This window comes from Crinia signifera, chromosome 1, assembly GCF_055691185.1.
Source record: "Crinia signifera chromosome 1, ASM5569118v1, whole genome shotgun sequence".
Classification (NCBI taxonomy): Eukaryota; Metazoa; Chordata; class Amphibia; order Anura; family Myobatrachidae; genus Crinia; species Crinia signifera.
Genome location: NC_139217.1, coordinates 329,417,202 through 329,699,316, shown reverse-complemented (window position 1 = coordinate 329,699,316; position 282,115 = coordinate 329,417,202). Strand labels below are relative to the sequence as shown.

The following is a 282,115-nucleotide window of genomic DNA, read 5'->3' as shown; positions in this document are numbered from 1 at the left end:
CCAGATAATACATAAGTACCAATAAAATTTTGCTGTTCTTTATTTTTTGCTGTATACTGCACCCCAATAGTATACACCACAAGTTCCGTGTGTAATTGTTCTGCGTCCACGCAGCGTTATACAAGCTGCGCATTAAAAATAATTAAAGTAAAAAAATCCAAATAAATTTTTCTCTTCTTTAATAATTCTTTGTGTGTACTGCACGCATAGTATACTGTCAGAAGGTGCGTGTGTGATTGTTCAACCTTCGCGCTACATTATACAAGCTGCGCATTAAAAACTAATTAATTAAAGTAAAAAAATCCCAATAATTTTTTTCTCTTCTTTATTCATTGATTGTGTGTGCTGCACCCATAGTATACTGTCAGAAGGTGCGTGTGTGATTGTTCGGCCTTCACGCAGCATTATACAAGCTGCGCATTAAAAAATAAAAAATAAAATAAAGAACAATTTTATTCTTCTTTATTGTTTGTGTGTACTGCACCCCAATACACCATACTGATACTGTAAGAAGTTATGTGTGTTAATAACCAGCCAACTTGCAGCAGACCTTGGCCTAAATTGAATGAAAACAACATTGTGAAATGTAAAGTGGTCAAAATTTCTGGAAAGGGCTGGAAATTAATGTTATTAAGGTTAATATTATGTTTGATGACCGTTTTAGAAAAAAATCCAACTCTAAAGCCTTTCATTGCTGTTTGACAAAGCAAAATCCAAATCCCGGCAACGAATCCAAATTTAAATCTTCGACCCCGGCACTCATCTCTAGACATGACATCAGCGTCCCTCACCTTTTTCAGCAATCAGCGGTGGAAATAATTTAGAATGACTTTTAGTACACATCCCCTCGCATGCTAGGCTGCAAATATATGCAGCATAGCGAACAGTTCTGAAACAGACCCATTGTTTCGTCTGTCCAGAGTCAAGCAAAACAAAATCCCTGATAACTGCTCCTTTTATGCAGATGCGAGCGTGAACACACATGGATCTGGGAAGTTATCCAAGATCTTGTGTGTTCTCATGCGAAATCGGGAATTTTCTTGCTCAGTAAAAATGGGAAATAATGGAATTACCTGAAAAAAATTGTATTAAAAATGTTTTTTTTACAAAGGTTATCAGGACTTATCAGGAACAATTTAATTCGGCCACAGGGCCTAATTCAGGTTGGCTCACTAAGCTGCAGTCGTTAACTACTTAGCGAGTACCTTAACGCCTCCCCACCGAACCCCCTTCCCGAATCCCTTCCCTGTTATGCGAGGGGATGTGTTCGCTAACATATCCCCTTGCTGGGGATCTCACTGAGAACACTGGCCCTGACAGATCACTCAGCGGCACATTCAGGGGCAGAACTACTGCTGGTGCAGCCAGTGTAGAGCACCAGGGCCCAAGGGAGGTAATGGGGCCTGCTGCCATCCGCACACATGCTGCAGTTTTAAAAGAAAATGTTCAAGAATGGCAGCCACAGGCCGCCATCAGGGAGCTACTGCTTATGGCCAGGAGCTCCGTCCCTGCCTCTGCCCGGCTCCAAAGTCCCAGCATCAAGACCTCCACGCCCCCCTCCTCCATCCAGCAGCGGGAGCTCCATACTTCCTATGCCCTGCAGCTGGAGCTCCGCCTCCCTCCTCCATCCAGCAGTGGGAGCTCCATACTTCCTCCTCCCTGCAGCTGGAGATCTGTCCCCCCGCCGCCCGGTGCCTCCATCCCCCCTCTGCCCGGCAGTGGCAGCTAGCCTTTGTCCCCACGGGGCATAATGGTGTAATGGTCATTATGGTGTGTGGCATAATGTGCAATGGGCATTACTGTGTGTGGCATAATGTATAATGGGCATTATGGTGTGTGTCATAATGTGTAATGAGCAATTCGGTGTGGTATAATGTGTAATGGGCATAATGTGTAATGGGCTTAAAATTTGAAGTAAACAAAAAGACACTATGCCCCAGGGGGAGGGGGCAAACCATATTTTTGCACCTGGGCCCAAAACTCGTTCGTTTTGCCTCTGGGCACATTGCAGTGCAGCACTGTGTGCTGAGTGAACTGAGGGATCTAGCATCGCTCAGAACGCTCATCGTTACATGTGTAGGCCCCATGACTGTCATGTTACAGGCTGTGTTTGAAAAATGAAAAGAGCTGATTCGCTAGTACTTTTCTTTACTCTCTACAAAGCTTAGTAAATAGACCCATAATACCTAATTAAACAACCAGCTCCCATTTGTCATTTTTTAAACACAGCTTGTAACATGTCAGTTAAGAGATTATTGGATAATACTTTATCACTGTCCACTTTATCACTCCCCATGCGTTGATACATATGCCCCTTTGTCTGTTGAATTGATTAAATATTGATATTTTCTTCATGTTTATTACAATCACCATATCAGTTATGCTTGTATAATATTCTGGAATCAATATGAAAAGAATTTCTTTTAAATTTAGCTATTTAGCAGAAAAGAAATGCAGATAGCGTGCGTGCCGCAGACAGGAAGTGGGGCTACAGGAAATACAATACGGCTATCATTTCTCTCTTCTCTCTTCATTATTCACACGCCACAATGACTCATGCTGTGGCCAGTAGAAGGAAATGAGGTAATGCATTAATTATTTGTAAAAAGTCTAATCTTAATGTCCTTTGGTTTATGTACCGCTTAAGTGTTGTAGATATTGGGCTCTAAGTTTGAATTGAATACTGTAGGTATTTCCGGGATGTAAAAGCACTACTGGGGACATCTGTAACAGCACTACAGCACTACTGAGGACATGATATGTAACTGGCACTAAATATGTGATTGCTTGGCATTCAAATTCAGTGTCTGAGATAGTATACAAACTTTGTTTCATATTTTGAAACCTTGTTTTATGCACAAATAAAATATATTTGTGTGTATTTCATGTGTTTGATGTGTTTGTACAACATAAATGCAGGATACCTCAATATACATCATTGAAATATAAAAATATTCTGAAGTACGGAATAATCTGAGTATTTTGGATAAGGGATAATCAACCTGTACAGTAAACTGTTTTCATTGGTCTGGAAATTGGTTAATTATGCGTGCATGTTCCTTTCAACAGAAATCCACGTGATTAAGACAATCTACTTCTCTTTTATCTATTTTATCTTTCATATACTGTACAGTATCAGGCAAAGGGGCACACCTGACTCCATCACAGCGCTCCAGCTGTTAGCAAGTGCATGCATAAGTCCTCACTGAACAGCCCAAACACAGAACAGTTGCCAGTTAGGCCATCACTTCTGCTGTACCATATAAACTGCCTTCCACACTAATATTACTCAACTTTCTATTATTTAAGGCCCCAGCTGTGACAATATTCCTATCCTCCTAACCTCTTTTGCTCCTTCTTTCCTGCCTACCCTACCCCTCCATCCGTTCCTACTTATCCAATTGTTTTTCGTTCATCCAGCCACCTCCTTTTAGTCTGTTAACTCTTAGGAGTAGGACCCTCCTTCCTCACGTACTCACCCTACCTCTTTAACTCACCAGCGCTCCTGCCCTGTTCTTCCCTTCCTCTACTTCATCTTCATTCTCCTCGACAATTTTGACACCTACTTCAGAACTGATGCTGATTTTAGTTCCACCAGCTTTACTCCTATTTATGCTGTATTTTATCAACACACCCTGTACGTTACCTTGTAATTTGTTTTTTGTTTGCTATGTACGGCGCTGCAGACACTTTGTGACACCTTATAAATAAACAAACTACTACTACTATCCAACAGTCACAGGGCACCAAAACCAGGAGATGAGTCCGATTTGTTCTCAGGCACTGCCTTCCCGATAGTATTTGCTTATCTCCTTATCAGAATATAAGTCTATGGAATGTACCAAGAGCTTTTTTTTATCACTGCTTGATAAGCCCCTTAAGTTTTTTTTTAATTGCACTAGAACTGAAGACATAGAATAAAGGGACAATCACCACACTGACACTATTAAGAGCAAACATTAGCTGATAAGGTAGAATGAGTTTTTGTTTTACCTGACATATGGATTGGCCCAGTAAGATGAGAATACTCTGGTATTGTAGAACAACATGCATTGGGCAAAACAAAATCCCAAAAATAAGCACAGCTAGAAAAAGTAGCCTGCTGATTATTTTGAGTTGTTGACTGGGAACAGAGGGAGTGTTCTTTAAAGTAGAGGTGATAAGGTATCCACAAGTGCAAAGATGGATCAAAGGTACGTAGCTAAAGAGTGTTGACAAGAACAAATCAATCAAAGCCCATTCTAGTATGACTCTGTAAGCTGGAAAGCAGATATTATCATTGTCAATGGCAAGTGCCTGTTCAGTGACTGAAATGGCTGTTACCGTCAGCCACAGAGTAATACTGACCGATGCACACACCCTGCCAGAACAAAATGCAGCATACTTTAATGGTTGAGACACGGCTATGTATCTCAAAACAAACATCCACATAACAAAAGTTGTTGCAGTCCTTTGAGCAATCTTGGGCATGAGACTGAGAAAATGGCAGCCCAAGGAACCCACCTCCAAACTGTCTAAAAGGTAGGCCACTCCAAAGGGTAATGTCAGGCATTCCAAAAGTGCAGCACAAAGAAGACTGATAACGTATCTGGGTAGCCCATGGGACCTCTTCACTTCTGACCATATTGCCCAGTGAACCAATGTGTTGAGTGCCAGTCCCAACATAGTGTTCACCGTGTACAGACAGGAAAGAAAATACGCTGCATCATGTGAAATATTGCTGCATAACTTTACATCTCCGGGGTCATGTGTGGGAATGGGGCAGCAACTTGTGTTCATGGACATCGTATCTTCAGGTTTCTGTAACAAGAAAATGTAATGATATCTTATCCTGCAATTTCTTACACCAAGATAACATAAGTACTTTAGTAGAATTATACTAGGCCCAGTATTCAATGCCTCTGATTCGCCATATTTACAGCGAATCTGGCAATTCGCCGGTGTAACGGCAAATTTTCTCTCAGTAAAAACAATTCGCCTTATTCAATGGAGACAATTCGCTGCCAATGAACAGCGAATGTCTGGTGATTCGCCGTATGCAATTCGCCGCAATTCACCGGTGGTTCTCAACGGGGTTTTTAGTGGAAATCGCCGAGAGTGTATTCAATGCTCAAATGGAGAACTGCTTTCTCCAGTGATTTTCGTCATGTTTTTTAGGTGAACTGGAATGTGATCTTTTAAAATAAAGGTTTTTGTTTTTTTTAGGGTGTCAAAAAATCTGATTTTTTATTCTGTGAAGGGGCATGCTATTTTTATTCATGTGCTTTTTTTTTTACACTTTCACCAGCAGGGGGCCGGGAGCCGCTCATTAATATTCATATATTCACTGCGCTCTGGTAACAATCATTACATATGCAGGATTGGGACCAGTGAGTGCAGCTGCTCCTTATCCCAGCCCCCTGCCAGCTCTAGGGGGGCTGTCCCTGTGTCCCTGCAAGCCCTCCTTAACCCCCTCAGTGTCCGGCGCAGGCAGGGAGGCTTCCATCTCCCTGCCTGCCGCCGTCCCCCAGCTCCCTGCGGCATTAGCCGCAGGGGTTAAAATACGCCGCCAGGGGCTCGCTGCCCCTGATGCGTTGAATAGGGTGACACGGAGGGCTGGCAGCGAATGCTCCAGCCCTCCGGAACCCTGCGAATGTGCAGCAAATCCTTGACAGGATTCGCTGCACATTTCGAAAACCAGCATTGAATACTGCACTTAAACTTAATGCAATATCAAATATACCAAATGGTTGACTTCAGCTCAGTGCTAAGATGCTATAGTTCTAGTGCCTACTTCTTACTTAAGAATTAGACAATTCTCTACGGGCCAGTTTATGACTGTTCCTTTGTAATTTGCACTGCCTGTCCCCATACCTGAAAGGAGGGTTCAATTCACTAGCACACTAGTCTTATGCCTTGGAAAGACACTAAGGGCAGTATTTAATGAAGTCCGAGGTTTGGCGGCCTGTTCGGGGTGCCAGACGAATTCTGACATTTAAAGGGGCAATCACTTACAAGGCAAAACCATGAAATGGTTTGGTAAGCAGTTAAAATGCTGGCATAGGGCCTAATTCATGTTTGTATGCCCATGCCTACGTAGCTGTGGTTTTTTAGGCTACAAAATTGCTAATCATTGCAAGTGAAGATGCCATCCAGAAAATAATAAAGACATCCATCAGAACTTCTTGCAAAGTCATCAGGACACACTAGCAGTCAGATACTCTCCTAAAAACACCCTGAGGGAATGCTAGTGGTTTGATTCCTTCTTAAGGGCACCCTGATAAAATGCTAGTGGTTAGATGTGATCTTAAGGACACCCTGATGGAATGATAGTGGTCAGATGCAATGCTAAGCACACCCTGATGGAATGCTAGTAGTCAGATGCTCTTCTAAGAACACCCTGATGGAATTCTAGTATTTGGATGCCATCTTAAGGGCACCCTGATAGAATGCTAGTGGTAAGATGTGATCCTAAGGACACCCCGATGGAATGATAGAGGTCAGATGCAATGCTAAGCGCACCCTGATGGAATGCTTGTAGTCAGATGCTCTCCTAAGAACACCCTGATGGAATGCTAGTGGTCAGATGTGAACCTAAGGGCACCATGATAAAATTCTAATGGTCAGATGCCCTCCTAAGGGTACCCTGGTGTAATGCTAGTGGTAAGCTGCCCTCATAAGTGCACCATTGAGGCCGATACCTCAACTTACTGTATGGGGGCCTTCTCTATATTATCACGCTAGATACCTGCTTCAGTCATGTTTGTCCAGTTTACCTAGATCTCTGGATTCCGACTGATGGTTACAAACATTTTAAATATGTAAGAAAATGAACAGATCACTGACTGACAACTGCACTAAAAGGTGCACTACAACCAATCAATGTTGTCCAATTTATAAGGTTTATGAAACTAGCTATAATAAAAATAAGACCATTAATACACAGCTATGTAATATTGGAGTTGCTAAAGAAAATAATTTGTTCAAAACATCTGCATTTAAATATAAATTATTCCACAGCATCCCAAAGGTTAACTCTGTAGTTTCACATACAGTGCTTCTCGGAACTGGGGATGAGGAAGTTACTTCATGGAAGGAGTGTTGCAGCAATTGTCACACGCAGAGTCATTACGTGAAGAGAAACATGTTTGCAAGTGGATGATAGTACCATAGATAGTATTTATATGCAGGGAGCATAGGCAGATTCAAGGGAGGGCATTTTTTTTATTGTAATTGCCTCCCATCTGTAAGACCGCAGCATACCCAGGACTACACTGGGAGGCAGTATATGTGCAACGCAATTATACAGTGACCAGAAGCACCAGAGCTTCGTCTCTGGGTGGACAAGCCTGAGATCCCAGGTACCACCTCCCCACATCTGCTGCAGGATACTGGGATCAGAGCATAGTTGCCGACTATCTGGCTGGGCTCCGGGGAGGGGTGCGTTGTTTTCGAGGCATCCCAGGGGGAGGGGTAGAGGAGTGATAACAGCATGGAGGCAGTATGGGGGTTGTGGGGTCATCAATTGCCACGCCCCACACAATAGAATGGCAAGCAGGGGACATGACTACAATGATGCTATTCAGCAGGTGATGATTCATTATAATTCATTGAGTGAAAATTTATAACATCTGCTCAGGCTTACAAGATATGCCCACATGTATTGACACCTCAATCATGGATACAGATAGTTCAATTATAAAAAATACTTTAATGTACACGTTTGAATTTCACACAGTTCTTTTGAATATTAGGAGGGGGAAGATGCAATTTGGAGCTCATTGTACAAACTATAGGGGCAGATTTATTAAGCTTGGAGAAGAGATAAACTGGAGATAAAGCGGAGAAAAGGTAAAAGGAGATAAAGCACCAGCCAATCAACTCCCAACTGTCTTTTTCAAACACAGCTGATTGGCTGGTGCTTTATCTCCTTTTACCTTTTCTCCGATTTATCTCCAGTTTATCTCTTCTCCAAGCTTAATAAATCTGCCCCATATATATATATAGGTATCCTGATGAAGAGATAAGAAATAAAATCTCGAAACGTTGATAATGACGACATAGAGGCTGTCGACTATTTCTTTTGCTGTTGTGAGTGCCGCCCGATCTGTGGAAAGTATATATATATATATATATATATATATATATATATATATATATATATACTATATGTATATATATGTATACTTAAACTGCTCACTCGTAGAAGAATAACGTAATGTCTGCAATAGGCATGGAGTGGGTTAAACATCCAAGACTGTTGTGTGACCTAAGGAAGCATGTGACTCGGTGGTCCAATAAGGACTTAGGGAAGGGCAGTGTTAGCTGGGATATCAGGGCAGGAAAGGGAGGAGTATTTCTCTCTTTCCTGAAAGTTTTCTGGTGAGTGGACCTGTGCCCCTGAGCTCCCCAGTTAGTGTATAACTGTATTCAGTTGAGTGCTGATACATTGCTTTGCTGCCTCAGTAGTGCTTTCCCTGACTATTACCATGCCATGCATATCTCCCAATTTCTGAAGATTGCAAATAGGGACTCTCACAGCGCCCGCAAGGGTCGTGGCCTATGCTAATTAGGTCGTGGTGTATGCCAATAAGGTCGCGGCATATGCTAATTAGGTCGCGGCATATGCTAATTAGCCGCGATTAGCCCCCCACCCCTCTGAGATGCTGAGTAGATGCTGTGCAAAGTCAAGGAGGCCTCAACAGACGCTGTGGCATCATCCCTGTCTCTGGTCCCCGTTCGCGGATGGGCTTGTGGTAGACGCCCGGCTGCAGGTGAAGCCTTGGAGGCTCCTGCGCTGCGGCCTGCTTCCGGCCTCAGGCCCCGGGGCGGCTAGAGCCAAGGGGCGGGACGCTGTGGGGCAGCAAGGCCCCGTGTTGTAGGTGAGCGCTACAGTAGCTGCGAATATTAGGGGTCGGGCAGCGTGGGCCAGGTTAGGGTGGGTAGCATTTACATGCCCTCATCGGCCCTCTGTGAGGCACTGCCACCTAGGGGACATACTACTGCACGGGCTTCTGGGGGGTGGAGTCAGGGGGGAGGGTAGGCTTCCACCGGTGGGGTGCGCTCTGGATCCATGGCAGGGTCTGGGGGTGCAACCATGGCTGGAGTCTCCACTACCTCCTTTGACCCCTCTCTGCTGTCCGCAGCAGTTTCCTCCGTTGCTGGGGCTCTGGTGCCCATTGTTAATACTCTGCCCTGGGAGACGGTGGGGTCCCAGACAGTTAGAGGATTGGTCTCAGGGGGCACAAAGGAGGCCCATTCCAGGGTGCTCAGAATTCTTGCAGGCTTTCAGGGATATGGGGTCAGCTGTTGCCATGATGGAGAGGGGGACACTCTGAGGTGATGTTATGCACAGAGCCGCATACGTGACCGAGGCCTACGGTCCTCGGGCCCCCCCCCCTTTTGCATGTTCCCACAGATGTTGAGGCACAGCTGGACTACAGCGAAGAGGATTCGTTCGCTGCTGGCGAAGTCGGGGAGGACGATGCAGATGATGACACATGGGCCGCTCAGCCTGAATCTTCAGACGTCAAGTCCCCACGGATTTTCGGGCAGTGGAGTCAGCTATGGAAGCGGGCATGAATAGTGATGCTGATGTTGGTACATGGGCGGCGCGGCCTGGATTTTCAGGTGAGGGGGCTGAGCCTGTGTCGGGTGGCTTATCTGGCATTTCTCACTCGTCCCCACCCCTTTTTTTTTTTTTTTTCTTCTGGGGGGCTGATTTTGGTTGGGCTCTGCGAATGCACAGCAGTCCTTCAGATATCGAGGCATTAAGTGAGAGCCGTAGGGGGTAAATTTAGATGGATGACTTTATGTACTTGTTCAGCCTAACCGACGAGTCCAAGTAAGCCTCCCAGGCTCGGTGTTTCTATGTCTCAATTAGATCAGCCTCAACCCCTAGATCAGTGGTTCCCAAACTATGGGCCTAGGCTCCCTGGGGTGCCTCGGGACACTTGCAGGGGTGCCTCGGGTTGGTGGTCCGGGACCAATTCAAACTATTTACGTTCAATTATTTCTGGACAAAACCAGTGCTGGTGGCTGCCAATCATAAAATGTGTACAATCGGAAGCAAATCCTGCCCTTTACCACATAACTGACCCTAAGAAAAATATATCAACAGAATCTACTTGATTAGATATATTTTTGGGGCCTGGGGGTGCCTTGGACAAATTCTGATACTCTGGGGCAGTGTTTTTCAACCACTGTGCCGTGGCACACTAGTGTGCCCTGAGCTGTTCTCAAGTGTGCCCCCAGATCTAGAGATGCCCAAACCAGTTTACAGCCACCACCAGTTCAACTGTTCCTGACTGGTCTCTTCCTTTCATGTAAAGGCCCAATGTATTTTATTTTTGTTACCTGTGGGGACCAGTGTGATTATTTTTATATAGGGGCCTTTAGGGTTTTTTTTCCTGTGGGGGCCAATGTGTTTTGCCCTGTGGGGATCTCATGGTGTGCCTCGGCAACTTTAAAATCTTATTTAGTGTGCCGCATGGTAAAAAGGTTGAAAATCACTGCTCTAGGGTGTTGCAATTAGAAAAAGATTGGGAACCCCTGCCCCAGATACAGCGTTCCTAATAAAGTAGTTCAGCTCAGGGACCATCCTTCTCCAGGGTATTTCTCCAGAAGGGTGTGATTATTACTGCAGAATAAATAGATTACATAACATGGCGGTGGAAGCGCAGTACCAGCTAATGAGTTATTTAGGAGCATCAGCCTCTAAAGGTTGGATTAGCTGTATTCTAAGGTACAAGACCTGTCATTTGCTTTGCAATGCTAAAATTACGATGAGTGAGGGAAAGGTGACATGATTGGCGGCAGAACACATCAGGTAAGCGCATGGGCAACGCTGTGTTCTCGCACAGTAATATTCCCTTCTAAAAAATTTCCAGCACTCCAGGCTATGCTACGGACGCATATCTGGATTAGGGGTCGTTCAAATCAAAATATTTGCTTCTCGAATGTGTCACAAGCAGCAAAATAAAGAAAGGCAAAATCTCTAGCATTGCAGTAATAATCATTATTTTCGATAATAATATTCCACAATAATACTTCTAAAATTCATTGGATGCCAAGAACGAAATGAGTTTTGGTGGGCATAAGTGTCCAGCTGAATTAAAATATAGACTTTAAGTTCAAGGCAGCAATCTATGGGTGCATACGTCCCCTGTAACGCACTACGTAGTATAGGAACAATGTACATCACCACTACCAATTAAATAGCAGCAATGCCATGAATAAATAAATCAGGATTATAACACCTTTAGCCTGTTATTCACTAGCCTTAGCGAACGGATCTGCTGTGGAGAGGCGAGGAATACGTCATCGTCAAGTGTTGCCGATGGGGTGTTCCATTTCTCGCGCATAATTCAAGGGGTTACACACCTTTACACTGGGGCGTTGAAGTGTCCCCGTGTCAGGGCTGGATCTCTCACTACCTTTAGGAATTGCTTTTTGTTGGCCCTGCTTATTCTGAACGCTGCGCTAGGCTCCTGGGTGGTTTCCGTTCGCTATTCGGACATTTTGGTGTGCTAATTGCTGAGGTTGGAATGGAGGTTACTTACCTGTCCTTTCTGGGAATCCAGATTTCCGCTGTGTATGACCTCTGTTACCTGAAGTCATTTGTACCCATGGGTCACTTGTCTGCCGCTCACTAATAAGGGCCGCTGCGGGCGTGGCCAGATCCCATCATCTGGTTCGCTTGTGTACCATAATTGGGCAGGATGGGATCCGGCTGGCTCTAGTAGTTGTCAATGCAGGGCTGCAGCCATTTACCCAGTAGGCCGGGTCTCCTTGGTTGCGTGGGCTAGGGGCAGCTTGCCCTGCAATGTTTGCACTTCGCAATTCTATTTAGGGAACGTATGTTCCAGGCGTCGGGTTGGCTGATCTGCGAGGTCAGGTTGGCGGGGGTTGGGGTTAATGTTGTCTATTCTAGGAGATGTTTAGTGCCGGGAACTTCAGGGTGGTACTGGCGCATTACCTAATGGGTATTTTCTTTTTGATTTTTCCAAAAAATGCCCTCCCCTCCCCACCACCCCATCACCTATTGCTTGCTGCTGGTTTAGGGTTGCGCAGACTCTGCTTACGATACGCTATTGTCCGGGAGGAGTCTATCCTTGCTGTTTTGCTACAGCTGCATGGTGCCCCTCGGGTGTCTTATTTGGTAGTGCTTTCTAGGACCCGCGCTGCGTTTTTTGCTGGCATCAGATATCCGACTAGTCCCCAGGGTTCGGGGGTTTAAGATTAGGCGGCGGAGATGGATCTAACGGCTGGGGGCGGAAGTGTGTCCTTGGTTCCTGTGGTGCCCTAGGTCATCCTCCCAGTGGCCTTGGCAAACATTTATACACTGGTCAGGCTTTCCTTTGCAGGCTCTGGCTCCTGCAGTTTGGTGGCTCTCTGATGACCTGATGTCAGTTTGCTGGGTCGAGGTGGCGTTGTCCAGTGAGTTTCCAATGGGAATTTGTAATCCATTCCCACTGCCTTGGGGCTGCCACGTCGGCTATAGCCGCTCAATTGGCCTTGTCGAGCTTTAAATCGCTAGGGAGATGGCGCTCCGCAATTTAAATAGTACATTAGGCCTCACCTACTGTAGGTCCTTGCGCTTTGTATGTATGTGTTTGATTGAGGTCATTTGTTTATTCCCCCATCCTTGTTCATCCTACTCAAGGATTAGCTACGCTCTGCTGTTGGGCCAGCGTCCGGAGTTTTCTCGCTTTTTGCCTGAACTGATGGACTGAATTTGATCACTGTGATTCGGCTATAGTCTCAATTAAGAGTCCCTCAGTAGGTCCAGTCGTTTTTTCTCCGGCCGAGTACACCCATTTTTTCCTTATACCCTTCCATTACCTTGCCCTCCCCCTGTTTGTCTCTTTCCATCTTTGTTTCCTGGTATGGCTTCAATTGGTATTGGAGCATGTCTTAAGCACCTAAAATTGTGCTTCAACAGAACAAATTTATTTTCTTTTTTGGCAGATCCTCCTATTATACTTAGGTCACCCCTTTAATATAAATACTACTAGTCTCCTCTTATAGCTTCTCCTTTAGAGGTATGGGGAAGGATAGGCTCAGAGTGTGCATAGTTGAACATTCATTTGTGTATTGGGCAGCCGGCTGGGCCTCATCTGGGGGTAGGCCGGTTGCGAATTCTCTGTTAGTCTGGTGGCTTTGAGTTCGGGGGCCGTACTGGCTTGAGTTTATAGGCGTTCCTTGAGGTGAACGTCCGCCAGTGTCTGAGGTCTTTGGTACTTCAGCTGGAGGCAACAATTTGGGAAAATGTCCCGATTGGAGCTGTCGGCCTTGATCTTGAGTGATCTTGCAGCCATTAATACAGCTTGGTTTTTCTGCACCTTGGTTGGTCTCCAATTGTTTCCCCGACTCCATTTTGAGAGATGTTAGAAATGGTAAGGCTTCAAATGAGGCTCGGAAGCAGTTATATCGGCGGTGGCACAGTGGGTTCTAGCTGCCAGAGGTGCTGTTGACCCACGGGTGAGGATTAGGTTTTGGTGCCATCAGGTCTTCCTGCCTAACGGGGTGCATTTGGTTAGGGATGGTTCATTAATTTTGGAGGATCTATCTCTGGTTGTAGCTCAGTGCGTTAGGTTGGTGGCCGGGCGGGGATTCTGGGCTCAGAGTCCCCGCTTTGGTGGGAAAGAACGGCAGGTGAATAGAATTAGTTCTTATTCAAATGATGATGCTACGTATATGTTTGCTTTTCGGTGCGCTCGCCTCTCATTGGCTTAGGCCTTCGCTCGATCACCCGCTCCGGGGGGCAGCGAACCCATCAGATGGGTGGGTAGTCAATGCAGTAGGTCGAGCGGATACCGCTTGTTAGGGTAGGCTTGATTACGTATGCAGACTGTGTGGGTGGAGCTTAGTTAATTAGCCGTTCTTTCTGGGCCACCATTAATTAATTAATTATTAATAAATTAATCTAGCTTAAAAGTGCTAAAATAAATCAGCTAACAACTTCTGCCAAACCTAAGTCTCCGAGTCTTTATTTCAGGTTTAGTTTGTAAGTTTTGAAATGTGATGTATATACATGCTAGAGGTCACACACATCAGATGCTAGGATGTTTAATAGTGTTGAACATAGCCGAGAACCTTGTGAGTGACAGGTGTAATAGGCCACATTAAAAAATGCGTAGACTGATGTTCACCATAATGAACTAAAAAATTCCTTTGCTGTGAATTACAATCAGAGACTGTAAGAGTGTGATGATGACAATAACAACAGGGACAAGAGTGACGAGAAAGCCCAAACCATCATAATGATTTTCTTTTGGTGGGGATCCAAACAAAGTACTTCCTATGGGGTCCCAAGTACTCCTTATTGCTGTAGTACTTCTTTCATTAAACTATTTATGTCCTTTAAAAAAACACAGCAAAAGCCAGTTTTGACCATGGACTTTACCCAACTTTGTGTATTTGCATTAAGACTACTCCCTGTTACTCCATCTACCTTAAGCTGTGCTGGCTTAAGGCCTGTGATTTGTTGTTTGGATCCAGTATGCGTTTGAATACTCACATTTGAAAACTTGGTTTTTAATAATTTACTACATTTATCAAATATTTTTTTCTTATAGTAATAGTCATTACTCTCTACTAAATTCTCCACATCCAATCAGACGTACTGGCCTTGGGCCAGTGATTTGCACTTTGGAATGTGATGGTAATAAATATTTCTACTAGGTTTTTACTTATAGGCTAATTAATTAATGAAAGAATTTGATAGCTTTCTAGAGCTTATTACAGTGGCGGAACTCCCGAAGGCAATGGAGTCATCTGCCGCCGGGCGCTAGCCTTAAAGGGGGCACTGGCTCCATTGCCTCCTGATGTTCCGCTCATACTCCTGCATTTAGAGCCTGGTGCTGGCCAGCGGTACCTTCATTGTATACAGCACGGGGCTCCGAGCGGGCTCAAGCGGCGGCATGTATGAGAGTCAGCAGGTCAGGGGCAACCGCGAAGCATGCATACGCTGACAGCAGCCAGCCCAGGATCAAGGAGGTAAGAGTGAAGCATTGTCATTGGCGCCGGCCGCGGGCTCCTCCTCTACTGCGTCCATTACACAGCACCCACACTCACTCTACTTTATCTCCTGCAGCCGGCTGCAGACTCACTACCCCCCCACCCCTTCCCAGTGTGTCCTGACTCCTGACCTGCACTGATCTCCACTCATCCTCTCACAGGAGTTCTACACATGTGTACTCTTTGTCCTGTCCATGTCTCTATGGACAACGCATATGCCCTGTACTTGCAGCCATCATCCTATAGCCATGAACAGTAGCAGGTGAGAAGAATGTGACAAAGGGTGCAGTAAAGCTGCATGACATGGGGATTTAGGGTAAGGAGGTGCAGGGAACAGGAAATACTGGTGGATGGTCCAGGGGTGCAACAGACCACCCATTCGGGTGTGCAGCTGCCCACTCCTTGAATAAAACTGCGCAGAGGCAGTGCTGTGCCACACGAGGCGGGGGCAGTGGCCAGCCTGCTGCTCTTACTGGACTCATGGTCCACATAGTTTACTGCCCCTGTTCCCCTCATTGCCACCACTGGTCCCCTTACTGGTGCCCGCATAGCCGCCACTGCTGCCTGCCGGATGCTTTCAATCCTCATCCGGATGCTTTTAGAACCTCATCCCCAACACCTGTCTCTCATATACGCCAACGCTGGAGCCTGCTGGAAGCCCACACCCTGCTCTCATCCCCATCACCACTGGAGCCCCGTGCCCATCAAGTCTGGTAGGCATACTGTCACTCTCCCGGCATCTCTTCTGCCATTGTCCCTGCTATTACTATCCCTATGTCCCTCAATTTTCGCTCATAGTAGGTGCCATAATGGGATTTTTGGGTTATACCATGCATCATAATGTAAATTTTGGCTCATAACTTTTGGCATTATGTGAATTTTGGCTCATACCATGTGACATACTGTAATGTACATTTTGGCTCATTCCATGTGGCATAATGGTAATTTTGGTTCATACCGTGTGGCATAATGTGAATTTTGTCTCATTCCATGGGTATTATGCATCATTCCATGTGTATAAGGTACATTGCACTTAAGGACACATCCCTTTACATGACCACTTCCCTTTTGTTTGGCCACGCCCCTTTCCTGGAGTGTGCACAAGAGGACATTTGTATTTTTCCATACCCCATACTTAAAAATTTCCACTTCGACCACTGTATATATATATAAATAAATCCTTATATATATATATCTGTATAAATCCATCAAGCATTGGGGGGGGGGGGGGGGGTGGAGGGGGGGCACCAACCTGTGTCTTGCCTCCGGGCAACTGGGATGAAGTTACGCCACTGGCTTATTAAACTGTGCTCCTGTCTGCATTTGCTGCACCACTATGTTTCATAGATATTGAATATGATATATTCTTATAGACTGCGGTATGTTTAGTTTTGCCAAACAACTCGGTGCAGCATTTGGCTAATATTGGTGAAAACAATGTTGTGAGCTACTAGGTGGTCAAAATTGACTGAAAATTATGGTAAATAATTGCTGTGCTGTTTAAATATATTAATACTGTGCAATCATACACATGTCATTGAGCGTGGTTTTGCCCACAGTAGAACATTATTATAACTTAGAACAGAAACCAAAACAATGGGATCTATAAATATCTATAATATATATATAATATATATACATATATATATATATATATATATATATATATATATATGTAGATGGATTGGTGGTGCAGCACTCAGCTTGTAATAATAGATGACAATACAGTGTCGGTTTTTAATTATCAACGTTTCAGTGCTCTTTAATGATGGCACTATTGTCAGAATACTATCATTAAAGAGCACTGAAACGTTGATAATTGAAAACTGACACTGCATTGTTGTCTATTATTACAAGCTGAGTGCCGCACCACCAATCCATCTACCTGTATTAAGCTCGACCATAAGCTGTGAGGGCACCAGCGCATAATTCACGTTACCAGCAGCGAGTGCCGGTCCTATCCAACCATATCTCTTATACTGCATATTTGGCTACATCTGTCACAAGTGTGTGAGTGTGTCTCTAACGCTGGGTGGAGCCTCTGACTCACATGACAGAGAACCAGCCCAGTGAGGCCACAGTGCCAGACACCCTCTGCCTCCCCATGCTGCCCAGGAACCTACTCCACATCCACCAGGTGAGCGCCCCCCGCCGCCCCCCTCCCCTCCCACGGTTTGCGGCCACCCCCCCCCCCTCCCAGGATTCGCGGCAAAATACCCCCCCGCCCCCCCCTCCCACGATTCGCGGCACACCCCCCCCCCCCCCCGCGATTCGTGGCAACCCACGTGACACCCCCCCTTCCACAATTCGCTGCACCCTCCCCCCAGCAACTCCCTCGATTTGCGGTGCCCCCCCGTGCCCCCCCCTCCCGCGATTCCCAGCAACCCCGCCCCCGCAACCTCCCACGATTCGCAGCAAACCCCCCCGCTACCCCCCTCCCACAATTCACGGCACCTCCCCCACCTCCCACGATTCGCAGCAACCCCTGCGACCCCCCCCCTCCCACGGTTCACGGCACCCCACCCCCTGCAACTCCAGCGATTCGTGGTCCCCCCCCGGCGACCCCCCTTCCCGCGATTCGCAGCAACCCTGCCCCCGCAACCTCCCGAAATTCGCGGCACCCACCGCCACGACCCCCCCTCCCGCAATTTGAGGCATCCCCCCGGGAACCCCCCTCCCGTGATTTGCGGACACCCCCCACCTCCCCCCCCCCCGCGATTCACGGCAACACCAGGATTAAATGGCACATGCAAAACACTGACATGGCTATGGTCGACTATGAAAAAGGTTGACATGAGTTTTTGAAGATTTATTTTTCAATTTTTGAATGTTTTCATATTCATTCTCATGTGTCGACATGGACACCATTGAAGTGATACCTCCCCCCCGCGACCCCCCCTCCGGTGATTTGCGGCACACACACCCCCCCCCCGCAACCCCCCCTCCAACGATTTGCGACCCCCCCTCCCACGATTCACGGCACCCCCCGCGACCCCCCCTCCCACAATTTGCGACAACCCCTGGCCCCCTGACCCCCCCTCCAATGATTCTCGTCAACCCCCCCACCCCCGCGACCCACCCTCCCGCAATTCGCTGCAAACCCCCGTGCCCCCTCCCGTGATTCGCGGCACCCACACCCCCCGCGACCCCCCTCCCGCAATTCGCTGCAACACCACTCCCCCCCCCGCAACCCCACCCCCGCGATTCACGGACCCCCCAACTCCCCCCACACCCCCACGATTCGCGGCAACCCCCGGCCCCCTGACCCCCCCTCCAACGATTCTCGACAACCCCCGTGACCCACCCACCCGTGATTCACTGCAAACCCCCAAGCACCCTCCCGCGATTCGCGGCACCCACACCCCCCCCCCCCGTGGCCCCCCCTCCCGCAATTCACTGCATCACACCCCCACCCGCGCGCGCGACCCCCCCTCCCGCAATTCGCCACACACACCCCCGCGTTTCACGACAACCCCAGGATTGCACAAGCAAAACACTGACATGGCTATGGTTGACAATGAAAAAGGTTGACATGAGTTTTTGAAGATTTATTTTCCATTTTTTGAATGTTTTCATATTCATTGTCATGTGTCGACATGTATACCAATGAAATGCCACACTTATGTCAACATTTACATGTGTTGACCTTTCTGTGTTTATTTTTTCTTGTGGCGATTCGCGGCACCCCCTGCGTCCCCCCTCCCGCAATTTGCGCCCCCCACCCAGTGACCCCCCCTCCCGCATTTCAGGTCCCCCCCGCGCGATGATTGGAACAACCCTCCTGCCGAGTTCCTTCAAAAACTGTATGTAAGTGTACATAGAAGAAAACTTTGCACATATATATTGGGACAAGGATCACAAACACAGAAACAGAGGGTCTCAGAAGATGACTTTTTAGTTTAATCTCAACAGCAGGTACACCATAGCAGGTTACATTCATGTGCAGTTTGTATCACAGGCAGTAGCATACAGGCATGGCAGACTTCTATAAGGCTCCAATGGTTCCTATTCTAACCCACACCCCTGGTCTATAACTCGGGTAGATGGTCCACCACGAGAGCAAGGAGACTCTGTCGTGGGAAGCCTTAAATTAGGACACCCCAGGTGCTGCGGATTACACCTGGTATTCTGTTACTGCTAACAAGACCTGGTCTGGATCGTCCACATTACTTTCATGTGGTGGAATGCGGGCTTTGACACACTCCTGCCCCCTTAGCTTCAACCACCCTGGTGAAGATACACAATTTTTAGATGAGCTTTCAGCCTCACCCACCCCACTTGAGTCATCCGCCACCTTCCAGAGGTAACCCACCTCGCCTTCTTCCTCCTCCTCTAGCTTCCCCATAGGGTTGCTTGGAGGCTCAGGACCTACAATTCTCCTTCACAGGGCATCAGCATTGAGGTGCTGTTTCCCCGGACTATATCTCACCTCAAACTTAAATGGCTGCAAGACCAAAAACCAACGGGTCACCCAAGACATTCACCTCTTTGTTTGTATGCGTCCACTGTAAATGTGCATGGTCTGTGACTAACAAAAACTCTTGCTCCAATAAATAATATCTTAGTGACTCAACTGCCCACTTAATGGACAAGCACTCCTGCTCAACAGTTAAGTACTTCCACTCTCTGGGCAATAATTTATGGCTAAGGTATAGGATGGGCTTCTCCTCTCTATCTACCTCTTGGGAGAGAACTGCTCCTAATCCTGACCCAGAGGAATCTGTCTGCAACACAAATTGTTTTCTAAAGTCAGGACACACAGCTCGTCTTAAATCCAGCCAAGCAGTTTCCACTGGTTTCGACCACGTTATTTTGTCTGGCGGCTGTTTCTTAAGACATTCGGTTAGTGGAGCCTCTCTAGCGAAATCTCAAATGAACCTGCAATAATATGCCACAGACCAAGAAATGTCTTAAATTGTGACTTACATTTAGGTTTAGACCAGGTGAGATCTGCTTCTACCTTACTAGGCTGAGGTTTAACCTGTCAATCAATCATACCATTGGCACATTTCTCAGGGTTGGCAGTAAACCTGTGTGTCTGTAGAGACTGTAAGACAGCTTCTACCTTTGATAGGTGTGCCTCCCAGTAAGAGCTGAAAATAACAATGTCATTTAAATATGCAGCTGCATATTCCCTGTGGGGCCGTAGCAACTTATTCATCGCTCTATGGAAGGTTGTTGGGGCACCATGTAAACCAAATGGGAGTACTTTATACTGGAATAAGCCCTCTGGGGTAGAGAAGGCTGTTTTTGCCTTAGCAGTTTCTGTTAATGGAATCTGCCAATAACCTCTTGTCTACTCAAGTGTAGTGAGATACTGACTATTGGCTAAATTTTCTACCAATTCATCAACCCGGGGAATAGGGTAAGAATCAAACCGGGATACTTGATTTCATTTACGGAAGTCATTGCAGAACCTTAGAGCACCTGAAGGCTTAGGTACTAAGACAATTGGATTATTCCACTCACTGGTGGATTCTTCTATAACCCCTAGGCATAACATCTCTTCCACCTCTTGCTTTACTGCTGCCTGCTTTGTTTTGGGTATTTGATAGTACCTTTGTTTAATGACCACCCCGGGTGGAGTCACAACATCATGTTGGATGATCTGTGTCTTTCCAAGCTCACTACTTCCCGTTTCTGTTCAGGAGTAAGCCTGACTTCAATGGGCACCTGGCATTCTGGAACTGTTTCAGCTATCAAAGAGGGCTGACCGGTAGTTTCCGGTACTTGTTTAGTTTCACGGCGCCGATATATCAGCTGCGATATCGGCCGATATATCGGATGCGATATCGCCCGATATGTCGATGCGATCCAATGCGATTTTTTACCTGTTCTTAACCCCACTATCCACTACACATGGAGTTGATTTTATATAGTGTGGTGAGCGCAGTAATCTGCGTCCCCTCGGTACGATTGCCACGCTTCAGGCTCTGTGGCTCTCTGCGCTCGCCACACTATATAAAATCAACTCCATGCGTAGTGGATAGTGGGGTTATGAACAGGTAAAGAAATTGCATCGTATCATATCGATATACTATCGCCCGATATCGCATCCGATATATCGGGCGCCGTGAAACTACACAAGTACCGTTTCCTTACAGGGTTTTAACAGGTTTACATGGTAGATTTGTACCTCCCTCCTTCTATCCTCCTGTCAGACCTTGTAATTGACTGGTCCCACTGCCTCTATGATCTTATAAGGGCCCTGCCATTGTGCATACATTTTGCTTTCTGTGGTGGGTACCAGTCACCCGGGTTAAAGTACCCGGAGACACTGCCCTCTTTATCATTTGTTTGAGGGTTTTATTAAATCTTTCTACCAGGCCATCTGTTTGCGGGAGATACATTGAGGTAGTAATCCTGTCTAGTTTTAGCAACCGGCATAAATCCTTTATCAGTCTAGACACAAAATGGGTACCTTGGTCCGTTAAGACCTCTTTTGGTATATCCCTAAGCGGGTATACATGGTTAGTAGCTCTCTGGCAATGGTGCCAGATTTCATATTGCACAGGGGTATAGCCTCTGGGTACCTGTTGGTATAATCAACTACCACCAATATATATTGGTGCCCTCGAGCAGATTTTTCCACTGGCCCTATCAGATCTATACCAATCCGCTCAAAAGGCATGGAAATGATAGAGAGGGGTACCAGTGGAGCCCTGAACTCTGGCTGTGGGGCTGTCCTCTGGCACACTGGGCAATGCTTCTTAACAGAAGCATAGATGCCGGGCCAAAAGAACCTTAGCTGGATGTGTTGGAGTGTTTTCTCCTCCCCCTGATGGCCACCCCACAAATGCGTATATGCAGCTTCTAATACCAACCGCTCCAGTTTTCGGGGAATTAAGCTGATCTACCCTTCTCCCTTGTACACTAGCAACATGATATAGCAAATCATTTTTCAAAACAAAGTAGGGTACACCCTCTGATAATAAAGCATCAATTACCCTGCCATTAACCACTTCAACAGTCTCAAAGGCATGTACCAAATTGCTATAATTGTGTTGAACTCTCCCAAAGTCCTGTAGTGATATCTTTTCTCCAACAGGGTTCCATTGGGCCTCAGACTCTCTTGGGGTGATTCGGGACTGGCAGCATCTCTCCCCGATGCCAAACTTTGGTAGTCTCTGGCCTCTGAGTTGCATCAGTGGCTGATGGTTTGTTGGTGTCATGCCAGGTAACCAGCTCCTGCAGCAATGGAAAGTCATGGCCCAGGATCAGCGGGTAAGTGGTCTGGAGGTTACCACCGCTACCACCTTTAATGACCGACCTTGAACGGTCAGAGGTAAGTAGACACGTGGGCACTCCTCCATATCGCCATGGATGCACAGCACCCTGACAGGAGGCTGAACCTTGTCAGCTCCTGGAGGAACCAAATTGGCCGCAACAATGGTGAGTTCACTGCCGGTATCAACCAGGGCCAGATCTCTTGGCCTTCCAACTGCACCAGAACAAGCAGGACTCAGGGATACACCCGCAGCTGCCATGCTGACCAATGGCTAAGCTGTTTTCCACACAGTGCAATCCATTGGCTCTCCTTGTTTCGGGCAGTCCCACCACACATGACCAGGCTCGCCACACTCAAAGCACACTAAGGGAGGTGGAGCCATTGGTTTAACCACTGGGACCCAAGTTCTGGGCTTTGGTATTGGCACGTATCCTGACCTGGCTTTATTCAGCTTTCCCAGCATCAGGTGCTGCTCAATCACCACGCCAACTCCTCAAATGTCTGGGGGTCTGCCTGAAGGGCGCACTGCTGCACCGAGCGGTCTAACATCCGCATAGCCTGGTCCAGTGCAACTATCTCCACAATTCTCACTGCTGAGTTTTAATCCAGCCGCAACCAGGCTCCTGCCAGCCAGGCTAGTTTGGTCAGCTGAACCTGGGGAGGCTCAGAGCCCTCCAGCCACCAGTCATGGAATGCCTGGGCTTTGCTAGGCTCTGTCACTCCAATCCTGTCCAGTATAGCCTTCTTCAGGCTAAGATAGGAGCATGCTTCAGCCACAGTTATATCCACATATGTTCGCTGTGCCTCCCCTGTTAAACAGGGAGCCAGCCTGCCAGACCATTCCTCTGCAGACCATCTCAACCTCATGGCCGTGCACTCAAACGTGCAAAGGAACACCTCTATATCATCAGCTGGGTTTTTTAAGCGCTTTTATTTCTTCCTGTAACATTTGAATTTGTTGCTGCTGACTGGCAGCCATGTCAGTTAACCTTTTTAGGGTACTTCTGTAGTTTCACGGCGCCAGTATGGCGCCGTGCGTCTGAGTCCCCTTGCGGGGCTCGCTTCGCTCGCCCATGCTGCGGGCTCGGTGGCTCGCTACACTCGCCACGCTATTTAAAATCAACTCCATGCTAACATGGATAGTGGGGGTATGAACTATCCATGTTGGCATGGAGTTAAGTTACTTTTTTCGACATATTTTGTGGCGAGCGTAGAACCCGGAAGTAGCACGGCGCCATGCTGGCGCTGTGAAACTACAGAAGTACCTTTTTAGTATTTCCTCCATATTGCCCTTGTAGTTTACACTCACCCACTCATGCTGCACTGTGTCCTGCTGAGATGGATCCTTGCGTGCATGCTTCACCAACACAGGGTCTCAGATGATGACTTTGTAGTTAATTCTCAACAGCAGGTACAGGTTTGGGGTGCAGTGGCCGGTGACCACACACTCTAGGAAATACAAATACAGAGGCCCAGCACTCACTAAAACAAACTAACTCACCTTAACATACAAATAATCAATTAAATAAATAATGGGGTTTAGCTTTCTCATGCACCATAGATCTCATTCATCTGAAACCTGTGACAGTTGCCCCTTTAATACTAATTCAGGTGTTGTGTTAGGTGACTGCCTCATCTATAAAAGCCATAAGGTAGTTGGCAGGTGAGCTTTAAACCAAGAAAAAACACATGTTAATTTTAGCTATGATGTGTCAGTAGCTGCCAGGTTCTTGAAAGACCAGTTGTTAGTGTAGGACTTGCAGTGAAATGGGGTCCCTTGGCGATGGGCTGCAAGCTTAAATGCATTGATCAATTCATGATCTAAAACCTCCATTATTTAATTAATTGATTATTTGTATGTTAAGGTGAGTTAGTTTATTATGGAGAGTGCTGGGCCCTCCAGAACTCCGATATATATAAACAACATAGCTACTGCATGTAACAGCATAACACAGACAGAAAAAGAATAAGTCCCAAGGTGCAACCGCCTTTCTTCAGCCGAGTCCACAGAACAGGGTCACCAGTCAACCCCTATGTTAGGAAGCTTGTTTGGAGAAATGGACCAGGGGCGATGAAAGGTTTGTAGACAAAGTTATCCGATGTACCTCAAGAAGGTGGAATATACAAAGCAAATGAAAGCATGTATGAGAAAAAATTCTGTTAGGGCAACAGAATGTTAATAAAATTCTGGGAATGGGTGACTGCAAGCGTACCCTCACTCACGATAAAAAAAAAGATGGTGCACATAAAGATATCTTTTTTAGGTTCACCACGGGTGTAGCTTCAAAGGTAGAGGATGCGTACCATACTCACAAATAAATGTGTAACTGCAGACGCATCTCGGTATCTTTATTTTGTTAGGGGGGGCTCCTGTCATGGAGGATGTCAACTCCCATATACGGATGTGAAAAGACAAAGATACCCACTTTCAATGTCCATATATTTATTTTAAAAAGCAGGTACATAAACTGGGATATGCAAAGATGTAACAAGAGTCTGGTACCTTGTGGTTGGGGTATTGGCCTTATACCCCAGACCGTCACCGGAGACAAGCAGTAATCCCAGTCAGTGCCAGATTAAGCCTTCAGGGGGCCCGAGGTACTTTAGACAGGGGGGCCCTCTTGCACTTGTCATTACTGGCCGCAAACTGCATGGGAGAATATAACACTGTCAAAACACAGAGTAAAGGCAGAATAAACTTGGTCAATGGGTAACTGCAGGGGATATATATATATATATATATATATATATATATATATATATATATATATATATACAATTATGTGGTAAATGTTAAAGAATCTTTCAGACCAATGCCATCTTAAGTGGAATATTTATTATTTTATATATTTTTAACAGATTTCAAAGTAACAACACAAACTTTGCAGACTATTCAACAGCTGCTAAACAAAACCAAGTATAAATATAAAGTGCAAATAAAACATGTCCAAAGACTGTGCAAAATCTTAGCTGAAATAAGTAACCTGACATTCTATTGTGATTTATGCTGGCAGGTTATAACATTGGGCTGCATTTTAACACAAATGCAACAACCGTGGGATAACATTTATATCAAAACTTCTGTTTTCTTGCTTTTAAAGTGGCAAAGTTTTCAATAATGGTTTCAAAGCAGGTGCCTCGCATTAGTTCACTTTCAGTACACAGAAGAGTTAATGCATTTAGGCGCTCATCCCGCATTGTCGATCTCAGTTTATTTTTTATAAGAGATAATTTGCTAAATGACCGTTCTCCTGAGCAGTTTGTGACCATAAAGCACAGGTACATTCTTAGAGAAACAGCTACATTTGGAAAAGTATCCTCAATATTTTGTTCATACAATAGCTTTGCTTGTGATGATGGTGTCTGACAGCTCCTCCCTTTGGCAAACTGCACAAACTGGACCATTTCTTGAGGAAATACTTCTTTGTCTAGGTCTTGGGGATAATGTTCAGCCAGTTTGGTAGCCTCTGCAATTATTTCTCCTTCCGCCATTTTGGAAGAGCTTAGCACAACATTGAAATGATCATTTACCACAGAGTAAGCAACAATTCTATCATTCAATGCCATTTTTAGGCAATCAATTATGCGCAAGTATGTCTCCACACGAAACTTCTCTCTTGCAGAAAATATGGTTTCTTCAGACTCCACACTACCCACATTCCTTTTTCTCTTTCTTGCTCGAGTTTCTGTATAGTCTGATATACCACATGCTGCTTGTGCCTCCTTCTCCAAGTTATCAAAACTTCCGCGCAGTGAATCTAAATAAAGAACAAGAGATTCTAGTAAGTCTACAGCAACTTTGAGATCAATAGTTGTGGATTGCAGTGCTTTGCTTGTTGCATTAAATCTGGACAGAATGGTGTTCCAAAAGTGACAGAGGAATGCGAGTTCCAGTAAATCCATAGCCTCAGACAAGGCATCAGCTTCGTTTCTTGTAGCTGCAGTTTGATTTACATCATCATTAATTTCATCAAAGGCATCTTGAATGTTTTTGTATCCTTTGGCTAAGGCAGAAGTTGCATCTGCACGAGCAGACCATCTTGTTTCCGAAAGACTCTTCACAGTGAGTCCCTTCTTTCCCAGATGTTTCATTAATACAGACCAACGTGGGGGGGAACCAGAAAAGAACTGGTAAACACTTGAGAGGAAACAAAAGAACTTTACAGCTTGTGTACAGCAATCAGCCGCATTTGATCCAACAAGGTTTAAGGAATGTGCTGTGCATGGCACAAACACAGCCAGAGGATTAACTACCTTCACCCTTGCTTGCATACCAGAATATTTTCCAGCCATGTTGCTTGCATTGTCATAGGTCTGTCCACGGCAATCCATGATATCAATATTTTCAGACTTCAAATATTTCAGCAAGTTTTCTGTGAGGTCTGCAGCCTTATGACTATGTATCCTTAAAAATGTGAGAAAACGTTCAATAGGTACGCCATTCAACACATAACGCACAGTAATACTGAGCTGATCAGCATGGGTTACATCTGGTGTTGAATCAACTGACACTGAGAAATACTTAGATCGTGAAATCTCATTCACAATTTGACCCCTCACCTGCTTTGCTATAAGTTTGATAAACTCTTCAACAATTGTTGATGATAGATAGCCTGTCCTGCCACGTCCACTATTTCCAAAGTCTTGGATATGTTTTGTAAGAAAGGGGTCAAATATTCCTATCGCTTCTATGATCCCAAGAAAGTTACCATTATGCTTTGAGCCAATAGTCTCATCACTCCCGCGAAAAGCTAACCCTCTCTCTGCTAACAGTTTTACAACTACGACAACTCTGCGTAGTACTTCAAACCAGTATTGCTTTCTTTCCAAGAACTGTCTTTCCATATAGCTGTCAATATGACCTGACTTTTCACTACGATCACGGACTTGTAAAATGCAGTTCCGATGTGCTTCACTTTCTTCGTGGATTTTTATTTTCTCTTGTGCTTTTTTCCAGTAAGAGAATCCATCAGGAAGTGAGAATTTGTCTTTTCTACTTTCCATCAGCGTACAATAAGTACAGTAAACTGATCCCTTTGACGCACTATATGACATCCATTTTCTGTGATGGGCTACACCATTAGGCCAGCATCCATAAAACATGGTGTTATTAAAGAAACGATGATATCCTTTTGGTTTGGACTGAAAAGGTTTATAGTAGCGTGAGGATTTGGGATATTCGTCAGACTCACATTTGTTTTGACAGGTCTCTAATCCTTGTTTTAGCCAATAATCAACTACTTCAGATTTAACTGGAAACCACGTTGCAGGATCTGTAGATTGGTATTCACGCATTCTAGTGAGGGCATGACATTGGTCTTCAGTACTTTTACTAGTTGAAGGTTCATCAAGTTCTGTCAATTGTTGAGTTTCATTATCCATGCCTTCAGAAGGACTTGGCCCAATTTCTACGCTTTCATCCACAGATTCTGAAATAGTTGACTCTGTTCTTCCTATCTGATTAGGGGGGTCATTTGTTTCAGTTGATTGTCTGCTGTGACTACTTTCATGTACACTGTCTTCACATTCTTCATCAAAAGATATTGCAATATTTGACTCTGTACACCTCAAATTATGTTGTTCGGTTATTTCTGTTGATTGCCTGATGGGAAGATTTGAAGTGCTTGGACTGGTAGTTGAGGTACTTGGTTGAAAGAAATAATTTAACTTAGGCATTTTAGCCAAAACTGCATCACTGCTTCGCTTTTTCTCTCTTGCATGTTTGCGCTTCTGAGCTCCTGAAGCTAAAAGTCTTTTTGGCATTTTAAAGGCCTGAAAAAAAATATATAGATAAGACAGACATATATGGATCATCTATATATGTCTAGTGACCATTTGCATGTCTCAGAAACACTGCCATCTATTGATAGCAAGTGAAACTACATCTCTTTCTCTCTCACATATGCACAAACACAGAGTCACAAGGTAGCAGTCTAGCTTTGGAAGCACTTGCGTCGAGTGGGCTTACTAGTAGAGAGAGAGAGAGAGAGAGAGAGAGCGCGAGAGAGAGAGAGCAATATTGCATAGCAGTTTAATATTATTTTTTTTATGAATTTTCTGCTAATAAAGATATTGGTTTATTACAACACTGTGTGCTGATCTTGTGGCTGACACGGTTTGTTGTTTAATATCTGGATTTTCCCTACAACATCAACATGGATTTGCCTTCACTGCCAACATGTGTGTAGTTATAGCGGGTTCAAGAGGTACCATTGCTATTGGGCCAAAGGCTTAAGGAGCCCTGGATCTGGTTTTATGGTTAGAATTTTCCAGGTGTACCTGTAAGCAATTGGGTCTGACTCATTCTCCAGTTTGAATGAGTAGTATGTAGTGGTTGCTATAAAGATAAAGGGGTACAGTAATGTGGCATAATATGAACTGGGCATACTATGTGGCAAAATGTAAAGTGACAGCTCTACAATAATACATAATATAAACTGAGGCACTAAGATGGTTCATAAAATAATATATGTGGCATCAGATTAACTAACGTACGTCCATTAAATTATAGGCCAGAAAATGAATAACAGCTGTCTCTAGCACTGGGACCGGTGCTCTGCTCTGGGACCCAACAAAGTTCTGGCTATGTCCCTGCATACAAACTGCTGTATATGGGAAGTACAGATGGTGTAATGGTTTGCATTACTGCCTCACAGCGCTGAAGTCATGGATTCAATACCATGTCCCTAACTGTGCAGAGTTTGTATATTCTCCCTGGGTTTACTCTGGTTTCCTCCCACAATCCAAAAATATACTGGTAGGTTAATTGGCGTCCAACAAAAAATAACCCAGAATTAATGTGTGTGCAAGTACATGTGGTAGGGAATATAGATTGTAAGCTCCACTTACATCAGGGACTGATGTGAGTGTTCAAATATTTTTTGTACAGCGCTGCGGAATCTGTGTGCGCCATATAAATAAGTGTTAATATAAAAATATACAATTTGCCATTGATTTATAAGACTAATAAATACTAATTATTATACATGAATATATATTATAACATATAAATATATAATTATGTAACATGCCCATACACAGTACATTTTGTACCATGCTAGGCGATACACGCTCCTGCGCATTGCACAGTGCAAAAGTATGTGCTGCACATACTTTTTGAACTAGAGTGAATCGTATCTAGTTCAAAATGCACGCTGCTACAGCACATCAGATGCGTTTTTGAACTAGATATGATGCAATCTAGTTCAAAACGCCTGGTGCCTATCGTAACGTGTATGGGCACCTTTAGACTGTGAACACAGCGGTACATAAAAATACGTAAACCAATATCTGTCATTTTGGTTTTATTTAATAAATAACTGGTAGCCTGGCTTCCACCCATTACAATAAATTAGGTGCTTATTGAACACCCCAGAATCATGCTTGCTTCTGTTACTCCGTCTGAGTGCAGCTAATTATCTGCATATACTATATTTTATGCACTGCACCTCAGTGCTGGCTTTAAAAAATATATACATATACATCACTGTACACCTTGACAAAGAGGGTCAAACCCCAAACATTTGGACCTTATTTGATGTGAAAGTACACATCAATTTCTAGGACTCATGAGTGCAGCTGTCTGTCTTCTGTCGCCTCTCTAAATAAAAAAAATAAAAAAATATATATAGCGCGAGTAGGAAACAATGGCGGCACTCGAAGACTTTGTAGAAAAAAACTTTTATGTAGTCATTAAAAGGGTGCAAAAATAACATTATTATTGCACCCTTTTAATGACTACATAAATATATATATATATATATATATATATATATATATATATATAAACATCCAGGAGGGCAGCACACTCGCAATTTGTAGCATACATTTCCAGGTGTCTCAGGAGGAACACCAAATATAGAAGCTTCGGGAAGGAGCGGCACTCAGAAAGTAGACACAGTGAAATAGCTTACTGCAACATTTCAAAGTTATTGTCAGGAAAATACTTGCCTGACGACGATGTGATTAAACTTTGAAATGTTGCAGTAAGCTGTTTCACTGTGTCTACTTTCTGAGTACCGCTCCTTCCCGATGATTATATATATATATATATATATATATATATATATATATATATATATATAGAATCCTCGAATAAGCGGCACTCTGAAGACTTCTCTTTGCAAGTGAAAAAACTTTATTCAAGAAGTCACTTTTTTCACTTGCAAAGAGAAGTCTTCAGAGTGCCGCTTATTCGAGGATTCTATACAAGGTCATAACACCTGAGAGGGCACCGGAGCAGTTCACCTGCAAAACAGTAAGGAGTGCCGGGTTCTGCGCTGTATATATATATATATATATATATATATATATTTATATATATTTTGGAAATACTCCCGTCTTCAGGACACTTCTTCAGGACAGGAGTATTCCCGAAACGGCGTAGGCACGCTATATTAAAGATTTTCTCACAAAGTCCCGGAGTGACGCCTTCCTTCCAATTGGCATATACTCTACATAGGGGATTAACACTCCCCAGGCTGGCACGCGGGCCAAGTACTAAAGCCACCCCCTGTTGGCATAGGAGTGCAAGGCTTCTGCATCACTATATATATATATATATATTACATAAAGTAAGGCGACACTCATCAGACTTCCATGCTGTGAAAAAAGTTAGCGTTTATTCCAATGAAATAAACGCTAACTTTTTTCACTGCAAGGAAGTTTGATGAGTGCCGCCTTACATAGAAACATAGAATGTGACGGCAGATAAGAACCACTTGGCCCATCTAGTCTGCCCCTTTTTTAAACATGTTACCTCAAACCATATTTCATCCTTATTTCTTTGTAAGGATATTAATATGCCTATTCCTATTTCACGTATGACATGGAACTCTGGTTCATGGAGGGCACTGGAGCTCATTACTGGTATAACAACTTTACTAGTGCCGGGGCATATGCTGCTATGTATATGTGTATCTATCTATCTAGCTATCCGCATTCCAATCCAGAATAGTCCACAGCAGGGAGGTCCTCCATTTAAAGTAACACACTAGGTGTAACAAATATATAGTCCGTGTGCAGACAAATGAATATTCACATACAGAGCACACTCCAGACTTCAAAAAGCAATCCATATAAGACTTATTGATACATCACCAAAGAAATAGTCAATGTTTTGGACCAAACATGGCCCTTTGTCAAGACAGCATCAAATACAACCGTACAGCAGAGCAGTGGGCAGCATAGTGTGCTATGCCTGGGTGCCCCTTTTAAAGGTCAAAGAACAAACATGGTGTCAAAACACCTGTAATCACTAAATTAAAGTGGCCTTAAAGTAGCCAACTCTCCATAGTAATCGCCATGCCACCGCAACCACCATCAGTGTGTGTTCAAATTGGCGCCCTTCACTACAGGGGAATCAGCGCCTCCAGACCCAGAAGTGACGCGGATGCATTCCACGGGTCGTTGCTGTCATGGCCGTGCATTCCGCGGCAGCCGGGGATGCCGTACCTGGAGCGCACACTCAACAAACATGGCTGTGCACTCCACAGCGGTCGGGATAGGTAATGTCAAAAGTGCCAGCATAGATGGATAGCCAATTGCCTTCCACCTATCACCATTGTAGGCGAGGCCACATCGGGTATTATTAACATACATGTCAATCAAGAAGCAGCCTATGGACCAGATGTACTAAGCTTCAAAAGTGATAAAATGGAGAGTGATAAACAACCAACCAATCAGCTCCTGCCTGACATTTTTCAAACACAGTCTGTGACATGTCAGGCAGGAGCTGATTGGCTGGCTGTTTATCACTCTCCATTTTATCACTTTTGAAGCTTAGTACATCTGGCCCTTAATCTGGATTCCGACCCTGCGCCCAACACTCATATCTGTCAGTGTGGCACACGGCGAAATAGTGATTACTATGTGTTCAACCTATCATAATACAGGAGGAAGATTCTCCTTACATGAATAAACATATTAGGCACATGTTTATATATAGATATATATCTATATATCTATATATAGATAGATTATATATAGATTATCTATCTATCTATCTATAGATATAGATATATATATATATATTGTAACCCCTCCTTTAATGCTATTGGCAGGGCATACCACTGACAGGGTTATTTTGATTTTACTTACTACAGAATTCTCAAATGACGAGAGATACCACCATATTATATAAAAGGTAAGTTTACTTTTCAAAATGTGATTGGTATAACATTACAATGCAAACATTTGTATTCAATAAACAGCTTTCTTATAACTTGTGGCTGTAACAATTTACTTTAACACTAAAACAAGCAGAACATGACAATTCAATAAGTAACTTTGCATGAAATATATACACTCTATAAACTACTATACTCTCTGTATTCCCTATACATATGGTAATGCATGCATTTACACAAAAATTACCATGTGCTGGCCAGCATATCAAAAACACACTGTATGTAAATATATTTGTTGGCGCGCGTTGGGGCCCTTGTGATGAGTTAAGTATAAGATCTATATGAATAAAGGTCTCTCCACTAATCTTCACTAGGTGTTCCTAGCATTGATGCAGTCTATGTCTCTGTCCCTTAAGAATCCTCTACTACTAGTATATTACTAGGCTATACTGTTGCTGAAGTCTGATGTAGAATTGTTGCCAAGTGTAATTAAGTCACTGTTAGTAACCTGGCAGAGGAGCTTAACACTGAACTCCTTAAGCTAGCTTTAGATATATATCTGTATAGGATTGAAATTATGCTCTGTACATCCTAGGCTTTCCTTTCCTTCTCTCAGTTAGTGGGGTTGTGCTATAAGTAGTACCGGCTGGCTACCTATAGTGTAGAGGTGGGTATAGTAAAGGGGGTAGCTCACCAACTCTTGCAGCTGTACTTTATCTGTTTATAAGCTGTCTCTGTTTGGTGCTGACTGGAAGACATTGGCTTCTCTCAGGTAGTTGATGGCTGTCCAGATCCCCACCCCTAAACGCCTCTCCTCCCGTCTCCCGCTGGTACTACCAGGGTGTAGAGGGGGCGCAATAGGGGCTAGCTCGGGGCTGGATTCTCCGGCTCCTATCAGCGTTGATGGACAGGTGGGTGGCGCCTAGACAGTAATGACACTTCTCTGTTCTCCGGTGATCAGCTGGGTAGGGCGGCGCTTCCCTCTGCTAGCTGCTTGGACGTTGCTGCGGCGATGTGACAGGGAAAGAACAGCTGGGCGGAGCTTCTCCAATTCGGCCACCCCCTCTGGGGAGGTAGTAGGCGGCAACCTTCTCCCGTCTTGAGCGGCTCCTTCCCCAACCGTCACGCCTCCTCCCGTCTCCCGCTGGTGTTACCAGGGTGTAGAGGGGCGTGCCGGAGGGTCTCCTTCTCTGGCTGATTGTCACGGGCGGAATCTTCCCTTGGCAGCTAAACGCAGACTGGGGTGCGGCATCCAGTGGGCGGTTACCTTCCCCGATGATGAGTGCAGGGGGGAGGCGGCTCCTACTGTCAGCCGGGTGGCACTTTGTTTCTTCGGCGCTTCTCCTCAGCTGGGACGCGCTCCGATCACAGATTCGGCTCCTCCTCCCGTCTCCCGCTGGGCGCCGTTACATGTAAAGGCAGTCCCAGGGTGTGGAGGGGAGCGACTGACTTTCCTCCAGTGGCGGCTGTACTGTAGTGGGCGTTAGGGGCGGAGCACTGCCAGGCGGCTTTTCTTGAACGCTGCACCCCGGCGTCTGTGATGGGCGACACTTCTCTCCCTCTTGGCAGCACGCAGCTCTGATGACAGCTTGTGAGCGGCGGCAGGGAGGCAGCGCCTTCGTCCCGCAGATGCAGCGGGACTCTCCTGGTGAGTGATGCGTTGCGGGTGCCTTTGCTGGCAGCGCGAAGTCCTCTCTACCAGCCGTGAGATACTGGCTGCGGCGTCTTTAGCTTTCCTCTCCCCTACCTCCTCCCGTCTCCCGCTGAGCACTGCTGTATAAACAAGCAGGCTCTGGGTGTGGAGGGGTGTCTCCGGGGATGCCCCTATCTGGCAGCGGGCAAAGTCTCAGTGTTCAGGCGGCCTAACTGTTTGTGGGGGCTCTGTATATCTAGCTGGCTCTCAGGGTTAGCATCCAACAGCAATCCTCTTATTCTCCCCAGCCAGGCATGACTCAGAGAACACTCTCTGGCTCATTGTCTCCGCTGCTGCGTTAATGTTTACAGCTGGGTTTACAGTTCAGAGCTGCAGGCAGGGAGGTGAGCGCTCAAGAGTGGGAACAGCTGTCTGGCTTTCCATGGTGCTGACAGCTCTTTTATACATAGGCTGGGAGATCAGCTGATGCAGCACGAGCACAGCTGTTCTCCCGCTCAGCCCTCGAGCCAGCTGAGCTTCCCGCACTTTTAGTGTCCTCGAGGACACTGTAGACTGTGTTTGATTGGCACCTTGTAGACAGGGTTCAATGAGGGGGCAGCAGCATATGTATAAACACTGCATTACCAATGTCCCTGTGTTATTAATACATTCCACTGCACTGATACCTTTTTTGTCAAATAAATTAGCTGCAGCATATATATATATTAAGGTTTCCTATTAGCAATGTGGTTAACATTTATGAGAGTCCATGCCACATTGTTTTGGACACCTTCTGGCAACTTGTACACTTCAGTTGCTCAGTGAATGTTACCACATTTGTGGAAAAGTTCATCACACCACATCAATTATAAGGCTTATACTTTTGTATGTACATTTCGTAACATATTTACAGGCAGGTACATGTTACATTTCTTCCCCTGATGATTCAAGGCAATAGATGAACTTGGATCATCATATAAATATTTTACATTTTCTTAATACACAGTTTGAGTATTTGTAAAATAAGGCCATACTGCTAAATTAGCAGGGTAGGTCACTCTGGGGATATATGTGGGTACCCCTAACTGATCATAAGTGACAATGTTTGGGGGCCTACATGCTCTCTTGGGCCTAGTTGTGGTCACTTCCTCAAATGTTTCCCCATCTTCCAAGGTATAGTCACTGGGATAATTCTCTGTTGTATCCTCCTCCCCCACAACCCATTCTTCAGGGACAGGACAGTCAGAGTTATTAATTGTATAATCCCAATCTGCTACGGCAGGGCTTGGCGTAGGGGGTTCATCATTAAGTTCACTTTCCTCAAGGCTTTTGGCAATGTCTCTTTCATAGTCTTTGAAGTAACAGCCTTGGCCAATTTCATCTCCATTCTCTTCTGGTTCTGTAGAATGAGGTATCTGTGCAGTGTCATTTGTAGGCGTTTCTTTTCTTACAGGTTCTGTGTCTCTTTCTTTCAGGTCCTCCATTCGAGTATCCCGTCCAATGGGAAGAAGATTCTGCCGATGATGGGTTAAGATGGATCCCTCTCCATCCTCCCTTTGAATTTTGTAGACAGGTGAGTCTTTAAATTTCTCCCTCACTACATAAGGTTCTTCCTTCCACCTGTAGGATATTTTGAACTTTTTAGGATGTCCCAGCCGTCTCAGTAGTACTCTGTCTCCAGGATGGAGACTGTGGTCACGCACAGTGCGGTCATAATTGGTTTTATTCTTCTTCCCTAACTTATCAGCAGTTTTTTCAGCCAGTTCATATGCCTCTTGAAGTTCTCTACGAAGAGTCTGTATATACTTTAGATGGGACAGGTTTGACTGGTTGGGATCTGGGGTCCCAAAGCTGACATCAATGGGGAGTTTAGCTTCCCGCCCAAACATGAGGTAGTATGGCGAGTATCCTGTGGCATCACAACGGGCACAGTTGTAAGCATGTACTAGCCGAGAGATTTGTTGTTTCCAACGACGCTTGTCTAATGGACTCAATGTCCCTAGCATGTCCAACAGAGTACGATTAAATCTCTCGGGTTGTGGATCACCCTGCGGATGGTAGGGAGTTGTTCTGGACTTCTTTATCCCGCAGCTTTGGCACAGTTCCTTGATGAGCCTGCTCTCGAAGTCACGGCCTTGATCAGAATGTATTCTGTTGGGAAGACCATAATGTACAAAATACTTCTCCCAGAGCACATTGGCGACTGTAATGGCCTTTTGATTTGGGGTGACATACGCCTGTGCATAGCGAGTGAAGTGGTCAGTGACTACCAAGATGTTGCACTTGTTCCCTGGGTCTACTTCTAATGTCAAGAAATCTATGCACACTAAGTCCATGGGGCCTTGACTTTTCATATTCATCAAAGGGGCCATCCTCCCCGGGAGGGTCTTCCGGACAATACAATTTCCACATTTCTTGCAGTACATTTCCACATCTTTCCTCATATTAGGCCAGTAGAAACGGTCAGATATTAACTTCAAGGTCTTCTCCATTCCCACGTGACCATGCTTGTCATGTAATGCCTTCATTACTGTTGCTCGATGTTTCTTGGGGAGCACAATCTGCCACCGGCCTTTCTCAGTTTCATGCTTTCTGTACATCACTCCCTTCTTAGTGATAAAGTTTTTTCTCTGTCGCCTCAACAATTCAGCTTCTCTTTTAACGTCTGGGGAAACATTCAGGTCAGACTTATTCGAGAATGCATATTTCATACCGGGATCAGTTCTCTGGTCTTTTCTTAATTGATCCTGTCTCACTCTAGGCAGTCCCTCCATCTCAACTTGACTGAGCCAGCAATATGATAGTGGTAGGACTTGCGGCGGAGGCCCTAGACAATCCACGCATCTCTTTTCAGACTGCAGCTCCACTCCAATACTATGGCACATTCCTTTAATACAGCTGGCAGGCACTTCAATCCAGTCGTCTTCTACGCTGTTACTTTGTTGGCCTGGAATGCGAGAGAGTGAGTCGGCATCCGTATTGTTGACACCAGGACGGTATTTCAAGGAGAAGTCATATAGAGCTAAGGCGGCCATCCACCTGTGCCCGGTGGCATCGATCTTGGCGGTACTCTGCACATAGGTGAGTGGATTGTTGTCAGTGTGCACTATAAATGATGTCCCATACAGATAGTCATGAAACCTGTCGACAATGCACCACTTTAAAGCCAAGAATTCTAGCTTGTGCGTCGGGTAACGCCTTTCGCTCTCACTTAGTCCTCTGCTGGCAAATGATACAGGCCGTAATTCATTCTCGTGCTCCTGGTAGAGCACACCCCCTAGTCCATCTAGAGAGGCGTCGATGTGGAGTGTGTAAGTTAGGTCTGGGTTTGCATAGCTTAGTACCGGTGCTTCTGTCAAACATCTCTTCAAAGACAGGAAAGCTGCTTCGCACGCGGGTGTCCATCGGTCTCCAAAAGGCTCACCAACCTTAAAGCACTCTTTCTTGCTCTTAATTTTCTTGTTCAGCGAAGGGTACCCCTTGGTGAGGTCGGTTAGAGGCTTGGCCACACTGGAGTAGTTGGGAACGAATCTCCGGTAATACCCGCAGAAACCCAGGAACGACCGCAGTTCTTTCAATTTAATCGGCCTTGGCCATTTCTTCACCGCCTCCACCTTTTCAGGGTCAGTAGCTACCCCATCCCGACTGACGATGTGGCCCAGATACTTGACTTTAGATTGACACAGCCGGCACTTGTCGATTGATAGTTTCAATCCGCCTTCGATTAATCTCTCTAGTACTTTTAAAAGGCGCTGATTGTGTTCTTCCAAAGTGGCTCCGAATACTATGATATCGTCGAGGTATACGACCACCTCTCGGTACGCCATGTCCCCGACAATCTTCTCCATGGCCCGTTGGAACGTGGCAGGGGCTCCCTTGATCCCTTGGGGCATATTCAAGAATTCAAAGAATCCTAGGGGACATATAAAGGCAGTCTTTTCCCTGTCTTCTGGCTTCATAGGGATCTGATAGTAACCATTTCTAAGATCAAGCACCGAGAACCAGCTACTCCCCTGCAAACAGTCTAGGGCCTCATCCACTTTGGGCACGGTGTATTGGTCAGTGATAGTACGTTGGTTTAGCGTACGATAGTCTACGCACATTCGGATTTTGCCGCTTTTCTTTCGGGCCACCACTATGGGGGAAGCGTAAGGGCTCCGAGATTCAATAATTAGTTGGTTCTCAATCAATCCCTTCAAATGCTGTCTCACATCTTCGAAGTCAGCTGGGGCAATCCGTCGGGAGCGTTCTCTAAAAGGGGTCTCGTTGGTAAGTCGTATGCTGTGCTCAACTCCTTTTGCTGTGCCAAGGTCCCACTCTCCCTCGGAGAATGCCTGTTGGTATTTTTCAAGTTCAAGGATCAGTTCATCTTTATCACTTGTATGAATGTCGCTACCCTCAAAGCAGACATGGAATTTATCTTCTTTAGATTGTATGCAAAAAGAAGTCGTCTTGAACTGCTCACTCTCACCCTCCTGCCATTCTTGTAACAAGGAATACAACCGGGTATTGGTCCCCACGATCACTGGTGTCTCACCTCTCTCTTTCGATAAATCAGGGCACACCAAGGCAATTAAAGGGATCTCCAAAGTGTCACTTTCTTCTGATGATTCTTGATGGCATTTAAGAGTCACTTGTACATAGCCCGAATAGGGATATTTTTCGGCACTAAGTCCCCATATCACGAGCCCGCTGAGCGGTTTAATGGGTACATCAGACAAGTTTTCTTGGTACCAATTTTCAAAGATTATGGACACTTGAGATCCGCTGTCGAGGAGTATTCGGCATGGTTTGTCGTTGATGGTCGCATTCAAATGGCAGGAGGGCCCCACCAAACCTTGAGGCAATTCCCCATTCCACCATGAGTTTCCCATGGCACAGTACGTGATTTCAAGGGAGTCTATGCGGGGTTCATAGGTCTCCCTCTCCCGTTTCCCTGATTCTGGCTTTCTTGGTGTTGCTCATCATTCTCAGTTCTTCTGCCAGGGTTTCTGTATGCATTTCTATTACATTCAAATGCTCGGTGTCCAAATCTTCCGCAATTGAAGCACCCTCTACCGCTTCCTCTGCCCAAGCCTCTCACTGGGGTATAGCTGTTCACATTAGGAGTCTTGGAGTTCTGTTTGGTCAAAAAACCTTCTATCTTTTTATTCTGTTCTTCTAACATTTTAAGAACCTTGCTCTCGAACTCACTGCTTTCTGTCGTATGCTGGACCACCTTCACCTTCTTCACGGTCTTTTCCCTCATTTCGATCAGTGCTTCATCTTGCTTTATGTCTCTGAGTAAATCATTAAAAGTAGGAGGAGGTTCTTGCATTGTTGAGCACCTCAATTTCTGTGCTACAGGGTCACTGGTCAAAGCCCCCCTTAGGAGCTGCTTCATCCGCTGTTTATCGACATCCTTCTTTTCAATCCCTCCTTTGTCCACGATCTTGTACAGCAGCTTGTCTAAACGAATTAGAAAGGTACTCAGCTTTTCTCCGGATTCTTGGAAAGTGTGGTATAAGCGGGATGTTAGATCTCCAACGTCTTCCATGGTTCCAAAGGCATAATCAAGTGCCTCGAAGTAGGTGTCCAATGTGGCATTTGGGTTGCTACGCCGGGCAGCTTGTACTATCCCCATAGCTGGACCCCTCAGACTTTCAACGACTCTTTGCCTTTTTATCTTATCCGGACATTGCCATTCTTCGGCTTGTTGTACGGCCGCTTCTTTCCAAGCTTCATAGTTTTCTTCCCCTGTGGGCACTGGTATGATGCCAGAGAATATGCGCAATCTTCTGTAGCTTCCCTCGTAGTGCCACCTCTCCAGCTGCGTCACTACCCTATCTACTATGACCTCAAACTGTCCGCCATTAACATTGGTGGCCTGACTCTGTCCATCACTATCCTCCCCATCTCTTTCCTCTTTCTCTTTGTCACCATTGGCAGCAGTGGGTGTTCTTGTACTGGTAACCCCCTCTGGTCTTACGGGCCCCATTACATGCCACTTCCTCCCCGTCTCTGCGCTAGCTAAGATCATAGCTGGGATTAAACTGCGATCTAATTCCCTTAAATTTTCTATAAGAAATGCTACCGTCTTCCCCAAATCTCCTCTCCATTTATCCACTATCTTAGCTTTAACAATCCCACACAGTTTGTCTGCTTGTTCCAATATTTCTTCATCTGAGAATTCTGTAAAATTTCCTGCGATTCCTATGCATTTTTTAGGATCTCTATTGTTTTGGATACACCATTCATAAATGTCTATTCCTGTTATTTTTTCCATGTTGTATCCCTGTCTGGTAAACAGGAGATCCTGAAACGTGTATAATCTCAGCTACAGTGCCTCCAAAATGTAACCCCTCCTTTAATGCTATTGGCAGGGCATACCACTGACAGGGTTATTTTGATTTTACTTACTACAGAATTCTCAAATGACGAGAGATACCACCATATTATATAAAAGGTAAGTTTACTTTTCAAAATGTGATTGGTATAACATTACAATGCAAACATTTGTATTCAATAAACAGCTTTCTTATAACTTGTGGCTGTAACAATTTACTTTAACACTAAAACAAGCAGAACATGACAATTCAATAAGTAACTTTGCATGAAATATATACACTCTATAAACTACTATACTCTCTGTATTCCCTATACATATGGTAATGCATGCATTTACACAAAAATTACCATGTGCTGGCCAGCATATCAAAAACACACTGTATGTAAATATATTTGTTGGCGCGCGTTGGGGCCCTTGTGATGAGTTAAGTATAAGATCTATATGAATAAAGGTCTCTCCACTAATCTTCACTAGGTGTTCCTAGCATTGATGCAGTCTATGTCTCTGTCCCTTAAGAATCCTCTACTACTAGTATATTACTAGGCTATACTGTTGCTGAAGTCTGATGTAGAATTGTTGCCAAGTGTAATTAAGTCACTGTTAGTAACCTGGCAGAGGAGCTTAACACTGAACTCCTTAAGCTAGCTTTAGATATATATCTGTATAGGATTGAAATTATGCTCTGCACATCCTAGGCTTTCCTTTCCTTCTCTCAGTTAGTGGGGTTGTGCTATAAGTAGTACCGGCTGGCTACCTATAGTGTAGAGGTGGGTATAGTAAAGGGGGTAGCTCACCAACTCTTGCAGCTGTACTTTATCTGTTTATAAGCTGTCTCTGTTTGGTGCTGACTGGAAGACATTGGCTTCTCTCAGGTAGTTGATGGCTGTCCAGATCCCCACCCCTAAACGCCTCTCCTCCCGTCTCCCGCTGGTACTACCAGGGTGTAGAGGGGGCGCAATAGGGGCTAGCTCGGGGCTGGATTCTCCGGCTCCTATCAGCGTTGATGGACAGGTGGGTGGCGCCTAGACAGTAATGACACTTCTCTGTTCTCCGGTGATCAGCTGGGTAGGGCGGCGCTTCCCTCTGCTAGCTGCTTGGACGTTGCTGCGGCGATGTGACAGGGAAAGAACAGCTGGGCGGAGCTTCTCCAATTCGGCCACCCCCTCTGGGGAGGTAGTAGGCGGCAACCTTCTCCCGTCTTGAGCGGCTCCTTCCCCAACCGTCACGCCTCCTCCCGTCTCCCGCTGGTGTTACCAGGGTGTAGAGGGGCGTGCCGGAGGGTCTCCTTCTCTGGCTGATTGTCACGGGCGGAATCTTCCCTTGGCAGCTAAACGCAGACTGGGGTGCGGCATCCAGTGGGCGGTTACCTTCCCCGATGATGAGTGCAGGGGGGAGGCGGCTCCTACTGTCAGCCGGGTGGCACTTTGTTTCTTCGGCGCTTCTCCTCAGCTGGGACGCGCTCCGATCACAGATTCGGCTCCTCCTCCCGTCTCCCGCTGGGCGCCGTTACATGTAAAGGCAGTCCCAGGGTGTGGAGGGGAGCGACTGACTTTCCTCCAGTGGCGGCTGTACTGTAGTGGGCGTTAGGGGCGGAGCACTGCCAGGCGGCTTTTCTTGAACGCTGCACCCCGGCGTCTGTGATGGGCGACACTTCTCTCCCTCTTGGCAGCACGCAGCTCTGATGACAGCTTGTGAGCGGCGGCAGGGAGGCAGCGCCTTCGTCCCGCAGATGCAGCGGGACTCTCCTGGTGAGTGATGCGTTGCGGGTGCCTTTGCTGGCAGCGCGAAGTCCTCTCTACCAGCCGTGAGATACTGGCTGCGGCGTCTTTAGCTTTCCTCTCCCCTACCTCCTCCCGTCTCCCGCTGAGCACTGCTGTATAAACAAGCAGGCTCTGGGTGTGGAGGGGTGTCTCCGGGGATGCCCCTATCTGGCAGCGGGCAAAGTCTCAGTGTTCAGGCGGCCTAACTGTTTGTGGGGGCTCTGTATATCTAGCTGGCTCTCAGGGTTAGCATCCAACAGCAATCCTCTTATTCTCCCCAGCCAGGCATGACTCAGAGAACACTCTCTGGCTCATTGTCTCCGCTGCTGCGTTAATGTTTACAGCTGGGTTTACAGTTCAGAGCTGCAGGCAGGGAGGTGAGCGCTCAAGAGTGGGAACAGCTGTCTGGCTTTCCATGGTGCTGACAGCTCTTTTATACATAGGCTGGGAGATCAGCTGATGCAGCACGAGCACAGCTGTTCTCCCGCTCAGCCCTCGAGCCAGCTGAGCTTCCCGCACTTTTAGTGTCCTCGAGGACACTGTAGACTGTGTTTGATTGGCACCTTGTAGACAGGGTTCAATGAGGGGGCAGCAGCATATGTATAAACACTGCATTACCAATGTCCCTGTGTTATTAATACATTCCACTGCACTGATACCTTTTTTGTCAAATAAATTAGCTGCAGCATATATATATATTAAGGTTTCCTATTAGCAATGTGGTTAACATTTATGAGAGTCCATGCCACATTGTTTTGGACACCTTCTGGCAACTTGTACACTTCAGTTGCTCAGTGAATGTTACCACATTTGTGGAAAAGTTCATCACACCACATCAATTATAAGGCTTATACTTTTGTATGTACATTTCGTAACATATTTACAGGCAGGTACATGTTACAATATGGATAGATATCGATATATAGATATATATGTATATACTCCAGACTACAGCAGCTACCTTGATATGATAATGCGCCTGGTGAGCGTTGGGCTGCCCCTGCCTGTTTCACTTGCGTTTCCCCGGCGGCTCCTCTGTCTGAGGCCGGACCAGAAACACGCCTCTGCAGCCTCTGCTTCATTGCAGCCTGCGTGCTCAGCCAATCCCTGAGCCGCAGGCTGCATCTACTAAAACCATTGGACAGCTGAGCCGTCGCTCAGCTGTCCTGTACGTGCGGACACCGGGCTCCGGCGGCTGTCAATCATTTACGGCAGCCGCCGCTGCTGGGCAACCGCACTGTGTGGTGTGTGCATCAACACCAGCCCTGAGGCGGGCCCCGGAGCGCAGCAGATCGGAGCTCTGATCTGTAGCTCTAGACAGCGGTGGATTGCTCATTGCTGGTAAGAGCAATCCGGGCGGGGAACGGGGGGCCCCATCAGAAAGGGGGGCCCAGGGGCACTGACCCCTTGTGCCCCCGCTATAATCCGGCTCTGATCCCAGTGAAAAAACAGCAAGTGCGCTCCTCTCCTGCCAACGCGTTTCAACAGGATTACCTGTCTTTTTCTATCCTGTTGAAACGCGTTGACAGGAGAGGAGCGCACTTGCTGTTTTTTCACTGGGATTACTGCTTGTCTACGGTGACGGTCTGGGGTATAAGGCCAATACCCCAGCCACAAGGTACCAGACTCTTGTTACATCTTTGCATATCCCAGTTTATGTACCTGCTTTTTAAAATAAATATATGGACATTGAAAGTGGGTATCTTTGTCTTTTCACATCCGTATATGGGAGTTGACATCCTCCATGAAAGGAGCCCCTCCTAACAAAATAAAGATACCGAGATGCGTCTGTAGTTACACATTTATTTGTGAGTATGGTACGCATCCTCTACCTTTGAAGCTACACCCGTGGTGAACCTATAAAAGATACCGGTACTTGTGGAGTATCACGGCTCCCATCGCATGCCATATGTCGTGGCATGAGATGGCATGCGATGAGATGCGATTTTTACCGTTTTTTAGCTATTTTTAGCAAAAATCGCATCGCATCGCATGCAATCAAATCGCATGCGATGCGATGCGATCGCATGCGTTTTTGCACTGAAATGCATCCAAATGCATTGAAATGTGCAGCAAACATGTTAAATGCCCCCAAATGTCATTTTTCAGAGTGTACCACCCCCACTATCAACGCCAACCCGAAGCATGGCGAGCGCAGCGAGCCCGCGAGGGGCGGCGGTACGCGTCCTACGACCTTTTCATACCCCCACTATCCACGTCGGCGTGGAGTTGAGAATAGAAAGTGTGGCGAGCGCAGCGAGCCACCGAGCCCGAAGCGTGGCGAGCGCAGCGCGCCCTGCGAGGGGACGCGGACACCTGTGAAGCCTGCGAGGGGACGGGTATACCTGTGAAGGTATCCGCGTCCCCTCGCTGCGCTCGCCACGCTTCGGGCTCGGTGGCTCGCTGCGCTCGCCACACTTTCTATTCTCAACTCCACGCCGACGTGGATAGTGGGGGTATGAAAGGGTCGTAGGACGCGTACCGCCGCCCCTCGCGGGCTCGCTGCGCTCACCACGCTTCGGGTTGGCGTTGATAGTGGGGGTGGTACACTCTGAAAAATGACATTTGGGGGCATTTAACATGTTTGTTGAACATTTCAATGCATTTGGATGCATTTCAGTGCAAAATCGCATGTGATCGCATCGCATGCGATGCAATTTTTTAGCATGCGATGGACATCGTGGGAGCCGTGATACTCCACAAGTACCAAGATACCTTTATGTGCACCATCTTTTTTTTTATCGTGAGTGAGGGTATGCTTGCAGTCACCCATTCCCAGAATTTTATTAACATTCTGTTGCCCTAACAGAATTATTTCTCATACATGCTTTCATTTGCAATGCATGTAACAGCATGCCTGATGCTTGATTGTATATATTTTCCCATTATGGGAATGAAAAATATATTTTTGTAGCTGTCATGTGGTTGCTATGGTGCCAGTGGGCGTTGCTTGTCATGCATGGGAGTCTAGTAGTGTTGGAAGTAGAAGTTTCCACTGGTGCAGACGTTTAATGTAATTGTATGATCTCTGACAAGTTAACTCTGAGTTTCTCTAAATCTGTGGTCGCCAACCCATCACTCACAAGCTATTATTTGCTCGCCCACAGTGATCTGTTAGCTCAACCACTCTGCCCGCCCATCCATCCCTCTCATCCACCCACCCGTCCATCTCTCTCCTCCTCCTGCTGCCTTCCCCTGCATTCCTCTGCCTCAGAGGAGACAGATGCTAGAGGACATATTTGACCTCTATCCTCTGAAAGGTAGCAAAGAGCTACAGCCTTTCCCAGAAGTGCTGGGAGAGCTAAGCGCTGATCCCACATGGAGAAAGATGCAGCTTTGAGCAAAGCTGCATCTACTACCATTAACTCCCTGGCAATGAGCATTGACCCCTGGAAAACAAGCATTAACCCCTAACAATGAACATTGACCCTGGGCAATGAGCATTAACCCCTGGCAATGAGGATTGATGCCTGGCAAGGAGCATTAACCCTGGGCAACAAGCCTTGACCCTTGGCAATGAGAATTGCACCCCTGGTAATAAGCAGGTCATTTCAAATTATTTAGATGCCTTACTGTGAGACACGGTGTGCGGCATATTGTGTCATGGGTACTGCGGTGTTCAACATATTTAGTAATGGACATTATGGTGTGTGTTATAATGTGTTATAAGTATTACAGTGTGTGGCAGAACGTGTAAGGGGCATTTTTCGGTTATTAAGCAGTTTTTATTTTTTCTCAAGTAGCTCACGCCCAAATAAGGTTATAGATCACTGCTCTGTCTTACATTGTGCAAAATTATTACAAAGTTATCCACCATTACACTTACTATTGTCTTCAACACAAGAAACTAGGAAGGGTATGTATGGGTTCTACTGTAAAAAGCAATGTTTTTTTAATCTCATTTTTACACTTATTTTATCAGACCAGCGTCCACAGCCAGTGATGCTAGGGACAGCCGCAGGCCTCAGCCCTGGAAAGATGAAGCATGGGGGGGACCCCTTTATTGGGGGCATTGAATAGCCAGGGTCTTCATTTTTCAGCTGGGGTTCTTGTGTAAAAAGTGTCCCCCAGCTGTGGCATGACACCGCTGGCTGTTGGAGCCCAGTGTTGCGTCCAAAAAAAGCATGCAAATTCTGACAAATTTCGGTAAAAAAAACACAAATGTAACATGTGCAATATGGTGTCATTTAAAAAAAAAATGAAAATTAATTTGAATTAACATCCGTTGTGCTGTATATCACATTCTTGAATCAATATAAGGTGTGATCTATAAAGGTGGTGGACCTATTAGCGCTCTCTATTCTGTGCCTATTTGTTCTATTGTCTGTCTCACACTAATGGAGAATTCCATAGAGACACAGCTATAATACTAAAGGCGCACTTGGGGTCACTTTTGTGTGGGGATTTATATATATAAATATATATAAATCCACTGTCTGTCGGCACACCACAGGTTATTCAATACAACTGCTCATCCAATAATCAATCCACTCAGAGACTGTAGTAGCGAAAATAAATACCACTCACATGTATTTTAAAAAGCCATAAATAAGCTGGACATTTTCGGGGTACGCTTGGGGTAAACTCCCCATCCTCAGGGCTATGGCTACAGCAGTAAAACGTGCAAACAACCAAACATAAGCATGTGGAGGAAAATAAAGGATTTGCAGAGCTTTCCTCTACCAGTGCTAATTGACAGTCTAATGCAACCTAAAAATGCGTCTTAAGCTGTTAATAACCACCCTGTTCCTTAAGCTATAGATAAATGGATGAAAAAATGGACCTATTATACTGTTGAAGATAGCCATGATCTTCTGAGGACCATGAGAGATAGTCCCTACAGGGTGCACATAGATAAAAATACAACTTCCATAAGTAATTATAACAGCAATAAAGTGTGAGGAGCAAGTGGAGAATGTTTTGCTTCTGCCAGTAGATGATGGGATCCTGAAGATGGAAGAAATAATAAAATAGTAAGAAGATAACGTGGGAATAAATGAACTTATAATAGCAAGGGAAGCAAAGCCAAAAAACAGATTCTCAACCACATGAGTATCTGAGCAGGACAAGTGTAAGAGGGCTGAACCATCACAGAAAAAGTGGTCAATAACACCACATCTATTGCACCACTGTAACTGAGACATGAGAAGAATAGCTGGGATAAACTCCAAGAACCCAAATATCCATGAGCCAGCAACAAGCCTCCAGCATAGCTGGTTGGTCATGATGGTGCTGTATCGTAGAGGATGGCAAATAGCAATGTATCTATCAATTGACAGTAAACCCAGGGTGTAGAACACTGTGCCACCAGAAGAGACATAAAAGTATAATTGTAAAAGGCAGTCACTGAAGGTTATGGCTTTATTACCACTCAGGAGAGTTGCCAAAAACTTGGGCACTGTGGAAGAGATAAAAAAAATATCCAAAGTCCCCAAACTTCTTAGAAAGAAATACATTGGCGTTTGAAGATGCTGATCTAGACTTGTGGCTGTGATGGTCAATAGGTTTCCCACAACAGAAAGAGCATAAACAGTAACAAGAGCAAATATAACATATAATTTCCAGACAGGACTGAATGTAAAGCCAGCAAGAGTGAACAAAGTCTGGTTGCAAAAAAGCATTTTCCCATCAGAATTTCCTAAGACTTCCCACTCATTAGCTGTGATAGAAAGAAAATATCTGCATGTTGCAGGCACAGAACATGTATATACAACATGGACAATAATTATGCTGCAACGTGTACATGAAGAACAGCAGACACCTTTGGTAGAGTAAAAACTCAGTATACATACAACAAAGGATTCCGTGCTTGTACTGGGTTAAAACAGAAGATGAGGCAGATTAGAAGTATTTATTTCTACCTTAAGTTTCTAAAGTATCTAAAGTTCTTAAGGTGTTTGCCCTGGAGGCTGATGGCATCAATGTTAGAAGATCCCAAAAGGATTAATTAATTAATTAATTAGAAAGTAAAGAAGAAGAATTAGAAAAGTTTTACTGTTTCCAAGAATAAAATGCACAATGCTCTAAGAATGCATGTACTTTCATTATGTTATTGGAACTTAAAGACAGTTTGCGTACTACTTTTTCATAGAATATACTGGCTGGAATTCAGTGGCTAACACAATCATAAAATGGAAAAAGAGAAAACAGCCAAATGGTGTAATATTGCTGATATTGGGCCCAACTCAGAGGTGGACACAGAAGCCCTCACTTTGTGTACAGTACATCCATGCATCTGAATGTACAAAGACATAGATACCCACTTTCAGCATTTGTACACACAAAAGCGCCATGTAGTAGCCATCTCCTGATTGAGATTAGCACCACTGAGTAGAATGGAGCCCATGCACTTCTATAGGGAAAAATTCCCTTAGAACACTATGGTTGAGAACCGGCCGCTATCAGCAAACCACAAAGTTAATTGAGGACAATAACAAGTTTACCCTCAATTAGCTTTGTGGTTTGTGAGTTTTAAATTTGGCTGAAACACAAACATTAGTAAATTGGGCCCTGAGTGAGGAGGAATTGCATCAGCAAGTGTGTTACCTGAAGATGGCTGACTGAGAGCAGTTCTAGAAACATCAATTGCAAATAAAGGCCAAGACCTGATCCTTTCTTTGCCACTGTCTGTGGTGAATGAAATGTTGGCACATTTATGTTTTGTGCAGTATATTTCACCAGTATTGGGAAATATTTTTTATTTCAGGTGCCCTTTATTAAACCATCTATGCCCTTGAGCACCATCTTTAATAGATGTTGATGTATTCAGGGGCGGATCCAGGATTAAATGACAGGGGGGCACCATGATAAAAGAGGGTTTAGGTGGGGGAGGGGGCGGTGTTAGTGGTGCCAGTGTACATGCTAAGAGAGTGGCAGAGAGAGGGTGGAAATGGGATTAAAAATAGGCCCTGGCATTTAAAGTATGCAGGCCCACCATGGCGACAAAAGTGAAGGATATAGTTGTGCGCGCGCCTAAGGCGCGCTCCAGAAAAGGGGGTGTGGCCACTCAACAGGGTGCGTGTCCTTGAGTGTAGTGTACAACACCATATACAACTTCTACACATTATGCAACAAAATACTAGACCCCATTATACTTGCCCCTTACACATGATGCCACACGGATTGAGCCAAAATTCACATAAGGCCACATGGATTGAGCCAAAATTCACATAATGCCACATGGATTGAGACAAAATTCACATAATGCCACATGGATTGAGCCAAAATTCACATAATGTCACATGGATTGAGCCAAAATTCACATAATGCCACACGGATTGAGCCAGAATTCACATAATGCCACACAGCCAAAATTCACAATTCGCTTCATAAACAGGGACATTGTCCACCAAAGGCGCGCATTAAACATTTACACCATAATGTCCATTACACGTTAAGTTACACGCCATTATGTCCATTATGTATTATGCCAAACACCATAATGCCTATTAAAAATTATGCTACATAAGTGCTGCTTATCTACATGCTCATTGCCAAGAGTTCCATGCTCATTGCCAGAGGTTCCATGCTCGTTGCCATGTGGGATTACATGCTCATTGCCAAGGGGGAATACATGCTCACGGCAAATGGGGGACAGCCGCCGCCAGGCAGAAGTGTTAGCCACTGACAGTGGCAGAGCCTGGCTGTATTCAGAGCACTATATATAATTTGTCATGTGTTCGAATTTAATTCTTTAAGCAAATCTGAAAAATTATGGAGCCAGACACAGTGAAGAGACGTTCCTGCCGGCGGGAGAGGTAACAGGGGGGACGCCATAAGTGTCTCGCATCTTTGCTGCGAGTAAACACTGGCGACCCATCCCAAACAGCCGGAATCACACACGTATATCCCTCTGGGGGTGAGCGGTGTGCCTAACGGGTAGTATCGGGACACCCAGGTGTCACGCACTAACTGTGGTAGAGTGTGCGGACACGTGGGGTTTGTCCATGACGATATGCCCAGATAAGGATAGATTGTCTGACCTCAGGCGGAATCCTTAGAAACTGACCTTACGGGATAACACTGAGCACCCTAATTATGGTATTGGGGAATTGTGTCAGATTAAATTGTATGATCTAACCACTTGTTACATGAGTCCCTGATAGGTAAACACTGTAACCGTATCACATATTTAGTGTGTGGACTATGGAAATGTAACTATTTGAATATATTATGACACAAAGTTACAAGTGTGGAAACTCAGTGATAAAAGGTTCATATGCAAATTGAATGGAACATTTAACTGCACACTGTCCCGTGAACTGCGCCTGAAATATTAACAGATATATGGCTCTGTCTGGTAGGAAAATAATGATTCTTTTTGGAATGCAAATTAATTAATATTGTCTAGAAGCAATTAATGTCGGAAATTGTCTATTTAGAGATTCTTTTGTTTTATGATAATGATGCAGCAGTGCTTTTGAAGTATTAACAGAAGTGACGTATGCCTTGTATAATCCCACCTTTTTACTTATAATAGAAAAAAATACATTTGTGTATTTAAGAGCTACTGACCCTCTAGCGATTCATATAAATTGGCAATTATCCAATATTAGAAGAATAGAGAAATTGCAAATAGATAATTTGTCATATAGTGTGTGAAAGAGATCAGTATATCAATGGTATTGAGTGGATAGGATCTATATTCCTCATATGTTTCAAAACTGTTCTGAATTTTCTCTTTTTTCATGACCGAAATGAGAGCTGACTATTAGCAAGAAATGCATCCTGCAATGCTTGTATAGTATCAGGAGCACCTTGCAAGAATCGCCGGCACTGGAATCGGTCATTTGGCTATCCATAGGTCAAAACCCGGGTGGGCCCCACTCTCTCATTTTCCCTCCGCTGTTCTTAACAAGAGGGAGAAAAGCAGAAGTGGAGTCTCGCTGACAGGGGTGACCACTGCTATATGTTTAGTAAATATCTTTTCTCTTTTGTGTCAGTAATTAATAGCGAACCAAACAGCCGGTTGTGATCCACTGGGAATACCTTGCAATGCCTGATATGGCAACAGGGTTGCCAGGGGTAACCATACTGGCATGACGGTTGGCTATCTTATCTACCTCAGTCATAACCCTGGGACAATACACTCTCTCATTCCCGTTCCTCTGCCTTTTGGCATGAAGGGTGAACAGCAGAAGTGATATAGCCCCAAGAGGGCTGACGTTCTATTTTTCTCGATCTTGGGAAAACACCACATAGTGGAACAAGGTTCATGCGTACTGAGATGGTATAAGACCAATGACCGATGATTTAACCACACAACTGACCCGAATTTATGGGTAAGAAGTGGCTGGATATATAATGGTCATCCTTTCATAAATTTTCACATCTCTTTATACTCGTCTGCATTCTCTCATAATTTTTCAGATTTGCTTAAAGAATTAAATCCGAACACATGACAAATTATGGATAGTTAAAATGGTTAATAATTTCGTGGTGTGCAATAGAAAGTAAGAGGTGGTCCATTATTTTAATGATGATTAGAATAAAAGTTAAATATTAAGATTAGTCATAGTACCTCTAATATTTTAAGACGCAAGGGTGCCCCCAAACAGAGTTTTCCTTTCTTCTCTTGTTCTCTCTTGAACTAACAGTCACATATGACAATTCTAAAACTCGGGGTGCACCATTATTTGAAATAATACCCCTTTCACACCAGAAAATGCATTCCCAGGTTGGCCCCTTTTACACCAGCCTAGTCCCTGCATTTTCTGGTGTGAGGGGGAGAGAAAACCACCCCTCCCCCCTTTAACCAGTTATCTAATTTAACCGGCTATATCTTCAGAACCAACTGACCCATTTACATGAGACAAGTATCATATTGAAAAACTTTTGAGTGGACTTTGAATGATTTTGGTCCAGTGAAACTGAAACGTTTGGTTCCAGAGTAATCTGCCCTCAAAGAACATGAACAGCCAAGAAATTACATTTCAAATATAAAAAAATCGGTGTACACGCAATATCTCTGGAACCGATTGACCAATATGGCTTCTGTGATGCCAGGGTGGGGGAACTGGCAGCCGTCGGAACGGGGGGGGGGGGGGGGGGGTCGGAATTGACGGGTCCCATATTATCCTATGGGAAAAAAACGTTACAGATTTGCCAGGCGATATCTCCGGATCCCAAGGGGCTAGAGACATGGGGTTGGGCTCGTTGGAAAGCCCTGGTCCTCAACTACAAAATGAAATGACAGGGGTGCACATGCCCGGGTGCCCCCCCCTGAATCCGCCACTGGATGTATTAATATCATAATCATCATGATTGACAGCAGTCACAGCACTAATACATGGTTTGTGCTCCTGCTCTTAATTCGACTGATCCATATCAACTCACAGCACTTATATTATTAACACAAGTTTTAGAGAAGAAGAAAAACCTTTATTTTGTTTTTATCAAATGACAACAACTTCACTCTGCAACTCTCACAGCACTTAGATATTATTAACATAGTTTAGGGCTTGCCCTAACCACACAAAGAAGCTGATTTTGGATCACAAGTAGTGATCCGAACTTAGCCCCTGCCCCGATTATTGGGGTTTGCGCATGCACATTGCTGCGCATGTGTATGGCTATGGAAAGTTGCTCACTCGCTGAGCAGATCACAGAGGGGAGGAAGGAATGGGGCGGTGGTGGCACTGGGCCATGGAACGTCCAGCATTTTTTGGGTGTCCCCATGAAAACTATTGGCATTCCCATGGGTACACGGGTGGGCCAATGCCTGCCAAGGGTGGGCGGCTGACATCACAGGAAGTCAGCCACCCGCCCTGTCTTCATTCCGGTGGCCACAAATATAAGTCAGTTGAGACTGAGGTACTTGTGTATTATCACAGCGCCCACTAAGCTATTTGCTTATTGGGCTATTCTGCATAGGGAAATCGCATTGCATGGGCCACTGTAAGTTCCGTGCGATGCGATGCGATTTTCCTATTTAATGTATTCAGTGCTCTTTTAATTATATTGTATAGGGTGTACAATGCCATTAGGTATACAATAATGACATACAATGAGGTTTTAGGCACCCCCCTACTACCCACGCCACCCCAAAGCGTGGCGTGTGCAGCGTGCCCTGCGAGGGGTGGCGGAACGCGTCCTACAACCTTTTTATACCTCTACTATCCACATCGGCGTGGAGTTGACTTTATATAGTGGGGCGAGCACAGTGAGCCACCGAGCCCGAAGCATGGCGAGCGCAGCGAGCCACCCGAGGGGACGCGGAATACATGTATATAATCCGCGTCCTCTTGCGGGGCTCCATGTGTTCACCACGCTTCGGGCTCGGTGGCTCACTGCGGTCGCCACACTATATAAAAAAACTCCACGCCGACGTGGATAGTAGGGGTATGAAAAGGTCGGAGGACGCGTTCCGCCGCCCCTCGCGGGGCTCACTGTGCTCGTCACACTTCGGGGTGGCGTGGATAGTGGGGGGGTGCCTAAAACCTCATTGTATGTCATACAATGATATAATTGTATAGCTAATGTAATGGTATCGTAAACCCTATATATGCGGGAGGTGCGAATGCGATGTGTTGCGATGCAATGCGATCCCCCGGGGCTAAGAGAGCAGTGAATAAATTACATAGGAAAATTGGATCGGATCACATCGCACGGCCATTACAATGGCCCATGCGATGCAATGCGATTTCCCTACGGCGCCGTAATAATACACAATTACCGAGACTGACTTATGTTTGTGAAGGCAGGAGAAATCATTCGATGGTCGGCAACATTCAAATGATTTCTTCTGTAGCAGCAGAATGCGAGGGGATGTGTCTTCGTTACCCATCCCCTTGCATGGCTGTGAGGGGAAATGTTGGCGGGGGCGGGTATTCGTGCCGGTGGCGTTACATGGCTTGGCAGCGAATTTTCGCCGCTGAGTGAGTCAATTAGAATCCCCCCAAAAAATGTTCAAAATGTTCTTACTTTTTTTTTATTTATTTTTTAACAGTTAACAACATTCCCCAACAGTTAACAACTGTGGGGGAAATATATTAAGAATATGAATAGGATTCAGTCGTATTTATATTCTTAATACAACAGAATATGACTGGCATCGGTTGTATTTTGTAAAATATGAATCGTAAATAGGGCAGTACAAAAAGTAGGCAGTCATATTCTGCCGTATTCGTATTTGTATTTAGTGGCCATATATACACCCGCTAAATACCAATACGAGTCAGCAGCCTTCACAGATCAGTTAGATCCATGCAGGTTGCCATGTAAAAAAAATGAAAAAAAATAAATCAAATTTTAAAACGGCGTGGAGTCCCCCACCCATGGCCACAACCAGCCCCAGGCTCAATGAGTCGGTCCTGGTTTTAAAAAAAATCAGAGAACAAACTTCTCAGGGCACTAATCTGGACTCTTTCTTCCAATCAAGTATAACATCAATTCAATCTCTGAATGTTGACTTGCATATTATTGACTGTTTTGGAAATACTATTCATTGCTAAACAATTACCATCTGCCGTTGTCATCATCTTGTGTGCCTTAATAATCTGCTGTGCATTTCTAAAAACCCTTTGAGGGCTCCTTGGTTTGTATGTAATAATGTGCCCCGGTGCTGGGACAGCTTCCATGCTCCCAGCACCGGAGCCCCAGTGGCAGGCAGAGGAGATTGAGCTGGGACGCAGCTCCAGATAGCGCTGGGATCAAAGAAACGATCCCAGTGCTGACAGTCTGGGCGGGGGAGCGACACTGTGGCAGAGAGAGGCTGCTGTTTGAAATTGGCGCCTTTTTGGCTGCCAATGAAAACCGCCGTCCCCGGCGTTTAAACATTGGCACCATTCAGGAGCCAATAATGGCTCCCGAATCAGGAGCCAATAATGGCTCCCGAATCGGCAGCCAATAGGAAATGGCTGCAGCGAGCCAATTAGCGCTCACCACGCCGTACTCTGCCCCACCCCGGCGTCTGACGTCAGACGCCACTGGGAGGCGAAGAAGGAAGCGGAGCCCACGCCGGAGGAGCGCAGGAGCGCCCCGGCTGAAGACAGGCGCCGCTGGAGGAAGCAGAAGGCAGCGGCGAGGAGAACAGCTCGGCGGCCACTGAAGAGGCCAGATGACGCCAGGATCAAGAAAGAAGATCTCCGGCGCCTTCTGCAAGAGGAGAAGAAGCGCCGCCGCCGGCCAGGACAGGCCAGTGGCAGAAGAAGGAAGATGGTGACCAGACAAGGAGAGGCCAGCGGGGGGTGGAAAGCAATAGAGCTGAGGAAGCCCCCCCCCCCCCCCCGCGGCCTCTCCCAACATCAGGTTCCCAGCCACCTACCCCCCTACCCTAGACCACCGGGTGTCAGACACTAGGCCCGTGGGCACCATCAGGCCCTTCTGGCCTGTGAGTAATTCAGTTAATTGTTGGGCCCATTTAATTGTTGGGCCCTCCTGGCCCTTTGATCATGTAGTTGGGCCCTCCTGGCCCAAGGAACCCACCCATGGTCCCCCATTTAGGTTGGGCATTAGGCCATGCCCCCATAATGAAGCCCGAGGCCCTGTAGGTCGGGCGCTAGGCCCATGGCCTTATTTAGTCAGGCATGGGCTCTCACACAGGCCTGTTCCCCAGTCAGGCACTAGGACTGTGGCCACTGACAGGCACTAGGCCTGAGCTGCAGTTAGGATCTGTTTTAGTGTAAGTGACTTTGGCATTAGGCCTGCAGGTGGGTTGGGAAGGGCTCTAGGCCCCATATTGTTGTGGTTTCCAGTTGGGGTGTAATGCTGGCCGTTGCGTCGCTCCATGGGGGGGGGGGGGGCATTTGATGCCGCCAACTCACTCCACGAAGGGAGTGAGTGCACAGCAATTTTCTGGGTGCACTCACCGTTTTTGTGGGCATGCCCAGGAAACGCTGGGAGTCCTCATGCGCCAGCCCCCTGTCCGCCCATTGCCCGCCCCCTCTGTACGAAAGCCTTGGTGACTGTGATAGTCACTGAAGATGTTCGCACAGCGTCCATGTACATGTGTATACTTTCCTATACACATGCGCAGAGTTGCAACATCAGCCTTAAAGGGGAAATTTACTAAGCTGTGTATTCTGCTTCACATGCAATGTTGCTATGGGCAACCAATCAGAATCTACTTCTTATTTAGCACCCTCTAAAAGATAGTAGACAGGATCTGATTGGTTGCCCATAGCAACATTACAGGTGAAGTAGAATACACATTTTAGTAAATTTCCCCTTTATAATCCATAAACACCAAAACAATGGTTTAGTAGCGTGTAATGTTGTCATGATCTCACACTGAGCATGATGCACAAATTCAAAAGGAGCAGACAAACAATTTTCTTAAAGAAAAGATGTGCAAACCCATTTGCACAATTTCTAAAACAAGAATATTTTATTTACTTCCAAAAATGCTAAGAAATACAAAACATAGTGCAATTATACACTTAATTTAATGTCCTGACAATTTTCTGTGTCAATTAAAATGGTAGTACTGTTCTTTTCTGAACCCTGCCATAGGCTCAGAAGAACTAAATCCATATCCAAAATTCAGGAAAGCACCACGGAATTTATCCATTCAATGGGAGTGCCAAACAACTAAGATATATATATATATATATATATATATATATATATATATATATATATATATATATATATATATATATACTACAGTTGTGGGATTCATTACCTCATTTTTACTTGCTGTTATGAGATGAGTGCCGTTGATTGTTGCAGTTCTACATATCCCCAAATGGGATGACGAGCACAGTCACCACCCGTCCACCTGCCCGCCCGTCCGGCCCGCCCGTCCGTCCGGCCCCCCGTGCCCCCTCCCCCCATTGCCGCATGCTTACCTGTCCGCGCGTCCCGGCTTCCCTCCTGGCTTCAATAAATTCTATGCAGACGGACCAAGATAAAATGGCCACCCCCATACCGCAGACAGTTTCAGAGAACAGTCTGCTTTATGGGGCGGTCATTTTATCGTGATCCGTCTCCATAGCATTGATTGAATCCAGGAGGGGAGCCGGGACGCGCGGACAGGTAAGTATGAGGGGCATGGGGGGCGGGGGGATTACTATAGCACCGCAGCCCCCATATGCACAGCGCCCCCCCCCCCCCGCAACCGCGGGGGCTGCGGTGCTATAGTTACGCCACTGAGCACAGTCCACGCTGTTTCCATTAAGACGAGTGCTGGGCATTTTGGAAAATATATACTGTATAAATATATATATATATATACATATATATAGACATTGTAGGGGCTCTGCACACACTAAATTAACTGATAATAAATAGAGGATTTGGTTCATGAATTGATCAATGCATTTAAGCCTGCAGCCCCCTTTAAGGGACCCCACTTTTCTGCATATATATATATATATATATATATATATATATATATATATATATATATATACAGAGAGACAGAGAGAGGGACAGAGTAGTGGACCCATCACTCAGATCTTGCCACGTTATATCCGATACTTGCTCAGGTGGCTTTTTTTAGAAGGTATGCTCCCTCCAACATGCAGGAACAGAAGAAAGCGGCACTCAGAAGCTACGTGAAAAAGCTGGATGATTTAATCCATCAACTGATCCACATTTCAGGGTTCACAGACCCGCGTCGTCAGGATGAAGTGTACAAAAGAAACAATACAATAAAAGTGAATAAATAGGTACACTTACCTGCCACCTCCTGTGAACGCTAACTGCTGACCGCCTGCTCGACTTCCAGGTGCCGCACCTCAGGCCCCTGTAAGAAGTGTGTCATCAGAAAACACATCACGGAGGCCCGGTCGGTGGTCACTTGGGTTCTGAAATGTAAATACAAAACACGTGAAAGGTGCCTTGATCTAGTGCTTATCCAAACAGACTGGATCAAGGCACCTTTCATGCTGACCCTGATAAAAGGGAATTCAATTTCTCCGTAGCACTTTAATTTGGTTTCCAATTTATATCTGCATAGGCACCCATATTACCAAAATGAGATAGTCCAGTTTAACTTCTCATTAAGATAATAACCCTTGATGAAGTCTATAACAGATGAAACGTGTTGTGTTACCGTGTTTTCACCCATATGAATTACATCTAAGCAAGTCTGTAATAAAGCATCTGGACTTTCAACTTTTTCATCTCTTTATTGAACTATCATTATTATATTAACAGGTTTGGAGACATTGGCACCATTCCACTTTTGTACTATATTTCATGCAGAATGTATTCCATGGTGTAGTTACACTGGGTTGTGGGGGTTAATTACAAGAATTTTTTAAAGCTTAATTTTGTATTTGGCAGAGATTTTGAATTTTATATTTGTTTTGGATAAACTTTTGGTTTCACCATGCATGTTAACACGTATTATAGGCCTAATTCAGACCTGTTAGCAAGGCTGCGATTTTTTCAAATGGACAACACCATGTGCACTGCAGGTGGGGCTGATGTAACATGAGCAGAGAGAGTTAGATTTGGGTGGGGTGTGTTCAAACTGAAATCTAAATTGCGGTGTAAGACTAAAGCAAAAAGTGTAGAGCCCTGCGCCATACACAAATCAACAATTTTACAATTTTCAACCAGTGGACCAGACTTATTTAGTAATACTGTCCCTTCCCGTCAATTGCCGCTGTTCGGAGGGGGATAGCTCACTACCCCAAGAAGACAAAATAAAAGAAAAATAGAACTGCGCAATATAAGGGGTAAAACAGTATTAGCAATTTATTTGCTCTTTAAAATAAACAAGACATACAGCACATCACACAACATAAAAAAAGGGGGGGAATTATTCCTATTAAAATTACAAAAGAATAACCACAACCGGTTGTGACTATGTAAAGCATGCAGAGATTAGTTGATTAATAATAATTGGTTTTAATAGCTTCTCTTGCCGGTATTAGTAGTCAAGTTGGAGTATTTGTTAACTTGATTAGATGGTTGATTAATACACAGTCTGTTAAGGATTAGTAATTGATTAGTTTACCAGTGATGATGTGAAAGAAAGATTTAATTTACTAAAGTCCAGGTATTATGTCTGGCCAGACATTTTCAATAATAAGGGTACCTTTCAGCTGCCACCTGTAATTCTTCCAGCCTCCCAGTTGATGGTGCTGAATCACCTATTCAAACAACTTTATCTGGAGTCGCCTTGGGAAATGATGGTCTGTTAGATATGGTATCCCTTTGGTGCAGATTCAATGTTCCTACGCGTTTCTCCGCCTCCTGTTTAGGGATCAGCGGCTTTCTCAAGGAAATAGGCTGTCAAATACTCCAACTTGACTACTAATACCGGCAAGAGAAGCTATTCAAACCAATTATTATTATTTTTTAATCAACTAATCTCTGCATGCTTTACATAGTCACAACCGGTTGTGTGTATTCTTTTGTATGTTGTGTGATGTGCTGTATGTCTTGCTTATTTTAAAGAGCAAATAAATTGCTAATACTGTTTTACCCCTTATATTGCGCAGTTCTATTTTTCTTTTATTAAGACTAAAGCAGACAACCTGCACAGAAACAATATCACTCAAATCTAACTCTCTCTGCACATGTTACATCTGCAGTGCAGCATGGTTTTGTCCATCTACAAAAATTGCTTCCATGCTAACAGGTCTGAATCAGACCCTATCTGTAAATTGCTGCTAGATCTACATTTCTGTGGATTTAAAAGTTGAATCAGCAAGTCAATCAGGACTTACCCCATGCTACCCCAATTGAGTAAAGTCCCACTCAGTTTCTTTGTACAAAGTTGGAAATAGTTATGATTGTAGCAATATTCTCATAACTTTCATAGATCCACTGAATAGACCCACTGCAATGCCTCTATGGGTTTATGATAAAATATAGCGCATATGAGTTATACTCAGTTATACTTGTACTAACAAGGCAAGTCATGTGATTTCTTCAAACAAATAAATCCCGTTACACACTGACCCTAAGCAGCCCGCGCCTGCTACTCCGTGCATTACTTTTCATGGGGAAGATCCTCAGCGGCCGCTGTTATTGATCATCTGAGTTGCTAGAGGAGGTTGAAACTATAGTATGTGGGGGCCTCTAATGTGTGGGACCCCTCCCTTAATCTGGCCCTGTTCAGAACACAGGTTTGTCTAAAGATTACTTACAAGTCCTGTATTTCATTTAATCATTTGTCTGTGAAATGTCAGACATTGGGTTGCTTTAACTATATTTCAAGGAAATGCATTTTAGTGAATGTTAAGGGGGAGGGGAATTATTATTGTTATTTTCTTACAGTTTCTTAACTTTTTCGTTTCATACTTTCCAAAGAATGGATTTGCAGAGCTCTCCATATCAATTTATGTTTTTATTTATTTATTATTTATTACAGTTATTGATATAGTGCACACATATTCCGCAGCGATGTACAGAGAATATTTGAACATTCACATCAGTCCCTGCCCCAGTGGAGCTTACAATCTATATTCTCTACCACACGCACACACACACAGACATTCTGGGGATAATTTTGTAGGGAGCCCATCAGCCTACCAGTATATTTCTGGATTGTGGGAGAAAACCGGAGTATCCGGTGGAAACCCCCCGCAAGTACTGGGAGAAGGTAACAAACTCTGCACAATTAGTGTAATGGTGGGAATCAAACCCATGACCTTAGTGTTGTGAGGCAGTAATGCTAACTGTTACACCATCCATGCTAATTGACAATCTAATGCAACCTAAAAATGCGTCTTAAGCTGTTAATAACCACCCTGTTCCTCAAGCTATAGATAAATGGATGGAAAAATGGACCTATTATACTGTTGAAGATAGCCATGATCTTCTGAGGACCACGAGAGATAGTCCCTGCAGGGTACACATAGATAAAAATACAGCTTCCATAAGCAATTATAACAGCAACAAAGTGTGAGGAGCAAGTGGAGAATGTTTTGCTTCTGCCAGTAGATGATGGGATCCTGGAGATAGAAGAAATGATAAAATAGTAAGAAGATAACGTGAGAATAAATGAACTTATAATAGCAAGGGAAGCAAAGCCAAAAAACAGATTCTCAACCACATGAGTATCCGAGCAGGACAAGTGTAAGAGGGCTGAACCATCACAGAAGAAGTGGTCTATAACACCACATCTATTGCACCACTGTAACTGAGACATGAGAAGAATAGCTGGGATAAACTCCAAGAACCCAAATATCCATGAGCCAGTAACAAGCCTCCAGCAAAGCTGGTTGGTCATGATGGTGCTGTATCGTAGAGGATGGCAAATAGCAATGTATCTATCAATTGACAGTAAGCCCAGGGTGTAGAACTCTGTGCCACCAGAAGAGACATAAAAGTATAATTGTAAAAGGCAGTCACTGAAGGTTATTTCTTTATTTCCACTCACTAGAGTTGCCAAAAGCTTGGGCACTGTGGAAGAGATAAAAAAGATATCCAAAGTCCCCAAACTTCTTAGAAAGAAATACATTGGCGTTTGAAGATGCTGATCTAGACTTGTGGCTGTGATGGTCAATAGGTTTCCCACAACAGAAAGAGCATAAACAGTAACAAGACCAAATATAACATATAATTTCCAGACAGGACTGAATGTAAAGCCAGCAAGAGTGAACATAGTCTGGTTACAAAAAAGCATCTTCCCATCAGAATTTCCTAAAACCTCCCACTCATTCAAATAAGCTGTGAAAGAAATAAAGAATCTGTATGTTGGATAAGGCACAGAACATGTATATACAACATGGACAATAATTATGCTGCAACGTGTACATGAAGAACAGCAGACACCTTTGGTAGAGTAAAAACTCAGTATACAGTACATACAACAAAGGATTCCGTGTTTGTACTGGGTTAGAACAGAATATGAGACAGATTAGAAGTATTTATTTCTACCTTAAGTTTCTAAAGTATCTAAAGTTCTTAAGGTGTTTGCCCTGGAGGCTGATGGCATCAATGTTAGAAGATCCCAAAAGGATTAATTAGAAAATAGAAGATTTAGAAAAGTTTTACTGTTTCCAAGAATAAAATGCACAATGCTCTAAGAATGCATGTACTTTCATTATGTTACTGTAACTTAAAGATAGTTTACGTACTACTTTTATTGAAATATACTGGCTGGAATTCAGCGGCTAACACAAACATAAAATGGAAAAAGAGAAAACAGCCAAATGGTGTAATATGGCTGATATTGGGCCCAACTCAGAGGTGGACACAGAAGCCCTCGCAGCTTTATCTATTGGCGGTCGACTGTCTATGACTTTATGCAAATGCCAAAGCAAAGCTCTTCCTTTGTGTAGATCCATGAATCTGAATGTACAAAGACTTAGGTACCCACTTTCAGCATTTGTACACACAACAGCGCACTGATTAGCGTCACTGAGCTGTCAGTAGAGTGGAGCCCATGCATGGGAAAAAATTCCCTTAGAAGACTATGGTTCAGAACTGGCCACTATCAAAAAACCACAAGATTAGTTGAGGACAACCACAAGTTTACCCTCATTTAGCCTCATTTAGCCTTGTGGTTTGTGAGTTTAAATTCGGCTGAAGTGAGGCCCTGAGTGAGGAGGAATTGCATCAGCAAGTGTATTACCAGAAGATGGCTGACTGAGAGCAGTTCTAGAAACATCAATTGCAAATAAAGGCCAAGACATGATCCTTTCTTTGCCACTGCCTGTGGTGAATGACATGTTGGCACGTTTATGTTTTCAGCAGTATATTTTACCAGAATTGGTAAATATTTTTTTATTTATTTCAGGTGCCCTTTATTAAACCCTCAATGCCCTTGAGCACCATCTTTAGTAGATATCGAAGTAGTAATATCACAATCATCATGACTGGCAGCAGTCACAGCACTAATACATGGTTTGTGCTCCTACTCTTACTTTGACTGATCCATATGAACTCCTAGGTGCCGATTTATGTTTTTGCTGGTGGGTGCTCAAGCCAAAAATATAGGGGAGTGGCTTCACGGGGAAGGGGCGTGGCCACAAAATAATACCACTTTATTTTATGCAGCACAGATGTCTCCATTATTCAAATACGGCAGCAGAGTTCCCCCCCCCCCCTGCCACCACTCACATCGCGAGCCGGCCAGAGGATTCTCACCCCCAACCCCCCCCTCCCCATATGTGACTGCTTCCCCTATAAAATAACAATAATAATACCAGGACACCACACACAGGCTGCTCCCCCTAGTCTGTCTGCAACCTGGTGACGATGTCTAAGTGTAGGGACTGTGGCATCTGCGGGTGTCCGCTCGGTGGTAAGGGAGGAAGTACCCTCCACAACTGGCGGGGCTAAATTAGGAGGGCCTCCTATGGCCAACCCAGCACTTTCAGGCCCTTCCGGATCCCACTTGCTGGGGTATGTTAATTGGGTGCCCAATGGTGGCCACCAGGGCCCAACTCACGGTTCTGCTGCGGCTTCTGATACAAGAGGCTTCCTGTCTGGGTAGTTCCTGGTGGGGCTTTCCAGCCACCTCTTTTTCTCTGCCGACAAGTCAGCCTGTCCCTTCTGTGACCGGCGGCTGATACCGCTGCTGGCAGGTGCTTCAGCTTGGGAACGGGGAGTTTTTGGTGTGCAGCGCAGTGGGCGGACGTGTCAGCAGTTCCGGGAGGGAGCTGTCACTCCCCGCACCGTCTTCTAGGGCTGCGCACTTCTCCCACCGTGCCATCCTCCAGGGCTGCCTGTCGTTCCTCCTCCACTCTCTCTGCGCTCTCCACGCACCAGCCGGCGACCTCTGACCCCCTGCAGCTTCCGGACTCTACCCTCTGTCTTCGCGCTGCAGCCCCCTCCAATCCCCGCTGGGCTCCTGTCTTCCACCGTTCCGGGTAGGTCCTGCCCCCTGTCCTTCAGCTCTGGTGCTTAAGTTTTTCCGTGGGTGCTCAGGCCCCGGAGCACCCACGGAATCAGCGCCTATGTATGAACTCACAGCACTTATATTATCAACACGCAAGTTTTACAGAAGAAAACCTTTATTTTATTTTTATCAAATGACAATAACTTCACTCTCACAGCACTAATGCTGGCCCCACATCAGACCAACTTTCCTCCAACCATCCAACTAGTTGGTTGGATGGAATAAAAACCAGGTACTGGATAGGTGCAAATGTAATTTGTAACTAAGTCATTTATTTCCCAAATCAGAAAATGGACAATTGTCACTCAGATAATGTACTGTAGTTGGACCTATTTGATTTAAACAATTTCACTGAATGTTTTTGACCATTCTCCTGAGTTTGTGAGCAATTTGCGTATTGGCATTTGCCCCCATACAGTACCAGATTTTCAGTCCAACCAATATGTTGGATGGTTGGAGGAAAGTTGGTCTGATGTGTGGCCAGCGTTAGATATTATTAACATAGTTTTAGGGTTTGCCCTAAACACACACAAAAAACATTTATTTTTGTTTGTTTTTATTTATTTTTAACAGTTAACAACAACTTCACACTGTGACTTGTACCTAACCCTGCCCATCTCCCTGAAGCAGAGACGGGCAGGGTTTCCACCGCCAAGCGTCTGGGACGCCCGTGCGTGTGAGATGCTCGCGCATCCCAGTCTGATGGAGTCCCTCTCAGCCAGCACTCACTAGGGGGGATTTTCTGGCGGGCACTGGGGTTAAATGAGAGGCGCTCCATCTGTATATAGCTAGGAAAATGAACAAGGAGGAAGATGGCCCCTCACATCCCCCCCCCCTTTTTTTTTTTTTGAACACCTGTCTGCTCGGGAAAGACAGTCTTTCTTGGGATGGCTAAGCTACCTGCTCTCCTGGCTGTGGGAAGGTAAGTGAAAGTTTTTCTTTCACTATACCATCCCAGCGTATGTCAGGAGGCTTGCACCCTAACCCACCAGCTGTTGCTAGGGGGCAAAATGTAATGCTGCTATTAGGAGGATCTCTGGCATATAATGCTGACCTTTATATTAATAGCTCTGGTGGCGGAATGTGCTAGAAAAAAGTACTCCACGGTACTAAACAAGAATGGCCGCACAGGACCAGCCAATTCTTTGGTATAACGCCAATTGTAGATCTGTTGGGGGATCCCCCTTACGCACTCCACAGGTTATATCTCATGTGTGCAATATTATTGTGTTTCTAATGTTTGTTATTTTATCTTTAATCATTATGTTACTATGTAGCAAATATGCGTTGTGATATTTGCCTTATTGTCCTTTTTTTTTTCAATATTGTAGTTATTTGTTTGGATTTTCTTTTTGTCCATGATGTCTCAATAAAAAGTATATTTAAAAAAAAAGTGCATCACTATATTATAAAAAATAATGTTTTGCTATCTGCATATACTGTACCAAAACTAGATCAGCTATTATTAATCCTAAAAGGATCATGTGGGTGATATGTAGGTGTCTGTCATTCTCCCCTTGTGTGCTTTATCCAACATCTCCGGCGGCCGTCCTGTGTGAGATGGTGCCCGAATCATCGCTGGAGGGTTTTGATCAAATCAAAAACATGCAGGTTCTGATGCTGGGAAGGTGATGTTTTGCCTCGTTTTGGGGATCAAAGACAGGCAGGAAGATCCTGGACTAAGATCCACTCAGAAATACAAAATTCAGATGGGCTCAGTTTTCTGAAAAATGGGTGCGCTAGTTTTATAGTTTCATAATCCTCACACACACTACAAAGTATGCCTATGTCCACATGTGGATTTGTTGCATATTATACTTGTGAATGGAGAGGTGGAAAAGAGGATAGAAGGGGCAAGCAAGCATAGGCACAGTACAGTAATGATACATGTATATAATGGTGATTGTGGTAGACCTGGCAGATGCAGAGGTGTCTATCTTGCTAGATGGCTGGCTTAGCAAGACACAACAATGATGATGGCAATTTGTGGCACTAGCTTTCTTCTTCTGGTTTGCATTTTATTTGTTTGACTCATCTAGCTGATAGTACTTTATGCATTAGATATGACGTTAAGATTATCTATTCACAATACTTCCACTTGGACTTTGGCAGAAAACAATATTAGCATTTTATATTTTTAAAGATGGAAAACAACATATATTTGTATTCAGTGGCGGCTCCTGCTATAAGGCTGCAGGACTATATCTATATATATATATATACTGTATATATATAGATGAAGACTATATATATATATATATACCGGTCCGACTATTATTCAAAAACACTGGCGTGTAGAGCGACAGCCAGTAGAGAGTGCTGCTAGTATCAAAAATGACCCTGCCATGTGCCCACAGAACAGAGGACACCAAGCGCATTGAGCGAAATGCTATTTGGGGAATGATAAAGCAGTGAGGGAGATGGGGGCAAGCAGTGAGAGAGACATGGGTTGGGAGCTGGTACTGCTTAACGCTGCTAATGCAGTGATCAGGGGTTAAAGTGAGCCGGAATGGGGCAAAACTGAATTCCATCAGCTGCATTTGGAGGTGGAATGAGTTCTGCCTCTGCCAGCCCATGACTTTTACAGGAACTGCTGCCTGCTGCAGTGACATATCCTGTCTCATCCTGTCTCCCCCATCCCTCATGAGGCCATGAGGGATGGGGGAGAGGATAAGGCACTAGGGAGGAGGGTTAGGGTAAGGCTGCGGTAGGTTTAGGCACTAAAAGGGAGTATTAGGGAGAGGGTTGGGGTTAGGCAGCAGGGGGTTAGGGATTACTGATGCAGGCCAGAAAATGTATATGTTACCGCCTATTATTAATAAACAATGGTGGGCAGTGGTGTTTAAATATATAACACACAATAAAACACAGGTATGGGCCTCCAATCACTTACTTCGGTGATCCACGGAACTCGTGTGATAAATTTAGACACACGGTCCCAGGGAAATCAACCAAAGCGGGTGAGAAGGACCAACTAATCGGGCGCACAGCAATCGATTATATCAATAAGTCAAATTGGAATAATTTTTTGAAAAAGAAGGAGTGTGACTTGCTGCTCTCAATTAAGGCTCTCTGCAGTCCTTAATAAAGTTAAATACAGGAAACAAAATAGAATAATTTTTCTAGAGAGCGCAAGAAACACTACAAAATTTAATCATATAAAAATACAAATTTATTTAATCATGAATAAAGATAAAAATAACATTTCATAAAACATGCAATTTAAACAATGATCCTTTAGGGATAATAAAAGAATAATAATAATTTCCTTTAGAAAAGAACCGTGTCCTTATGCCAATAGCTGTCAGAACACTGACAGTTTTGTGTTCAAATGGCAATTTTGTTAATTGGAATATTTGTATCCACTTGCTTTATCTGTAACCAATTGTGGCATAATAGATGATTGAAATATAAAGAGTCCAATGCTTGCCAGTAATATGGATAGTGCAATTGATCCGTGGCTTGGACTTTTTTTATATAGAAAGTCAGTGGTAAACATGCAAAGTTATTTAGCCACCCGTAGACTACTCACTCACTCAGTCGGCATGAGGTGAATATATAGTGATGTTTAAAGTAATAACAGCTGCCTTCAAGGTACTGGCCGTATGAAGGATTTCCACGACCTGACCACAGCAACGAGACCTGCTCGCTGTGTCAGGGAGCCGACCGCCTTCAGACGGACGCTGCGGGGGAACAGATTAAATAGCTGTTGATATCTACCTCAGCTCCCGACGGATCTTTTAACAGCTTGCGCTGCACTCTGTTTACAGCGAGAGTGTGCAGACCTCTGTGTCACTTGGAGACGATGCTTTCTGTGAGCGCAGTGAGGTACGGGTGGACACAGGACACGGATCAGTTAGCAGACATCAAAGGCATCAATGGCAGGGGGGAGTCTTGACGCGTTTCTCCGTCATGTGGATTTGACGGTTTCCTCAGAAGATACTCCCACTGTTACGCTGTGATTATTTAAATGGTTATTCACCAATCAGAATAGCGCAGCTACAAGGATCACCTAAGTTGCATTTGTAATCAAGGTGGTATCAATGTAATCAGACAATATAAACTCATCTAAATGTAATTCAATGGCAAGTTTCTTAATTTAGACAAAAAAGAGAGTATATACATATTGAAAAGGTAATTATTTTAAACAATAATGATATTATTATTAATCTTAATCAGCGGCATGAAACAGACATATAGTATATTTGTAAAAGAGCGTGGGGCCTATTTCACACTAATTAGTACCCATTATCAGCATATTGAAATGTCTGTCAATAGCATCAGACATAATGTGGCGTCTGTGGCGCAGCACCCAAGGTAAAACTACAGGCATCCAGGAAACCAGGGTTCAAGTCCAACCAAGGACACCCGAGACCAAGCTCCCATATATACACATATAACAATAACAATAACCCATGTATTTTAAGCTCTAAACTGATTGCTCATTATTTATTCCTTATCTATATACCCATTTTGTTGTTTATCAATTACTCCTCTCTCTCATCACCAATAAGACACAATATGGGCGTTCACATATACATTCTCTATATAATTATAATTATAATAATAATAATAATGGTGAGAGATTCACACAAAAATATATACATATATAATAGTGACAATAATAGTCATAATGATTGAATTTCTAAGGATTATTATATACATAATGTTTAAATCTATATATTTATTTTTACATATAATTTTTATCAATATAGATTTATATCCAAATATAGAGCATTGCATTTTGCCAGAGATATTTCTCTATTTTAGTTTTGAAAAAATCCATCAATAAGAGCAAAACCTTTAATTATAGAATAAAAAAGTAAAAAGAAACAGAAAAGAGAAAAAAGAAGAAAAGAGAAAAAATCTCCTTTCCTTTTACCTGTAAAGATGCAATATACACACCCATATGTTCCCAAAGGGCAGAGAGAGGGATTTTTTGGGAGAATTCAAGTAAAGGAGTATAACACACACGAAATAACTAATCATACAGATACAGATCAAATTTAGTATTAAGTATGTAATCTAAGAATCAGATCAATTTAGTTGTAGCAACAGACACAGTGAATATATAGAGCGTTATTATATAGCCGATTGATAACACTATTTTTTATATATCTCTTTAGATAGTTTTATACAGATCATTCTATAGAGTTAGGTATATTAGTGTTTTTAGCATTATATCATGACTATCGGCCCAAAATCTATATATAGTCACATCATAGTCTATATCGATACACCTAGAGCAATTAAAAGAAGAGAAGAGAACCAACCTACAATAAGTACACTATAATTAAACTAGTAAGGATGGTATGCAGTAGAAACAGTTCGAAAAGCAAGAATAAACATTTAAAATCTGAATTCAATTTCCTATGTTGTTAAGTTCAATGGACTCATTCAATCCGAGGGGAGTTAGAGAGCCTAGGGAGAAGATCCAAAAAGCTTCGCGTTTGCAAAGGATGGAAAAACGATCCCCTCCTCTTTTTGAGCTTGTAATCCCTTCTATTGCTTGGATTTTAAGAACCTCCACATTTCCCTGGTGTTTCTCTTTGACATGTCTGGAAATGCTATGAGTTTTTACTTGGTTAATCACATTTCTTCTATGTTCAAGGAACCTTGTATTTAAAGAGCGGGTAGTCCGGCCTACATATTGCAACCCACAGTCGCAAGTGATCAAATAGATCACATACGACGAGTTACAATTCAAAAAACTAGTAATTCTATGTGTTGATTGGTTAGAAAAGGATGTAAATTGTTTACTTTTATCTATCAAGAATTTACAGGTTATACATCTGTTTCTGCCACACTTGTGGCAGCCTACAGTTTGTGTTGTAATTTTAGAGGACTCTAATGTTTTAAAGTGACTCGGAGCCAATGCATTTTTAAGGTTAAGATTTTTCTTAAACACTATTTTTGGTTTATCTTCTAAAACTGAAGCAAGATGTCTATCAGTTTTTAAGATTTTATAGTTTTTATTAATAATCTTCTTCACTTCTAGAGAATGAGAATTAAATTTAGAGATAAACAATGGTTTAAAATTAAAGTCTTGGCTATTTTCAGAGGCATTGTCTACAGTATTTAAAGTTTTAGCAGTTGAATCTGTAAGTAAAGAGTCTCTATCAATTTTCTTAACCTCTTCTAGGGCTGAGTTCAGGACCTCGAACGGATATCCCTGATCCAGGAAAGATAAAATTAGGTCATCTGCTTGTTTTTCGAAAGACAGGGGGTCGGAACAGTTTCTCTTAATACGCAACATTGGGCTTTTCGGGATATTATTCACCCAGGGGCGATGATGGCAGCTCTTATAGTTTAAATATCGACTACAATCCACTTCTTTTATAAACGTGGATGTGACGATTTTATTGTCATCATTAATATGAAGAGCGATATCCAAAAAAGTAATTTGCTTCAAATTAATAGTGTGGGTGAATTTCAAACCAAATGTGTTGTAATTCAAATAATCAATAAATTTAAGTGCTTCTAATTGTCCCCCTTGCCAAACAAAAAACATGTCATCTATGTACCTACCATAGGACACCAAGCCCGCCCCGAACGGCCCCCCCAAATGTACTGCTCTTCAAACAGTCCCATATAGAGGTTAGCAAAACTCGGGGCGAACTTGGTGCCCATGGCAGTACCTAGAATCTGAAGAAAGAAAAAACCATCGAAAGTGAAATAGTTGTGAGAAAGAATAAATGCAACAGAATCCAAAATAAATTTCCTCCTACTATCACTCAGGTCCACATCGGCCGACAAGAATTTTTCTAGAGCCCTAATCCCTTGAGAATGTGGGATGTTGGTATATAGGGACTCTACGTCACAGGTTAGAAACATATAGTTCTCCTGCCACTTACAACTTTGAATGATGGACAAAAAATGAGTAGTGTCTTTGATGTAGGACCTGAGTGATCGTACGTGTGGCTGTAAAAAAGTGTCAACAAAAGCAGAAAGTGAGGTTGTAAGGGACCCAACACCAGAGATAATTGGACGCCCAGGGGGTGAAGAAAGTGATTTATGAATTTTTGGCAAATGATAATAAGTGGGGATAATGGGGTGTGCATTAAATAGAAAAGAATATTCTTTTTTGGTTATCGCGCCTTCATCAATCCCCTTAAGTAAAAATATCTTAAGTTGATCACAATACTCATTTGTAGGATCTTTTGACAATTTTTCATAAAACTTGGTATTATCCAGTTGCCGATTGGCCTCCTTTACATAATCTGTTTTATTTAAGATCACTGTTCCTCCCCCCTTATCAGCCCCTTTAATAATAATCGACTGATCTTTTTGTAGACTTTTAAGGGCTTTTCTTTCATTACTATGTAGGTTATCAGATCTCTTTTTTGCTTTTGAGTTCCTATTTTTTGAACACATTGAAGAGAAATCATCCAAAGTAAGTGAATAGAATGCCTCTATACAACCATTTTTAAATTGAATGGGGTAAAACTCCGATTTTTTCCTTAGTAACGTTTTATTCTTATTGATATTTTCATTCTCCAGGTTAAAAATCGGAATAAACTCATTCATATGGGTGCAACTCTCTCTTTCTAGATCCTGTAAAATATTCACTGCAAGTAGATCATGTTGATCCAATACAATTGGGGCTCCACTAATTTCATTCTGTTTTAGATGTTTACTCTGAAAATATTTTTGTCTGCACATATCTCTAGTGTAGCGGTTCAACTCAATGAAGAGGTCAAATAAATCTGGGCCCTTAGTGGGAGCAAAGTTGAGTCCTTTTGAAATAACTGATTTCTCACTTTCAGTAAGAACTCTATCTGAGAGATTAAATACTCCTGTATTTCTTAATCTTTTCTTATGTTTTTTGGATCTTGCCTTATGTCCTCCTCTGCATCCTCTCTGTCTTTTCTTTTTGGCGAGGGTTGTTGTAAAACACTAAACCTGTTCTGTGTTTTCCAGATTGGGTACAAGTCCCTCTCTAAAAAACTTGGAGATGTAGCTTTCATTGATTCTCTAATTAATTGTGTTTTGGGCCTAGCTCCCTCTCTGATGTCAACCGATTTCTCATCCCTAGGAGGATTGAGGGGTGAATGGTCGGTTAAGTCAGATCTTCTATTGCTCTGATTAAATTGGTTTCTATTATTATAAGGTTTCCTTCTCTGTCTTTGCTCTACTGGTGTAAAATTCGGATTCCTATCATTTTGCCACACTTTTTTGGGGGGTTTATTATACCTCTGTTGGTTGTTATTCCTAGAGTCAGAATAATCCCTATTTCTTCTATTATAAGTGCGTACTTGATTAGTTTTATAATCATTACTATCTCTGTATAGTTTGTTATTCTTGCTTGAAATCAGTGTTTTTTCATATTCATTAATTTTTTGGGTAAGTCTATAGTCATAGTCCCTGAAATCCTCTCTAACTTCGTAAGGTTTTAAAAGTTCCTGGATATGTTCAATTTCTTTTGGCATTTCTTTAACCTTTTTATCTCTGTAGGAGATCAAAAGTTCAATTAAAGAAAAAGAACATCTATCCAGGGTACTGTTCCATGCCTCAGTAAGTTCTTTGTCTTCTTTAAAAGAGCAGGATTTAAAAATCCTTAGCCCTCTAGGGATAATTTTCTCTCTCTGATATTTAGTCAAGAGCATCTTGTCTAACCAATGTCTTGTCTCGGTCTTAAGCAGTAATTCCAATCTATTAAACAACTGACGCATATCAAGGGGATTAATCACATCATTAGCCAATAGATCATTAGCAGAGTCATTAAACAGTTTATCTCTCCTAGAATATCTCTCACTTGTGCTAATGAAACTTGCCATTGAAAAACACCTGTGCTGCCCAATAAAACAGAGAAAAAGATATATAACACACAATAAAACACAGGTATGGGCCTCCAATCACTTACTTCGGTGATCCACGGAACTCGTGTGATAAATTTAGACACACGGGTGAGAAGGACCAACTAATCGGGCGCACAGCAATCGATTATATCAATAAGTCAAATTGGAATAATTTTTTGAAAAAGAAGGAGTGTGACTTGCTACTCTCAATTAAGGCTCTCTGCAGTCCTTAATAAAGTTAAATACAGGAAACAAAATAGAATAATTTTTCTAGAGAGCGCAAGAAACACTACAAAATTTAATCATATAAAAATACAAATTTATTTAATCATGAATAAAGATAAAAATAACATTTCATAAAACATTTTACAGCCACACGTACGATCACTCAGGTCCTACATCAAAGACACTACTCATTTTTTGTCCATCATTCAAAGTTGTAAGTGGCAGGAGAACTATATGTTTCTAACCTGTGACGTAGAGTCCCTATATACCAACATCCCACATTCTCAAGGGATTAGGGCTCTAGAAAAATTCTTGTCGGCCGATGTGGACCTGAGTGATAGTAGGAGGAAATTTATTTTGGATTCTGTTGCATTTATTCTTTCTCACAACTATTTCACTTTCGATGGTTTTTTCTTTCTTCAGATTCTAGGTACTGCCATGGGCACCAAGTTCGCCCCGAGTTTTGCTAACCTCTATATGGGACTGTTTGAAGAGCAGTACATTTGGGGGGGGGCGTTCGGGGCGGGCTTGGTGTCCTATGGTAGGTACATAGATGACATGTTTTTTGTTTGGCAAGGGGGACAATTAGAAGCACTTAAATTTATTGATTATTTGAATTACAACACATTTGGTTTGAAATTCACCCACACTATTAATTTGAAGCAAATTACTTTTTTGGATATCGCTCTTCATATTGATGATGACAATAAAATCGTCACATCCACGTTTATAAAAGAAGTGGATTGTAGTCGATATTTAAACTATAAGAGCTGCCATCATCGCCCCTGGGTGAATAATATCCCGAAAAGCCAAATGTTGCGTATTAAGAGAAACTGTTCCGACCCCCTGTCTTTCGAAAAACAAGCAGATGACCTAATTTTATCTTTCCTGGATCAGGGATATCCGTTCGAGGTCCTGAACTCAGCCCTAGAAGAGGTTAAGAAAATTGATAGAGACTCTTTACTTACAGATTCAACTGCTAAAACTTTAAATACTGTAGACAATGCCTCTGAAAATAGCCAAGACTTTAATTTTAAACCATTGTTTATCTCTAAATTTAATTCTCATTCTCTAGAAGTGAAGAAGATTATTAATAAAAACTATAAAATCTTAAAAACTGATAGACATCTTGCTTCAGTTTTAGAAGATAAACCAAAAATAGTGTTTAAGAAAAATCTTAACCTTAAAAATGCATTGGCTCCGAGTCACTTTAAAACATTAGAGTCCTCTAAAATTACAACACAAACTGTAGGCTGCCACAAGTGTGGCAGAAACAGATGTATAACCTGTAAATTCTTGATAGATAAAAGTAAACAATTTACATCCTTTTCTAACCAATCAACACATAGAATTACTAGTTTTTTGAATTGTAACTCGTCGTATGTGATCTATTTGATCACTTGCGACTGTGGGTTGCAATATGTAGGCCGGACTACCCGCTCTTTAAATACAAGGTTCCTTGAACATAGAAGAAATGTGATTAACCAAATAAAAACTCATAGCATTTCCAGACATGTCAAAGAGAAACACCAGGGAAATGTGGAGGTTCTTAAAATCCAAGCAATAGAAGGGATTACAAGCTCAAAAAGAGGAGGGGATCGTTTTTCCATCCTTTGCAAACGCGAAGCTTTTTGGATCTTCTCCCTAGGCTCTCTAACTCCCCTCGGATTGAATGAGTCCATTGAACTTAACAACATAGGAAATTGAATTCAGATTTTAAATGTTTATTCTTGCTTTTCGAACTGTTTCTACTGCATACCATCCTTACTAGTTTAATTATAGCGTACTTATTGTAGGTTGGTTCTCTTCTCTTCTTTTAATTGCTCTAGGTGTATCGATATAGACTATGATGTGACTATATATAGATTTTGGGCCGATAGTCATGATATAATGCTAAAAACACTAATATACCTAACTCTATAGAATGATCTGTATAAAACTATCTAAAGAGATATATAAAAAATAGTGTTATCAATCGGCTATATAATAACGCTCTATATATTCACTGTGTCTGTTGCTACAACTAAATTGATCTGATTCTTAGATTACATACTTAATACTAAATTTGATCTGTATCTGTATGATTAGTTATTTCGTGTGTGTTATACTCCTTTACTTGAATTCTCCCAAAAAATCCCTCTCTCTGCCCTTTGGGAACATATGGGTGTGTATATTGCATCTTTACAGGAAAAAGGAAAGGAGATTTTTTCTCTTTTCTTCTTTTTTCTCTTTTCTGTTTCTTTTTACTTTTTTATTCTATAATTAAAGGTTTTGCTCTTATTGATGGATTTTTTCAAAACTAAAATAGAGAAATATCTCTGGCAAAATGCAATGCTCTATATTTGGATATAAATCTATATTGATAAAAATTATATGTAAAAATAAATATATAGATTTAAACATTATGTATATAATAATCCTTAGAAATTCAATCATTATGACTATTATTGTCACTATTATATATGTATATATTTTTGTGTGAATCTCTCACCATTATTATTATTATTATTATTATAATTATAATTATATAGAGAATGTATATGTGAACGCCCATATTGTGTCTTATTGGTGATGAGAGAGAGGAGTAATTGATAAACAACAAAATGGGTATATAGATAAGGAATAAATAATGAGCAATCAGTTTAGAGCTTAAAATACATGGGTTATTGTTATTGTTATATGTGTATATATGGGAGCTTGGTCTCGGGTGTCCTTGGTTGGACTTGAACCCTGGTTTCCTGGATGCCTGTAGTTTTACCTTGGGTGCTGCGCCACAGACGCCACATTATGTCTGATGCTATTGACAGACATTTCAATATGCTGATAATGGGTACTAATTAGTGTGAAATAGGCCCCACGCTCTTTTACAAATATACTATATGTCTGTTTCATGCCGCTGATTAAGATTAATAATAATATCATTATTGTTTAAAATAATTACCTTTTCAATATGTATATACTCTCTTTTTTGTCTAAATTAAGAAACTTGCCATTGAATTACATTTAGATGAGTTTATATTGTCTGATTACATTGATACCACCTTGATTACAAATGCAACTTAGGTGATCCTTGTAGCTGCGCTATTCTGATTGGTGAATAACCATTTAAATAATCACAGCGTAACAGTGGGAGTATCTTCTGAGGAAACCGTCAAATCCACATGACGGAGAAACGCGTCAAGACTCCCCCCTGCCATTGATGCCTTTGATGTCTGCTAACTGATCCGTGTCCTGTGTCCACCCGTACCTCACTGCGCTCACAGAAAGCATCGTCTCCAAGTGACACAGAGGTCTGCACACTCTCGCTGTAAACAGAGTGCAGCGCAAGCTGTTAAAAGATCCGTCGGGAGCTGAGGTAGATATCAACAGCTATTTCATCTGTTCCCCCGCAGCGTCCGTCTGAAGGCGGTCGGCTCCCTGACACAGCGAGCAGGTCTCGTTGCTGTGGTCAGGTCGTGGAAATCCTTCATACGGCCAGTACCTTGAAGGCAGCTGTTATTACTTTAAACATCACTATATATTCACCTCATGCCGACTGAGTGAGTGAGTAGTCTACGGGTGGCTAAATAACTTTGCATGTTTACCACTGACTTTCTATATAAAAAAAGTCCAAGCCACGGATCAATTGCACTATCCATATTACTGGCAAGCATTGGACTCTTTATATTTCAATCATCTATTATGCCACAATTGGTTACAGATAAAGCAAGTGGATACAAATATTCCAATTAACAAAATTGCCATTTGAACACAAAACTGTCAGTGTTCTGACAGCTATTGGCATAAGGACACGGTTCTTTTCTAAAGGAAATTATTATTATTCTTTTATTATCCCTAAAGGATCATTGTTTAAATTGCATGTTTTATGAAATGTTATTTTTATCTTTATTCATGATTAAATAAATTTGTATTTTTATATGATTAAATTTTGTAGTGTTTCTTGCGCTCTCTAGAAAAATTATTCTATTTTGTTTCCTGTATTTAACTTTATTAAGGACTGCAGAGAGCCTTAATTGAGAGCAGCAAGTCACACTCCTTCTTTTTCAAAAAATTATTCCAATTTGACTTATTGATATAATCGATTGCTGTGCGCCCGATTAGTTGGTCCTTCTCACCCGCTTTGGTTGATTTCCCTGGGACCGTGTGTCTAAATTTATCACACGAGTTCCGTGGATCACCGAAGTAAGTGATTGGAGGCCCATACCTGTGTTTTATTGTGTGTTATATATCTTTTTCTCTGTTTTATTGGGCAGCACAGGTGTTTTTCAATGGCAAGTTTCATTAGCACAAGTGAGAGATATTCTAGGAGAGATAAACTGTTTAATGACTCTGCTAATGATCTATTGGCTAATGATGTGATTAATCCCCTTGATATGCGTCAGTTGTTTAATAGATTGGAATTACTGCTTAAGACCGAGACAAGACATTGGTTAGACAAGATGCTCTTGACTAAATATCAGAGAGAGAAAATTATCCCTAGAGGGCTAAGGATTTTTAAATCCTGCTCTTTTAAAGAAGACAAAGAACTTACTGAGGCATGGAACAGTACCCTGGATAGATGTTCTTTTTCTTTAATTGAACTTTTGATCTCCTACAGAGATAAAAAGGTTAAAGAAATGCCAAAAGAAATTGAACATATCCAGGAACTTTTAAAACCTTACGAAGTTAGAGAGGATTTCAGGGACTATGACTATAGACTTACCCAAAAAATTAATGAATATGAAAAAACACTGATTTCAAGCAAGAATAACAAACTATACAGAGATAGTAATGATTATAAAACTAATCAAGTACGCACTTATAATAGAAGAAATAGGGATTATTCTGACTCTAGGAATAACAACCAACAGAGGTATAATAAACCCCAAAAAAAAGTGTGGCAAAATGATAGGAATCCGAATTTTACACCAGTAGAGCAAAGACAGAGAAGGAAACCTTATAATAATAGAAACCAATTTAATCAGAGCAATAGAAGATCTGACTTAACCGACCATTCACCCCTCAATCCTCCTAGGGATGAGAGATCGGTTGACATCAGAGAGGGAGCTAGGACCAAAACACAATTAATTAGAGAATCAATGAAAGCTACATCTCCAAGTTTTTTAGAGAGGGACTTGTACCCAATCTGGAAAACACAGAACAGGTTCAGTGTTTTACAACAACCCTCGCCAAAAAGAAAAGACAGAGAGGATGCAGAGGAGGACATAAGGCAAGATCCAAAAAACATAAGAAAAGATTAAGAAATACAGGAGTATTTAATCTCTCAGATAGAGTTCTTACTGAAAGTGAGAAATCAGTTATTTCAAAAGGACTCAACTTTGCTCCCACTAAGGGCCCAGATTTATTTGACCTCTTCATTGAGTTGAACCGCTATACTAGAGATATGTGCAGACAAAAATATTTTCAGAGTAAACATCTAAAACAGAATGAAATTAGTGGAGCCCCAATTGTATTGGATCAACATGATCTACTTACAGTGAATATTTTACAGGATCTAGAAAGAGAGAGTTGCACCCCTATGAATGAGTTTATTCCGATTTTTAACCTGGAGAATGAAAATATCAATAAGAATAAAACGTTACTAAGGAAAAAATCTGAGTTTTACCCCATTCAATTTAAAAATGGTTGTATAGAGGCATTCTATTCACTTACTTTGGATGATTTCTCTTCAATGTGTTCAAAAAATAGGAACTCAAAAGCAAAAAAGAGATCTGATAACCTACATAGTAATGAAAGAAAAGCCCTTAAAAGTCTACAAAAAGATCAGTCGATTATTATTAAAGGGGCTGATAAGGGGGGAGGAGCAGTGATCTTAAATAAAACAGATTATGTAAAGGAGGCCTATCGGCAACTGGATAATACCAAGTTTTATGAAAAATTGTCAAAAGATCCTACAAATGAGTATTGTGATCAACTTAAGATATTTTTACTTAAGGGGATTGATGAAGGCGCGATAACCAAAAAAGAATATTCTTTTCTATTTAATGCACACCCCATTATCCCCACTTATTATCATTTGCCAAAAATTCATAAATCACTTTCTTCACCCCCTGGGCGTCCAATTATCTCTGGTGTTGGGTCCCTTACAACCTCACTTTCTGCTTTTGTTGACACTTTTTTACAGCCACACGTACGATCACTCAGGTCCTACATCAAAGACACTACTCATTTTTTGTCCATCATTCAAAGTTGTAAGTGGCAGGAGAACTATATGTTTCTAACCTGTGACGTAGAGTCCCTATATACCAACATCCCACATTCTCAAGGGATTAGGGCTCTAGAAAAATTATTGTCGGCCGATGTGGACCTGAGTGATAGTAGGAGGAAATTTATTTTGGATTCTGTTGCATTTATTCTTTCTCACAACTATTTCACTTTCGATGGTTTTTTCTTTCTTCAGATTCTAGGTACTGCCATGGGCACCAAGTTCGCCCCGAGTTTTGCTAACCTCTATATGGGACTGTTTGAAGAGCAGTACATTTGGGGGGGGGCGTTCGGGGCGGGCTTGGTGTCCTATGGTAGGTACATAGATTACATGTTTTTTGTTTGGCAAGGGGGACAATTAGAAGCACTTAAATTTATTGATTATTTGAATTACAACACATTTGGTTTGAAATTCACCCACACTATTAATTTGAAGCAAATTACTTTTTTGGATATCGCTCTTCATATTGATGATGACAATAAAATCGTCACATCCACGTTTATAAAAGAAGTGGATTGTAGTCGATATTTAAACTATAAGAGCTGCCATCATCGCCCCTGGGTGAATAATATCCCGAAAAGCCCAATGTTGCGTATTAAGAGAAACTGTTCCGACCCCCTGTCTTTCGAAAAACAAGCAGATGACCTAATTTTATCTTTCCTGGATCAGGGATATCCATTCGAGGTCCTGAACTCAGCCCTAGAAGAGGTTAAGAAAATTGATAGAGACTCTTTACTTACAGATTCAACTGCTAAAACTTTAAATACTGTAGACAATGCCTCTGAAAATAGCCAAGACTTTAATTTTAAACCATTGTTTATCTCTAAATTTAATTCTCATTCTCTAGAAGTGAAGAAGATTATTAATAAAAACTATAAAATCTTAAAAACTGATAGACATCTTGCTTCAGTTTTAGAAGATAAACCAAAAATAGTGTTTAAGAAAAATCTTAACCTTAAAAATGCATTGGCTCCGAGTCACTTTAAAACATTAGAGTCCTCTAAAATTACAACACAAACTGTAGGCTGCCACAAGTGTGGCAGAAACAGATGTATAACCTGTAAATTCTTGATAGATAAAAGTAAACAATTTACATCCTTTTCTAACCAATCAACACATAGAATTACTAGTTTTTTGAATTGTAACTCGTCGTATGTGATCTATTTGATCACTTGCGACTGTGGGTTGCAATATGTAGGCCGGACTACCCGCTCTTTAAATACAAGGTTCCTTGAACATAGAAGAAATGTGATTAACCAAGTAAAAACTCATAGCATTTCCAGACATGTCAAAGAGAAACACCAGGGAAATGTGGAGGTTCTTAAAATCCAAGCAATAGAAGGGATTACAAGCTCAAAAAAAAAAAAAAGAGGAGGGGATCGTTTTTCCATCCTTTGCAAACGCGAAGCTTTTTGGATCTTCTCCCTAGGCTCTCTAACTCCCCTTGGATTGAATGAGTCCATTGAACTTAACAACATAGGAAATTGAATTCAGATTTTAAATGTTTATTCTTGCTTTTCGAACTGTTTCTACTGCATACCATCCTTACTAGTTTAATTATAGTGTACTTATTGTAGGTTGGTTCTCTTCTCTTCTTTTAATTGCTCTAGGTGTATCGATATAGACTATGATGTGACTATATATAGATTTTGGGCCGATAGTCATGATATAATGCTAAAAACACTAATATACCTAACTCTATAGAATGATCTGTATAAAACTATCTAAAGAGATATATAAAAAATAGTGTTATCAATCGGCTATATAATAACGCTCTATATATTCACTGTGTCTGTTGCTACAACTAAATTGATCTGATTCTTAGATTACATACTTAATACTAAATTTGATCTGTATCTGTATGATTAGTTATTTCGTGTGTGTTATACTCCTTTACTTGAATTCTCCCAAAAAATCCCTCTCTCTGCCCTTTGGGAACATATGGGTGTGTATATTGCATCTTTACAGGTAAAAGGAAAGGAGATTTTTTCTCTTTTCTTCTTTTTTCTCTTTTCTGTTTCTTTTTACTTTTTTATTCTATAATTAAAGGTTTTGCTCTTATTGATGGATTTTTTCAAAACTAAAATAGAGAAATATCTCTGGCAAAATGCAATGCTCTATATTTGGATATAAATCTATATTGATAAAAATTATATGTAAAAATAAATATATAGATTTAAACATTATGTATATAATAATCCTTAGAAATTCAATCATTATGACTATTATTGTCACTATTATATATGTATATATTTTTGTGTGAATCTCTCACCATTATTATTATTATTATAATTATAATTATATAGAGAATGTATATGTGAACGCCCATATTGTGTCTTATTGGTGATGAGAGAGAGGAGTAATTGATAAACAACAAAATGGGTATATAGATAAGGAATAAATAATGAGCAATCAGTTTAGAGCTTAAAATACATGGGTTATTGTTATTGTTATATGTGTATATATGGGAGCTTGGTCTCGGGTGTCCTTGGTTGGACTTGAACCCTGGTTTCCTGGATGCCTGTAGTTTTACCTTGGGTGCTGCGCCACAGACGCCACATTATGTCTGATGCTATTGACAGACATTTCAATATGCTGATAATGGGTACTAATTAGTGTGAAATAGGCCCCACGCTCTTTTACAAGTATACTATATGTCTGTTTCATGCCGCTGATTAAGATTAATAATAATATCATTATTGTTTAAAATAATTACCTTTTCAATATGTATATACTCTCTTTTTTGTCTAAATTAAGAAACTTGCCATTGAATTACATTTAGATGAGTTTATATTGTCTGATTACATTGATACCACCTTGATTACAAATGCAACTTAGGTGATCCTTGTAGCTGCGCTATTCTGATTGGTGAATAACCATTTAAATAATCACAGCGTAACAGTGGGAGTATCTTCTGAGGAAACCGTCAAATCCACATGACGGAGAAACGCGTCAAGACTCCCCCCTGCCATTGATGCCTTTGATGTCTGCTAACTGATCCGTGTCCTGTGTCCACCCGTACCTCACTGCGCTCACAGAAAGCATCGTCTCCAAGTGACACAGAGGTCTGCACACTCTCGCTGTAAACAGAGTGCAGCGCAAGCTGTTAAAAGATCCGTCGGGAGCTGAGGTAGATATCAACAGCTATTTCATCTGTTCCCCCGCAGCGTCCGTCTGAAGGCGGTCGGCTCCCTGACACAGCGAGCAGGTCTCGTTGCTGTGGTCAGGTCGTGGAAATCCTTCATACGGCCAGTACCTTGAAGGCAGCTGTTATTACTTTAAACATCACTATATATTCACCTCATGCCGACTGAGTGAGTGAGTAGTCTACGGGTGGCTAAATAACTTTGCATGTTTACCACTGACTTTCTATATAAAAAAAGTCCAAGCCACGGATCAATTGCACTATCCATATTACTGGCAAGCATTGGACTCTTTATATTTCAATCATCTATTATGCCACAATTGGTTACAGATAAAGCAAGTGGATACAAATATTCCAATTAACAAAATTGCCATTTGAACACAAAACTGTCAGTGTTCTGACAGCTATTGGCATAAGGACACGGTTCTTTTCTAAAGGAAATTATTATTATTCTTTTATTATCCCTAAAGGATCATTGTTTAAATTGCATGTTTTATGAAATGTTATTTTTATCTTTATTCATGATTAAATAAATTTGTATTTTTTTATATGATTAAATTTTGTAGTGTTTCTTGCGCTCTCTAGAAAAATTATTCTATTTTGTTTCCTGTGTTTAAATATACATTAGTAGCAGTGGGCATATAAATATATAATTTTTTTTGGGCAGTGGTCATATAAAAATATATACATTACTGGGCAGTGGGCATCTACATAATAAGTTGAAGTGTGTGCGTGTGTGCGTGCGTGTCTGTCACATTGCAGACACACCGTGGCACTCAGAGCCACCAAATTCAGCAACAAGATACCTCTGGACCCGATGGTGTGCACCTCAAAGCTGTTTTTGGGAAATTTCACTTAGAAATTTAAAAAACACCAAGTTTTAATTTGCCTTCATTGATGATCTGGGGAAAAGAATCGACTATCTGGCTAACCGTTGCCGAAGGAACAACCCCACACCTGATTTCATTGCTGTCATTGAGTATGAATGACACATTCTAACATTATGGTGAAGGCTTTAAACAATTAGGAATAATTGAGGATATTCATAGACCACACATCACACACGCGTACACATTGTACACGCACACACAGTACACCACATACGCACACATAGCACACAACACACACATATATATACGTAGTGCACTTCACACACTTACACATTGGACAGATACACACAACAAAACACACACATAACACACCACATGCAGTACAACACAAACCCATATACAGGCAGGTATTCAATGCTGTGGGCGAGTGGTGACAGCGAGCAGAGCTTCCTGCTCGCTGTCACCACTCACCCTGACAGTATTCAATGCAGCCCCCTCATATGCCAATTCCCCCTCGCTACGTTTTTTGAGCGAGGGGGAATCGGCGTATGTGTCTCCTGAACCAGCGAGACTCGCCGCTAAATACAGCGAGTTTCCTGCATTAGCCGCGGGTCTCGCTGTTTTGGGGAATTCTCGCCGTCTTGTGACGACAAGGATTTCCCCAGAACATTGAATAGAGTGAGTGGCCGGCGCGGGGGTTAAACAGCGAGGATCGCTGGTTTTCTGCAATCCTCGCTGTTTAACCCCCTCGCTGGCCGCTGGCCGCTCGCCGCGGCATTGAATACACCGCACAGTACAACACACACCCAAAAACAGTAGAACAAACACACAGAACACACACACACTTAAACATTGTGCAGACACAGAACACACACACTTAAACATTGCCAGGATATGCACAGCACACTACACACACATGTATATACGTAGCGCACCTCACAAAATTACACATTCGGCAGATACACACAACAAAACACACACACACATAACACACCACTCACAGTACAACACACACCCACATTCACTACATCACACACCCAAAAATAGTACAATACACAGAACAAACACACACTTAAACATTGCACAGATACACACAGCACACACCACACACACATTTATACGTAGCACATCTTACGCGCTTACACATTGGGCAGATACACACAACACACACACTTAACATACCTCTAACAGCACAACACAACCCCACATTCACAACACACACCCAAAAAACTATACAACACACACCATACACACACTTAAACGTTGCACAGATACACAAGACACAACACACACATACACATACTGTATATACAAGTAAAGGAATACTGATAGTTTCTCAAGGCGCTCCTTGCTCTCAACTCTGTTCTATGTCATATACTCCTTATTCTCAGTGTACATAGAAAGAAAGAGAGAATATACATAGGGTGATACCCACATTTTATCAATTCTGTAAGAGGAAAACCCTAAGTGGGAAAAGGTACCATCTGTTATTGTCCACTTATTTCAAGTAGACACTCTGAGCTCAAATGGGAGAGGAATCAACTCCAAGTCACGTTCATCTGTCCCTCTGTAAACGGATTACCATACAGGAGAAAGTAAAAATATGCCTCCAATAGTGAAATACCGTTTTTATTCAATTCAAGGAATATTGAGAAAGGACAAACTTTGTTTGAAACGCGTTGGCAGCAGGGACTTGCACGGAGTGGACTCATCACCAGGAATACCATCTTGATCCAGCATCCAGGGATGTCTGTGGTTTTTCCATCCTATGCTGTGTTTGTCTACAGTTTTTTGGACAAATAATTCTGGTGAGAGTCCATTACATGCACCCATATTTTTAAATTGTATTTTTGAATTGAATAAAAACGGTATTTCACTATTGGAGGCATATCTCTACTTTCTCCTGTATGGTAATCCATTTACAAAGAGACAGATGAACGTGACTTGGAGTTGATTCCTCTCCCATTTGAGCTCAGAGTGTCTACTTGAAATAAGTGGACAATAACAGACGGTACGGTTCCCCACTTAGGGTTTTCCTCTTACAGAATTGATAAAATTTGGGTATCACCCTATGTATATTCTCTCTTTCTTTCTATATACACTGAGAATAAGGAGTATATGACATAGAACAGAGTTGAGAGCAAGGAGCGCCTTGAGAAACTGTCAGTATTCCTTTACTTGTATCTATTTGTGTATATGTGGTGACATATTAACTGTACAGTGTGAGGCAGCCCCTAGCGCATTAACTTATCCCTAAAAGCCAAATTTACAGCACATACTGTATATACATAGCACACCTCACGCACTTACGCATTGGAAAGATACATACAAGACAACACAACACACACAACCACATACACTACAACACACACACACAAAAACAGTACAACACACACAAACACACAGAACACATAAAAAAAGAATTTGCTGTTTATTTAACAGTCTGTACCAGCAAATGAAAACTGTACCTAATGTACCGTTTTTTTTTTTTTTTTTTTCCATATCCGTCTCTCCAGTCCTCGAGCCTGTCACTGCGCTCCCCGGCCAGTTGCGCTGAGAAATCTTTGTCCTGGCCAATGCACCCATTGATCAATACAAAGTGGGTACACTGCACTTACCCTGTTAGTCAGTTGGATGTTAGGCGCTGCTCTGCATAAGGGTTTCCCAGACTCTTTTGGTTCATAGATAATGTTTGGTCGATGGGCATGAGCGCTGCATGTATTTGTTTGAATGTTATGAGTGTAAGAAGTTGAAGAATAAGACTGAGATGAAGATTTGTCACGTTACAGTGTACAATTTACTCAATAAATCATGAAAAAAATATGTGTACATAGAAATGCAATCAAAAAATGAAAGTAGGATTAAAAATAAATTCTCATTCAAACTGATAATTGTTTGGATGGGGGTGGGTTGCAAAACAAATCTATATGTGGAGGGGGGTATGGATATTGTGGGCATAATTGGTGTTTGGTACCCAGTTGATGAGAAATTTTCACTACAGTGTCACCATAGGGGGATTTCCTATTGGGATTCAGGTGGTCTTTTAGGGACCCCTTCACAATCCCTTTGGTCTCTTCTCCTGGAGCCTACGGTCTCCCTCTGTAATTGACTATCATTAAGGGAGACCGTAGGCTCAAGGAGAAGAGACCTACGGGATTGTAAAGGGTCCCTAAAAGACCACCTGGACCCCAATTGGGAATCCCCCTATGGTGACACTGTGACCGTGACACTGTAGTGAAAATTCCATCAATTGAGGACCCCCTGTAGGTGTACTAAACACCAATTATGCCCACAATATCCATACCCCCACCTATAGATTTATTTCGCAACCCACCCCCATCCAAACAATTATCAGTTTGAATCAGAACTTATTTTTTTATCCTACTTTCATTTCTTCATTGTACTTCTATGTAAACTTATATTTTTTTCACGATTTATTGAGTAAATTGTACACTTTAACATGTCAAATCTTTATCTCAGTCTTATTCTTCAACTTTTTACACTCCAAATCTTATTAATGCACCAATTGATGATTGCGATGGATGGATGGGTGGATTGGCCTGGCAGGTGTAGGGAAGAATTTGGCTCATTGCACCCTTTCCCAGTGGTCCATTGCAGTGGTGCAGGTAGCGTGCGACACATCATGACGTCATGTGGCCAGGCCCGCGGACCTGCTCCCACACTCAGGGGCTTCTCCACTGTTTGGTAGAGATGCCCGTGCATGTGCTTTACAGATCTCCAGACCTCAGAGACTGCTGCAGGCAGGATCGGTGAGGGGAGCGGCAGTGGCAGGGAGCGGTGAATTTTGAATTAATTATGGCACGGTAAGTAACACCCACCCCGGTCTCCACGCACTTAGCGCCTGTAATTACACACCCTAGAAACTGTACCATTGAAAGTATAGAAATGGAGGCGTGACCACGTCCCTTTCTGATTTTGTACCGATTTCTGACCCTCAGATGTTGAAGGGTATGTCATAGGTGCTAAATATCAGGAGTGGATGTGGAATTCATCAACACATACAAGTTATCAACTCAGGAACGTTGTGTTTCAAACAACAACACCACACTTGATTTCATTGCCGTCATTGAGTATCAATGCAAACACATTCTAACATTATGGTGGAATCTTTAACAAATTACAATCTTAGGTCTCTGGCACAGGCATACTGTAAGATTAAATTTTTCAGCAATTTTGGAAATAAAAAAACCCCAAGGTTTTCCCGGGCAACGCTGGGCGGGTCAGCTAGTATAAAAATTTATACATTGCTGGGCAGTGGGCATATAAAAATATACACATTGCTGGGCAGTGGGCATATAAAAATATATACAATGGTGGGCAGTGGGCATAGAAAAATATCTGCATTGCTGGGCAGTGGGCATATAAAAATATATACAATGGTGGGCAGTGGGCATAGAAAAATATCTGCATTGCTGGGCAGTGGGCATATAAATATATATAAATATATTATATATTGGTGGGCCAAAATATCTGAGTAAAATATATTTTTTTAACAATGGGGGGTGGGAAGCCTTCCTATTTTGCCAGTCCTGGGCCCCACGATTTCTGATGGCAGCCCTGGAGAGGGTAATGGGACCCTGCCAGAATTCATCATGCTGCTGTCGGTTTTCTGACATGTATTCTATACAGTATGCATTCAGTTGCACATGTATTCCATTAGTATTACTGACTCATGGACCTAAGGTCTTGGGGTAAATTCCCACCAAGGTCCTATCTGTCTGGTGTTTGTATGTTCTGTCGTGTTCTCATGTGTTTCCTCATGGTATTCCCAAAATCCCAAACATACTCGTAAGTTAAGTGGATTCTAACAAAGAAAAGAGAAGTCCCGAGTGACTAAGGGGAAAATTTACTAAAGGAAATTTGTAAAAAAATAGGTGTATTTGTATCCAGAAATACACGTATTTTTGACATTTACTATCCCGAAAATATGGCAATTCATATTTGTATTGATGTGCTATCAATACGAATACGAATTGCCGTATTTTCGGGATAGTAAATGTCAAAAATACGTCTATTTCTGGATACAAATACACCTATTTTTTACAAATTTCCTTTAGTAAATTTCCCCCTAAATATGTGTTAAGGGAATATAGATTGTAAACTCCACTGAGGCAAGGACTGATTTTGTAGAATAATTATAGAAATATCCTCTGTAAAAAGCTCTGGATTAGAATATATGTGTGTGTTACATAAATTATTGTTAATAAAAAAAATTATTTTGGCAAGTCTGCATACACTTATATACTGTGTAGAACAAGCTTGTATATCGTAGGCTACAAAAACTGATATACATCCAACATCAGAACCACAATATCACAAGGCTTAAATAATATGTAGTTCATGGCTAGATGCCGACAGATAAATATATAAAGTATGCTCACAATAACTTTTGCACTTTTCATTTAAAATTTGAAATCATTGTGAATACACATTAATTATGCTGATTGAAGTACTACATCAATATTTAGCATAACAAATATATTTAAAAAGAAAAGAGTGTGCCTCTAATAAGCATCCGGACTGTCTGTGGGTGCGTAGCTCACGTACCTGTCTCCACAGAATGGTTTCAGAATAATGTGAAAGTCTGGTCTGCTGCCTGTTCTCACTGCTCCGCTCTGTAATTGCAGCACATCACACAGCTTCCTCTTACTAAACAAAACTCTCACAACTGTAGAAAAGTTTACACACGATGGGCCTGATTCAGAGTTGATCACTGATGTGTGTCTTCACATCGGGCAATTATCGTTTGACTGAGCATGCGTACGGAATGTACAGTAGCGCACATGCGTGAGTCCAAACAGAGACAGAAATAGCATATGGATCATCATCGCAATCCCCACGCAATTTGATTGACGGGAATCAGGCATTCTGGTAGTGTCTGAAAAAATGCAGGTGTGCCCAGGCGTTTTAAGGGAGGGTGTGTGACGTCAGCTCCGGCTCCGAACAGCCTGCTTCTATCACAGCCGCCGAGTAAGTCCTGCAATATGCACAAACTACATACAGTGGAGAAATCATTCAATGGCGAGTGGTTGCAAATAGATTTGCAGCTAATCGCATGGCTTGCACAGAGCGGGATTTCACTCTGACTGGGCAGTGTATACTGATCGCAGGGCTCGGCAAATTAGCAGCCATGCTAACAGGTCTGATTAAGCGCCACAAAAAAAGTTTTATAATGTTGGACATACAGTAATAAGAGATGGTTTGTTTGGGAGTAGTATTTGGCAATGTTTAAATTCACTTATAATGTCCAAACTAAAGGTGCCCACACACGCACCGATCCCGGCGTGCGTTGTGGGCTTAACTAGCACATATAGCATTGTATGCCTTGTGCATACGATGTGCATGCGATGCGATGCTATGCTAGAAAAAGCTAGTACAAAAAGTATGTGCAGCACATACTTTTTGTACTGTGCGATGAGGTGCCGCGGGAGCGCGCACCCCATCGTACAGCATCGCACCGCCGGGATCGGTGCGTGTGTGGGCACCTTAAGAGCACATTTTTAACACATAAACATTTAAAAATAAGGTACTTGTGTGGTTTCACAGCGCCAGTCTTTGTTTATTAATCCAGACAGCTGTATTTACTGTTTCTGTGAAAATTGGCAGCTTGCCAGAGTCCACGGCCTGAGTCTGTGTTTACTTTAACTGTGAAACTTGGCTGCTTTCCAGACTCCTACACTGTACTAGGCTAGCGTGCGCTCACTCTGTGCTTAATCTGTGTAATGGTGTGTACACACGTTAGATGTGCCTTAAGATCCTATCCACGATCTGATCAGATAGGATCATGGATAGGATCTTAAGGCACATCCGATTTGCATCCTATCTTGACTATATAGTGCAGATCTGCACTATATAGACAAGGCAGCCAAGTCTTTCTGGCTTCCGATACATGAACGCGCATCGGGATCGGATCGGGATCGATGTTGATCCGATGCCGATCTGATGTTGACTATATTGTCAACATCGGAAAGGAAATCGGACCGTGTGTACACAGCATAACTGTACTAAGCTACGTTATCGGTGAAATAGCGTGGTTTTTTTTGCACTGCAGTAGCATCACAGTCACAAACAGCGGCTGTAGTCGCAAACAGCTTCTAGTTGGCTGCAGTCAGAAGTAGAGTCCCAGTCACAGTTGCGTCCTAGTCACAAACACACTATCCACGCCACCCCGAAGCGTGGTGAGCGCAGTGAGCCCCGCAAGGGGACGCGGTACGCATCCGACCTACCTTTTCATACCCGCACTATCCATGTCGGCGTGGAGTTGATTTATATAGTGTGGCAAGTGCAGCGAGGCGAGCGCACGTGGATTACTTCACATGTATTCCGCGTCCCCTCGTGGGGCTCGCTGCGCTCGCCATGCTTCGGGCTCGGTAGCTCGCTGCGCTCGCCACACTATATAAAATCAACTCCACGCCGACGTGGATAGTGGGGATATGAAAAGGTCGGTCAGATGCGTACCACATCCTATGGCGGGGCTTGCTGCGCTCGCCACGCTTCGGAGTGGCGTGGATAGCGTGTTTGTGACTGGGACGCAACTGTGACTGGGACTCAACTTCTGACTGCGGCCAACTAGACGCTGTTTGTGACTACAGCCGCTGTTTGTGAATGGGAAGCTACTGTAGCACAAAAAAAAACGCTATTTCACCGATAACGTAGCTTAGTACAGTTACACAGATTAAGCACAGAGTGAGCGCACGCTAGCCTAGTACAGTGTAGGAGTCTGGAAAGCAGCTAAGTTTCACAGTTAAAGTAAACACAGACTCTGGCAAGCTGCCAATTTTCAAAGAAATATTAAACACAGCTGTCTGGATTAATAAACACAGACTGGCACCGTGAAACTACACAAGTACCAAAAATTATTTCTATCATTAAAGATGCAAAATATACTTTAATTTGTCAAAATATCATAGCATGTTTTAAAAACATTTTCCCCATTATATGCATCTTGGGCCCGACTGTAGTCCATTCAGTCCCCTGCACATTAATACATTCACACGGGGGACCAATGGTGGTGCCCTGCGCATGCGCATAATCAGTAATGTGCATGTGCAGGGCTTCTGTGTGAGCACCCTCGCCGACCTGCACTGTCGGCGTGGTGCTTGCACGGGGGGTGGGGCTGGGCATACCCATGTAAATGCCAGCATGATGCGGGGTGCTGGGAGTGGGCGGCTAATGTTACTTGACGTCTTCGGGTAGAAGCCCACAAATATAAGTCAGTCGCCACTGACTTATATTTGTGAGCCATGGAGAAGTCATTCGCTGGTCACCTACCATTGTCTGATTTCTCTAGCAGCGGGCACATACGGGGGGATGTGTTTCCATAACACATCCCATCGCTTGGTTGTGAGGAGATATGGCTGCGGGGAGGGCGAGGCGGACACTCTGGGACTCAGTAAGCTACTGAGTCAACCAGAATCATGCTCATTTTGTGCATTGGGATGCAAATCAAATGCACAAGCAGCTTCAGCCTATATTCAACCGTATCTGCATAAAAGAGTTTTGCTACATTGTATACAAGCCAAACAGTATAACATTATTTGGAATGCACATAATGTAACTTTGTTGTCATCATGACAGTCAAAATCCAGATAAATCCCGGTAAGTATATAAACCTCACATTTACCCCACCTTTTCTGCAGCCTCCCCTAACCGCTCCCCTCCCATAGTCTAATCCTAGCTGTCCCACTTACTCAGCCAAACCCTAACCACCCCCACTGCAGCCTATCCCTAACCTCCCACACAGCCTATCACTCCACCTAGTGCCTACTCCTAACTAGCATTCAAACAGTCTTTTATTGTTCCAGCTTTTGTCAATGTGAATTGATATACCAATAATCATCATCCATGTAACACTTTGGGCTAAATCATCTTTGCATTTATTGCTTTGCACAGGATTAGTATTATTTTGCCTGAATGAAATGCTGTATGAAATATATTGTAAAATTATAGCACTTGAATTTTGAGATTTCCCCCTTTTGTATGCAGTGTATTATATATTATATACTAGCTGACCCGCCCGGCGTTGCCCGGGAAAACCTTGGGGTTTCTTTATTTCCAAAATTGCAAAATGTCATCTTACAGTATGCCTGTGCCAAAGACCTAAGATTGTAATTTGTTAGAGATTCCACCATAATGTTAGAATGTGTTTGCATTGATACTCAATGATGGCAATGAAATCAGGTGTGGTGTTGTTTGAAACACAACGCTCCTGAGTTGATAACTTGTATGTGTTGATGAATTCCACATCCACTCCTGAGATTTAGCACCTACTGTATGACATATCCTCCAACATCTGAGGGTCAGAAATCGGTACAAAATCAGAAAGGGACATGTCCACACCTCAATTTCTATACTTTCAATGCTACAGTTTCTAGGGTGTGTAATTACAGGTGCTGAGTGCGTGGGGACCGGGTGGGCGTTACTTACCGCGCCATAATTAATTAAAAATTCACTTCTCCCTGCCACTCCCCTCACCGAACCGGCCTGCAGCAGTCTCTGAGGTGTGGGGATCTCTAAAGCACATGCACCGGGCATCTCTACCAAACAGTGGGGCAGCCCCTGAGTGTGGGAGCAGGTCCGTGGGCCTGGCCACATGATGTCATGACGTTACGCATGCTACCCGCACCACTGTAATGCCCCACTGGGAATGGGTGCAATGGGCCAAATTCTTCCCTACACCCGCCGGGCCAATCCACTGACCCAGCCATCACAATCATCAATGGGTGCATTGATAAGGTTTGAGTGTAAGAAGTTGAAGAATAAGACTGAGAAAAAGAATTGCCATGTTACAAAGTGTACAATTTACTCAATAAATAAGTGTACATAGAAGTATAATCAAGAAATGAAAGTAGGATTAAATATTAATTTCTGATTCAAACTGATAATTGTTTGGATGGGGTGGGGTGTGAAACAAATCTATAGGTGGGGGTATGGATATTGTGGGCATAATTGGTGTTTGTTACACCTACAGGGGGCCCTCAATTGATGGGATTTTCACTACAGTGTCACAGTCACAGTGTCACCACAGGGGGATTTCCAATTGGGGTCCAGGTGGACTTTTAGGGACCCTTTACAATCCTGTAGGTCTCTTCTCCTTAAGCTTACGGTCTCCCATAATGATAGTCAATCACTGAGGGAGACCGTTGGCTCCAGGAGAAGAGACCAACGGGATTGTAAAGGGGTCCCTAAAAGACCCCCTGAACCCCAATTGGAAATCCCCCTACGGTGACACTGTAGTGAAAATTTCTCATCAACTGGGGACCCCCTGTAGGTGTACCAAACACCAATTATGCCCACAATATCCAAACCCCCTCCACCTATATATTTGTTTCGCAACCCACCGCCATTCAAACAATTATCAGTTTGAATCAGAATTTATTTTTTAATCCTACTTTCATTTCTTGATTGTACTTCTATGTACACATATTTTTTTCACGATTTATTGAGTAAATTGTACACTATAGCGTGACAAATCTTCATCTAAAGTCCTATTCTTCAACTTCTTACACTCATAACATTCAAACAAATGCATGCAGCGCTCATGCCCATCGACCAAACATTATCTATGAACCAAAAGAGTCTGGGAAACCCTTAAGGCAGGGCAGTGCCTGATATCCAACTGACTAACAGGGTGAGTGCAGTGTACCCACTTTGTATTGATCAATGGGTGCAATGGCCAGGACAAAGATTTCTCAGTGCAACTGGCCGGGGAGCGCAGTGACAGGCTGGAGGACTGGAAAGACGGATATGGGGAACAAAGTATAAACGGTACATTAGGTACAGTTTTTGTTTGCCGGTACAGACTGTTAAATAAACTGCAAATTACTTTTTATGTGTTCTGTGTGTTTGTGTGTGTTGTACTGTTTTTTGTGTGTGTGTGTGTTGTAGTGTATGTGGTTGTGTGTGTTGTATTGTATGTATCTGTCCAATGCGTAAGTGTGTGAGGTGTGCTACGTATATACAGTATGTGTGTGTTGTGTCTTTGTGTATCTGTACAATGTTTAAGTGTGTGTGTGTTGTACTGTTTTTTGGGTGTATGTGGTGAATGTGGGTGTGTGTTGTGCTGTTAGAGGTATGTTATGTGTGTGTGTTGTGTGTATCTGCCCTATGTGTAAGTGCGTAAGGTGTGCTATGTATAAATCTGTGTGTGTGTGTTTAGTGTGCTGTGTGTATCTGTGCAATGTTTAAGTGTGTGTGTTCTGTGTATTGTACTGTTTTTGGGTGTGTGTTGCAGTGAATGTGGGTGTGTGTTGTACTGTGAGTGTTGTGTGTATCTGCCGAATGTGTAAGTTTGTGAGGTGTGCTACGTATATATGTGTGTGTAGTGTGCTGTGCGTATCCTGGCAATGTTTAAGTGTGTGTGTTCTGTGTGTTTGTTGTACTGTTTTTGGGTGTGTGTTGTGTATGGATTTGTATTGTACTGCATGTGGTGTGTTGTGTGTGTGTATCTGTCCAATGTGTAGGTGTGTGAGGTGCTCTACGTATAAATGTGTGTGTTGTGTGCTATGTGTGTGTATGTGGTGTACTGTGTGTGTGTGTGTGTGTGTGTGTACAATGTTTGTGTGTGTACGTGTGTGTGTGTGTTATGTGTGGTCTATGTATATCCTCAATTATTTCCTAATTGTTTAAAGCCTTCACCATAATGTTAGAATGTGTCATTCATACTCAATGACAGCAGTGAAATCAGGTGTGGAAGTGTTCCTTCGCAACAGTTTCCCAGATCGTCGATCTTTTCCCCAGAACATCAATGAAGGAAAATTGAAACTTGGGGCCTTATTTTGGTTCATTCTTTCTGACAAAATCCTTCTTAGATGGGCAAAACCATGTGCACTGCAGGTGGGGCAGATGCAGCATGTGCAGAGAGAATTAGATTTGGATGAGTTATTTTGTTTCTGTGCAGGGAAAATACTGACTGCTTTATTTTTACACTGCAATATAGATCTCACTTTGAAGTAAAACCCCACCCAAATCTAATTCTCTCTGCACATGTTACATCTGCCCCACCTGCAGTGCACATGGTTTTGCCCATCTAAGAAGGATTTTGTCAGAAAGAATGAACCAAAATAAGGCCCTTGGTGTTTTTTAAATTTCTACGTGAAATTTCGCAAAAACGGCTTCGAGGTGCACACCACCGGGTCCAGAGGTATCTTGTTGCTGAATTTGGTGTCTCTGAGTGCCACGGTGTGTCCGCAATGCGACGGACACGCACACACGCACACAGACTCTTCAACTTATTATATAGATAGCGTAAAGATATTAAATAGAAGTGGTCCCAGCACCGAACCCTTCACCACTACTTTCTGTTCCCTATTCTGCAGCCAGTACATCATCCAGGTACACATGATATTTCCTAAACCCAACACCCACAATTTATGGATTAACCTCTTATGAGGCACTGTATCAAAGGCCTTAGCAAAGTTTAAGTAAACTACGTTCACTGCTTCACTTTTGTCTAAATTCCCACTAACTTTCTCATAGAAATGAATGAATAAACTTATTTTGCAGTACATATTCCTAAATTTAATCCCTTAAATTCGCTCTAATAATTTCCCTACTAACCGGTCTATATCTACCTGGATCCATTCTCTTTCCCTTTTTAGTATTTAGTTATTACTTCTGCTAATCTTCTGTCCCTCGAAGCCAGAAAAAAATAGAATTTACAAAGAGGAACTGCAACGGCCTAGCTAATCTGGTCCTGATTTCTTATCACCATTATATCATTATCAGATTATTTGTTTTGATTTTGATTTTTACGGACTTCTTCAGAAGTAACACAGTATTGTGGACTTTATTGTTGCTTATTGGCTCAGTAAATGTAAATTAAAAAAGGGAGTGTAAATCCTCTGCCTTTACCTTATCTACACGAATCCACTCTCCTTTGCCATTTATTATGGGTCCTTTTACAATTCAAATATTTAAAAAATAAAATGGGGTTAGTTTGGCTTTCCAGAGCTAAATTCTTTTAGCAGCTTGGATTTTTTTTTGCATGCTCTGTTACAATCAGGGCCGGTGCAAGGCTCCGGCGCTCACCCGCTCCACGGGTGGGGGGGTGCAGATGACTCCAGGGAGGGCGGGGAGATGGGCGCCGATTCGGTGTCTGGTGTGCGGCGGACCCGGCCTGCTGCTACACACGGGTGGGGGGTGGGGGGGGATTTTCCGCTCACCTCCATGCCATCCGGGGGGACACCTGCTCCAACTCCTGCACTCCAGTGGCTGGCGCCCTAGGCAAATGCCAAAAGCTGCGTAGTGGAGGAATGTCTCATTGCTCACATTAACTTTATACAGCTTAAATGATTTCCTATTTTTCTCAATAGCTTCCCTTACCTTCTTATTCAACCACCTAGGTTTAGATCTACTACTTTTATCTTTCTTGCTCATAGGAATACACTTATTTGTAAGTGTAACCAGCACTTTTTAAAGGTTTCCCTCATTCCCTCTGTGTTCTTCCCAACAAATAGTGCATCACAATCTATGTCTTTTACAGATTGCCTTCGCCTTTTGAAGTTTGCTTTCTTGAAGTTACAGTAAGTGTTCTATAAATTGCCTTATATTGTTGCTTCTGAAAGCTGATTTTAAGTGAAACCATATTTTAGTCTCTATTACCAAAGACTTTCGTAAGCTAATATACATTTGTGTTGCTCTTAGGTGTACCTATGTTTTTAATTGAATTGTACATGTTACATATTTTTTATGTATATTTTATCAATTTATGGATTTTGAGGATAATCCAAATGAACCATTTTTTGAAAGTACTTTTTATACAAACTAGCACTACATCCCATCCATTTGTCCTGTTCCCTGTCTCTCTTTCTCCCCCTCTCCCTCCCCTCTTCTTCCCCCATCTCCCTCTCCACCCCCCTCTCGTTCCTCTCTATTTCTCTCATCTATCTCTCCCTCCTCTCTTTCCCTCCCTCTTCCTCTAGCCCTCCTCCTCTATCTCATCCTCTGCTCCTCTCTCTCCTTCATCCCCTCCCACCCTTCTCTCTTTGTTCAGGTCTTAACAACTGCCACTTGTGGCCTGCTTGTCTTGTGAGACCAAATTCCTTTTTTTTTTTAGGTCTGCTGCCCCCCCCCCCCCCGTCCCCGTCCCCGTCCCCGTCCCCGTCCCCACCCTATTATGTTGCTCCCAGTCATTTTCTCTGGATTTGCCCCAAGTGGCTACCTCATGCACTGATAATTACAGTGTCTGTCTCCTGAGGGTGTCTCCTGAGGGTGCAATTGCTGCTTTGAAGGTACCTATAGTATCTACTGTAAAAAAAAAAAATTGTTTTTAATATATATTTTTTTATTGGTATGCGTCATTGGGTCTACCAAACTAAGGTCAACAAGCATTAGGTTGACCACTGATGGTCGCAGGCCTTAGTTCAACACATGAAACTGGTTGACGTGACTTTAGGTCGACAGGGTCATTAGGTCGACACAAGCATTAGGACAACATTGGGAAGGTCGACAGTCAAAGGTTGTTCTATGGATTCTCACGAAGGCTTGTCCTCTTCTCCATGTAGAAACCAAACGAGTTGAGAGAAATTATACTCAGCACATGCCTCCCGGATTGATGGATGTCTTCTCCGCCTGGCAGTACCCCTGTGAGAGAAGCCTGAATGATTTGGTGCTCCTCCTACATGCCAGGGCTTAGTCCCGTCCACCAGACAATAAGGAACGGCCTATGGCTGGTGGGCAGGACTAACCCCCGGCATGTGGGGGGAGCCATGAATGTAAACAATTATTCATGCTTCTCTCACAGAGGAACTGCCAGGCGGAGAAGACATTCATTGATCCGGGATGCCTTGATAGTAAGGATAATATAGAATATGGCATAATTTGAAAATTGTGCGCTAGGGAAAGATGGGTAAATCAAGGTGTGCAATGAATTTAGGATAAAATTATTTATAAGTTTTTTTATTCAGCAAGTAAAAAGATTGTAAAGTAAGTGTGTTGGGTGGTCAAGATAGGAACACTAGTGCCAAACCAAAGTTATTCTGTAATTGCACCCTGTGGACATTGCAAATGGCCTCCAAAAGATGGGTGTGGTATAACACAACAATAGTTGGGATTCCTACAGTCATTAGCCCGATGTCGTAATCCAAACTGCTGGGACTCAGACAGCGGGGGGAGCGCAATGATGCCCATTGTGGTCTCCCTGTGCTCACCATGCTTCCGACGTCAGTGTAATGACTGTCGGAATCCCGACTGCCGGTCAGTCATCCGGCACCCCTAAAGATTTAGCATGGAAATGGACTGCACTATGGTTCACCCACTTCAAGCAATGTAAATGTAATATACTGTAAAGGTCCATACACACTGGGCGACTATGCCCAGTATGGACAGCGATGATGCCAATCATCGCTGCTGGGAAAGCCAATCAGTGCATACAGACTGAGCGGCTTTCCCCCTGCCCGACACCAATGGAGGGGGGGAGGACGGCGTTGCATAGCGGAGCGCTATGCAAAGCCGCCCTGAAAGCGCTCATCTGCTTGTATAACCAGCAGATTAACGGCTTTCCCGGCGATGTTGCGGGAGCACGCAGCAGCGATCACCGCTCATTGCCGGGCCATACACACTGGGCGGCTTTGAGCTGTTTTGAGCGACTTTCAGCTCAAAGTCACCCAGTGTGTATGGGACTTAACACTATAACCTGAAATTAACAAAATATAAGAAGTGGCATTACATCTACTATAACATCTAAAGTGTGTTAAATATTTGTAAACGTATGTAACAGCAGCTCTGTAAACTAGTTTTATTCCTACACAACATACAGTAGCTATAGTACAGTCTGTACAACAGTGCCACCCTTTGGTAGCAATCAGGTAGTGTCTTGATATAGTGTTGATACAGTGTTTTAGCAAAAGGCATGGACAAATAGGGAATTTAAAGTTGCCCAGGAAAAAAAATCCAAAAAGTGTCCCCCTTACATGCCCACATTGCCAGTATGACATTTTCTACCCCCAACCCCACAAGCATACCACCCTCTACCCTTGTGCAGCGCAGCCCCCAGCACATACCTCCCAACATTTCAGCTGGCTATCGCGGGACAGGACGCGCGGCGGAGGCACGCTGCAAATTTTGGGGGAGCGGCCTACCGAAAAGGGGGCGTGGTCTATACCTGCAGCGCTACCGTGAGGCCACGCCCCATTTCCACTGCGGTGGGGGCCAGCCCCCAGACCCCTGCTAGCCAGCCACCAGCCCCTCTGCCTGCAAGAATAGACGCTGCAGCGTCTATTCACGGACTACAGGGGGGGACTCCCAACTGCCCCCCCCTCCACGGGACACTGCCAGCTGTGGGAGGGATGTGGGAACGTCTCCAAATACCGGGACCTTCCCGCAATGAGCGGGATAGTTGGGAGGTATGCTAGCATGCAAAAGAAACAGTTGCCGCTTTGCTATTTTAGAGGATATTGCTAACAGCAGGAGCATGCATCATTAATGATTTAGGGGATTACTCAGGCCTGATCACTGCTGTGCGATAGAGCCCTGTGATCAGATAGCCACTGCCCCACCAGAGTGAAAACCCTCCCTGTTCAGGTCTGCAAATGGCTTGTGAAAAGTGCACTGATCATTATGCAGCTGCACATCCATGTGAACTCACTCCCCACTGAATGACTTTTCCACTGTGTGCAGTCTGTGCATAAACCTCACCCTTCCACAACTTTGTGATAGAAACAGGCTGATCAAGGCCTAAGCTGCCGCCACATGCTTTCCCTGTAAACACCTGAGCATGCCTGCATTTCCCTGGACATTCCCAGATAATGGCTGGTAACCACTCCCAAAAGGTGCCAGTCAAACAGTGGCCGGCTTGTGAAAAAAAAGAAAAAGAATCTAATTTTGTCACTATTTGGCGTCGCGTATGTGTACTGTAACACCCTTAGGGCCTTATTCTGGTTGGAGCGGCCGGGCCGTACGCGTACGTCCCGGTGTTTTTCATGATCTGCGCATGTGCAGATACGCTAATGCGCCGGCGCGAACACTCCACAACGCTTACGGCCAGGCTCTCAACGTGCAAAAAAACCTGTACGCGAGTGTACGGGTAATGGGGCGGCATAGGGGCGTGTTGATGGGAGCGGCCGAAATAATGAGGGAAAATGGGCGTAAATATGGGCGTACACGGGGGTGTGCACCAAAAATGAGCGGTGCTACTACCGCACGATCGACTAAGGCACCGTTCATTTCGGACACCAAACAGGCGGCCGCCAACCGCCAGCTCAAACCACCCCTACAGATACCGCATGCCAGCGTGCGCCTGAGTTGGCTAATTAACGCTGATTACTACTCAAACACATACACCTGAATGTAATAAGCAATGCTGCAGTCTATTAAGTCCAAACCATGATTTCACTGCCTGCAAGCCACACATACAGCACGCAAACACATTGGAAGCTTATGTTTCTATACTTCTCCACATTTAAAGGTTTGTTTAATTTAAGGTAAGAATCTTTTTATACGCTAAGGTAGGTATTTGCTAAACAGTTAGACACATTCACTACGTGCTTTCATAGACTTTACGCAGTAGCACACTCAATCTACACAAGTCGACATGTGTCAACGTGTTCACTCTAACTGTAGTTTTATTAGGTCTTTATTAAGGTAGACAATTGAGTTAATAGAAAACAATAATTGAATAACAAATAGATTAATTAATCAATTGTCAGATTAGTAGTTGAGAGGCAAGATTTGCAGGTCCATATATGTGAAGGGTATGGCAGCGTACACGGACGTACGCTCACTCTCACGAGCGGTGACATAAGCTGAGTTTTCCATTAAAACAATAGGGACCCGTCCGTGCAAGCTGGCGTACGCTCAGATCTCCGCAAGAAGTCGGTGGTAAGACGGACGAAAGACGTCCGTAAACGGCGCGTACGCTCAGTTGTACGCCAGTTGTCGGAGTGCAAGGGCTGGGCCGTCCGCGTACGTTGCCGTACGCTCATTTGTACGCCACTCCCCTTCTACGGTATTTCTGCCCGTACGTAAGCGGCTGATTTGTGGGTGGACCTAACCCTAACGGCCGCGTACGGCTAGCGTGCGGTAATGGCGAAAGTACGCACGTTTGGCCGCTCCGATCAGAATAAGGCCCTTAGTGTGCACACACTGGACAATATACATGAAAAGGTTGTTACAATGCAATTATCCTGCATATCGTTATCGTTTAAGGCAGTGATTCCCAAACTGTGGGGCAGATGTATCATAGCTGCGCGATAAGCGCAGCTATGATACTTCCTGCTTCGCCTCAATAGCGAGGCGAAGCAGGAAGGGACATCGACAAGATGTATTAACATCTTGTCTGCCGAAGCGGGGGAGCGCTAACTCCCCCCTCCGGCGATGTCCCTTTCTGAAGATAGCGCATCAGTTAATACTGATGCGCTATCTCCTGTCCCCCGGCCGGCCGCACTGGGCATGCGCGGGATCTCGCTGTTCACGCGAGATCCCCAGCGCAGCCCACAGCTGACAGCAGGGACAGCGCTGTCCCTGCTGTTTAGATAGGGCTTCGCCAGCCTGAGGCTGGCGAAGCCAAATCCGGCTTCGTGCGGAACGGTCAGCGATGCTGACCGTTCATACATTCGGCCTGCTATCATTTTGATAGCAGCGCCGATATGGACAGGGACGCATAGCGCCCCTGTCCAATACCGCACGCTAGCTCCATCATACATGGGGGAGAAGCGGTATCAGTGCACATAACGTGCGCTGATACCCTTCTCCCCCATAACGACAGATCATACATCTGCCCCACTGTGCCGTGGCTGCCTGGGGTGCCTCGGGACACTTGCAGGGGTGCCCGGGTTGGTGGTCCAGGACCAATTCAAATTATTTATGGTTAATTATTTATGGGCAAAACCAGTGCTGGTGGCTGCCAATCATAAAATATGTACAAACCGAAGCAAATCTTATCCTGCCCTTTACCACACAACTGACCCTAAGAATCGCATATACACCCAATCTACTTAGCAGTATATTTATTCTGTTTTTTTGTGACACTCTAGGGTGCCGTGATTCAAAAAATATTGGGAACCCCTGGTTTACGGTACCGTTTACTTTTCTTTTGCTGCATTTCAAATTCTTAGTCATCTGGGTTATACTGTATGACTTCTAACTTAGTATCCATTAACACTATGGGGGTTATTCTAGTTCACTCTTTCTGACAAAATCCTTCTTAAATAGACAAAACCATGTGTGCTGCAGGGGGGCAGTTGTAAAATGTGCAGGGAGAATTAGATGTGGGTGAGTTATTTTGTTTCTGTGCACATAGGCATGCGCACGGGGGGTGCCGGGTGTGCACAGGCACCTCCTAATGACCCGGCAACCCCTCACGCTTGCACGCTGCTAAATTTACCTACAGCCCGCAGCAGACAAAAGCCATCACACAGCGCCATCGCGGCCAGGTGTAGGGTGCTGCAGCGCTGGACCCATTGCTGCCCTTTCAGCCCCCACCTCTATCATGACATCCCTGCGCACTGCGCAGCACACGGCGTGACGCGTTGACATTACGCCGCACGCCCGCCCGCTTGGCTCAGAGTGACCTGACCTCACTGCTGTGACTTCCTTATCCTGAGTCCTCAGTCACTGTCTGTCTGCGGGCTGCAGCTGCAACTGAGTGGGCGCCAGGTGTTCCTCCTCCTAGGAGGTAATGTCGTGAATAGGCAAGAAAAAAAATTGAAATAATAAGTAAATATGTCTGTCACTGGTGGCCGGTGGGCAGGCGCTGCTACAACAGTAACTGTTTGTCTGCTGCAGGCTAGATGAATGTTGCCAGAGGCCATAGGCTAGATGAATGTTGGTGCCCCTTCACAAACGATAGATAGATAGATAGATAGATAGATAGATAGATAGATAGATAGATAGATAGATAGATAGATAGATAGATAGATAGATAGATCTATATATACACATAAATCGTTTGTATCCGGCACTCACTGTTGCTGTAGATGATATATATATCACAAACATATATATATATCTATAGATATATAGATGTATGTATATATATATATATATATATAGATATCTATATATATATATATATATATATATATGTATAGATAAGTGTGCAGTGATAAACACGCCCAGTAGGTGGCGATAGACACGCCCCTCAGATTGTGTACCCTCTAATAAAATGGGCTGCGCACGCCTATGTCTGTGCAGGGTAAATACTGGCTGCATTATTTTTACACTGCAATATAGATCTCACTTTGAAGTAAAACCCCACCCAAATCTAATTCTCTCTGCACATGTTACATCTGCCCCACCTGCAATGCACATGGTTTTGTCCATCTAAGAAGGATTTTGTCAGAAAGAGTGAGCTAGAATAACCCCCTATGTTACATGATTAGTATACAGTAGGCAGCTTCCTACCTGATCTTATGGTTATTCAATGATGTAGTGTAGTGTGATCAAACTACAAATAAGATACCTTTATAATAATTTTATGACTTGACAAATGAATGCAAAATTCTGATACTAACAGCCTTTGTTATCTTAAGAAATAAGTGCAGGGTATTGTAAGGGACTAATTCACTTTTAGATTGAACTCTTATTATGTGGTGGTGATTATTATTATTATTATTATTATTATTATTAGTATTATTGTTAGTACTAATATTATTATTAATATTATTAATAATAATAATAATAATAGTAATAATAAATACCACTTACTTATATGCAGCCAACACATCCCACAGCTCTTCCATCAGAAAGAGATCAGAAAAAAATACACTGTTAGTCTGTCAGTAGTAATGACTTGCCAGCAAAATGCTTAATCATGTTATTACTCTTCCAAAAACACTTTGTCGTATTCTCCTTTGTGAGGATTTGGCTCAAATAAGAGTCTGACTAACAAACATCCTCAGTGGATTGGCCACTGCATCCCCCACCAGCAGCAGATGGGTCTAAGATTATCTAGACTTTAATCCAGAAGTGTCAGAGTGAGCAAGGAGACCGCAGAGAGAGAGCTACAAGAGGTAATTCACACAGGGCATTGTAGATAAGCATAAAAGGGAAAATAGATGATATAAGGTGTAGGCCAGATGAGGCTAATAAGGCAAGAAGGGTTATTCCTACAGTAATACACAGAAAGCTGGTCAGCACTTTCATATTCTGTACAGTAGTTAGTTTATTGGTAAATAGACTACCTGTCAGAAGAAGAAGATGTCACTGCTGGATGAAACCTCTTCAGATCTCCCAGTGAAGGACACAGATTGTCGGGCAGCAGTTATAACAGCTATACAAGGTAATGAAGTCCTCCTCGTTATGTATATACCTTTTTGAATACTACCAATTGCATTAAGAGTATGTTATTACCTTGTAACTGATATTTGCTTTACAGACGTAATAAAAGGACCCCATTCACAGAGGCATCTCACTCAAAAGTCTCAAAGAATAAAAGGTACAGTATCTGTCACTGTCCCTATTTTACAGTGACCTGGATTTTAATATTGTCGCTTGAAGTGTCACCATAGTAGTTTGATTGTTGGCTGCTCTTAGTATAAATTTACATTGTGCACTGTGTGTCACTGAGGACGGGGTAGAGTTTTATGTCTACATGCAGGGCTCCGCATACAATATGTTCTCATACCTAGCAACATAGAGAGATATTTATTAAAAATAAAACAAGAGTAAAAAAGAGAGGAAGTCTGGTGTAAATAGGTAAGCTACTTCAATATTTATGATGTAAAAAAATAATAAACAACACCCAAATTTAGCCCAAGGATCAGGACCAAGGGAGGCTCCAGAGGAGGGTCTGTTGCACAGTTCAAAATTCAAATAGGGGTGCCACACCCACTTCCATTCCAAACTGACTCACTGGCAGTTGGTGTGTGTGCTCCCCTATTTGAATTTTGAACTGTTCTGCAGCCCCGTCTCTGGAGCCACCACGGATCAGGTGGTAGATGAGGTGAAATGTAAATATTTTTAAGTTATGAGTTATGTGGAGCAATTACCTCATTGATGTCATCGCAGAACAAATAATGTAAAGTATCTAAGGTTCCATTTTATTTTACAGACTAATATGTGTTTATCAGAGGACTATTCAGGTCAAGGACACTAATAAGAGGAAAGTGGTAACTTACACTGTCATTTCCAGGTTCAGATCTGCACATGTGCAAATGCACAAGTTATTGTACTGTAGGTGGCGTTACCTAACAGGGTGTTACCAAGTGGGGCCAAGCTCTGGAAAGCTAAGACTCACTCCAAGTTATTTTTATATTTCGTCACATTTACATTCGCTCCACTAAATTTGGGTGGGAAGGTACTGGGCCTCAGGCTACACCATTACACACCTCTTAATAATCCACCCATTAACAGATAGATGATAATGTTACTGTACATGTATAAACTGAACTGATTAATCATCCCTGAATGTCCATATTTCTAGAAAAAGACCCGAAGATTAGATGCAGGGTGTCTTTAATATCCCGCAATGAGCTAGAGGACAATTACTTGCGCCTCCATGAAGAGAATCTCCTACTCAAGGACTACGTCAGAAAGCAAGAAGACAAAATTAAGAGGTAATATACTGTAGTCCAGCCTTAAAATTAAATCCTTTCTAAGCATGCATACACATGGGGCTATGCTAGCCCCATTTCTAAGCAATCTCATTAGATAGCTTAGAAATAGACCACGGAACGCTCTATGTGTTTACCCCCCAAGCAATGGTGATGCACGGTCCCGCACATTGCCATCGCCTGCCGTGAAAGACAGTGCTTGCATTTTCCTGCTTATGTTGCAGGGCTTTGCCAATAAGCATATGCAAAACCCTGCTCAGCACAGATCGCTCAGCACACATCGCAGGTGCAACGTATATGTGCCACAATGTGTGCTTGCGCTCAGCAGCGGCTCCCGTCGCCCCCTGTGTACGAGGCTTAGGTGTTTGCTATGTTCTATGCCTAGCGTTATGACTAAGCTGTTGTAGTCTATCAGCAAATATAGAAAATGATAAACACACGTTTATTAGACATAACCTCAGATTATACTATATAAAATGAGTAGGTTTTAATAATTAATTATTGGATTGCGATATAGGGTAACCGAAACTTAGGGGCAAATTTAACCCTTTGAGTGCCAAGTGACTTTGTCTAAATAGGTGTGAAAATTGGCAATCAAACATTTTTATTCCTCATAATGACCTGGAATGTTTACCGGTACTTGTTTCCTAGCACGGCCACACCGATTTACATCGGGGTGGTCGTGTCGGAAAAATCGCGTCGATCGCATCGCATGCGATTTGGTCGCATGCGATGCGATCGACGCGACCGACCCGATTTTTTGATTGAATGAAATGTAAATCGGGTCCCTGGGACCCGATTTTACATTGGATTCAATGTAAAATATTCCCAACCCCCCCCCAAATTTAACGGCGTAAACCCCACCCCACGATAGACGCCAACCCGAAGCGTGGCGAGCACAGCGAGCCCGCGAGGGGCGGCGGTGCGCGTCCTCCGACCTTTTCATTCCCCTACTATCCACGTCGGCGTGGAGTTGAGAATAGAATAGTGTGGCGAGCGCAGCGAGCCACCGAGCCCGAAGCGTGGCGAGCGCAGCGAGCCCCGCGAGGGGACGCGTATACCTGTGAAGTTATACGCGTCCCCTCGCGGGGACATCTATAATGTGAAATGGGTCATATTGGCCCATTTCACATTTTTCACATTTTCTCACGATTTAAATGTTAAAAAATATTTTAACATTGAAGCCTATGGAAAAATCGGGGCCATCGCGTCGGGACCAATGTTAATGGTCCCGACCGACGCGATGCCCCCGATATTTTACCTTTCCCGACACGATCCTCACGATTTCAATGTTAAAATATTTTTTAACATTGAAGCCTATGGAAAAATCGGGGGCATCGCGTCGGTCGCGTCGGGACCAATGTTAATGGTCCCGACCGACGCGATGCCCCCGATATTGTGTCTTAGCCGGCAAAATGGACCTGATTTCAAAGGAAATCGGGTCCATCGTGTGGATCGTGTACCTTAACTTAAAGGTACACGATCCACAAGATTGTGGCCGTGCTAGGAAACAAGTACCTGTTTACCTTATACAGGAAATATAATCTTTTTTTACACAACATTTTTTATTTGAATTTATATAACAAATATGAGAGACGCCGGCATTTTTAGCTGATATTTTGCACATCTCTAATTGAGATGTTGGCACTCAAAGGGTTAAACAGGAGTGATATTCTTATTATTACTTGTTACAAATGATAAATGGTGCTCCAGCCATTCAGCTCCTGACAGCACCATTTGTCATTTGTAACATAAAAGAAAGGTAAGAAGATACATAAAGTGTATTTCTTCTGTATTTAATTGGAACTTCAGTGTTTCTAATATAGATACATTTACTACAATAGTACAGCTCACTAGGACGAAGGATGCATTGTGTACGGATTGTCTCTGAAGGTGTGTACACACGGCAGGATATGCCGTGAGATGCGAGTCCCGACACGATCAGATCGCATCAGGACTCGCACCTCACGGCATGCCAGAGGGGCACAATTTACACTATATAGTACAGATCTGCACTATATAGTGTTGCCTGCCCTCTCTATCTGGCTGCCGATATGCGCTCACACGCCTTGGTTATATGTATTACAGGGCCGCCACTAGTAATGTTGGGGCCCGGGACTGACCTTCAGGCCCCCCCCCTCGCGCGCACCGGCACCCTGCCTCCCCCTAATTACTATTACTTACCAGCAGTGACGGCGGCGCAACATCTCCAAGGCTCAACATCTTCGCAGCATCTTCTCCCTCCTTCATGTTGGGAGTCGGGACTCGGAGCACTCACTGCACAGTGCAGAGCGCCGAGCCCCTCTGTATCCTAGGCTCGGCACTCTGCAGGCTGCACTGTGTATTGTGCGTAACTGGCCGCCGGCGCCGGGTGGGGGATGCATGGTATGGGGGGGGGGGTTGCCGTGCCACTCTGGGCAGCTCGGAGGGGCCCGGGACAGCTGTACCCCTGGCACCCCCCTGTCGGTGGCCCTGTGTATGTTCACATAAATGTGTAACCATTTACCATACTAAAAGCATGAAGAGTGGATATTTGAAGGTAACACAGAATTTGATATGCTTGTCCTCATTAATTTGGAGGTATAATCTATAAGGACTAAGCACAAAAGTGGATTTACCCAATGTCTCCATAATACTACTTCACAAGTATTTGGTGTTTTAGCTTTTGGGTGTAACCACTAGCTGCATACTTTCTGTTTACTGCACCAATATATATCCTATTGTTTTCTGTGTGTAGTAATATTGATCTGCATGACTGCATCAATCAGTAAATCCGTTAAATGTTGTTAAACAATAAATCCTCATTTCCTTACACAGAATGGCTACTAAATTGCTACGTTTGACTTTGGATCGTGGGCAACAAGGTGAAAAGAAAACGATGGGGACTAGGAAAGATGGAAGAGACCTGGAAGCTGAGGAAGCCATGGAGGATTTACAAGACCGGGTCAGGGACTTGGAACGCAGAAATGAAGCCTTAAGGCACCGAATGTCTACATACAAACAACGACTGCAGCTGCAGGACGGGTGCAGACATTGCCCCTACAGTGCTATAATAGCACGAACAGATTCAGGTTTAAAAAGATCAGCAATGCCAGATAAATATAAGAAAGGTAAGTGAGAAACCAATTGGAGAATAACTATATCACTGAAATTATATATTAATACATTCTGACTGTACCGCCACTTCTGATCAATATCCTGCCATGCAAAAATGTGTTTGTTATATTTTATTTGTAAATTGGTCTAATGGACAACAGTTAAATATACCAAGCTATTTTACACATTGTTATTACAGGATTACGTGTGCAAGGTCCTGAGACTGGAGCCCAACGAGTGTCAGGTGACTGTGCCGATGCCAGAGCAGAGATTGATAGGCTGTAAGTATCAAAGTAAAATGTCCCATGAAAATAAAATTGACAGACTAGACCAGGGGTCTTCAACCCGTGGCCTGCTGTCTCAGTGGCCCCTCACCCGCCATGCACAGTATATATATATACATACATACATTTCTTTTTCTTTTTTTTTATTGTGCTTTATGGGGGGGCTTTGTGCTGTCTATCTATAAATGGCTGAGCTTTTTTGGGGGCTGTGCTGTCTATGGGGGCTGTGATGTATATCTATGAATGCCTATGCTTTATGGGGGCTGTGCTGTCTATGGGGGCTGTGATGTATATCTATGAATGCCTATGCTTTATGGGGGCTGTGCTGTTCATTTATGAAGGGCAGTGCTGATGTTATGGGGGAGCGGTGATGACTATGGGGCCACGCTCATCTGAAGTGCGGGCACACCGAGATGACCCGTCTCAGTGTGCTGATTGTCTGGTCAGGGATATTTGAGCGTCTCACACTCTTGCATTTATTGGCATGAATTGGGCGCCACGCTCATTCATGCGGCTCTCAGTGCGCTGAACGTCGAGCTGTCGGCACAACGTTTGGCGCACTGAGAGCTGCATGAATGAGCGTGGCAGCCAGTGCCAGATTAAGCCTTCGGGGGGCCCGGGGCACTTTAGACAGGAGGGGGCCCCCTTGCACTTGTCATTACTGTCCGCAAACTGCATGGGGGAATATTACACTGTCAAAACACAGAGTAGAGGCAGTATAAACTTGGTCAATGGGTAACTGCAGGGGTTATATACAGTAGATATAGATAGATATATATTATAGATATACAGTATATATATATATATGTATATATATATATAGAGAGAGAGAGAGAGAGAGAGAGAGAGATGTGTGGTAAGTGGCACTTCTTTGGACTTCACAAAAATGACTATACAGACGCAATCAGCTCCAACATTTCAGATTTGACTCAGTTTTCAAGGTTAGAACCATTTCTTTGAGTGCAGCCCCCGGGCAGTTGTCATGTGTATCTTGGAGTGCCGGTAACCACGTATCTATTTATATATATATATATATATATATATATATACACACACACACACACACACACACACACACACACACACACACACACATACATACATACATACATACATACAGTACATACCACATGAAAAGCCTGTTTTTGTCCCAGTGCTGCCTCTGATTAAAAACCCTCCCATGACTAGGCTGCTGCTGCTGTTCTCCATGGGCCTGAGAAGCATGTAATGAGCTCCACCAATCAGAGCTCAACACAAATGTCTCAGCCTCTGCCATCTGGTGCAAAGTGCCATGGGACTTAGTCAACTCCCAGTAATGCACTGCACACTTGGGCAGTCGGTATGCCTTGGCTCCCGATGCTCAGCACCATTATTCATTGTCACATTGGCAGATAGGTGAAGCTGCAGCACTACCCCACTCCCTTGCACAAAACCTTTAGCTAAAAAAAAAAAAAAGTTTTTTAAAAATACATACCAACCACAAGGGGCCCCTAGCTAGAGGGGGGCCCAGGGACACTGACCCATTGTGCCCCCATTATAATCCGGCCCTGGTGGCATCTTCTGTAGCTCAGTGGCCCTCGGGCTTCGTTTAATTTTTTAATGTGGCCCACAATGTCTTAAAGGTTGAAGACCCCTGGACTAGACAAACAAGCCTCTTTCTCCCCAGGTTGCAGATATTTGGAAGGCAAAGCAGCACTCTGGATGACCAATCTGTGATCTTATTAAAGGACCTGGTTACTGTGAAGTCAAAAGATCTAGGGACAGAGATGCTTTCCCTGCAGCACTTACAGCAAGTTGAGGAACAGAGGTGAGCAAATACACAATACTGACAAAAGTATTCAGTTGACTGACTATTAAACCAACTGGAATTGCAATGAGATTGTATTCAAATACCTATATTGTAATATGTAGTTTGCCCCCCTTTTGCTGCTATAACAGCTTCTACTCTTCTTGGAACGTTTTCCACAACATTTTGGAGTGTTTCTGTGGGAATTTGTGCCCATTCATTCAGTAGAGCATTTATGAGAGCAGACACGGATGTTGGAGGAGAAGGCCTGGCTCCCAATCTCCGTTCTAGTTAATACCAAAGGTGCTCAATGGGGTTGAGGTCAGGGCTCTGTGTGGGCCAGTCAAGTTCTGGCACAAAAAACTCACCAAATTGGGCAGTACAGATGGTGTAATGGTTAGCATTACTGCCTCACAGCACTGAGGTCATGGGTTCGATTCCCACCATGGCCCTAACTGTGTGGAGTTTGTATATTCTCCCCGTGTTTGCGTGGGTTTCCTCCGGGTGCTCTGGTTTCCTCCCACAATCCAAAAATATACTGGTAGGTTAATTGGCTCCCAACAAATTAACCCTAGAATGTCTGTGTGTGTGTACGTGTGGTAGGGAACATAGATTGTAAGCTCCACTGGGGCAGGGACTGATGTGAATGTTCAACTATACTCTGTAAAGCGCTGCGGAATATGTGTGCGCTATATAAGAAACTGTTAATAAATAAATATATACCTTTATAATCTTTGCTTTGTGCACTGTTGGCACAGTCATGATGGAATAGAAAAGGACCTTCTCCAAACTGTTGCGATACAATTGGAAACATAGCATTGTTCAAAATGTCTTGGTATGATGAAGCAATAATATTGCCTTTCACTGGAAATTAGGGTCTAGCCCAAACCTGAAAAGCAGCCCCATACCATCTTCCCTTCTCCATCAAAATTCACATTTGTATCAGTGTGCTTTTCACCACTACATCCAACGCTTGGCATTGGACTTGGTGATGTGAGGTTTGTATGCAGCCACTTAGCCATGGAAACCATTCCATTAAGGCTCTTTTGTACAGTTTCTATACTTCCATTAATGCCAAAGGAATTTCAGAACATTATTTGAGGGAATTTTAACTGATGGTATCCAAAAACATTTAGCGCTCCATAGTATAATCAGTATTAACCAACATGGGTTTGTGAAAAATTGCTTGTGCCAAACAAATTTATTAAGCTTTTATGAGGAGGTTAGCAACAACCTAGAAATGGAAAAGGTATTCCTGGATTTTGCTAAGGCTTTTGATACCGTGCCACATAAGAGGTTGATAAATAAAATGGAGGATTTGGGACTAGGGGTAAAGATTTTTATATGGGTAGGAAACTGGTTGAGGAATAGAGAACAGAGAGTGGATGTAAGCGATGCAGTATCAAGTATGATACGAGGTCTAAGTGGAGTGCCACAGGGGTATATTAATGATATTGGGGTGGGTATTACTCATCAAAGTTTCCATCTTTGCTGATGACACAAACCTGAGCAGAGTAATTAGAACAGTCAATGATGTCTCTGTGCTTTAGAGTGATCTATAGATTGTAAGCTTGCGAGAAGGGCCCTCATACCTTTGACTGTCTGTAAATACCCTGTTTGTTGTATCACTGTCTCCTTTGTAAAGTGCAATGGAATATGCTGCACTATATGAGAAATTGTTAATAAATAAATAATAAATAAATCTTAATAAACTAGAAGAGTGGGCAAAAAATTGGCAAATGAGGTTCAGTGTGGATAAGTGCAAGGTTATACATTTTGGAGACATAATCAGTGTGCTAGTTATAACCTAAACAGGGTTGCTTTGGGTATTTAAGAACTTGGTCAGCCAAGGGGGAAGGGATACTCCCACCTCATATATCACCCCCTTCCCATCTGACCACACCCCTCATTTTCATACCCCAGGGGTATGAAAGATTAAGGGATTAAGGTAAGGCTGTGGGGGGGGGGGGGGTAGCAGAAAGTAGATTTTGAGAGGCCCCCTCCCCACCATTGTCATTACATGGGAAGTAAATATGCCAACATTTGGGATTACAGCATTCAGGATGCCGACATTACCTCCATCCGGAATACCAGCACACAGTTTATACTCCCATGACCCCCATCCTGGGGAATAGAACTTTGTGGTGAGCAAAGCAAACTCCCTCTCACCTGCTGGATCCTGCTGTCATGATTGTGACTGCATAAACAGGGGGACAGAGGGATAGTTTCAGAGGCAGTAGGGAGGAGTATGATGATGTACATATGCGCTAGCATCTCAGCAGGGGCGTGGTGAGGGGCGGCGATGTATGTTAATACATCCCACCCTAAAACAGAAAGAGGGAAGGGTGCGAGCAGGAATGAGAAAGAAAGTGCCTGGGAGGGAGATGGAAATGGGGAAACAAGAGAGGGTGTCAATGAGAGAAGGAGAGTGTGAGAGAGTGTCAGGAAGGGAGAAAGTGTCACTGTGACATGGCTGAAAGGACAAATGGACAGAGTGAGTGGACAGATATGGGAACATAGAAGGATAGGTGATGGACAAACAGATCCACAGATAATCATATGGGGGCATAGATGGACAGAACACCATATGGGGGCACAGATGGATGGGTGGGGAGGGCAAAGACAGACAGGTGAAGGGGCATAGATGATGGAGCAAAGGGGGTATAGATGGCAGGTGGAGGAGAGGGGGCATACATGGCGGGTTTGCAGAGAATCTTCTGGGGGCATAGATGGATACAGGAATAGATTGGAATACAAAGTCAGAAAATTTCTGGGAGGCATGACGACACACACATAGCACTGTACACACAATTTATTGTATCACTGAGGCCTTAGCACAATGATAACAAATGCTTATACTGAGCACCACTATATGCAAAACATACGGTAATGATGTTCCCAGACAGAGGGCAGAAGGGTTCTTATTTCTCCTACCGCAGACTCCAACAGCTTGCATGGCAGGACCCTGTGGATTACTAGGGTGGAAGGTGGCAGCTTGTTCTGGGCCCTAGTAAAAGAATCTCTCCGTGGGACAGTGGTCATGCCAGTAACCTGTCACTTATGAGTTCCGCGGGAGGAGCTGTGTGCTGCCGCGCATGCGCAGCAGCCCTCCCATGGCCATGTTGGATTTGGGCAAAACACTGAGGCCGAGGCCACTAACCGCTGAGATCAGGGGGAGAGCGGCCGGCCCGGTTCTAATGTAATATATGCCGGCCGACCGGAAAGTGTCCAGGTTTCCTGCCAGGGCCAATCTGCCTCTGTAAGGAACTGTCAGGCAAGATTTTGTTCCCTTAAAAGGAAACATTTTTTTACAGTCAGGGCAGCCAAATTGTGGAACTCTCTTCTGGGAGAGGTAGTATCAGTAGACACAATAAATACATTTAAAATAAGTTTGGATAAACATCTATTGGGTAAAAACATCCAGGGGTACAAATAACAATAAAAATTTGTCTTTAAATAAATCAGAATACACAACACATAATAAGGGATGTAGCAAATGGATCATACACACTAACCAAGGCTTAACTCGATGCATGTCTTTATTCGGCGTTAACTACTATTTCATTATGTAACTATGTAACTCTTCAGCTATGGAATCAGAGAAGTGTTGGCAACTTTTACACACCATGCGCCATAGCAGTAGTTGAGTCTGTGATTTTACATGGTCTTTCTCTTCATTGCTGTTGAACCTAAATGTTTAAAAAAAAATCACTTACAGTTGACTGTTAAATATCCAGGGATGACATTTCATGACAGAAAATACACTCCAACCTAGGTTGAACTCAGGCGGTTGGAGATGAGCTGTTAATCAAGGGAGCAGCTGCTATATAGCAGAGGGTAGTCGGCTTTCACAACAATACCAAAGGAAAAAGGAAAAACCAGTAGCAGTGTTTAATGATATCAATAAAATTGAAGTGAATGATTAAAAGGTAATATTTTACTGATATAAAAAAAGACACATATAGATACACAATTAAAATATAATAAGCAGGTTCCACACTATTGGGGATGTTATTAGACTCTCAGCAATATAGGTGGGTTTTAGAAAAGTATTCATGGGGTAAGTGCACTTTACCAATTGGTACCATTGCTGGAGGAAAAGGCCTGAAGCTGTTCCCAATCGATCCTCGAGTCCTCTCTAGTTTTGGCGGTGTAGGTACCAGTACCAATAGAAATGTCAGAAGTTGCTAAGAAAAGTTGAAACGATAAGTCCGTAGGTGAATAATGGAGTCCTGGAAAGTGGGAGCCTACAGCACCGACGTGTTTTGCTACCAACCTGTGGCTTTATCAGATGTGTATGCCCACACTATGATGTGTGACAGGCTTTTAGGTCTGAAAAACATTTTATCAAACAATGTTTGCCTAGTATACTCTCCAGCGATCCAATGCGATCCAATGCGATCCAATCTCTCTGAATTAAAGTAATTTCCATGCATAATTGCAACTGTGCATGTGCAGTCTAGATGGATTCCCTGGTTAGACACCTTATTATAGCTGATTAAAAAATAGATTGAAGATGAACTGGTGGAACAGCTTTGCTAACAGTGCGACCATCCGCACCTTTGACAGACCTTGTGTTTAGGTCGGTTGGCTAGCCATCAAAATGCTGTCAGCCTGCAGAGGACACAGGAATTTAAGCATAGCACTGGGACTTGCTAGTACTGAACCAATCCCTACACTGTGGGACAATTTTGATGGGACCACACTAACTAAACTGGTAGAGTGAACAATGTATAGAAAGGGTTCACAGATTGCAACATTTTTCAGAGAACTGAAACACAGCAGAGCTTTCCATTCTTGTCCGCATTGCTTTTCCCATACTAGTATAACAGTGATGTTTACACTAATTGGGGCATCAATGGACAAATGTGAGATTTCTCCTCTGTAACCCCTTCCATGAATATAATAATGCAGTGAAAGCCCAGTTATCCCAGAGGGGATGCGGTCATTTGGTCTACTGCATTATGGTCGACAGTCATTAGGTCGAATCCATTAGGTCGACATGCTAAAAGGTCGACATGACTCTAGGTCGACATGGGAAAAGGTCGACATGATTCTAGTTCGAAAGGTCATTAGTTCGACAGGTCATTAGTTCGACAAGGACATTAGTTCGACATTGTCTATGTCGACATTCACAAGTTCGACATGGAGTTTTTCACTGTTTTTTGAGCCAACATGTGCCGACAGGCGGTATTTCATGCCCTACCATCCACTAGGGCGTGGTGGGAGAATAAAATAGTGTGCCGAGCGTAGCGAGGCACCGTGCCCGACGCATAGAGAGCGCAGCGAGCGATGCGAGGGGATGCAGTGCACTTTAAACTGTGTCCATGTCGACTGTGTTGACATTCAGGTAAAAAAACAGTGAAAAACCCCATGTCGACCTTGTGAATGTCGACATAGACAATGTCGAACTAATGACCTTGTCGAACTAATGACCTGTCGAACTAATGACCTTTCGACCTAGAATCATGTCGACCTTTTCCCATGTCGACCTAGAGTCATGTCGACCTTTTAGCATGTCGACCTAATGGATTCGACCTAATGACATTCGACCATAATGCAATAGACCAAATGATCCCAACCCCTCATGACATATATTTGCTAACCTGACCATGCCAATCATTAGTTTTTTATATAAAGGACTATGTTGACTGTAGGTTGAATACAGGTGCTTCCATTGTTGTAAGAGTATGGCTAATATCTGTATGCTCTTAGGAATACTATCCAGGAAAATGTGATGCATATCCGTTTGCAAAAGGAGCTGAGGGAGAAGAACACAAGTCTCTGCGCTCTCAGAGAACAATTCCAGCAACTGAAAGAGGTTATTCAGCCATATATTTATCACCAAATGATGACATTATATTTAACGATTGCAGTTGTTAACCAAATATGCAATCATTATCCTAACAAACTTTGCACTCTACTCCTTGCATCTTACATAGAACATCTTCTTGGCTTGTCATACACAATGTAACTTTCAGCAGGTGCTTGGTATTCTATTAGCATGTATTCTGGTGGGAAGATAGTGTGGCACCAGGGTCGGTGCAAGGCACCGGAGCGCCCCAGGCGAGTCGGGGTGGGGGCGCCCCGGTGCCGGGGCGGGGGGTACCTGTTGCGCCGTCTGGGGAGCGGGCAGGGGGGTCCATGCTGGCGTCTGACAGTGGTGTCCTTGACACGCTGGTACCTGCGGCACTGTGTATAAAGCTGGCGGGCGGTCCCTGCAGCCAATCAGCGTGCGGCCAGTGTTTTCAAACCCGGCAGCGCTTCCCGCGCCGCCGCATAGCCCGGCGGATAGCGCTAGTTATTTCTTATTCACTGCAGGGACCCCCCACCTCTGCCAGCTTTATACACAGTGCCGCAGGTACCCACGTGGCAAGGACATCACTGCAGGCTCCTATCAGAAGCCGGCATGGACCCCCCTGCCCGCTCCCCAGACGGCGCAGCAGGTACCCCCTTTGCACAGGGGGCGAGGGGCGAACTGCCGCCCTACATTAGCCGGCGCCCTAGGCAAATGCCTAGACCTGCCTAGTGGTGGCGCCAGGCCCTGTGTGGCACACACCAACAAGGTCCGGGGCATGTAGTTAAGGGTGACTGAAGTGTTATAAAGTTGCAAAGACTCCACGACACATTGCTCTTTTATAGTGTGATTTTAAACCACATTACACCAGCGGATCTCAGTATAGTCAGATGCATACATTATGGCTATGCCTACAATTGGTATAAATATGCCCAATCTTAAGGGTGATCTGAGAAGAAATTCTGTACACTTTGGGGTAAATTTACAAAAGCCTCTAAAAAGAGGTGATGTTTCCTATAGCAACCAATCAGATTATGTTTATCATTTGGCATTTGCATCCTAGAAAATTGGTTGCGATGGGGGACATTTAATATTTGAAGCTTTATTAAGTTACCTCTTTGGGAGAACAATTGAAGCATTTTTGTGCAAGGTTCAAAGGTCATGTCTAAGCAATGTTTGTTAGCACCAAGTGCCCTATAAAGAGGTGTATGAATAAATGTGCTCTGTATAGTGTTGTGGTCCCTTGTAATCTAATTGTATAGCTCCAAATTTATTAAACATCTCTATATTTTATGGATTGCACAGGCAGGCATTATTATGACACCAGAAAGGCGTGTTATATTATTTTAGTAATATTTTATATTCAATACTGACATTTCTTTTTCCTTTTGGTCTCTATCGTTTTCAGTCCTATGAGACAGAGCTGGAAGAGGTACGTGATGATGACATAATCCATGTGTAATCTATAATGTGCAACCTTGATGTTCTCATTCTGGTATTGTATCATATCTCTCTTACATGATTGACATATCTAGTATTGTGAATAAGCCTCACAGCCCTGAGCCCAGGATGACTGGGTGCATTGGAGAATTTTTGCTACTGTCTACAATCTACATCACTGTTTACTTTTTTATGTTCAAAATTAATATTTATTATTTATTATTTAAACCTTTAAATTGCAATTGAATATTTTGCATTTATTTATGTTGTACAGATGGGAGGCACTCATGCAGAGCTACTCATTGGCTACTTCATACCCTCCAACATGATCAGATGAACAGAGCATTGTGTACCGAATGCAATGGGTCATGTTGGAGGATATGCTACTTTACTTGGGGCTGTAGTGGGGATGCTAGTATTATATTGGAATATAACAAGTGTGGATTCTCACAAGCGACATAGAAAAATAGAAATGTACTGAAACAAAACCTAGTAAGTATGTGTCGCTTTCATCCTGATAGAAGCACAAGTCTCTGACATTGAGCCACAAAGCTGTGTTGGCCCAATTGGAGGATCTCAGCTCACAACTGAAAGAAGAAAGAAACAAAGTGGTGGCAATGGATGTAGATCAGCAGAACATTGCTAACCTGCAGAGGTCTCTTCTTGAGGTAAGGCGTTGGACTGTGAGTGAGAAGCATCAGGACCTCAGTTGATTTTTATTACAATTAAAGGGCCAGATGTACTAAGCTTGAAAAGTGACTGAATGGAGAGTGATAAACCACCAGGCAATCAGCCCCTAACTGACATGTTACAGGCTGTGTTTAAAAAATGACAAGTAGGAGCTGATTAGTTGGTGGTTTATCACTCCCATTTGATCTGTGCTTACCGTCTAAGCAATCTAGTCAGATTGCTTAGATCAGTGGTTCCCAACCCTGGTCCTCAAGTACCTCCAACAGTGCATGTTTTCCAGATCTCCTCACAGAATCACAAGTGACATAATTAGCTCCACCTGTGGATCTTTTAAAATGTGTCTGAATAATGAGTGCACCAGCCGGGTGACCTGGAAAACGTGCACTGTTGGGGGTACTTGAGGACCAGGGTTGGGAACCACTGGCTTAGATAATATCACAAAATCGCTCCGGGGGTATGTCCCTTTACAATAGTAAAAAAAAAATGGTTGCTATAAAAAAAAATAAAGCAATGTTGTTACAACAAATAACAAACAAGCAGTACTGTCATTATATTGCACAAATCCAAACATTGATAACCCACATTCAGAAAGCATATATGGCAATGCTAAACTGGCCACATAACACATGGGCACACTGGGCAGCTGCCCAGGGCTTCACAATTCTAGGGGTCCTGAGCAGAAAGAGAATGCTGCCCGGGTGGTCTGATTGTGAGTATGCACAATTAATGAGGGATTACATGGAGCAGGCAGACTAATCGTTTTCTAGTGCAATGCTAGAAATACATTTTGTAGATAAAATTAGTGATTATAGATAAAGGAGGAAAGGGCCCTAGACATAAAGGCAGGGCTGAAACTAGGGTTTCTGGTGCCCGGGGCAAGACATTCATTTAGTGACTGACTTTCTTTCCGGCGCCGGCTTGCTCTTCCTCGACTCCTCCTCCTGATGTACGTGTGGGCGGCGCATGCGTCATGACATCACCCGCACAGCATCACAAGGAGGAGGAACCCGGCGGGGACATGTGAAAAAAAAAAACTTTGAACGGTTTTGTGCCCTGCACGGTCAGTGACACTATTGCGCCCCCCCCCCCAGCGCCCGGTGCGCATGACCCCCCAGCCCCCCCCCCCCCTAGTTACGGCCCTGATAAAGGGTGACATTTAATAGGATGAGAGATTCAGAAAGTGAGAGATTTGGTAAGAAATCTCCAAAACCAGTGTGATTTTGCAGTGTAAATGATTGCCGCTTTAAAAAAAACTGGATATTTCTTCCCAAATCTCTCACTTTCTGAATCTCTCATCCTATTAAATTTCACCCAAAGTCTTGATTCAGAGGAGGATGCTATTTGCATCGCTGCTGCATCTTCGGATGAAGCAGTGATGTGCAAGTATGCCAATGCTGAAGAAACGATGCCTCCTGCCAGGAATGTACTTTCGATTGTTTCATCCCAAAAATACAGCCATCGGACATCTGAGTAAGCCTAAGCTCCGCTGCTTGGACCAGGAAATCTGCTTTGAATGATGCAGACCCTGGAATTGGCACACCCCTAAAATGGCCCCCTTTGCCACCCCTCCCTACCCCCAAACTACCACAGCCTATCAATACGGCTTGGGGAATACGGCGTGTGACAATGCAGGACCAGTTCTGCACATGAACAGAATGGGCCATGCATATTCGCAGTCCCTCTGCCATTGAAGCTGTATACAAGCCATCAGCTGACTCCCAGCTCATTCTCTAACAACCAGCTATTTTCTTTTTAGTACTTGTTATGAATAATAAATTGCCCTCCAGCCAATCAGCTCCTACCTGTCATGTGTATAAAAAATGATAGGTTGGTGCAGATTGGCTGGAGCACTATTTATCATTTATAACGAGTGACAAGAAGAATATTATCTTTGTTAAATCTGCCCTAATAATAGATACAGTAGAAGTCCTATTGCTGATGGTACGAAGTTGTAATATCTTTGGTGCATAGTCTGTTCTTTAGCAGAGTGAATCTTAACCAGTTGTAATAGTATAGATAACAGCCTTAGGGCCTTATTCAGATCACATCGCTCCCCCACGTGTGTGCGCGGGGGGAGATGTTTAGCATCTGCGCATTTATGGGCACAGCGATCTGCTTGTTCGCCATCCCATTTGCATGATGATTTCACCAAGCGGAACTCAGCAAGCGAGGGGGGAGCAGCGTTCTTGCGGGCATTCGCAGCTTTGCGTGTGGACCACTATAAGGTCCTTAGTCTCAGTGCTGTGACATTCTGTCTTTATTTCAGTGTCAGGAGCAGGTTTCTGATCTGGAGAAGGAAAAAGAACTTATCAAAGAAAACTATGAGAACCTTCTGAAAAGGTGAGCTGAGGATTTTCAGGTGACATTAGGCATTTCTAGATGGTCCTGAATATTGCTGAGATGTTCTTCTCACTGTTTTATCAGCTCTCTGGACTCAGAACGCATGAACTCCTGGAAAGCAACAGAATCCGAGTTGAAGGCCCAGATTACACGGATAGAGGGACAAAATCACTGTCATGTGTTTGATCTTACTCAAAGCAAGGAGCAACTTCACCATGAGAGAGGTAGACAGGGAATACTAATAACTAGCACTATTATAATAAACCCATAAATAGGACATCATTTCTGCTCAGAAAACAAGCAATCAGTAGATAGTAATACAGACAGTTGGTATTAATGGTATTAGGTCAATAGGTCGACAGCTAATATGTTGACACCAAATGCTCAAGGTCGACATAGATAAAAGTTTGACATGGTTGACTCATGAAAGGTCAACATTTATTTTTCTTTTCTATGGACACTTTTATTTCACACTTTACCTTCCACGTGTACTCTGTTTGGGAACAGGAAAGTGTCCTGATTGTAGCGGTAGCAGAGCCAGGCACCTGGTGCGAAGCATGGCAAGCGAAGGGAGCCATGCGAGGATCCATGATACACTCATTGGAGTTCTATGAGGTCAAATCTACCAATTAACACCAAAATATGTGTAAAACTCATGTCAACCTTCTCATGTCAATCATGTGTCCATGATGACCTTTTGCTTGTGTCAACCTTTTGTCCACGTCAATATTATGCATGCCAACTATTTGGTGTTGACTGTCGGCTGTGACACTATAGACCTATTATACCATAAACAGTGAATATACAGTAGATATTAGTTGCGTAGTGATGTCTACTCTGTACTGTAACCACCTCTCCTGACATTTGCAGAACAAAATATTCATCTAAAACAAGAGATCTCCCAGCTGCAGTATCAGCTGCTGGAAAAGATGCAAGAAATCCACAACCTTCAGGACAGAGTGTCAGCCATTTTATCTGCCTCTAAGAAAGTTCCTTGTGAGCAGGAAGTGACATCAGTCCAGGTGAATAATATGTGCTGCAGGCATCCAAGGGGACCCTTACATTTGGGACCCTTATAAATATTACACATTGCTGTAACACTCTCAAAGTTATTGTCAATCTAGTGGAAGAAATGAGCAAACCTGACGCAATTTATTTTCGTTCTCTGCACCCCAAGAATGTAAAGCTATCATGTTAGCCAATTGCACATTATATGGCTAATAGTATTTCCTTTAGTATCTGACTTTCATGTCCCATTATTATCCTTGTCATGACAAATATTACTGCAATTATCTGCAAACATGCTGCAAGGGAGGGGGATTTAACCCCCAGCACAACAAAAGGGCATTAGTAATAAGATTTGAAAAACCAACATAATAGAAGGTAAGTCAGAGATCTTAGTTACATATATTTTGCCAGAAATGTAGGGTCTGTTCTTACGAGTTTCTCCACCTTCCACAAGATCGGCAGCTTCCTCAGAGACAGTGTATGTACTGTATAGAGATATATAGAGATACATACACTGTCTCAGAGGAAGCCGCCGATCTTGTGGAAGGTGGAGAAACGTGTAAGAACAGACCCAGTGATCACTCTGGTACCAGCTCTCTCTACATTTGCATGTGCTTGGCTGTGGGCGGACCCAGATATGGTTTTGGAGTGCTAACCAAACAAGAACCAGGATTCAGGTGTCCCATACCCTATATATCCATCAGGTGGCCACCTGTATATTTGAAATATGTCTCCGTGGTCAGGAAAAGTACAAATATTGCCTTAAAGGAGTGGTAATTATCTTTCAGCTGCTTGCATAAACTAACTTTGCTTTGTGCTCAAGTTGCCAATGAGATTTGGCTTACTAATACTAACAAGCTTTAAGCAGGATATACCATCTACATTTCTGGCAAAAACTTTTTCTGCTTATGCTGAACTGCTTCTATATTGTATCTGGCTTACAGCTTCACTAATAGTATCAAACGCTTGGTTACAATTGTTTTTTAATCTCTTTTGAACCGATCACATGCTTTAAGTGTCTTTTGTCAGGCATAAAACCCAGATTTATCTATGTCATGTACTGTCAGTCATTGATTAATTCATTGATTTTGCAGGTTTTACTATGTTATTGATTAGCTACATTTTTTTTACATTTATTCAAATATTTTTATTAAAAATAATTTTCCATTATAGCGCAGTGTTCAGTGTTTTTTTGCATTTCATTTCCCACGTGGTCTGAGTATCCACATTTCACTGCAGCTTTAATTGGAAAAACATACTTTACACACAGCGGTCTCCCAAGCGCACAGCCTTCCATTTTTTCTTGGTTCTTCTATATGTGTTAATGCCATCATGGCTCTACAGGACCTACAGCAAATGCATAATATGCATACTAATTAATGCATAATATACTACAATCACTATTTGATACATACCAAGTAAAATAAATATATATCATTTTTGTATATTAATGTTTTTATTTGCTGCATAAATTTGTTTTCTGTAGTTCAGTTATAATTTCACTTTAGTTTACCAGCTTGTAGATGTCTGAGACATTAGTATGATGTGGTCTCGTTTGTCAACTTCAATAGGCTTATTCAGCTTATTCTCCTTAACTACTAGGTAGTCAGGAGATGACTTTTGCGTTAATAAGATAATTCTACTTGATTTAGGTTTGCAGTATGGAAGACTTTCGAAGATCGAGAGGAATAAGCTGTGGTGAGAATGATCTATTGGATGAAGTGAGGAATAATGAAAAAGAGAGAGACAATAATAAGCAGAGAAAACCAGAACCGCCAGAATCTAATATGGACTGTGCAGATCTCCAGAGAGAGGAAGCGGAGGAGAGAAGAGAAATGGAGCGGGAAAAGCAAAGGAAGATGAGGGAAATGGAGGCTGCTCATGCTGAGACCATTCTGGAACTAGAGAAAATTCGGGAGATGTTATTCTTGCAGCATAAAATTAACAAGGATTACCAGGTAACCACAGTAGCTATCATTCACTTATTGTCCTAAAGAAACTTCAACTTAAAATGTAACCTGGGATCTGTTGCAGGTTTCCATCAGGTTATCTCATTAAATACAATATAGGGAAGATTTTTGTCAAGTCTTATGTAATATCAATCTAGACATTAATCACAATACAGGACACAATGCCATTAATAAGCCCATTGTAGTAATTTGTCCATGCACAACAAGCATGTGTTAGTCATTGCATCTCCGATGAATCTGTACATTGTGTAAATGTTCTTACATCACCTTCATGTTAATTGTATTGTATATTCTTTTCCAATATTTTTTTAAAATCAAATTTTATGAGAAGATATTCGGGATAGAATAGACTGTAAAGATGGAGGCGCAGATTGCTTCTAGTCTGTTGTCAACTGGCAAGGAATGGCAGTAGCTACATGGCGCATTCATTTATTTTGAGGTCTAGTTAATGGGAAATTTAAAGGAGGAGAATAGATTTAGGGTCCTATTACTTCCAATTACTTCCCTCCAAAGCGGTACTATCTTCGGACAGGACTCTTTTCCAATTGTTTTATCCTGTACTTCCTGTCCTCCCAATGACAGGATGAGCTGAAGGCTATGACACTTAGGGCAGAGTGTGAAAGCCGTGAAAGAGAAGAAAGGGAGCGCGAGATTGAAGCCAGACTGCTTCAGCGCAACTCCAGGATTCAGATATTGGAAGGTACCATTACTGTATAGAAGTGTACAGGATGCCTGATTAGCAGTCTAGTTCTATAGAAATTATGTAATGACATACTGTAGATTCTCTAATTATTATTTAATTTATCACATAAAGAAGTCTACTTTACGTGCATGAAAGCTGATTTATGGCCATGCAAATAATACAACTCAAACCAGCAGCAAATATTCTCTTCTGAGATGGATGCCCCTACTGTCCATGTGTCTACATGTCATGGGTATGAGCACTGTGCCATGGTTTATTAACTTGGAGGAGATTATTTGTATGAAATAAAGGGCTGGGGAAGACCAATGTACAGTCAGTACATAAAAGTACATGGGTGTTCCTTATTTGTGAGGTTATTTCTCTCCACAAAAGATATGCTTTTCCTCTCCAGGTTCAATTATGTGGACAAGAACCCTTCTAGTCAGGGGCAAATTTAGGGCCAGATGTATCAAGCTTCAAAAAGTGATAAAGTGGAGAGTGATTAACAGCCAGCCAATCAGCTCCTACTTGTTATTTTTCAAACCCAGCCTGTAACATGGCAGGTAGGAGCTGATTGGCTGACTGTTTATCACTCTCCAGTTTATCACTTTTTAAGCTTGATACATCTGGCCCTTAGGGGTCAGCCACCCCAGGTCACAGGACTAATGGCCACTCACAACCCCCAATTTTATAATATACTAGTTTGAGCCCTATTTTGGCTATTGCCAGTATTATAATGAAACAAGCCAAAAGATATGACATTTCATTGTAGTTTTAATTATGTATATTGTTAGACAGAAGGAGACTAAGAAGGTAATCAGATGTCCAAAGGCAGGAGCTGAGGAGAAAATGGCCCAGTCAGCGGGTAAAGGAGGCAAAACTTTCTTAGGTATATATTGAAAACAAAAGGCAGAAAATAAGACTGGGAGTCTTGTTGAGACAATGTAATAGCAGATCATTGTAACAATTATTTGTACTCAGTCTTCACTACTAAAAGAGAGGGGAAAGGCCACAATTAAGTTGAAAGTATATTCAGAAAAATGAAATAAGCACAGAGGAGACAGTGACTTTAAGACAGGGAAATATATGAATACAGGTTGAGTATCCCGTATCCAAAATGCTCGGGACCAGGAGAATTTTGGATAACGGATTATTCCGTATTTCGGAATATTTTAATGTTTCAATGATGTATTTTGAAGTATCTTGCATTTATGGTGTATAAACACATCAAACACATGAAATGCACACAAATATATTTTATTTGTTCAAAAAACAAGGTTTCAAAACATGAAACAAAATTTGTGTACTATCTCAGATATTGAATTTGAATGCCAAGCAATAATTTTATTGTACATATATAGTGCCAGTTACATATCATGTCCTCAGTAGTGATGTTACAAATGTCCCCAGTAAGTATTTAGCAAAAAAAAACATTTTTTTTTCACTTTCTGGAATGTATGGTTTTCGGAATAATTTGGATAACGGATATTCGGATACGGGATACTCAACCTGTAACTGGATTATCTGTTCTTCCTAATTTAAAAGCTGGTTTGGAAGAATTCACACCACACAAAAAAATTGATCAAATATCAATATTCATAAAACAATATAAATGGATGTATTTGCGCAAAAGGAAAAACTGTGCAGGTCCCAGTTTTTGGTTCAAATGCAGCTAAAGATAATGGGAATGTAAGGGAAATTCAAGGAGGGAAAGTTACATGTAAACAAATATTTTTAATACACAAAACAAATGTATAAAACTATTGGCTGGATTCTGTACATTTTTTGAGCTTACATCTAAAGAAAACACCTGTTCCTGTCTATTCCTTGGTCCTGCCATTGTTTGCACTTTATGGTTGAAGATCATACTAATCATTGTTTTGCCAGGGCAAAATACTTGACCCACAGTGCGTCTCTCTATATAATGGATACATTCAATTTTCATTTCTCTCTCTTTCCAGCTCAGCTGAAGGACATTGCATATGGTACATACCCTGTAAGACTTAGAACTGAAGACTCTCCCTCTTCTGAAGTCGGTATCTCTGCACCTTCACTACATCGTGGGGAAACACTTTTTGAAGTCAATATTGGCAGTATTTGTTTTACCCCTTATGGCATAAGCATAATTGAGGATCCTCAACCAATCACCTTCTGTATCTATTCATTGTATGACTTTGAGACTCATGCCACTCCTGTTGTAACTGGCATCAGCCCTCAGTACAACTTCACTTCTTGCTATGCGGTAACACCAGATCCTGAATTCCTGCGTTACCTAAGGGTTGGGACTCTAACAGTGGAGCTGTATCAAGTCATCGGTGGTGGACACCATGAACTGGCACGGGGCCGGCTGAAGCTGGACTCTGTATTGCAAACTACAGACAGAGTACACAGTTCTATCACTCTACATGGTAAATTCTCTAAAACTGACTGTTCTTTTCTTCTGGATGTTGGTTTGTTCATTCATTTTACATATTATAATATAATTTTTCTATGATGTGATTTGGTAAATACGCTATTTTAACTTGTAGCAATGTGATATGATGGTCAGATTTACTGCACATTTATTTCAGTATTTTCCTGTTAACTAACCACTATATAATTAGGGAAATTAGCAATTAACACTTTGGTTATTGACAATATTGGTTTTCTAATTATGATGCAGTTATTACAGATGTAGCGCTGCTCATTCAGTGCTGGGGCTCGCCAGACCACACCCACTGGCGATCTGACTGGGATGCGCGAGCGTTCCACATGCACGTGCGTCCTAGATTCATGTCGGTGGGCGACGGGAACCCTGCCTTCTCCACTTCAGGGAGATGGGCAGGGTTAGGGGGGGGGGGGGGGTAGTGAATAGGTGTGGGACTCCGTTGGGGACCATTGGGTTCCCGGGGGGAGCTCTGTTGTAATGGCTGGCAAATCTACCGCCAGCCCCTGCCTGAATGACAGGCGCTTCATCTGTAAATATAATCAACCATTAATGCCAAGATTACACTCCCTGCTGTCTTCAGATGCAACTGGAGAAAATATAGGAGAACTGGACTACTGGCTGCGAATGCATGGACCCCTGTCTCGTGCTCAGTGCCTCCAAAGACAAAGAAGCAAATCGCATAGCTACCTATCCACTGGCAGACCTGGCGCTGCAGCACAGGTGAGAAGACTGAAGCTGGAGAGAGAACTATACTGTAACAAGTCCAGGGATAGGGACCTAAATATAAATCAATTCAGGTTCTGCTGAGACTGAAATAACCATAGTATACTGATGACTGATGCATTTTTTTATTCTTTTTGTTCTTCAGTTGAGGACATCAGTGTCAAACAGAGGTCTTCAGAATGAGTTGATTATCCGGATCTGGGGTTGCAGAAGTCTAAAAGTGAGCAGTCTGGGTCATCAACCCAGTCCATATGTTGTGTATCGCTTCTACCATAACCCCGACCATTCCACAACCATCATACCATGTAGTAACAGCCCTCAGTTTGGAGATGAAGCTGTGTACCCTCTACAGTTGACCACTGATATGGAACGATATCTACAAAGGGAACGTCTGAATGTTTATGTCTTTGATGACGAAGAGACACAGCCAGGAGATTACTTGGGAAAAGCTGAAGTGCCACTGCTGAGCCTAGCACAGGGAAATAGCATTCAAGGTGAGCTGAAAATGGAAAGGTGAGCTGAAAATGCTCAAATATCAATGTTCAGATCTTACTGGAGAGATTGCTTAGTATATTGGGGGAGTCTGATTAAGAGCTATAAGCAGGTCAGATGCAAGTCAGGCTGCTTTGTGTGTATGGAAATAAATGCAGATCTTCACCTGTATGCAGATTTACATGCGTCTGTGCACTTGAAGCAGCCATTATCAGTCTCAGTGAGCATTTGCGCCAGCTCTATCCTTGGTGCAAGCAATGTGTCTGAAACCATATGGAAGTCTGCATGCACATGAAATGCCCATAGGACACATACATGTAAACGCGTAGTGTGACTGAAATCTGTAATGACTCATAGATGTGTATACTCAGCTCGGACACTTGTGCTGAGCAATACACAGTGCACAAAGCAGGCTTGCATGTAACCCTGCAATAGGCCTGTAGTGTTTCATTTATTTCCCAAGTATTAATGCTTTTAGTAAGTCTTTAGAACAATTGTTCCTGTGAGGCAAGGTGGTAACGCTTCTTTGAAGAGCACCTGCTAGAGTCAGTAGGGTGTGGATGGCAAGATAGATTGTGTCTAGGTCGACAGTCATTAGATTGACCACGATTGGTTGACAATGAAAAGGTCGACACGTGAAACATGTCTACATGCATTAGGTCACCATTGTCAATGGGTTGACACCACCAAAAGGCAGACATCGAAATGGTCGACACAAGGAAAGGTCGACACACCAGTTTTTCAAGGTTTCCATGCTTCAGGCTTAGCTCGGGACACTTTACTGTTCTCACTAGTAGTCAACATGGATCGTGAAGTATGAACAAGTCGGTCTGCTACCACTATACAAGACAATCAATGATGTAGAATGGGACACAATGTAATACTATATTATATTCTCTGTTCCACCCCCATCCTAGACTCTAACCAGTGATGTGGCGAGGCACATATGAAGCTGTCAGCTTTTGTGTCTCCATATTAGTAAAAACACAGTGTGCAGTATGGCTATAATGTCACAGCTGAGCACCATGCTTTCCGTGTGAGGATCAGAAGATGATTTAGGTGTAGATGTACTAAGCTGTGGAGAGAGAAAATCGATCAACCAATTGGCTTCTGTCATTTTTCAAACACAGGCTTCAAAATGGCAGTCAGGCGCTGATTGGCTGTTATTTCCTCTCTCCACTTAATCTCTCTTCAAGGCTGTGTACATCTAACCCCTAGGAGCAGGATCCGAGGAGGTGAACGGGATGCTTTCATCTCCTCTTGCCTTAGCTTTCATAAAAGATGTGATCATTACTATGAAAGGGAATACAGGTTGAGTATCCCTTATCCAAAATGGTCGGGACCAGAAGAATTTTGGATAGGGGATTATACCGTATTTTGGAATATTTTTATATTTGAATGATGTATCTTGAGGCATTTTGCATTTATGTTGTGTCAAACACATGAATAACACACCAATATATTTTATTTTGTGCATGAAATGAGGTTTTAAAACATTAATCAAAGTTTGTGTATCATCTCAGGTACTGAATTTGAATGCTAAGCAATCATGTCCTTGCACATATTTAGTGCCAGTTACATGTTATTTCCCTGGTAGTGCCAGTTACAGATGTAGCCAGTATCAAGATTCAAAAATTGATAAACAGCCAGCCAATCAGCTCCTACCTGTCAATTTTCAAACCCAGCCTGTAACATGGTAGGTAGGAGCTGATTGGCTGGCGTTTTATCACTCTACATTTTATGACTTTTTGAAGCTTGATACATCTGGCCCTTAGTCGCTCTCAACTTGTCAATATATATTATTAGAAGTCTCTGTGACACTTTGCTCATATCTTTTTCCTCTTTATTTTCTTTAACAATTCCTTTTCCTAAGGTGATTTTGCACTTATGAATTCCAATGGTAAATGCACCGGATCACTGCAGATAAGCCTGGAGTGGAAATTTCCTTACCATAGCCCCGGCCAGAGCCTTTGGGCGTCCACTATCAATCGTCACCTAATTCCTGGGAAGCATCAAGATGTTACAATGTCACAGGTAAGAGATGGCACACAGCAGGCCCTATGACTAAATGAATAAGGTTATATGAAGAGTCACTGCACACTTGCACTGGTGGATTTATCTGAAGAGCGTTGGAGAGACACCGATGTAGTCTTGGTCAGCAGTGTTTTCTGAGGCATGTTTATTTATATGGTATGCGGTTATTAGGTTGACAGTGTCTAAGTCAACAATCAAAAAGTCGACCACTATTGATTGACAGGCAGAAGGTTGAGAAAGAACATGCATTAGGTCGAGGTGGACAAATATCGACATATGGAAATGGTCAACATGGGTTTTTCATGATTTTTTCTTTTTAAACCAACTTGTTTATACTTTACCATCCCAATGGACATAGAGGAAGCAAAGCACCATGCCCGAAGCATGGCTTCTTTGTAGCTGTTGACCTAGACACCTAGTCAACCTAATGATCCATACCCATTTATGTGCATGGCAATGGGATTGTAAAGAGCCATCTGATGACACAGCTGGACTACAATGCCTGACGTGAGGCAACACTGCATGGTTTTACTGTAAAATGATTCCCTGCGATCACGGTAATAGGATTTGTAACAGGTTATTGTTGTGTTTTTTGAGGTTCTTTTGCTCATTGGATGCATCCAATTGCTTCCGTGTTCAATGCATTTCACAAAAGGTAACACACAACCTTATTTGATCTGTTCATACAACTATTCTCGGGTAATCACAAAATGCATTCTTCTATTTTACTAGCAAATATCCCATGGGAAACCAATGGCCAGAAATGTTCCAAAGACGCATTTAAGCAGATCCAGACAAACCAAATCTCGTAAGGCAGATGAAGACCTGCACAGAGATGTTGGCTGCAGCAAAAGAGGAAAGAGAGAGCCTCACCACACAGGTTATCCACATGTAAGGCACAGAGAGTCATGGGTGTGGAGGTCAGAGTGAAATGACAACAACAAAGTATAATATTAGCAAATGTAATTTTTAATGTACAGTAATGGAGGTGATCTCTGGCAATGTGTCCAATAACTGGCTGAGCATGGTAATGCGGTAACCACATCCGGACCACTGCCTGCAAATCCATTCTGCTTATAGGGTGGAAGTAGGATTTGCAAGGTATGCTGGATAGAAGATGAGCAGCCACTACAGAAATGTATCGTTCATTATAAATTAGATGTAAACCATATAACAAATTTAAACAAGATAATTTAGGATACGGTCGGTTGGTCAAACTAAAGATGGTCGACAGACATTAGGTCGACATACTGGAAGGTCGACAGAGGTCTAGGTTGACATGGCACAAGGTCGACAGATCATTAGGTCAACACAAGCATTACGTCGACATGGTCTAAGTCAACAGTCAAAAGGTCGACATGGGGTTTTTCACTGTTTTTTGATCCGACATGTGCAGACAGGCGGTATTTCATGCCCTACCATCCACTAGGGCGTGGTTGGAGAATAAAATAGTGCCAGAAGCATGGCGAGCGCATCGAGCCATGCAAAGGAACGCGGTGCACTTAAAACTGTGTCTCTGTTGACTGTCGACATTCGGGTCAGAAAATAATGAAAAACCCCATGTCGACCTTTTTACTGTCGACCTAGTCTACTCTAGGTTGGCTTAATGTCCTGTTGACTTAAAAACCTGTCGAACTTGTGCCATGTCGACCAAGACCCCTGTTGACCTTCCAGTATGTCGACCTAGTGGTGTCAACCTAATGACTGTTGACCATCTTTCGGTCGACCATACAATCCATACCCGATAATTTGTATCAGTTCTAAGCATGTGTCCAAGATGGTAAAAAATATAAAACATTATTGAAAACCTTGTGGACAGTTCCTCCATCCCAAAGCCTATAAGACCAGGAGGAATGGGCTCAGCCTAGCTACCAATACTTTAGCCAATCTTTACCATATCACCTGTCACATTTAATTTCTTTCACATATAGGGTTAATGTAATAGCCAGGGCCCGAGTTGCCAGAGGTGCTGCACTCTGGAAAAAGATCTTGTCGCCATGACAATCTATGGGATAAATGTAATAGGGCCTGGGATGATGGAGGTGCAGGACTTTGGGTGAGAATGCCTGTATTTCTACAAGTTGGTTTTGCCTTATAAATGATAGTTGCTTTAAAAATACCCGAATGCCTAAGTCCAGCATCTCCCATAACAGGGACATGTTACATTTACCCCATGGTTTGTGACTGCTGTAAGATCCTTTTCCATAATATAGTACATTGTCATGCAAGCAGTATTCTATTTTATTTACTGTCTAAGTAGTTACATACACGTCATTTCACTTAACAATGAACAAGTATGATTGTGGGTCTCTGCACCCACTGTACAAGTATATGGATATATATTTTGGTTTATTTGCCTTTTTATAATCTTTAGCATGAGGATGTCAAAAACAGAGATGTTGCTGCAGGAGCCGTCCTTTGCCCTGTTTGAATACATATACAGTTATGTGTTTAGTTTAGATACATAGATAAAATAGACAAAGGAAGCGCATTCCTTGCATACAGAGAATTGTGCTGATGATTCACTATTCACCTGAAATAATTACTGGCTCTTATCAGGAAATTGCAGTGGGACAGGGATGGCAGGAAGGGCCAATGGTACAAGAAGCAAATGGATCAGACCAGGAAACAAGCTCCTCCCACTCTGACAGACAAAATGGAGATATGACACCAGAGGCACTTGGTAAAGTAGCAGGCTTTGACTGGTAATAAATATTAATGCAACTCAGATGTAAGGAATTTTTTTCTTCTTCTTTTGTTCAGGTGATAAATCAAATGATTTAGGGGAATCACAGATTGAAGACAGTGATGATGATGATGATGATATCATAGTAGCAAAACCCCTACTTCCATATAAAGCAGTAAGTGCATGAAAGAATGACCAAGACTACTGACCCATTGATAAGAGGATAGTGGAAACTAGTTGAAGCTACATGAAACTCTATGACCTCCCATGTAATAGATAAAAAGTCAGTTTAGAAACTGGGAGCATAAGGCTAACTTGGAGCCCATTGAATAAATACATAACTAATTAGAGCAAATCTTACAATCAAAGATAGGCCTATTTTATTATTGTCTAGTTCCCAGTTCTGGTAGTTCCCCTGGAAACACAGGTGGGCCGATGCCTGGTCGGGGCGGGTCACATGATGTCAGCACCCGCCCACTTTTCAGCCATCTCAGTCTAAAATAAAACTAAAGGTCCATACACATTGGGCGACTATGCCCAGCGTGTATGGACAACGATAATGACTATCATCGCTGCGGGGAAAGCCGCTCAGCGCATACACACTGAGCGGCTTTCCCCCTGCCTAGCGCCGAGGGAGGGAGGAGGACGGCATTGCAAAGTGGAGCGCTATGCAAAGCCGTCCTGAAAGCCGCTCATCTGCTGTTATAACCAGCAGATGAGCGGCTTTCCTGGCGATGTTGCGGGAGCGCGCAGCAGTGGTCACCGCTCATCGCCGGGGCATACACACTGGCCTGCTGTTTTCAGCGACTTTCAGCTCAAAGTCGCCCAGTGTGTATGGGCCTTTAGTTTAGGCTGACTTTTATTTTTGATTTCTCTCCCCTTCGGCCCCATGCAAGCGGATGTGTTCTCATACACATCCCCTCGCAAGGGGATGCAGGCGGTGCTGACCTGTTCGCTATCCTGCAAGTCTACGCAGCCTAGCAAACAGGTCTGAATCAGGCCCCTAGACCAATGCTCACCATTAACTAGCAAATATGTTATGAGACTGGAGAGGTATTTAAACAAAACATCAGCACAGTCATTAGACCTTCTATATTAGATTGTGTGATGATATTATTTAGCATACACTGTATGAGAAACAATATTACTGTTTGTTTATTCAGCCTTCAACCAGGATCCGGGTGGAAGTTGCCTCGCTGACCTTAGATCCATGCTCAGAGGTGGTCCGTAACAAATCAGTAGAGAGGGTGTTTGTTGAATTTGAATTTCCTGGTGTCCCCCCTGAAGAAACAGAGACCCCTTTGTCTCTTCGCAAACCAAGCCATGGCGAGGAGATATACTTCCACTTCAGCAAAGGTCTGAACAACAGCACAACATAATTAAATGGCAAAAGCCCAATATCTGTTGCCCTATGTTTTCATCACTTTGCTACGCAGAGCTGATCACTTATAGATAATGAACATTCACTGTTAGTTGTAAATGGAATGTTTCCCTTTGCTCACACAGTAATACATCTCGATAGCGAGGAGCATGCTGGTCGCAGACATTTCCTCTACACACTCCTAGAGGGATCAGACACAGCAGGAGAAAGAGTCAGGTACTCTATCGTTATTGAAGAAAGTTGTAGCTAAGTGATAGAAAATTTTACATGCACTTATATGTTATTGTATCATACAAATGTGACCTCTAACACTGGGTACACACTAGATGATTCCCACGGCCACAGATATAGTTGACTTTCTCGTGGTGATGTCAAACCCTCCCCACACACAGTGCCAAATGAAGCCTTCGGGGGAAACTGCATGGGAGAATATTATTCTGTCAAAACAGAGTAAAGGCAGTATAAACTTGGTCAATGGGTAACTGCAGGGGGATATATATATATATATACACACTAAACATCGGCACTCACCTTTCCTAGTTTTGGGGTGCCCTATGGCTTGTGACCGCATTGTTTAAACAAACATTGTAGGGGCTCTGCACACACTAAATTAACTGATATTAATAAATAGTGGAGATTTAGTTCATGAATTGATCAATGCATTTAAGTCTGCAGCCCCCTTCACGCGACCCGTGAAGAAGTATTTTATCTATATCACACTATTTCTCCCTTAGGGTTCAGTGTACTTTACAGGCATAAGATATATGGCATATGGTACAAATGATTTAGCATTAAATCAAGCAGATAAACCATACAGAAAATAAAAAGAAACCAAGAAAGACAAATAAGTATAATGCAGGGTTGGGGCAGAAATGTAGGTAATTATTTCAACAGATTATTTTATAAATTCCACCCACACAAGGTACCAGGAGATTCAGCAATTTTGGGGCACAACATAGGATTACCCTTGGTGAAAAAGGTAACGTCTAGAAGAGATTACACAAATTGGGTGATTGCTACATTCTAAATAGGGTCCCAACATAATCGTCAGATCCATGTAATTTTTTTAATCCCTTCCATGAATGTCATAGGCAGCCACGGCGGTGCACTACAAAGGCTACACTGCAATGTATGCATATGTAAAAAATGTATTGTGTTTTTCTTCTGGGTGCAATGAAGATTAAAGTTCACAGTGGTGAGTGATCCAATGAACGAAGAGAATGACGAGTGTTATGATGTGGGTTATGCTTATCTGGACCTGCATTACCTCTTACGAAGAGCTGTAGACCCAGCAGAGGAAACACTACACAGTAAGTATTTATTACATCTGAAACATGTTTTAACGGGACAAAGGGAGTAACTGAGCACCATTTTCTGCTACCATTCAATTGAGATCAGGGCTATAACATGTATGGGAGTATATTTAAAAAGGAAGAGGTGGGGGTTCTCTGGCTTATCAGACACCGAAGCTCATCCTTTCTTGAAAAGATATCCATTAACTTAACTTTCAGGAAAAATTAGGTAATTACATGTTTCCGGAGCATTGTTCGTTCGTCAGGTGTTAAAGTTATGTAGTTAGTGTATATTAATCATTTATATAATATTATTGGTACACGCTACAAGAGCTTGTTTTATTACCAAACATTTTTGAATAATCACCTAAGGAGACATCTATTAAGCAATGTAGAAAACACATCCATACACATTAAGTTTGTTACTTAAACAACCAGCACATGATTGCAGCTTGTGGTTATTTATAAAGGTACATTCTATTTCCTTTAGTTTTGGATGCATCTAATCCGAGACAAATAATTGGAGCTTTACGTGTTGTGATAGAGGCCAGAGAAGCAGCTCGGGCTGTACAGAGAGAGAGAAGAATGAATACCAGAGCCCCATCAGCACCGGCCTTACTACAAATTGATTAGACCAACAACTCTAAAACCTGATAAAGAACATGGAAAACTCAGATTTATTAAATATTTTAGTCTACTTGTAAACAGAACTTTAAGTCCTCATTCTCAGCACTTTTGTGTGGAGTATTCTCAGAGATATATAATACATTCTATCATCTATTTATTTTGGATTATAAAAACAATGGCTTACTGTTACTTTTGGCTGTTAGTGTCCTGTGGTACCAGACATAGAAGATAATGAAATAAATATTAAAACCATAAAAAAAAAAGTAATTTCTTAATTGTGCCAAATATGTAAACTGGTTGGGACAGCTTTAGCAAATAACTGCCAATGGAAACAACTCTAAAAATGGAACCCAAATACTTACACATTCTATTTAATAGCACATTACCTGTATGCTGTGTTGCCTAAGGGTCTGTGTAGTGCATTGTTGTCAAACTCATGGCCCTCCAGCTGTTGTGGAACTACACGTCCCCAGTGGCGTAACTACTGTAAGGCAGCCCCAGCTGCCGCTTGGGGGAGCAAGCCACAGTGGAGTCTGTGTGGGCGCCGGCACCCGCTCGACACACTGATATGCCGCTGCCCACTGGCTGAGCACTGGAGGCTAGTCAGCTGCAGTTCCACAACAACTGGAGAGCCATGAGTTTGACACCACTGGTTTAGTAGGATAAAAACATGATAGCCTTATGGTGCCCATACACGCACCGATCCCGGCGGTGCGATGCTATGCGATGAGATGCGCGCTCCCGCGGCACCTCATCGCACAGCACAAAAAGTATGTGCTGCACATACTTTTTGTACTAGCTTTTTATCGCATCGCATGCACAACGCATGCACAAGGCATACAATGTGATGCGATGTGTGCTAGTTAAGCACAGAACGCACACTGGGATCGGTGTGTGTATGGGCACCATAACATATAATTAGGATTATCAAAATGGAAGTTAATTTAACAGGCACAAAGCAAACCTCTGCAAGGATGTGTCTTTTCATTATTAACCACTTTTACATTCTTATACTATGGACAGCAAGTAATTCATGGTTTTTCTAGTAGTTAAAAAAACCTAAATACCACAAAACCTTATACCCCATTCAGACATACGCAAAAATCCCAGGATTTTTCACATGAATGCGCAGAAACCCAGGACTAGCATATTTTCTTAAAGGGTCTTCCCAGGATTTCACTACCGGATCCTGAGCACCATCAATCTATCTGTATCACTAAAAACCCGGGATCGTACCGGGTTGCAAATCCCAGGTAGTAGGTTTAAAAGGGGTATACCATATTAGTAACAGTTATGCATAAACCAATACTGTCCTACAGCAGTGTACTATGTATATAAAGAACATCCCCTTATACACCTATATTAGTTTTTGTCAACAGGAAATGGTATTTAAAAAAAAGTGTATATTATGTATATCTATCCAAAAGCACGCTGCAACTCACGCCACAACTTCCCAAGTGTGGTGACCAGAGAGGATTATTCAAATAGCCTGTGGCATTCATGTCTTGATGTACTTGCACTAGTGCACCACGACAACATACTGAAAGACACTCTTTTTTTTGTCTTCCAATATCTGCCAACTTTATTCTCCTGCAGCTGCACTTGTTTGCTGACAGAATTAGCACTGTTCCATTGCAGGTGCTATACTGTACACCATCTGTGACCTAGTGCAAAAGGTTTCCTTTTGCATCTTCCTGTTCTTGACTAATAGTTCAGACGGGTTTAGCGTTTAGTCACAAGAAATGCATTTTGCGCAGTCTCAATTGACTGGTAAAGCATGGTAAAACTTAAAATATATTTCTACTTACCACACATGGATTAGAGGTGGGATGTGTGCATCTACATTAGACCACCCCACTGCTACCATCAGGGGTCATGTATAATAACCTAAGTAGTGTAGCAGAAAAGGGATTGTATCACAGGGCGCTGTCTAAACAGCTGTTCATCAGGGGTGTGTTAGGACCCTCCAAAGAAGATAAATAAGTAGAAATGGGTGGCCAGCGCTTAATTAAAACGTAGCATACACATATATAATCTCATAATATACTACACAATTAAAACATGGTGTGCACTTATAAAAGATCGAATATGGATATTTGTGTTTCAGGAGAAAACGGGTCCGTGAGTTGAATAAAAATTATAAGAGGGTGAAGTTGGTTGGCAAATGCACAATTAAATTTAAAAGGTGGGCAATAGTATATGGCCCAAATGCAGATGTATAATTCCAGGTATAAATCCCAGGAGAGTGTTGCTTGTTTACCAAACTGGAGGTCCAATCCTTTTGAAGTAAGCAGTAAATTAGCAAGGATTCCTCACATCAGCTGGCAAGGAACAGAGATTGTGGTGGGTAGTAATCCTACCAATGATGGAGCTGGTCCGTAAAAAAAACTGTGTGCAGTGGCTAAACGCGTTTCGTTTTGCTGGCTCACACCGTCCTCAGGAGCAGTATAGTATATTGTCACCTACTGTAGTCACATTTGATTATCACTGTTTTGCACTTGTGTCATTTCACTATTCTTTCATATTACTACACACTAAACTTGATTTCCATTACCCATGAAATATATATATTTTTCAAATACTGCATCCTAAGTGTATCGGAATCTGGCCAGGAGGCTGTAGCAGTTGAAACCTTCAAAGAGCTTTATTGGGTCTTCTTTATTTCAAAGCAAAAGTTGAATTGGCTATAGACAATTTTGAACAGATAGATAAAATTGTGTATTTGGATAAATTGGCAAATAATAGTTCATAAAACCTGAACCTTTGATAATCAAAAGTTCACTAGAACATAGGTATTTATAAAAAAAATGTATCCAGTCATGTCACCCACCCCCACCCCCACTTCCAAAAAAAAAGTGCTCTAGTAAGACTATTCCAAACCAGCATGCGGATGCAATAGAAAAGAAAGTATTTTAAGTAACTGGGAGCCTGGAGCATATGCATCAACAGAGGCTGGCATGCCGCCAATGTAGAGCATAAATAAAAACATGCAGGGATAATCACATAACTAATCTTGAATCCTGGTCAACAAATACCCAATGCACTACTGAAGGGGAGCAAAATTTTGTTGAAAACACCTTAAATTAAAGAGTAATTTCTAAGAAAGGAAATCATATAATTGTAATACACACTGCACCCCAGAAATTGATCATATATCCTGCTAGTACAATACACAGCCTGGCAGCCATTCATAATGACCACCACCATGTATGGCTGTGTGGTACAACATTTGTACCACACACAGCCATACATGGTAATCATCATCATCATTATCAATGGCTGCCAGGCTGTGTGTGGTATAGCCATTGATAATGTGACATCCAGACAACTATTAATGTCAGTATTTCAAGATGATATAGTGACAGTGTGTGACACAGCGGTAGTACAGACTGCGCACTGCCGAGATGACGCACCAAATAGACAACTCTACGGAAGAAGCGGGTGGACTTGGAGGCGGGACCCAAGGCATTACGCAGGTAAGCATTTTCTCCACAAGGGCCTGCCGCACTGCACTGCACTGCATCAGGTCCTTGTACACTACAGTACTGTAACACACGCAGCCGGGCATGCATATAGAATCTATATATATATAGATTCTATATGCAATGAAATTAAATTCCTGGGTTTAATGGACAGTGGCGCTGCCGAGACACAGCAGGGTATGCATATACTGTAGATTAATATGCATGCCCTAGGCAAAGCAAAGCAACGGGGCCCCTAAAATATCATAACTTCCCGCAGTCTTACAGCCATTAACTGTTTGGCTGCAGGCCGGTAGAGATTTCACAAAAAAATCTTCAGGCACCATCAAACCCCTGCTCAAAGGCCCCTAGAATTGAGGGGCCTAGGGCAGCTGCCCAATAAGCCCATGCATTAAAATTTCCCTGTGCGCGACCATCCATTACACCCAGGAATTTCCTTTTTACCCTATTTGGGATAGTTTACCCCTGTACCCTGACCTCCGAGTTAAAAGAAGGAACAGTGGAAAGACATTAAGAGGGTGTTTCATTATTTTTGCACCCACACTCACTGGCAAGCCCCTATAACTTTACACAGGGCAATGTTCAATTGCGTCAGCAAGCACGCGAGTAACTGGGCACCTATTGCTTTTCAAACAATTTGTGGTAAAGAGACCAGGTGTAGAAGCATAAATCATCTAAAACTACTGAATGCATTACTACAATGCAGCCAAAAGCTAAACTCTTTGTTCATTCCTGATCGCCCCCTCAGGGAGTGGACAAGCAGAAATAGGTAAGAGTGACTCACTCCCATTCAGGGCAATACCTTAATAGCTCAGATGGGGACCAATAAAACAATTGTAAAATCCCCAAAGGCTCATAGAAAGAACTTAAGAGTGAAAACAAGGAACCAGATGCAGACCTTGTCTTTATATCAGGAGGTTGAAAGGAGTGCTAACTGGCACCAGAGAACCAGACAAACCTACAAATCAAATGTCAAACAATGTTGATCAAGGAGGTGCTGAGATACTGTTAGCCCAATGATGGTCCTTTTGCCGTCCTTTTGAGCTGACCAAGGATGGTACTCAATGATGAGTGCTGTATGATGAGACTTTCATATAAAAGGTATCTTTGCTAAGGTGTATCTGGTTTTAATGGATATGCAGGGTGGGGAGAAGGTGGGAAGTTGCGGGTGGTTTTGTTATGTTGTTTTTTACTCGTGTCTCTGTGATAGATAGATAGATAGATATATAGATATGACAGCAGTGCTGAACATTACTATGTAGGCACAGGGGGGATATATTTGTATATGCCTCCTTATATGGAATTTCTGGCCAGATGGGAGCGGCTATATCTGAAACATATACGGAGGGGGGAATGTTGACTACTGTTTCCAATATTCTTTGTCTGTGAGTCCTACAGTGACTCTTCTCTTGGTTTGTCACTATTACATTCAATCACGACAGTGACAGCAAATGGCCTTAATATACTCAGTTGGAATGTGCGAGGCATGAATGATCGGGTTAAATCAGCCCTAGTACTCTCACAGGTCAAAAAATACAGGGCGGATATTGTGTGCCTTTTAGAAACACACCTCATGGGTACCAAGAATCTAGGCCTTTAAAAACCGTGTGTCGATTCCTTATACCACTCCACTTTCTCTAATAATGCTAGAGGGGTGTCCATTCTAGTAAAAAAGTCAGTTAATTTCCATTTAGTGCACAGCCAAATTGATTACTACGGACAATATGTCTTCCTTAGGGCCCATGTAATCACAAACTAAGCCATATCCTAGCTGTTTATGTACCACCTCCATACAGTAATGAAGTGCTCAAACATGCAGTGACGTTTGTCTCCACATCACCAGATACGTCTGTCCTGTTTGTGGGAGACATCAGCAAATACATGGATAAATTCCTTGACAAACGGAATGAGACCCTAACTCAGACCAACCCCCCCCCCCCCCCTTCCACTCTAATGGTACCCCATTTGAGGCCCTGGTAACTGAATTGGGTCTGGTGGACATTTGGAGAGTCAGACATCCGTTACAATGGCATTATTCTTGTCACTCCTCCAGCTTTAATACACTCTTGAGGATTGCTCTGTCACTATTGTCCCCTGATTTAGTCCTTTGGATACTAGAAATACAATACTTGTAGTGTTAGAGGGTCAAGTATCGAAAAACACCCGCTTGTGGAAACTAAACCCATTTTGGCTGACCTTATTGACAGCTGACCAGGCCTTGACTGAGGAGTGGAGGCAATTTGACACGCCCAATGATACATGTCTAGACGTGATTGACCCAATATTTGGCTATTTTTAGCCTTTTTTGCCGTCAATGAGAAAATCGCGTTGATCGCGTCCATCGCATGCCATTATAATGGCATGCGATGCGACCGAATACATAGGGGATTTTACATAGGGCGTAATGTTAAATTAGCCGTCAATGAGAAAATCGCGTTGATCACATGCCATTATAATGGCATGCGATGCGACCGACGCGATTTTACATAGGGTACAAGGTTAAATGGGCCAATGGCCCCGATTTTTGATTGTATAGGCACCCTACTGAGTATTGTGTATGTGAAATGGTCCCCCATTGTTAACGCCACCCCAGTATTGTCGCCAGCCAGAAGCGAGCCCGTGAGGGGCGGCGGTATGCGTCCTCTGACCTTTCATACCCCCACTAGCCACGTCGAGTTGATTATATAAAGTGTGGCGAGCCCCGCGAGGGGACGCGTAATACCTGTGAAGTAATGCACGTCCGCTCGCCACGCTTCGAGCTCGCCACATTTTATAAAATCAACTCCACGCCGACGTGGATAGTGGGGGTATGAAAAGGTCGGACACATATCGCCGCACCTCGCAGCCTCGGGTTGGCATCAATACTGGGGTGGCATTAACAATGGGGGGGGGGGGCATTTGACCCATGAGGGGGGGTATGCAATGAAAATTGGGGTCTGGGCCCAATGTAAAATCGGGTCTCAGGGACCATTTTACATTGCTTCCAATGTAAAAATCGCGTCCATCGATTTTTTTAGGTCCCGATGCATGCAATTAAAATCGCTGGCGCCGTGCTAGGAAACAAGTACCAAAAGTACTCTTCCCTCCAGTAGCCTGCTTTATAATGTATTCAAGCTCTGACCCAAAAAGCAAGTCTCCTTTAAAAGCTATAGCTTCAAGCGACTTCTCAGATTCGGTGTCTGCTTTCCAGGCCTTAAGCCAAAGGGCTCTCGTCGCTGATACAGATGTGGTGGAAACCTTAGACGCCATCCTAGCGTCCACAAATGTACTCTGCAGCACTTCTTAGCTTTTCAGCCAGTGCAAAAGCCTCTGAATCAGGCTGGAGCAGACTCCCTAAGCTTCAGCCCACTTAATCATTGCCTTGGAAACCCAGGCAGAGGCAATAATGGGAAGAAGTGTGAAACCCACTCCTTCAAAGACCGCCTTGAGGAATTCTTCCACTTTTTTTATCCACTGGATCCTTAAAGCCTTGGACAATCTCCTGTAGCTACAGGTGCATCTACCAAGGGAACCTTTTCCCATAATTTCACATGTTCCTCAGGCATGGGATACATATTAACAAACCTCTTAGACATAATTAATCTTTTGTCAGGAGCCTTCCATGCTTCTCCCAGCAAGGAGGAGCCTCCAGCAGCATGGTCAGTGGTGCCAAAGCACAAAGAAAATGGCCGCCGTGACTTGCTAGTAACGCCAGGGCAGCTGTGAGCACCGCACAGTGACTCCACCTCCCACCTGGCAGCTCCATCTCCAAAATGGCGCCAGATTTAAAAATAATGGTGGTCTCTTCAGCAAGGGAGCCGAGAGCATACCGTAGCAGCAGCCGGCTTCCTCTGGCAGGCTCCAGCATCACAGGCAGATAGTAGCAGCAACTATCTGCCTGTCCTCAAAGGCAAATCTTGCTGCTTTAGCCCTAATATTGCATAAAAACCCAGGAAACACCCCCCCAGTGTAACTCCAGTGACACTTAGTGGATGAAGGCGAAAAATGTGGATCCTAAGAATAAAAACTCCCTGCTGGCCAAGCTGCACTATTATACTAGGAGTGAGAGATCACCCACCAATCTTTTACGGGTATTGTGCTTCACACCTACCTATCTAATGATTTACCATCTATCTCCCTACCCGCTTATCTGTCTTTCCAATGACTAACCATTTATCTACCTAACCCACCCAGCCACCCAAAAAATCGATCTATCTATTCATCTATATCTATCTGTATCGCGTTCAGTGGAAAATATGTGGGCCACAAGAAGAACAACTCCCTGCTGGCCGAGTTGCACTATTATACAGGGAGTGAGGAATCACCCACCTATCTTTTACAGGTATTGCGTTTCACACACCCACCTGTCTATATACCAAACGATGTATATATCTAATGATTTACCATCTATCTCCCTACCCACTTACCTATCTTTGTCTTTCCAATGATTAACCATTTATCTACCTAATCATCCACCCAGCTATCGATCTATCTATTCATCTATATGTATCTTATTTATCTGTATTGCGTTCAGTGGGAAAAAATGTGGGTCCCAAGAACAACAACTCCCTGCTGGCTGAGCTGCAATATTATACAAGGAGTGAGGGCTCACCCACCTATCTTTTACAGGTATTGCGCTTCACACACACCTACCTAATGATATACCATCTATGTCCTTACACACTTACCTATCTTTCTGTCTTTCCAATGATTAACCATTTGTCTACCTAACATCCCAACTATTGCGCTCACTGTAAAAATGATGTGGGTCCCAAGAAGAACATCTCCCCGCTGGCCGAGCTGCACTATTATACAAGGAGTGAGGGATCACCATATATATTTTACAGGTTTTGAGCTTCACACACCCACCTATCTAATGATTTACCATCTATCTATCTCCCTACCCACTTATCTATCTTTCCAATGATTAACCATTTATCTACCCTAAATGTTCCAACTGTGTCTTACTGGCAATTTTTCAATCACAGAAATCATGCATAGAAACCGAGCAGTATTACACAGGTAAATGGAGGATGTGGTTAAGACGACAAATACAGTAGTAAAAAAAATAAAAAAAAGGGAGGTCCTGTACCAACGCTGATGTCGTTTAATGGGGAAAACGGGATAATATAATGTTTTTCTGCCCTGGCTCCTAAAGCATAGCAAGTACAAATGCGGTAAATATAACAAATGCATATGGAGAAAAATGTACCATTTGTCTTTTCTGGAAGGTATGTAACATAAATGTTCTCATTCAAACAATAAACAGGTCAGCTATATTTTGCTAACTATGAAACTTATTTGTAATTCTAACTGACGGTGATTACATTAATATGTAAATAAACTGAAAAACATGGGTCAGGTTGAATCATTTTGAAGCCGTAAATAGTCAAAACAGAACCCACACACCAAGTGGCATTGTATCCCTGAGGAATCTCATTTTATTGTTTCGAACAGGACTGAACAATCCAGGTGTCATTTACAAGTGCTGTTCAACACAATTTGAGTGTTTAATAAAAATGGTCTGAAACTACCACAATCTCAAAAAATAGCAAACGGGAGGGGTAGAGGAAAAAAAAAAAAAAGGTACAAAAAGTTTTTATTTGTTTACATTTCTCCAAATTCTGAAAAACACCATTTACACCTCACTGCTAGAGAAAGAGAAATTAGAAAGCAGACAATGAAAATAAAACCAAGATGGGACAAGGACGAGGAAATAATCTCTATTAGCCGATAGAGAGGGTGAAGTATGAAAAGAAAAGCAGCCAGAGTGAGGACGTACGTAGGTGATACTTTAACAAGATAACATTTCGTAAGTTACATTTTACAAGAAAGCACAAGAAATAAAACGGCAAGCTACTGGGTGAGGCAAGGGAATTGGTCAAATGCACAGGAGGAGATATGCAAATCACCCAGCACTATAGACTGGCAGGGCCACTTTTTTTAACCATTTAACTGCTACACAGCATCACAGAGTCCATGAGCAATGGGAGGAATTATAGATACAATGACAATGTTAAATTCAGGTAAAAAGTAGAGTCAGTTTTTTTAATGGGTAATGAAAATGCATTATGGTTTCCACATTGACCAGTCCAGTTTCATGAAAGCTAAGAGGAGAAGTAGTAAAATAATGCCATCTTGGTCCATTTCACCATCACATAGCATGTCAGCAGTCTGTAGCAGCAAAAGCACAAGTGATGCACCACAGACTCGCAGGGCAAATGAATGACATTCTGAATTCAGGGAAGAGCTACAAGGAGGAATGAGAAGCGGGAGCAGGATTTTCTTCAAAGAAAGCAAAACTAAAAGAAACTGTAGAAAGAGTGTGAGTGGATTGGAGGGACGTATTAGCACTGGGGTCACTTCCTCCTCTTTTTTGATGGGGTGGGAACATGTCCAATGTGCTTCCTCTTCTTACTTATAGTCTGTTCTTCCTCCTCCTCATAACGACTTTCACGGTCAGCTGCAGGGAAGATGCACCATTAGTCACAAATCATTTCCCATAAAAACAGACCTAATTTTGCCACACCATTGTGCTACTAGGTAGCTCTGGGCAACTTTTATGTGACTTTTTCCCATTTTAAAAAATGGAGTTATTGGACGCACAAGCAGCTTCTGCTAACACAAACATGCATCCCGCCTATATTCAGCGTGTGTCGGCAGCGGTTTCTGCTTACGTAATGCGTAGGCTAGTGTTTTCCAGGAAAAACAGCAAAAGCTGTTTTTGTCTACTAATCACTCCATTTTGCAAATAAGGATAATAGGATTTTATTGGAAAAGTCATGAAAAATGTCTTGCCTGGCACTACAGAATCACACAGAGCTTGCAGGTTATGTATTATGCGACTTGTATCACATGGATCATAAATGTATGTGGATACATCGGTCAGTACTGTTACTGAAATATTCATTCCTATAGAGCACCAATGTTCAGTTTACCATTTGCACTTCAGTTTTTCATTTAACTAATTCTACCAATACACATGCATTGCCCTCTAGTATGTATGTATGTATGTATGTATGTATGTATGTATGTATGTATGTATGTATGTATGTATGTATGTATGTATGTATGTACCATATTACAATGCCAACATATTGAACATTAAAGAGAGTCATGTTGAAACGGAACCATTCATAAATGAAAACCACATTTGTTAGCCATGGCTAGTACTTTATAAAACCATGCTGACTATCAAATTATCTGCATATTTCAGAACTGTACACCTCAGGAGCCCTTTAATGGAGAAGACTAGGTATAGATAGTGGATTCAAGACTTTACTAGTCATAGGCACCACTCACTCATTTCCTTGTAAGAGGATAGCGGCATGGACTGCGATTGACTGGGCTAACTGTACAGCTCTCGGAAGCAAAGGACGACTCCGGAGCAGATTTCTGTCCCATTGTTCGGTGGTCTAGGACACAGGTTCTCCAACTCTGTCCTCAGGATCCCACATAGTGCATGTTTTGCAGGTCTCCTCACAGAATCAAGTGAAATAATTAGCTGAACCTGTGGTTCTTAAAATGTGTCAGTCAGTAATGCAAGCACCTGTCGGGTGACCCAGAAACTGTGTGGGGTCCTGAGGGTTTGAGAACCACTGGCCTAGGAGAAGCAGCACTCCCTGCACCTCATTTCCTCCTGCCCACTGAGTCTTTCCCATTGCAGATATCAGGCATATTCTGCTGCAGAACAGGCATCCCGAGTTGCTGGAAAAGGCCTTCTATTCCTACTGAGATCCTTCTCCACTACACTTTATAGCACTGAAAGTTGCATCTGTAATTTATACCTATTAAATCTAGGTACTGTTTGGGACATTCTAATACAGGAATTTACACACTGGCCATACTTTATAGTAGTATGCAGTTTGTGTGTGACCTTAATACCCTGGTTCTCACAGCTAGGCAAAATCCCAGGTTAAGCATGTCGACCCGGTAACTTGCCTTTCAACACAGATTTCTTTTTTTTAAGTGTGAATAGGTCAACACGGGTCTCCAACCCTGGTAAAAAGCAGGGTCGGAGATCCGCATATGAGACCCTTGTATGCTGACTCGTGTTGACCTGTTCCCACTGAAAAAAAAATGTTGAAAAGGCAAAATTATCGGGTAGAACGAACGGCTTCACCCAGGAATTTGCCTAGCAGTGAGAACTCTGCACAGCCCGGAACCCGAGGCTGCCCAACCCTGCACAAAATTGAGTGCCACCTACGGATCAGACCAACGCATCGTGGGTGCTAAAAAGCACCCGCGATGTGCTGCTAATGGGTAGCTTTAACCTGCAGCAGATTCAGTCTGTAGGGTCCAACCCCATGTGCACAGGACCGCGCATCAGGTCAGATGGGATGTCAAACATCAGATTTGGACGAATTCTCGGCCCGATGGTTTGGATGAAAATTGTCCCAAGCCAGATACATTCTGGGTTACTAGTAGGCTGCTGTACTTATCCCCCATTTCAAGATGTTGGATAGGACCATATAGAATTCTCTTTTGGTGTACTCCCTTGTGATTTAAGTTTATTTAACCATTTAACTGCTACACAGCATCACAGCAATTATCCCGGTTTCCAACTCCACTTCCCCAAGGTGATAGCAACAACTGGAATTTGGAGGCCGTCTTGTAGAACATCTTCATTCCTAACAGGGCCTATCATGGTCTACGCCTTATTAAATAGTGAAAAAATTAAGACATCACTTGGGGGAAGGGAATTCATTTTGTTAGTCTTTCATCTCTGAGGTGGTAGTTTTTCCAAATTCCATTAAAGGAAGTTCAATGTCAAGCACCACTTGAGGATGGCACTGACCCCAGAAGTCCAGACCTTTCTGCATGGAATGCTTGTTCATATTCTGTTTGGTTGCATTACACCTGGTTTCCACCAATCTTAACTAGCTCCTTTAGCACATGTGGGTGGTATCCTTCAACAGGTGTGCACAGCTATGTAAAATGTGGGCATTAAAAATAAAAGCAAATACAGGTCCTACTAGGCACTAACATAACAGCCAATATAGTAATTTTAAGCTGCTAAAATGTTTATTCACACATTGGAACTAACATTCAAGTTCTGTGTAAAAATGGCTGCAACTAAAATGTTAAAATCTCAATCCATGATGACGTTTCACAGTGAGCAGAGAGCAAGTAATGCTAGTTAGAATTAGGACAGCCTACGACCAAATAAATGTGTGGCTTTGCTCTATGCGAGTCTTGAAAAAGTCCCCGTCACGCTTTGGCTTCAGAGATCGTATTCTCACATCGATCCTGTTGTTGTATGGTTCCCCTTCGGCACGGGTGTTCACCAATGGTTTTATATCCGATCCGTTTAAAATTTCTAACGGCACCAGACAGGGCTGCCCCCTCTCCCCGTTAATCTTTGTCCTTTCCATAGAACCTTTAGCAATCTCCATTCGACATGACCCAAACATCCCAGGTCTGCACACGGGCCCTGTCAACCACAAACTCAGCCTATTCGTGGATGACATACTTCTTTTCGTGACCAACCCTATTACCACCCTTCCATTTCTCCACTCAACATTGTCTTCCTATAGTGCTGCTTCCTACTACAAGCTTAACACCACTAAAACAGACGCCCTCCCGATAAACCTCGCCAACTCACTGCCCCAACTGAAGCATACATACAAATACAACTGGCAAACCGACTCAATAAAATACCTAGGCATCCATATCACACCTCTCATGGCAAAGGTCTTTGACGCCAACCTATCCCCCCTCCTCACTTCCCTTGCTGCCTTATCCAAGTCCTGGCTATCATTTGAAATCTCCTGGTTGGGACGCATGGTGGCTTTTAAGATGTCGCTACTCCCTAAACTAATGTACCTGTTCCGCACCATCCCCTATATCTTCCCTAAAAAGTCCTTACAACTTGCCACCACTATTCTGACAAAGTATGTCTGGGCGGGGAAACCCCCTGCGATGGCTCGCTCGAAGATGTCGATCCCCAAAGCCTTCGGGGGACTCGACCTCCCTGACTTTTTCCAATATCACTCAGCATGCCTGCTAGCTCCACTTAAGCACTACAATGACCTTAGTACCCCTAGGGCATGGGTAACCATCGAACAGACCCACTCCCAACAGATCCCACTTTCAGACCTCCTCAAGATCCCGAAACACGTTAGACCCACCCTCCCGAACCTACTCCCATCCACTAAAGCATCCCTCCACACATGGGACCAACTTACTACTAAGCTCCCTCCTCCAAACTCCCTCATTGCCACCCTGCCTATCACCACACTGGCGAAGTTAATTCCCAACCTCCGACTGGCGACCTGGAGAGCCTGCGGGATTATCGCCTTAGGTGACGCCCTGGACGCTCACTCCATGGTCCCCTTCACCTCCCTCCAGCATCAATACTCACTCCCCAAATCGGAACACTACCATTATCTGCAGCTTGCCCACTGGTGGAAAACCCATTTCCATAATTACTCCTCCCCAAATGCCCTTTCTCAGGTAGTTCTCGCCAGACCTAGCATGGTGCACTCCAGAGGGGACATCTCATTTTGGTACAAGGCCTTGGTGACCCCTTCTGAGTTCACCAAGACCTCAGCCCATAGAAAATGGGAGTCGGATCTAGGCGGACCTCTGTCACCTGCCCAATGGCACAAAATATTTTTATCTTCCTACACAATGTCCCGCTGCCTAAACCACACTGAGATGCACATCAAGCTCATTAACAGACTCTACTCAACCCCTGATCGCCCTCACACTTTTTGGCCATCATGCTCTAATCAGTGCTGGAGGCAGTGTGGATGTGTGGGGAACATATACCACATCTTTTGGTCCTGTCCAAAACTCCAGGAGTACTGGGAGGGGGTCTTTAATTTGATCTCTACGGTCCTCCAGATTGCTATCATTCCCTCTCCGAGTATCGCTCTTTCATATATACCCCCAGGATGTCCCAACACAGAAGACATATGTCCTTGGGCACATTCTCATCGCTGCACGTGCTAATTTGGCTCAGCAATGGAAACAATCCTCTCCCCCATCCCCCCATTATCCTGAAAACCAACCATCACTACCTTATGGAAACCAATGCCCTTCCTCTCTCATCCAGACCCTCCCCCCTACACCACCGTTGGTTTCCTTGGTACAAGTACACCACGGAAGGAGAAGGTGCCAAACTCCTCCCCTCCGGAGCTACTCCACGTTCGCCACAGTTCAGTCTAAATGAACCTCCGGATGCCTCCCCACCCCAAGCCCAATGCCACAGGTCTGCTCCTTCCACCTCGTATGAATGTTGAGAGCCACTAAAACGAGGCTTTAGATACGTTAGATAATTACTGTTCGTCGGAATTGTTGTACTTAATCAAGTTTTACACTGTTCATGCCTATGCTGCCTTAATTGGTCACTCTGCGCAGTGAGTGTCCAACATTTATGGACCTAGAAAGAAAGCCGCAAAATTATACCATCTAACAAAGTGCGGTATATCTTATCCTTAAAGGATTATTAATTAACTGAAACTATTGTCAGGACGCCGGCATTATAGTACTTTCCTTGCAAGGACATTACTGTGGCTCATCTAGTCACAAATACCAAATCTCAATCATTTAACTATAACTACCCATGTTTCACTAATTAAATGTTTTTATTGATTTGCTTTTTCCTTTTACAAAATTAACATATGTATGTTTAAATATTAAATAAATGTAATTATTAATTGATCTCAATTGTGTATACTGCCATTGATATTTTAGCAACGCATGGTTTTGATTCATACTGTGAATTCAAGCAATCTTCTAATCCCAATTTCACATGCAGCAGGGATAGCCACCATCGATACGGACTTACAATTGTCAGATAAATTAATATACTTTTGTGTTCACTAGCGCCCAGAGAAGAAGGACGTCCTAGGATGCCATTCTTTGTCAGTTTGCTTTATGCAAGGCTCACAACAGTGGGCATATTTTTATGTTCATCTATAAATACCAGTATTCGTCACTTTACAATACTTTTCATCATTCCAAATACCTTTTTTAGCTTCTTCTTCTAGTTCATCCCAATCTTTTCCACTCTCTTCATCACTGCCTAGAGAGTCTTCACTAAAGACTGGGAAAAGAAGCAGAAATTATATTTCAGTCAGCACAAGTTTAATTACCTTTATACCGGGTGCCTAACTTATTGCATGACAGCCAGTACCTATGTGTAATAACTTCCTTATACCACCTCAAAAACCCTCCCTGTGAGCTACCAAACCAAATAACCTTTGTGCATGACCAGGCACATAGATCTACGGGCGACTCCATTGGGCATTTGTCAGAACCCCCAAATTTTAGACTAATAGGCATAAATGGTTGACAATAGAGCCTTTGTACGTAAGCTAAGTTGATTGAGAGTGGTCAGAACTGCAGGCTATACAGAGTTGTGGCATCACATATAGGTCTGAAAACAAGCAGATGGACATGGGCTTTTATATGTGAAAAGGGCATAGGAGAAAATAGTTTCTTTTAATGCCATGCACACATGACTTGCTACAGCTCCAGTAACCACCTTACTCTGTAATACGTACCAGACTCTTCGGTCTCATCAGAATAATCTTCATCACTGTCTTCCTCTTCTTCCTCATATTCATCTTCAGTGGGGTTGAAGGTCTCATCTTCTATTTCAGATTCCGAACCACCAGCTTCTGCATCACTGCCCTGAGGTGCACAGCACACAATGTATTCACAGAAGGAAATGAGTGAAAAACAGTGGAAAAATATATTGTTTTGATTTCAAATAAAGTTGCATTCTTGGCTCACCTCTCCATCAGGTTCAAGGAAAGACCATCCACCCTGCTCGAAGAACCCCTCTGGGTCATCCACAATGGTTTTCATGATTTTAGTCCAGTTCAATGACTGAACTCCCTCTGTGTACTTGAGATCACATGAACTGAGTGAAGAAAAAAAAAAGTGAATACTTGAAAAGGCCAAATAATGCACGTCTAGAGAGTATTACACGGAATATAGAAATGTACTTTTGTGAGAAGTATGCACTTATTACGGACTTAGAGTAAACCATTGGAAGTCCCTTTCATGGAGCTCCATTCTTACAGCCAATCAATGGCTATTTAAAACTAACGATTTAGTACAGTAATAATAAAAATGTGTGGACATGTAGTTTTTGCCTCAATCATCCAATGACATCCTACCACTGACAGCTCAAATCTATCCTACCACCTAAAACACCTGCCAAAGTCACTATGCAGTGATCAAAATTCTATCATCAAGAAAAGGGAAAACCTATAGTAAGTTTGTCACAAAAATATGGCTAATAGAACTCACTTGACACACTGACCGTACTTTCAGCAAAATTTAATTTGTAAGCTTTATGTGCACTGTGCAAAGAGTAACAATGTACACTTCAAGTGAGAGACTAATCAATTTTATTCTTGGGAATCAGTCCTTAATTAATGTACTGTATATTAAAACCTTAAAAAACAGCTCTCGGGTGATCACATCCCCACCTAAAGCACTGGACTGAAATTAATCACTACACATTTCCTCAGGGTTGGCAAGTGACAGAAAGTTACACATCCCTAGATGATACCTGGTCCGAAGAAGAAAACTTAATTCATTAGTAGGACTATTTGCGCTTCAAAATCTTATCCTAGATATACTCACTTTAACCACTCCTTGATTGGGTCCAGCGATGCCACAGGGATGGCATTGATCATTGTGACCTTATGGTTGTAATCTTTGTAAACTATGACCATGTCAAAATTCTTCAAGTGAAACTGGACTCTCTCAAAGTGTACAAGCTCCACCTCATCTAGTGTTACAACAAATGGCGGCTATGGATTCAAAGTAAAGAACAAAAAAATATGTAATAAACCGGACAATTTTTAGGACAACTCAACACAGAGGTCTGTATTTTAACATTTGTATTTACAGTCACACAGTGGCTTAACACTCACCCATTCTGTGGTGTTCACTAAAGCACTGCTAGTTGGCTGCAGGAGACAGGTGCTTCTATATGGAGCTCCATTGAATCTAGAACATGGACACATGATTTTTCATTTCAAGGCAACAATAAGTATTTTGTTCAAGTAATGTTGATCTTAAATTGAACAGAAAAATGCAAGACCACAGCTCTACTGCACAAACTTAACGCCTCCGAAAACTTTTGTACTTACCATTAAATTAATTTCTTTGAGGCTGTAGAAATACACAATGGTGGGTTATGTTTCACCCTTTGGAGGAAGGATAATTAAAAAATAAATGACAACTTGTGCCTATAACTGCCCTGTTCCTTTTCAGTTTACAACTTGCACAGAAAGAGAACAGAGACTACACATAGCTGAAGAGTTGGTTCATCAAAGCCTTGATGAAAGATTTAAGTGCAAAAATCCCCTCTTCTCCTTCAGCATAAAAAAAAAGAGACTATGTGAGGTCTCAAAGCCACCCTCCCATGGAGAAAAAAAATGCCTGAGGAACAGCTGCCAGTAGTACCTTCTTATGAGCCATATAGTCTGCAATGGATTTGTAAAACATTTGTGATATTTCTAAGAAGAACGTAGCGAAGATGACTTTTGCAAATCTAGTCTACTGAACCTCCAAGATGTACCACTGGGTGTGTTGCCAGGACAGAGGGACCAGGCTACCAAGCTCACAGAACTTGCCCATGGTAATGGTGGCCCGATTTAATGGAATATCAAATGAGCAGAGGCTTCTTAAAAAAAAAAAAAAAGGAGATAGAATGGTGAACCTTAAGAGGTACTCTGAATGTATCCACCTAACTGCATGCGCCAAGTGAACACAGATTGGTTTTGCATCCTAAGGTACGAGACAATAGTAAGTTTCCTCTTACTGTCAGTAAATGCCTGTTACTGACTCCACCCAATGCACAGTGGGTGGGAATGTTGCTGTAAGCACCAGGTTCCTTTAACGCATCACCTGGAACCGCATGCAGCTGTGTGTGTGTGTGTGGATATGCTGTTGAACACCTCCCAAGTGGTCAATGGCCTGAACTAAGCACTGCATGGTGGCTGGAAGAGGCTGGAGATGCTAGGCTCATTCCAAGAAGGCTGGGAAATGGAATAGCATTTTGCACAGTTTTGTTGTTAGCCGGATATGGATACACTAGTACATGCAATAGGTTTATTGATATAAAAAAAAAAAAAAAAAAGTCTTAAAAAAGACTAAGTCGAAAGTTTAAGTCCATTCAATGCATACAAGAGGTTTACAAGAAAGCCATTATTTCCTCTCAGTCAGAAGAGATCTTTCTACAACTCAGGACTCACATCTCCTTATATACTGTATAGAGTCAAAAGACAATACAGTACACAACTATAAAATTATTTCGATCAGGCATGTCCAACGTTGGCCCTCCAGATGTTGTGAAACTACACATCCCAGCATGCTTTGCCACAGTTTTGCTATTAGAGAATGCTAAAACTATTGCAAAGCATGCTGGGATGTGTAGTTTCACAACATCTGGAGGGCCAACATTGGACATGCCTGATTTAGATGGAATTATTGATTCCAAACCTTCACACACTTCACATAAAAACACACTGTCTTTTCATTAACCCTTCCCACAGGAAGCTGCAAACTCCAGGCACATCACATTGGGATAGTGCACTGGCCAATACCATAAGCAGTCCTCTTGCTAGGAAATGGCAGTAAATTGATCTCTTTAAAATACACTCAAACATCTTCAATATAAAAACATAAACAAGTAATCCTAAAACTGTGCACAGACACAACCAATAACACATCAACCTCTATATTTACAGTATATAGCCATTTAGAAAATAGAGAACACCCACGAGTTTATCATGTGCAAAGGGCACCTGGCCACAGGCACTCTGGATGCAAATGAGAGATACAAAAAGTTGTACTGATACACCCAAGAAAAGTCAAAAGGTTGGATGACTGAATTACTAGATTTGCATAGTAGGTATGTGTTGCAGAAAGCTTAAGTGAAATCAGCTTCTGAATTGGAAACCTCCATATCTGCATAAATTAGCCAACAAAACTTAAGGATGAATTGAGGATAGCCTGAAGTCTAAATTGTCAATTGCATAGAAACTTCCCTTCCAAAGGTGGAGGACAATGCACATACTGTAATCAGTTTAAAATATAAGCTAATTCCTTCATGTTCATGAGGGCTTTCAGTAGCCAGTGATGTTCACATAACATGCTGTCATTACATGGTATGTCTGACACCAACAGTCCTTAAAGAACTATTTCCAGGTCCAGAAGATTGCCCTAAAATTGTCCAGGTTGTGAAACAGTAAGATGATGTTCGATACCACCTCAATGTAGGCACCCACAGGTCAGCTTACAGAATAGCAAATATAGCCCACATTAACAAGTCTTCTCTTGAGACAGATTTATATATTATACGCAAGTATCATAAGAGACCAAGATAAGATTCACACCCACAGAAAAAAAAACACACGTAAAAATAAAAAATCAAGTCACCAAGATGAATATTCCGACATTTCTATGGTACATGATCAGATTTGCAGATTCTTAAGTCTGCAATTTGTTACAGGTTCCTGAATAAGAGAACTGTCCAAAGTGCTGGTAGTTCTCATGGCTGCTCTCCGGAAACATAAAATCATAGTATGACCTTATATGGCTGATGTTCCCAGTTTCCGCTTATGAGAACAAGTGGCTACACATAGAACAGTCAAAGTGAGGACGGGAACATCGTTGGATCCATGAAAAGCTGATGTCTTACTAACAAGCTACATGTCATAGGTTCTGTTAGCCAACAAAAAAAAAAGTATTTTAAATACAGACAATATAGCATCTAGGAAAAACAGATGTCATTCACCGTAAATAAGATCAATAGGTAACGAAGAAAAAACAAAAATGTGCCAGTCTCCAGAGAATGTGAGGCATAGGCTTCAGCAGACTACGAAGGCAAAGCAGCATGGTCATTTAATACCTTTAAAGAGCATTTTTTGGGACAATTGGCAATTACTTTAAGGGACAATTACTTCAGTCATTCAAAGACTGAATGGCACACTTGTGTATACCGCTTTGTGCAATCCAATGATTACTGAAAGGAAACTGAATTATCATCCAGGAAAATACTCCATAGCAGCTGGCTGTTACCATCTGGCTTCTTGATTTAGGTTTGCCAGGACAGCTAGGGATAATTCCCAAATATTGCAAAGGAAAGGAAGTGTTACAGCAGGAATTTTTTACTGCCTCTACCCAGGTGACTTGTAATACCGCAGGTTATATCTGCAATGGAATAGATGACACAAACAAAATCAGCATCAAACTTCTAATGTTTGATTACATCCATTTGTGTGTGAAGTTGAATCAATACTGTAAATTGCAAAGCCCTGAGCCCACAAAGGACAGAGCACTGGGAAAAGCAGGAGAAAGGAGGAAGGAGGAATGAGTTCACAGTGTGGAAATGGCATTCTTCTTCCAGGGCATCATCTCCAAAAAGTAAAACATAACCCACTGTGGTCCCTGATTTTGTCTAACTTATTATACTAGATAACCAAACTTACTGGAATTACTCCTAGAACTGAAAAAAATAAAATCTCTAGCAGCACTCCGCAGTTGGAAAGTGCAGAGAAGAATGAACAGCAAATGTGCTAACGTAAACTTGCTAGTTATGAAAATATTTATGTGCCACAGTAAAAGGTGAATATCATTTTTACAGTTTTGTTATCCATTAAATGCTCTCAAGAAATAAAGTGCATTCACTGCATTGCAACATACAGTAACTAACCAGTTTATACGCACAATATGCTTCGTGAGCCCAGGATGGGCTATACAATTGGGACCATGTGGTGCAAACTATGAATGCTCAAGAGCTCTTCATAAAACAGTATCTTATGTGCTGAAATGAGCCCAAAAATGTTAATTATATGCTTGCGAATGTCAGTGATTGTTTTTTGGGTACTCTTTACCGATCACGGCGCCCACGATCTCCATCGCGGGCGTCGTGGGTAAAGAAATTGCGGTGATCGCGGGCATCGCGGCCAGTACATTAACGACCGCGACGCGATGCCCGCGATCACCCATAGGGTTCAATGTTAAATTTAGTGCTGCCCGCGATTTTACATTCAATGCTTCAATGGCCGCGATTTGGCCATAGGAATCAATGTTAAATGGGCTACAGAGCCCAAATAGGCACAATTAACACTTAAATGTCCCCCCAAATTTGTAACGTCACCCCACGATCCACGCCAACCCGAAGCGTGGCAAGCGCAGCGAGCCCGCGAGGGGCGGCGGTACGCGTCCTCCGACCTTTTCATACCCCCACTATCCACGTCGGCGTGGAGTTGAGAATAGAATAGTGTGGCGAGCGCAGCGAGCCACCGAGCCCAAAGCGTGGCGAGCCCCGCGAGGGGACGCGGATACCTTCACAGGTAAACGTGGCCCTATGCGGGCTTCACAGGTATCCACGTCCGCTCGCCACGCTTCGGGCTCGGTGGCTCGCTGCGCTCGCCACACTATTCTATTCTCAACTCCACGCCGACGTGGATAGTGGGGGTATGAAAAGGTCGGAGGACGCGTCACGCCGCCCCTCGCGGGCTCGTTGCGCTCGCCACGCTTCGGGTTGGCGTGGATCGTGGGGTGGCGTTACAAATTTGGGGGGACATTTAAGTGTTAATTGTGCCTATTTGGGCTCTGTAGCCCATTTAACATTGATTCCTATGGCCAAATCGCGGCCATTGAAGCATTGAATGTAAAATCGCGGGCAGCACTAAATTTAACATTGAACCCTATGGGAAATCGCGGTGATCGCGGGCATCGCGTCGCGGCCGTTAATGTACTGGCCGCGATGCCCGCGATGGGCGCCCAACTAAGTAAAGAGTACCGTTTTTTGTTTTTTAAGAAAGTAGCATTTAGTAGCTGTTTTTATTTAAGCCACTACAAGTTACATTTTAAATGCTTCAAATTGATTTAGGACAACCAAAATGTTAAACAATTCTTAAATGTCGCAGTCGCTAAGCAGGACACACAAATGTCACATAACATAAGTACACTAAGTGTACGCTAACTGCACACCTGCTAAAGTGCCCTCATTGGAGACCAGAGTGGTCTTGCCCCAAATGGCTAAGGTCTAGGTGTTTTCAACAGGGGTATTGGCAATTTTATACTGAAAATTACAGGTGGGACTGTTGACAGGTATGCAAGAGGGTCTTCAAGGCCTAAATGAAGGCTACACAGAATACAATGAAAAACAATTTGTAAAAAAATAAAAACCACCATTACCCTAAATCTCTGAAAGGGACTTCGAACTCCATATCCTCTTTAGTCAAAGATTCAACTTTTTCGATAAAGTTCTTGAATGCAGTTTTCAATTTGTGCCTCATTTCTCTCTCCAGCTGTTACAGTAGTAGAGAAAGGATAAACTGGTTTTATATTCGCAGAACACCATGCAGGTTGCAAACTTGCTTAACTATAGTGCATACAGACTACCAACACTGCAGAGCCAACTGATCCCTAAACCAGACACACATCCGCACTTCATGGCAGCTACTGTATTAACTAGCAAAGGGGAGCAAGCAACACAATGTCATGTTTCCAGGCATGCCACAAGAGATCAGGCCTAATTTTTGATGTTTTGGGATGATATACAGTATAAAGTTTGGAGTGGCAAATCGTATGTTTTCCATAAAATCAGATGCGTGGTCCTGTGAGTGCCCCTACTGCACCACTTATTTGTCGGAATTGCATCAAATCGGATGCAAAATTTAGTTTTTTGTGCATGCGATATATCGCAGGTGTGACTGACTATTCCAGTCCCTCTAGCCCAGGCATGTCCAAAGTCAGGCCCGGGGGCAAAATGCAGCCCGTGCTGTCATTTCAAGCGGCCCACAGCCTCCAGCGGGCAGAGCATCAGATGTGGGAAGCACAGCACAGGACACTAAAGGTGGGACCAGGCATGCGTGCCTTTACCTTGCTGTCTGCTGCAGTGAGGAGGTGCCGGCCACCACAGTCAGATGTGTTTGGCATCCTACCCCTGCTGCTGCAATCATATCACCCTACTCCACAATCAGTGACAGCAGTGTTTGGGGAGGGGGGCAGCAAGGGGGAAGCTTGCTCCCGTAACATGCAGAGCTGAGGAGGGCAGCAGTGGGAGCCCAAGCATCTCCTGTCCTTGCAGTGCCTGCTTTGCCTCTCCTTCCTCTGGCTCACACAAGGGGCTGGGAAACATACAGAGAAGGGAGGGGGCAGAGTGGGGGACATACAGTGAAGGAGCGTCAGGCTGGGGGACATACAGTGAATGGAGGCAGTGATGGCCATTCAGAGAAGGGGGAGAAGGGGCAGGCTGGGGGACATACAGTGAATGGGGGCAGAGTGGGGTACATAGTGAATGGGGGTCATACAGTGAATGGGAGTCATACAGTGAAGGAGGGTCAGGCTTGGGGACATACACAGAGTGAATGGGTGCAGAGTGGGGAACATAGTGAATGGGGGACATACAGTGAATAGAGGCAGGCTGGGGGACAGAGAGAATGTGGGTAGAGTGGGGGACCATTCTGATGTGATTAATGATTCAAAGAATGCCAGGCTGAATGGTCGGCCCCCACACATTTACACTTCACCAAATCTGGCCCTCGTCGCAAAAAGTTTGGACACCCCAGCTCTAGCCCATCAGATAGATCTTATGGTACAATTGTATACCATAAGATACAGCTCATGCAATGCATCTTGGCTTCATCAATCACATGAAATTTATCTTATACAAATAAAGGTGCCCATACACTAGTGAGAGGTGTCTCAGCAATTGGTTGCATGCGTTTTGCTTGCAATGTGGGTGGGACCTTCAGAGGACAGGATCGCATTGTTTGCGGTACTTTTGCATACAATGTATTTCATGCAATCCCAGCAGGGGCTACAGGCTGTGATAAATATTTATGGCAAACAGTGACAGCTGCGAATGAGATGCGAGGTGCACGGGAGTCCAACTGGCATCGCAATCGCATAAAAACCACCTGCCAGTTTTTATGAGATCCGTCGCAGCAATGCGACGCATTCGCATGATAACAGGCCATATCACACCAGTGTATGAGAGCCAAGACACCAAAGTACAAAATCGGACGGAATCACTGCCGGGAAGGTCCAGGTGAAGTTCAAGGGAAATTGCATCTGACTTCAGGGTCAAACATCGTTTTAGTGTACGGGGCCCTTTACACTCAACTACAGGAAATTACAAAAATTAGAAGGTGGGGAGGGGGGCAATGGCTAATCTTCTAAAGGGTGCAAGTTGTGCATAGCAACCAATCAGCTTCTTTAGATTAGTTAAGGTTTATACAGCTCTCCCTCGGTCATCCTCCCTATCCAGGGGATACTCATTTGTAAGAAAAAATAATAATTGTACACTAGTCCTAGAATGGTAGCCACCAAACGGTAATTTGCATATAATTAGGGATGACGTTTATTCAGTAAAGATCCTATCGGCATGACAAAGTAGTGATGTTTGTGTGTGCCAGTGTTTAGCAATTTAAGACATTTTGTTATTTACGAAGACAAAGCTGAAATATACTATTCATTTTGTAGGAAGATTTCTCAGACACCGCATAAATTCAGTTAAACACTATTAGCTTGCCTTAAGGCCCCCATACACTAGTAAGATTTATCTGACCTGTAAATTGCATCTGATTTCCCTTGAAACTTTCCCAGCATCTTCCGAAGAAGCCTACATACAATGACACTTGATGTGCCATTTTTTTACATCCAATTTGCATCAGATAAATCACATATGATTTATCTGACACACACATGTGATTTACCCAGCCACACGGCCTAGTCGCCCTGTGCCGTCAGCGGGAGTTCCTGATTTTAGGCTGTCCATATGAGCAGGCGTCCCCTGTGCCGGGAGACCTGGAGCCGGTTTCTATTTTTTGACAGTTTTTATTTAATGAAATTATATTAATAATACTTATTTAATAATATTTTGACCCCAAATGTTTCAGCGTAACTCCCCCTCCCCGCAGCAGGGCTGCTCCCAAACTGTACCCCCCCACCCCAGTTATGTAGCTGGGGTACACATGAGCCCCCCAGAACCTCTGCTCGCTCTAGGGGTGGGTTGCTCGTTCAATATTATGGTATATCTGGTGTCCCCCCCATGTCGCTTATATGGTATAGTCAGGTGAATCATTTGGGACTGACTGACCGAATACCCTTGGACCACCCAATATATTGCGGAGTGACCGTTTAAGCCTCTGAAAATTCTTTGGGTTGGAAAACATTTCTGGGACTTCCACCTAATCAATTATCCTTTCCCCACTGCTTGCTGGGCTTCGAAATTGTAGGAGCTGAGGCTAACCTCCAGCAGGGGAGAGGAGGGGGGTTTTATTCTGCCCACAACCATACTCCCCTCCTACAGTCCTCTGTCGCTGCCGGGCGGGTGTTGGCAGTGCAGTGTGTGCTGGGCATCAGCCGCTCCCGGAGGGAGGGGGGGGGGGGGGGAGTTTAACAGCATCAGTCGCTGCCGGGCGCGGGTGTTTAACGGCATCAGCCACTGGCGGGGGGAGTTTAACAGCATCAGTTGCTGCCGAGCGGGGGGGGGGAGGGAGAGAATTAGTTGCTGCCGGGAGGGGGATGGCGCTCCTGCATCAGTTATACTAATCTCGATGGGACGCTGCAGCTGCTGTGACTCTTCCTCCCTCACGCCTACCCCTTCCGGTGATCTATGTTGCGGCTGCTACTGTTGGATTGGAGGAAGCACCGGAAGGAGGTACAAGCATTCTACACATGATATATCGGATCTGAAACATCGTGGGTGCATAAAAAGCACCCACGATGTGCCCAGATTCCGATATATCTTATGTTCAGCAGGTCCGACCCTCTGATCCAATCCAATGCGCACGGGAACGCGCATCAGATTGGATCAGATGTCACAAACATGCAATTTGGGGCCGATTTCACCCGATTAATCGGCCCAAAGTGCCGAAATCGGGTGGAATCGGCCCAAAATTGTATAGTGTATGGGGGCCTTTAGACCATGTCTGTCCGTGCTCACCTGTTCAGCATACAGGTCATCTCGGTCATGCATGTGCTGGTGCTTTCCAAGATCTGTGGTGATCTCTCCAACTTCAGTGTAGAACTGGACATCCGTGTGCCTCTTCTTTCCAAACATTATGGCATTCTGTTTAAAAAGATTGCATGTGGCATATTACATGAGGAAATATACTTTTAGAAAGATGTTCCAAAGTTCTTTAAGTATGTCCAATCAAATTCATTTAAGACAACTTACCTTGAGGTGAAAATGAAGTACAATGATCATCTCTCCATCACAAGGCTGAAAAATGGCATGTTTGATGTTGTTATATAAAATATCCACTTTATCTCCTCTTACAGAAGTGAAACGAAAACCTAAGTATAAAAACAAGGATTTCAGTGGCATCAATACAGCAACCTAATAAATCCAGTTTTACTAAACCAGTGAAAACCACATCCACATAGGATAACACTAACCAAACACTACATGTCTCAGATGTGTTGTAAAAATGGTTATTTTGTACTCCATGGCAAAAAGTTTATTTTTTTTACTTAGGTTAACTCCTTTCTTGACCCTGATGGTAAGCTATGATGGCGAGCAGTGCCAATAGCTCACAGTCAAGTACTCTACTCTCTCCCCTTCACTCTCGGTTTCCCTTCAGCGAGGTGGATACAGCCAGTGTGGCCAATAAAACGGCAGAGGGGGGTTTGATGGCAGGGATGGCTTGCTTTCGCAAAAAAAAAAAAAAAAAGGAACCAGACAGGATCTAATGTGGTGTCTGTTCCTTTACTAACTCAGGGGTAAATGTTCTATAGCAGCCCAGATGTATTAACATCTCGGGGGCTGAAGTGGGAAAGTGAGAACTCCCCATCAAAGCACATTAGCCTAGTGCCGATGTGCTGACTCACTGCCCCCACCAGCTCAGTGGGCATGCAAGAGATCTTGTGAGTAGGTAATTGGGGGAGGCCTGCAGAAGTTTAGAGTCCGAAGCAGAAAATTCTTCATTGAAGTTTGCTAAATTTCAACATCATATGCCACATAAGCAATTGTGCTGTGCCTCAGAAACTACTTGGAAATTATACACAGAAGAACTTTAGAAAGTACTTTTTTTATTGCAAAAGAAACTCTTAAAACTAAAAATACATATCTATGGACATTTTACCATTTTAAAAACATTAATATGACAATCCTAGTTTGGGTTTAATGGAAAAAAAAAAAAAACTTTCATCACCATTATCTGAGGTCTGTGGTTGCCGAATACACACTCACCATTCACATGGGCCTCTAGTGAGCCTTGCATCCTCTTCTGGGCAATATTGGGCCTAATGTAAAGGTCTTTCAATTTCGGGTTACTGCGGTTGAGATTAATGACTAGGGAGTCTTGCTTTACAATACCCTGTGTAGAGATTGAGAGGTGAGTAGGCAGCAGAAACAGACAGTGGACAGACTAAAAGATACAATATTAATCCCTACATCCACTCACCTCCTTTTCCTTCTCCTCTGCCTCACGTGTCTTGTACCTTTTTTGCACCTCCTTAATAACACGGAAGGCATTTTGCAAGTTAAGAGATGGCACAGCAGTTTCTCCGGGAGTCTTCATATTAGAAGCACGGTACGTTCTGAGAAAGGCAGTGTTTCAAAGAAAACAATCAAGACAAAAGCTACATAAATATACATTCATAAATATATATTCCAAAAATACATCTTTACTTACATTTCCTTTACAAATGTGGCATCAGGGTTGGGAAATATGTTGCCTTCATTTCGCCCTAAAGCAGTGCCTGGGCAGTAGAAGTTTATTCTGAGGTACGTATAATCACCTTCAACAGACATACTGATATTCTGTGAACATAAAAGTAACAATATTTTAGTAAAATAAAACATCCAAATCTCAAAAGGCAAAGATGGTAAATAGACAACATATAATATGTACACTATAACTTGATTAAAGGAAAAAATACAAGCTGAGTGATGGGGGGGGGGGGGGGGGGGGGGGGGGGGAATGCGATGCAATTAAGTTGTGGTAATAAATCAGGGCCCAGTGTTATAATTCGATTGTTTTTGGCGCCCTTTAATTATTGCACTTAGTCAGGGTTTAGCCGGGTAAATCATCTAAACCAGTGGTTCTCAAGGACCCCCAATAGTGCACATTTTCCAGGTCACCAGCAGGTGCACTCTCATTCACTCACATATTAAAAGATCACAGGTGGAGCTAATTATTTCACCATTGATTCTGTGTGGAGAACTGGAAAACGTGCACTGTTGGATACTAACGGAGAAGCGCTGTTTAGGCGCTCAAACTGACTTTTCACCCATTTATGCTCATCTCTGTGGTCTGTGAGCTGAGATGTGTACAGCCACAGCTATACTCACTAGAAGAAGTGAGTAACAATTGAATTGCTTCCACCAGGTGCACAAAACTAATTAGAAATCTCAGTTTTTGGATCCAGTTAATGGATCATACTTGCCTACTTTTGAAAACTAGTTTCAGGGAGATAATAGTTGGTAGTAGAATTTTGCACAGCGCACCATTGAGGGGGCATGTCATGCGCCACTCAAATGGCGTGTCTAGTTCTATATATGGAGAGATTATGAAAAGAGATTGTAAACGTGGCACCTAGAAGTGTGGGTGTGTACTACTACATATGAGAGGAATCTTGTAAAATTACTTATATAAAAATGTAGATGAGCCCCAAAGCAGTTAGTAAGAGATACTATACTTGCTAAAGTGCTGGGGAATACTGCTGATGATTCAATGTAAATGTATCGCTCATTCCTTTTTCCCCCAAAAATGTAACAGTGTAATGTGGGCTAGGTGAAATGAGGGAAATTGCTGCTATTTAAGGGAGTCTCCTGCAGACTGCAGGAAGGTAGGCAACTATGTAATGGATCTGCAATAGTCCACGTCCAAAAAAATAAAAAGGGGGCATGAGGGGTACATGAAATGGGAAGAGGAGAGAGAGGAGACATTGTCAGAGGTCAAATACATGTGAATAAAATAAATTACAACGTGTGCACAGAGACAGAATATTACTAAAAAAGCGGGAAAACAGCAGTACATAACAGGACCTTATTCTGGTGGACTCGCAAGACTGCAAATTTCGCAGCCCAATCACCCAGCGTGCTCATGCACGCACTAAGTGTCTGCACATGCGAAGACACAAAAAAAAAAAACGGTCCCCTGTGCGAACATGCTAGGGACCGATTAAACTCAAATAACCCCATAGTTTTAAGGCAAGAAGGAGGAGAGGGAATGCTTTGCATCTGAATGCAATGTGAAAGCTCCTCCACCCTTTGAAACATACAAGTGACATTGGTACCACTTCATAACGGGAAAGAGGCTCAAGTGTTGCCATGTTCAACTGAATTTGTGTTTCAGAAAGAACCCAAAAGTGTGCGGGAAGGGGGTGCAGGGATTTCTGGTTTGGGGTTTTCCTGAATTCAGGATATGTCCAAGGACATAGTGGTACTGTGAGGGGATAGCAATGGAGTTGGGCCAGAGTAGTGAAACCTCACCAGAACGCGCACAGTACAGTATAACAAAATAAGTAGAACCCTCTAGATGGCACAGGCGCCAACAAATTTTTGTGCATGAAGAAACTGTGTCTGGGCGTAAATAAAGTCTGCTTAACATGCATGTGTGGTCAGTGCATCACAACATGGAAAAAGGAGGTAAGATGCATGTATTCCCATTGCTTTGGAAGGATTGTTTGTGAAAGCTCTTTTTCCAATTACAAATGTAAAGAGGATTTAACCAGCAGACCTGGGGGACAAAGTAGATATAACCAGGAAGAAATAACACCTCACAAAGAAAATAATAAAATGAAGCGTTTAACTTGGCCAGAATCTCTGTAGGAGATTGGCACATAGACACCGATATTGTTACCTTGATGGTGGCTATGTGGAAAGGAGTAGCAATCCCAAACACAGGCATAATAACAGTCTCATACTTCTTGTCTATATAAATCTTCATCTCCCGTATCTCTGGCTCCTTTGGCATCTGAGTTGCACTTTTGTAGGAAACATTGGACTTTCGTGCCCTGGAAGAACAGACATTACCAATCACTGTACTAGCACAAACAAAAGAAGTTCAGGTTGCTAGTGGCACTGAAATGCAAACAAAATAATTACCAAAAGTAGGAACTTACTTCATGGTCTGCTGTTCTCCCTTCTGCTCGGTTAGCCGTCTTCGAGCCTCCTCATTTAGTTGGTCTGCAAGCTCTTTCTGGTGCGTGCGCCGTTTCTCCTCTGCAGTCATCTCATTCTATAGAATAGATGAGCAGTGTGAGACAGGAATATAATTAAGCAGATATGTGGCATGAAGAAAAAGAAGGAACCAATAGGGAAGATGTTCTTTGAGCCCAACTGTAGTACTCTTCACTTGCTGCCCACAAAGATATATAGAACGTACTCTGGTTCTTTCAGGCAGGAGAGCAGCTGCTCGGGACCCTCTGCCTAAGAGATCCTCTGCTTCATCTTTCTCCTCCTCCTCTTCCTCCTCATCTTCATTCTGTTGGGACAGAAATGTACTTAAGTTTTTTGAAAACCAAGAACAAAAATTACATCTGTAATACTAGATGCATTATTTCAGAACACTGTACAACAAACTAAAATAAGATCATGGATAAAACAATAACACAATAAACAAATACTAGAAGATGATCTAACTTTGTTATTTCTAAAGCTCACCTTTAAGAAAATGCCCACGTTCTTCACTTTCTTTTTAACACTGGTAAGAACAGTTGCCGGTCCCTCCTAAATGGAAGATAAAAATCTCTTGTTTGAAGGTTAAGGATATAGCAACAATGATCATATCAGAGAAAATCACTCAATAAGATTTCTATCCGATAGCCAAGCCAGGTATTACTGGCTGAGTAAAGCTAATCAATGCCAGGCATTACTAATAGATCATTGCTGACATGGTACCAAAAGCAGCAGGTAATATTGTTACTAGCAGATCTATTGGCAAGAAAACCAAAAACAGAGCAAACTTATTTCAGGCTCGTAAACAAAGAGGCTTTTATGAGTTTTAAAAGAGAGAAGTAGAAGACAACATATACTGAACATAAACATACCTATGCACAGAAGAATTAGGACTCTACAATTAAATGTACAATACTGTGCAAAAGTTTTAGGCAGGTGTTAAAAAAACTGCTGGTCCCAGGATTAAGCGGAATGGTCATTCCGGAACAAGTGACATGCACAGCGTGTAGAAGACGGGTGATTAATAAATATACTAAAGTGAGGATATCTATAAAGGAAGGGGAGAATGATTGAATGCACAGTTATGAACCAATACCAGATATTCACCATGTGAATAAGCATTCTGGTTGAGGAATATTCACAGTCAAAGCAACAAAAAGACAGTCAAGACCCAATCAGCTACTTGCAATTGTTTTTTTTTATTTTGAGTTTTCACATTGTAGCATGAAAATTAAAACAATGTTGCAAAGAGTGATCCATGTATAAGAATGCCTGCAACATTAAAGGCCCATACACACTGGGTGACTGAGCTGAAAGCCGCTCAAAACAGGAAGTTTGAGTGGTTTTCAGCTCAAAGCCGCCCAGAGTGTATGCCCCAGCGATGTGCGCTGCTGTGTTCTGCCACATCGCGGAGAAAGCCGCTCATGTGCTGGTAATACCAGCACATGAGCGGCTTTGCGTAGCGCTGTGCTATGTAAAGCCGTCCGCCCCCTGCAGACGGTACCGGGCAGGGGTAAAGCCGCTCAGTGGGTATGCACTGAGCGGAGTTCCCCCAGCAATGATAGCAGTGAGTCATCGCTGTCCATACACACTGGGCAAAATTGCCCAGTGTGTATGGACCTTAAGAGCTAGAAGGAATACAGCTCATCACAGGTGGCCAATATAGGATGTGTCCCTTACATGCGTCATACTTTAAACATAATACATTAGGTATTCAGTGATCGCGCCTAGTCAAAACAAAAGTGGGTCACTAGGACAACTCCCTTACAAAAATTGGGGTCCTACCTGACCTTTCCTGGGTCCCTCCAAATAAAAGTTCTTTATTATTCCCTTCACACACAACCCCCCCCCTCCTTTTACGGAGGAGTTAAAATGTGATGTGTTTTGCTGGAACAGAAGACCGTTTGTACTAGGAGGACTGGACAGTGGTAAAATATAAAGTGTCCGAAGTCAACTGGGAAGCATGGTGGAAATTCCTTGCAAGTTTGAGGCTCCATTTCAGCAAATGGAGTTGGAGATTTGGTCGTCATGATAAATGGTGTCTTTAATGCTGAGAAATACAGTCAGGTTCTTATTCTGCAACACCATCAACAATGCTTCATCTTGGCTTTAAATGTATTCTACACCAGGAAGACTATCGCAAACATACAGCCATTGCTTAGAAGAACAAGGAGTCCTTGAAGGGATGATATGGCCCCCACAAAGTCGTGATATCAACATTGAATCAGTCTGAGATTACATGAAGAGACAGAAGGATTTGTGCAAGCCTACTTCCACAGATCATCTGTGGTTAGATCTCCAAGATATTTTGAACCTCCTCCAAGCAGAGTAACTTCAAAAACTATCCAAATTAATGAACGATATTGCACAATAACAATATGATTGTTCATATCGTTCAGTGTGTACCCTCTATATGCCCGATCGTGTGAACATGCAATCCAATCTGACAATCTTATCAGTGACCGCACGTTCAGCAGGGGTTCCGGCTACTGTCAGTTCATTTTCATGGCAGCAATATCAGCAGTGCCACATATCATACAGTGTGTAAGGACTTGACCTAGTAGAATTGATGCGGTTTTAAAGGCAAAGGGCACTCACACCAAATATGGATTTGATTTAGATTTCCCTTCTGTTCATTCACTTTGCATCTTGTTAACTGATAAAAACAACAACTTCACACTGATATTTTGCAAAGCATTCTTACCACATCTAACTAAAACTTTTGCACAGTACTGTAATATAAAGAAAATTGCACAAAATGTAAAAGTAAAAAAATTGGAAAAGACCATGAATGTTTTTACTAATCATGAAATGCACTACCCTCAACCTCAATTGCTCATAACTACTTTTCATCAAAATTGCAAACATTACCCTCTCAGATCTTCCAAACACCTCGTCCTCGCCTCCCTAAGATTAGCTCTTCCCATTCCCATAACTTTTACAGATCTGCTATTCACTTTTGGAATGCACTCCCATGCCCAAATAGATTGATGTTTAACGACTGATTGGGGGAGCAGGCACAATGGTTCTCTGCCATTGATCCCGTGTGGAAACAAGTCGTTTTAAGCTGTGTACACACACGCTTAAATTTTTCTGTTTTCGATTCTGCTTACAGAAGCAAAATCGTATCCACTTTGAATGGTTTTCAGGAGACTTTCAATCTGCCTCTCTCCCGTTTTCTCAAAATCCAAAAGAAAAATAGACCGTGCAGCCAAGGAAATGAGGAATTCAATCCAGTGTCTACTATGAATGTAAATCGAATTCGATATCGAAATTTATATTGAATACAATAGTAAAGATCTAATGCCAAATTCAATGGGAAGACCTAATGCCAGATCGAATAGAAAATTGAATCTAACATTGAATCTAAAGCAAAACGAAGTGTGTGTACATAGCTTTACTTAATCTAGGCACAGAGCTCAGCTCCACACCCTGGCAGCCCGTTAAGCACCACCTATTTTTGACTGGCTTGCAGTACAGTCAGGAGCTGCCATCAGTGCCCTTTGAGGGTGTCACACCATTGATGGTTCACAATAGATTTTTCTGCAACTGATGGTTATCATCGATGGACTACTAGTGGCCATCCCCTACAATCTATTAGTCCCCGTGGCCTCCAATTAGCCTTACTTAGCAACCATTGAAAATCAGTCCAAACCACCCCCCCTTGTTGGTGTCACCCACTTTTGATCCAACAATGCTCACAAGCAGGGCCTTACCACTTATTTATTCTTGTGTACATCATACTATTATTAGCCTTACTACAAAACACCTCCTGCCCAGAGTTTAAGCATTATTCCTTTGGCATCTCAGTTACGGTCTCTTACTCCCACCCTATTGGAACATGTTTGTTTCAAACCGTTCTCTGTTCTATACAACACATTTTACTCCATACTCAACTGTTCTGCTCTACTGTGTAAATCATAGTAGGTTGTTCACTATGGAGCTCTGTTCCTTAATCTACAGCAATGTGAAAAATCTGGGGTACTTTTGCAATATCCTAGCTAATAGACTAAAAAAAAAAAAAAAAAAAGCCACAACACCCCTATATTTCAATAGTTAACAAAGAACAAAAAAGAAAAAAAAGAAAGAATAATGGGTCTGACGGAGGTATACGCCTTACCTCATTCACCAGCAGTGTATCCCCTATAAACAAGGCATAAGTCTTTTCCTCTTGCTTCTTTCCCTCTTTGTTTGTGAGGTCTGCCAGCCCCAAGTGAACACTAAACACCATACCTAGGGTACAGACCTCACTGTCAGCAACATGCACAAATTACATTGTCTAGAAAACCCAAAAAAGTCCATTCAAAGTTGTGCATAGTAAGTAGAGCTGAAGCACACCTAGGTGCTATAAAGAAATACATAAGCAGACGCAACACTTTTATATATCGCATTGTTCTTTATGAACATTGTTTGATAATCCAGTACCTATTTTTCAGTAAACAACAGACAGGAACACTAAAGTTTGGAAACACTGATTAGGAGTACTTACCTTTCTTTAGTTTGTATTGATTTTTACTGTTGATTACAAGAGATCCTTCCCGGAACTCTATTCCCATTGCAAAGCTAAAGAGAAAGTAAAATGAAAATGTTAAGCGCTAAAATATAGAAAAATTATTTGGTTATGTTATCTACATCGTGGTATATAATACAGAAAACACTATAATACACATACCCCAGGTTCTTTGTGATCTTGCTCATCAGCTCTGGTTTCTGTTTCTTCACCTGATCCATTATTGCCTGATAAACGTCACAAATTTTCGTACCTAGGGCAATAACGAGCAAAGGTTAGTAATGCCAAATTTTGGAACAGATTGCCACTGATGTTTGGGTATATATTGGTGTATGAAAGAACTTCTATACTATTCAGTCACAGATACCAACTTCACACATACCATGTTTAAGTTCCTTGCATAACTCATCCTGCAACTGTAACAGGAAGTTATAGTTGTCTTGCATTTCTTGTGTGGGGTCCACCATAAGAGTGCGCACTAAATTGGAGCAGTAAGACTTATAGCGTACCCCCATGGCACATGTGATCGCCCCAAAGTGCATGTGATTTTTGTCACTGAAAAGGAAAATACAATTTCAATACATTTATATAACAATCCATATATTAGCAGGAGGTATAGCCATACTTTGAGTAAACTGTTATTTACCTAAGACACCGTACCTTTAGAATTCCAGTTAACATTAAAAGTTAAAGGTCTTAAATTAAGTTCAGAAACCCACCTGACGACGCTGAATTTGAGATTATAGTTGCCTCCACTCTGGAGAATGGGTGGATAACACATTTCAATGGTGGAAGGGTCAGTTCCTCCTAAGTATTTTTTGTCCTCTATGGCTTTCTCTACCGACTCTGCAAGCTTGCTATGACGCACTTTCTGTATTGAATGTAAAAAAAAAATGCATATATATTGCATCTGTTCCGAAACAATAACATTTAATCATGTTGTATCATAGTTACAAAATCCTCTGAACATGTAAAATACAAAATCAAAAAAACTAATATTACTTCACAAATCATGAGCTATAATCTACTGTGTTTTCTCACCTCATCTGCATCCACAATCTCCATGACACGCTCTTTGAAGAATTTGTTGAAGACATCGGAGGTAATAGTAGAGGCTTTCTTCATTAGGTTTAATTCACCATCCTCTTTTACAGCAATTGTGTAAGCTACAGCAGCACTAATATCCATCTAAAGAGCATGACAAGACATTTTAGGTTTCAGATATGCTAGATAAATATCCTCTGTAGTAAAGTAGAAAATTGTATCAGTTTTTTCTCAAATAGTGTGATCCCATTGGACAGAACCCCACACAACCCAGTAATAGAACTCTAACCCTCCCTCTAATCCTAACACACCCCCTCCCCATAACCATTTCCCCCCTTAGCTACTAACCCCACTCAGTACCTCCATTTAAGTAAATAAACACACATAAAACAACATATTGTTCCCGATATCTGTTTCACTCCCGAAACATGCGTAGGATTGGAATAAAGGAAGCAATTATTTGTATTCAGAAACCTTACATGTAATACCCGATTTCTTTACTGCATATGAGGTTATTTTACCTTAGGGGGGAGAGGAAATCAAAGCAAGTAAAGGCTGACACGGACTAGGAGTGGTAGGCTGAGAAGTCTGGATAGAATATATATATATATATATATATATATATATATATATATATATATATATATATATATATATATATATATATATATATATACATATATATATACACACACACATGGAAGTATACTCAATGTTTTAAGGGGCGAGCTATGACGGCGAGCAGTGCCTATTGCTAGTTATATTTCTAAAAAGTGAGGTGGAAATAGCATGTGCAGCTTTCAAATGCAGCAGGCTCCCTGCATTAGCCACGAACCTGGCCATCTTCTCACAGCGAGTTCCTCCAGAAAATAGAATAGGGCGAGCGGCCGGCGAGGGGGTTAAAAGGTGAGGATGGTTGGCCATCCTCACCATAAAAACCCCGTCGCTGGCCGCATTGAATGCACCCCCAGGTGTAAGGTAGAAACAATAATATTACTAAAGTTTAAACTGTAAGCTATGTTTTATTTTCCCCAAGAGTTTTTTACCTTCTCATAATCCTCTTTGTTCAAGCAGTCATACCAGCTTTTCATAAAATCCCCTGGGAATTTGTCTTTGCTAAATACACCAATGCGCTTTCCCTTTTTGCTGCCTCGAATGGCCTCTAACATCTTGTCAAAGTTTGCCTTGTTACTTTCATTTTGCTAAAACACAGAAAGGACAAAAAGAATAAAAACACAGCATAAAGGGAGGCTGTTTATTATACCAAAAAAAAAAAAGAATATACAAAGTCCTGATCTAATAGCAATATTTGAGGTGGCTAACATCCAAAGTAGAGAACCCCCAAACTGGTAGTAGTAGTACGTTTATTTATAAGGCGCTGCAAAGTGTCCGCAGCGCCGTACATAGCAAACAAAAAAACAAATGACAAGGTAACGTACAGGGTGTGTTGAAAAATACAGTATAAATAGGGGTATAGCTGGTAGAAATAAAATCAGCATCAGTTCAGAAGTAGGTGTCAAAATTGTCGTGGAGACTGAAGATGAAACAGAGGAAGAGAAGAACAGGAAAGGAGGACAGGTGAGGTAAAGAGGTAGGGTGAGTACGTGAGGCAGGAGGACCCTACTCGTAAGAGTTAACATACTAAAAATAGGTGGGTGGACGAACGAAAAACAACAGGAAAAGTAGGAACGGAGGGGAACGGAGGCAGGATAGGAGGATCAAAAGAGGTTAGGAGGGGGGATAGGCTAGTCGAAAAAAGTGGGTTTTGAGGGAGCGCTTGAAGGAGGTAAGGGAATCAGAAAGCCTGATGGGTGGCGGGAGGTTGTTCCAGTGCAGGGGGGCAGCGCGAGAGAAGTCTTGGACACGGGAGTGGGAGGAGGTGATTAGGTGAGAGGTCAGCGATGGAGCGAAGAGGATGGGAGGGAGTGTGGATAGAGATCAGTGAAGAGAGGTAAGGAGCGGTGGAGGAGAGAGCCTTGTAGGTGGTGGTGAGGAGTTTAAAGAGAACTCGGAAAGGAATGGGGAGCCAGTGAAGAGATAGACAGAGGGGGAGGCGGAGGTAGAGCGGCGGGAGAGGAAGATGAGCCTAGCAGCAGCGTTAAGAATGGTTTGGAGAGGTGCGAAGCGGGTGAGAGGTAGCCCAGAGAGAAGGATGTTGCAGTAGTCAAGGCGGGAGATGACAAGGGAGTGAATGAGAATTTTGGTCGCGTCAGTGGAGAGGAATGGTCTGATGCGTGAGATGTTGCATAGGTGAAAGCGGCAAGACAGAGAGAGCATGAATGTGGGGGGGTGAAAGAGGGAGGAGTCAATGATGTAAACTGGTGTCTAATATCTAAAGCAGATTACCAATATTATAGTCTACATAATCCCAAACTGTGCAATACTTTCTGTACACTAGAGATTCTGACAGTGTCCTAATAAAGCACACGTCAGGGATTTCTTTTTGTTGCGTGGAACAGAATCAGGGAGCTGGATAACAGAACCAGAAGAAAAATCCCATATACTGTGGGGTACAACATTCTGACAGATTGCAGACAGCATTCAGTCATGTGCTCCAGGGGCCTTTATTGTCAATGTTGGCTGCCAGTGGCTCTTAAGCCCCATAAACACTAAACTAGTCCCCCCCCCCCATGACAATATTGGTGGCGACGAGATCCGGTGCAAACACACTTGCTGATGCCAGGGGGAAATATGGAGAACATTTTCAGATGAGGGAGGGGGTACTTGACGCAGGGGAGCGCACATCGTTAACAATATTGTGTACACACTAAGCGATACTGTGAACAATATTGCCTAAGGTTTATGGGACTTTATACTATCAATGAGAAAGCAGATAACCAATACAAAAGCAGCTGGCACTTTCCTTCAATGAAGTATCTTCAAGTCTAAGGATTTACCTTCTCCCGGATGAGCAGTGTGATTGCTGGGGTTCCATTGGCATTCTCATTGCCTTTTGTATTTGCAATTTGCTTTAGAAATTCCACTTTTTTCTTGCTGGCCATGAAGAATATTTTGTCCTCGCAAAACACCATTATTGTGTCTGTTAACTCATACCCAAAAAGCCAGGTCTAAAAACAAAACATGGGAACAAAGTTATATAGGACACCAGATTACAGAATGCTAGGGATCACGTTCTATGCAAAATACACTTAACAGCACACGAAGAATAAAACCGCATACATAAATGCAATTTTTGCACCAAATGGGACTATCTTGAACTTAAAAATACATATATGTTATAGTTTAAAGCAGTCTTGTCTTCATCACAAATATGTTAAGCCACGGAGTACCATAATGACGCTATAATCACATTCTGCTACTATACATATTAATCATATTTACCTGCAGAGCAGTGGACTTGGCATATACAATCTCCTCATCCACTCCCACTGAAACCACAATAGCATCCACATTGGAGAAGTCATCTTCACCTTTCTGCCAAAAATAAATAAATAAACACCATCAGCATCCATGGGCCTCGTAAAAACAGTGACGGGGCACTGCAATAAAAGACTGCTAAAACAAGTGGGATGATGCTGGGAAGGTGGTGTCAACTACGGCAGCCTCAGTAAGTTGGATACACTCACACGCTACCAGCACAGAAAGCACACGCTTTGGCCAGAGCATCAGTATTAGCATGGCAAACTCATCATAGGCAAAGCCAGACACAATCTTCCTTTAATTTTATAATCATTACATAAGATTTTAGGAAATAGCAAAAAGATAGATAAAACACATTTGTTAGCATGTTCAATTCCAGCAACACTACACACTGATGTACAGCACTGCTCTATATACGGCTTCAGGTGTAGATCATATACATTTTTAGCATATTAATTACAACATCCAATGCTGGTTACAAGCGCAATTACTGTGCGTGTAAATGTACACATTATATAAATCGCATAGGATAGTGATGTGCAACGAGGCGGTACTGGAAGAAGCATGCTGAGGCGAGGAGGCAGCACCACACGCGCGGCGGCACGATGTACACTATATACACATGCACATATGGGGGAGCAGCTCATCACCTTCCAGTTGCTGTACAGACGTTTGATCCGACGGTAATAGGCCTCTTTATCCAGGCTCACCGCCATCCTGTACCCGGGCCGGGGCTCCTCTGCTCCCTCCCGGAGCAGGCCGGGCTTCCCGCGCGCCTCTCCTACTGTACCTGCCCGACCACGCTGCAGCTAAGCGGGGAAGCTCCCTGGAAACACCGCGGGCCGAGCGATGGCCTGTGAGAGCTGGAGCCACTAGAAGGACGGCCGACAGCACGGAGAGCGGGAAATGCCGACCTGGGAGAAAGAACCGGGGGGCGGAGAGAAGGGACCGAGAAAGGCGGAGAGAGCACAGACCACAGCGCCCCCTGTAGCCGGATGTGGGCATCATCCAGCTGCGAGAACAGTCACCATGATAAGATTTCCATGCGGAGAGAGAGAGAGGGAGAGGGAGAGAGAGAGATATCACGGCGCCAATCGCATCGCAGACCATGCGATGGGATGCGATGCGATATTCCGCAATGTCCCAAATTGTATATGGCATACAATGCGATTATAAATTGTATAAGCACCCTAATGGGGGCTTACAATGTTAAATGGACCCCCACGCCACCCCCACTATGAACGTGAACCTGAAGCGTGGCGGCGGTACGCGTCCTCCGACCTTTTCATACCCCCACTATCCACGTCGGCGTGGAGTTGATTTCATATAGTGTGGCGAGCCACCGAGCCCGAAGCGTGGCGAGGTGATGCGTAATACATAAAGTAATACGCGTCCCCTAGCGGGACTTGCTGCGCTCGCCACACTATATAAAATCAACTCGTGGATAGTGGGGGTATGAAAAGGTCGAAGGACGCATACCGCTGCGCTCGCCACGCTTCGGGTTCACGTTCATAACGGGGGGGGGCGTGGGGGTGCATTTAACATTGTAAGCACCCTTTAGGGTGCTTAAAAACACCCATTAGGGTGCTTATACAATTTAAAATCGTATAGGGGGCTTAAATCGCATCGCTGTGCATCGGGTGTATGGCATGCAATGGCGATTAAAAACCGTGCTCTGTTATGCGATGGGCGCCGTGATAATACACAAGTACCTATATATGTATATATATTTATTAAAATAAATATTGTGACATGCTAAATTATGTCCTCTATTCAGGTGTAGGCTCTATTCCTTGAGTGCTGTATTACTTCTTTAAATCTAATAATAGAATTGTCTAGTACTATATATTTAGCTTTGAGTGTCCATTCGCTTTTCGGGGGACTTTTTCACCTGCAGGTTGCCGTATCCCTGCAGTGTTGGGTTAAGTTCCTGTTCCGCTTAGCAGAGCAAGTAGTGATTAACAGTGATGTAGCTAGGTGCCACCGTGCCCGGAGCAAAGGCATATTTTGCGCCCCCTCTCCGCCCTGATTTGTAGTAGGCGGGGCTCTTGCACGGTGAAAAGGGGGCGCATAACATTACATTATACCACACATCGTAATGCCCATTGCACATTTTAGCGAACTTTGTAATACCCATTACACATAAAGCCATGTGCCGTAATGCCAATTACACATAAGGCCACACATGATGCCCAATGCATACTATATACAAACCATAATTTATTTATTATTTATTTATTTAATAACAGTTTCTTATATAGCGCATACATATTAATACATAATGCCCATTACATAATATATAACAAACCATAATGCTCATTACACATTTGACACATAAGTGCCATTTACCTACATGCTCATTGCTAGGAACTTCATGCTTGATGCCAGGGGCTTCATGCTCGATGCCAAGGGGGACTAAAATGGCTCATTGCCAAGGGGGGGGAAACCACTAAATTAGTGGAATATTGGGCGCTAGTTGGTATCAGTTGTACAGATAGTCAATATTTAACCCAAAATAATTTGGAATCTAGTAGTTCTGTATTTTAGCTTGCAGTTCTCCCATGTGTACCAGTGTGGATACACCCAATCTGTTTATCACCCGACTTTTTAAGGTACAGGTTCTAGACAGATAAATAGAGACAATTAGAAAAACAAGAAATGGAGTATCTGCGCTGTTTTATTATTATTTAACCCCTTCCCGACATTGCCTTTTAAGGTAATTTTTTTTTTTTTTTTCCTCCTTGCGTTCAAATAAGCGTAACTTTTTTAATTTTCCGGCTATATAGACACATGAGGGCTTTTTTTTTGCGGGACAAGTTGTACTTTCTAATGGTACCATTTACTATACCGTATAATATTCTGGGGAATCAGGAAATAATTCAATGTGGGGTAAAAAAAAAAAAACGCAATTCCACAATTTTGCGCTGGTTACGGTTTTTTTGGAGTTCATAGTTCGTTTAAAATGATGGGTTATCTTTATTCTATGGGTCGTTACGATTCCGGTAATACCAAACTTATATAGTTTTCGTTACATTTTACCACTAAAAAAAAAAATAGAAAATGTTACGGTTTTTCGAATTTGCGTCGCGTCGCCATGTTCTGCGGCTTATAACTTTTTTATTTTTCCACCTACGGACCTGGGTGAGGGCTCATTTTTTGCGGGCTGAAGTGTACTTTTTAATGAATACCATTATGGGATATGGGCGACTTTCTGATCTCTTTTAGCTATTTTTTTTTGGGTAGGCGATGCGACCAAAAAACGTAGTTTTGGCGTTGGGGATTATTTTCCGTTTACGCCTTTAACCGTGCGGGATAACTAATGTTATATTTTAATAGATCGGACTTTTAGGAACGCGGCGATACCAAATATGTTTATTTTTTTTATTATTTATTTATTTTTATTTGGGAAATGGGGAAAGGGGGGTGATTTGAACTTTTAATATTTTTTTTTTTTTTTTTTTTTTTAACTTTATTTTTTTTTTTTTTTTACTTTTACTACAAGGCCCCCTAGTGTACTTGACCACTAGGGGGCGCGATCGCCTGTACTAGGTTCAGCCATAGAGCTCTATGGCTGAACGTAGTGATTTTATGCACTTCCTATTACATCCTGCCTGAGGCAGGATGTAATAGGTATGCATACACGGACAGCACAGGGGTCTACATTAGACCCCTGGCTACCATGGCAACCGATCGGCACCCTCCGATCGCGCTGCGGGGGGCCCCGATCGGTGCCGGAGGGGGGCGCCCCCCCTCCGATCAGCTATTTAAGCACTGCGGGCGCTTTGCCCGCGGTGCTTAAAGGGTTAAACGGCCGCGATCGGCGAACTCGCCGCTCGTGGCCGTGAGAGCAGGGACATGGCTGTAATATACAGCCATTACCTGCTCTCTTTCAAGCCAGCTCACTCCGTGAGCTGGCTTGATTCCCCCCCAACCGACATATGACGTAAATGTACGTCATATGTCGGGAAGGGGTTAATAACTTGCACCATGGATGAAGTCACTTCACATACACAATTTTTATCTGTTTATGAATATTTATTTTCATTTATTTGTATAAGAAAAGATCATATAAAATACATTACAATTTTTATAGGCGGCCACCTACAGATATATATGAAAGTATTTATAGCGATTGCATAAATATTGTTTATCATGCAATCGGTATATACACGTAAATGTTTATATAAAAAACTTATTTTATTTTCTTATACAAATAAATGAAAATAAATATTCATAAACAGATAAAAATTGTGTATGTGAAGTGACTTCATCCATGGTGCAAGTTATTAAATAATAATAAAACAGCGCAGATACTCCATTTCTTGTTTTTCTCATTGCCAAGGGGGACTGGAATTGCTCATTGCCAAGGAGGACTGAAACTGCTCGTTGCCAAGGGGGACTAAAATTGCTCGTTGCCAAGGGGGACTGAAATTGCTCGTTGCCAAGGGGGACTGAATTCTGCAGCAGCCCGCATCCCGCTGTGCCCAGCTCCCCTCCACTATTTTCAATTCAAGTCACCTGCTGGACCGCTAGCCAATAGGTGCTCGCAGTCCAGCAGCCACCAATGCTGCTTCTGATTGGCTGCTTCTGATTGGCTGCTGGACCACAAGTGCCTATTGGCTAGCAGTACAGCGGGAGACGTGAATTGAAAATAGCAGCAGACAACACATCACCTGGACACCGCCGGGAGCGGGCTGGCAGTGCAGGAATGGCTCCTACTTCCTGTGATCCTCCGGAGCTCGTGCTCCACCATCGTTACACCCCTGGTGATTAGGTGCTGTGGGCATGCATTATCCAGGGCCTAAGTAAAAACCAGACTCGGATCCAAGAATGCCGGACCAGACATCAAACTCTGCGTTCTGGAGCATGTAGGGAAGGGTAGATTACAGCCTCTCCGTGTGGTCTGGACCGTTCCGATTTTTATTAAACCCCCGGACCATACAGGAAGGCTGTATTCTACTCCTTCTCTTCACCCTAGTGATGTGTGTCACAGCAGCCCCACCGAACTACATTTGTAGTCCACGTGGATGGTAAAATATGACAAAGTACAAAACAAAATCATGAAAAATTATGTTGGCCTAGGTACTGTCCATCTATGATCTGGATACCCCTGGTAATGCAACCCCGGCAATGAATCCCACCGGAGTGGACACTACAAACTCCAGAATAACAGATATTGATGAATGGATCCTGTCCAATCCGGTTTTAATCAATACCCCATTATCCAAGCTAGAGAGAACATGGCTCTATACACAGGAGAGACGAACAAAGGGCATATCCAACTCCCCACTGGAGGGGTGGGCATGCCCCACAGAGATAAAAAAAATAATGGCATAACTCGCAGGCATTTCTCACAAGGTAAAGTCCCCTAACTTTGGGCATGTCTGAGGTTCCAGTTGTGTGCCAGTGAAAAAACAGGCATAACCATCAATCCATTGCATAGTTGGCAACTGTCATTGGTCACTTACCATACCACAATCGATGTTAACCAATCTGATGGCCATTTTTTACTTTTGTTGAGAGTAGCAGAGTGTTAAGAATATTGCAAATGAATATGCCCCAGTCATACATAGCCAGGGGTCAGGACAGGTTGCAGACATTGGGTTTCTATTAATATGGATATTTTATAGCTTAGGTGAGGACAGGTATAATAGTACCATTTAACATGATACTGCACAGTAGTGTCTGTTTTTTGCATGACACCCCACAGTAGTGTCAGTTATTCACACTACAATGCACATTAGTGCCACTTATACACATTATGCCATACAGGAGAGCCCCTTATACACATTATACCAGTGGCGAATTCAGGGGGGGGGCACCCGGGCACGTGCCCCCCCTGTCATTTTGTAGCTGAGGACCAGAGATTTCCAACGAGCCTAGCCCCGTGTCTCTAGCCCCCCGGGAACCGGAGATATCGCCTGGCAAACCTGTAATGTTTTTTCCCCATAGGATAATATGGGACCCGTCAATTCCGACCCCCACCCGATTCCGACGGCTGCCAGTTCCCGTTCTGGCATCACAGAAGCTTGTGGTTGATTTCATTAAATTCCAAATCGCTGGGCCTTCAATATGATTCCAGGATGGTCCAAATCGGTCAATCGGTTCCAGAGATATTGCGTGTAAACCAATTTTTTAATTTTTGAAATGGAATTTCATGCTGTTCATGTTCTTTGAGGACAGATTACTCTGGAACCAAACGTTCCAGTTTCACTGGACCAAAAATCATTCAAAGCCCACTCAAAAGTTCTTCAATATAATTCTTGTCTCATGTAAATGGGTCAGTTGGTTCCGAAGATATAGCCGGTTAAATGAGATAACTGGTTAAAGGGGGGAGGGGTGGTTTCTCTCCCCCTCACACCAGAAAATGCAGGGACTAGGCTGGTGTAAAAGGGGCCAACCTGGGAATGCATTTTCTGGTGTGAAAGGGGTATTATTTCAAATAGCCGGGACCTGCAGTGCTCTGAATACAGCCAGGCTCTGCCACTGTCAGTGGCTATCACTTCTGCCTGGCGGCGGCTGTCCCCCATTTACCACGAGCATGTATTCCCCCTTGGCAATGAGCATGTAATCCCACATGGCAATGAGCATGGAACCTCTGGCAATGAGCATGGAACCCTTGGCAATGAGCATGAAGAGAAGCAGCACTTATGTAGCATAATTTTTAATAGGCATTATTGTGTTTGGCATAACACATAATGGACATAATGGCTTGTAACTTAACGTGTAATGGACATTATGGTGTAAATGTTTTATGTGAGGCTTTGGTGGACAATGTCCCTGTTTATGAAGTGTATTGTGAATTTTGGCTTAATCTGTGTGGCATTATGTGAATTCTGGCTCAATCCATGTGGCATTATGTGAATTTTGTCTCAATCCGTGTGGCATTATGTGAATTTTGGCTCAATCCATGTGGCATTATGGGAATTTTGGCTCAGTCCGTGTGGCATTATGTGAATTTTTTCCCAATCCATGTGGCATTATGTGAATTTTGGCTCAATCCATGTGGCATTATGTGAATTTTGGCTCAATCCGTATGGCATTTTATGCATTTGGCTCAATCCGTGTGGCATTATGTGAATTTTGGCTCAATCCATGTGGCATTATGGGAATTTTGGCTCAGGCCGTGTGGCATTATGTGAATTTTTTCCCAATCCATGTGGCATTATGTGAATTTTGACACAATCCATTTGGCATTATGTGAATTTTGGCTTAATCCGTGTGTGTTATTATGTAAATTTTGGCTCAATCCATGTGGCATTATGTGAATTTTGACACAATCCATGTGGCATTATTTGAATTTTGTCTCAATCCATGTGGCATTATGTCGATTTTGGCTCATTCCATTTGGCATCATGTGTAAGGGGCAAGTATAATGGGGTCTAGTATTTTGTTTCATAATGTGTAGAAGTTGTATATGGTGTTGACACGCGCCCCTGTTGAGTGGCCACACACCCTTTTCCGGAGCGCGCCTTTTGTCGCCATGGTGAGCCTGCGTACTTTAAATGCCAGGGACTATTTTTAATTCCATTCCCACCCTCTCCTGCCACTCTCTTAGCATGTACACTGGCACCACTAACACCGCCCCTCCCCCACCCAAACCCTTTTTTATCATGGTGCCCCCCCTGTCATTTTATCCTGGATCCACTCCTGCATTATACCATAGTACAGTGGTTCAAAAACTGTGTGCCATGGCACCCTGGGGTACCTTAGGACACTTGCAGGGGTGCCTTAGGTTAGTGGTCCAAGAGTGATTAAAATTCAAATTGGTCAATATAAGAAGTAAAACTATTGTTTGGGGCTTCCGATTATAACATGTGAACAAACAGAAGCTAATCCCACCACATAATTAACCCTAAGGATGACATTTAAACACAATTTATGTAATGTAATAGCAGATCATATTAATAATTATTTCTGATCAGTACTCACTGCTGAAAGAGAGGGGAAGGGGCCACAGTTAAGTTGCAAGTATAGTCAGAAAAATGAGGGAGAAACAAGTACATTTACATAGGAGAAAGTCCTCATAGAACTCTCAAAACTGAAAGTGGATAAATCAGTGGGGCTAGATGGGATACATCCAAGGATACTAAAAGAGCTTGAAGGGGAGCTGGTAAAACCATTAACAGAATTATTCAACCAGTCAATAGCTACTGGAGTAATCCCAGAGGACTGGAATACAGCGAATGTAGTCCCACTGCACAAAAGTGGAAGCAAGAAAAAGGGGTAAGCAACTATCGACCAGCGAGCCTTACATCAGTAGTACGGGTATTGATGGAAACACTCTTCAAACAAAGAGTTGTAGAATATCTCAAAACCAGCAATTTCAACTATCCGAAACAGCATGGGTTTACTGGGGGAAGATCATACAATACCAAAAAGGTGTCTGAAATTCCAGAGCGCTATCAGTAGGAGGCCTTCCTCTTTAGATATTATTTGTATGGTACCCAAAAGAGAAGGAAAAAACCAATAGTGTGATATGGTTACACTACGTAGAACACATCTATAAAACAAATGAGGCTTTTGCTCGTACCACAGAGATTGGTCTACTTAATAGGTAGACAAATGCACTTGATTGGGGGGAATCTGGGTTCCCCCCAACCTGACCTGTGACACAAAGAGGACTTCGGTGGACCTTGCCTGATACTTCATACCAGCAGCATTCCGGGGACGCCTGTGGTAACATTCCTATGCGCTGTTTGTCTACATTTACATCTGTAGACATATCTATCCGGTGAGGGTCCTCTGTTATAGTCCTCCTGTGTCATTCTGGTTTTACCTGTTACTATTAAAACGTACTGCACCAATATCATTTCTTTCATTTTTTGGAGCTTCACCTGTTCCTGGTGTTTAATGAGAGAAAGCGGATCCTTTGGTGGAACCCAGATTCCCCCCAATCAAGTGCATTTGTCTACCTATTAAGTAGACCAATCTCTGTGGTACGAGCAAAAGCCTCATTTGTTTTAAAGATGTGTTCTACGTAGTGTAACCATATCACACTATTGTTTTTTTCCTTCTCTTTTGGGTACCATACAAATAATATCTAAAGAGGAAGGCCTCCTACTGATAGCGCTCTGGAATTTCAGACACCTTTTTGGTATTGTATGTGCTTATGAAGTGGTCCTTCATTGTTTGTTGATCCTAAGCTGCCGTCATTTAGTGCACGATTGTTTGGCCTACACTTCTGTTTTGCCTGGGGGAAGATCATGTCAAACAAATCTTATTGACTTTTTTGACTGGGTGACTAAAGTAATAGATCAAGGTGGGGCTGTAGATGTAGCTTATCTAGACTTTAAGGCTTTTGACACTGTCCGACATCGCAGACTGTTAAATAAACTTGAAAGCTTGGGATTGTATTTTAAGATAGTTGTATATGTAAATCAGGCGCAAAATTAAATTAATATATATATATATATATATATATAAATAAAAAAAAAGCAGGCCTGAATTCTCACAAATCCCTCCTGCTCCCCTTTATTAATAACCCTGAATTCCAAAATGGGCTAGCCTCGTACCCCTTCACGATATGGAGAGTGGGAGGATTATCTAACCTAAGCTGCCTAGTTGACAGGTTCTGACCTTTACATCCGCAGTTGGGAAATTTGGCACCTTAGAGGCGTATCCTCTGGCCTTTCTGCAGGCGCAACACTATATATCATCGGTAATTAGATCCTTCTCTTATAAAGACTGGATAAACCCAATAGATGCACTATTAAATAAACCCCCCATTTTACAGAAAGCCATATCCCTTTATTACAGATACTTTAAAATCGACTTAGACCACACAAAATTAAATAGTGGAATGTCAAAATGGCTGTCCAAATTCCCAGACTATGAAATCGAAGATTTACTTAAAGCACTTGTAAAGTCCTGCAAAATTCTATCCTCTGCCACATACACAGAAATGTTCTTAAACATCTTCCATGGTGCATACTTATCCCCACATAGAAGCTTCCTGATGGGTCGCTCCACATCCCACACATGTTATAGATGCAGGAAACCGTACGCAGATTTAGACCACAGCTTTTGGTCATGTGCAGTAGTCCGGACATTTTGGCTACAGATTAAACAATATGCGGAATCATCACTAGTCAACTACATCCCATTTACACCAGACTGGGCAATTCTTGGCACTGTCTCGCCCTCTTTGAGAACTTCAAAGGGAGGCAAACGTCTCCTACTGGCCATTAGTGCAGCTACCCGGAAGACCATCCTTCATGAGTGGATTTATTAATCACCTCCAACGTTCTCTTTATTTAAATGCAAATTGTTTCACTTATTCAGGATGGACTGAATAGAAGTCAGCCTGGACAGGGAACACAAAATTAACGCATTTTTTACAGTATGGGAAAGCTATATTGCTACACGGTCAGCAGATATGAGACAACAGATCCACCAAAGCTTACAGAACACATCCTGGTACTTATCACGCCTAGCAGCTAATGATCCTCCCATCGCTATTGATGGGATGACAACCTAAACTTTTAATGCTCAGAGATTGGGACGTGGAGTGGGGGGGGGGGGGGGAGCCAGGAGAGAGGAGAGAGAGTTACACCTTAATTTCAATTAATCAACTACAAATTTGTTTCTATTTTATCCCAATTACCTGTTTAATATATTTGTATTACAGACACAGGCGGTCATTATACAATAATGCTTCCTATTTCGATTGTTACCCATGTTTAATACCGTCATGCTGATCACTCAACTTGTTACTGTAAATCTATGAAAAATACTTTACAACACTATGGTAAAACATCAGACCATGTTTATAAGTGTACCATGACATTAATCTTGTTTGACTGAAAATAATAACAATGTACGACCTGTGTTTTTAAAAGCTGTATTTTATTCCACGGTGCCTTAATAAAAACATTAAAAAAAAATACAAAGTATCTATATGGCAGCTCCCAATAGGATCACTGGTAGATCCAAATAAAGAAAAAAGACTGGTATTATTCAAGAATAAAGCACTGGTCCAAGTACAGATCTCTGGGGTACTCCACTTGTAACCTTTCCCTCCTTTGACTGTACTCCGTTTACTACAACTCTCTGTTTTCTGTCCTGCAACCAATATCTTGTCCATTCAACTATCTTAAAAAGACTGGTATTATTCAAGAATAATTGTAGAGAGTGCACTGAATTAAGCACATAATAGTATTTATTAAAACAGCAATTAAAAAGACTCAAATACAAAATAATATTAATTAATACATCTATGAATAGATTATGCGCACATTAACAACCACCTATACCTGTCACAGATCTGATGATAAGTAAAATGAGTCCGGTGGCTCTTACCCACTTATAGTTGGAAGTTGGAATGTCCAGAATGAAAAGCGGGGATCTTGTTTATGTTGAAGTATGAAAAGATGGGGATTGAAGAATAAGTCCTTGTAAATATCCGTCCGGTAATCGCTAGCAGCGAGTGTATGGTATACCAATATGGGGGGGGGGGGGGGGTGATGAATGGAGCCTGCAGTTGTTGCGGGGAACTCACTTGCAATGAGATGATGTGAAGTGCTTCAACCGGTGAGTAGTTGTAATTGCCGGGAGCACATACAAGGCAGTCAGCGGCACGGCTGGACGATGTAGATGGACACCGTCTCATCCACCAGCGCGACAACCCGTTGAGAGAGTCGACGCCGGGAGGGACTGGATTCCAGCCGCACACTGCTGGTGTGAGTCCCGATGCAGGCTGTACCTCTCGGGGGTCCCGCTTGTTATCCAAGGCAGTCGGGGTTCGCCGCAGGTCACCCTTCAGCTTGCAGGTTTACCCAGCACCGAGGGAAAGAGATGGTAGGTTTGTAAACAGCTGAGCAGAGTGAGTGGCAGGTATCAAGTGGTCCTCCCAGTCTTAACGCATTTCTCCATCACGGATATCAGACGGTTTCCTCAGAAGATATGGGAGTGTGTCTGGTTGCTAATTTTAAAAGGTAAATCCACCAATCATTATCGGATCTTTGATTAGAGTACACATGTACTCAGAGCACGCCTTTAATTTGAGTAGAAACCCAATTACCAACTTGGATAATTTGGATTTACCACCACTTTCTTGTGGACAACAAGCGGGACCCCCGAGAGTTACAGCCTGCATTGGGACTCACACCAGCAGTGTGCGGCTGGAATCCAGTCCCTCCCGGCGTCGACTCTCTCAACGGGTCATCGCGCCGGTGAATAAGACGGTGTCCATCTATATCGTCCAGCTGCGCCGCTGACTGCCTTGTATGTGCTCCTGGCAATTACAACTACTCACCGGTCATCTCATTGACAGTGAGTTCCCCACAACAAATGCAGGCTCCATTCATCACCCCCCATATTGGCATACCATAAACTCGCTGCTAGCGATTACCGGACGGATATTTACAAGGACTTATTCTTCAATCCCCATCTTTTCATACTTCAACATAAACAAGCTCCCCGCTTTTCATTCTGGACATTCCAACTTCCAACTATAAGTGGGTAAGAGCCACCGAACTCATTTTACTTATCATCAGATCTGTGACAGGTATAGGTGGTTGTTAATGTGCGCATAATCTATTCATAGATGTATTAATTAATATTATTTTGTATTTGAGTCTTTTTAATTGCTGTTTTAATAAATACTATTATGTGCTTAATTCAGTGCACTCTCTACAATTATTCTTGAATAATACCAGTCTTTTTAAGATAGTTGAATGGACAAGATCTTGGTTGCAGGACAGAAAACAGAGAGTTGTAGTAAACGGAGTACAGTCAAAGGAGGGAAAGGTTATAAGTGGAATACCCCAGAGATCTGTACTTGGACCAGTGCTTTTTAATATCTTTAGTGGTAATATATTAAGGGTAAAATGTGCCTGTTTGCAGATGACACAAAGATATGCAAAAGGGTAGACACACCAGGAGGGGTAAAACAAATCATTGATGATATAGGTAGATTAGAGTAATGGTCAAGAGCATGGCAACTACAGTTTAATGGCAAAAAATGCAAAATCATGGCCAACATCACAAAGCATACCAGGAAAGTCTAAAATACCTTAATATGTATACTTTAGAGCAGAGAAGGGAAAGGGGGGACAGGATAGAAACTTTAAAATATATCAAGGGTTTTAACAAGGTACAGGTGGAAGACATTCTTCATAGGAAGAGGAGCAACAGAACACGAGGACATGCACTGAAACTAGAGGGAGGAAGATTCAGGGGAAATGTGAAGAAGAATTACTTCACAGAAAGAGTAGTAGATAAGTGGAATAGCCTCCCATCAGAGGTGGTAGAGGCAAATACAGTAGTACAATGTAAACATACTTGGGATAGGCATATTGATATCTGTACAAAAAAATAAGGATCAAATATAGTTTGAGGTAACATGTTTAAGAAATGGGCAGACTAGATGGGCCAAGTGGTTCTTATCTGCCATCAAATTCCAAGTTTCTATGTTTCTATTAAAGTATGCCCCCAGTATTGGTCATCGCGTAATATAGTCCTGTACAGCCCTGGACCCGATATTTGCCATCCTGCCGCCGCTTTTGCTACTGAAGATAGGGAAATAGAAGAGAGCGGAGCCTGCAGAGGTACTGAGTTGATATTTCAAATACTATATGGCACTGACTCATGAGCTAATGGAGCTTGCAGTCCAGCAATTAGCTAACTGCCAATCTGTGAGCTCTTATAGGCTGGTGGCAGGCGCCACATTTGAAATGTTTGGCAGCCAGAGTAGCAGGGAGCAGCAGCGGAGCTCAGGCGGTGGTGAGCAGCCATGTGGGTGGTGCTGCCAGATGGTGTGCCCACAGTACAAATGTGCTGTGGGCAAGGAACCACTGGTTCACACATAATGCCCACAGTAGTAGTGGATCTAACACATAATATTTGCAGTAGTAGCACCCCTTATACATAATGCCAACAGGACTAGCACCGCTTACACACATAATGCCTGCATTAGAAGCACCTCATAAACATAATGTTCATGGTAGTAGCACCCCTTATACACATTATGCCCACAGTCATATCACCGCTTAAACACATTCTGCATGCAATTGAAGTGCCTTATATACATTATGCTTGCAGTTGTAGAACCTAATACATATTATGTCTGCAGTAATAGCGCCTCTTATACACATTATGCCCGCAGCCGTAGGGCCGCTTATATATTTCATGCCTGCAGTCACTTACACATATTATGCCTGCAGCCGTAGCGCTACTTACACGTTATGCCCACAGATATAGTACCACTTATACATATTATGTCCACAGTCATAGCACCGTACACACATTATGCGTGCAGAGGAAGCACCACTTATACACAACATGCCCAGTTGTAGCGCCTCTTACACACTATAACCGCAGTCGTAGCTGCGCCTACACAAATTATGCCTGCAGTCATTGTGCCATTTATACAAATTATGTACACAGTTGTATTGCCGCTTACACAGATTATGCCCACAGGCCTATCAGCGCTTAAACACATTATGCCCACAGTTGCATCTCCTCTTATATACATTATGCCTGCAGTTGTAGTGCCGCTTATACACATGTCTACAGCTACAAACAGTAATGCTTATACGTAATGCCCACTGTAATAGTTCCACATAAACACATAATGCCCTGCCCCACTCTTCCTATTTCCCTACACTTACCTAAATCTGTCTGGCTGCTCATCCTGTCCCTACTTCCTTGTGGCTCTGCCCCCAAAGTCTGTGTATCTCCACCCCTTTTATCCCTGGTGCTATCACAGGGGGTGGGAGGGAGCTTCATGCTGCACCTATCAGACAGTGTGTGACAGGCGCAGCAGCGGCCATTAGCAGGAATGCTGAGCAGGGAGAGCGCTTCTCCTGCCTGGCACCTCCCTGCACTGCATCATCTGCTGAGCAGGTAGCGCGACCCTGTGTGTAGAGATGTGTGGTACTAGCATTGCTACTGCCACAGCTAGCTTGCCTAGCCATAGGTCAACCCTAAAAGTTGATGCCGCATCAGTGCTGCGTATAAATACGCAGTTGCTGAAAATTGCGGAGATCCCCTTCACCAGGCTGCATAATATCCAATTATTAAAATGGGTACTCTTTACCTAGAACGGCGCCCGCGATCAGAATCGCGGGCGTCGGGGGTAAAAAATCGCGGTCATCGCGGGTAAATCGCGGGTACATCAAAATCGTGTACCCGCGATGACCGCGATTTTCCCATAGGGAACAATGTTAAAAAGCCTAATTGACCGCGATTTTAATGTAAAATGCCTCAATGCCCGCGATTTTCCCATAGGAATCAATGTTAAATGGGCTACAGAGCCCAAATAGACCCAATTAACCCTTAAATGTCACCCCAATTTTTTTACGCCACCCCACGATCCACGCCAACCCGAAGCGTGGCGAGCGCAGCGAGCCCGCGAGGGGCGGCGGTACGCGTCCTCCGACCTTTTCATGCCCTACTATCCACGTCGGCGTGGAGTTGAGAATAGAATAGTGTGGGGAGCGCAGCGAGCCACCGAGCCCGAAGCGTGGCGAGCGCAGCGAGCCCCGCGAGGGGACGCGGATACCTTCACAGGTAAACGTGTCCCTTCGCGGGCTTCACAGGTGTCCGCGTCGCCACGGACACCTGTGAAGTCCGCGAGGGGACGCGTATAACTGTGAAGGTATCCGCGTCCCCACGCGGGGCTCGCTGCGCTCGCCACGCTTCGGGCTCGGTGGCTCGCTGCGCTCGCCACACTATTCTATTCTCAACTCCACGCCGACGTGGATAGTAGGGCATGAAAAGGTCGGAGGACGCGTACCGCCGCCCCTCGCGGGCTCGCTGCGCTCGCCACGCTTCGGGTTGGCGTGGATCGTGGGGTGGCGTCAAAAAATTGGGGTGACATTTAAGGGTTAATTGAGCCTATTTGGGCTCTGTAGCCCATTTAACATTGATTCCTATGGAAAAATCGCGGGCATTGAGCCATTGAATGCAAAATCGCGATCAATCTGGCTTTTTAACATTGTTCCCTATGGGAAAATCGCGGTGATCGCGGGCATCGCGTCGCGGCCGTTTATGTACTGCCCGCGATCCCGCGATCACCCCGATGGGCGCCGTTCTAGGTAAAGAGTACCTTAAAATGCTCTCTGATGCCAATTCCAGGACCCAATACTCAACCAAATGGTCTTCATACTCTTTTAGTGCTTTGTTCTTGAATATTTTGACTGTCACTCTTTCCATACATGTAGCATTTGTTGCCAGTATCACTTTGCCATAGCCTCCCTCATTGAATAATAAGCATTAAGAACATTCTTTCACTGTTAAGGGTACAGTGTCTGTGCTTTGGTGGCCGTTAGGCATAGTTCATCTGTCTTCTGCAGTTTGCTTAACTGGTGGGACACTTAGCTGGACTCATTAATTGCAGTTAGGGATGATTATTATTATTAGTCCATCAAACCTGTCCAAGTGTCTTTGAAGAGCTGTGCTGCATGATCTCTTTTTGGTCAACTTTTTGCTGGAATAACTGCATCCCTCCCCAGGATCTTCAGCAATCTCATAATTTCTTAGTTGAGGACATCTGCTACTTGATTTTATTAAATATATATATATTTTTTTTAAATCCTGCAAATCTGTCCCAACCTCCATTCTCCATTTTCTCCTCTATTTTCCTGGATGCTTCCTCCTGAAAAAGGTTTGTCTAGCCTTCTCAAATACTGCATTCCTCTCCTCGATGTTAGCATTTGAGGACATCTAGAACTACTAAATGCTTTTAGAAATTCATCTCTTTTCCTTTTTAGAAATCCTGCTAATGCACGCTAGGCTCTGTAAAACTGCGGGCTTCAGCAGGGGGCTGTGATCAGCGGGCATCGGTGTGCAGTGGAAGTGGGAGGAAGCTGAGCATTGGCCAATATCCCCACCTGGGTCGAATATCCAGGGTAAGAATGGTTTCTGTGACAGAATGGACTGTCCCTGGACCATTCTGACAATATTGTGCTATAGTTCTTAAACAGGGCCAGGTGTGATGTTTTATTTGGGACCAGTCACTCACTGTAAATACCAGAAGCTGGGAGCTACTTGAGCCCCTCTGAGGTCACAAATGACTATAAGGGGTTAAGACAAGGAGTGATGGACCATCATCCCCCCTCACCTAAGGATTAAGTGCATCAAGATCCCTTTGTTCTCCCCTAGGACTGAGTCAGACACTGTGGCAGGGTAACAGCAGGGGGGATCTCTTCCTGACTCATCTCTGTTACAGATCCACATTGAGCTCTACCAATTAAGGGAGACCTTTTCCTAAGACCACCCACTGCAGGAGGGACTTTAATGGTGGAAATTGGGACAGTTTTTAAAAAGAGAAGACAAGAGAGCTGGGGGCCGGGGTGATTTTGCTTCTAGAAGCTACTGGCCTTGGAGTCTCAGCTCCTGCCAGTGTGTTTAGGACTGTGCCTGGGAACATGGTGGCTACTGGATTACCAGCTTCTCTTGGGGTTGCAGACTTGTTTGCTCTGCCTGGTTTATGCTAACCTTCTGGACTCACAGACTTGCTGACTCTGTTATACAGAAACTGTGATGGTAATCTGATGTCTATTGGGACCTGGTGTTATATTGCTAGTTCCAAATGTGTTTATTTATAGCTGATTTAGAGAGCTTGTAGTAAGTAATTTGTTAATAAATATATTTTTATATCTTATTCTGTCTCCTGTCTGCATGACCTGACCCAGAAGTCCCGGAGTACACTCTGAGGTTAGGCTCTGTTACTCCGGTTCTTCACAGTTTCCACTGCTCGTTACCCGGGAAAGACCGGCTAAAAACCCTGCTTGTGTCCTGGGAAAAAATCCTGTGTCACTCTACCTGGGATTTTTGACTTGTAGCCATTTCCACTAACAAAAATCCCAGGTATGTGCAGGTTCATGTGCAAAAACCCAGGATATTTATAGCAGTGGAAAAGCAGTATCAGATTAAATTGTAAAAGCCCTAAGGACAAGTCGGACCCAATTCTCCCTGATCTCTCGGGGAGGACTCACTTGATGGGCCATTTTTACATGCGATAAATTGCATGTACTCCAGGGGAGCTCTCTCAGCCAATCAATGGCCGCCCATTCTTTTGTATGATTGTATTTTTCATCTACTGCCCGCCGGGGATGCAGAGCATGGAGAGTACCTCTACTGTCTGGAGCTTCTCCGCTCTGCAGATTGGTGTGCGACAGAGGTGCTGCACCTATGGACCGTGTCGATGAGATAGATCGCAGGTAAAAGTGCCTCTGACGGCTGCACAACTTATCTTACAGGTGGAGCCGCTCTCAACCAGCTCGCTATATCACAGACATTGCAATGGGACATTGCCGTCGTATCGCTAAGAATGGGGCACGCAGAACTGGCGCATGGCAATAGTCGGGTAAGTTCCCTGTCTAAAGAGAGCGGTTCCGACCTCTGACTCCGATCCAATGACCACTGGCCCACACATCGGACCGGGTGTCATACCAATGCGATTTGGGACAATTTCGCCCGATTTCTCGGGCCAATCCGCCGGAATCCAGTGAAATCGGGCCCAAATCGCATAGTGTACAGGGGCCTAAAATGTTCCTGGATACACAGAGCTAGTAGCCCAAATACTATTATCTTTCTAACCATTCCAAGTAGGCAATCGTGCGGTATGCTTTCTTAAATTGCAGTTCAACCATCTTTGAAAATATTGCACTCTGATGAGTTCACTTCATAATGCTTATTACCCAACTTTGACATGGGATGCGGTCATTTTGTCTACAGCATGATGGTAGACAGTCATTAAGTCAACATGGGAAAAGGTCGACATGGGTCTAGTTCGACAATGTCTAAGTTGACAGTCAAAAGGTCAACATGGGGGTTTCCACTAGTTTTTTGAGCCGACATGCGGTATTTCATTCCCTACCATCCACTAGGGCACAGGTCTTCAACCTGTGGCCCTCCAGATGTTGTGAAACTACATGTCCCAGCATGCCCTGACAGTTTTGGCATGCTCTTATAGGAAAAATTTGGCAATGCATGTTGGAACATGTAGTTTCACAACATCTGGAGGGCCACAGGTTGAAGACCCATGCACTAGGGCATGATGGGAGAATAGTGTGACGAGCGTAGCGAGGCACCGTGCCCGACGCATTGCGAGTGATGCGGTGCACTTTAAACTGTGTCCATGTTGACTCTGTTGATATTCAGGTAAAAAAACCCAAAAAACTGTGAAAAACCCTAGAACCAGGTCGACCGAATGAGTAGTTAGAGATGTGCAATTAATGAATACATTACAGGCAAAATATGTAGGTATTAATCAGCCACAAATAGACCTTTTAGGATTTAAAGCTGTTTTAACTGCATTATCTCTGTTGCAAAGACCCTGCTGTTGCAGATGTAATTCAGCAATGATTATGCTTAAGATATGAAAAAAAAAAAAAACCCACAACATACAACCTTTCCATTCCACCCATCTAGAACCAACTAAGAGAGAAAACAAGTGAGAAGATACACTGGGGGCTATGCAGGTACCAGCCCTTTGCACTTTGTGGTGGCACAGCTCAAACGCTTCTATTTATGGCACTGTTATAGAGCCCCATCATGTAGTGTCATATAATATGTATTTAGATTTTTTTTGTGTTTATTTTTTTTTTTTTTTACATGATCTTAGGTTAGACCATGTGGATTCAAGGAACTTTGCGTCATGTGTCCTCTGCAGTCTGAGGTATAGACCATCTCTCACACTATGATGCAAGCTTTTCAGCAGTTTCTTCTGGAGAGATGACAACAGTCCAAAGAAAGGAAGTCACAAGGCTTCTATATACTATGATATATTCCTACAGAAGTGGTATTTCTAGCATTATAACACCTTTGGGTGACCCCTTGGTTCACTAGGTCTTCCCTTTAACAACCACATTTTTAAAGACCGCTAATGATGGTCCTGGCACAGAAACAAAACCTGTGGGATACTAGGATACTGTAATACTACATAATGGGGCCAGTACCTTGGACAGAAGGATAAATACATCCACTTTGCTCTTAGGCTTTGTGATGATGCAAGGGGGCATTGGCATAAGGAGACATAGTAAGTTTCAGGAATTGCAGTTAACAGGTGCGCTGATGTATCCTGTGCTGCAAAGTGGCCACCGGCAATGTGTGGCATGATGTCCCTGTGTCACTTCCCCATGTAGCCACTTATCATATGCTGCAGGCCCTGAGGGATATGGGCCCACCCTGACACCCATAGTCAGCTGACTCCTGCACACCGATCTAGAAACTTGTGCTATGATCACATGATTCCGTTAAATCATTTTCCGGTCAGCAGCCATCTTGGGTGATATAAGTAGGCCTTCCAGACGCCTCCACTGCCTTGAACAATTGTCTGTTCCTGTGCTCTCAAGGCTCCTGGCTTGCTCTCCGGATACCTGAGTCCTGCTGCTTCTCCTGCTCCCTGGTTACCATCTACTGCCAGAAACTTGAAAAAGAAACCATTCCTGTAACTATCATGCAAACATTTAGAAATACTAATCTTTAAAAATGAGTACTTCACCTCCCCCTTTAGGATTGATATTAGATGAGGGGAGTTTCAGTCCATCAGGTACATTTTACAATATGACCACGAAACATTGTTCAATTCCTTTTTTTTTTTTTTTATAGAAACATTTTTCTGGTGGTCTTTATAAAAACAAAGACAAATACTATGAAATCACCATAAAGGGAGTGTGGATCCCCAAAGCCCAGTGCAATGGTGGTTTCTAGTTCATATGATATGTCCCTGATGACGGTTTTGCATTTAGTCACATCAGCTCTAATGAGGAGAACCACTTTGTCATCTGCAGATAGCAAACTCGATGGGGATGGTGTAAAAGGTATGCTAGAAATGCCCCAGCTACCCAATAAATGCAATGCACAGTCTCACATAGGAACATATTAAGTGCTGAAATCACAACGAACATCAACAACCCCAGAAAAAAATAAATAAAAACACATCTAAAATAAGGTGGCCATATACTGCTGCGACTTGTCGCAGCAGTGTATGGCCAACCGATCCCCCTTCATACATTGCATGTGGTCCTTTTTACATGTGATGCATCGCATGCAACCCCAATCCCTACTGCTGAAAGGTGTTTTGAGTCGGAGGGGAGTGAGATGTGCAGAAGGTCCGACCTCCAACTCAGAGGTCAGACACATCCGATTTGGCCATTTTTCACTGGATTTCTCGGCCAGATCCATCAGAATTGGGTGAAAAGTTGCCAAATTTAAGGACCTGTAATGGAATGAAGACAGCATTTCGTACTCCTTAAAACTCACTTTACTACAAACTGAAGCCGGATGGTGTAGATGGGACAGGTCCAAATGTAATTAGACTAGTTCACCAAAACCTGTATAAAAAGTAGAGTTGTCATGGTTCTTCAGAGTTTCATGTATAAAAGTACATTGCAGAATACTCCATATATAGTATATCCATCAATGCTACATGTAGCCATTTCTTAATGATCATTATCATGCATTCCCATTGAAAAATAAAAATCCTAAGTATGTAAAAAAAAATCTGTAGGGGGAATTTTGTCATTTCAGATTTTGCTTCTCCCCAACGTTGCATGCTTCCCATTGGGGTGGACATTAGCAATGTGTGTTTGTTTGATTACATAAGTGTGACACTATTAGTTGGTCTTTTTTCCCCACTCACATCACATGGGATTTGCGAAGTGTGAATAAATCATGTAACAGATGAGTTAAGGCTACCTTTGCTTTTTCCATATACCAATTGGTGTGTTTGAACCATTAATTTATGGACTGAGCATAATACACTGATGAGGAAAGGTGGTGCCCGTTATAGCAAACTCGGTACTTATGTATTATCTGGGCTCCCGTGTTAAATGCACCCCATTTTTTCATACCCCTACTATCCAACTACGCATGGAGTTGATTTTATATAGTGTGGCGAGCGCAGCGAGCCACCCTGCCCGAAGCGCGGCGAGCGCAGCGAGGGGACACGGTCTCATAAGAAAAACGGGAGCCCAGATATTACATAAGTACCGCAAACTCTTGGCTTTTTAAGCATTAAAGCTTGGAGTATGCAAAGTGTACACAGAAAAACCAAGGTTATGCAATATGTTTTTATATCTATAAGAAATCTGGGTACTTGTTTCCTAGCACGGCGCCACCGATTTTAATTGTATCCATCGGGTCGGAAAAATCACGTTGAGCGCATGCCAACCAAATCGCATGCGATTGACCCGATTTTTACATTGGATTGAATGTAAAATGGTCCCCGAGACCCGATTTGACATTGATTTCAATGTAAAAAGCACCAAAACCCCCTCATGTTTGAAATGCGCCCCCCCCATTGTTAACGCCACCCCACTATTGACGCCAACCCGAAGCGTGGCGAGCGCGAGCCCGCGGTACGCGTCCTCCGACCTTTTCATACCCCTACTATCCACGTCGGCGTGGAGTTGATTTTATAAAGTGTGGCGAGCGCAGCGAGCCACCGTGCCCGAAGCGTGGCGAGCCCCGCGGATACATTCACAGGTATCCGTGTCCCCTCGCGGGCTTCACAGGTATCCGCGTTCGCTCGCCACGCTTCGGGCACGGTGGCTCGCCACACTTTATAAAATCAACTCCACGCCGACATGGACAGTAGGGGTATGAAAAGGACGGAGGACGCGTACCGCCGCCGCTCGCCACGCTTTGGGTTGGCGTCAATATTGGGGTGGCAATCGGGGCATTAAACATACTTTTTCAACATATTCAATGTGAAATGGGCCATATTTCATTGTCACCTATGTAAAATTGGGTTGATCGCGTTGCGGGCCATTATAATGGCCCGCGACCGACGCGATCAACCTGATTTTCACTTTTAAAATTATTTAACATTGTCCGCGATCAACCTGATTTTGTCTTTCACCGGCAAATTAGCTGGTGATTGACACAAAATCGGGTCCATCGCGTTGATTGTATGCCTTAAGTGCCTTAAACTTAAGGCATACAATCAACGAGATGGGCGCTGTGCAAGGAAACAAGTACCGAAATCTGTAATTGTAATATATTGGACAGATGATATAAAAACACACCATACACAGTCGTCAAACTCCAGAAATGACATTATATTAAATCAAGGAATTTATTGATTTCTCATGGATGACTGAGGGAAAGAGAAGGCTGGTAGCACCCCCTGCACCCTACAAAATGCAGCTTCAGCTCCTCAGTGTCAGGTCCCACATGTACACACAAACAAAGTGCCCATCCCTCCCTCAATGCACAGGCTTAACTCTGCTTGCAACAAATTCATGTTTTGTATAAGAGAACAGGTCGCTGTATTCTTACTGCAACACTTCCAATTATGTTACCCCCATAACAGTGAACTAGGGGAGTAATGCACATCGGAGCTGGGTGAATAGTGGAGACCCCCAAGTGGGATAGGGACCTTGTCACCCAGATCCTGAAGTGCCTTATTGCACTGTAAGAGACTTTCCTTAATGTCCAAGAACCTGTTCTGTGCTAGTGTGGTGCAAGGCCCCTTCCAGCAATATAGAGTTAATAATATTAAATTAATAAAAAAAGAAAAAAAAGGCAAAGCCTCATTCGTTTGTCCTTTCTGATCCAGCGTGAATCCTGCCGCGGAGGATCCTTAAACTTGGGGCTGGAAAGAGTCATGGAGTCCTGAAAATTGGGAGGGGGAAAAAACAAAAAAAAGTCAAAAATAAAAAATAAGATCCCCCCCAAAAAACAGGCTATTGGTGAGAAGGCAGTAACTTAGTCTCTACATAGAGGGGTTTTGGCCCTGCTTCTCTGTGAGTTGTTCTTGGCTCCCACTAGGGGAAGGGTCCTATCAGGGTCTGTCTAAGTCATCATCACTGGAGGAAGAATTTGCTGGCATCATGGGGTCATCAAGCAGAGAGAAGTGTTGTTGTGGGGGCTCATAGCCCGGTAAATCATCACCAAATGTAGGTCCTTGAATTCTACTTGCAGATGATGCATGCAGAGGGTGGAAACGTGGTAATCCCATCCCACCAAGTCCTGTTTGGTGCAGTATTCCTCCTCCTGATGTCCCATACACGGGCCGCAGAGAATTTGCACTGGGCTCTGGTCTAGGGTCCCGGGAGAAGGTGTGACATGTGTCCCCAGCTCCATGTAAAGTAGACGGCATTATTATCTTGGAGGGAGGACGTTTCTTTCTTTTTTTGGCTGATGTGGGGAGATGTTGAGTATCAAATGTGTTCTCTGGTAGAGAAGACTGAGAATACAAGAAAACACAATTTTAGATGAATGCTCGCAATGTAAATATTGTTCTACAGCTCTAACATGCATACATATATACATACATACATACATACTATATATAAATGTAGCTGTGGTGGCACTCCGCGTTCTCAGCACAGGGGTGCTGGGACTTGCTAAATAGCTCCGGTGTCTTCCTGTTTGAGTGCTGTGAGACGCTCTGTATACAAGATGCTGGGGGGGGGGGGGGGGCACTCAGAATTGAGGACAGGAGACAAGTGTTATGGGTACCCGACGTTTCAAAAGCCTGCAGGCTTTTTTTTAATCAAGGTGCACCTTGATAAAAATACGGACATGATCCATTCGAGACACATGCAGTGCAATGCTTGTAAACAGACAGGGATCGCTGTCTTTGCACACAGACTTATTTTCTTTTGCACACATTATAGTCAGACGCCACACATGGCAGACTCACATTGATATGTTTTTTCCTTTATTAATTGTTTATAAAGATGTAATGTATTGTCATAACTTGCGATGTATGTTTGTTTATGTTTTGGTCTCTGTTTCCTAGGCAGGCGCCGCGTGTCTTCCCCCTCTACGCACGGAGGGGCTCAGCTAATACTACAGCTTCTGCCCACGTCATCGGCCTGGTGCGAGCAGGCTTTGGATAGGGCGGATATTGAGAACAGCGTGCAGCACGTGACGGCGGGGAGAAGGAGGCGGCGGCAGCTTCAATTATAGTATTTATGCTTGATTTTTTGATGTATGCTCACTTGTTGTTTTGAACAGCTTGAGAAAGGGGCGCAGTCCCGAAATGTTGCCACAGCACTTAATAAACCAGTTTGTTTTTTTCTACACCGTCTGAGTGCCACCTGTTAGGGGGCCAATCATGGCCAACAGTTAATTAATAAGCTCTCAGACCTCCTAAATCAAACAAATTTAGCTCAACCAATCATAGTGTTTGTTCATATGTCATTTTTCTCACCTTTTTCCCATTGTGATGATGAGAAGGCTGCACAGCACCCGCAACTCCAAGAGCCGCCGCAGCTGACCTGGATTTCTTACTCCGATGTTTCTTACGTTTCCTACGGTCCTCCATATACTGTGTACAAAAAGCAAGATATTAACATGTGCCCCAGCAATGACTGGTTGTTGCTGGTATAAACAAATTGTAACCGAAAACAACAGTAGTGCAATGCATTAGCAGAGGGTAGTGAGTAACTCACTTAGTTTGGGAACCACTGCATTAAGGAAAGGTGGACTGTGTGCCGTGGTACCCTGGGTTGGTGGTCCAGGAGTTATTTACATTCAAATTGGTCAGTATAAGTAAAACTATTGTTTGTGGCTTCATATTATAAGCCACAACTAATATAATCCCTCACCACATAATTAGCATTAAGGATGACATTTAAACACAATTTACAATTACTTTTTTTTTCCCAATAAGAAACTTTTGACCTAGGGGTGCCATGAATCAATTTCTGAAACTATAGGGTGCCGTGATTCAAAAAAGTTTAGGAACCACTGACTTCACTCATTCATATAGCGCTAGTGGCATGAATGAGATGCAGTGACATAGTTGGTCTCTCCTGCTGCGTGCAGAGGCGTTTCCTGGCTACTGAAAGGCGTGAGGACCCACATCTGGTGCAAGAGAAGAACTGAGCAGGACAAGAATCCCAATTGGTAGCAAAAACTACATTATTATATTTGTATAGAAAGTAACTGAAACATATTGGCGACGAGCAATCGGTGGACATTGTCACCAGTGCTATTTTATTCAACAACCACATCAAAGTCTGGGACTTAAAATCCAATACAGGTCCTCCGTTCATCAAATCAAAAGAGCTGCCCAGTACCCGACTGGAAGCAGGGACCACGGCTGCAGCGGAGACAGGCGACTCCTGTGGGGAATCCCATCACCGCTGACCACGTTAAGCAGAGAGAGATATCTGAGCTACCGGAGTGGATACAAACTGTGCAGTCTTTCCCACCCTGTATGATATAAAGTGGACTCAGCCCTTAATAGTATCTGGACTTTGTTTATGGGTTTTTTTACCTACTTTTTGAATTTTTGTTTTTAAAGTGGATATATTAAAAATAAAAAAACATTCTAATATCATCCTCATTGGGATAGACATTCTTCAATTTACACATCATACCTAAGCGCCCTTGATCGATCCTCCACCTATCCCTTGCTTTATAGAAAGTAACTGTAGTCTACTAGTTATCTTGCTAAGGGTGGTATTACTAGGGAAAGACTAGCCATTACAATGTTTCCCCTTGGATTTCTGCAGTTATCAAGTTGAAAGAAATTGTGTCCATGAAAGACGAATGGTTTAGTATGTGGGCTAAAAGAATTTAAAATACCAGTGCCCAGCTTCTTCTTGATGCCAAACGGCTGGTAAAACACTATATAACATATACATACACACCACATATAGACATACAACATATTTTACTCAGCAGATTCTGCTTGTGCATCTTATCAATGTGGCGTTCTGGAGTAGCATGGGAACGGTCTACTAACGCCAAGCATAGCCTGCTGCATGGCATATTGAGATAATGTATGAGGACAAATCTTTATATGAAAAACTGGGCTTTTAATAAAAGTACATATATTATCTCATAATTCTACTCAACTATGGGATCTCTTCCAAAAAAAATAAACCATCTTAGCCCATTTTAAGATTTGTCATGATTGTTTTAGAGAGAACATAAACCGCATGGGGAACTAACAATGAAAGATTGCTGAAGAGCTCGCTAGGGCTGAAATTATTATACATTTTCAGTATAAATGCTTAACCGTAATTTCAATATGAAGTAGTTTAAGTTCCTGAAGCACCAGGAAAGGATTGTTACTTTCGATTTATATAATAATTTTTGATGTCCATGATGACCAATAACTCCTTAAGGTGTAGGACAGATTTTGAAAACTCCATCTTGAAACTGCTCAATCGGTCCAGAAGAGATACATAACGGGTTCATGGAACAAGGAAAAAAAAAAAGTGTGCACCCCTTTGGGGTCGAAGGGCACTGAATTGAAAAAAAAAGTATTTTTTTATACCTCCTTGAGAAATAAAATTCACTGTTACTATTACAGAGGATGAACCTCAAAGTACTGAAATGTCCTACAGGCCCAACCTAACCTCGCCGCAGCAATTAAGACTCCACTCTCTCGCCCTATGTGCAAGCCACATTTTTCAGGAGCTGAATGCAAATGCAAAATACTCTTCTACACTGGAAATCGCACACCTGAAACAGTGCCTCAGATTCATGCCGTTATCTTGCTGCCTGATGATGCCAGGAGCATGGAGTCAAAATTCACTACCCCATTGTACACGGAAAGGCCAGGTGATCTGAGAGTAAAGCTTGGCATAATGCATGGTTTCGAAGGTGGAGACCATCTTACCCATCAATTAATTGCAGGCATAACTGGACAGATAGGATATCCAACCCTGAACGGAACAAATCCTGCTGTCCAGGAGGAACTTCTTGAAATTCATGATCCTGCCATGTCTCTGAAAAATCTAAACTGTGCGTTCAAAGTGACAATGTAGCAAAGAAGTTGAGGATGCCTTGAAAAAAAAACATCCAAGTAGGGTACCATTTTATACCCTTCCTCCCATAACAAAGGCGTGCCGTGAGTTTTGTTAAAAACGAGCAAATTTGTAGCCAGGCTAAAGGACAGGCTCCTACCAATGGAGAATTTGAGAAGCCAGTGATAGTCCTCCCGAATGGTGACATTATTGAGATATTTCTCAATAAAGGCTAGAATTTAGTTGACCTCCACGCCAATCATCACTGACCTCATGGACTGCAGCCAAAACAAATAAATCCATAACCTTGCTTCACGAGTCCAGACATTAATGGGTCAAAACGACAACCAGCTTTCAGACTAAAAAAATGTTCCAGTAAAATTCCATATGTCCACTGTGCTGCTGACAGTGCAGTAGTTGACTCTTTGGGGTGATTGTATCAGTCAACTAACCTAATCCCGGCACAACAACCACAGTGAAATTCCCTGCATATGAAAATAACTTGGCTGAACATGGGGTTCCATTGCCACCACCACATTCTAGAAAGGTTGACAGTGCCAACTGCAGGTCCAGGCAGTCCCTGGAGTACTGACCCTAGAATGAGGACAGCAAAGTTCACTCCCAATCAAGTCTAACAGTAGTCATATATATCAGCCTACCAACACTGCCTTGCTGCTGCCAGGTCCACCCATAAAGGCTGCAAATTGCAGCACACATCACTTAATTAAAACATTAGCTTCACAAAATTCAAATAACAATAAGGGGCTACAATGCAGACCCTAAAAATAATCCCTGCTCCTATGGGAACTTAAGTAACACTTAACAGGTGCTACAGAGAGAAGGAATGTTATTCCTAGTGCCAGTGATAACTTACAGCTAGAAATCGCGGGTCCACAATGTAGTCAGGATGTCTGTGCAGCCACTCATGCAGTTGGCAGCGTTTAGGTGCTTCTTCCCCTAGGAGTACAGTACCATCCCTTTGATTCACAACTGGAATTCGGGCATCCATATCCAACTCCATCTGAATTGGAACAAGTTGCTGGTTACAAACTTTTTCATCATATTCTATCGGCACAGATGCCAGACAGCAAGTATCATATTAAGGTGCTGAAATGGGCCAAACTCATTGCTTAACTATGAGACATTGCAGCCTGTTTTTAGTACACCTATCTGTAATGGTCACTGCTCTAGATTAAATTATAAACAAAATGTATTTTTATTGGCTTATTATTACCATGTACAGTTTTTTCTGAAGACTATGTATGTCTCCTTACTTACACGGCAAGTGCTTTTAAAACAACCAAATGTACTGCAGGCTTCTGGTAAACTTTGGTTACAAAGAATTCATTTTGCAGTTTTATATACAAAATATTAAGGTCCATAAATATTGGAACAGCGACAACTCTCATATTTTGGGCTCTATACACCACCACAATGGATTTGAAATGAACCAAACAAGATGTGCTTTAACAGCAGACTTTCAGCTTTAATTTGAGGGCATTTATCAGGTGAACACCGTAGGAATTACAACTGTTTCTATATGTGCCTCACTTTTTAAAAGGGACCAAAAGTAATGGGACAATCGACTCAAAAGCTATTTCATGGACAGGTATGGGCTATTCGCTTGTTATTTCATCATCATCATCAATTAAGCAGGTAAAAGGTCCGGAGTTGATTCCAGGTGTGGCATTTGCATTTGAAATCTGTTGCTGTCGACTCTCTATGAGATCCAAAGAGCTGTCACTATCAGTGAAGCAAGCCATCATTAGGCTAAAAAATAAAAACAAACCTACTGTATCAGAGAGATAGCAAAAACATTAGGTATGGCCAAATCAACAGTTTGGAAGATTCTTAAAAATAAAGAACGCACCGGAGAGCTAAGCAACCCCAAAATGCCCAGAAGACCAACTGTGGTGGATGACAGAAGAATTACTCCCCTGGTGAAGAAAAACCCCTTCACAACAATTGGCCAGATCAAGAACACTCTCCAGGAGGTAGGTATATATGTCAAAATCAAGTCAAGAGAAGACTTCACAACTGTGAATATAGAGGTTTCACCACAAGATGTAAACCATCGGTGAGCCTCAAAAACCGGAAGACCAGATTAGAGTTTGACAAACATCTAAAAAAGCCTTTATGCATCCTATGGACAGATGAGACAAATATTAACTTGTATCAGTGATGGGAAGAGAAGAGTATGGAGAAGGAAAGGAACTGCTCATGATCCAAAACATACAACCTCATCAGCGAAGCATGGTGGTGGTAGTGTCATGGCGTGTGCATGTATGGCTGCCAATGGAACTGGTTCCTTGTATTTATTGATACTATGACTGCTGACAAAAGTAGCAGCATGAATTCTGATGTGTTTCAGGCAATATTCAGGCTGTAATTGACTGCAAAGGATTTGCAACAGACCCGCGTTCATCCACATATTCCTGTTGTGCGGCAACAATGGAAAAGCTATGATTTAATCTCTTGCAATTTGAACCCTTACTGAATTTCATCTTTGCAAAAGACAACTGCACCATGTTGACTGTATTAATGTAATGCTCAATCCTTAATAAAAATATTTTTTGGGGAAAAAAAAAGGGAAAGTTTGATTTACAGTAAGATGGTTTAGTTTGTCCCATTACTTTTGGTCCCTTAAAAAGTGGGAGGCACATATAGAAACCGTTGTAATTCCTACACCGTTCACCTGATTTGGATGTAAATACCCTCAAATTAAAAAAACTTAACGTCTGCAGTTAAAGCATATCTTGTTTGGTTCATTTGAAACCCATTGTGGTGGTGTAAAGAATATGAGAATTGTGTCAATGTCCCAATATTTATGGACCTGACAGTATATGGGTATGGGACATTGGGTCAACCCATATTAGGTCAACATGCATTGGGTGGATCACAGAAGGTTGACGGGTTTGGAAGGTCAACACAAGCATTAGGTCGACAGTCAACACGTCAAAATGTCTACATAGTCCACGTGGACACCTTCAAAGTGTACCCATTCACTTTCCACGCTTTGGGCACGAAGCCTCGCTACGCTCTGCACACTATTCTATTCTCCCTCCATGCCATAGTGGATGGTAAAGCATGATATGCCGCCTGTCAGCACAAAATAAAGACCTGTGAAAAACTCTTGTCGACCTAATGACCGTATACTGGATATATCACATTCCTGCAGCTATTTGGTTTGTCATTTGCTCTGGGAGTGCCGAGCAGTGTACAGGTTTTGGACGAGTGTCTGGAAATGGACACAACATGTGCAATGCTCTCTCCTTTGATCCTAGGGTAGTGTCTTTGGGACTAAAAACCACTCGTTTTTTAGTTGACAGATGAAGTGAATTTTACGTGGGATTTCAAGTGAAGACCTGGAAAACATGAACGGTTTGTAGTCCTGAGGACATAATTTGAGAAGCTCTCTTTGGCTTCTCCGTGGAAGAACTTTTTAATTTAGAACTACAAATTTTTGTCAAAAAAAACTTATTTGGTGTGTTGAATTGAACATTTGAAAATTTAAATTCTGTCTAGTTTACAAGCCAAATCATCTGTGTTGTTAGTTACATCTAAGGCAGTAACAATTTGGGGTAGTCCTGCATTTAGAATAACCTTATACGCCCTTTCACCCTGCACAAATAACCCGGGTCGACCTGGTTCTCGTGTGGTGTGAAAGGGTCATTTGAAAAAAGCTGGGTCCAGCAATCTGGCATTCCGACCCGCGTTGCTGGCCAGTTTTAACTGGTAACCCGGGTCCCGTCCGCTCTATAGGGAAGAGGCAGCAGCAGCAACTAGCACTGATGACTCCTACGATGACGTGCCGCCGCTCGGCCCCGAACCCACGTAACGTCAGTGTCCCGCCTTATTGCTGGGTCGCTGTGGGGAACTTCACCTTGGAAATGCCAGGATGGTCCTGGACGGACCAGTTTCCGAATCCTGGTTCGCGACCCGGCATTTGCGATGTGAAAGGGGTAGAAGTCATGATAAGGAATGACTTATGCTCCCTTGGCTTTGAAGAACATAGCAATGACTGCAGTCAGCACTGTAAGCACACTTGGAAATACCAAAAGTGAAGGCTCTTCAATCCTATGTGTATATGGGAACTGAAGTACTTCAAGTTGAGAAGGGAACAAAATGACCCGTTCAGCTTCTAAACCAAGAATATTTTTCATAAAATCCAGAAAAGAAAAGAAACAAACTCTGAATGCAACAGAGCCTGAATGACACCTTGTAGAGCAAAACATTTTGTTGCCGTGTGAGTAGGTCAGTGGTGAAAAAGTTTTGGTGGAGGGTCTAACGTAGCCATTGGACAAGGCACTCAAGTGTCTGATGTTGAGTTGCACCATCTGTCCGTGTATGCAAGACAACAGGCACACACATACAAAACAGAAAACCACAGGTTGAGCCAGGAACAAAGCCATACTGAAGGCTTAATTGCAGGTCTGAAAACGGAATTTACAATCTGTTTAGGTCTGCTTTCCAGCAGAACAGTGGTTATCAATTCCAGTCCTCAGGTACAAGGAACAGGTCATGTGATATTTTATAATGCACAAGTGAGTTACTCTATTTCACTGGGTCATTAATTATGCTACCTGCTTCTAAATACAGAAATCTATCTATTCCTGCTGGAAAAACTTGAGGATTAAAACACACTGCTCTAGAAGGTCCTCCTTGAGACCAGGATGTCTGACTTTCCTGTAAAGGAAAAGCAGGGACCAACATGTTTAGGAACAGATTATGATATCCTGGCTGACAGAAGTCTTGGGTCGAATGTCGCCTCACTAAATTACAAAATTAATTGCTCCAAAGTGAGTAACTCTGCTCAAGGACTACCAGATGAAGACCTCTACTAAATGATCCGTTAAACTCTTTACTGTTTCGCTCATCCAAGCACAAACTTTACTAAACTAAAGCATAGCACTTGTGGCAGTGAAAGAATATTTCAGTGTGGCATCAGTCTTCCTATCTATACCATTACTAAGATTTTCAGAATTCAGAAGGATAATTGTTGTTTTGGAGTACTGGGCTATGGAAGTATCCACTGGGGGAAAAATAGTTGATCTAAAAAGGACTTCAATTCAATTAATAAAAGATCCTTTGTTTAAACCAAGGAGGTGAAATACTGTTACATATAGCTCACACTACAACATAATGGGAAAGCTAAAACCCTCAGACTAGATGGAAACAGAAAAGTATACCAGGGAAGACACACTAGTCAAACTCTCTCATTGGGAAAGTTAATTGCAGAGCTGTAGATGCTCACCTTACTTCTAAGATGGCCAATGGTGTATATGTATTTCAGGCTTGATTTTAAAAGAAAAAGTGGAGTGAAGAGCAAAGGCATTTGAAATTTTTCTGGTTTGGCTACAGCAGAATTATTCTGTTACCTATAAATAATGGGTACTTGTTTCCTATCTGGGCGCCCACGATTTTAATCGCGGGCATCGGGGGTAAAATCGCGGGCATCGCGTCCGATAAAAAAATCGGGTGTGATGGGCCAGACGCGATGCCCGCGATTTTCCCATAGAGAACAATGTTAAATGCCTCAATTTACCCGCGATGACCACGATTTACCATAGGAAACAATGTTAAATGGATCAATTTACCCAAATCAGCATAGGAACAATAGTAAAAGGGCCAAAAACACCCCTGAACATTGAAATGTCCCCCCAAAAGTAGTTGATGCCACCCCGCCATCAACGTGAACCCGAAGCGTGGCGAGCGCAGCGAGCCCGCGAGGGGCGGCGGTACGCATCCTCCGACCTTTTCATGCCCTACTATCCACTAGGGCGTGGAGTGAGAATAGAATAGTGTGGCGAGCGTAGCGAGCCACCGAGCCCGAAGCGTGGCGAGCCCCGCGAGGGGACGCGGATACCTTCACAGGTAAACGCGTCCCTTCGCGGGCTTCCCAGGTGTCCGCGTCGCCATGGACACCTGGGAAGCCCGCGAGGGGACGCGTATAACTGTGAAGGTATCCGCGTGCGCTCGCCACGCTTCGGGCTCGGTGGCTCGCTGCGCTCGCCACACTATTCTATTCTCACTCCACGCCCTAGTGGATAGTAGGGCATGAAAAGGTCGGCGGACGCGTACCGCTGCGCTCGCCACGCTTCGGGTTCACGTTGATGGCGGGGTGGCGTCAACTACTTTTGGGGGGACATTTCTATGTTCAGGGGTGTTTTTGCCCCATTTCCCATTGTTCCCCATGATAATTTGGGGAAATTGATCCATTTAACTGTTTCCTATGGTAAATCGTGGTCATCGCGGGTCAATTGGGACATTTAACATTGGTCCCTATGTAAAATCGCGGGCATCGCGTCGGTCGCATCGCATGTCATTATAATGACATGCGATGTACCCGCGATGGGCGCCCAGATAGGAAACAAGTAACAAATAATGCTGTTTATTTTTAAAAAGACAACAGTCATGTTGGTTTTGTGGCATTCATACAGAACCGGCAGCGGTGCATAAAGCTGGGGATGAGGAAGTTATATTGTGGTTTGCCACCTGAGTCATTGACACCACAATTGACCACTGTTCCCATGCTGCTGCATTAGACAAGCTCAGACCTTGCACCAGAGGCACAGCCTATGTAAGGATAAAGACTGAAGCCATAGGGAGTAGTTTTGTCAGTGGAATTTAGCTGCTCAGCCCCTCACACACAGTACATACTCTTTGATGTGCTCTCATTCACTGTTAGAAGCCCTAACAGCACATGCGTAAAAAAATTTTTTGGGTGCAACCCCTTTTAAAATTACATCTTGCAAAAGAAAAATACTTGGGATGATATTCTGATGGGTTTAGTACCTGTAGCCTTGTCTGAGTGTTCTACAGAAAGAAAAAACCCAGGAGTACTGCCAACATCTGGTCCAGGCCATAGCATACATCTCTCAACTACAGACGGCCATCTCCCATTTATGGCTTGTAACCATGAATGGACTAACAATGATAGCAAATAGGTTTACCATTGATGCATGTGGTCTGTGAATGTACAAACCATTGAAGAATCTTCCCTACTTTTAATTCGCCGCGTGTCAGGGGCTGCCAGTCCCTCAGGGATTTCATCCGGTCACTGCAGTGAGCTAGGTAAAAAAGGTACATGGACCTGTAGCTGTTCTACATAATAAACGAGCCTGGATCTGAAGCCTGGAGGGTTCAATGCAATGCTGCGCTGATTACATCATCAAGCATAAGAGTCCTATGACATAAAAGACTGATCGTTCCTTCCAGGGAAGGTGACAGATAATTCTGACTCTTCTTGTTGGTGAAGATTCCTTTAGAATGAAGGACGTTGATAATATGGGCCATATATTGAACACCCAAAGCACAGAGATGACACTGGCCGCTGACAAGTAATTGTTCAGAGGTAAGCATTCGTGAAGTATCTATGCTGGAAACAATGGTTACGTAATAATCTTTAGAAATTAATGTATAAAAAAAGAAATGGCTTAAGAAGTTGGTCTTTACAAAAAAAAAAAAAAAAAAAAAGACAAGCTCAGCCTCTGCTTAGAAAGGTTCTGTATTTCATGTCAACATGAAAAATAGCTTGACCGGAGTTTCTCAAAGGTTTAAAATTTTAGGAGCTTTTCGTACTTTACCATCCATGTGAACAAAGATTGGAACCGTAAAGTGTGCTGCTCGCAGCAGAAGTGAAGCAAGGCATCTGGCAAAAAGCATGGTGAGCAAAGGGAGCCACGTGAGGATACAGGGTACACTAATGGAGGTCCACATCCCCAAAAGTACAAATAGACCCCCACCGCCCCCCCAACCCATGGTCTCCTGTGGGTATATAGTTGGAGAAGATAACTTTTAAAGTGTGTACACTCCTATGCCTTCATACACCAAGGTATCACTCTCCCGATTGATTTAGAGAAAAGGATTTAAAAGCAGTAAAATAAATCCATTTAGGTTTCTGGGCATACTCATACCAAATCCACAGCTAGACTTCCCTAAATAATACAGGGAAAAAAATTTTTACTCTTAGGATTGAGGTTTTTTTTTTAGTGGCTAACTTGATCAGACCATTGAGGTGCTGATCTATGAATTCCTGGGCAACAAAGCAACTCACCTGCGCCAGTTTCTTTTTACTTTTCTTCTTGTGCACATGCTGTACAGACTCCACTGCTCCATTACCAAGAAGTTTGTGTTTCTGAAACTTTATTTTTAGTCCTTCCTCCTGTAAGAGCAAAAAACAAATCTGAGTCTGTTAAAAAAAAATATAGATACAATAATTACAATGATTAATATTGTTATTGCATAAGGAAGTGTGTGGGGAATATTTTAAAGGTATGCCGGTTCTTGAATGGTTAGATTGTTTGAGTCATATCAGAATGAGCAAAAGAAGAACAACAAAAAACTTACACTCTTGATTTGAACCGTAAATTCCTTTGGGTCAGGAGGGGGACGTATCTGAGTGAAGGGGGCAGGGCTCTGTTCATCTTGAGACATGCTATCAGGACTGTCACTTGGTGGGTCAGATATTCTCCGTGGTGAAGCCCATTTTCCCGTTAACACTGCATTACAAACTTGCTCAAGGCGACAGATTAAAACCCGATCCTGTAAACAAGATATTTAGGCTTTCACTCATTTGTCATGATATCATCACGAAATGTGATCAACAATCTTACAATACTTTGTTACTCTCAAGGAATAATTCATCTAGAATTCACCTTTGGCCAATCTGCATTATGTGGATTCTCCGAAGCGGTCTGAGCACTGTCCTCTGTGTTGAGGTCAGCAGGGGATGCAGTGAGAGACAAGCGGCTTTCCTCATCAAACAAACGAGTGTGTGGAAGACCTGCTAAGAAAATGCAGACAGATGCCTTCAGACTGCAAACCCAGTATTTTAACATTCCTGAATTTGAAAGAGCAACAAATCTCATCTAGTGTAAGCTTTATTTAAAAGGAATGTATTGTATGCAATTTATAATAGGCCATAGAAATACTGCACCATAACGAGCCATATTTAGAGATAGAATTTGTTTTGTGAGTTTAAGGAAAAAGCACTTTTTGCCCAAATATTCCTTTTCCCCATCCTGATTGCAAATTTGCAAATGATGTTCACCTGCAAAATTTACCTACCTCGGATAAGGAATATACATTTTATTGTCTCAACTCTACTCCCTTCCTACACAGATGAAATGTGGCAAGTATAAACCAGAATTATAATGGTTACACTAAAATGTAATGTACTTGTCAATATAAATACAGTACGTGACAGAACATTAGTTTTTTGTGCACCTGCTTAATGAAGAAAAAAAAAAAAAAAAAAAAAGAACACTTTGTCTTTAAAGATACATTTTAATAAAACACCCTTTATCTTAACACTCACCATTTAGTTTTACCACTCTACTCTCATTGCTTTCATCAGAAGAGTCTTCTAAATTAGATGAAGAGGAGGAGGATGAGCAGGAAGATCGTCGTGGAGCTGGAGAGGAACTGACAGATGACGAGAGCGAAAGAATATGAGGAGGCTGATGTTCTGTGGAAGCCAGTAAGGGAACAGTAGTAGGAGTGGATGGCCGAGAGAGGTTACACATGCCCCTGGATTGAAGGTAGCTGAGCCGACAGCTCAGAAATGAAAATGAAGGGTCTGGCATAAGTGTAAGATCTGTGCGACTCAGACCATATTGTGCTGCTCCTTCAAGTAGCTCTTTATCATGACGGCCACTTTCCCACCACTCTGGTAATTCTGAGTCCGGCCGACACAGGGACAAACGTGCAGGAAGCAAGGGGTGACAAAGGACCTGCTCACGCACCCTTCGAAGGAGGTCAAGGCGAAACAAAGCCCGTGAAGCGCGTTCTTCTGAGATAGGATCAATGAAGAGAGATGGGTCTGGGGGCTCTAAAAAATAAATAAAAGTTCACGTTACATAACCAGTGGTTAGGTTTAAACAAACTGGACCAAAAAAAACCCCAACACAATGCCTCATAATTATAGCAATTGGGTATTCTCTGGGGATTTTAAAATACCAATGCTACTCACCATCCCCTGCTGCTGGTGGCAAACGACATACTTGTCGACACATAGCTACAAAACCATGGAAATATTTCAGAAGCGACTCATCTGTTTTCTTGTCCAGCCTTGCTAAACTGCGGAATCGCTGCCAGTCATAATGCTGAGTGTCAGGGTCATACTCAACCCCAAAGCTGGATAGTATGCGGAAAAAGTCACAGGCCTCACGACGTGTCCATCTATTAGAGATGTAAAAGATAAATGAATTTGCAACAAGCAGCGGTGGCTCCAGAGACAATGCTGCAGCACAGTTCAAAATTCAAATAGGGGAGCCACACCCACTGTATTGAGTCAGTTTGGAATGGCAGTTGGTCAGGGTCCCCTAATTGAATTTTAAACTGTGCTGCATGCAGCCCCTCCTCTGAAGCATCCCCTGGCAACAAGCCAAAAAGGGGAGATCATGCATGTTTTACACTACAAAAGCACCTCTAGTGTTCAATGTTCTAGCATTCACAGAAGTAATAATACACACTCACCTCTGTTGCTTCTCCCGACGAGCAATCTCCTTTAGTTTGAATGCTGCCTCACATCGCTTCCTGCGTTTGTCACCTCGCTCTGCGGCTTCCATTTTTAACTGTTCGCGTTTGTAGCTACGTTGATAGGCAGTGACAAGGCGGCGAAGACGTGCTGTAAGAGCAGAGCCAGGTGGCCACAGCATGCCACTGGGCATAGGTGTTGCTAAGGAGAGAGAGGGAATCAATTACAAATTACTGTCTTTAAGTTGTGCATACAGTGTCCTTAGACATTGCAATACATTTCAACTTGATAGATTTGGAAAGCTTAGGCAACAATGACCCTTAAGCACCATACATGCTATATTTAAAAAAAATTATATATATATATATTCAGATCGAAAACCTATCAAAATCGAAGTGTGCGTGTTACGATCTCGGAATTACCTTCTATTATGTTTTTTTTTAATTACTAATGCCCTTTGGTGTGCTGGGGGTTAAATCCCCCTCCCTTGCAGCACCTGAGGGGCATTACTAGTTTGATTGGGCAGCTCTCACACATTGTTTAAAAAAAAAATTCCCAGCAGATACATGGTATAAAGATAAAGGCTTTATGGACAAACTTGCAAAATTTAGGTGCCAACCAAACATCCCCAGCATTCCCAAATAGGATGGAATATAAAGCAGCCTATATAGTAATCACTACCATAGTATTCTTAGCCTTTATCCCCAGAAACTCACAAGTCAGATCAATGTAGACCTGTAAAACCCAGACAACATTCAAAGAGCAAAGCTCCAAAGAATCAATGAATGAAGAGAAAGCCAGTACTACAATTTCCTGATTCCAGACAGGACCTTCAAAAAAAAGGTGATTGAGGCGAGTGCGCAGAACTGACTGATCAGAATGGAACACTAGATATGGAGATACGTGAGACAATGCCAAGGCCACGGGCAATAGAGAAAAGGGTCTTCCAGGAGAGCCAACATTGTTCAACTGAGGAAGGGGGGGGGGGTGTGATTGAACCGTGAGGCCATCAGGTCAAGAAGTGTCTTGAAGACTTCTGGGTGTAGCACCCATTGCCCCACTTGAATAGCTGACTGAGAAAATCGGCATCCCAGTTTTCCACACCTGGAATATGTATGGCCGACAGGGCGAGCAAGTGATGCTTCGCCCAGTTGAGAATCTATACCACTTCCTTCATCGCTGCACAGCTCCTGGTTCCCTCCTGATGATTAATATAAGCCACTGTTGTGGCATTGTCAGTCTGAAATTTGACAACTGTGGACTGTACCAGGGATTTCGCCTGGCAGAGAGTACAGTAAACTGCTCTCAGCTCCAGGACGTTGATGAGAAGATTTGATTTGGCTTCTCAAGACTGCCCCCAGCCGCACAGGACTGAGTTCCTGGGGTGGTATAGGATGGAGGAGCCTGGGCTGCATTCGAAGATTAACTCCTTGGTGCCTGTTGCTAAAGATTCACCCACGCTCCCCACTGTTCCAGTGGCCTACATTGGTATGAATAATAAAAACCAAATGGTGAAAAAAGTGGTAAAAACAGAGATACATAGAATTTGACGGCAGATGAGAACCACTTGGCCCATAGTCAGCCCCTCTTTTAAACATGTTGCCTCAAACCATATTTGATCCTTATTTTTTTGTAAGGATATCAATATGCTTATCCCAAGCATGTTTAAATTGTTCTCCTGTATTTTCCTCTACCACCTCTGATGGGAGGCTATTCCAATTATCCACTACTCTTTCTGTGAGGTAATTTTTCCCCTGAATCTTCCTCCCTCTAGTTTCAGTGCATGTCCTCGTGTTCTGTTGCTCCTCTTCCTGTGAAGAATGTCACCCACCTGGACCTTGTTAAAACCCTTGATCTATTTGAAAGTTTCTATCATGTCCCCCCCTTTCCCTTCTCTGCTCTAAAGTATACATATTTAGATCTTTTAGTCTCTCCTGGTACGTTTTGTGATGTAGGCCATGCACCATTTTAGTTGCCCTTCTTTGTACAGTCTCTAATGTATTTATATCCTTCTGGAGATATGGCCTCCAGAACTGAACACAATACTCTAGGTGAGGTCGTACCTATGACCTAGACAGTGGCATTATTACTACTTTCTTTCTACTGCTGATACCTCTCCCTATGCAACCAAGCATCTGACTTGCCTTCTTCATTGCTTTGTTACATTGCCTACCTGCCTTTAAGTCCCCTGAAATAGTGACACCTAGATCCCTCTCTTCCTCAGTAGTTTCCATTATAGTGCTATTTAGATTATATTTAGTCTTTGGATTTTTGAGACCCAAGTGCATGATTTTGCATTTTTGGCATTAAACTGTAGTTGCCATACTCTTAACCATTACACTTATCTACCTAGATCATCAATCATTTGTTTTACCCATCCTGGTGTGTCTACCCTGTTGCATACCTTTGTGTCATCTACTTTATTTAAAGTGAAAATAAGAGTTGGACTCATACCGCAAAATCTTGCAGTATCTAACAAACTGTGTCAATTAAAAGCTCCAGACCCAGCCAAGGAATCCTTTTCCATACTAGCTAGGGTCTACCTCTCCTTCCCAAGACTAAAATGTAGGCCAAAAACTACCTTCACTGCAAGGCATAAAAAAAAAACGAGGAGGAGGAGGAGGAGGAGGGAGGGAGGAAGGAGGAAGGAGGGGGGAGGAGGAAGGAGGGGGGAGGAGGAACAAGGGAGGAGGAGGAACGAGGGAGGAGGAGGAACGAGGGAGGAGGAGTTTTTACATCCTGCAGATGGATGAATGATGAAGAACTTCTCACCTACAATCTCTAAAACAAACCTCATTAATAGTTCCTACCTTCTAAATGTACTCACCTTCTTCACCATCCACAACAGATATTTCTTCATCCATCATTAAGGGATCCATCTAGAACACAACATCATGAAATCAGTATCGAATGAAACTTCAAAAAATAGAACATCTTACATTGCTTTTGTGATAAAAAACGTTATTCTGAGCTCACCTCATCCTCAGGATCTTTCTGGACATGGAGTGGTCTATATTCTGGATCTTCAATATCTCTATCAAAGTCTCCGCTGAGAAAATAAGAGGTTGCAGCAAGTTATAAATGCGAATATTGATATGCGATATCAGAATCTAGAATTACACTCAATCAAGCTACGTTAAGCTGGCCTCAGTGCTCACAAGTGAGAAGTTAGTTCAACTCAACCGCCCCCAGCTCAAAACCGAGATGGTCCTGGCTGTTGCGTCGGTATTAGCATGGCAACTCATCACTGGCCACGCCACATGCATGACCTCTTCATAAAAATTGCTCAAGTTCCTACAATAATGTTTTCACCTCTCGGGTAGCTCAGCAAAGTCCTGTGCATGGTGCTCAGCTGCTATCGCCTGCTCATCCGGTCCCCCAACCTTCTCCAAAAAGCAAAGTCCCGGATCAGCACGCATGGTGGTGTACTTTTCATAGCCTGCAAAAACCGTTAAGGAAGCCAAAAATAATTTAAAAAGGAAATAATTCAAAAGCACAGGTTTTATTTAGATCTCAAGTGGAAAAATATTGCAATCCATGAAGTGAAAAGCTGCATAAAAAATGGAATCTAAACACAGCCGAAACTTTCTTTCATCCAAAAGTGGATTTTGTGCAATAAGGCAAATAGCTCAACCAAGCTAATGCATAACCCAAAAATAACTAAACATACTTACCATGTTTAAAGACCCCTACGAGCAGAGACTTGTCAGCTTCTCTGTCCCACCAGAGTGAGGGAGAGTCTGCTTGATCAATTTGAGGGACCCATAGATCAATTTCCCTGCAATGAGTCCAATATTAGCACAAGGTAAAATAGGTTTGTTGCAAAACACAAAGCTATTTTTAATTTAAATAAATTGTGTGAAAAATCTCACCTGACATCCACTCCTCCCAGCACCTTCATAGCCTGGTTACCTATCACTTCCTGTCGGAGATAATACAACATCCGGACACGCAGCAGTACCCTGCAGGAGCACAAAGTCAGCTGTATTGCACACATTTTTTTAAACCCATTTTAGTGCATTGTTAAATCCAGAAAAGCCATATCTTGCTTAAAACATACTGCAAAAGTATTAAAATAAGCATAATGAAATGTTTGCACAATCTGTTTAAACCACACACTGCTTGTGGAATGACATACAGAACATCCTAATTTCTATACAGATATCCCCCTTATGGCCTCACTTATTGCACTGGTGCTTTAGATGCTTCTTATAGCCCTCATCATGAAACAAGGTGTCCGGGTTGTATTTACGAATCCAGTCTGCTTTGTGTATGTCAAAGCCAACCTGAGATTTAACTTTTTTGCCTTTGCGTCCACGAGGCACAGGTATAGAAAGACCTTAGGATATAAAAAAAAATATCATTAATAGCCATTCCACATATCAGTTGGCAAGAAGAAAAAGAAAAATATATTATGGGATTCAGTATTACTACCAGAGTGATTCTGGAGCTGCTTGGTTTTGCCGTTCTCTGCAGGGGTGATCAGGTCCCAAATAAAGCTCTTTATGTTTTCATCGCCACGATAATGCAACAGACAATAGACCAAGATGGCTCTGCAAATTCTCTCCACATCCCGTTCAGTCATCCCACGTTTGAAACGGCCGTGTATCAGTATGTCCCGCCAGCGACCCCACCTAACAGAAATCAAAGACATTAAATGATGGCAAATTGTTCACAGGAAAGAAAACCATTCCTTACCACAGGCTACTGAGAGGACAAAAGCTCTGAGAGATTACAGGGTAAATTTACTAAAGCTTCTAAAAATGAAGAGCGGTGATGTTTCCCTTAGCAACCACTCAGATTCTGTCCATCATTTCTCTGTTGCATCCTAGAAAAATGATGGACAAATGCTGATCGGTTGCTATGGGCAACATCACCTTTTTATTTTTTCGAAGCTTTAGTAAATTTACCCCTACAGGTTTCGTTATACAATCAAGCTTTACATTACGGGAGTTCAGGGTAGTCTCTCACCCGTATACCAGTAGATGTTTCTCAACGCGAAAACAGTCTGTACGACCATAACCATTTTTGCGATCTTGACGTCGAGCCCGTGGACGATCATCATCATCACTTTCTAAGTCTGAAAATTCTACCATATCATCATCCTTGTTAGTGAAGTGTCGAGTCTGTTTCCTAACACGAGGGGTGTCTATTACAAGTGTGTTCTGCAAAACAGCAAGAGAAAGAACAGGATAAGGTTTTCATTTGCTCATTGTACTGAGCAACAGTTAGAAAAAGAGGGGGTAGATCCAAAAGTATAACATTTTACTCTTCTCTAAATAAAAACATAGCTTGAAACATTCACGTGGCTACAAATTATGTTGCATTAACCTGATGGTTACTTTTGCAGATATGGTGTTCAAGATTTAATGTTCTTCCAGGGACAATCACTGGTGTCGCTTGTCACCAGTGAGCATCTGCCCGACCGACGGCCTTTGCCACTCAGGCGGCTGAGGGGATCACACAGAAGGAGCGCATCCACCATGGCTCCAATACAACCGACTGCGGGTCAGACTGTAGGCTGGACTCCTGTAGTCTAAATAGGAGACGGTTTCCTGACCACTTCACAGGGAGACAGGAGCTTTCATGGAGGCAGTGATTAAGATGGCTGCACAGCATCTCTTTGAGGGAGGGAGAGGGAGGCATTGCTACTCTGAGGCAGGAGAAAGTGCCAGACAGATGACAATTAACCCAGGGAAATTACCATCTCTGAAGAGCCCCGCTGCCTGCTTTCCTTGTGGTCTATTGGGGGTGAGAGGATGACCTGCCCTCCACCTGTCAGCACCACTGGCGGTCTCCTGCTCCAGTGATGACAGATGCGACAATGTAAGCAGGGGAGCTGCCTTACCTGTACCCTTTAGTGCAGGGACAGGCAACTGGCGGACCGCAAAGGATAGAAAAGCGGACCGTCTAAACTCCTGAAACTAGCGCTGCTAGTTTCAGGAGTTTAAACTTTTCTATCCTCCAGCTGCGTTTTCAGGGATGCATTGCGGCCGTATGCTTCCGGCTGCTGAAGACAGCAGGAAGGCCAAGCGGGAGCAGTGGCAGCATGAGGACCCCACGAGAGCAGCGACGATGAAAAAAGACCCAGTAAGATTAAATATAGGATGGGACTCATCATGGTCCCATATATATTATTGTACGTATTGCTATGTAGGTCTGGCAGAAAATACCCACGCACTTGCCAGTGTTGTGGCAGTCTGTTCTAAAGCTAGGCCCTAAGGCCACGCAGCGCTGCCACTCTTGGAAAATAATGAAAAACAAAAGAGAGACAATTTGAGTTGTCTTGTTCCTGCAAGTAACAAAATAATCTGGTGACCTGAGGCTGGGGACTAGGGGAAAAAAAATAACGATTTGGTGACCGGTTCTCCTCCCAGCCTATACCCATAGTTATGCCTGTGTCACTTATGAATTTATTGAGAAAACACAACAATCCTACAGAACTCTAAAACACTTCAACTCACCTTACTGTTCAGTAGATCAAGGTCTAGATCAGCTTTCTTAGCCCACTTCTGCCAGAAGTTAGGATCATCAAGTGAGATATCTGTCCTGTTTTCAGAAGCCACAAAACTTGCCTAAGAAGAAAGTCAACAATTTTATCCCACAAGAAAGCACATTTTGTACCACATAGAAAGCACATCTCAAAATCACTAACCTTTTGCCTTCAGAATAATTAGGACCCATTTTAAAAGCCAGTGGGTGCAACACTACATTATGCAAATGCAGTTAAGCAAGATAAAAGAATAAAGTAAAAATTAACAAGTTTCTTTTAGTATCATAAATTATTTTCTCATAATTCACTGGAACCTTGGATTAATGAAGCCCAAATAGGAGTTCAGGCACTTAGAATTTTGTACACAAAAACTAAGAAACCTCCCATAAACCCCTATTGCAAGAAGCAGAGCAGATCCGAATAAAAAGAGAATTTATAAAACAATGTTCTGCAACATTAATGTTATCAGAGGAAGTAAACTGTTTATTACGTGCCCTGCACTCAATGGAGCAATTCAAATGTTGCCCCATTGGGATGGAAATACTATGGGTGCCCATTACTTCTGCCCAGACTCCCCCATCAGGGAGCAGAACTATGCAAAAAGGTCGGGCTTTTCCTATTGTGTCTATAAATAGATTGAGCAGTCACTATTCTATGCATTCCTTTGCTTGAGAGCAGTGGTAGCAGGAGAAAGTACCAAACTGTATACTCCCTCAGCCTGCTTCCTCTATACCGCTCATGGCAATGGTATGCCTACCACTTGGATGACCTGTATTTAAGTGTTAAGCTCAACCTTATTTAAATGTTGTCTTCCATAGTCTAGGTCATGACACTTAAACAACCAGATTTAATATATATTTTTGGGGGGGCACAGACATTTTTATAGGAGATGCATAAAAGTAAAACAAACAGACCTTGGAAAAGGTTGAGCCCTTGCCCTCTGACTCTATGGTTATTGTCGTGGTTCGTCTCAACAGAATTTGGTCAATGTCTTCCTCACAAAACTTGGAACCTTCATCATCTTCATCCATAATGGCTGCATAAGCTCCTTTTCTCAGCAGGTCTTCAATTTCTTTCTTTGTAAACTGTTGGATGGGCTGCGGCAGAAGGAAGAAGCATATTTTTTTGAATATTCTCAATGGATCTACCTTAAAGTGCACACTATGGGATATATCCTATAGACTATATAGTCAACAATTTCCCCTTGAACTCCCGGCTGAACAATACAGTGCATACACACAATTTTGTTAAAGATATTATTCAGAGAGGTCACAGGGCCCGCTGATCAGTGGCGTAACAATAGTGCCGCAGACCCCGCGACGGCGGGGATGCACTGGCCAGAAGGGTGCCGAACTGTTCCCAGCGGGGGGGGGGGGGGGGGGGGGGGCATGATTTGTTGTTACGCCACTGCTGAACATGCACTAGGTGACAATATAGTTAAACATGTAACCACCCACAGGAGCTGGCATCAATAGTGATATAGAGTGTACACAAGCGGTGTGACAAGTACTTTATATATGACCCACCATTTTAACATTAGTCTTTTCTGTACAATTTTGTTTATTTAATACAATATAGCATAGGACAAATAGGACTGTGGATACTCACCCCACTCAGGTGATTTTCCCGCCCACTCATGGACTGCAGTACAGCTTTATCCAGCCCTAGCTTTAAGCTAGCCTTGTCAAACATCTCCCTTTCATAGGAATTTCGGGTAATTAGACGATAAATCTTAACAGCCTTGCTTTGCCCAATGCGGTGACAACGTGCTTGTGCCTGAGAACATGTGAAAATAAAGAGAGAAATAAGCAAAGATATTTTTTTTTCCAGCTCTTAAATGAAAGTTTATAGCATGATTCACACTAATTAAGATATTCTTTGTTGGTACAAATATATTTAAGATAAACAGGATTGTAGACAATTTTCATTTTCAATATAGCTTGTCTACCCAAGCAACTTAATTTCCACTAGAACTGTAAAAAACTAAGCAGAATATAGGGCATAATGCAATACCTGAAGGTCATTCTGCGGATTCCAGTCAGAGTCAAAGATGATGCAGGTGTCTGCAGCAGTCAGGTTGATACCAAGTCCACCAGCACGTGTACACAGCAGGAACACAAACCGATCAGAGTCTGGACGGCTGAATCTATCAATTGCAGCTTGACGCATGTTCCCTCGAACTCTGCCATCAATTCTTTCATAGAGATACCTTTGTTTTACACACAAACACTTTAGGGTTAGACTAACAGTGAACCATTAAATCCAAAATAAGTTTTCTATCAAATTATAAAAAGGTCAGCAACAGGTAAAAAAAAAAAAAAAAAAAAAAATTTAAGTGTTGTGTCCTATAGAAATGAAAAAAGAAAAAAAAAGGAGCGTCTTTCTATTACCCAGGCTCAGCTCTCCATACTAAGGGGGGTATTCGATGTTAGTCGTGCTCCCGCAGCCATCTCCCGACGGGGGAGATGGCTGCGGGGCCCTATTCAATGCGGTCTTCCCCGACAGCATTGAACAGGGGTTCTCAGCAGAACGAGCCCGACATCACAAGCTGTCGGGCTCGTTCTGCCGAGAACAGCAGGAAATAGGCGAGCCCCCTTTCTCGCCACTTGGGACATTGAATCCCGACCGCCGAGCTCAAGTCGAGCAAAGTGAGAACTGGACAGGGGAACGGCTGTCGAGCTTGAATACCCCCCTAAGCCTTACAGAAAGTCTGGTTCTATAGTAATTTAAACAAGCATTCTTTACCTTCGCTGAATGAGATAATCCTCCAAAATATCCAAGCACCGCACCATTTGGGAAAAGATGAGGACCTTGTGACCTCCAGCTCTAAGTTTAGGCAGAAGTTTGTCTATTAGCACCAATTTTCCAGAGGAACGCACCATAGCTTGTAAATGGAAGTCATGAGGGATCACTGGGGTTGCTTCTCGAAAGTCAGACATGATCTTCTCTTCCGCTCCTTGTTTTTAGTCAAATACAATATAAAAAACAAACAAAAATGTTAAGTCTGTCATATTAGAAAACAGTTGGGAAAAAAAACTAGGAGACAATAAAACCGATTGGGGGGTGCTTTTGGACTAGCTCCAGTCACACTATTATTTCTACTAACCCAGGGAGCTGTTCCCTCTATGACTCACCATAGAACTTTAAATTGGCTCTCAAGACCCACTGCCTCCTCATGTGCATCGCCCATCTGCTTGAACCTCCCATTTAGGCTATAGGTTCTCATGAGCAGGGCCCTCTTCTCTTAAACCATCATATCCTGCCCACTAGCTACAACGGCATCAGAACCATGGGTTCTACTATCCTGCTGCTTATTGTGGCAATCACTTGTTTTCTAGTTTAGTTTATGCAGTTTCTGTACTTTGAGGTGCTGCAGACCTCTAAAAGGGACAACATAAAAAAGGATAATAGTATCATCTATACTGTAACATAAAAAAAAGTTTAAGGGCGGTATTCAATGTACTGGGGAAATACACGCAGTCAGAGGACAGCGAGGATTCCCCTAAACCGCGAGTTTCGCAACAAATACAGCATGCATTTTGAGGCGAGCATCACCGTTTTGCCCTCGCCTCAGGGAACAGGCAATGTGGAAACGGCTAGTGCGGGGATGAATACTGACGGGGAGCACCGAATGAACAGATGTTATTCCCAAGGCATCTATTCACATTAAAAAGCTTGTGAGAGCTTGTGGAAGCAGCACACCCCCATCAGTGACCTCAACAGCTCGGGAACTGACCAGTAGTAATGTGGAGGGGGCCGGGGACCAATCCCAAAAATGTAATAATTACTTTAGAAACATATACAACCAATACCAAAGGAATGTATTCCCCTCATTACACTAAATTAAAGCAACTAGGATAATGATAATTAACATTTAAAACACAACATAACTGTTCATCTAACATTAAAAAAAAAAAAAAAAGAACCACAAAATTAGGATTGTTTTTCCTATCAAACAATTCTGCTACTGGCTGCGAGATGATTAATTGCCATTCCTTTTATTTAGGAATTGTAGGTCCACATCAAGATAAAGACCTGTTTATAGACTGGGTATACTCATACCAGTGATGAGGTAGGGATGGTTGCAGCACTTGCGAAGTTCCATCATGGTGTTAAGCAAGTTGGGGGTATTTGTTTGACTGGCTCCTTTAGAAAGGAAGGAAAAATTCTTCTCCAAAATGGCCCTATAATATTTCTTCTGAATATTCGTCAACTCCACTTCAATGATAGTTTCCTGCTTGGGAGCAAGATTCTTTTCCACATCTTCCTTTAATCGCCTAAGCATCATGGGCTTCAAGATGGCTTGTAACTTTTGAACCTACAAATTACATAATGATACAGTAGTATTAGATAGCTCATATGATTCCAGACACTATGCCACTACCTTCAGTTCATTGCTATTATTAAATGCATTTGATTGCATCTATCTTATTTACACCAAAACTGCTGAAGTGAGCATGGAACCTGGGAAAAAAATAAAAAAACACAACACAACAGTGCCTTACCATGAGGCAGTTACATTTTTCCAAAGAAACAGTGAATTAACGCATCTTTTTCTCCCAAACATTTCCCTATAGATATGGAAGCAAGATTATATTTAGACTTTAGCCAAGGAGCCTTTCTTGAATTATATAGGATGCCATCATACTTGCAGAGGAAGCAATGGTAAAACAAGCTGCACCGCAAAAATGCTTTGCATAATAATTCTAAATTTTTAGCATATACTGTTGCTAGTCTTTGACATCAGTTTGCAGTATACTACCTCCAAAGTCTGATAAATCTTGACACTAAAGGGGTGGCAATTTTGGACTCCAGTATAATCCCTCCAATTATATAGAGAGTTTTAAATTCATCTTTCACCTCAGCGTCTTTAAATTGACCCAGAAACTTCAATAAATGAGCCATAGTACTAGACCAGGGATGGGGAACCTTTGGCCCTGCAGCTATTGTTTAACACATCACAGCATGCCATGCTAGTTTTGCAATTTGACCATGCTAAAATGGGATATGGTCACTAGGTCGACATAGCTGAATGTCGCATTAGGTTGACACTAGCATTAGGTAGAGTCAAAAGGTCGACATGGGGTTTTCCCCTTTTTTTTTTGAGCCGACAGTATTTCATGCCCTACCATCTAGCGAGTGGTGGGAGAATAGAATACTGTGCAGAGCGTAGTGAGGCACCGTACCCGAAGCATAACGAGCCGTGCGAGGGGACGCGGTGCTACGTTTTAGTGCCCATGTCGACATTTGGGACATAAAGAAAATAAAAAACTCCACATCGATCCACCCCATGTTGAACTAATGACCTGTAAACCTGTCGCTTGTTGAGCCAATGATCCATACCCACTAAAACTGTAGCAGGGCATGCTGGGATATGTAGTTCCACAACAGCTGGAGGGCCAAAAGGTTTCCCATACCTGTACTAGACATATCAGCTGTAGCTGAATAGATTTATCATTAGACACACTTCAGTCTTTTAGTATTAGATTGATGTATGTTCAGTTGCAATTACACCTTTAAAAGAAGAGATTTGCAGGAAATCTATGTCCTACTATAATTTCCTACTACTAAAAAATTAAATTCCAATGAAACCAGTACACCTACAGTATTATAGACTGTATCCGTCTAAAAAAAAAAAAATAATAATTCACATTATCTAAAAAAATCTTTGTAGGGGTCTCAAATTTACCCAGATTCCAAACTAGAAACCAGTCCATCATCCTCAGAAGCTCTTTCCAAATTAGAATGCTACAATGCAACAGCAGCTGCTCTTTTGCACACTACGTTCTGCTGTAAATGTATAAAACTATATCCAAGGCAGTTAGTCGCAGCCCAGGGTCTCTAGTACAGATTATGATGCAAAATTTAAAAACCATGTTGCAATGCTACACCGGGGCACCTTGCTCTGTATGGTGTGTATGAGGATGCATCTGTAGTGCAGTTATATATTTCTGAACATCTGGAAAGGTGTTTATGCATTAGGGAGAAAGTAGCATCTCCATCATATGGAAAAAAGGACATGAATGATCAAAGGGACATTAAAAGGATGTTCAGTATATAGGCAGAGCGTACATGCAGGCCCTCCTTCTCAAAGTGGTCTGGAAACACCAGGTAGTGTTGGCATTAAGCTACAACACATCCCCAACACAAAAACTGGATGCACTGCACTGTATGGGGCCAAGACACATTACACTATGCTTCAGAAAGCAGGACTCATTTAACTTGGCCTGTAGGAGTCAATGCAGTGTCCAAAACCAGAGGGCCACAGATATCTCCTCACCAGAAGGCAGCTCTCAGTTTACCCACATCATACAGTCACAGTGGTGCAAATAAAAACCACACACATCGGAAGAACAAATCTGCTTAGCAAACATGATTGAAATCAAATATTCAAGGTTACTCAATGACTAAAATTCAATAATAGGATATGAGGTTTTGTGTAAAAAACTCACACAGATGAACATTAATTAATTTGCGTATAGTAAAGAACATTGCTTATTTATTTTCTATTTATTTATTTTTTTAAGTTGGAGGTCTACATTTTAGGTACCTGTTCCTCAGTTTTAAGGTCTCCAAAATCCTTCAAAAACTCTGCTTCAGAGGCAAACTGAGTAGGCTCCAAGAAATGTAAGAGACTGAACAGCTCCTCCACGGTATTCTGTAATGGTGTCCCAGTCAACAGGACCTTGTGCTCCTGAAATACACAAATGTTTTACATTCAATCTACATTTGTCTCATTCATTTGTGCATTCACTGCATTCTTTGGACACGCTACAAAAATCTTAACAACATTTCCATTACCAGGTCCATGTGTTTTAAGCTGTCCAGCAGTTTGCAATTCCTATTCTTCAGACGATGGGCCTCATCAATAATGACGCAGCGCCATTCAATTTCACGTAGCTCAGGGCAGTCAGAAAGCACCATTTCAAATGTTGTGATCAAAGCATCAAATTTGTATGCCCCAGGGATTAGGTGACCCTGCAGATGGTAATAATCAATATGAAAATCAGAGATGCTCAATTCAGGTAGTCAGTGCAATAATTGACTTCACAAAGGAAGGATAGGATAAAAAAAAATTTAAATAATAAAAAAATTGCAGGCAGATTTGGCTCCGAGTTTTAAAGCAAGTTTTTTTTTTTATAGATTACACAACTGACCTTCGAGTCCTTGCAGTACATCTCATACTGCTGAATCATTTGCCGGCTAGCCAGGCTGCCATGGTAAACGATCGTGTTCATTTGTGTCCAGCTTGCAAATTCCCTCTCCCAGTTGGTAATAGTGGATAGTGGGGCAATCACTAGGAAAGGACCCTGAACTCCAACATTGTACACTTCCTGCAGAAAGGAGATGGACTGGATTGTCTTGCCCAGGCCCATCTCATCCGCCAGAATACAGTTTTGTCTGTGTGGGGAAAAAAGAAAAAAGTAATCAAAAACTAGGATGAGGTCAATTCCACTGGTGTGGATGGACTAAGGGCCAGATGTATCAAGCTTCAAAAGTGATAAAATGGGGAGTGATAAACAGCCAGCCAATCAGCTCCTACTTGCCATGTCACCGTGTTTGAAAGAGGTCAGGCAGGAGCTGATTGGCTGGCTGTTTATCACTCCCCATTTTATCACTTTTGAAGCTTGATACATCCAGCCCTTAAGCTGGCCATAAATCTACAGATTTATTGTCTGGTTGGAACAAAAACCTGGTAATGGACAAGAGCAAATGACAGTTGACCATTTGAATCGGTATTTCAAAACATTTACAAAGCTGAGTCCTACATGTTTCAGAGACGTTTTTTATGCAGTGAGAATGGCTCTGAAACGGTATTTAGTAAAAACAACAGACTACAGACCTGTGATAAGCTGGCCTCGAAACGTGTTCAGGGTATTAAACGGGTTGACTGATGTGAATGGTATTTAAACGGTAATCTACTGCAATGTGGAGGCTCAGACCCGTTCTAAATACCGTTTCAAAATACCGGTTTTTAAAACGTTTAGGCAGTGAGAAAGTGGTATTAGTGGACCAAGCAAATAAACAAAAATAAATAAAAACAGTGGGCCTTGCACTTCTGGGGAGGCCATGACGTTCATCTCTGGCAGATGCCACATCTGAACAAAATGGCAGAATACTTCCAGACAAAGACCAACCCCAACATGAACCCAGCTGAGAAATCTGGCAAATAAGCCTACAAACAATATTCATACTCTCTCTGCCATTTCAGGTGTTTCCCTGATGCTTTTACATGTTACTACCATGGCATTGTCTTAACTGAATCAAGCACAGGCACTCCACAGGAATGACTGAGCACTGGACAGTACAGTGTAGACATCCCGGAGCTTCAAAACGTTTATTGCACAGGTTCTCAAACTCGATCCTCAGGAACCCCCACACAGTGCATGTTTTGCAGGTCTCCTCACAGAATCACAAGTGAAATAATTAGCTCCACCTGTGGATCTTTTAAAATGTGGCAGTGAGTAATGAATGCACCAGTGCTCCTGCCAGGTGACCTGGAAAACGTGCACTGTGTGGGGTCCTGAGGACAGAGTTTGAGAACCCCTGGTTTAATGGAAGGGCTGACCTCTACACAGATCAAAGGACCTGCAGAAGGCTGGCATGAATAGTCGCAATAACCCAGGGCTTGCCCTAGTTCTGATTCTCTGGAACTTATATGTACACAGCAATAGGCTGAGCAGCTGAAACACCAGGTGATCTTTGGACCCAAACCAGTCATTCAGAATTTCCCACTCAAATTCCTAGGAGAGGAACCTGACTTACTACATGGGGCGGTATTCAACGCCCCCAGCGAGAGGTAGTCTGCAGTGAGGGTGGCTTGTTTTCGGCCATCCTCACCATTTAATCCCTGTCCTGGCCGTTCCTTTATTCAACGTTCCTGAGAATCCTCGCTGTCAGAGGACAGCGAGGATTCCTCCAAATGGCGAGGTTCGTTGCCGCACATGGCGTTTCTACCGCGCTGTAAAAACCCAGTGAGGTGGAAATGGCCAGTGCAGGGTAATCATGAATACTGACCTGCGAGCAATCAGTCACAGCTCGCTAAAGAGCATTGACTATACCCCATGGACTCCATGTCGATCACATCATCCCCTACAACAGTAGAATAGGAAAGACAGACTTTAAGGCCAGATATGGTCTGACCTGGTCTGATGAAAGGAACACTACTTGAGCCTGGGGCTGAAGAGCAAGCCCAGAAAAAGCAAGTGTTGGCAGGGAAACATATGGGACTCAGAAGTTCACTAAAACCCATGCTCAAGCAAAACCAAATCCTGCGGTCGAGGAGATTTTGCACTGGAGTCTGTCTTAAAAAGAAGATTGTCCAAGTAGGACACAATCTTCTACTCTCCTTCCACTATAAACACAATCATCGACATGAATTTCATAAAAACCTCACAGAGCCAAGACCAGACTAAAGAATGCAAAAACGATGGTGTCTGGTGTAAGCACTATACTTTGTGTTATCTTAAAGGTTTCTCACCTGTTGTACCAATTGAAGAGCAGCCAATTTACCCCCTCTAATTGGTATTCCCTCAACTGATTGCCATTCATGTATTCCCGTGACAGATCTAACTTCTTCCATGATGTAGCAGCTGGCCGTGCCTTGAATGGAGCAAAGCACACAGAATTATTGCCTGTACATTTGTAGATTTGTAACTACCGAATGGTCACTCACCACATGCTTCAAGTTAGGTAGCCGGGACTCTATTACTTTGAATTCCTCAATCTTGCGGTCATCCACATCTTCCTTTAGTTCCCAAGTGCTGTCTTCATAGGATAGTGAACACCACTTTACCAGATAATACACCACTGGCTGAAAGAGCAAGACAGCAGGGAAATATAGCCAACTCTTATTCACTGCTTAACAGGAACTAGAAATTTCCTTTAAAATAGAGTTTATTTAATTAAAGCTATATACACTGCAAATATATACAATTGGTAAGTAGTCAAACATAGTAATGGGGTAGTACCATAATTACAGTAATTAGCCAGAGTAGTATGACCTAGGAAGTTTATTTCACCCCTTCATAGTTGCTACACAATACACTAATAAGTAATAGCTGGTTTAAGCCTTAACTTACCTCCCCATTGTCTTTATCAATGCTATGCGATTCATCCAGAATTCGATCTACTTCTACATAGTCTGGATTAAAGGGCTCTTCATCCTCTGGCAGGAAGTGCCGCATCTGAGCCATCTTGGTTTTAAACCTCTTGAGCTTTTGGTGGATGCGTTTGTCTCTCTCGAGCTGTTCAATTGTCGCCCATTCACAGTGCAGATAGGAGCTGAAAAAGGAGAGCAGTTACCAATCTATCTAGCAAGGTTTTAAACCCAAAAAACTAAATAGAAAAGCACTCACTAATTCTTATACTTGACAAAGAATTCTTCTGCATCAATATAAATTCCTGAAGGAAGCTGCAAGAGGAATATGGGGAAAAACATCAAAAACTTAAAAAAAACAATTAAAATACACACAGATCTAGGCACAGAAAGAAAACTAGTGTGCCACGGTTACATTACATTTCCGCACCTCTCTCTGTGCCACTCGCATACACAAGATTTTGTCTACAATAGCAGCATCCTCTTCACTTGGATTTTCCTACAAATAAATAAAACATCATATATTTATATCACAGTAACACGATGCAATTATCAGGGGGACGGTTTTGCTTTACAGCTACATAAAAGTTCAATGTACAATTCGTCATGAGGAATTTCAAGAAAAACGTAGGAAGAAAAAAAACAAATATAAAAAGGAATCGTATTAAAATGATTTAACCATATTCAAAACAAAAATATCAACTAAGAATATTAGCCAAGCTTTCAGCTATCAATAGACCTCATACAAGTATGAAGTTAGCTCCTTGGCTGTATCATCACACAGTATTAGAACTGAAGGTACAGTATACATAATAAAACTGTATACCTATAAATGGGTTCTGCAACTAAGCCAGAATGGTTTCCGCTCTAGAATTTATGAAAAACTTCCGTAAAAGTACACATATGATAGTCAAGGAAACATTACCGGAAGATTATGCTGGGTACATACTGGCAGATATATCGCTGATGCGTGAGCCACGGTGCACCAGCAATAGGTCTATGAATGGCATCATTCAGACATATTGCATCGGCCGTGTAGCACAGCTAATAGCCCATATTATATTTATACCCTAAATGCACCAACTCTTTGCACAAAAGATAATGAGATCATACCAAGATGTGGATTAAAAAAACACACCAACCTACATTTGTTGTATATAAATTTCTCATCATCCCCCCCCCCCCCCCCCCCTCTCCAACAGAGCATTTTGTAGGTAAGGCAGCATTTTAACTGTACAATTGAAGCGCAAGACAGGGGTTCTGTGTATATCTAGACCTATATAAGCACATTGTGCGGTGTGTACGGGCGTTCTGGAGACTGCAATGTCAGCTACGACTAATCTGACAGTGTGTATGCGGAACACATTGCATGGTCGCTCTGCAGATGAATTGATCTTTAGGTGTCTACCCAGCTTTAATGTGAAGAGTTAAACAGTACTTCAATGCACCATTAGGACTCTCAATCTCCAGCCCTGCAACCTCATGCCAAGTGTCTAAATAGTCAGTGTACATGACCTACCACAAAGAATTGCATGGAGGGAACAGAGTCATCAGGTAATGGGATTGGCTCAGGCAGAAAGACCGGTTCACTCTTCACAGGCCCAGTAACATCCACTTCCTCATCATCTTCATCATCGGTAATCTTTATGTCCAAATCCTCAGTATATTTCTTACGTTTCACTTGACGATTTGATCGCCTCTTCTAACCAAAAAGAAATAGTATTGTGAATAGTTTTCGAGATAACACCTATGGATGGTTGTTAGATGTTCATTAAATAATTAAACTATGTTCAATACCAAATAATTTGAGTATAGTATAGATACCAAAATTAGGGCATTAAAAACTACTTTTAGTACAGCACTTTAATGTATAAAAGATTATATAAAGCTAAAATTCATCCATAGACTAAAGTTACTACAAAGCATCTATTTCAAGTCTACTATAAACTACCCAAATAATATAAATTCTACCATGCATAACCTGAGCCCCATATTGTGCATATACATATTAAACATTACATACTTACAGGTAAAGAAGTATATTTTACTAGATGTATGTACTATAGTCCAAGTAATGCAGTATAATATAGATGTATGCAGGCATTATACGGACATGGGCGTGACAGGCAAACTCAACAGTACAATAGGGCTAAAATAACCCCCCAAAATGCTATGTTAACAGGCTGACTACCAGAAAGTTGAGATTGTGAATGTTGACACAGACATTGAACATTATGTACCACACTGAATCCTATATAATTAAAGCCTAATGCTGCCCCTCATTACTAGATGGTGACCAATGTGCATACACACTGAGCGGCTTTTCCCCCTGCCTGCGCGGGTAGGGCGGACAGCTTTGCATTGCACAGCGCTATGCAAAGCCATCCTCAAAGCCGCTCCTCTGCTGGTATTACCAGCAGATGAGCAGCTTTCCTGGCAACGATGCTGGAGTACGCAGCCGTGCTCATCGCTCATCGCTGGGCCATACACACTGGGCGGCTTTCAGCTCAAAGTGGCCCAGTGTGTATGGGCCTTTAGAAGCAAAAGTTATGGATTCGTTTTATATTTTACCTTGCAAGAATACATTTTACATTTACTGGTAAGTTTGCAACCCTGTTTCATGAACACCACATGGGCAGTATTCAATGAGGCTGATTCGCCATGTTTTACGGCGATTGAGCTATTTTCGTGCTGTAAGGCGATTTTTTGACTAAAGTGAACCAACCTATTCAACCAGATGGCGAATACATTTCAAGGTTATTATCGCCATGCTTCACCGTGTAGCAATAGCTATCTTTTTATGGTGAAGTGGAATGTGAACTTTTAAATTAAAGTTTTTTGCTTTTTACATTTGGTGTAAAAAAAAAAAAAAAAAAAAAAAAATCAGGAATTTTATTCCAAGAAGGGATATGCTAATTTTATTCATGTGCTTACAGCACATGAATATATATTTAATAAAAAATAAAAATATATATATATTTTTTTTTTTCATTACGATCGGGGTGCAGTGAATACCTGGTCCCCTGCTGGCTCTTCCAGGGGGCAGCCTGTGCTGCCCGGCTCCCGGGGAGCCCACCTCCCCCCCACATACATTCTGGGGCAGGCAGGGAGACTTCCATCTCCCTGCCTGCCACCGTCCTCAGGCTCCCTGCGGTGTCCGCCGCAGGAGCTCAAATTTGCGGTCAGGGGCAGCGAGCCCCTGCCTCATTGAATACTGGGGACAGCAAGGCTCCGGAACACGGCGGGCAGTGGCGACTGTGCAGCGAATCCTAAACAGGATTCGCTGCACACCGTGATTTTTCACATTGAATACTGCCCCATGTATCGCTAGGGGCTGGAATTTTACATAAGAAATATACTCTGTTGGCTACCGTCCTAGAAGATTTCACAAAAATCTGAGAAAAGGTTTACAGTTCCATTTTTATGTTGATTTGGCTAGAAACGACCCGCCCAGTCTGGAGGGGATGGTATCCGGATCGCGAAAGAACCTGCTATGTATTTGAAACCTACCCCTAACTCTTCCCCTAGTTCCAACTTAGTTAGCTTCTATGGAGGAAGTTAATGGGAACTACTTAGATTTTGCTGAGGCCTTTAATACTGAGCCTTAAAAGAGGTTGACCCACAAAATAGGGCAGCTGGATCTAGTAAACATTTGTACTTGGGTCAAAAATTAGCTGGAGAATAGGGAACAGAGTTGTGTTAAAAAAAATAATTTTCAAATAGGTTTAAAAGAGGTGTTCCTCAGGTTTTGAAGCTGAGCCTCTTCTCTAACATTTATAAATGGCATAGGAGATGGTCTGAGAAGCAAAGTGTAAATGTTTGCAGATGACACTAAAAACTGTGTAAGGTAGTAAAATCAGAGGAGGATGTTTTTGAGAAACATGGGACGCTCCTTGATCTCTGCTGCCTTTCTTATACTCCGTGATCAATCAATTTGATCCCAGAAAGATACAATGGATAGGTTGGTGAAGGGGTATATAGACAGGGTGCTGAGAAGGTGGATATACTGTATACTTTTCTTTTGGAAGCCCTTTATTTCAGATATTCCTCTCTCCAATAGAGGACGGTAGATTTTTCAAATATGAAAAATAAAAATATGGGTACTTATGTATTATCTGGGCTCCCATGTTAAATGCACCCCATTTTTTCATACCCCTACTATCCAACTACGCATGGAGTTGATTTTATATAGTGTGGCGAGCGCAGTGAGCCACCGTGCCCGAAGCGTGGCGAGCCCCGCGAGGGGACGCGGTCTCATAAGAAAAACGGGAGCCCAGATATTACATAAGTACCAAAATATGTATAACAAATGTGAAGTATTGTTTTGATGCAATAAATGACTGTTGGCGTTTGTTTACTAGTAGGTGTACCTAACTTACACATGAGTGTAGTCAGGGACACTTATAAAGGTTTCTTTAAGGGTGTCAAAAATCATCTGCTAGTACATTGGTTCCCAAACTGTGTGCCATGGCACCCTGGGGTGCCCCTCAGGACACTTGATGGGGTGCTTTAGGTTGGTGGTACAGGACCAATGCATATTATTTATGGTCAATATCACAGGTAAAACTAGTGCTGGTGGCCACCAATCATATCACATGTGGACAAACAGAAGCTAATCCAGTCCCTGCCCACAAAACTGACCCTTAAGGATCACATATAAAACACAATTTACTTAATTTGATATTTGTTTTTGAGTTTCACAATAAGACATGTTTGGCTTAGAGGTGCCTTGGAAAAAAATAAAAAATAAAAGTACATGTGTGTTCGATACTCAATACAGAACAATTTTCAATGAAATATACATTTTTAAATATACCCTCTAGAGTTTAACTAGGATACAATATAGTCAGTAGTCTGTACAAATCTTCCCTTGGCCTTGGTGAATATACCGTGCCTTACAAAAGTAATCACCCCCTTGGCTTTTTACCTATTTTGTTACATTACAAACTGTAAATTAAAATGTTTTTTTTTTTTGGTTATTTTTTGTAATCTGAATTTTATGTGATGGATCTGCACAAACTAGTCTAAGTTGATGAAGTAAAATTGGATGCTGGATATATAGAACCACTGTATGTTTCACCTGTATTGCACATGTACAGTTACGTCTTAATGGTTTGCTTTATTATTGGGAATTGTTCTATTCAGTATGCATTTTGTTTTGCGCTGAACAATATAAAATAGTTTTGCGGGGAAAAAAAAAAACCTATGGAGGAAATTCTGCCATGATCACATGTTACTATGTTTTACATGCACTAAAAAATTACAATATGGTTGAGGGCAACTTCTGTAACATTGCGATTAAATAATCATACCTGCACACTATCCTCATCCTCCGCTGGAGAAGCCTGAGATGGCAACACTTCAGCATCAGAATTATCAGATGATGGATTTCGCTTCCTTTTCTTCCCCACAATGGGTGTGATTGTACTAAAAAAGTAAACAGAGAGATGTTCATATTTATAGGAAAAAAAAAAAAATAACCCACAGGTTTACGTATGGTATAGAAAGATTTTACCCAGTCCTCTCCAACTACAGGTATAATAATAAACTCAATGTACAGTGTACTAATCAGTAACTAACAATGCAGAACTAGAAGAAAGTAGGCCCTGACTTTAGGATTTAGATTAACTTAAATTTTATATAAGGCTTGAAATGAGCCAAAACCCATCACTATGACAGTTTTTAACTAGAATGAATAATAAATTGAGGTCTGTTACCTAAAAGGTCTGGTTTGATGGCTGCTGAATTTTATAGCTCTGTGAATTTATCATTGTATGCTCAAGACTTAAAACATAACGGGGTAGATGTATTAAGCCTTAACAAGAGATAAAAGCAAGAGTTATAAAGAGATAAACGTCCAGCCAATCAATTGCTAACTGCCATGTTATAGGCTGTGTTTGGGAAAAAAAAGTCAGTAAGGATGCGATTGGCTGGACGTTTATCTCTCTATAACCCTTGCATTTATCTCTTAAGGCTGAATAGATCTGCACACGCGCGCGGTGTGGTTGGTTGGGGGGGGGGGGGAGAAATGACATTGATATCACACACTAACTCACCTAGGCTTTGATTTACTCTTCGACTTTGAGCTACCACTGCCTTTGGATTTTTTTGACTTGTCGTGAATAGACCCATCACCAGAGTCACCCTTCTTTTTTTTCCTCTTCTTTCTACTTCCGTCATCATCCTCAGCATTGACACTCGGCAGTTCATCTTCATTCAGGACACGGGGTATGTTCTGCTCCCCACGGGCTCGAGCCCTGGCAATTGCTTCAGCCACAATGCGGTTTGCTTTTTCCTGTTTCTTTTGACTATCCATCTTCCGAGTTTCACCTGCCAGGGACAATATGATATAGTTTGCTTTAGTAGAATATGTGGTGGAAATTAGATTATCACCAAACACGAAAATTATACATGCCCTTTTTTCAGCTGGGGCAAGCACTCAGAAGCAGTAAAAGAATACTACAGCATATTTTCATTTAAAATGCAGCTTAGGTAAAGCCATTGTATACTGGATCTTAGGCACCATCCACCTCTCCCACCCCGGCTTCCTGTCCTGTCTCCTTTCACATTTTCTCACTCCTTCTTGTTCTATTTGTCTCAACCTTTTCCTTTAGATTATAAAGTCCATGAGCAAAGCCATCCTCTCTTCTGTTCTCATTGCCCACTTCTCTAAAGGCCCATACACACTGGGCGACTGAGCTGAAAGTCGCTCAAAACAGCATGTTTGAGTGGCTTTCACCTCAAAGCCACTCAGTGTGTATGCCCCGGCGATGAGCAGTGAGTGCTGCTGCGCACTCCCGCATCATCGCCGGGAAAGCTGCTCATCTGCTGATAATAACAGCAGATGAGCGGCTTTGAGGACGGCTTTGCATAGCTCTGCGCTAACACAGCAGCTCACTCTACAACACCTCCTTCTCTGCCCCAGGACTCCTAATTTTCATTTCCTCAGCAGCTCTAGAGCAGTTATCTGCATTCACACTAATGGGTACATTTCTTACGCTGAATATTTTCATTGCACCCTGTGTATCACTGGCTGTATTAAATGCTGTATTGTTATTGATTACTGGTTTGCTGTATTGTACTGTTCACTGTACAGTGCTGCAGCCACTTGTGGAACCCTCTAAATGTTTAATATTAATAACAATAAATACTGCAATGTTCTGAAGACTGAATTACGTAACCAATTTGAACCTTAAGAAGAATACAAATATATTTATAGACACCAAGCGCCAAATGTAATAGGGTGCGAAAAACAAAAAGGGAGAGTTTTCCCATTTTTTTTTTACAAGTGGCAATTACATGGCAAAAATCAACCTGGTTTTGCAGTGTAAAATTGCAGTTAGTGCCACTTTAGGAAGAAAAATTAAAATAAATAAATTGGGGGGGGGGGGGGGGGACAAAAAAGTATTTTACTTTGATTGCCACATCTTATTACATTTGGCCCCAAAAAGGGTATTTTTGGTCCTTACCTGTAAAATCCTTTTTCGTAGGCCAAGGTGGATGCTGGGAAAATGGGTACCGGGCACCAAGGAGTACTATGGCTTTAAGACAGTGCAGCCCGTAGTTTCTCCCCCTAATAGCCCTTCCTGTCCTCAGAGACCAGTTAACTTATCAAGCCGAGGAATAGGGATAGGTGAGAAGAACCATTCAACAGAACATACAAACAAGGGCAGTCAACTACTGCCAACTAACCTAACTGCTGATCTGGTGCGCAAGGGTGGGCGCCCAGCATCCACCTTGGCCTACAAAAAAAAAAGGATTTTACAGGTAAGGACCAAAAATCCCCTTTTTTCTAACGGCCCAGGTGGATGCTGGGAAAATGGGACGTCCTAAAGCTGTTGTCCCCTAAGGGTGGGAATGTTCCCGAGCTGCACTGAGAACACCTCTGCCAAAGGCTGCATCAGCCGAGGCGAAAGTGTCAAAACGATAACATTTAATGAACGTGTGAGCAGAAGACCATGTGGCTGCCTTAGCTCAGCGCTCAGCCGAGATACCAGCCCGCACGGCCCACCAGTAGACCAGCTAACACCTATGCCTGACGGATTGTATATTATAACCAACGTGCCAGTGTACGTTTAGATGCTAGCCACCCAGGCTTCTGCGCACTGTACAGGACAAACAAAGAATCAGTTTTCCTGATGCTTGCCAGACTTGTGACATGTGCGCGCTCCCGTTTTCAGCCCCGTTTCTAATCGCTGGTTGCAGAAGCTTGCTCCTGCGACCAGTTGATTACCTCTGCGGCACCGCCGGCAGAGGTTTCTTTTCATCAGCGACCATCTCTGGTAGTCGATGAAAAGGGGGCATTCAGCGATATATCGCCCCATGTGTACGCACCTTAAATGCTCTAATGCACAATGCAGCTTGTTCACAGAATATATGAAACAGAAGGGTGCTGTATACTGACACTAATAAAACAGATTAGCGAGTACAAACTGCTATATTGCCTATTGCAGCTAATTCACAGAAACTGTAAAAACAGGGAAAGTGCTGTACACTGACACTAATAAACTGATTAGTGACTTAGGCTTTGGGTACAGGATAATGATCGGTCATCACTTCCCGCTGTGTTCCTACATCACATTTGCCCTATGGTGACACCCCTACAGTTATTAGGCGGCAAGATGCCCAGATGTGTTCCTCAACTGGTTGTCCAAGCCGTCAAGAATTGGCAGGAGGTCCAGCGGATAATGGGCTATATTGATCCGGGGGCTCCCCTCTGGCACTCCATGCAACTCTGAGACCGCGTGTTTGTCGGGTATGCGGCTCTGGTCGTCTCGGGGGCGTGGTGACTATTGGGCAGCTCTATGAGGCCAGCGTGCTGAAGTCATTTCAACAGTTGAAGGAGGAGTATTGACTGTCTCACCTTTATTTTTATAGGTACCTGCGACATGCCCTGGGTACACAATTTAACAATAGTCCCCCTGTATTGACACCTTCCCCGACAAGGACTTTTATAAGTAACTTGGGTCAGACTAAGGCTATCTCTGACATACTCACTTTTACGGTCATATATACAGAAGGATTCCCTGCCCACTCTGAAGTCTAAGTGGGAGGTAGATATTGGGCAGCTGGAGGAGTTAGAATGGGAAGAGGCGTTGGCACTTCCCAGACATGCTACGGTCTCTGCGAGATTTCAGCAGGTGCAAGTATTCATACTGCACAGGACATACCTGACCCCAACAAAACTTGTAACCTTTGGAGGACGTGCCACTCCAGACTGTCCTAAATGCCACTCCACGCAGGGGTGCTTTAGGCATCTTCTGTGGGATTGTCCCTTGGTCTCCTGCTTCTGGGCTGGTGTTCGAGCGACCATGGTTTCCACTGGGATCACTGACCCCCAAGCTATGTGTACTGGGCAGTAGGGAAAATACCCCTCTTAACAATACAGAATGTCAGTATGTGATAAATCTCTGTTCTCTTGCTAAGGTAGTGATAGCTAGGCACTGGATGGCTAGTCTGGGACCTACATTAGTGGAGTGGAAGGCCCTGGTAAACACTACTGTTTAAAGTGAAAAATATGTATACATGTCCCGTGGTACCATGGCTAAGTTTGATCAAATTTGGAACAGATGGTTAGAATCCCCGCACTCTTTAGTTCATTCATAATATCACTGGGTCCGCATTCTAGTAACCACTTAGGGGATTAGTAATTGAAAGAGGGATGTGTCTGGACTATGTTATTACTATTTCGTGCCGACCGGTTACTACCAATCTATTCGTTAGGAGATGTTGTTTCAATGCGATGCTCTTTTTGTATGTGGGTTATATCCCCTTATCGATGTTTGCATGATAGCCTCTTTTCTTATATTCATTCTTTTTCCCTTTTTTTCCCCTCTCTCTTTCTTCAATTATAAGAAATTGATATTTTGGTATAGATATTTCAAATGTACAGGACTCCGACATTAATTGTGTGTACACACGGTCAGATGTGCCTTGAGATGCGATCAGATCGGATCGCAAGGCACATCCGATTTGCCTACAATCTTGACTATATAGTGCAGATCTGCACTATATAGTCAAGGCAGACAAGACTTTCTGCCTTGCGATACGTGAATGCGCATCAGATCGGGATCGTCTGCATCAGATTCGATGTTGACTATATCGTCAACATCGGAAGGGAAATTGTACCGTGTGTACACACTATAAGTGTTTAATGTTGTCTTTATTTCTATAAGTGCATAACACCATATATTTAATACATTTGTATGCAGATTATATTCAGGTTTCAAAATGGATATGCATAATTATCTTTGTATGTGATTGATCAATGTGTTACAATGATCTGTACAGTATGTTTTATTGTCTAATAAAGACTTTATAAAAACAATAAACTGCAGAAAATAACAAACAGTGAAAACAGTACAGTATTTATACAGCCTTTCACACAGAAGATAATTCACTAATCCAGCAAACAGTGAAGGTGATGAAGAGTTAAACCTGGACACTGAGAAAACAGTGGAGGTAAAGGAGGTGATTTGTATAGCTCCTCTCCTGTTGGCAGCCAGCTCTGCAGTGAGAGAAAATGGCCCTGCAGCCTGTGAGGGGGAGGAGAAGACCTCCCTCGGTGGGAACGCAGAATGAGGCATGGCCGCGGGGGCGGAGTAATGAGGTAAACTCCGTCCCCCTCCTGGAACCGCAGAACATACACTCATATATTGAGTGAAATTCTGCCCTGGTGGTCTAGCGGTGCGCACGGCATGAGCCGGGTACCGCTGCCAGGAACGCCTGTTGGCACCCCCCACTGGCGGTGTGAGCCGTGTATTCCGGCTCGCTTACCTTACACCTTTGACCCGGCCGCGGCTCCCTCCTAGTGCAGGGAGGTGACTGGTGTTTTCTGGCCAATAGGTCCGGTCACCAGTCACCGGGAAGAAGATAAGCGGGTGTCAGTGTTAGCGCTGCAGCTGCAGCGCTGACACTGTAAAAATAAGAAAAAATAAAGACAAAAAAAATAAATAAGAATAACTTCTAGGGCTTAACAGCTCTCTCCTTGAAAAAGGCGGTCTGTTCCTCTGAGCACCAAGAAAAAGAAACTGGTCTCTGAGGACAGGAAGGGGTATTAGGGGGAGGAGCTACGGGCTGCACTGTCTTAAAGACATAGTACTCCCTGGTGCCCGGTCCTTCCAGAACTGGAATACCCATTTCCCCAGCATCCACCTGGGCCACTAGAAAAAGTAAAGCCAATTACTCAAACATTAGGCATTAGCATTTATAGCAAATTAATGTAACATTTTATACTGGGAAAGTCTTCTATAGAATACCATACCTCCAACCTTCACCAAGGTTTGATTAGCCGTCAGACTCGCCACTTCACTTGCATTCAAAACTTTTACCACTGACAGACTTTGCGTCGTACCCTGTGAAGAACCCGCCTGGAAGAAAATGCATACATATTTGTGCCTGATGTTAGTCATCACTCATTTTGGTTATTAAAAAAAAAAAATACAATACACAAACATAAGGTATTGATGTATGTACCAAATAATACAATCATCGTTTAGTTGGAATTCCATACCTGCTAAAGTCTCCTGGTGTAAAAATTATGTTCTGATAGTCCAAGTACTGTAACTATCACAAACAGTGCCCTCCATATTTGTTCTCCCTAGTTCTATACAATTAGTCAAGTATATTACTTTTACGGTAAACAAAAGAAAGGATTAGCTATACCTACCCCATTATGAGTACACAACCAGTCACATGTTTTAGAACACCTAACTGTACCCAAATTTTATTGTAATTTAAGACCAGTGAATAACGCCGACATGAAGATTACCCTTTGACCTGCTTCTACAAATGACCCAGCACTCCAATTGACAGCGATAGTTGCCCCGGTGCCTCCTCTAAGATGCCTTGCAGCAACTATATACTTTGGTGCCCGACGGGGGGGCGCAGCACAGTACTCGGTCTCGATTACAAGAAATATACAGCCAGCAGCAGATGAAATATGGGGTATTGTGTGGAGAGAGAGCACTAGCGAGCAAATATGCACACACTTCTATGCTGTGAATAGTGTGCGGTCATGGCCAACACTATGTTGACACATATGTGAATATCACTTCTCCATACAGTAGTATAGGGAGATTGATTCAGAGAAGCACACAAAGCTCAGCATTCAGTTTTGCTTCTCAAAATAATGTTGCCATTTTAGGATAGCGATACAGCACTCTACCTAGTGCTCTCTTCCTCTGTCTCTAAAAAGATAGCCATACATCAGAAAGACCTGTCTTATGGTGTGTACACGGGTACAATCTGCATGAGATTTTGACTATATAGTCAAAATGTCATCGGGATTGCATGGGTTTTTACCCTTGCGATTCCAATGCGAGTTCACGTATCGCAAGCAGAAAGTCTTGGCTGCCTTGACTATATTGTGCAAATCTGCACAATATGGTCAAAGTTGTATGCAGATCACATGCATGCTGTGCAATCCCGATGCAATGAGATCGCACCGTGTACACACAGCATTACAATCATGATTGTGTCCAACTTTCCCTTTAACTCCCTGGCAGTCCTTGGTGGTTTTTGGACACAATGTACTCACAATCCATCATACTGTACAATCCAGCTGTTCCATATGACTATTCATCTCACAAAAATCGATTGTATGCACCTTAACTGCCACTCAAATGACGTCGGTTGTAGGAGCGGTCAAGTGACCGACTGCATGTGCTTAAAAGCAAATGCAATTGGCTTCCAAACCCAACTGATGCAGCACGTCTGATCAGAAGACCAATACCCCAACCAGTGGGAATGTGCATTGCACGATTGTGTGCACATCGTATGCGCACAATCAGTCGTACAACCAGTCGAGATTGTACGATTGGGTACAATATCATTCAGGTGTATGGGGGCCTTAACCCCTTTCTCTCCCTGACACTTGCTCAAGTCATTCTTTCTCTCCCATCCTGACATTCCTACCTGCTCACTCCTCTTCCTCTTTGACACACTGTCTCTCTCATTCTGTCAATTTCCATGAAGCCCTCTCTCGCCCATCTCTATTCTTTATTCTCTTTCCCTGACAACCATCTCTCACTCCACTCATTCTCTCTTTCTTCTGCCCACTAAGGGGCATTGTAGTGACAGTACTGTGGGGCAGCTCAAAAGATTATTATGTGGAGGGACCCAGAAACTTTTCAGTACCCCAAAATGGGAAAGTGAGGGGTGGGTCAGCACGGCGGGGGAGAGCTGACAGCCACTCTCAGCAGAAGAAATTAGAGGCTATCAGCTCTTCCCAGTGCCCCTCCCCCCACCCCTACAGCAACACTGACATGCTGCTGATTAACTCTCCTGAGATCTTCCAGCTGTCCCCTGCCGTGCTGACATGCCGCTGAGATCTGTTTAACAGAGACCTCAGGGGTGTGGCAATGCTGTGGGGAGCAGCAATCCACAGTGCTTTTTTAAGTATATTTTGCACAGACTATACAGTGCTTCTATTCCTAGGTTTGGAAGTTATGACGGGGGTGTTTATATAAATGTGTTGCCAGTTTCAAGGTGATTTTAAAACATAATGTACTGGTTAATGACTGTTACCAATAATAACTTTAAAAAAAAACCTAAAAAAAAATAGGGAAGATGTCGCTTTCATTCCAGGTCCTAATGCTGCACTGTTAAAAGTGTCCTATTAGGACATACTGACAGCTGCGGAGCTGATCTAGTAATGAATGCCATGGTGGAACATAAATAGCAGTATAGGCAGATAAGCATGGAGAGAGGCAAGCTCTCTAGAGTACAGGTCCTCCAATTACAGTAGGGCATGTCTCTCTAGTAGAACAGTTGCGTGAATATTAATTTTGGTCATTAAGCCCCTGGCCACTGATGAGAAGGTCACTAGACATCAGTGGTGTGACAGGAAAACTCCACTTAAATATTATAGTTCTGTATGGGCAATATTTTTCTTAGCCACCAACTACCCTCCCTAATCACTATAAAACCATAGAGGATTATGGCAAAGTATCAGGATACAAGATACATCAGAATCTCTGACACTACATATCTCAGCATGATAAGAACTACATAGGGATTTAATAAATTATATAATAGTCTTAGGAGTCCCTCTAGAAACAGAGCTTTCTTTTCTCACCTGAAACCACAGTATGGGTGACTATAGAATACAAATTTCTTGTTCTTACCCTCCTTCCCTCTGTGTAGGAGAATCCTAGTCTGACAATACATAATCGTGCTTTACTGCCCACTCTCTGAGGCACGCTGAAGTTCTGGGACAACTACTCACCCATATTTATAGGTTCTACCCCATTTACCTGCTCACACCTATATGGTGGACCTGTCCAAAGATTTCTTATTTTTGGAAAATGATACACAGGTTGCTTTTCTCTACAACAGAACACCACTCCCTAAGGACTGCGCCACTTCCTTATACCCAAAGATGTAGAGACACTTGTACTAGCAGCTACTAAGTCTACAATAGCTTCCCATTGGAAGAATGCTGAAAAATTACATCTGGCATGATGCATGTAAGGAAGAAACCTTCCATATATAGATTTTCATATAACTTGTACCCTTATAATAAATGAAAAAAAATAAAAAGAAGAGAAAAAAAAAATTCAAACACACACACCTTGACTTCAAGGTTGACTGTTTATCAGAGTCTGCTTTGTTGCAACAAAGTTATTAGGTGCTTGTCTACCATGTTCTATTATACTAAAGGAAGATAGAGGAGCCGTGACTGAGACTGCTATCTATTCAAGTTATATTGAGTGACTTTCTTGGAACCAAACCAGTCACCAGGTAATGTTATTGCACTACTTCTACTGTATATTGTGGTTGGGATTATTTGGTAATCCAATTTGTTTGTCTATACTTTCTTCATTTCTCTCAAGCCATACCACCTCCCTTTATGTGCTTTTGGGTGGGATTCTTTTAGGCTACATCGCTGGAGAGGTTTTGGCCAGGGAGATAGCCAGGCACCCCCTTACCTTACTGCTGCACAGGCTGTAAAAACTAGGTCAAGAGCATGTAAAGTGACACTTAACCCTTTGAGTGCCAGAGGAATTTGTCAAAATAGGTATTTTTATTCATCATAATGACCTGCAAAGTTTACCTTCTACAGGAAATATCTTTTTTTTTTTACCCAACATATTTTATTTTAATTACAGTATATAACAAATGTGAGTGACGCTGGCATTTTTAGTGGATATTTTGCGCATCTCTCAGATGTTGGCACACAAAGGGTTAATGATCTTTGATGGCAAGTCCTTCCACTTATGATCATTTTATCCACTGTTTATGCAACATACACATCTATCTACGCGTGATTGTGTATACATTGTTTAATTTAATCATTATTGATATTTTATTGCAGTTGACAAAACGTTGATGTATATTTCCTTTTTATATTGAACAAAATATTTATTTTCATTAGCCACTGATATTCACACTCACCTGTGGCTGTAATACAACTTTAAGAGGTACAGAAAGCCTCTGAGCTCCTTGCTGACCAATCACATGTGTTTGTTGTCCTATAGGTGCGAGAGTCAGACCACCTTGTGCTTGCTGTACAATCTGAAACTTCTGGGGTGTTTGTCCTGCTGCCCCTCCATGCTGCTGAACCTGCAGCTGAATAGTCACCACTTTGGCTGGTTGTCCCTGGGGTGTTTTGGCCTGGGTAAGGGCTGCCAGCTGATTTCCTTGAAGAACAATCTTTCCTGGGAATCCACTCAGTACCATATGACGTTGACCCTGCTGAGCCCCAGAGGCAGACTGTGCAGGCTGCTGAAGCACAAGTGTAATGCGCTTAGACTCCCCCTATGGAGAAAAAAAAATGCACAACTGTTAGGTGGAAAAACAAAAACGTACACAGGCTGTCCCATCTTTGGGAGATGGTCACCACTCAGCTACTGGAATGGAACACACGGCAGTGCTGTGTTATTTTGCCACTCTGTTAAAACCAGTCATCCGGAAAGGATTAAAGACCGCATAGCACCTGGTTGAAGGAAGTAACTGACATTTAGCCATCCCTGACCCACAACAATACGATGATGAAGACAGACATTAAAAAGGTCTACAGTAGTGATAAACCTGAGACATCTGCACTTTCCAAACATTTTAATGTATTCTGTCAGATTTATAATATGCAATGAGAATAACCAGGATTGGATATAACTGTGGTTTGTCAACAATATCCTACATATATTGGGAAAGATGCAAGAAGTCTTCTAAACAGATTCAGCCATAGCAACCAATTACAAAGTAGAATTTATTAAGTATATTCTATTTGAAAAAAAAAAAAAAAAGGAAGAAGAAGAAAGAGCTATAATCTGATTCGTAGCTATAGAAAATTATCCACTCTTAAGAATGCATAACATATCTCCCCCAAAAATACAACCCTGAGTCTGGTCTTACAAATATGTAATGGTGCATCAATGGAAAGATGCAAAATAACAAAAGTAAGTAATCTTATCCCAAATACGGCCCGCCCCCTCCGTTACCAAAATAAAAAAATAAACTGAGAACAAAGAGGAAGGTCATACAGCATGCAGCGTTTGAATGGTTACTCTACCTGTTGTGGTGCAGAAGTCAAAGTAACTGCAGGTTTGATGTTTGTGTTGGTGTCTGTGCCAGCTGTAGGTGCTGAAGTGCGTACTGGCTGAAGAAGTAACTGTCTAACAGGTCTGACAGCCCCTGGTTGCCCTCCAATTCCTTGATTTGGAACTTTTGCTAGAACTGTATTGCCAGATACGATGGAAACTCCAGGTCGAAGTGGGGTCCCTGTTAACACCTTAGCAAAAGTAACTTTGCCTCCATTGGCTGACTGCCCGGAAGTTATAGTTTGGATTTGTGTCACAGGACAGCCACTCATAGTCATCCCTGGTGGAGCTTTTAGAATCATGAATTTTGGAGCTACTCCTCCCGATGTTGAGGTACCCATAAAGGGGTTTCCTTGGTTAAGTAGTTCTTGGTTTGTATTGGACTGGGAGGCCAATGCAGGCTCAGATGTGACAACAGCAGTAGGAATGTCCTGCAGGACTTGTGGCTCGGTTCTCTGCTCAATTCCATCTGCAACTGGTCGTTCTCTAGCTCTGTCTGTGGTGAGCTGCTCCAGAGGTTCCAGAACAGTACCCAAACCAAGTGCTTCATCCATGGTGTCTGGTTCATCTCGGGTAAATGAATCACCAGTTAGAGAATCCAAGCCAAATAGATTTGGATCATCAAAAAGGTCCATTATAGGGTCCGCCATATTTGAATTCTTTCTAATGTATAAACAGTGGGGAAGACTCGTAGCCTTCCCCAGGAACACAGAGCAAGTGGACTTCACTCACTCTTATAATCACAGATCGATGAAAAGTCAGAGGAGCCAGGATGATAGTCTGGGGAAAGAAAACGATAAAATATAGTAAACCGTAAAATATAATACAAAGAGCTTATGTTACTCTATTTACTTAGCGATGAGATGCATAATGTTGATCCATCTCTGAGCTTAAACATTTTAACTGTAAGTTGTGTGTGTTTTAATACATTTTCTAGAAAGCAACACACACTTTAGAAAAAAGCCAATTCAATTAGAAGAGGTATGTTTCTACGCACGGTTGAGATAGTGAAATCATTCTTTATTTTTGCAACAAAACGAGCAAAGATAACCTCCAAAAACATTACGCAGAAATAAAACATTTCATACTACAGGCATTTGTCAGGAAATTAAAACCAGCTCCATATGTAGGCAAGATTTGAATTACTAAGTTCTTCCAATATTTCCTCATTTCTTTGTCTTATTTAAAAGTACCAATTGCTACCTATTAGCACATTAAACATGTTACCTCAAACGTTAGGACCGCACTAGTCTAATCCTCACTTTCATGTATACAATAAATTAAACTCTACAACTATAATCCCGGTTTCAAATAAATGTGATCTTACATCCCACAATACAGCACAATGTACAGCTGATGTTCATAGCAAACATTACCAGCACATGCGGTAACAAAATCAAACATGCAATGTTGGGGCAGTACAAGAGCAAGATGAGAACTGCTATAGATGTACAAATTTCTAAACAGCAATATACCAACCTCTCAAATATCGCTATGGAATTTGGTTATCCCAAAATGATCCATACCGTCAGTAAAGGCCATAGTTTGGACATGTCTGGTGTAGTGGCTAGAACTCTTTCTCCCTTTTTGGGCCTCTGGGACCCCCATGGGGTCGGGATTGGAAGTCTTTGTATCTGTGAACCTAATCTGGACCCAAACAAGCCACCTCGCTTTGTTTTTGTCCAACAACATCTGAATACTTACCAGACTGATGACATATGTAAGAGTTCTCTATATCTAATAAATTTGAGGGGGCACACTTAGTACTACATCATCATCATCATCATCATCTTCTTTTATAGGTTTAGGAGAAAATTTTCACCAATGTTTTAGAATCAGACCTTTCTGGCTTGTACAAAGCATGATACAGTTTAACACCAGAGTAAAACAGGATATAGTGCTACATACAACTTGTGTGGATAATTCACTTTTAACTTTTACATTCTGAAGCTTAATTCACAATACAGAACCCAATGAGTTTAATCTCTAACCCTTGATGAAGTCTAGTTAATCTTTAAAAAGTGACATCTGAGGTAAGTGACCATAAGTATCTCACACAGAGACCACATTGGTAAGTGGTCTGTGTGTGGGGGTTTTCTTACTGCTGTGGTGCTAGTAGCAAGCACAGCGTTATCTGGGAAGCTACTCATGGGTAATCCTCTATACACTGAGCCCAACATCAATTAAGTGATGATATACTTGAAAAGATATTGGTGAAAAACAATGGTGAGGCATTATTTGCATGTGCTGCACAATGGGGTCCAATGTGGCCCCCATAATATGCCAATGCCTACATGGAGGATTCTCATTTCTTTCAAGATACTAATTTATATGGCAGAATCAAATTTTATTCCAGATACATTGACAACATTTGGACTGGAACTCAGCCTCAATTTATATAATTTACTGGGCCAAATGTATCAAGCTTAAAAAAAAAAGATAAAGTGGAGTGATAAACAACAAGCTCCTACCTGACATTTTTCAGAACAACCTATAGCATGGCAGTTATGAGCTGATTGAAAAAGTGAAGAAAAAAAAAGCCAAACTCGATACATCTGGCCCACTGAGATGTATAAAGTCTCTGGCAGTCCTATTAGGCTAACCTATACTAATCAATTCTGCTAAGTTGTAAGAGGGAGTAATCAATACTGACTTATAATGTAAGCATACTGATAAGAATACGCTCCTTCACTCATGAAGTGTCTATTCCAAAACACTGAAGTATGATTTGCCATACGCTCAGTTCATACGGGCCAGGAAGAATTGTTGTGATGCATCAAGGGCAGTAGAGAATATGGCCATGATTAGTAAAAAATGAAGTCAAAGAGGTTATAATATTGATAACTGCATATTTATGAAATCATGGAGCATGGTCTCCGTTAACTAACGATGCAAAAGAAAAGTCTTAATATTTGCATGGACAATATGTCACACAAAAAAAATAGGGGGGCCTAAACAGCAGTGGTTCCAAGCCCTGGTCCTCAAGTACCCCCTCACAGTGCATGGTTTCCAGTTCTCCACACAGAATCACAAGCAAAATAAATTAGCTCCACCTGTGGATCTTTTAAATGTGACTGAATACGGAATACACCTGGGCACATGCCGGGTGACCTGGCAAACATGAACTGTTGAGGGTTGGGAAGCACTGCTATAAAGGATTCAGATAACGACCTCAAATTTAAGAAACACGAAAATTATGCCCAGTTATACCCTAACAGAGTATATACTACTGGTTCTTGAAAACGGATGTCAACAATTTGGGTGTTACTAGTTCACAACATTTTTTGACACAAAAGAATGGCTACTACAAGTGTTTGCACTGCCTCACCTGCTGTTATTTAATCACAAGTGAAAAAAAAAAAAATTGGACAGTGCAACCTGCAGCACTCAAGGTATTGAAGGATATCGCTCATTATGGCAATACAGTTAAAAATATAAAAAAATGTGTATGCAATGAATGACTGATGCGTGCTCACATGGGTAGTTAATGACCCCCCCTCTGGCCTACATGCAGCTCATGACTGCATGCTCAGCTGGGGACCCTGTGACATCACTGAACGATTTAGATCAAGGGTGCTCAAACTATTTTGCTCTGGGACCCCATCAGAAAATAAAAATGATTACAGCACCCCAGCAAGTAGCTACTGAATGGCCGCCACATGTGTGGTCAGTGAAGTGCCTGCTTTTGTGACAGGGAGGCAGTGGGTACTGGGGGGGATGGAAGAGGAGAAGCAATGGGTGTTTACTTAATGAGTTATACCCCGTCCCCCCTCCACTGACACATTAGCCTGATGATCAGCAACAGAGCCATGACCCCATGCTGAGGTGGTCAGGACCCACAGTTTGAGAACTGCTGATCTAGATCGTTCAGGGTGTACGCATGGATGGTGTAATGGTTACCATTACTGCCTCACAGCACTGGGGTCATGGGTTTGATTCCCACCATGTCCAAAACTGTGCAGAGTTTCTACATTATCCCCATGGTTGTGTGGGTTTACGCCAGGTACTCGGGTTTCCTCCCACAATAAAAAAAATATATACTGGTAGGTCAACTGGCTGCCAACAAAAAAATAACCTTAAAATGAATGTGTGTGCATGGACATGTGGTAGAGAATAGAAGCTCCACTGGGGCAGGGACGGATGTGTATATACAACTACAGCGATGCGGAATACGTGTGCGCTGTATAAATAAAATTATAATATTCTTTGCATGGGAGTTCAAGGTCGATACTTGACGACATATCAAATGGAACAATTTGTCAAGTGTGTATGCAGCTTAAGCATATTGTTTATATGATTATCTGCCCATGTGGTAAGACTGACAGGACTCAAAACCACACCTAAAGATTTATCTGTCCAATCTCTGGTGGAAACAAAAATATGGTAATCTAATGTATGGGAGCAATCAACCATTTTCTCTCAAATGCTGGAAAACAGACAGTGGCCATTGAGACATATTTGTTAAAAGCTGTAAGATTTAATAAATTAATCCAAAAAAAATCATTTTTTTTTTAAATCTGTTTTCCAGCATTTGAGAGCAAACGGTTGATTGTCATTTGATACCATGCACTGCCAGATAGTTGTTCCCACCAGACAGATAAATCTGTAGGTGTGTATACAAGCTTTAAGGCCCCCATACACTATACGATTTTGGGACGATTTCATCCGATTTCGGCACTTTAGGCCGATAACCGGATGAAATCGCCCCAAAATCGCAGGTGTGTGATGTATGATCCGATCCGATGCGCGGTCCCGTGCGCATCGGACCGGATCAGGGAGGTCGGACGGTCAGCACATAAGATCATCCGACCTCCCTGTATGCTATGCATATGCCTGCCCACCTGTCAGGCATATGCATGCAGACACCGGGGGGCGGAGGAGCACGGCGGGCAGACACACTCACAAATAGCAGCGCTGCGGGACGGGACGCACAGTGGCGGCTATTAGATTTTTAAAATCCCTGTCAAATGACCGTCCGTTCTGTGATTGGCTGAGAGCTCTCTCAGCCAATCACAGAACGGCCGGTCATTTGACAGGTATTTTGAAAATCTAATAGCCGCCACTGTGCGTCCCATCCCATCCCGTCAGCGGGAGCAGGGGGGGCGGCGCAGAGTACCAGAGAGCCGGGCAGGAGAAGACGCTGCCAAGCAGCGCGAGTGGCGCCGAGAGCAGAACACTTAAAAAAAAAAAAAAAAACCATACAAACGCATAGGAAGCCATTGATTGGCTGAGACCTGAGATTGGCTTCCTATGCGTTTGTATGGGCTTTTTTTTTAAGTTTTCTGCTGCTCCCGAGTCCCGCCGCTGTCAGGCAGCGTCTTCCCTGCCCGGCTGTCTGGTACTCTGCGCCGCCCCCCCCCCTGCTCCCGCTGACGGCAGGGGCTTCTTACACGGCTCCCTGCGCCCCAGCATCACCGGCGCCCCCCTGCTCCTCACCGCCCGCAGCTCCCCGTTACATGTGGTAAATCGCAAGCGATTTATCACATGTAAATTTGGCACATCAAGTGTCAAATTGTATGTGAGCCTCCCGGGGAGCTGCCGGGCGGCTCACAGGAGAATTGGGTCCGACTTGTTCTAAGGACAAGTCGGCCTAATGTATGGGGGCCTTTAGAGAATGAATGGAAGCACCTAGAACAGCTATTAGATTGCCAATTAAAACCAGCCACAGCAAACAGTCTGCTGCAAATCATTTTGCACAAGCAAGGCATGTTCTTGCATCCTTGAGGTCTAGAATTATTGACCATATTCCTCCCAACAATAGATGTGGTTATAGACCTTTAAAATGACTGAGGTGTGAGTCCAGATGGATATAGAAGTTAGAAACATTGTCTCCTAAAGTTTTAAAGGAGTACTAGGGATTACATTTTTTTTTTTTTGTTGGTTTTGTGAATGATATTCCAAGATATGTTTATCTGTTATTTATTGTGTGTAATACTGCTGGTTACATTCTATTTATATGGACTATGACTTGTGACATTATTATTCTGTTTCTCACTTCCAACCTTTACATGAGCTATTTGTATATTGTTGCCTTGGATACGAAAGAATGGCTGTGACATCTTTGCTGGGCGCCGTGAGCTGGCTTTCGGTATATATGGATCCCCGTGGTGAGGTGGTGGTGGTGGTGGTGGTGGTGGTGTATATATATTTGAATATTCACATCTGACTCTGCCGCAATTGAGTTTACGATATATATTGCCTACCACATGTGAATTCTATGGTTAATTTTGTTGGGAGTCAATTAACCTACCAGTTTTTTTTGGGGATTGTGAGAGTAAACCCACATAAGCCAGGGGAGAATATACAAACTCCACACAGTTAGGGCTATTATGGAAAATGGACCATGTTTTTTTTGTTTGTTTTTTTAAGTGCCAAAAGGATACACTGTAGTTCTCTGAATCATATCTTCTATTGTTTTACCAACTCCTTAAGGAGTATTGCGAGACTGATGTTTTTACAGGTATTTAAACCAATCTGTATTGATGCACTGAGAAATCGGAGGATGTTAACTCCTTATAACACAGGAGAAATTGTTTTGCAAAATAGTGAAAGCAAGTTTGTATGCCTATAATCACATCTCCTTTTCCCTTTAGGGCAGGCATGTCCAAACTGTGGCACTCCAGCTGTTGTGAACTACACATCCCAGCATGCCTTGCCATAGTTTTAGCAATACCTAATAGCAAAACTGTGGCAAGGCATGATGGTATCTTTAGTTTCACAACAGCTGGAGGGCCATAGTTTGGCCATGCCAGCTTTAAGGCATCCGAAGTGTGTAATTTGAGTGCAATGAACACAAGTACATTTCTCACTGGGAAAATATGGTTAAAGAGCTAATCTGAGAACATGTAGCATTAAATTGTATTGTTTTTAGCTCCTTTCTACTGAAACAAATTGTCAAATCTCAAACAGATCACAACACCCACGTCTAGTTTGCAGAAACAGATATTATACTTCTGCAAATTATAAAATACTGACAGTTTGTAATATTTTGCCATTAAAAACTATACAAAAAGCCTAATAATTATATATCCAATAGACAGGAAGACATAGTGTACCACAAACATAAGGAAACAAATGAATGACCAGGATAATTCCAATTCTGCCTATAAACGTTACTGATCCAATCATTAAGACAAGAAGGCAGGAACAGCCTCAAAATGTGTTACACATTGGGGCAGATGTATTAAACCTGGCGAAGAGATAAACTGGAGATAATGTGAAAGGAGATAACACACCAGCCAATCAACTGTTATATTTCAAACACAGCTGATTGGCTGGTGCATCATCACCTTTCACTTTATCTCCAGTTTATCTCTTCGCCATGCTTAATACATCTGCCCCAATGTTAGGTAAATGGATATCACTAATATGTGTTTGCACAAAGACAACTACCACCTCACCGTTGAGTGGCCAGGTGTGAGTATACAGTACATATAAACAGACAAATAATGCAACCTACTGTATGTACATACGTTATCAGAAACCTGCACCCAGTACACACACACCAATGCTGTATCTATCTTGTCCTAATGTGCTTTTAGAATGAAATGTATTCGCTTTATAAAAAGTGAGACGAAAATTAGCTATTACTTTACACACAATAATAGTGTCTGTACGAAAGTGCACACACACATACACGTCCTTACCTGCCATTATGACATACTCCCAGTAGTGTATCGCTAAAACAAGAAATAGAGGCTACTGTCAGTAATGCCCTTACCTGCCCCGGAGGCTGTGTAATAACACGGTGTGCAGCTACACACACACAGGCTCCTGGCTACACACATGCTGCTGCTATACACTGAGCACTCTCCTCCCCATACAGGAACATACGGCGCAACCTAACGCACGCTTTGCCCCGCCCACTCACGGCCGTGCCGCCGCCGACACCGCCCTTTGCTATTGGAGGGCTTCGAAGTCAATCACGTGTACTGGCAAAGCACGGCATTAGGCTGAGATATTCGCTCCGCCCCCGGCATTAAGGCCTAGCCGTATCCAAGGTAGAGATGGGCAAAACGGATCTTTTCGCGGACCCGGGTCGACCTGGGTCGGTCGGCGAAAAGATCTAGATCCTTTGGGCGGCTCTGCGGCTCAGTTTGTGTAAAAAAGACAGTTATTTATGGTTTGAGTTAGTGTACCATACCTCCCAACATGACCCTTTCCAGGAGGGACACAATGCTCTGTTTCTGGACTTCCTTCTTAATGTTTGATTGTTATTACCTGTGTGGAAACACCTTTCTTATCCATTTACCTGTTTAGAACAGGTAATAGCAATCATTCGTTAAGAGGGAAGTCCAGAAACAGAGCAAAGTCGTAGGTCAGAGATGGGGAACCTTTGGCCCTCCAGCTGTTGTTGGACTACACATCCCAGCATGCCCTGCTACAATTTGCTATTTGGCCATGATAACACTGTTGCAGGGAATGCTGGGATGTGTAGTCCAACAACAGCTGGGGCCAAAGGTTCTCTAACCCTGACCTAGGTGGTGCACTTAACATAGATAGTCGTTTGGTCGACTGATCTAGGTCGACATTAGGTCAACAACACTAGATCGACATGCTGAAAGGTCGACGTGGAACAAGATCGACATGGTTATAGGTCAACATGAGGAAGGTCGACAGGTCATAAGGTCGACATGGGGATTTTCACTGTTTTTTGAGCCGACAGGCGGTATTTCATGCCCTACCTTCCACTAGGGCATGGAGTGAGATTATAATAGTGTGGCGAGCGAAGTGAGACACTGTGCCCAAAGCATTGCGAGCGATGCGAGGGTCCGATTCTCACTTCCAACTGTGTCCATGTCAACTGTGTTGACATTAGGGTCAAAAAACAGCGAAAACCCCATGTCGACCTTATGACCTTCCTCATGTCATCCTAACGTCCATGTCTACCTTTTCCCATGTCAACCTTTTCCCATGTCGACCTTTCTGCATGTCGACCTAGTGACTGTCTGACCAACGCTTGTCTGACGAACAATCCAGTTCCCAGGACCTGGGTAGAAGTCCCGTGTAAAGGGACACGGCGTGTCCCATTTACACTGCCGCTGACAGGGGTCTGACCCGCTGAAGACCCGGGGTTTTGCAGCGGTGTAAAAGGGGTATTAATTTGCTCGTTGCCAAGGGAGACCAAATTTGCTCATTGCCGAGCCCCCCCTCCCCCCCCCCCAAATGAAAGTTAAAAGAAGGCCCCCTCCCCCTCCAAATTAAAGTTAAATGTACTACACAGCCCAGCAAACAGAGATCTAGTAAAAAAAAAAAAACACATGTGCACTGCCTAATTTATGTCTGTGTGTCTGTGTGTTCATACTTCTACTACACACCTTTCTGTGATACTACTGGTGAACTCAGGTGAAGCAATCTTGAAATGCCTGCCAGTGCCAATGCCTCTGCTCTGCTCTGCTGTTGATGTGTAGTCACCAGACCTCCCTCAGGGCTTCCAGATTCAGAAGAATCTAGATCTGCACGTGACACAGCAGCAGCAGCAGCAGCACAAGCAGCCAATTAGAAGAAAATATCTCAGCTGCCAAAGGGGGCAGTGCTGAGCTCAAGCAATGCAATGTGCATTGTATTGTATGTAATGCTAAGCGAAACGGATCCGGATCACCATTTTGGGATCGGCGGCTCGCTCGTTCTTTTGATGGATCCGTTCAAAAGAACCGGATCGTTCGCGAACGACACATCTCTAATCCAAGGCAAGAGCGGAACCAGCCTCGATTTAGCCGGCTGGAGCGCCATGGAATGAATGAAAACCAGTCACTGAAAACCGATACATGGCGGTCTCCTACGACATCAGCTTCACACCGCGCTTAAGCGGTGAAAGTGAGCACCGGGCTCAAAGCGGAGGCCCCACACTGCTCACAAGGGGTTAACCAACCTCCACTTCTTTATGTGACCAAACCACACACACACAAATACCCCGAGACCTGGCAAACTGTAACTAACCATGCCAACCCACATTATTATAAACTAAAATGACATGAAGCACACATTAAAAACATATACTATGCTAGTTCCATAAATAAATACGAATTAATAATAGTTCTTCTACATAGAGTTTAGAGGCAGGCTGCATCTCATGGCAATATGGATGGCGTTGGCAGCCTATCTGCAAATAATGTAGTAATGCCCAATAGTGTTACCATAGAGCAAAAGAAAATCCTTCAACTAGGGATAACACGTGAGAAGTTTCAACTATAAAATATATGGGCTTTAACAAATTATTGTATGTGCAAGAACAGTGTTCACCAATTTTTATAAATGTAGGTGCCATCTTCTTACCCAAAAGATATACATTGTCTAGGAAAAGGGGAGTACTTTATGGTGGGTACCATAACAATCAAATTAGTTGAAACCATTTTTTGTTTTATGTATTTTAAAATGACGGTATCAGAAAAATATTGTATAATTATTGTAAGCTTGCGAGCAGGGCCCTCCTACATTTTGACTGTCTGTAAATACCCTGTTTTGTTTCACTGTCTGCTATTGTAAAGCGCAACGGAATATGCTGCGCTATATAAGAAACTGTTAATAAATAAATAAATAGGTTCATAATCACACCAAATATATTGTACACTAAATAGGGTTAAATTAAGTATTAAAATGATACAGAAAACTGTGATGAAAGAAACAAAATGTGATTGAATAAATACAGTGCATACCGTAGTATATTTTAAATGAAAGTTTGAGGCATTTTTGTGCGAGCAAGCTGTATTTATACAAAATTGTAACTGTAATCAGTTCTACTGTATCAAATCATCCTGAGTCAAAGACTCAGACATTGTTTCGAAAATTCTGCACAACAACTAATTTATGATACAATCTTAAACAGTAAAAGGTAAACAGTGCATAGACACGGTGTGATTTTGACTATGCAATTTCCCTTGAACTCCCCGTAGCCCAGAACCACAGATATTGACTATTGGTGTGTACACACGGTGAGATATGGCTTCCGATGTTGCCGATATAGTGAACATCGGAAGCCATATTGCATGCTTTTTTAGGTCTTGCAAGCCTGATGCGCTGCCAATGCGCGCTCCAGTGTGAGCGCAAATCGGCAGCCAAATAGAGAGGGCAGCCAAGACTATATAGTGCAGATCTGTACTATATAGTCTAAATTGTACCCCTCCATGCATGCCGTGTGATGAGAGTCCCGCTCGCATCGCACGGCATATCGTCCCAGTGTGTACACACTATATAAACACTTTGCGATTTTTAGTATGTACAATTTTGAATACACTGTACTATAGATTTGTACACTTTCTAGTCAAAATTGTGCTGTCTGCACTGTATTTTTTTTTTCTTGCGAAACCGAGGGTGCCCATTGGCATCACAACAGTGTTATATGTACTATATTTTCTACCGATATGAACTATTAGTCCATATTGGTAGTTCATATCACACCGTGTATATGACCCATTACACTTTCTGCACTGTAAATCATATAACAGATACACCACCGATAACCCAGAATCCTTGGTTCCGGTACTGTACTGGATTATCCATCTGGCAGGATTATAGGTGGTATCAGCAGGCATCCACAGCCTAACTACCACCCAAATCCTAATTTCCCTTGGCACCTGACCATTATATGATTGGTCACAAAACTATTTTTCTCTGGCTGTGGTATAGAAGAACTTCAGTATTTAGGTTGAGAGTCAATGTCAACATGCAGGAGTAGGCCAACAGAGGCAATGGTTGACAAGTAGAAACGGTCGACATCACAATGGTATTTGGGGACAAATCTTGAATGTTTGGTAATATGTAACCACCAACAGTAAAAAACACTATACCCTCACCACACTTTGGGTAAGATGGCTGACACAGCACAGGTCACTATTCCCAATCTAGTTCACATGAATGATAAATCAAACAAATGTTGGGAAAACATTAACATAATTGGACCTGCCAACCATATGGCATTGAATGTTGACCTAGACACTATCATCCAGATAACCTTTTCCCAACCCATTAAATTATAGGTAAAATGGAGAACCGTGTTTTATGAATATATCTTGTAACATTAGAACTCAGCATTTGTAGCAATATTTGAAAGAAAAGAATATGCCCCATCAGGTCTGTTCCAGCTTTATTGTAGAAAGTTAACCAGTATTAACCCTGAAACCCTAACACATTTTCATATAACTAATGGATATGAACCAGATTCACAGCACACCTGCATATAGCCAATGAGAAAAACACATTATTGAAATATGTACTTTACCAACTTAGCACAGAATTCCTGAAGCCCAGAACACGCTGTAATGGCCCACATCCTCACAAGCAACAAAAAAAAGTCACCTGCAGCAAGCTTTTATCCATCTACCACAGCCCTGCCCAACTGGCAGATGAAACGGGTACTTCATAATACACTTATAAGCCATCGGAAGTTGTCTGCAGGGAGGCCCCATCCAGTGACTACATTGGTGCTATTCTAGTGGACAATGCAAGGGAGAAGTATCACTGATCATATCAAGACCCTAACATAACTTACAAGCTGCCTGCAACAGGGTCCACTGATGCAAATAAATGGAGCCTATGCAGTAGATTATTCCAATTAAGACCAGCAACACACTAGGTATACCTGATCAGCAGAGAGGTTAGCTTAGATACCAGCAGCAAGAAGATGCAACAGATGGAAAGTCGAAATGTATTAACAGTTATGTCGGGTACACAACAGAACGATTTGGCCTCAAAACACCCAATTTAGATACAATCTTGACCGATTGTATGTAAATGGGTGTGGTATAACACACCGACAGTCGGGATTCCGACAGTCATTAGTCTGATGTCGGAATCCCGACTGCCCGGACTCAGACAGTGGGGGGGAGTGTAACGAAGCCCCTTACGGGCTCGCTGCGGGCCTATTTTATTCTCCCTCTATGGGGGTCGTGGACCCCCATGAGGTAGAAAACCTGCTGCCCAGTTGTTGGGCTTTTAGCAGTTGGGATTACGATGTCGGGGTAATGACTGTCGGAATCCCAACTGCCGGTGAGTCCTCTGACACCCATGTAAATTGGGCATGTTTTGGGCCATGTCTGATCCGATTCCGATCTGATGCGCAGCCCCGCGGGTCGTTTGGTTGTTTTTCAGATCCTACCTACAGCAGGTAGGATTTGAAAACTACCCCTACAACTGAGTATCAATTAGGATCAGATCGTATACTTCAACAGATCGCAAGATGATTGTACAATCTGCTCTCTCTCTCAATTGTTCTGGTGTGTAACAGGCATAATGCAGACTAATAAGCAAGATGCCATTAACATTGTTAATATTACTCTGAATTTCTGCGATATTGGGGACTGCAGAATAATGTAAATACTCATGGTCATATGCTTCTGTAAGACTTTATTTGCATCTCATGAGAGGTGCGTTAATAAAGAGTCTACAGTCCCCTTTAAAACTTCATTTTTGGGTCCAACCTGGGTCCCTGAACATGCGGTGTTATAGTTGAACTCGAGATATTGCCAGGGCTTCTCATCAACTGGTGTTTGGAGATTATGGGAGGTAAACATTTACCTGCAAAGAAACATCTGGAAGGTTTTTGTAATTTTTCCCCCAATATTTATTTTTTCCAGGCTATCCAATTTGGTTGCCACAAAAAAAAAAAAAAATCCCCCAAAAAACGTGTTTTCAGCAGCCACAGACCCATTTTTTGCAAGCAAATGGGGTTGCTTTCAGGTATATGTCCTCACCTGCCTGAAACAGGTGAAATAAAATAACCGACAAGCCGCAGCATGCACTGGCTTATCAGCTAGTCCCGTGTGAAGCAATTACCTGCGATCAATGATCGTGGGTAATTGGATACTCTCTTAAACCTTTTTCGAGCTCCCGTGGGTCAGCTTTCCATGAAATTTGAATGGGACATGGGCGATCTGTTCACACTGCCCCAAAACCTGGGTCCATCCTGGAAGCAACCCTGAATGCTATATGGGTTGGATTCCCAGGTCACTGGACCCGGGATTTAATTGGGGGCAGTTTCCCCACCAAGCTGCAACGGTGTTGTGAAAGGTAATATGTTGAAATCATCAACTGCTATATAACAGGGATTGGAAACTGGTTACATACCAGCACAAGAACTGTTATTCTACTGTATTAAAGCAAAGCATGAACAGGTCTGAATCATCAACCCACAAGCAGACTAAGGCACATTACACAATATAGGACATCAGTGGGTAACACCGAACGATATCCTTGTCTTGAAGAGAACGTTTGAAGACAATAGCGGAACTTGTGAGTGGTTGGCCCAGGTGCAAACATATAATTTGGGCCCCCCTCATCCACTCCAACCTAAGTTCACAATATGCCATACAGCAGTGGGTGGCACCTGCTGCACCAATGGTAGGTCCACCTTTGTTTGAAGAGCATTTATTAACACCGTTGAAAGCTTTTCTCCTAGGTACTTAATCAACAAGCCTATAAAGGCTAAATCAATTATGCATGATGTGCTGTCAAATATCGCTTGATATTCATCTGTGCACATAAATGCTTTTTACTGTAAACACTAACATTGCATGTTTTCTTGTACACCTCCATATTGCTGCCGATCTGGGACATCGCATCCATCACATAGAACTCTTAAGTAGGGTACACACCAGAACGATTTGGCCCCAAATGACCCAATTTAGAGACAATCTAGACCAATTGTATGTAAATTGGGCATGTTTTGGGTCATTTCTGATTTGATCCCGAGCCAATGCTGCCCCGTAGGTCGCTAAGCCGATTCTAATGGGTATGGGTCGCGATCGGATCGGGGAAAGGATGCAGATCGTTAGCTCCAAAGATCATGAGCGGGTTGCACGATCGTCCTATGACCTGCATCGTTCTTGTATGTACCCAGCATTAGAGGCCACCAAACTAGTGTGTCAACATTTTGACAAAGGCAGACAAAAGCTAAATGAAGTAATAGAGAATTGTGTTCATGTACAGCTTTTTTTATTTACTGTATTTTTTGGACTACCAATAAAGCATACGAAATAGCCCTTAAAAACGTGTATTAAAGACTTCCAATGAGAGCCACTGTGAGGGAGGACTTACAAGAATGAAAAAAAAAATAAATAAAACATGTGGGTTAAAATATACAAACTTTAATATCCTTTAGCATTCTACTATAACTAGGTGACCTGGATGCCTGCAGCCCACACATAGCAACAGGGAGTGAATGTTACTACCCAGTGACACTGCATTATGCACACCTTCCCTGACGCCCGTTCAACAGATACACCAACATGTAATATTTCTGCCTATAGAGCTTGATCATTGCCCTCCTGTTATCGTCTATGTCACCTAATACAGCCGCGATACACCGCGTTATGCATAGCTAGGGGTGACCTGGGCTGCCTGGGACCCACGGCGAGGAAGCTACTGTACATATATCATAACATAAATACATCCCGTGCCTATACCCGACCGGAGGACGTGCGTATATATACACTGGGATGCAGGATATTGCCGCGACAGATGTGACATCATACCCCACCCCCAATGTCTCACCTGTGACCCCACTCTGTGACGTCAACACCCCCGTCTCACATGTGACGTCACACTGTCCGGGTCCCGGCCGCTGTTGACCCTTTATGAGCTGGTCCCGGCTGAGCCGAGCATGGACGTGCTGTACGGTGCAGCTCAGCCTTACACAACTGCGCCTTACGTCACTACGATCTGGTCATTGATAGGTTCCAGGAGAACGATCCCTCCCCCACTTTATAATTCTATTGGTGCATGGCACATCAATCATACAGCATGGTGGCGTCAGTCACATAAAGCTAGATTGTGCTCTCCAGGAAATACCCACGGAAGAGGGCAGAGGGGTCCTTCGGGTTGGGCTGTCCCAATGAAGCCTGATTGGAAATCCACATGATTTGTGGTTATTATGCCAGAATAATAGGACACTTCATTCAGGAAAAAATATTTGTATACATTGTTTATAGTAGTACTTTAAAAGTAACAAATTATACCTGTCAATCTGCTTGCAATAATGCAAATATAAAATGGTGCAAAAAAAATAAAAAAATGCACTAGTTTAAGAATAAAAATGTTTCTTACAAAATTAAATATCTGCTTTGTAAAAAGTGAAAACCTCCAACTACACAATATTTATTGATAAAACTGGACACATACAAAACCTACACCCAATAATAATGATAGTAATAATTACGGATGGTGTAATGGTTAGCATTACTGCCTCACAGCGCTGAGGTCATGGGTTCGATTCCCACCATGGATCTAACTGTGCAGAGTTTGTATATTCTCCCCGTACTTGCGTGGGTTTCCTCTGGGTGCTCTGGTTTCCTCCCACAATCCAAAAATATATTGGCAGGCTAACTGGCTCCCAATAAATTAACCCTAGAATGTCTGTGTGTGCGTGTACATGTGGTAGGGAATATAGATTGTAAGCTCCACTGGGGCAGGGACTGATGTGAATGTTCAACTATACTCTGTAAAGCGCTGCGGAATATGTATAATATAAGAAACTGTTAATAAATAAATAATAGTAATTCTTCAACATTATTTATATGGCATCACAAAGGTTCTGCGATGCCTAACAAAGGACCTGATTTAGACATGCTTGCTAGGCTGTGTATATTGGGAGCCTAGCGAGCAGGTTAACTCCGCCCCGGTGAACGCAAACACACACCCTGCCCGAATCGCTTACACATCCACTCACATGTGGCCACACGGATTCAGTATTGAATCCCGGCGGTCGGGATCCCGGCGTTCGGAATCCCGACAGCCGAAATGCCGACAAGGGGGGGACGTGGATCGCCACGCAGCGCGCCCGGTGCCTCGCTACGCTCGCCACGCTATTTTATTCTCCCTCCAGGGGTGTCGTGGACACCCCAGGAGGGAGAAAGTGTCGGCATTTCGGCGGTCGGGATTCTGAACGCCGGGATCCCGACCGCCGGGATCTTAACTGCATCCCGGCCACACATAGGAGAAATTATTCAATGGTTACTCACCATCTAATGATTTTTCCTCTGTTCGCAGCTGAAAGTAAGCCAGGACTTACTTTTCAGATGATTTCATTTGTACGGAGATGATAGTTTGGAAAGGCGATTACAAAAGGTGAGAGGGCCCTGCTTGAGAAAGTGTGCAGAGGTGCCCTGCATCGGGCATGCTGGGTACCTGTGCTTGAAAAGCCGGGTGCAGGTCAGTTGTGTCCTCACCAGGGAGCACGTCAGATGGTGCTGGGGTAGGGCGAAATATCCCGCTACCGGAGGGGCTTTGGCGATGGGCGTCCGATGAAGAAACTACCTACTGGTTCCTGATGGAGGACTTGCATTGGAAGTGGATAGTGATGAAGAAGTAGAATTACAAATTTGTTGCCAGATCGGCCAATAGGAAATGCCTGTGGCTTGTATTTGAACATGGCACCAGTCACTAGCCAATTGTGTCTCACAGGATGGCAGTCAATGGAGAACAGCCGCGACTAGCCAATCAGGGCTGAAAGGAGAAGAGCCCCAGCGGAGGAGGAAGTCGTGGGAAAAGACAATGGATGTGGGAAGTGTGTATGGGCCTTTACTCTCTCTTCGGATTCAGTATTGAATCCCGGCGGTCGGGATCCCGGCATTCAGAATCCCGACGCCGGAATCCCGACAGCCGAAATGACGACAAGGGGGGGACGTGGATCCCCCCCCCCCCCCCTTGCGGGCTCGCTGCGCTCGCCACGCAGCGGGCCCGGTGCCTCGCTACGCTCGGCACACTAATTTATTCTCCCTCCAGGGGTGTCGTGGACACCCCAGGAGGGAGAAAGTGTCGGCATTTCGGCGGTCGGGATTCCGGCGTCGGGATTCTGAACGCCGGGATCCCGACCGCCGGGATCGTAACTGCATCCCCTCTCTTCATATGTTACATTTGCCTCACCAACAGTGCACATGGATTTGTCCTTTATTGAAAGATTTTGGTTTTGAGATGGGGGGATCCCGATGGTCAGTATCCCAACGTCGGAATCCCGACTGCTGGTACTTAAGCGAATAACCTTAAGCTATCCTTAAGCGAATAACCCCTTTAAATTTGATTCTACTGTAATCAGATGCTGCACAGAAGATGGTTAAAGTAGTCAAATCTGAAGATGACCAGTGAGTGGATGAGGGAAATATTTTTTTGGGATGGTAATGGCAGGACTGTGAAAGGTACTGAATGTGTGATTAGAAGGAGATGGAGGAGTCAAGGATGACTCCAAGACAAAGGCCCTTATTCTGGTTGGTGCGGTAATGTCCCCGTGCGGTCGGTCCGCCGATGTTTAGTGTCTGCGCATGTGCAGAGGCGTCTCTGCGCGTGTGCGAACGGGACGCACGTCGAAATTCCGCATGAAATGTGTACACTACGAACAGGGGGTGGAGAGGGGCGTGAAGGGCTGTTTGGGCTCATTAACATATGTTTACACCCCGCGTTTCATGGGCGTTCCCATGAAAACGCTGGGCGTACGTATGGTAATGCGGTCGTGACGCACGTGTAGGGGCGGACATATGACATTGCCGGATGTCAGCTGCCCGCCCAGATCCCTGCTTTTGCACTGAGAAATGCCTGTGTGGTCTGAGGTTGCGGGAGCTGCCTGACCACTCGGTCCTGCATTCGATGGTCTGCGACCATCGAATGATGGGGGAGGTTCCCTGAGATGGAGGAGGTGTATTCATGAGAAATACACTTGCGGTCCGTTCGGACAGCTTCTTACCGCATTCGGACGGAGTGAGCGATCCGTAGGAAAGGCGGGGTTTAGGACGCACGGTCCTGCCCGCATATTCGGCTCCGTCCGCACAGACCAGAATAAGGCCCAAAGTGCTGAGGAGATAGTTGTGCCATCAATAGATAATTAAATTGTAAGATGTGATGTTATGAGGAATGATCAGTTTAGTATTAAAAAAGTTGAGTTTAAAAAAGGGCTTGATATAGAGAAAATGCCTTTAAATTATATACACGATGGTATATGACACCTACGAGGATATCTCGCATTTATGCAAATGCATCTGATCTATGTTGGAGGGAATGTGGAATGAGGGGTACCCTGCTTCATATTTTCTGGGAATGCCCCAGAGTGATAGGAATATGGAAATTTATCCATGAACTAATATCAAATATAATAGGATCACTTGTCCCATTTACTCCGGGATATTACCTTCTTCCCCAAAATATGCCTGATATATCAAAACCCACACCGAAACTTATTTGGTTTATGATCGGAGCGGTTAAAATTAAAATTTCCTTTCATTGGAAATCCCAAACTATCCCATCGAAAAATGCAATATTAGCAGCAATATGGGATATATACCATATGGAATATATTGCGAGCATAGTGGAAAATAAATCAACAAATTAACAACATAATAGGCAATAGAATAAAATAGGCGGTAAAAAAGAAGGTGAAGAGGTTAGAAATGTAGCGTTTAAGAATTAAAAGATTGTATACACAATGTAAAAAGAGTGATTAGGTATTTTAAGCAGTAGCTCCCCATTTCCTGTACCCTCCTTTTCCCTTTTTTTTATTTCTGTTCTTACCTTCTCCTATCCATAATAATGTAGATATCTATGTACCGTGTTTCCCAGATAATAAGACACTGTCTTATTTTTTTTTTCCTCTCAAAAAAGACCATAGGTCTTATTTTCGGGGGAGGGCTTATTTTAATAGACCCCACATTCTTGATGGCCCCAAACCTTTCCACATGCCCCCACATTCTTGATGGCCCCAAACCTTTCCACATGCCCCCACATTCTTGATGGCCCCAAACCTCTGTTTGCTTACCGAGACAGCCAGAACTGTATTGATGGCCCCTGTGTGCTGTCGGCGCTGTGTGCTGTACAGGCTGTACTGTTCAGCAGCCGCGTGATGTGCGCGGCGTGATGTGCGCGGCGTGATGTGTGCGGCGTGACGTCACGCCGCGCCTACCGCAATGCATCCCTGGGAACGGGAGCCGCGGTATTATCGTACAGGTACAGGAGAGTTGAGCGGGGCTGAGCGGGGCTGAGCAGGGCTGAGCAGGGCTACATTTTAATAACTTTAATAAAATCTATGGGAAAATTCATAGGCCTTATTTTCGGGGGAGGGCTTATTTTGGACAAATGTTCCAAATCTGGGGTAGGGCTTATTATCGGGGTAGGTCTAATTATCGGGGAAACACGGTATGTACATTTAATAAAGTAGAGAAGTAGAGATGGATAAGTTAAAAGGTAACACGATCCGGAGCATTTATGGTGCCCATATACTTGCAAGATATGGCATATGATTTTGATAAATTGCAGCGACAAATCGCATGGATCATATTCCAACCCATGTGTCACCTGTCGAATGTTGCATCAATAGATATGTGCTGCACATAATATTTATTGAAATGCATGTGCGATCGCATGTGTTTTTTTAACTACACTGCAATGCGATCCGCAGGCAGGAGGGCTGGAAGGCGTTGGTGTATTGGAGCGGGCCACAGGAGGGCTGGCAGGCGGCAGTAGTCAGTGGCAGGCGGCAGAATTTGAAACAACATTTCAAAACACTGGGTGGCCCTATGATTGGATGAGAGAGAACTCTCATGAATGAGAGGCCTCTGATTGGCATGAGAGCACTTTCAGACAATCAGATGGCCACTCAGAATTTTTCAAATTCTGCTGCCCGCCGCCTGCCAGCCCACCTGCGGCTTGCTCTGCTACACCGAAACCCGCCAGCCCTCTTCCAGCACCCCATTGGCACCTCACATGGTATGCAACATCGGGTGCTGGAAAAAAGCACTTAAGATGCGATCGGACATTACATTGCGATGTCGCATCGCATCCCATCGAACAAGTGTATGGGCGCCATTAAAAGCACTTTCCTACCTTTTCAAATGCTCCTCCAGGCTTGCTGTATTCACAGAGCTTGCTCCATTCTGCTGCAGTCCTGCACACCTCTTTACTGACAGCAACCTCTGGTCTCAGTACTCCAGTGTCTGGATTCTGTGCCTTAAGTTGGCCATATAACTAAAGATGTATTGTCCGATCTGGCTGGTTGGAACAAAAACCTGATAATGGATGAGAACAAATGACAGTTAACCATTTGCTTTGAACTGCCAAAGATACATTCAGATACTACCAGGTTTTTGTTCCAAGCAGCCAGATTGGACAATCAATCTGTAGATGTATGGCCAGCTTACTTACAGGCCTGCTACTACCAGGCCATATTTCCCTCCAATACACAGATATAGGCAAGGCCATCTTGGTCTCTGTCGCATGGCACTGCAGCCAACCCTGCAACTCCAATCATGACATCATTCCACTGTAGCCTATATGCTGTCCAGAGACACTATAAGAATGATGGGAACACTTTACTAACTGGCCAGTTCAATGAAGTCTACAGTCTAGCTTCATTAATCATCGATCTCCATCGGCTCCAGCCAATCTCCTATGAACCGATGGAGCGTTGAAACATCGATGATGATAGGATGGTGATACGATGGTGAGCTGGAACACACCGGAGAGACAATGGTGAGCTGGAACACATTGGGAGTGTCCAGCTCACCATTGTCTCTCTGGTGCGTTACAGCTCACCATCCTATCACTCTCAATGATCCACGATCTCCTGTGACTCCTATTAGATTATCAGTTACTTGCTGTGGGTTCTAGCCCACCATCGAATTACCATGGCTTATTATATTTGCATATCCAGCATGAATTACCTTGGTACTATTATCTCCTACATTTCTTCTACTGCTCTGACTCTCATTCAGCCATCACTCCTATTTCCAATTTTTCATCCCTATTTACTTCATCCACACTATGTCCAGGCTAACAACGCCCCCCAACACTCCTCTACCTAATTATTTATTTTGTCCCATGTTACTACCTCTGTCCTTGTCTCCTAGTCTCCTATATTTGATCCTCTTTCCTCTCCTCTGTCTCCCATCCTCCCCTCTGCTTCCCTTCCCCTTCTCTCCTGTTACTTTACTGTCATTCACCTTTACCCCACCTCTCAGCTGTGCTCTTCCTCCTCCCACTGTCTCCTCACCTCCAAGATCATTTTAATACTGTACTCCCTCTGTGCCTGACCCCTGCCATTTCCCTTCCTAGCTCAGTGGCCAGCACCATCACTACACCCCCTGTAGCCAAGATTTCCAAATAATACTCATCTCTTCCAAAAACTCATACCCATTATTCATCACCCTATGGAATGCCAGATCAGTTTGAAACAAACTGGTCCCCACTCATAACCTTCTAATTTCCAATTACCTCCATTTCCTTGCCATTACTGAAACCTGCTGCTAAGGGACTCACATACACCCCGACCCAGGGGTCACCATGGTGGTGGTGGTGTTTGAGTCCTTTTATCTCTAGTTACTCCTACCAACTCATATCCCTAGAACCATCCATTACATTCTCTAAATTTTAGGTCCATGCTATATGCCTCTTCCAACCCACTAATCTTCGAGTTGCTGTAATTTACCACCCCCAGACATTCCCTCAAAATTCCTCAATAACCTTGCTTTCTGGCTTCCACGCTTCTGACATTTTCCTAAATGATCTTAGGTGAATTCAACATATCTAGTACTATACTATTCCCCCATTAATCTCTGCCTCCAAAAATCCTTAAACTCACATCTTCACTAATCCATTCCTCCCCTCACACCTCCTCCCCTACATATCTCCCTCTCATTAGGCACTGTTCCCTCTGCCTTCAAGCATGGTCTCATCTGTCCTGTCCTTAAAAAACCTACCCTTGGTCCAAACACCCTCTCCAACTACTGACCCATCACTCTCATCCTTTTTGCCTCCAAACTGCTTGACCGTATTGTCTACAACCACCTTACAGCATTTTTGTCCTTTCCCTCACACGTCTGCAATGATTTCCATGCTGCAAAATTTAAGGGCCACTACTCTTATTATTATACACTTATTATTTGCAACTCTGCTGCTTTTGACCACTCTTTCCTTCTGCAAATCATTCCCTGCCTTGGTCTGCATGATCCTGCCCTTTCCTGGCTGTCCTCCTACCTCTCTGACCGGTTTTTTTTGTCTCCTTTTATGACACCACCTCCCTCTCCCACTTCCAGTAACTGTAGGTGTCCCCAAGGTTCTGACCTTGGTCATCTCCGTTTACTCTCTTTAGGTCTTCTTTAACTTATTCGCTCTTTTGACTTCCAATATCATCTCTACGATGACGATACTCAAATATACCTTTTCTCGCCTGACCTCTCCTCTGCTTTCCTCACTCATGTCGCCAGCTGTCTCTGCTATCTCTTCATAAATGTAACATATTTAAAGACCCATACACACTATAAGATTATCTTTCCAATCTGGCTGAAGAAATAATACAAAAGATAATGAGCGCTGATTAGGATATTCTACACTGCAGCTGTACCAAAAGGGGAAATTACCTAAACCCCTTAAAGTAGATCAAGCAAAAAGAAAAGAAAAAATATGGTACAGCGCTGTGTTGAATATAAATGTAATTTATTTAAAAAGTATACAATTTCATGGCCACAATAGACAGACAAGACTCACAATACATATAGATCTGTTAGTCCGTTCCCATCTCAACCCAACTGGTTAGTAATTTGCTGCATGCATGCCAGCATTTATTAGTTGTATATCCAAAGCTTAGTGTGATTATAGCTTGAAAGTTAGTTTTTGTTATGCACATGCAAAAATATAAAGTAAACTTAGATTTGTCACCAGTCTTTGAGGCAGGGATGGGGTGTTTCTTTAGGCTTCTTTTCAGAACCCACGATGTTGTCTCCGACCGTTGGTACAATCCTTATTATGCGGTCATATCAAAGAGCAGGTTGGTGTCTGGTTGTAGCCAAAAAGATTCCACTCCTGAGGAAGCCGCTGATACGAGTGTCGAGGCGGAGAAACGCGTAGAGGTTTGAGGGGACATCTTTTTGGCTACAACCAGACACCAACCTGCTCTTTGATATGACCGCATAATAAGGATTGTACCAACGGTCGGAGACAACATCGTGGGTTCTGAAAAGAAGCCTAAAGAAACACCCCATCCCTGCCTCAAAGACTGGTGACAAATCTAAGTTTACTTTATATTTTTGCATGTGCATAACAAAAACTAACTTTCAAGCTATAATCACACTAAGCTTTGGATATACAACTAATAAATGCTGGCATGCATGCAGCAAATTACTAACCAGTTGGGTTGAGATGGGAACGGACTAACAGATCTATATGTATTGTGAGTCTTGTCTGTCTATTGTGGCCATGAAATTGTATACTTTTTAAATAAATTACATTTATATTCAACACAGCGCTGTACCATATTTTTTCTTTTCTTTTTGGCTGAAGAAATGCCTGCCCATTTTACAGCCTTTGAGAGTAAATGATTGATTGCAATTTGTTCCCAGACATTCCCAGATTCTCGTGTATTCACAGATTCTCGTGTTCTCGTGACATTCCCAGATTCTCGTGTACTTAAAACCGAGTTGATCATCTCCCCATCCTCCAACACTATCTCACATCCCACAAGCTCATTATCTATTGATGGCAATACTATATATCCTCTAGCCCAAAAGTACGCTTGCTTGGAGTAATTCTAGACTCCTCCAAACCACACATTCAGAACATTTCACAAACCTGACATTTTCATCTCAAAAATATTTCCAGGAGCATACCCTTTCACACCCAGGCTGTTACCAATACCCTTAGCCACGCTCTGGTCATCTGCAGACTAGACTACTGTACTGTACTGTAATCTCCTCCTATGTGGCAGCTCTGACAAATGTCACTCACCACTCCAATCTATCCTCAATGCTGAAGCCTGGCTTATCTTTCTCACCAAACGCACTACATGAGTGAATCAGATGGAGCATGCCAAATTCGGTCTCCCGGGCCGATGGTGGAGGTCTGCGCATGCATGAATATGCGCATGTTCAAACTCCCGAGCGAAAGCCTTTTAGCCAGTTTCACACACGCTGGGGCATTTGCTCCATGGAATGGGGGCGGGCATGGGGCTGGAGCAGAGGGAATGCCTAGCGTTTTATGGGTGTATCCCTGCATACGCAGGCGGGCCGATGCCTGCTTGGGGTGGACAGCTGAGGTCACATGATGTCAGCAGCCAACCCAAATTCGGCCACCAGCGGCCAGGATAAAAGTCAGTTTAGACTGACTTATCTACGAATGGGAAAATATAAAGTCTAGGCACTTATAAAGAATATATTGTATCTTTTATTCTGGTATTCCCACTAATATATATAATTAAGCTGCAGAAAAGTATAGTATACTTGTGATTGCAGAAAAGTATAGTATGCTTGTGATTGCATACAAAGATGCCTTTTTTAATATAAAAAAGAACCAACCGATCTAATTGTATAAATATTTCTGCTCTGTTTTAAGTGAAGCAAGCCCAATAGCAACAGACACAAAAAAGGCTGATAAAAATGTTTTTATATATTGTATTTATTGTTTACACAATAAATAGTATATGAATGCAATTTTTATATTAAAAGAATTTCTAATTTCATGGAATGTTGGTGGGCTTAATACACCTATTAAAAGAAAGAAAACGCTCGGGAGCACATATTGCTATGCTTCAGGAAACACATTGGAGAGCTGGAGATGATTCCACCCTTAGGGATGATTGGATACAGGATTGTTTGTTCGGCCCCTTTTTCCAAATCTAGAGGTGTTGCTTTAATATGAAATTGTAAACCAATATCTGGATCCTAGTGATCGTATTATATTGTTGGATACTATAATCTCAAATGTTAAATACACATTACCTAATGTTTATGCACCAAATAACCCTTTTAACTTTTTTACAGATTTGACTTATTTCTTAGCTCAAAGAGACACCCCTAATCTCATCGTAGGTGGTGATTTTAATACAGTTGAAGACCCTCCCCCCCGCCTGTCTTGCCTTGTCCTAGTTCTTGGCAGACCATTAGTAGATTTAAATCCTCACATAATCTTATTGATCCGTAGCGCTTAATGAATTCAACTGACCATTCCTTCACTCATTTGTCCACTGAACACAGGACTTTATCAAGAATAGAATATATCCTTGCCTTAGATTCCTTATTCATCCATATTCAAACAACTTCCCTGGGAGATATAGTGTTCTCTGATCATGCCCTGATTAGTTTATCTATTATACCCCTTTTACACCAAAAATCCCGGATCCGACCCGGCATTTGGAAGAAGGATCCAAGCCGGGTCGGATCCGAGATTTACACCATTTACACTGTGGTGCCCAGTGTAGACGGAGGCAGTGTAGACGGAGGCGGCGCTTGGAGATGACATAATCTGATGCAAAAAAGGATATCCAAGAGGGATATCAAGAAGTCTCCCGGGTGGGGCACAGCCTTCTGGTTCAACAGTAATATCACAGTTAAAACTGAATTTTAATATTTAAAAGAGGAGGTCTGTTTGTAGACAGTTTTTCTAACAATCAATGAATTATTTGCTTCCCACACCTCAAAAATAAGTGGGAATTTGATATATGTTTGATGTTGTGTCTTTGTCCTACGTTGTTTAGGTCTGACTAAAAACAGACCTCCTCTTTTAAATATTAAAATTCAGTTTTAACTGTGATATTACTGTTGAACCAGAAGGCTGTGCCCCACCCGGGAGACTTCTTGATATCCCTCTTGGATATCCTTTTTTGCATCTACTTACCCTACTCCCAGGGAGCACCTCCGCAACTTTATAAACAAATTATTTAGCCATTTTTTGTTGCACGGAGCATGCCTTCATAACCAATGATAAACTAAACATGTGCCCCAGGCCCATCTCCTCTTCCCCCCTCTTCCCAAACCATTATCAGATGACATAATCTCCAAGTGCCGGGACCGCGGTCATATACGCCGGGACCGCTGATCGCCGTGCTGGGGGCAGCACAGCACCAAGGTAAGCTGCTGGGCTGCCCCCAGCCATCGTCCGGGAGGTGAATGGATGCCGCACAGGCATCCATTCACCTCCTCTGCTGCTGTCTGCAGAGTATAGCAGAAAGCAGCACAGGCTGTCTGTGCTCCCCCCCCCCCCCCCAGTCCAACCTGCGGACGCTGCGGTTGGACGTCCCCCATTCATGTAAAAGGGAGCCGGGTCGAATGACCTGGCGTACCCATTTACACCGCCCTCTACCCCGGTCCTAGCCGTGTTCTCCCCAGGTCAGGACCTGGGTAGAAGTCCTGTGTAAAGGGACACGGCGTGTCCCATTTACACCGCCGCTGACCCGGGTCTGACCTGCCGAAGACCCGGGGTTTTGCGGCGGTGTAAAAGGGGTATAAGGCTCCCCTCTCAGTCTGCCTCTTCCCACACCTGGTGTTTTCTTCAGGTATGGACTTGTCCTGAAACTCCTACTTTTTCACTGTTTGGGGGAAAAGTTATTCCATCTATTCTGGATCGAAGCTTCTCTTTGTAAAGAGGAGTGCCTCTTTTTTTGAACTATGGGAAAGTTATATTTCACCCCTTCCTGACCCAACTAAACTATTAATTACTAAATGCTTCTCAGCAACATCCTGGTATCAAACACTAGCTTTAAAAAAAAATAAAAAAAAAATTGGTGATAAAATTGTCTGTTTAAAAGATGGTGTTAATGAACACAATCTATATTGATTGATGCATCAATACAATAAATTTCTTATTTAGACAAGTTCTCTTTAACATGCAAGCTTAATGTTTTATGCAATATAAAATATATCCCTGCTCTGGGTTATAAATTGTTTGTTTAACTCTCTCAACTTTGGGGCAGTGGAGCGCTGGAGAAGGCACGGTGGTATTTTAATTGTTATCAGCTCTGCCTTATGATGAAGTATTCCAGAGTCGCCGACATGGTCTCCTGTACGCTGTAACATGCGCTGGATATCGAAACTGTTCTGGCAGCATTTCCCACGTTCTAACCCTCACAGGTGTGCTCTGAATCACCGTGGGAGATCGTGCTGTGGATCATAATCCATGGTAGTCTGAACGGTGCTGCCCTCAGTCTCCAACTGCAATCTGCAGATGTCCACTAATTGGACAAGTATTTTGGGTGAGTTTTGTCACCAATAGTGACATACAAATGTGTCCAGGCACTTTGGATGTATCCTTGCATGAAAAGGGGGAACTTCGATATAGGAATCCTGTGTACCTTTGACACGTTTTGCCCTAGATAGGGCGAAATCTCTTTGATAGAGCCCTTCATAGACTTCCCTTTCAGAATCCTATCCGAACTTTTTATACTTATAATCTCTTTGCTCCACTATCGAACGCCGCCTTTCCTGACTACTGATTACTTCCTACCACTCCTACCTTCAAGGAGTTTTCACTTGCTGCTCCCTTTCTCTGAAATTCTCTACCTTTCTTCCTCAGACTTTCCACCGCTCTACAAAACTTAAAAATTAAGAAAAAGTTTTTTTCATCAAAATACATAATCTATGAATTAGATTAGTATCACGACTATTACACTCTGGTACAGGTGCATTACATTCATTCTTGTGTAGAAACATCTAGTCAGTGCATTCCTGCACCTCTACTAAAATTGATTTATGTTGATTCTATATATAAGGAAATATTGTTCATACATAGGCCAGCAGTGGAATTTTAAAGTTGCTAATAGGTTCACTGGTGGCTATACAAGCCCAGAGACACGATACTTATAGGGGAGTGTCTATCACACTGGAAGCATATTCCGAGATAAGCAACCCTTGGAGGCAAGATAACACATGGGATCAGAACCTTATCTCGGATCCCATGTGTTATATTGTAATAATTGGACATTTTCCTCCTCAAAAACTATAATTGGATAGCCCAATAAAGACCATCTCTCATCAACTCATTTTTCATTCGGTGAGCTACATTAACAGGGATAATTGGATACTGGTCATACTAAGAAAATAAGAGTACTGTAATAAATAAAACACAAATATTAAATGACAGGATAAAAATAGCAAAATGTTACTTATAGTGTGTTTACCCTCACTGTGCATACAATGATTAGTTTTGCATACAAAGAACAGAGTATAATCTTTGTCAACCCAGGACAGCCAACACACCGGATAGGCTGTGGGCCGATTTTATCTGTGGGCCTAGATTGAAGTGGGCCGTTATTAAAGTGGGAAAACTGATTCATAACTACAGCGTTATACCAGATTCATCTGACTCATCATCTCTTGTCTCCAACAGGTAACACACTGAACATCTCCTCTGTACTGCAGAGCATTACATCTATTGTGTGGGATTGATTTGTACTTCTAGGTAACACACTGAACATCTCCTCTGTACTGCAGAGCATTACATCTATTGTGTGGGATTGATTTGTACTTCTAGGTAACACACTGAACATCTCCTCTGTACTGCAGAGCATTACATCTATTGTGTGGGATTGATTTGTACTTCTAGGTAACACACTGAACATCTCCTCTGTACTGCAGAGCATTACATCTATTGTGTGGGATTGATTTGTACTTCTAGGTAACACACTGAACATCTCCTCTGTACTGCAGAGCATTACATCTATTGTGTGGGATTGATTTGTACTTCTAGGTAACACACTGAACATCTCCTCTGTACTGCAGAGCATTACATCTATTGTGTGGGATTGATTTGTACTTCTAGGTAACACACTGAACATCTCCTCTGTACTGCAGAGCATTACATCTATTGTGTGGGATTGATTTGTACTTCTAGGTAACACACTGAACATCTCCTCTGTACTGCAGAGCATTACATCTATTGTGTGGGATTGATTTGTACTTCTAGGTAACACACTGAACATCTCCTCTGTACTGCAGAGCATTACATCTATTGTGTGGGATTGATTTGTACTTCTAGGTAACACACTGAACATCTCCTCTGTACTGCAGAGCATTACATCTATTGTGTGGGATTGATTTGTACTTCTAGGTAACACACTGAACATCTCCTCTGTACTGCAGAGCATTACATCTATTGTGTGGGATTGATTTGTACTTCTAGGTAACACACTGAACATCTCCTCTGTACTGCAGAGCATTACATCTATTGTGTGGGATTGATTTGTACTTCTAGGTAACACACTGAACATCTCCTCTGTACTGCAGAGCATTACATCTATTGTGTGGGATTGATTTGTACTTCTAGGTAACACACTGAACATCTCCTCTGTGTACTTTACAACAGTACCTAGCATGTGTGTAGGGAGGAATTTATTTTATTCTAGGTGATATATAGAATCCTGGAATGCTAGTTTTGTTTTTCTAAGCCACTTTTATTGCTATGTGTTGTAGGGGGTGGGGACTAAAGGAGTGGATTCCAATTATTGGGAATTGGGAACTCATGCATTGTAAGAGTACTTAAGTAGTCATTGCATACGGCTGTGGCCGGATAGGCTGTGGGCCGATTTTATCTGTGGGCCTAGATTGAAGTGGGCCGTTATTAAAGTGGGAAAACTGATTCATAACTACAGCGTTATACCAGCGTTAAACCGAAGTGAAACTGAAGGACAACACAACAACGGAGAAAACCAAAGTCTACTTTGAGTGAGTTAAATTCATTCACACTACTCCGGCCTGCTTAATCTGGCAATTCAACCATAACATCAGCATTTTACATTTGCAAACAACTTTTACTATCACTGTTAAAGCTTGTACTTGCACTGTCTGTTTGGAAAATGACCAGCTGTACCTCTAATGACCTCACCTCTCCTGCTCTTCCATTGATAGTAGGTGTCCTCTTTCTCTATACATCCTCTCTGGGTGAGCTTATGTGCTCACTGGACTTCCACTATCACATCTATGCTGATAACAGTGAAATCTACCTCTCCTCTCATGATCTCTCTCCCTCTATCCTCACTCATATCTCTAACTGTCTCTCTGCTGTCTACTCTTGGATGACCCAGCGCTTTTTTAGACTTAAAATATCAAAGACTAAGCTGTCATCTTCCCACCCTCCTGCATAAAACCTGACCATCGCTTATCCTTACCTACTGTTTATGCTCACTTCTTTACCTTCTGTGTCACCCCTGTCTGTCTATCCCTCCCCTTTAGAATGTAAGCTCTCACGAGCAGGGCCCTCTCTCCTCATGTGCCTTTCTTAGAATATATAAACCTCTGCCACCCTGATGATTGCTTCAGTGTCCTGTCCCCTGATGCAACTATCTATATTAACCATGTGCTTGTCCTAAACTGTCTTGTACTGTAATTTGTTATGTGTTTTTGATTATAACTATGCTCTGTAAAGCGCTGCGGAATCTGTGTGCGCTATATAAGAAACTGTTAATAAATAAATAAATAAGACCCTTTGGTGAATATCAGACATCAACTATTGATTGACGCAACATTTTATGTCACAGAAAATACAGTTGGAACAAATTCACTTCATACAATTAAATACAATATTCAGGTAATTGTTTGATGAATTTAGATAGAAACAGTCAAGGTTGATCATTATACACTGAAACATGAATAGTAAAAAGCAGAAATGTATTGACGCCAACAAACACTTCAGTAGAACAGTAAGTAGATGTGTTGACATACAGATTTGCTTGCAGTTTTCAATCTTGGATAAATTCAAATTTTTTTTTTTATACTTCAATAATTTTTATTGAAACATTTTCATATTCTGCAAAACAGAGGGGAACAGAAAGGAAAAAAAAAAGGGGGGGGGGGGGATAGTCACCAAAATTGTAACAGTCTCAAAACAGCAAAACATGGCATAATACATCATAATCTCATACATCAATTACAGCCCAAATACCTAGAAATAATAAAAATAAAAGAGGAATATTGAATTCATACTAAGGAAGTGGGTCTGGAGAGCGGTCAGTCAGACTTTTTTTTATAAGATCAGCACCTTCACCGACCGCAAAGAATACCTTACAAGGGTTCCAACCGTCTGAGGAGGTATGTGTAGGGAGGTGAGTGGGGGAATAGTCTGTCTCCATAAAAAAATGGGAATGAATCTTACGCACAACCTTCAGAAGGGGGGGGGGGGGGGGGTGTGGTGGTGGTGCTTGTTTCCAACACTGTGCGAGAGCAGCCCTGGCTGCGATGCAGAGATGACCTAGGACATAGTGTAGGTGGGAAGGGACTGAGGCAGGGAAATAGTTTAGGAGGGCTATAAGAGGAGAAGGCAAGAGGGATAGGGATAATACTTTGTTGATCAGGTCAAAAATTGCTTTCCAAAATGGAGTGATATTAGGACAGGACCAGAAGACGTGGAACTAATGGTCGACCTCACCGCAGAGACGCCAACAGAATTTCTAACTGGAGGGCCAGATCGTATGTAGCCTGTCTGGTGTGAGATATAGCCTATGTAATAGTTTAATATGCATCTCAGAGTGGTTTAAGCACCTGGATATTGTATATGAAGAGGTAAAGATTTTCTTCCACTGGGACTCTTGCAGCACGTATACAATATCTGTCCAATATCTGTCTCCCATCGGGTTTGAGTTTAGAGGAAGGGATTAGGTCTATAAGGGTGTTATACCAAAAAGAGATCTCCCCTCTGTGCTCCACGCCGAGAAGCCTCTTAATTATGCTGGCCAAGTTAGTTGTCGGTACTATTAGAGGTGTTCCCCCATCCTGAACCTTCTGTGAGGGGGTTCTAACAACTGCCTGTCCTTTGTCTCTGAGATTTGATCAATATCCTGTGTTCCTTTACTGCATGCAGGAGAATAATCAAATCAACACACACACACTGGAGTATCGGTGAGAGGTTCTGATGTTTATTAGTCTATGGTTGCATATTTATTCAATTCTTATCTCTATACAGAATGGGTTTTACACATATAATTGCCTTCCATTCCTATACACAAATCACTATTAATTGACACACCAAACTTGTTCACATCACTACTGAGATTTGGTTCCCCCACATCTCCTGGGCGTACAGCCAGAAATACAGATAAGCTTTGTACCCCTTCTAAAAGATTTACGAGTCTCCTTCAAGGAAACAAAACTTTAGCTAATTAACACAATTATATGAGAACACCTTACATTACATATATGATGCATACAAAATGGTGTATATGGAGCTACATAGAATAACCAGCAATCTGCCTCTCTCAGTTCTGCGGAGGTGATGGAGAGGCTAGTCCACCAGTGGTTAATCTGATAATATTGTAATCTATCTGTATCAGGTAGAGTAAAGCGTTGCTGTAACTCTGGGAAGGATCCAAGAGCATGGCCATTCAGCAAGTCGCCAAGGGAGTTGATTCCCCTCCTGATCCATCTAGACGGGTTGAAATTGGGAATAGCACTAGCCCCTGTATGTAGGGAAATTAAGGGCAGGTTATGGAAATTATAAGTCAGGTTGTGGGTCAGCCTGTCCCAAACAGATAGGGAAGCACGAGTGTATGGGAGAAGGTGTAAGGTTTTAGGGCGAAGGTTAGGGGGCAGTCAAAACAGGTCCCTCAAGGGAAACTAAGGGAAGGCCTTCTCCTCCAGGCATGTCCACCCCCCGGCGACAGTTTGGCCAAAGAGAGGTTTAATTTAAGCCAGGAGAGCAGCCTCTTGGTACAGTGCCAGGTTGGGCAGGTTTAGGCCCCCTTTAGTCTTATGTAAACATATTTTGGTACGAGCTAATCTAGGGGATTGAGATGCCCATACATAAGATGTCATGATAGAATTAGCTTTGTCCAGATATTTTTTTGGGAAGGTATAGTGGATTGTTCGGAAGAGGAACATTAGTTTGGGAAGTAGTGACATTTTGAAGGAAGATATCCGACCCAGCCAGGAAATATCGTAGTTGACCCAGGATGAGATCGAGTTGAGGAGTGGGGGGATATTAGCCTCAAAAACTGAGGAGGAGGAGGGCGGAATACGCACACCTAGGTAACGAATTGCAGAGGATTTCCAGCTATAATGGTATAGAGAGCGTAGGGTGTCAATAGAGTGGTCAAGATTAATGGGGAGGGCGTCGGTCTTGGTTGTATTCAATTTGTAACATGACGCTGAGGAGTATGCATTTAAAATGTTGTGTAGATGGGGAAGGGTTTCTATCGGATTTGAGACTAGTAAAAAGACATCTGCAAACATCTGCAAACATGCAGAGTTTATGGGAAGACAATCCGATCGAAAGCCCCGGGAAGAGTGGGTCTGCTCGGATCTTAGCTGCTAGTGGTTGGATTGCTAGTACAAAAATAAGGGGGAGAGGGGGCACCCTTGGCGAGTCCCATTATGGATTGGGAAGGGATTGGATAGGAAGCCATTACTATATACACGAGCAGATGGAGAACTGTACAGAACAAGGACGGAAGAGAGTATCCGATCTTGCAGGCCAAATCTCATTAAGACCTCTTGCATGTAAGACCAATTGAGGCGATCTAAGGCCTTCTCAGCATCCAAAGACAAGAGAAGGCCCTGGTCCCTTGAAAGGGAGTCAACGAGATCAAAAACTCTGTGGGTGTTATCTGATGCTTGTCTCCCAGGGAACAATCCCACCTGATCTGGGTGAATTAATAAGGGGGGTAGAACATTTTAAATGGGAGGCGATGAGTTTAGCATAAATTTTAACTTTGCCATTTAATAGGGAGATTGGCTGATAGTTTTGGCATAGGGAGGGGTCTTTTCCGGGTTTGGGTATAGTAACAATTTGGGCTTCTAACAATTCGCTGGGGATAGTACCACTAGAAGTAAGGTCGTTATAGACGTTAAGGAGTGTAGGAACTAGTAGGTCATGAAAGTCGTTAATAAAACCGTCGGGACCAGGCGCCTTATTCTTGGGGAGGGATTTAATGGTTGCGTAAATTTCAGCCGGGGTCCATGGGGCGTTTAAAGTTTCTAATTGTTCATCATTAATAGAGGGTAGGTTTAGATTGGCTAAGAAGGAGTTGATCATTGTGAGAGTGGCTTGGGGTGTGGAAGTGTCAGTAGAAAGGTTGTAGAGTTGGGAGTAGAAGGAGGCAAATTAATTAGATCAGAGGTTCCCAAAGCGGTCCTCAAGGCACCCCAATGGTCCAGGTGTTAGGTATATCCATGGCTCAGCACAGATGGTTAAATCAGACTGACTGAGTTACTAATTAATGTGGGGTACACACCAGGACGACCCGCTCACGATGCACATCGTGAGCGGGTCGTCAGTGGCTCGTCCGACCCGCTCACGATGACGCGGGGGGGCACGACCCGCTCACGATGTGCACCGTGAGCGGGTCCGATCCGATGGCGACCCGCAC

At 43.0% G+C, this 282,115-nt stretch overlaps 5 protein-coding genes and 2 non-coding genes across 14 annotated transcripts; 1 reads left to right on the top strand and 6 right to left on the bottom strand.

The window, feature by feature from the left end:
- Window positions 1-3,858: 3,858 nt before the first annotated feature.
- On the bottom strand, window positions 3,859-4,785 carry LOC146079397 (G-protein coupled receptor 4-like). Its single transcript, XM_083186195.1, has one exon. The coding sequence runs from the start codon at window positions 4,783-4,785 to the stop codon at window positions 3,859-3,861; it is 927 nt and encodes a 308-aa protein (XP_083042321.1).
- Window positions 4,786-38,888: 34,103 nt separating this feature from the next.
- Window positions 38,889-40,253, bottom strand: LOC146079387 (paraneoplastic antigen Ma2-like). The gene has a single exon (XM_083186187.1). It carries the CDS (start codon window positions 40,251-40,253, stop codon window positions 38,889-38,891), a length of 1,365 nt encoding a protein of 454 aa, XP_083042313.1.
- Window positions 40,254-103,964: 63,711 nt separating this feature from the next.
- On the top strand, window positions 103,965-136,516 carry RPGRIP1 (RPGR interacting protein 1). Its single transcript, XM_083158356.1, has 25 exons — window positions 103,965-104,265; window positions 104,362-104,421; window positions 105,409-105,541; window positions 108,356-108,648; window positions 108,834-108,915; window positions 110,585-110,725; window positions 116,420-116,525; window positions 117,910-117,933; window positions 118,463-118,609; window positions 120,898-120,971; window positions 121,056-121,195; window positions 121,842-121,993; window positions 123,632-123,937; window positions 124,532-124,649; window positions 126,593-127,039; window positions 127,640-127,779; window positions 127,928-128,276; window positions 130,148-130,308; window positions 131,041-131,199; window positions 132,868-132,991; window positions 133,072-133,169; window positions 134,158-134,350; window positions 134,501-134,591; window positions 135,555-135,685; window positions 136,158-136,516. The coding sequence occupies exons 1-25, from the start codon at window positions 104,184-104,186 to the stop codon at window positions 136,298-136,300; spliced, it is 3,894 nt and encodes a 1,297-aa protein (XP_083014482.1). The 5' UTR covers window positions 103,965-104,183; the 3' UTR covers window positions 136,301-136,516.
- Window positions 136,517-145,168: 8,652 nt separating this feature from the next.
- On the bottom strand, window positions 145,169-176,823 carry SUPT16H (SPT16 homolog, facilitates chromatin remodeling subunit). Its single transcript, XM_083144967.1, has 26 exons — window positions 176,459-176,823; window positions 175,770-175,862; window positions 175,325-175,495; window positions 173,474-173,629; window positions 172,425-172,571; window positions 172,103-172,254; window positions 171,766-171,938; window positions 171,546-171,636; window positions 171,363-171,436; window positions 170,994-171,106; window positions 167,360-167,425; window positions 167,082-167,180; window positions 166,819-166,934; window positions 166,557-166,710; window positions 164,385-164,512; window positions 164,154-164,289; window positions 163,940-164,066; window positions 162,926-163,044; window positions 162,692-162,817; window positions 158,935-159,047; window positions 153,654-153,729; window positions 153,361-153,530; window positions 152,500-152,629; window positions 152,268-152,397; window positions 151,730-151,807; window positions 145,169-146,218 (listed from the first exon to the last, which is right to left on the bottom strand). The coding sequence occupies exons 1-26, from the start codon at window positions 176,522-176,524 to the stop codon at window positions 146,115-146,117; spliced, it is 3,108 nt and encodes a 1,035-aa protein (XP_083001093.1). The 5' UTR covers window positions 176,525-176,823; the 3' UTR covers window positions 145,169-146,114.
- Window positions 175,988-176,085, bottom strand: LOC146045616 (small nucleolar RNA U6-53/MBII-28). The gene has a single exon (XR_014465530.1). It is a non-coding gene; the product is annotated as a small nucleolar RNA U6-53/MBII-28 (small nucleolar RNA).
- Window positions 176,824-198,813: 21,990 nt separating the features above from the next.
- Window positions 198,814-262,718, bottom strand: CHD8 (chromodomain helicase DNA binding protein 8). Of its 8 annotated transcripts, none has more exons than XM_083144893.1 (38): window positions 262,573-262,718; window positions 247,059-247,866; window positions 245,942-246,304; window positions 241,809-241,914; window positions 236,602-236,875; window positions 235,858-235,972; window positions 232,065-232,247; window positions 230,976-231,044; window positions 230,805-230,860; window positions 230,529-230,730; window positions 230,123-230,260; window positions 229,928-230,049; window positions 227,604-227,847; window positions 227,248-227,424; window positions 226,997-227,140; window positions 224,509-224,764; window positions 223,192-223,402; window positions 222,460-222,655; window positions 222,055-222,222; window positions 221,361-221,543; window positions 220,418-220,528; window positions 218,925-219,118; window positions 218,385-218,587; window positions 218,136-218,292; window positions 217,826-217,915; window positions 217,628-217,731; window positions 217,266-217,392; window positions 216,930-217,002; window positions 216,781-216,832; window positions 213,953-214,154; window positions 213,447-213,655; window positions 212,793-213,305; window positions 212,131-212,261; window positions 211,823-212,017; window positions 211,530-211,637; window positions 204,348-204,494; window positions 200,923-201,039; window positions 198,814-199,950 (listed from the first exon to the last, which is right to left on the bottom strand). In XM_083144893.1, exons 2-38 carry the CDS (start codon window positions 247,734-247,736, stop codon window positions 199,546-199,548), a joined length of 7,023 nt encoding a protein of 2,340 aa, XP_083001019.1. In that variant the 5' UTR covers window positions 247,737-247,866; window positions 262,573-262,718; the 3' UTR covers window positions 198,814-199,545. The 8 variants fall into 8 exon arrangements, with proteins under 8 accessions (XP_083001019.1, XP_083001064.1, XP_083001054.1 ...); XM_083144938.1 differs by having other exon boundaries at window positions 212,131-212,258; XM_083144928.1 differs by having other exon boundaries at window positions 218,388-218,587.
- LOC146045613 (small nucleolar RNA U6-53/MBII-28) lies at window positions 217,096-217,206 on the bottom strand. Its single transcript, XR_014465526.1, has one exon. It is a non-coding gene; the product is annotated as a small nucleolar RNA U6-53/MBII-28 (small nucleolar RNA).
- Window positions 262,719-282,115: the final 19,397 nt, after the last annotated feature.

Bases quoted from the DNA above. Each gene is read 5' to 3' on its own strand.
- LOC146079397 (XM_083186195.1), bottom strand. From the start codon at position 4,785: ATGTCCATGAACACAAGTTGCTGCCCCATTCCCACACATGACCCCGGA.
- LOC146079387 (XM_083186187.1), bottom strand. From the start codon at position 40,253: ATGGAAAAAATAACAGGAATAGACATTTATGAATGGTGTATCCAAAAC.
- RPGRIP1 (XM_083158356.1), top strand. From the start codon at position 104,184: ATGTCACTGCTGGATGAAACCTCTTCAGATCTCCCAGTGAAGGACACA. The intron at 105,542-108,355 runs GTAATATACTGT...TTCCTTACACAG, and splicing joins CAAGAAGACAAAATTAAGAG to AATGGCTACTAAATTGCTAC. The intron at 108,649-108,833 runs GTAAGTGAGAAA...TTGTTATTACAG, and splicing joins GCCAGATAAATATAAGAAAG to GATTACGTGTGCAAGGTCCT.
- SUPT16H (XM_083144967.1), bottom strand. From the start codon at position 176,524: ATGGCGGTGAGCCTGGATAAAGAGGCCTATTACCGTCGGATCAAACGT. The intron at 153,531-153,653 runs GTGAGTGTTAAG...TTGAATCCATAG, and splicing joins TAGTGAACACCACAGAATGG to CCGCCATTTGTTGTAACACT. The intron at 152,630-153,360 runs GTGAGTATATCT...TTCTTCACTCAG, and splicing joins CCAATCAAGGAGTGGTTAAA to TTCATGTGATCTCAAGTACA.
- CHD8 (XM_083144893.1), bottom strand. From the start codon at position 247,736: ATGGCGGACCCTATAATGGACCTTTTTGATGATCCAAATCTATTTGGC. The intron at 241,915-245,941 runs GTGAGTGTGAAT...ATTTTCTTCCAG, and splicing joins AAGTTGTATTACAGCCACAG to GCGGGTTCTTCACAGGGTAC. The intron at 201,040-204,347 runs GTAAGTTATCAC...TTTTGTACACAG, and splicing joins TGGACCCGCGATTTCTAGCT to TATATGGAGGACCGTAGGAA.